This window comes from Halichoeres trimaculatus, unplaced genomic scaffold (assembly GCF_033239565.1).
Source record: "Halichoeres trimaculatus isolate MK-OKI-2021-1 unplaced genomic scaffold, fHalTri1.1 fHalTri1_scaffold_15, whole genome shotgun sequence".
Taxonomy (NCBI): Eukaryota; Metazoa; Chordata; class Actinopteri; order Labriformes; family Labridae; genus Halichoeres; species Halichoeres trimaculatus.
In genome coordinates this window covers 12,336,649-12,625,006 of record NW_027437193.1, presented here as the reverse complement: position 1 = coordinate 12,625,006, position 288,358 = coordinate 12,336,649, and the positions used below count along the sequence as shown (strand labels likewise).

At 40.5% G+C, this 288,358-nt stretch overlaps 8 protein-coding genes and 1 long non-coding RNA gene across 17 annotated transcripts in view; 5 read left to right on the top strand and 4 right to left on the bottom strand.

Annotated features, from left to right (window-relative positions):
• Window positions 1-49,843, top strand: part of mib1 (MIB E3 ubiquitin protein ligase 1) — a 52,835-nt gene extending 2,992 nt beyond the window's left edge. Inside the window, exons 3-22 of one of the 6 annotated variants that reach the window (XM_074688384.1) lie at window positions 1,778-1,907; window positions 4,973-5,077; window positions 6,116-6,182; window positions 6,495-6,699; window positions 7,055-7,238; window positions 8,390-8,534; window positions 8,659-8,792; window positions 9,663-9,770; window positions 9,941-10,138; window positions 10,345-10,496; window positions 37,924-38,056; window positions 39,097-39,183; window positions 39,657-39,815; window positions 41,798-41,979; window positions 44,020-44,209; window positions 44,308-44,386; window positions 44,500-44,586; window positions 45,987-46,055; window positions 46,672-46,772; window positions 47,585-49,843. In XM_074688384.1, coding sequence (XP_074544485.1) covers window positions 1,778-1,907; window positions 4,973-5,077; window positions 6,116-6,182; window positions 6,495-6,699; window positions 7,055-7,238; window positions 8,390-8,534; window positions 8,659-8,792; window positions 9,663-9,770; window positions 9,941-10,138; window positions 10,345-10,496; window positions 37,924-38,056; window positions 39,097-39,183; window positions 39,657-39,815; window positions 41,798-41,979; window positions 44,020-44,209; window positions 44,308-44,386; window positions 44,500-44,586; window positions 45,987-46,055; window positions 46,672-46,772; window positions 47,585-47,725 — 2,656 coding nt within the window. In that variant the 3' untranslated portion in view covers window positions 47,726-49,843. Of the gene's footprint in view, window positions 1-1,777; window positions 1,908-4,972; window positions 5,078-6,115; window positions 6,183-6,494; window positions 6,700-7,054; window positions 7,239-8,389; window positions 8,535-8,658; window positions 8,793-9,662; window positions 9,771-9,940; window positions 10,139-10,344; window positions 10,497-37,923; window positions 38,057-39,096; window positions 39,184-39,656; window positions 39,816-41,797; window positions 41,980-44,019; window positions 44,210-44,307; window positions 44,387-44,499; window positions 44,644-45,983; window positions 46,056-46,671; window positions 46,773-47,584 lie in introns of all 6 variants that reach the window. The other 5 variants (XM_074688383.1, XM_074688382.1, XM_074688381.1 and 2 more) reach the window with 5 other exon arrangements.
• A 26,119-nt stretch (window positions 49,844-75,962) lies between these two features.
• gata6 (GATA binding protein 6) lies at window positions 75,963-80,706 on the top strand. The gene is made up of 7 exons (XM_074687782.1): window positions 75,963-76,113; window positions 76,695-77,604; window positions 78,194-78,366; window positions 79,310-79,435; window positions 79,538-79,625; window positions 79,727-79,824; window positions 80,289-80,706. Exons 2-7 carry the CDS (start codon window positions 76,755-76,757, stop codon window positions 80,448-80,450), a joined length of 1,497 nt encoding a protein of 498 aa, XP_074543883.1. The 5' UTR covers window positions 75,963-76,113; window positions 76,695-76,754; the 3' UTR covers window positions 80,451-80,706.
• Window positions 80,707-80,717: 11 nt separating this feature from the next.
• On the bottom strand, window positions 80,718-120,758 carry LOC141803784 (uncharacterized). 2 transcript variants are annotated; one of them, XR_012599606.1, is made up of 4 exons: window positions 120,660-120,758; window positions 120,420-120,508; window positions 83,365-83,574; window positions 80,718-83,203 (listed from the first exon to the last, which is right to left on the bottom strand). It is a non-coding gene; the product is annotated as an uncharacterized LOC141803784 (long non-coding RNA). The 2 variants fall into 2 exon arrangements; XR_012599605.1 differs by having other exon boundaries at window positions 80,718-83,574.
• A 1,990-nt stretch (window positions 120,759-122,748) lies between these two features.
• Window positions 122,749-146,626, top strand: cables1 (Cdk5 and Abl enzyme substrate 1). 2 transcript variants are annotated; one of them, XM_074688492.1, is made up of 10 exons: window positions 122,749-123,478; window positions 130,321-130,392; window positions 131,485-131,577; window positions 132,770-132,847; window positions 137,243-137,348; window positions 138,212-138,368; window positions 138,499-138,602; window positions 142,375-142,481; window positions 142,902-143,109; window positions 144,552-146,625. In XM_074688492.1, the coding sequence occupies exons 1-10, from the start codon at window positions 122,901-122,903 to the stop codon at window positions 144,690-144,692; spliced, it is 1,644 nt and encodes a 547-aa protein (XP_074544593.1). In that variant the 5' UTR covers window positions 122,749-122,900; the 3' UTR covers window positions 144,693-146,625. The 2 variants fall into 2 exon arrangements, with proteins under 2 accessions (XP_074544593.1, XP_074544594.1); XM_074688493.1 differs by lacking the exon at window positions 132,770-132,847 and having other exon boundaries at window positions 144,552-146,626.
• Window positions 146,627-152,581: 5,955 nt separating this feature from the next.
• Window positions 152,582-166,201, bottom strand: npc1 (Niemann-Pick disease, type C1). Its single transcript, XM_074688829.1, has 25 exons — window positions 166,022-166,201; window positions 163,914-164,042; window positions 163,648-163,754; window positions 163,209-163,354; window positions 162,796-162,963; window positions 162,439-162,688; window positions 162,230-162,312; window positions 161,757-162,127; window positions 161,382-161,608; window positions 160,836-160,936; window positions 160,347-160,449; window positions 160,039-160,228; window positions 159,612-159,794; window positions 159,385-159,499; window positions 159,125-159,252; window positions 158,754-158,888; window positions 158,529-158,618; window positions 158,175-158,365; window positions 157,904-158,019; window positions 157,350-157,479; window positions 157,008-157,193; window positions 156,377-156,608; window positions 154,852-154,965; window positions 154,390-154,552; window positions 152,582-154,292 (listed from the first exon to the last, which is right to left on the bottom strand). Exons 1-25 carry the CDS (start codon window positions 166,115-166,117, stop codon window positions 154,210-154,212), a joined length of 3,837 nt encoding a protein of 1,278 aa, XP_074544930.1. The 5' UTR covers window positions 166,118-166,201; the 3' UTR covers window positions 152,582-154,209.
• A 1,881-nt stretch (window positions 166,202-168,082) lies between these two features.
• Window positions 168,083-217,834, bottom strand: egfra (epidermal growth factor receptor a (erythroblastic leukemia viral (v-erb-b) oncogene homolog, avian)). The gene is made up of 28 exons (XM_074688373.1): window positions 217,551-217,834; window positions 192,955-193,106; window positions 190,859-191,045; window positions 190,599-190,730; window positions 190,447-190,515; window positions 189,862-189,980; window positions 189,349-189,490; window positions 188,639-188,755; window positions 188,214-188,340; window positions 188,025-188,098; window positions 187,852-187,939; window positions 187,502-187,701; window positions 187,254-187,386; window positions 186,546-186,636; window positions 185,221-185,378; window positions 184,703-184,741; window positions 184,403-184,547; window positions 184,164-184,286; window positions 181,023-181,121; window positions 179,604-179,789; window positions 178,496-178,651; window positions 176,357-176,432; window positions 175,439-175,585; window positions 175,246-175,343; window positions 174,639-174,806; window positions 171,279-171,326; window positions 171,059-171,152; window positions 168,083-169,811 (listed from the first exon to the last, which is right to left on the bottom strand). Exons 1-28 carry the CDS (start codon window positions 217,627-217,629, stop codon window positions 169,468-169,470), a joined length of 3,591 nt encoding a protein of 1,196 aa, XP_074544474.1. The 5' UTR covers window positions 217,630-217,834; the 3' UTR covers window positions 168,083-169,467.
• Window positions 217,835-228,804: 10,970 nt separating this feature from the next.
• On the top strand, window positions 228,805-251,150 carry mmp16b (matrix metallopeptidase 16b (membrane-inserted)). Of its 2 annotated transcripts, XM_074688454.1 has the most exons (11): window positions 228,805-229,347; window positions 231,550-231,698; window positions 231,926-231,940; window positions 232,267-232,383; window positions 233,600-233,904; window positions 239,811-239,972; window positions 240,476-240,693; window positions 240,797-240,935; window positions 242,501-242,651; window positions 246,335-246,450; window positions 247,666-251,150. In XM_074688454.1, the coding sequence occupies exons 1-11, from the start codon at window positions 229,216-229,218 to the stop codon at window positions 248,025-248,027; spliced, it is 1,866 nt and encodes a 621-aa protein (XP_074544555.1). In that variant the 5' UTR covers window positions 228,805-229,215; the 3' UTR covers window positions 248,028-251,150. The 2 variants fall into 2 exon arrangements, with proteins under 2 accessions (XP_074544555.1, XP_074544556.1); XM_074688455.1 differs by lacking the exon at window positions 231,926-231,940 and having other exon boundaries at window positions 228,809-229,347; window positions 247,666-251,143.
• Window positions 251,151-268,308: 17,158 nt separating this feature from the next.
• Window positions 268,309-273,349, top strand: pter (phosphotriesterase related). Its single transcript, XM_074689390.1, has 5 exons — window positions 268,309-268,409; window positions 268,855-269,312; window positions 269,695-269,960; window positions 271,922-272,062; window positions 272,354-273,349. The coding sequence occupies exons 2-5, from the start codon at window positions 268,881-268,883 to the stop codon at window positions 272,562-272,564; spliced, it is 1,050 nt and encodes a 349-aa protein (XP_074545491.1). The 5' UTR covers window positions 268,309-268,409; window positions 268,855-268,880; the 3' UTR covers window positions 272,565-273,349.
• A 267-nt stretch (window positions 273,350-273,616) lies between these two features.
• On the bottom strand, window positions 273,617-275,484 carry c1ql3b (complement component 1, q subcomponent-like 3b). Its single transcript, XM_074689391.1, has 2 exons — window positions 274,493-275,484; window positions 273,617-274,205 (listed from the first exon to the last, which is right to left on the bottom strand). Exons 1-2 carry the CDS (start codon window positions 275,111-275,113, stop codon window positions 274,026-274,028), a joined length of 801 nt encoding a protein of 266 aa, XP_074545492.1. The 5' UTR covers window positions 275,114-275,484; the 3' UTR covers window positions 273,617-274,025.
• Between the last annotated feature and the right edge of the window lie 12,874 nt (window positions 275,485-288,358).

Sequence of the window (288,358 nt, the reverse complement as noted above, 5' to 3'; positions counted from 1 at the left end):
AGCTCAAATCCTTTTCACATTAGGTACCCTACTGTGTGCTTGTTTGCTCTGCTGGAAGATGAAGTTGACATGTAAAACTGTTATTAATACTAATCAGCTATTCTTCACAGTGTCATGTAAGCAGTATCCACAGTTATACAGATATGTTTTACTTTGAGGACAGTGGTAGGTTTGTTTTGCAGCATTTCTGGGTAGTGCTGACATCTGTACTTGAACTAGCATTAGTGTGAGTTAAGTTTCTAAAGTTGGAATTGTTTTTTTGTCCAGTCAGAATAGCTGAAATTGATGCAGAAGCTTTTTCAATTTTGTGCCAACTTCTCAAAAGCATTAGAGTCAGTGGTGATTCCCAGTGCCATTCAGTTTCCATGGACTGGAACTGTTTGGGTGTGTGTTTTTATCTGGAAGTAGGCGTAATTGATGTGTGTCTACCCTTAGGTCAGTCAAATATACCATGCGTTTCTAGGGGAAACAATGTTTAAGGAGTGGTGTGTTGAGGGGAGAAACATTGGTACCAGTTTAATCATGTACAGACAAGACCAAATGTGAAAGAGGATTTACTCTGTGTATTTAGAGATGTGTAACATAGAGGTATAATGGAGCTCATTTATTGTAGGAAATTCCTGCAAATAACTTAACACTGATTTAATTTGAGCATAATAAATGGACTATTTGGATCATTTAATAAGTGTGCACACTCGCTACATTCCACAACTCACATTTGAACCGGATGTTGCAAACACTGTCAGCACTGTGCTGATGTTCCATCCATTTCAGGCCTATTGCAGCCAAACACAATAGTTTTGTAAATGAACACATGGCCCAACAGCTGGCAGCCTTTTCAACAGAGTACGACTTCATTTCCCCTGAGACAGTCATTGCATAATGAACAATAGGTGCTGGAGGTCTCCCCAATTCACACTGCTCCGACAGCGAGGTGGAGTGTTTTGTTACACCGCATTAGATTCTGTCACTAACTGCTGAAGAGGGAGTGGTTAGAGGCCCCGAGCTGTTTGTATTGGTTAGACCTTCACTGTCCAGCTGCTGTGTCTACCACCAGAGCTCACGCTGTTGTTAGAGGGTGAGAGCTCTGCTGGGTGTTTTATTACTCATTAAACTTTCATTTATCAAGCTAGTAGCTAACATATCCCTGTGTTACACTGATATCAAAGTTTTAGAGGTATGTGTTCAAATACTTTAGAACTGGTTGATGGTTTGCGTTGCCATGACTGAGGGATGTGGATGAAAAAGGGTGAGGTGTGACTGTTGGCTTATCACTAAAAAAACCCTTGTTATTCATGCTGTTACAACATGACACCCACGATCCCATAACAAGGGCTTCTTCGGATGTAACTGAATAAAATGACATTTGAAAGTGTAACCTGTTGCTCACTGCTCTGGGAAATGTTTCAGGGTTGATTTGATTTGCTCTCCTCAAACATCACTTTCACAAAGCAAAGACGTGTAAGAATGTCAGGGTGTGAGGTCGTGGTAGATTAGATGCTGTTCAGGCCCAATGCTCACAGAAACATTTTTCAACTGTAGCTCAGTCTGATTTGCAGAAAGTAAAATACCACATGACACAGGACAGTTAGAGACACAAGTAAGCTACAGGTAGACACAGGCTTCCCCCCTAGATATACATTTTGTAGAAAAAAAATAAAACTGAAAAAAAGTGAATCGGCTCACATTATCAGAGACCATGTTAAAACATTCTGTTGGATACTTTGACAGTGATTCAGGTTCAGCACAAGTGAAAATACATGTCTTTTCTGTGCAGAGTGCTTTTGGAGTCGCGTCGCAAGTCAAAGAAAATCACAGCCAGAGGGATCTTCACTGGTGGCCGGGTGGTGAGAGGAGTGGACTGGCAGTGGGAAGACCAAGATGGGGGCAATGGAAGGAGAGGGAAGGTACAGTCAAAATCTGCTGATTTTTAATCCTTGAAGGGTACAGTTTTGTGTTTAAAGCAGGAATGGGTTACGCCAGATACGACTGCCAGCTGATTCATCAACAGCAAATTTGTGTATTCCCTTAACCTCGAAATGCCAAAAACGCCTCTTAAAGGCATACCCAAATTAAATTAGATGCTGTTCTTGAACTCACTGGTTCAAATACAAAAGCTTGGTGTTTTCCATATTCAATCTTTCCTCTTTGAGTTAAGCTGTTATTTGATTAAGTTCCAAAAATGGAATCATGCCTCTTTATTTTATTGCAAAGCTGCTAAATTGAGTGGGTAATAAACCCCTGGAGGTTAGACAGACTTTACGAGCCTGCAAGAGGCTATCACAACAGAATGTAAGCTACTGAAATGTAAGACTTGCATTAGGGGAAGAATCTGAGATCCCTTGCTCTGAATACACTTTTGGGAGGAAAAAACAAAGTTGTATCCTAGGATATGAGTCGATTCAAAATGTGTAGGAGCCCCAATCAAAACAGGAAAGGCTCCTCCTGAACAACATGTTACCAACATGAACATGCTGTACTATAACAAGTGAGAACACAAGCTGTCCAGTTAGATTAAGTTAGAATAAGTGCTCTCTTAAAATGATGGTTGTGCATCCTTTAATGTCACAATACAATGCTTGTGTCATCAGAATCGCATTTATTGCCAAGTAGTTTTTACGTTTCAAGGAATTTTTATTGGTCAAAATAAAATATATACAAATATATACACAAGGAGAAGATGAGATGTACATATGTACAGATAACTGTTAAAGTGGGAGTTGTGCATGACAATGCTGCAGACAACGATGAGAAAAATCAATAAGTGTCTCATTTGACTGGGTTAGTAATCGGCTGAAATCAGACACTGAAGTGAAGAGATACAAAACAAGGATCATGATTTGTACTTGTGTTCCACCACTTACTAAACAAAAGTATTAAAAGAAGTACATTTGGGGGATTTAGCATAAGTATTTGGCCTGAGCTGCTGTATCCAGACATAATCAGCCAAATGTGATCTGTTATTTGGGTATTAGAGCAGGAGTTCTGAGGGAAACCTTTATCCCTTGGTTTCATTGTGCTGACTCCTATATATCTTCACAGAGGCTATAAACGTCCTTCCTTGCTGCAGGTTGTTCCAGGCATAAATACATCATTAGAAAGTAATACAATGTCTGATGAGGTTGCATTTGTTTAGCACAGTCTATTTAGATTTATGCTGTAAATGTGCTGTAAAGTGCTTGTATTTTGACTCTGGTCCAGACCCCTGAGTATTCAATTTAAGAGCCCCTTGCGGCAATTTAAGACTTCATTTTGCTGTGTTATTTAATGGCATATCTCATTACTGTTTTATGATGCTGTAAGCAATATGCTTTCCAGAAAACTGCGATTGCATGTCCTGCAGCTTAGATGTTCCATTAGTTTAGCATGAATATTACCTCCTAAGGCCCATTTATCAATTACCTCTGTAAGGGGCCTGGAAATAATTTAACGATCTGATTTCTGTATTTACTTAAGGCACAGCGTTTAATTAAAGAATTCATTTACTCCAATGCTGCTCTTCTCTTGACACCCTTCAATGTGATGGAAATGTGCTGCTAGTCTCGTGTGGAAACTCTCAACTTAACTTCCAAATTTGAATTGATTTCTCAGTCCCCCTGTCGTAACTCACTGCATATTTATGCATGTAGCAAATAAAACTCCTCAGCTTAGAGGCTTTTCAAACTTAATTAGCCTGAAGCTGTTGGCCGGTTCACACCACAAGGAATAGTGTTAGTCATAATGGGGTATGAAAACTATCTACAACAAGAAGACAAAAGGGTAGAAGGTTGTGATGTCTGTTTGTTTGCTCTCAAACTGGAAGTTGTGTCGCTTAAACTGATTTCTCAATGTTTAAGTGCAGACAGAGGTTTGAATCATAAGTTTATAGTTGCGTCAAGCTTAGTCTGGTCAGCTCAAACTCAGTGAAAAGACTGAACAGACATAGTTTTGAAACCTTCTGTTTGGGCTTTAGAACATTATCGTTCATTTGAATTTGCAGATTTTTGCTCAGGGGCACTCTTTAAGCGTCTTTGGGTGTTTAAAATAACAGGAAAGATTTAAAAGTGTCTCCATTTCCTTCAGTGATTCCCTGCTCTCTTCAAACAGTCACATCTTCAATCTGTTGTAACAGAAACATTGTGGACTCACTGCTTCCCCCTCAGTTTTTGATATGCTTTGAAGTGGCACAGTGATTAATGTTTTTATTGCTGGCTTAAGCATTGCATACAACCACAACCAGAGTTTGTTTACAGCTCTTGATGATGCTCCCCCAAAAGCTAATGAATAAAACATTCATGGATATTAATGTGCAGTTCCTTCCTGTGACAACAAATATAATGTAGCTGTTCTTCTTTGGACTCTGATTTTAAGTTATGTTATTAATAGTAAAGTATCTGTTCCATCTGCTTGCCAATAAAATAAGTTTAAATCTTGTTGTACTACTTTCAATATGTTATGTTTTTACTGAGTCTGTCTCTATTTAAAAGTTTAATTAAAAGATTCCTTGAGATTACACAACTATCCCCAGCTGGTTATAAAAAGTAATACATTTAGGTTTTAACACTGGCTGAAAGATGCAGTACGGGGGGAAATTAACACTAAATTTAATTGTGATCTAGATGAAAACCCTCATCTTATTTGTTCTTGATGAGTCCTACTCTTCAGTTTTCTTAGATGTTAGGGGATTTGACTAACTTCTACATGAAAAATGCAGCTGTGCTGTTACATAGCTTCTTAGCTTCCTAAGCTTACCATCAACTTTTTACTGTCTTTGTCAAACACACAAACTCACACCTTGTAAAAAAAAAAAAAAGTAGCCCGTCATGTGGCGTAAACTCTTTTTATTTTTGGGTAAGCATGCAGTGCTGGAAAGCCAAAGTTTAACCCAGTTTAGCTTTAAGCTCTTTGTTTTTGAGAACTCACAAGACTCATCAAAATGTGCTCTTGGTATTTTTTCCGTCCACCTCATCTTCTCCCTCTTCTTCCTCCTCAGGTGACAGAGATCCAGGACTGGAGTGCAGCCAGCCCACACAGCGCTGCCTACGTCTTGTGGGATAATGGGGCCAAGAACCTGTACAGAGTTGGCTTTGAGGGGATGGTGAGCAAACTCCCAGCCTGACCGTCACACTTAGACCCTCACTCACACACATACACACAGAGTCTCACAAAAGATCAGCTGTCAGGTGGCTTTTGTGTTTGACCACGGGGCCGAGGCTCTTTCTTTAGCTGCCAGGCCTTTGTGAGAGCCACGCAGCCAGCATGAGTAAGGCACCATTGTAAAGGCAGCTGGAAGGGGAAGGTATCTGCATGATAAAGGCAAGCTGTTCTTTCTGCTTTTTAGGGGGAGAGAGTGAACATGAAGGTCAACTTTAGAGGAGGGGGACATTCTCTTGGGGTTGTCGCAGGGGCTTCTACACACGCGTCTCAAATGAAAAAGCATCCTCCCTATTGGTGGAGACTGCCCTTGCCTTTTTATGAAAGGACCAATCAGGTTTCTCGGTCTCCTAACAGATTTGTTCTTTGTTATTCTAAGAAGCTATTGGAAATGTAGAAGGCATCTGCCTCTGGATTAAATAAATGATGGTTCAGACCACCTATCTTGACAGTTTTATTTTGGCTTTGTCTTTTATTTAGACAGTGATCAAATCCTCTAAACAAACAAAAAGAGACTGCAGAGCAGTGATTCAAATGCACCATGCGAGGACAACACTGTTTCCTGTTTTGTAATGTCTGCTTTGTGCACAAAGAAAAACTAGATCAAAAGTTTTTTCTCCAGCTTGATACAGAGACACAGACCTGTGTTATTAATTTGTTGGGACTTGTTGTAGTTAGGACTTAAGTGCTCCATCAGTTCTCAGGAATGTTTGCTCTGCCTCACGATCATCGCTGCCCTCTAACTCTGCACAGTGGCTGCGCATCTGAGTCATCACAAATGATATGAAGCTCCCTCTCTGTAACAATGTAGTGTTTCTTTGTCCTGCCTTAGCCTCAGGGCGCAGATATCGAAGGAAACTACACTGACGCTACAGCTTAGAGTGTGTTCACTCTCACTTTCATTATTCATGATCATTGTTCTGTTCCACTAATGAAATTACCTTTGGTAATTATCTAACCACTTCCCTCTTGTCTCTCTTAGTCGGATCTGAAATGTGTCCAGGATGCCAAAGGAGGCTCTTTTTATAGAGACCACTGTCCTGTTTTAGGTAAGTAAGCGAGCGATCTGTGTCCACCGTCATTATTGCACCAATTCTTTCACCTATCGTTCTGGTGCAGTGAATTCAAGGGCATTAGGAGAGTTCTTCTTGCAGTTAGTTCAGTTTGGCCACTAGATGGCAGCACTACATAGTTACCTGGCTGCCCAACCGGGTGCAGACTCGGGTCATGCAGTTATAGTATTCCAACTCAAACCCTTATAATTTCTTTAAATTAAAGATCATTTAAAAAGTTCAATATCAGTTCATTTTTCTGCTTCTGGTTTTATGAATACACACAACTTAACCTCTTTTATTTCTCAGGTGAACAGAATGGAAATAGAAACCCTGGTGGTCTTCAGATTGGAGACCTGGTCAACATTGACTTAGACCTGGAAATCGTTCAGTCTCTACAACACGGTCACGGCGGGTGGACTGACGGCATGTTTGAGACGCTCACCACCACCGGCACAGTATGCGGCATAGATGAGGATCACGATATTGTCGTTCAGTACCCCAGCGGGAACAGGTGAGCTCAGAATGAATCAGCAAAGTTTCCCTTTACAGAGTCCTTTTATTAGTCCTTTCACCTCATTTTTACCCCAAAAATGATTTTACTTCATTACTTAAAAGAAAATTACCGTTTGTTAAACTTTTTTAAAACCTTAACAAAGAGAATCTTAATATTTTGTGGTGAATTTGAAATAAAGATGTTTCAAAACATTGGAGCCCCTAAAATATTAAACATATAGATTAATTCTTACAAGATAAGTTCTCAGTATTCTTAATATTCAAAAACTTAATCTCACATCATAAGTGAACTGTAACAATCTTTAATTTCCTCAAGTGAGTCAGTTTGAAAGCATTTGTACTCTTATCATCAGATGGACATTCAACCCAGCAGTGCTGACAAAGGCCAACGTGGTGCGCAGCGGTGAGGTAGCAGCCGGCGCAGAGGGAGGCAGTTCCCAGTTCCTGGTGGGAGACCTGGTCCAGATTTGTTACGACATCGACCGCATCAAGCTGCTACAGAGAGGCCACGGAGAGTGGGCTGAGGCCATGCTACCTGTAAGAGTCTAAAAGATGTCTTTATCTCTCAGATGAAGTGAATCTTTTTCACTATGGGATTGTATGCCAGCAGATACATATTTTGCAGCCATTTTTCCATGATGATTTTATGACTGGTTTTTCTAAATCAAGAATAATCTAAGGGGTCTTTGTATTTGTTTCTCATTAATCTTGGAAAGTTTCAAATAAAAGCAGCCTGAAGTATCGCAGCCATAAATGCACAAAATGTAAACATGAAGGAGAGGGATTTTATTTATAGTAGTTAAAAAATCTGAGACTGTGTGTAATATTTGCTCTCACCCTCACGTGCAGCAGTGCCTGTCCTTTATTGACTTTAAAGAGGCAGCAGTCGTCAGCACATGCAGAGACACAACCCCTCCCCTTTTACCAGACTATGACTCTGGTCTCGTCTGTCTCCTTTCTTACATTTTTTTTGCCCTGACACAATTTTATTCTTCCTTATTCCCTTATTACATAGTTTATTCATTGTTGCCCAGCACGCCTCAGGTTATGTAACGCCGGTCTACTCCAATATGCCACTTGTCCCTACCAAACTGCCCCCCCTCAGCAGCTAATGAGCCTTAAAACCCTGAGATGGGTTGCAGCTTTGATCACTAACCACGGCTGTTTGCCGCCCGCCACTGCAGTCCCCGTTATTGATGGCATCCTCCAGGACAGCCCCGGACCCCGCTCGACACACTCAAACTGCCTCTTTCTCATATAGCCAGAACCGAGATGATATGATTCAAAATGGGAGAGCATTTTGCTCTGTCCTCTCTGTATTGCCTTTTTAGATGAGTTATCGCTCAGCCAGAAGAGGGGTCTCTTTCTTTTATATCCATCTTCTTTTGTGTGCAAATAAATATGCTCTGAATAATGAGAACACAGCTTTTATCTGTAATATTTAGTTTTATATTGTCGTCAGTTTTTCATTTTTGCAACCAGCTTTGTTTCTGCTCAGTGTAGAACAATTGTTTTGTTGGGCTGGTATTGTTTCCACTTTATCGTTTCCTCCACCCTCTCATTTTTTTTTTTTTTGCTATTTCCAACAATCTCTCTCCATCTTCCCTCTGCCTCTCACAGACTCTGTTACACAGCCCCTAAAAATACTTTCCATACTCTAACGAATTTGTCCCAACATTTATCAACAGACCCTAGGCAAGGTGGGCCGCGTGCAGCAGATCTACTCTGACAGTGACCTGAAGGTCGAGGTTTGTGGAACCTCTTGGACGTACAATCCTGCTGCTGTCACAAAGATTGCCCCCTCTGGTTCTGCTGTCAGCAATGCTTCTGGAGGTGTGTATGAACACGCATCTCGACATCGAGAAAGTGTCTTCTTGGTTATTTGTCCTCACTGCTCCCTGCTCCCCCAACATGTACAGGCACTAACGTTTTGGTGTTGTGTATCTGATTTGTTCAGAGCGTCTGTCTCAGTTGCTGAAAAAACTATTCGAGACACAAGAATCTGGAGATATTAACGAGGAGCTGGTCAAAGCAGCAGCCAATGGAGACCTGGCTAAGGTGGAGGACATCCTTAAGAGACCTGATGTCGACGTAAGTGCTTTACAGTACTTTCCTATGATGTCAGCAGCTGCTGCATTTCTAGTTTGAAGAACACTGAGACATTTGCTATTGAATACAGTCAGAAGATGTGAATACACTGATAATTGGAGGTGGTACGGCCCTAAATGTGCTCTGCACTCAGTATATTGAAGAGGCTGAGAGTCTCCTAGGAAGGAGCTCTGAGATCCTCCCACTCCTGCACCTCTCTCAATCTGAAAAGCATTAAGGCCAGGCCCAGAGGAGACACCAGGGAGCATTGGTGTGCACTGCAGCACAGACCCGATTCACTCTTAGAATAGAGCTGAGATCTACAAACCCCATACGGCAGCACATTGTGTTCTGACACAGGCTAGAGGCCAGGGAAAACACCCGTTTGCCACAGGACAGAAGCCTGTGCTCTGCATAGGTTATGAGAACGGGCTATGTCAATTCTGCAATACTGTCGTCACTCAGAGAGCAAGGGAGAGTGAATGAGTGTGTGTGTGTGTGTGTGTGTTTGTGTGTGTGTGTCAGTGGTGAAGGCTGGCCAGATGCCCTACTGCCTTTCAGTGGAATTATTTGCTTAAAGCTGAGCACACCGAGCTTGGCCAAGTGATCCGCCAGCCAGGACAAGAGACGACTCGAGACTCCCAAAGGACTCCACATTAATATTCATGCTCTTAGTTTTTGCAGTGCCGCAGTTGGTGATGAAACATGCACACCCAGCCGTTCGTGCACATTCACACATGCAAACGCTTAAACACACCCTCACAAATCTCTCAGCCCCTCAGGTGGACAGCTAATTCATTTGAGGCATATCTAATCTTAAACATGACATGAATTGCATTCATATTCACACTTTGCCTCCTGATGTGTTTACAGGTGAACGGGCAGTGTGCCGGACACACTGCGATGCAGGCAGCCAGTCAGAATGGTCACGTGGACGTCCTCAAGCTGCTGCTTAAGCACAACGTGGACCTTGAAGCTGAGGTTTGTGTCATTACATAAATCCCTCTCTCTCATCCATTGTCTTACTTTTCACAAATGCACCCAAGCCAACCTAAGTGCTTTTTACAATAAAGAGAAGAAAAAAAAAAGTAGAGGTCCACTCATGGACACAAAAGGATGTGTAATCATTATGCGGGTGTGTCACCGTACAGGACAAAGATGGAGACCGGGCAGTGCACCATGCAGCCTTCGGTGATGAGGGCTCTGTCATTGAGGTGCTGCAGAGGGGCGGTGCTGACTTGAATGCCAGGAACAAGCGAAGGCAGACTCCATTACACATAGCTGTTAACAAGGGCCATCTGCAGGTGGTCAAAACCCTGCTGGACTTTGGCTGCCACCCCAGCCTCCAGGTATCTATCACTTCGACTTACTCAGAGATAAGGAAATGAATCAAGACATGCAGATTACATACAACTGCAGGAAGTCAGTTTAAACTCATTTTGTACACTTCTAGATTTGAGGTATATTTATGACTGTGCTTAGATGAGAGTTCACTTTAAGCAGCCTTTGATGGATTAGAAGCTGAGCAATGAGTAACATGAGTTTGTCATTTCAGGATTCAGAGGGAGACACACCCCTTCACGATGCAATAAGCAAGAAGAGAGATGACATGCTGTCTGTGCTGCTGGAGGCAGGTGCTGACGTCACTATCACCAACAATAATGGCTTCAACGCTTTGCATCATGCTGCCCTGCGAGGAAACCCCAGGTATGAGACGCTACACAGACTGTCATGCTTACTTTGTATTGTAATGAGGAAGAGTCATGTGAATGTGGATTCTCTGGAGGAACTGCACTTGAGGTCATGTAGCGCTCAGATTTAAAAATCACTTTGGCAAAGACAAGTAGAGATGTTTGTCTTTTGATTAATGCGCAGCTGCTATTTTGTGTTTTTCTTGATGTTTTTTTTAATATCAGCTTTGTCTAAACTTTGAAAAACAGTCAGATCTATAACTGCAAGACTTTATTTTCTGCTTCTTAGCAGCCAGACGACACAGGCCATGGCAGAATTACTAATCTGTGACCACTAATCCGTTGCTTAATCATCCTCCTTTGGAATGACAAATTTGGGCTTACTACCTACAGGTCTAAACCAGGAGACAGACTCAGTTTAATCATGAATACAAACAAAACTCACAAATTTAATTAACTTGCAAAAGATCCCATTGAGGCATCAGCTTTATGTAAAAAATGCTTTTTCTGAACCTTTGTACTCCCATAAATTGTTGCGCCGAATAATTTTGAAAAATGTGGTTTTGTTTATTTCAAAATCCTCTAAGGAAACATGCAAACACCTGTGGACCTGGGTACTTTTTTCCCTTATTCTCCAAAAATTCAGTTTTTTAATTTTATTTTTTAAATGTTTTTTTCTTAAAGGTATTAATCTAGAATAATTTACCACTGAAATTCCTCCACAGGTTTCACTTTGACACAAGCCTAAAGTAGTTAAAAGCCTCTAAAACTTAAACACGTTTGATTGAACCATCTTATCTCAGTACTTTGGGATCACTATTTAGTTTGACATTGATTGAAGTTAAAAGCAGGCCTATGGGCTTCCTCCATCTCCCCAGCAGATGGTATGGTCTCAGGTTGACATTATGCTACCTTTGAGGCCTTCAGAGCATCTGTCTTGCATTTACTTTCTTTTATTATTGTAGCTAACAGCCCTTGAAATGCATTTGTTGTTTCTTTTTACTGTTATTGTGGTCCATCACCGTGTGTTGTGAGCACAAGCCGGCCTGAAGCGGTCAGCCTGTGCAGCAGCAGCAGTTGTCTTATCCTTGGTCATAGCTGTACTGCAGGTTTCTGCTCCACTCTCTGGCAGTTTTTATCCTTGTTTCTTTCTTCTGTCATGTTGATCATCCAGTGTAAGGAAATAACGTTACAGGGTCATTGTTTGAGACTGGAGCGACTGCTGCGATAGTTAACAGCTGCTTCTTGTGCCGAACACTCTGGGTGTGCAAATGTCTGCGCATGAGCCTGGTTATCCCAGGCTAAATGTCATTCCCCTTCACTGGCATTCATTCCTTTGGCATTAGGACAAATGGAATTGAGGTCAGAGTGCTGTGGAACACCTGCCACCTGCCACAAGCGTGGCCAGCCTCAGCCCTCCACCTCTCACACACTGCAGAGAGGATTGTCTGAAAACCAGTGTTTGTTTCCTGCGTGGAGCACTGATCAGTTGATCCGCTGATTGATTTAGACATAAAAGTAATTACATTCATTTGTGGATCGGTGTTTATCCAGGCAGGTGTCAAAGTTATCTTCATCAAAATGTATACACAAATAAAAATAACAGGCATGTCATCTGTGAAATGACATCAGTGCATGAAAAAATGTTGCAATGGAGAATAATAATCTGACTACAAAGAAACACTGATTAAAAATATAATCAAATCAGAAAAGATGGAAATTAAATGCAAATTTAAATTAAGATTAAGTTTGAATAAGACAAAGTATAATTATTAAGATATTGTAGGGGAAAGAAAACTTCTTCATTTCAGTGTAACAAAAAACATTTTGAAAAAAAAAAACGTATCGCATCATCCTCTTTTTAGTCTGCTCTTTCGGAGCTTATAACATCTTAAACTGAACAAAAATTTTAAGGATGAAGCGCTTCCTGATCAATCTGCATAAAAATAACCTTTAACTTATTCACACTTATGGACACAAATTGCAAAAATTCACACATGAAACTCACAAAACTGGTCATGTGTTCAGCAGTCAAAATCTTTTTTTCTTATAGACAGGAAGAAAAAAATAATTAAGAACGTCTTTGTTTCTTATTTCACAGCTTCAAACGTTGCTAAGTAATAGTTGTCTCATAAAGGAGAGGTCACACTGTTAGAAAATTGCTTGCATCGTAAATATTAAAATGCAGTGTGTGTGTGTGTGTAATGTGTGTATGTAAACTAGGGTTCAGGATATAAAGGCGCTGAAAGCTGCTGTAAGACTCATTGATTAAGTGGCCAAAAGTGCACACTACAGTATTTTCTGTATCGGGGGCCCTTGTTATGTTGTGTGCGTGGTGTGTATTTTGTGTGTGTGTGTGTGTGTTGCTTGCTCCGGTCCACGCTCTGTCCCTTTGCCTTCAGAGAAACGAAGATATATGTCGCCTTCTCCAGTCTGCCCATTTACTTTTATTTCACACTCGAGCTCCCGCAATATCGGGGAGACAGTCCACGAGTCCTAAAGCCCTCGAAAATCTCTCCCTTGGTCGAAGTGAAAGTACCTTGTCTGGTGTGTTTTTAGTCGAGAGGTGGCTGTTTCAGTTGAGTGCTTAGAGGAATTCCTGCCATAACATCATATTTCTAAAAAGTACCTCTGATGACCGTCATGATGAAGAGCTTAGAGTTAGAAGTTGATCAGAAAGACCCAGCAAGAAGGATGAAATTTAGCTCCTCTAGCTGCTGCGGATGTCATTATTTTTCCTGATAGTAGGAAGTCCGCTCCCTCTACTTGTGTTTGGATTCTGCTGCAGCACAGAATGTTCTGCTATAAAACAAGTTAAACAAGTCTTATCTTCCATTTCTCATCAAAACTAATACAAAACAAAAGCTGTAAATACTTTCTCCAGCTTTGTGTTGTTTTCTTGTGCCTTCTCACTCTTGATTCAAGTAGAGATGGTGACAGGGACCCTGGTGTGTGTGTGTGTTTGTGTGTAATTTGTGTTCTTTGGCTGGGTGGATCTTCCAGCAGTGGAAAGAAGATTGAGGAAGACTCACAGGAAGAACCCTGTGGGTGACAGATGAGTCTTTCAACTTGGAGTCCCAAATACAGAGACAAATCAACTCTAGCATCAGGGGGGCAGCAGGGACTGGGGAGTTTCACAATATTTCACCTCGTTCATTACACATACACACACACACACACACACACATACACACACACACAGCTACAGAGTGTGGAGGTATTTCCTCATAAATTAGACCTTGTTGTTAACTTTTACAATTGCTAGTAAATTGAAAGTGCTCTTATAACCTGTAGTAACATGTTGAGGGCAGGGTTTTCTTGGACGTCCACGTTGTGTGTTCCCTCTGTAAGTGTTTACCGCAGCCTCAGCTCGCAAGGAGAGCCTGGTTTGTGTCTTCCCCTCGGGCTGCTGGAAGCCAGTAGCTGCTACAATACTGTAAACAATACGATTAATAGCCCGTGACTCATAAAAGGGCCCCAAACAAGCCCTGCAGCGGCGGTCTGTACCCTTTTACGTGTCACCTCCTCGTAATATTTGCCCTCCTCCTTTTCTCATATAGAGCTCATTTTTCTTTTAATGTGGCCACATAGAGGTAAGCTCTGTATGATATTTACCACATCTGAACTGAAGGGGGGGGTTTAGATTGTTCCCACTGTTTCAAAATGAGAGGATCACTATTAGATAGAAATAGTGGTCATTGTGGGGGACTGAGCGCTGAGCTTCCATTTACACTTTTTTGTTGCTCATTTCAGACTAAACTCATTAAATTAGAATCATGCAATCGAGAAAGCTAGGTTCATTACATTAGCCAAATAAATGCAAAAAGAATGTTTTGTTACAAGGTGAACACAGAATTATAATTTATTTCTTAATCTTTCCTATGTTTAGTTTAAAAATCAGATAAATGAGATTACTTTTGTTACAAGTAATTCAGGAATTTTTGTGCATATATTTTGCTTAATTTGCAAGCAGATCAATTTAATGTTTTGTGAAAGGCTGAATTAGCCAGATAAAAGCTATTTAGCAAAATACATAATACAGCAGAAGAATACACACAGATATAATCAAAGGAAGGTGATTCAGTGTAAGGGCAGTTTTGATCTGCTTGTCTCTGTTCTGCAGCAACACCGAATGAATGTGTGAGAATGTAACTGTCCACTCCTGTGATTTGTGCGCTCAGCTTCTGTCCTTCCAGTGCGTCTGGCTCTCATCTACCCCAGCCTGTCACTGCAGGAGGCTTCAGGGAAAGAAGGCCAAAGATTTTTAGCTTGTTTGTGTATATTCTGTAGTTTTTAAACCACTATCTGCCCCATTTTTTGTTCACTGTGTTTCCTGTTTGATATTTCTTTCTTACTCCATAGCTGTTGCACTTCTGCAAAGCTGCATTAACTGTCCCCCTTTTTTATCTTTTGCCCAGTCCCTCCCAGAGTGTGACTGACTGTTAGCATCCAGTGTCAGTCAGTTAAGGAGATGTCTAAGCAAGACAGCCGCACATTCTCACAGAGGCATGTGGGTGCTGTGTCTCTGAAATAGCCCACGCTGCATGTCTACCCTCCCCTGCTATTTTTGAACCAGCCATTGATAGTGTGGTCAGAATATCAATTCCATTGGAGGCAGAGAGGTAACACTCACTCAGGAAAGTGGACGATAGCAAAGTTTTGAAGCTTAGATTGATTTCTTTATTAGTCAAAAAGAAGACACAGAACATGAAAGTCACCGCTGAACAGTCCAGATGTTGTCTGTAGAAGAAAGCCATGAGCCAGTCATCATGAAGGAAAAAGCTGCTGTCATTACAGTGATTGAAGACATCAAAGCAGAAGGAGCTCCTGTAGTCATCAAAGCATAGCTACAGCTGGTTGAAGGGGACCAAATCCATTCAAGAGGTGATTTGGTTCCATTTTACCAGCTTTAGCAAAGCATTGTGGAATCACTGTTTGAGGGGCAGACATGGGAACTGCAAAGAGGCACTGAGCAGAGAAAGACCGCGTTACAATGAAACCAGAAATGTGACTCATCACATCATTTTCTGCATTTTCTGCACAACTAGTTAGAAAGAACATTGCTGCTCACTTGTTCACCTTCACCCACTCTGCCAGACATGAGCACATTCAGCACAGTACAGCCCATTTCCCACCACACCATAACAAATAGGTACAGTTCATCAACCTTACCTAACTTTCTCCTTTGCTGCCTCCCAGGCAGCCTATTTATCCTCCTCGCTATCTTTTTAAGTTTTATGTTGCCCCCTCCCAGAGAGTGAGAGAAATTGTTCCCTGAGAAAAGGATAATAATAATCTGTGGCAGTGCACTTGAGTCAAATGTCCTGGAGTCATGAAGCAATTACAGCCTCTGACAGATGGGCCCTGCTGCAAGCACGCTGCCGCCGCGGTCACTGAGACGGCCAACAGACTAACGCAGAGGCATAACCACATACACAAGCTCTCTCACTCATGTTCCTACAGCAGCACTCTGGGGTGTCAAGTCACAACATTAATTTAAACCAGTCATTTAAGTCCTAGAGACTGATTTGTAGTGTGGAGAGAAGTGTTTGAACAGTGGCTGAGGGCAGATGATTCTATGTCTCTCTCAGGGCTCTACACTAGTACAATATTGTAACATTTTTCCACTGAAAATCCATCCTTTTCCTAATACAGAAATGATCACAGTAGCACCTGCGAGAAAAACTTTGACTTTTTTTGTACAAAATAATTCTATGTAGTGTTTTCATCTATAGTTGAATCTTTTTACGCTTTCTGCTGCAGTGTTCTTCATTCATAAAACTATTCATTTTACATCTCAAGCATGTATTGCACCACAAAATCTTGTCAAGATACGATTTAATGACGTTTATTTGCCCTTTTTTTAGCTCTTTAATCAGCTGTTATAATTATTGACTTCTTCTGCCAAGCTAAAAATGAGCTTCTCAGAGTGGCCGGCGACAGCTGAGCGATATACAGCACTGCTTGTAGACGGGATGGAGTTCAACATAGGGCCAGCTTGATATGGCACACCAGAGGCAGGTCTATTTGTAACATACACATGCACATTCATGCCTGCGCATGTACACACACACACACACACACACACACACTCACACACACACACACACTCACACTCACACACACTCTCACTCTCTCTCCCCGTCACTCAGAGTCAGGTGGCCGGGCGGCTCACCTCGTCTAAGGGCCATAACAGGGCAAAAGCAAGGGGGGACGACAGGCAGTGAGCATTTGATAATGTCAGCATCTGCTGTGTTTGTCACTCAGACACCAGGTCAATGCTATTGAGGGCTCGGGAGAAACATGCAGTGCAAGCCATGCACTCTGATGTCTTGACAGAAAAGAGAGCTGGACCAACAGAATATCATACACATGGGCTGGGAGAATTAAACCCTTAAAAATTAAAACTAATACTTTAACCACTTTAAAATGGATTTCCATTTTGGATCTGAACTTAATAAAAACGAAGTTCCACTTTTTTTTAAAAACTGATTCCAAAAACTTGTAAAGCTAAAAACAGTTGAAAGAAAGCCAGAGGTAAATTTTAAGGCCTTAGCTTTTAGAATATTTAGGAATAAAATGCTCAAAATAGGTCAGTAAACTCAAGTAAAAGACCAATTTGTTAGAGCTTCTATTAGTCTTGCCAACTCAGCTTCGTCACTTCAGCTCCGTTTTCATTTAAATCACGAGGAATCGAGTAAGTCAGTTGTACACTTAGCATATTAATCATTTTTAGAATGAAGTGTCCTGTATTTTATTTGAAAAGAGCTGCCACACAACCGTGGCGTATGTACACTTTGTCGTCGCTCCACTGCGGGAGAATTTTTGTGGGCACTCTTACAGCCCAGCCTACAGCTTTTACTAACACTGTAATTCAGAAACTAAATACATTTTCCTTAAAGCGCATTAAATGTGTGGAGGAAGTGTTTTAGGGTAATAGGTTAATATGTCATCCACGGTTTACTGTAGTTTTGTGCTCAGCGTTATTCAGCTTTAAATGATCTAATTTGACTCTCACAAATAGTTAAAGTATGCACATAAAGGTTATATGTTTAAGCTTTTTTTTTAACAGTAGCAAAAATGTGTTGAAAAAGTATCTAAGGTACAGCTGTGGATCTGCATTAGAGGGGTTTAAAGAGAAGCGGAGCTGAACTAAAACTGGTACAGGCTTTGTCTATGATCCAAGCACAGGCCAGAGAGGGGGTCAGAATAGGTGAAAGTGTTTGATATGAATAGCTCGCCATGCAAACTGCTCCTCCCTCCCCTCATCTCTCTCCATGCCCCTCTCCATATTCTGTTGCCCTCTTTTTTGTTTGAAGCAGTCAACAATCGGAATCAGCTGACAGGCCAGAGTTGACTCTGATCCTGCATTGTCACTTTTTGATGGTCTAATCTGACTGCCATTCGGCCCAGCAAAGCATTTGGCAAGCATAGCAAACGTGAACAATGAGAGCAGGAATCAGGGGAAGGGAGGGGGGGGGAGCACGGGGCAGCCGGGTTGATGTGGGCTGGGGGTGCGGATAAGGGCAGCGGCATAAAGGGAGGGCAGTTAAACACACAAGATTGTTAACACGGAAGCCATACGATACAGCAATAGGATAGAGCCTGTGTGTGACAGCAGCAGCAGCAGCAGCAGCAACCTCAGTGCCTCTTCATTCTGCCTCCTCAGCACTATGTCCTGCTCTTTCAGTAGCATGTTAGAAAAAAAAAAAAAAAAAAAAACAATGGCAGGGTTTCGGTCTAATTCACCTGGCTCTCTTTTCCCCTTGAGCCATGAGGGAGCACTGGAAAAGATTATGGTATTAATGGCTCCAGCATACCACACTCTGCTTGCTAAAGTTGGTGCTAAGTTGCAGCTGACTGAATCTCTAGGGCTGTAATGCAGTAAAATCGCAGAATAATGAAAGGAGGCCGTGCGCCATACTTAAGTAAAGGTAGCTAAAGAAGCTCCAAACAGTACTGACAGAGCAGGCTCAGAACATGATTGCTTTCATTTCATGCTAACTTACATAATTGTCTAATGAATTGGTGGTGTGTCTTGGATGAGAGGTTTTTTATTGGCCAAGTCAGCCAGTTAGAGAAGGCAGTAAGTTCCCTACAGCGGTTATTGCTGCAGTGAGACTGCCCAGAGACAGTATAGCTAATGTATGAGCCCTACCACTCACATTCATACCCTCTTTTCCCCCCTCTCTCACTCTCTTACTTCCTCTCCCCCCTCTTTCTCCAGACTAATTCCTCTTCTTTTCTCTCACACCATGATCACACTCATTTGAACAAGATTCAAAGCACAAACATTTTCTTACACACTCCTGTTTAACATCTTTCTGTCCAGAGCGAGGATTCACACCTCACCAAGAATACATACTTCTTTACATTCCATAGCTATCATATGTTCATATGGGTACATAAAGAAGTATGTACACCAAGGAGGTAATCTTAGGTACGAAATGTTCTCACCTTTCGCCAAGGTCAGGAAGTTATGAGCAGATACTTTTCCTCACCGTTCTCTCTCCCAAGTATGGTAGTCTGCCCCGTAAGGTGACTTTGAGTGTAAATTCAGTTCAACACTCAAGGCTTTCACTTGGTTGCCATGTAAGGCTGAACAGTCAGTCCCCCCGCCCCTGAACATAACAGAAGTTTTGCAGTCCATACCATAGTCGACTGTCCCAGTGACCCCCGCTGTCCTCCAGACAACTGGGAGAAACCAGGGGGAACAGGGGGAAGGAGGACGGCTCTTTTGGCAGTCAGAAGGTAGTCTTTTTTTTCTCTTTCCAGGAAAATGTTGAAGAAGATTAAGAGGTTAGATAAAAACAGCAGCAGAGAAGAGAAGAGTTTTTCTCCTTGATAGAAAGTCCACAGAGTGAGGAGCCTGTGTGCACCTTGTCTTGTATGATGATCATTTGCCGTGTCCTGGGCGCAGGGGGGCACCTATAAGCCGAACGGCCCCGCTGACATACTAAACACGTTCACTTCTCTCCTCCCACTTCTCTTTCGGTCGTCTCCCTCACCGCCATCTCCTATTTCACCTGACGCTTTATATATCCTTTCTCCTTTCCTACCTCTCACTTCTACCAATACACGCTCCCCTCTTGCCTGTCGCTCGTCTCTCTTGTGTCAGCAACGTCCCCAGCGGCTAGCCGGAGCCCTTGCTGATGTTTGAAAACGAGGGTGATCCAAGTGGAACAGGAAGCTATTGTGAGCAGGATTTGGGCTTTAGGCGCAGAGGCAGGCCATAGGTCACATGAAGGCGCTAATGCCCACTCAGCACTTGTGGATTGGTCCTGGCTATAACCCCCACCCACCACCAGCACCAGTCCCCCTCTTTCTCTCTGTACCTTGTTTTCCCACTACACCACTATTTTTATGGTCATCTATTGTCACTTCCTCCTGATCAAACCTCACCTGTTTGAGCTTGCTGTGCAGCTCTTCTAATGCAGAGGAGCTGGATCAGATCAATAACCAGTTGCATGGTGGCGAGAAATGTTCAGCAAGTCTCTAATGAATCTTTGCCCCAGACTAACACATTCCACAAGTTGACACTGCTCCCAACCATGCTAAGCTAACCGGCAGGCTGAGTGCTGAGGGAATGAGTGTAAACCTAAAAATGGATTAGGAAAGCCCAGCTTAGGTTAGAGTTTGGAGTCTAGGTGGCAGAGAGCTGAATAACAGGGAAAAGTGGTGCAATGTTTTTGCAGGGGATTGGTTCGGAATAGCAATGAGCACAGGTTGAACTGGAGGTGACAGTTGGTAGAGGAGCAGAGTCCTAAAGGTGTGACGTCCTGTTTAGGAAATGTCACAGCCACCCGAGAGGGTGAGCAAATGGGACAGAGCGGGGGTGAAATTCCTTCCTACAGACAGCGGGATGGAGGTTAGGATTGTGCACCAGCGAAGTTGCCCAGCGGTTGTTGTGTCTGTTCAGGTTTGAGCTAAACACTGCAGCACTGTGTGCCCTGCATGCCCTGCCTAGACTAAAGCAACCAGGTACACAGAGAGACAGAAGAAACTGGGTTACTACCCTAAGTGCTGAGGGTTCAGCTGGTGACACACATCTACTCAGCCAACCTTTGCTGCCTAATACCCCCCTCCCTCCCCAAACATCTGTGTTAATACACTTCTCACAGCTGTGTGCTGTCAATCCCCCCACCCCCCCACCCCTCGCTCAAACTCCCGTCCTGCCCGCTGTTTATTATTCTGATGCTTCGTCATCGCTCTGGTTGCCACGTTCAGTGCTTCTGCCCCAATCAGCCAACCTTGGGCTCAAAAGTGCGACGTTTTGTCAAACTTACCTCCCATCAATTAAGAACTGAAGTGACCTCCCCCACCCCTCAGTACACTGAAAAGTGGTTTGGTAAAACCACAAAAAAGCAGATACTTTAGAAAAAGAGAAAAAGAACACATCAAAAGTCCAAGTAATTATAGCATCCTCAGACATGGCGAGAAAAAAAATCTTGGAAGGTGTCGGACGCAGAGGGCAAATTGTGCGTAAGGGAATGTCTCTCCACACCAGTGCAGGTCTGAGTTAACGAGTCCGTCATTAGATAGCGGCAGGGCTGCAACCATGAAGCCTAATGAGCCAAAGAGCTCTGCTGCTGCAGCATGTCCGGCCAGTGCCAGGAACACAAGAGAGAGAGAGCAAGACAAGAGAGGGAGGGAGGGAGAAGGAACAAGATGAGAGAGAGATAGACTGAAGAGAGTGCAAAAAAAAAAAAAAAACACAGGGCTAAAATCCATGTGGGCCATAGCAACTCCCCAGCCTCCCTTATCCCTGGTCCACCTTCTCCTGCATCCTCTTCCTTTCTATACTTTTTTCTTTTTACAAAGCCTTTATTTCTTCCTTTCTTTTAAGAGAAGAGGAACAAGAGTAGGAGAGGAAAAAAAAGCCCAAAGGTGTTCTCTGGTTAAGTTCTGTCCCAGTGCTGCTGCTGCTGCAGAACAGTCCACTCCCCCTTCCGACTACGCGACTCACAGGCAAACCATGCGGTTAATAACTGATCGCATCCGAGGAAGAGAGAGGGAAGAGACGGGACAGAGGATGTCAAGGCCCGTCAGGGTAAACTCCGTCCAAAAGCGAAGGAAGAGCATATATTACCTGTCAGATCAGTTTCTTATCTGAGCTGCTCCTCCTCTCGTCCCCTCCTCTCCTCCTCTTCCCGTAGTGAAGAGAGCCATAATGACCTAGAGAGCGCTCCAGCTGCTGCAGCCATCGTGTGTGCCGGGTGCACGCCTGACTCGCTGAATCAGCTTCTATGATTGGGGGGAGGAGGGGTGGTGGTGGGCGGGTTGAGTGCCAGAGTCAGGGAGGGGAGGAGGAGGAGGAGGAGAAGGAGGAGGGGGGGAAAGGAGAGAAAGCGGGCACACACAGACACACACATAGACGCACACATGCACGCACATTCCCACACAATCACAAGTCATACCTTTAGAAGAGGAAGACGTAGAGCTGACTTGAAGAGCTGCCGTTTGGAAAAAAAAAAGTGGGGAGGAAGAGAGAGAGGGAGAGAAGAGGGGAGGAAGGAGGGGTGAAAAAAAATCTGCAGCACTCTCCTCTCCATCATGTGCATTCTGAGGGAGAGAGCTGGGAGGATGCCCTGGTCGGTGCAGGAGGCAGAAAAGTGTACCAACCGTCCTCCCACCCTGCCTCTTTCTTATTCCATCGACACACACACGCAGCCCCAGAGCTTTATCCTGCTCCTAAAATGCGCTTTTATTATTCAGTGGAACTTTATACAGCAGCTTGGAAGAGAGAGTTTACTGAATGTTTGAGAACAGAATTGTGATGGAGGTATTTAAGAAAGACGTTCCTCTGCAGTAGAAGACAGCTGTACTTTTAATAGTCCCCTGCGATCCATGCAAATTTGATTACCATTGTCAGAGACTGGGGACAGAGGATATTGCAAAATGTTTCCGTTTTTTTTTTTTGTCTTTAGACTTTTTCGCCCTTGTAAATGTTCACCCGCAGCTTATGCATTCTTGATGGCGCATCGCAAGGTCCACCTTCGCCAGGATAAGATCAAGCAGAGGTGCTGCTGCAGTTTGGAGGGCATGGAGCACAGGAAGAACACAGTGGCAGCAAATTAGGTACAAGGGGTCAATCTCCCTGCCCTGCAGTGTGGAGGGCTAAGCTAAGCAGTTAGCACTTTGTGGGAAGCCAAGCATTCGAAACACGCCTCGGCCCCTGTTGCCGGGCTGCTCATGTGTCTTGTCTCACCACCTCCCTGACCATATTTAGTCAAGCAGTGCAAAAAATAGTTCCAGCTCCGCTCCACTCCACTCTGCTCCTCTCCTCGCCTCACCCCTTCTACCCTCTCTTCCATATCCCCCCCTCAGCAACTGTTGGCTGCAGGCTCCAGGAAGCCTCCCCTTCTGCTCCCTGCCTATTGATTCCAGCGGCCTGGAAGGAGAGGGGAGCTTTAGGCCAGCTAGCCCCTGCTACCATTTGCCACGCTATTTTTAGTAGCTCCAAATAAAGTGGTCTCCCGTGCTTCCACTTGTGTATTCTTGATTCTCCCCCCTCCTCCTCCTCCTCCTCCTCCCCTGCTTTACATCCTTCACCACCAACTCCAACGCCTCCTCTGATACCACCCCCTCACTCTGTGTGTCCTTTTGACCCCCCCCCTCAGTCTCTATCATTCTTCTTTTTAAATAGAGCTGGAACACTCTGCTTATGGTAGAGCTTCCGTCTGCTCACCTCTATACTTAGAATTACTGCACATTCGACAAATGGAGGAGAGAGTAAGGGTGACTGTGGAGTGAGGAGGAGCGTAGAGTGTCAGACAGCAGGAAGTGTTATTGTATTTTCCCATTTATTTATTTATTCATACTGCTGTTGGCAATCCAGACAGACAAGTGGCAGCCTCACCTCCGAGGCAATGAAAAGTTTGGTCTGCTTTCCTTCTCCTTTTTGAGCTCTCATTAATTTTCAAGTGTCTTTTTCAAGCTTTCCCGAGGCGCGGCCACTGAAGAATCTGTTTAATTAGTTGGTTTCATCACGGGGCACATCTATACTGTACGAAAGCAACGTCCTCTGTGCCCTCCTCTTTTTCACTCTCTCTTCTTCAATCCTCTTATACCTCAATGACAGCACACAAGTCCTCTTACTTACTCCACATGCATCTTAACCACAGACAGCCAGAGGATGAGAGAGCAGAAGTTTTTTTTTCACTCTTTAAAGTGATCATCTGGAAGCCAGACTGTTGCTCTTGTAATGAATGAGATTGGAAAAAAAAAAGAAAACTCACAAACACCCTAAATGCAGCGTGAACATTTGTCAGAGTGTATTTTCATGAGCCAGAAAAATGTCACGCCATTCTCTGCTCGCTGATTTGATAAGCTTTTTAACGAGCTCCCAGTCATTCCGCCCTCACTCTCAGTTATGTCTCGGGCCTTTTTCATGGTGGAGATAATTCTGCATAGATGTAAGTGTGCAATTTAATTAATGCATCGCCAGTGCAATTTATAGCTTTTCGATTACATTATCTTTACGGCTCTTACAAGAATTGACCATTTGCAAGGTAAAACGGATTGTGAGCTAATGTGTCTGCTCAAAACTTGACCTTACATGGCCAATAAGGGTGCAAAATTGCTGCTATGTAAATGGCAGCTGTGAATGTCCACCTGTTATTACTCCACAGACTCTGTTTGCACTCCAATTTGAAAGAACTAGGAGTAGTTTTTCCCACTCAGCCTTGGGTTTTATTTTGTTAGGACTGAGTGTAAAGTCACACTTTTAAACGTATTAGTGTGTTGTTTTTTTCTGACCAGTGCATTAAAGTTTTGGTGGCCAATAAGTGTCTACACTGACAAAGCCCTTGTGTGTTTTGTGTATCCCCTCTGTGGGTCTCCACCCTGCCTGTTCCAGCCACCCAACCCACCAGTTTAATCTCAATTACATCCCGACATCCCATCTGCCCCGAAACTCAGCAGCCCAGCTTACATCTTCCCTCCATGATGAATAGCGAGGGGCTGAATGTTTAGCTGAGCAGTTAATCGATCAATAAGAACAGGGTCGACTAATGGATGTGCTTTCTTTCTATGGATGAGGGGGTGGGACGGTTGTTCTTCCAGACGAGCTTCAAACATATCTCCATCCAAGTAAAGTAAAAACAGGCTGTTGGGACATCACTCATTTGCATGTTGTTGTGATACTCCATGTTACTCAGATGATGAATCGTGGGTGGAAACTGGAATATTAGAGGCTAATTGTTGCTCACTTGTAATTTAAGAACTGTGACTAGATGTTATTGGGATTATTCGCATCAGTTAACAGGAAAAAGGGGAACCAAATGAATGCTACAAATTGATCCCAATTGGTACAAATAGGAAAGATAATTAATTGCTGGAGTCTTTACCCTTCAAATAGTTTCTCTGATTGCATTTCTGAAGAAAGTTGTTTGTGGATGTTTTACAAAGTCACCAAGGGATTAGGATTTTTTTAATCAATATGCGTTTGGTGCACACTACGCAAACTGACGAAAACATACACCATGAAGTGTGTTGGTGGCAACACCACGCTGAGAGGAGGATTCTCTGCTGCAGGCCACGCAGCCATGGAGGATTTGTAAAAGAGCTTTTAAGTACAAAACAAAGTTTGGATGTTAGGCTAAAAAAAAAAAGATTGGTGTGCAAATTGTTTCCGTGGTGCTTTACAGCTACGAAGGATGGATCTGATCGGTCATGTTTTGTCTCTCTCTAACACTTTCATCCATTAAAGCTGCAATAAGGAGATTTTAGCTGCTGAGGAATCCAACTGAAACTAAAATTGATGCCTACTTTGACCTTTAAAACGAAACATGAGTAATATTTAAAAGACTGTTTCTGTGAGTTAATTTTTAATTGCTGCAACTTGGGTCAGTGCAGGGTAGGTATCCTTTTTTCGATTTCCTAGGGTGCACATGAGTGACGTGTGCTTGTAGAAAGACAGTAGAATGTGATGAAACACTTCTTACAAATAAACAGTAAAAAATCATCAGACAACTCAGAGGCACCACCTGTCTACAGGATGAGCAGAAATTTCCCACAGTAGCTTTAATTTCTAGAAAGCTATGATTCAGATTTGTAACACTACAAAACAAAAAAAGTTGAATCGTGCTAGATGTGGGTTTCCTCTGTTTATTTATTTTTATTAATGACGATGAGAACTCTTCTGTTTTATGGGACAAAATGAGGGGCAGGCGTCTCCAAATTGAAAAGTTTTGTACAAGAATTCTGGATAGCTTCAGATGCTGCTGAAGCCCTTTTCTTTCGAGCATCAAGCCAGCTAGTCGCTCTTTCAGCTCGTCTTAATTCCTCCTTTCTGTGTGCCTGCCTACCAGTCAACATCATAGAGGGATTAGAGCTTTTTCTAATGAGTCCAGTTTGTGCTTTTTGAGTAAATCTCCATCAGCCTGGCTCTTCCTCCTGCTTACTCCGTCTGTCTCATCACTTCTTCTCCTCTCCCTCCCCCACATCGCTTCTTGCGTCCCCCTCCATCCCAGCCCTCCCTCCATCTCTCCTCATCCCTTTACACAGTGCATCATTTGAAGAGGTGAGGCTGTTGAGCGCTTGGAGGAATAAAAGTGATTTATGAATGGGCCAGCCTACCTGGGTGCTGGAGGGGGAAGCCAGTGGCAGTCAGGCTCTCTGATCCAGCAGCCCATTGTTCCCTCCAGCCTCACTGCAGGGGAAGCTCCTCTGCCTCTCCCGCCTCTGATCTTTTACTGTGCCGTACCAGCGCCACATGTTACCGTTAAGTGACTCACAAACTGCATGAATACCTACGCACTGCAGGGGTGTGTGCGTGTGCAAGGCCATTTTCTCAGGGGGCTAACACAAACACACCCACAATGAACTGCTTATAATCTATTGCCACTAAACTTATGTGCACCGGTTATGTTGTTATGCTTAGCATGATATAGCCTTTTAGGCTTGTAGGACGTTTTTTCAGTTCCAGATTTTGGGAGAACACAGGTGAGGACGGCCAGATGCACCAGCCAACAACCCTATCCATAAAATAAAAGAGAGGTGACAGGAAAGGTGCTGTAGCTGCTGAGGACAATGTATGAGCTCCTCCTTGTCACCATATGCTCAGATGCCGTTACAAACAACACACACACACATACACACGCTCACACAGTACGTGATGGCAGTATACGGGGGTTTTACTGGGTCAGAATTGAGGAGGGATGTCTCCAAGCCATACCGATCCGGCTATTAGCGTTTGTGTGTTTATCTCCTGCCTGTGTAATATCTTGGTGTTTACAGAGTAATATACGATAACTCCTGATAGCAGGATGGTGGAGGTGATAAACCTGGTCAGGGGAAAGGGTATTCCCAGGGTCCCTTTTGTAATTCATTAAAAGATAACTCATCGCAGGGATATGTCAAAGTAACACTTCGAATCCAGATAAACTGCTCTTAGTGGGTTCTTGTAGCCCACAATGGGAGGTAATATTCTTATGTTGGATGATTATTGTAGCATACTCCATGTAGTCTGGAGAAATCAGCCTGATCCTGCTGATTTACTGCACGTAATTATATATGTCTCCTTAGTGTGATCTGTTATTATCTTCAGTTGTTCAATTAGACTCTGCATTACGTTGCTGTAGCTTCCTCTAGTTGAATTACTCACTGAAGAGTGTACCCTCATTAAAGATGTAGCGCAGTCACTGGTCCATTCAGCGAGCCAGGGTACCAGTTTGCTGCAGCATGTTCTGTGACTTATTAGATAAAAAGTCACCCAATCCTAGAAGCTCTCCCAGTGTCCACCTCTGTCTGAGCTGGGACCAGTCCAACAGATCAGCCAGAGGACAAGCTGATACAAGCCCCAATCCCCCAGTGACCAATCAGAATGCCTACACTTCCTCCTAGGGCTGGGCCAACGGTGGCTCGGAGCCAATAGATAAGCTCAGCCATGCTGTAATGCTCTGTCTGTCCTGTGGCATGCTGAAACATTGAGTCCTGGCTGCTATGTTGCTATAGCACATGTTGGGAGAGGGAGGGGTGAGGGAAGGGGGGAGAATGGATGGATGGAGGGGGAAGAGGGGAATGAGGGATCAAGGGATGGATGGAGGGAGAGGGAGGGAGGGAGGGGTGCATCCCATCCTGAAGGGACTCAAGGACATAAAGAGCTTTTGGGAAAGTGACTATAGCATGCAAAGAGAAAAGCTTGCATTGTGAAGCCTCTATAAGCGCTGATGGTATGGTTTCTTTCTCAGCAGCCAAACCTAGAAAGAGCAGGATTTATTTGTGGCACTTTAAGTGCCTCAGCAATGCAGGTAATAAATATGACAGAGCAAGGTGATATACTTCAACAGCCCAGCTGTCAGGCATCTTTAATATTTTCTCCTCCATTTAAAAACAAATGTAGTTTATCTATTTACCTGATGTATTGGGATAAGTAATAGAATTTATTTTTGCCTTTGGTGGTACTTCAACGCCAGTGGTGACTCTAGTGTTTTTAATGAAACACCAGGAAGCGTGCTGCATCTTCCCTAGCTGAGTGAGCTCATGTAAAACATCAGTAAAGTGTGCGGTGTAGTAAACACGATTTCACACAACACAAAACCCAAGAAAACGTGTCACTGAGTCCATCTTTTATGAGCTGGTCACCTTGTGTGATTGAATATCTTCATTACTTTTTTTATATTTTCCTATTTTAGACTTCACAGAGCTTGATTTTGTATCAAAATAATGTTATTGATACATAAACACAAATTACATATTATTATAACAGTAAACCTTGATTTTATAGAGATGTCTAGGTCAGGCTTTTGTGATCCCAAACGCACACCCTTTGTCTGCATTATGATTATTTCAAATATGAAGGAAAAGAAATAATCAAACAGAGGGAAATTCTTTGATTGATTTTGAAAAAAATATTTTAAGCGTTTGGAATTCAGCGTCACCAAATTGAATTCAAGCTTCTCAAAGACATTTCCCTCCCTTTTTATGTCAGCAACATTAATAGACTTATATTTATAGAAAGTTGCAGCACTAGTGACAAACTCTTAGCCATATACTCCAATTATGCGAATCCGTTTTGCATCTTTCATTTAAAACTGTTACACAGGGACTCATTTCAGTGATTTAAGCCATGCAGCAAGCCAAAGTCTTTAAAAGGACCATAACCTGTCCGAGCTAGTGTCCCTCCCATCCAACATTTGTGTCAGCCAAAGAGGTATTAGTGTCCTTAATGTACTCTGAGGGACACATTCAGGCCGATGTTCACCTCTAAACCAAGCTTAGCTGTTGAATAATGCAGACCAGGTTACCTTGGTAACCTGTGCGGACACTGAAGTCAGTGGCCCCCATGTAAATGCAGTATGACAGGTCAAGGGGATAAGGATTTGTTTTTGTTTGTGTCGTTTGGAAGACTTGTGCTTGTGTTTGTGTGTGGATGGTTGAGTCCAAACATGCAGGGAATACTGAAAAAAATCAACCATGGTGCACAACATTAGCTGCTCTTTTTGGGATGTAGCAGAGAAGCTAATATGGAGTAAACCCTTCATTTCAGTGTATCTACAGAATCATGAATGTGTGTGGAAAATATTTAAGTCTTATCTGCTTAATGTATAGCACATTCATACAAGCTCCATTAAGAAGTTGGCTGCTAGACACTTTCTGTGCAGCTCTGGGGCATATGGCCTGTTGTCTTAGTGCTTAGGGGAGGCAGGAGCTGATGCAAGGCCCTTTTGATCCCTATTATTTCCCACCGCAAACAATAGATTTTAATTACCAAATCGCTCTTTCAGCCACAGTGTCTCCCTCTGCATGTGCGCCTAGAAGTGTAACCGCTGCAAAAGTCAGACTCATCAGCTGCAGCACGTCAGCCTGTGTGTGTCACTTCGGATCTGTTCTGCCAATTACTGTGGAAGAGAATTTGATGGTGTGTTATCATCGTTTTGTCTGTTGTGTTTAAGCAGCAGTACAGTTACTGCTGCCGTGCGGCGTGTAAAGGGACCCTCACAGGTCACAACATACAGAGATGAGCGTTTCTCTGGGAGTGCGAGGGCGAGTGCGATGTGTTTGCGAGGGCAGAAAGGTGGGAGGCGGGGCCGGGCAGTGAGGGGTGATTTAAAGTGGTAGATTTGCTCTGAGACTGTAGATCATGGGAGCCTCTCAGACTGTCTGCCTGTATGGTGACAGTGTGGCATTCTGCAGAGTGGCTGTCGATCGAAGGACCTTCAGTACGGCTGAGTTCTCCACTGCTCTGCAAAAGCCAGAGTCAGTCCCTCGCTTCTATTTACTGCTTTGCACCTCGGTGTGGAAGAACTTGCAGTTAATTTCACACAGTCTGATGTTTCTAACAAACTGGAAGGAACTTAAACTTCACGAAAACGAACTATTTGCTTCACAGACGGAAGGTCAGGTGAATGATTTTGGGATGTTGAGCAGTGATAAAAACTTGAATCAAATAACAAAGACATTGTGACTTTTCACAAAGGATGCTGATGACTGAGCAAGCAGGAAATATGTAAATATTAAAGTAAAGCCTGAGGCTGAGAGCTAGTTTAATTCAGTGGAGACTGGGCTAGGGAAGTTTTTCTGTTACCTGCTCAAGTAAGAAGAGGCCAAAAATTCTGAAAATGTCATAATTACTTGTGGCTCAGTACTTTGGTCAAATTGAATCAACAATAGACAACTTGATATAAACATAGCACCAGAAAAGGGCAATTTGTGTTTGGTTGATTATTTCTTTGTTGTAACAAATACCTGGTTCTTTGATCGATCACCTCATAGGAATCTCATGAGGAGGAGCTATTTCTCAGTTTAGCATTTATTCAGGTCACAGGTAAAGTTTACAGCCCTGGTCCCAAAAGAATGAGCCCTGGTTTAACATGACAGTGCTTCTTGGCTGTAAATATAATACTTTTAAAAACCCTGTATATTTTTAGATAGATCGATTGAAAAAAAGGGATGTCATCTAACATGGCTTCCTTTTCATCCATTATTAGATGGAAAAAAACTGTTTTTTTTTTCTGTCATGCTTCACAGTGATTGACAGCTGCCATTCTTAGGTATTGTGTGTAGTGTTTTCAGGAATAGTAACACAGGTCAGGATTAGGGATGGGTACCAAATAGGTTACTTTTATAGGTACCAACAGAATTCTGTCTGTAGTACCAAGTACAGATTCACATAAAATTAAACAGTACTGTGTTTCAACACCTTAACACATCCTTGTAACCGTGAGGGAGTTGAAGAGTAGGTAACTTTCCATACAGGACATAAACACAGCATTGCAAGTTTATATACTGAGAAATGAATATGTAAAAATGAAAATCTTTGAGATTTTTTATTAAACAAATCATATTTATTACCCCATAAACACACAAAAGTACTAAAAATTAGTACAGTTGAGTACTGATACCAATTGCCAGGTACCAGTCATCGGTACCGTATCGTTTTAAATTTGAAAGGTACCCTTCCCTAGTCAGGAGGGAGCATAAAGACGAGATTAAACTTTTGAAAGGAAAAAAAAAGTTTTTTTTATCATGAGGTGCTGCCCATTCTATACACAGTCTATGGGTTGCACCCATGAAAAATTTCCAGACCATCTCTGCCATTGCCAAACAGCTTATTCTGTTATTGACTCTTAACACACAAGACAAAATTTCAATCCAATCCAACAAGATCAACAGCTTTGAATATATTCTGATTTCGTAAAAAGTTACTGATAGATTAAGAAATCACATCTCAGGTGGTACCGTTTCATGTATCACTTTCAATCCCAAAGTCAGTTAACACTCAGTTTGAAGCACTTGTGTGAGCGGGGCAGTGATCTGTAACGTGTTCCACCAGGCTGTTTGTAGAAAACGGCAGTGAGCAGGGCCGAAGGGGTCGCAGATGATTTTCCTTTCCCTGTCAGCAGCTTGTTTGAGATGAAATGACTGTAATGAAGCAGAAGTCGGTGAGTGTGGACGCTCTGGTGACAGCAAGTCTGTTTGTGTCTTTGGCGGATAAGTGATTTGATCTGCAGTCCTCGTTTTCTGTCCCTTCAGTTTGTGTACCTTGTCGAATGTCAAGTCAAGCATTCAGAATGTAATTATCAAGTCCTGCAGTTACGTCGTTTTTTTCAAGTTCATTATTTGTGCAGTGTCAATTCAGATGAACGGCATATGAGCTGTTTCTGTATGTTTGTTGAATTATTTACTTAGCTTTCATCACATTTGCATAACAAGAAGCTAAACATGAATGTAAAACTGAATGCATGATAACTTCAACCCACCTGAGCCTGTGTAAAAAGTCATGCTCCATAATTACCTGGTTGTTTTCTAAGTGATAGTGCTGTTGAGCATTTCCTCCTTACACTATGCATGATTTAGGTGTCTCTTTACTCTATTATAATCTACATGTCCTTGCTTTATCTTTTATGACATCCTCTGCCTTTTTGCCTTTAAAGGATGTATATTATGACTGTTATGGCTGCTGCAGAAATGAGAATGAGGTTTTTCAAGGTGCTGAGGAGAATAAAGTGCAAAGGAAGAGTAGCATGGGAAAAATAATTGGGTCATCTTGAACCAATGGGACATTAACGCGCCATTGGGCTTCTCTGACTGTCTTGCTGCCTCCTTCTTCATAAATTGCTATGAATCAGGACGCCCCATAATACCAGGTGATTTAAGGCTAATTAAAGCTAAGCCTTTACAGACCCCCACCCACTTCCTAAACGGACAGACAAATGTACCTGAGATGTTTGAAATGCACCCGGCGTCTCCCAAACAACCTTCAAGGCACGGGCAATAGCTATAGTGATAACCAAAACATCATAGAAATGCACCCCTTTACCCGTCTTCCCTCTTCCCGGTTTATGCAAATAGTCCTTAATAAAAGCCTGCTCACTCAGGGGCCTCAGGTACAGGCAGGCAGGGGAAGGTCACATTGTAAGGGAAATTATTCTCTTCACGGCATGGTAATGAAAGCCTTTTTTTATCAAGCGGAGCCAGTGAGGTTCTTGTCCTCGGCTCTCTGCTGCACTGCTGGCCTGGACGCTACCTGTGTTTATTTACTCTGTCCACAGCAGGACGGCCAGCAGCTGATAGGACAGCCTGGCAGAGTGAACAGGGAACTAATTGCTCCTGGAGGTGGAAAGAAGGATCTGAAGTTCATCTAGTTATATTTGCATGAGGATTACCAACTGCTTGATTTATTTGTCACGTCTGGTATCAGTAGTTATTTAGTGACTGCAGTGGAAATGAAAAGTTTAAAGCCTCACTTGTCTGAAAAAGGGAGGCTAAAACTCTAAAACATAAGAAATATTTTTCCCAATCAAAGCATTTTTAACTTGGTTTAATCCTGATCAGTTTTAAGACTCTTCCCCTCCCAGCTGCCACAAACTTCAGGTGCAATTCAAACCTCTCTGCACTTGATGAAGAGTGCCTCCCTGTGCAGAGAGGAAAGTGGGAAGAGAGGGTCACATTTTGAGTTAGCGTGTTGCATTTGTGAATGATTTGTTGGGTACAGGGTTCACTATTTCAAAGCACCTGAAAGTATCGATTCTGTCCCCTCTGAGCTGACACCTCATGTATCGTCTGAAGGCGTCTCATCTTGAAAAGCTGTGCTAGTAAAGAGTCTGCCTCAGAGGAAAAAAAAAATCCTGCTAGTATCAAGGAAGATATAGAAAAACCTCAGTGAACAATACGACGACACAAAGACAGAAAACCTTCAATCATTCTGACGAAAGATGATGAACCACAAGCTTTTCTTCTGAAAGCTTACAACTCGGGATGTGTGGGCTAAGTCAACTGAACAATAACATGTCATGACCCTCACACCATCCAAATTGTTAGTCAAAATGAATTGATATTTTGATAATAGAAGGCCTAAAGTGCCCAGTGTCATATGTTGTGTCTAAGATGCAGCATGGCTGAAGCTCCAGTTGATAATCGCTAATGTCTTGATGATCTCAAACGATCTCAGATGTAAAGATGACAGGTGAAAAGTCTTGTTTGTAAACTTAGCACAGAAAGTTGGGCAATTAGTGTTTGGTGGATTGTCTTTGTTGTAGCAATGCCTCTTGGCAATAAATATTATAACATTAGAAAAACTGTTTTTTCCTTTTAAAATTATATCATCATTCATAGGGGTGGGAGAAAAAAAACGCAGATCAGTGTATTGGGATTTTTTGTTTGTCAATATCAAAATCAGGATTCTTTGTCATTTTTTTTTTTTCAAATTTAAATTCTTCATCTCAGTCTATGTTTCAGGATTTTTTTGTTTGACATAATCAAAATCAGAATTCTTTGTCAATTTTTTTTTGTTCAAATTTAAATTCTTCATTTCAGCCTTTTTTAAAAAACTGGATTCAAAAAGAGTTACCCCATTTCCCCTGAAGAGGGTGAAATGTTTATCTCTGACTCACGGGATGTGCATTTTGTGGAAAAATATGGCTCCTGATATAGTCTGTAGACATTATCATCAACTTTTTCCCATGGTCTGGTGTAACAAAAGCCAACTTAAAATCACAAAAATCATAAATATCTAAAACTAAAAACCTCAATTTAAATCAAATCGGCACCCTAAAAATTGTAATAGAATTGAATCGTGAGAATAGCATATCACCCCAGCCCTAATCATTTATTACACAATCTCATGCTTAATGTTCACTGTGATGAGTCTTTTGATATGTCTGTTTAAATCTTCACAACTTTCACTTATTGTTTTAGTTTCTGCAAAAGTGACACAATTTTTGCCCATATCTGCCTAAAAAGTGTTTAAAAAGCACACACTCACGCCTCCATCTGCTCATTAAGACTGTGTGATACAGTTGAAATCAACTGGTCTGTGAATATTTTAAGAAAATCACCAGACAGTTTAAAACAAGTTTTTTTTGTTTGACCACAAAAGCTCAAGTCACCAGCCTGATCATTTTCAATATCTGCATTTTAAAGCCTTTTGTTTTCCTGAGGCAGGTGGCACCTTTTGGCGACTAATTTCCGATGCAGAATTTGGAGCTTGAAGCCTTAGTTAATAGACAAGGGTATGCCAAACACGTCTCCTGCATCAGAGTAACCATATGTTTGTGTGCAGCCATTAATCTCACACTGGATGTTGACTGTTCCTGTTTTTGCCCTGTCCTACCCAAGTTATTGTCCCCCGACTCCCACTTCCTGTTGTAATAACGTCCACTGACCACCACACAGATGGCTGTCAGCAAGGCGAGGGCGGCAGAAGGGCCCTGTCGACCCACACGCTTAAACACACACACACACACAGAAACACACTCGCACACATACTCTTTACTCACACTTCCAGAGTCTTACATACAATGACAAACGCCGATACACAGCGAGCTGAGGGTGTCAGAGAGCGTCCTGGTCAATGACAAATTGCAGCCCAAGACAACAGGCCCCTGTGCACCTCTCCTGAGGGACTCTTGAGATCTCTCACAGGGTGACCCAGTTCCATCACGTCTCCCCTTCTACCTCTCTCCTCTACCTTTCCTCTCTCTTCAGCTGCATGTCCTCCTGCATTTAAACAGACTGTAGCATTGGTTTTCAGCTTCAGCTGCATTGAGGAGATCCTCACTTCACTCTAAATATCAGTCTCCTTCTCAAATCCTGTGATGTCTAAATGTTAACTCTCAGGTCAGCTGGGCAGACTCACTATTTTCTTCTGTCTTCTCTTGACATCCTGCCTTAAGGGCCGACACACAGTTTCTCTTACACCCCCCTCAGTCACTGCTAACATCACTTAGCTAAGAGATAAAAAAAGGACTGGGATTTATTCCTCTGTTCTTAATTTACTCTCTTTTTTCTTGCCTTTACAGCAAATAGCTTAACTGCAATGCAGCAGTGCCAGTATGGGGCATTAATATTAATGCCTGCCCATTTCGCCCAGCGTGGCAGGGAGCCTGTCAATCAAGACCTCTATTGGAGGGGCTCCCCACTACAACACACACCTGCCCAGCGCTTGAATGTGCAGCTCTGACTGTAGAAGGCGCCACTCTGCTCCTATAGTGAAGCAGGCCTGCATTTATTGGCCAGTTGTTCTACATATAGGAGGTATTTGCAGCCAATCCAGGCAGCACAAATGTTGTATATTGCACCAATAGGAGGAGGAAAAAGAACAAAGGCTTTATGTGAAACAATTGCCCTTGATTCTGGTGTGAATTGTTGTAGTTGAGAAAAAAAAAACTGCGTGCTTGTATCGTCTATCCGTCTTACTTGAAAGGCAGCTCAAAGAGTGCCGTGTTTAACCACCGGGAATAAGTTTAATGTTAAAGCTTCAGGCAAGAATCTGATGTGGCAAGGTCTTTTCTTGAATAATTTGCTTGTTTAAGTCTCAACTCCTGCCCATTGGGAGCACCACAGATGAAATTACTCAAAAGCCCCCCCTGAGATGGTAAATCTACAGTACGCAAGCAAATAATTCCTTGTAACAAAGGCGACACATTATGAATGTGAGATTAGGCAGAATGGGTGCGGTTGCTATCACATTTAAGCAGTGCTCCTCTGCATTAAGTGGTTGAAGATAGCTGCAAGCAATGCAGGTGTATGTGTGTGTGTGTGTGTGTGTGTGTGTGTGAGTAAGCCGCTGTGCGATGAGAGGTAGAGAGAGAGCGAGGGAGCCTGGGATCAGTGTGCTGCACTGTTCATCACTGCAGCAGTACACCAGCGCCGGATCTCTGTCCGTACAGAGGTGCTGACTGCCTGCCACCCCCCACTCCCTCCTCCTCCTCCTCCTCCTCCTCCTCCTCCTCCTTCTGCCTCCTGCCTCTCTGCCCCTCTTTCTCTGCTTCCTAAAGAGGGTGTGCTGATGATGCTCCCTTTCATTACTCCAGAAGGATGGAGACAAGCTGTAGGTTTAGCGAAAACCCGCAGGGAACCGGCCATCCTGATTGCCTTTAGTCTGAAAGCCTGCCAGCACGTTGGTTTGCATTTCTTTCTTTGCTCTTTCTTAATAGTTAACAGTTTTCATTGATTGTGCGGGCTGTGGCCTTCCTGCTCTGTGCTGGAGCCCATTTCCTCCCTCTGCTCCCTTAGACACTATTTACCTTACTCTTGTGTATGAAAACACTCCTGCGCTCGCCAAGGGGCCGCTCAGCCATATCAAAGTCAGGGTTAAATCGGCTGCCTCTTTTTGTCGCAGTTCAAAGATATGCCCTGCATGAGTCTTGAGGGTTAATCAAGGTCAGAAGTTTCCCTCCAGCGTTGCTGCTTTAAAGCTTATTGAAGGTACATTGTGTACCCAACTATAGACAGGATACGAGACCACTTCAGAGATGTTTATGGCTTTTAAGTGTCTAGCTTTATGTTCCCAAGTATTTGCACAAATTGAAGAGACGTGTTTGCAGCTTTTGTTTCTCATCACATATCCTCGACTGGCCATAACACTTAATAGGGGATGAGTCTCATTTCAGTGTTCTCATGTACCATATGCCTGGATGTGTGCCCAGGGACTAAAGCAAGAGGAGGAAGAGAAGAGGATGGGGTAGGGGGCAAAGAGATAATGGATGAGTTCAAACATTAAACTTAAGCAGCCGTGCTGTGAAACATAGTTGACTTAGTAGGAAGGAGGGCGTTAAATCAGATCTACTTCTTCTCATTTCAGCTCTGTTATAGATTAAGTGCAACTTTCTTTTAAGTCCTTATTCCCTCCTGTTTTTGTTTTTTTTTGTGATCCTAACTCGTGTGGCTTCCTTTTACTTGTCAAACACACGTCTCTTTCTTTAAACAGCGCAGCAGGGAGAGACAGCCAGCCTCCCTCCTCATCCCCACCGTGACTCTCTGACTCCTTCTCAGCCCTCCTCTTGTACAGTTTCCTTTGCAGCCACGTCCCTGTGGCACACATCCTCCAAATGACCTTGAGTGGCACAGAACTGACTCGCTCCTCTCACCACACCAGACCACCTCTGTTAGACAGCACTGTTCAAACAATGGATTCCTCCCCCTCTCAAGCCCTGTCTGATTTTTACTCAGGAGGAGACCTAAGTGAACCCAGCTAAATCTTGTGTAATTATCGTTTTGCCTTCCAATGATAGACACTTTTTTTTGTGCATCACCAGGGGGAAACGTGGCTTCCCTTTTGAACCGAAGAGATGGTGGAGGGGATGTGTGCTCTAAAATAACACACAGCACTTGTACCACTCAAAGCTTGATGTAAATAACACTCTGCTTGAGAAAGCAACTCCTCCCCAAGTTGATTTAGTATTCTTGTCCCTGTGTGAGAAAATGGGATATGCTCTGCTGTAGAAAAAAAAAAGAAAAGGGAGAGAAAGAGGGAAAGTGTGTGGGAATATGGTGTGTATCAGCAGTACAGACACTGTGATGTGTTTGCTTACAGCAGTTTGAGCCTGGCCATAAGCTTTTATACAGTGCCTGAGATATTCAGTCAGAGATGGATTGATTTTGGCAGTTTATATCGTAAACTATCAAATTGAGTGTACTGTCTGAACCTTCTCCGGCTCTTTTTTTTTGTGATGTTTCAAACACTCACCCTTTCCTCCCTGTCTCCTCTCTCTGTGCAGTGCCATGCGTGTGCTGCTGTCCAAACTGCCGAGGCCTTGGATCGTAGACGAGAAGAAGGACGACGGTTACACCGCACTGCACCTGGCTGCCCTCAACAACCACGTGGAGGTGGCTGAGCTGCTGGTGCACCAGGTAACAACGCACCAGAACCAGCAGACATCAATTTGAATGCATGCTTAATTACTCAGACTGACAGCCATTGCTGTTATTCATAGCCTATAAGGGCCCCAAAGCAGCGTTAAGCATAGCTGCATCAGCTCCGCCTGCACTTCTGGCTGACTAGAGACCATTAAGTGCAGCTTCCACTGCACTCCCTGCAGCCAGCAAGCTGTAGACCAGTTCAAGCTGCTGTAACTGCCATTTTTTTATTGAATCCATACGGTTCCCGGGGTCTCCAGGGGTATTCTTTAGTGCTGTTGGGCCCTCGTATCCTCTCCTCCTCCTCTTCTTGCAATCACACCTTCATGCTCTTTTCCCCTCTGAGATTGCAGGTTTAACTCTCAGAAGACTCAAGCATGCAGGAGTTTATGGGAAAAAGTCACCTCACCGAGAGGGAACTGGGTTAATTAGGATGTGGTGCAAGGCAGCAATGTTGCTGCAACATTCAAACGCATGAATGCTCGCCGTGCAGGCTACCTTTCACTGGGGGACGGCTTTTTTTTTTTTTTTACAGGTCCCTGCAATGGGCTGGTTCGCAGTGATGGCTCAGCTTTCTATTCAGAAATTGCACCACACTACAAGGTGCACTGCAGATTCCCTGCCAGCAAGCCCAGCCAGTCAGTCTTATTACTTGGGGATTTCACACAGTGCCTGATCACAATGCTTATCTTCCTTCCACATCTCCTCAGTTGATTTCTTTGCAATTGGAAATGACAATCACATGCAGGGTTATTGTAGGATGCTTTTTTCTCGCCCCCCTCCCCAGGTGATACTTTGTTGGTTGGGTGTTGTAGGAAGAAAGGTTTAGTCAAGGCTCAAGTAGCTGGAGAGGTTAATATTTTTTATGTGCTGAACGAGTATTTTACTTTTAATTAAATTCATTTTCTTTCCTGTCTTGATTATTTTTCACTTGTCTGTCATTTCTTAAGTACAAACCAACACATGACTAACTCTGATAATCACATGTGCACGTTAACACGTCCGTTTGTGTGTTTCCTCTTCTCGCCTCTCAGGGCAATGCCAGCTTGGACATCCAGAACGTCAACCAGCAGACGGCCTTACATCTTGCAGTGGAGCGTCAACACACCCAGATTGTCCGGGTTAGTGTCTCCTTATCATACTTATCCTCCTTTTTTAGCTTCTTAATCACACCCACTTTCCCTACACGCTGTTAAAGTCTCATGTTATCTCTCCTTTAGTCCTTTACTCTGTATTGTTCTGTACTGTAAGGACAGTGCAGCCTCTGTTTAATTTACACTGCTGGATGTCCTGCAGTTGTGTGAAGTCCTGCCTCAGATTTAATGCTGTGTAGGGAAAATGCTCTGCGCGGCAGTGTCTTGGTTTGAGTCATTTGGCGTAGTGTTGGATTGAGATTGCCACGTTGCCATCTTGTGGACTCAAGAAAAAATGCACTCCATAATTGGGGAACAAAACACTGGTGTTTCATTGTTAGCAGGTGCCTTATAAATCAGCACTTGGGCATTTGCATTGTTGCATAAATTTAAAGTTGTTTTATGTTTCTTTTGTAGACTTTCTGTTTCACTACCTTTGTTTTTTGTGATTTCCTCTCCAGCTGCTGGTGCGCGCAGAGGCCAAGCTCGACGTGCAGGACAAGGACGGGGACACGCCGCTTCACGAGGCACTGCGTCACCACACGCTGTCCCAATTGCGACAACTTCAAGATATGCAGGACGTCAGCAAAGTGGAGCCCTGGGAACCCTCCAAGAACACCGTACATATAAATCTATTATTAACATCCCTGCTCCCCCTTGATAACAGTCATTTACCTGGATCAGGTTCTTTAAGGTATCATTAGGTGCCACAGTAAGCGTTCATAGATGAAAATGAAACAACAGCCAAGAGCAGCTGTTATACCCAAAACGCCGTTATCAGCAAGAAAACAAACTGAAAACATGAAACTTCTGAGCTGCTGTGTGCACTTGTGCTGCAGAGTGTAGAAGGTCTTTCCCATAAGCCCCTCTGTTTTTAGGGATCTAATAAGGAATAAGGATCCTTATTCTATAGTATGTTCCCTTTACTGTCATAAAACATTTTACATTCAGGTTTCTGAATTGGTTCGGCTGGTTAGACCCACAAAACATTTTACCATCTCGAAAGCTTATCATCAGCATGTCTTTGGGAGGCAGAAAGATAAGAAGACTAAGGATGAATAAGTCATTTTTAGGAAAGCATCATCAAAAGTTTCTGGCTTTTAATGCCTGTTAAAAAATAACATACTACAATTCTAACTATTTTAAATATCTACGATTTGCAGGTTTTGTGTTTTTATATGTAGCTTCCACCAGAAATTCTCAGGGTGGGTGGTCTGTATCAGCCCTCTGCGTCTGCAAAAAGTGGGTTAAGGTGATGTGTGGATGCATATTTAAAGAAATTTACCTCAAAGAAGCAGTCAGAGGAACGATGTTTATATCATTTGACTGGTAAAATGCAAGTAATGAGGCTGAATTATACTCTTTTCTGCTCTCTGGTTTGACTTTGTTTCACCTTCTTATTAATATTGTGTTAGATGTCCAGTTACAGACTCTGTCGCCTCGTCTTCAGCTGTTGGAGATGTTGTTAACATTATGTCATTTTAACATCATCCCCTGCCTCCTTAGACCCGGCCTTACCCCCTCTTTTGACACCAGATCTCATACTTTTAGGGGACGTACTTAAAAAAGGGTAAATTGTGAAGTATTTTAAGGGCCTGGCTGTTCTGACACCTTTCAGACATTTCCAGGAGCGTGTGTGTCATAATGGCTGCACAAATCAGTATAAAACATAACCTTATGTGTGAAAAACTCTGACAGATCACACTTAGACAGGACACTCCTGCACACCCCTTTATCCATATCACCGGGCAGCCGCCCACCAGCCGCACAGAGCAGTCAACCAGCTCACTGCCGCCACTTCACCAGCCGGAACGAGTTTGTTCTTCTGTAGAGGCCAACAGGGGCATGTCAGACCTGGACCCTTTCATGTTAACACCGCATCACTAATCCCTACAGGGAGGAGTTTAAGGCTGCGCTGCCTAGCTGCCAGTGCACACTTACCTTACTTGTCACCTCCTGTCTACCTCCCTCTTCTTCTTTCCACCTCCTCTACCTCCTCCTCTGTTCTCTTCTCCTCCCTGCTCCTCCAGCAGAGGAGCGGAACAGACAGACAGGAAGCCTAATTGAGATATGTGCAGTTGGGTCACTCTCCTGTAGCCCCCTCCCTCCCTTTAGGATGAGAATTGAATTAGCCGGCCCGGTGGCTCCATCAGACGAGATGTAAAAGCTACTGGTTGAAGACAATCAGACATGGAAGGTCCAAATTGTGAGACAGAGAGGGAGAGAGAGGCTTTGTGTCGAGGTAGACAGAGGGAGGTGATGAGCTGAAGGAGGAAGAGAAAGAGAGACGGTACAGTTAATAAGATTTTGGGTGGGGGTGAGGGGGTGACATTGCCTGACAGCCGTCTGAAGGCATGTCTTTGATCGTCTAATTAGTGGTGATCTCACAGTACTTTGACATGCTTCATCTGAATGAAACTCTGCAGCCATGTGAATATTATTAAAATCAGGACTCTGTGCTCAGTGCGTTAATGGAGTGCCGGTGTGGGAGCTGACACTCTTTTCTCTGGGTTCAACTTCAAATCAATTTATTTTGTCAAAAGCCAAAAGCCGACGTGCTCATAATTTCTTTGTTTTTGTGTATCTGTCTTGCTTCCTGCAGTTAATCATGGGCCTGGGCACCCAGGGGGCGGAGAAGAAGAGTGCGGCATCCATCGCCTGCTTCCTGGCAGCAAACGGCGCAGACTTGACCATTCGTAACAAGAAGGGCCAGTCCCCTCTGGACCTGTGTCCCGACCCCAGCCTCTGCAAAGCTCTGGCCAAATGTCACAAAGAGAAGAGCAGGTAAACATCCTTGAAAGAAATAGTTTGACATTTTGGGAAATACACCTTTTCGCTCTCTTGCCAGGGGTTAGATGGAAAGATCAATACCACTCTGATGTCTGTCTGTTAAATATGAAGCTGGAGCCAGGAGACTGATAGCTTAGCCTAAAGACTGGAAACAGGGAAACAGAGAGAGTGCTCTGTCTCTGTCAGTCACTCCTGACAAAAGGCTTTGTCAGAATAACGTAACGTAATGAATCATCTGAAGCATCCAAAAAAAACCCATCTACCTACAGCACCCTTGAATAAACACATGATGGAGATTTGGTTTAATCTTGACAGTTGGATGTGATGAAATCTTAAACCTTTAGTTTTAAAATGTTATTTTTTTGCTGAAATCATTTTGTGCTGCAGACACTGGTTTATTATAACCTCTTAAGTCCAGTTTAAGCCAAACCACAACACAAACAACCCTTTGTTTATTATTTAGAAATTTAGAAATTCCACTTTAGGTGCAAAATCCAATAAAAGAAAATAAATCATCAATTTTTTTTTAATTTCAATGATGCTATATTTGGTGAGCTGGTGAGGGGAAAAAAACAGTTTAAGCATCTTATAATGTTTCAAATTGATGCTTTCTATTTTTTTAAGTAAATAGTCTAGATTTTTTTAGATTGGGTCAGGTGACTCCAAAATTTGGAAGATCTGTTTTTCATCTTTATCTTACATAAAAACAGATGCTTGTTTGGCTCAATGATTAAAACACACGACACACACAGAGGCTGCAGCTCTCCAGAGGTCATTGGTTTGACTTCCGGCCTTTACTTTAGACTTTTCAACTGAGCGTTTCACTGTTTGTCATCCACCCCTCTCTTCTATCCCCTTTCCCCTCTTTAGCTGTGTCACCAATAATGGCTGAAAAGCCTTGAAAAGATAACATGAGTAATTCAATGGAAAATGAAATCAAGTCCTACTTTCTTAAACTTACGGTTCCTTTTAAGTGCAACAAAGTGAAATGCTTCTTCCTGCAACCTCTTTACTGAAAAACAATAACACTCCTCTTTCATTAAATGGCACATTTCATGTAAAATATCCCCAGATGTCTCAGTTGTACTAAATTAGGTAGTTTCTTGCTGGACATGAACATAGCTTTGCCGGTTTATGTATTGAAGAAATTAAAATAACTTTGAGATTTTATTTCTAAATTAATGAATATTTATTACCACATAAACACACAAAAAAGTACAGAAAATTGGTACCATTGAGTACTGACACCAACTACCAGGTACCAGGCATCGTTAGTATCGTTTTACATGTGAAAGGTACCCATCCCTACAGCTGACAAGTGTAAATTTAATAAGCACTTTGTGAAAAATGGCATTAAAACATTATTCCTGTACTGTAAGTTTAAGCTACCGTCCTTGAACGAAGCACACAGGTGCAGCCGCATCACAAAAGCTGAATGAGCACTGCCTTAATATGTTCAAATGGCCACAGACCTTTGGATGAAATAAATCAAGATAACTTAAAGAACTGCTACACAGTTAGGGAATTTTGACAGGCCATGAATTGTGATTAACTATGAATTTAAAGGAAGTATTTCAGATTAAGAACATCCATATTTGGAAGCCTTAGACTTATCTATTTCATCTACTTCTATTGTCTGTGTGACAAAAATAGCCCTCAGTCTTTAATCAAGCTGACATCACTGTGCCTCCAAATAGCTTTTCAAGGAGAAACCTGCACAAACACAAAGTGATATTATACATGATGGTGTTTGGTGACTCAAGAATCTTCGTGCACAAACAATAACTGTAAGAACACCTGAGAGAAAGAGAGAGAAAGGATCAGAGCCCCATCTCAGGAAAATCATCGAACGACTGTATTGATTTCCTTTCTTTGCTCAAAATGTTTCATGTTTCCTTTTCCTGCCTTTTCTGCCTCCTGATTCTTTTTTCGTCGCTCTGCGTCTCCCTCTGTTCTCTTTGTTCTCTGTCAGCCTGTCCTGTTTGTAATCTCCTCTGCGCTCACGCTCTGTGCTTTAATTCTCAACATTTTCAGCGGCCAGGTGGGCACACGCAGCCCGTCTCTGAACAGCAACATCGAGTCGTTGGAGGAGTGTATGGTGTGTTCGGACATGAAGAGGGACACTCTGTTTGGGCCCTGTGGACACATCGCCACCTGCTCCCTCTGCTCACCTCGCGTCAAGAAATGTCTCATCTGCAAGGATCAGGTCCAGTCGAGAACCAAGGTAACACAACACTACTACGTGTCCTACCAGGAGATAAATATAATCCCACGAGCAGATTCACACTTTTTATTTTCTTCTGTTCCTTTGTGTTCACACAGATCGAGGAGTGTGTGGTTTGCTCTGATAAAAAAGCAGCCGTGTTGTTCCAGCCCTGTGGTCACATGTGCGCTTGTGAGAGTAGGTCACACCCATTTTTTAACAACCTAACCTTTATATCTGATCCAGTTTCAGGCTCAAAACGTGTGATTTTGTTTCCACGTTTGTAACATTTCACGTTGTGTCCTCACCAGACTGTGCCAGCCTCATGAAGAAGTGCGTACAGTGCCGGGCTGTGGTGGAACGCCGCACTCCCTTCGTTCTGTGCTGTGGAGGGAAAGGTATGGAGGATGATGCCGCTGATGATGATGATGATGATGATGATGATGATGACCTTAGTGAGTGAATCTTCCACACATTCCCTTTTAATTCCCTTTTCTTTCACCTTTTTCTTTACCTCTATCTTTAGTTTCCATGTTTTATATTTTCGCTTTAACGCCGCCTTGCTTGTGCATTTTATCCTTTGTTTTGATGCTAAGTTTTTCATTTGATCTCATCGATGTAGAAATGCTAATTATTAAGTCAGTCTTATTTCTGAACTCTTTCCCTCTATTGATCTAGCATGTTTTAATCATTGCATCCATGTCGATCATGTCTTTTGCAGCAGCTTATTTGTAGATCCTGGCTGCATAGACAGTGGCTTTATGAATGCTTTGCTGCCTTGTTTTTAATCCAGCATATAGACTTTGTGCTTGAAATAATGATATTCTTTTTATAAGCAGGACTTCAGAAGCCATTTCCAGATTAAGTTTTGCTCCTCACGGAAAATATAATAATGTCTGAGTACACAGAAAACCAGATTACCCTAATTATGTTTCTGTGGACTCTAGAATTAAACGTCTAAAAATCAATGAGTTGTGTGCATGACTGGTAGAAGATCTGATTTAAAATCCCCAGCCTAGAAGAAACAGTCCAGTCGTGCATCACTACATGTTTTATAGAAACCTCGTTTGTCACAAATACCCCGACATATGACATCACAGTGTCAGCTGATAAGTGCTGTAAGCTGTCGTGTGAATCCTGTGTTTTTGTCGCATTCATGACCCATCTTGTCTCCGAGTTGACCTGAGTGTTTCAGTGCCATATCCTTTTTTAAGTCCTTATTTCTGTCGTCTCCTTCCACGTTTTATTCTGAGTTAAAAGGGAAACTGTTGTAAGTTCACTAACTCCATGTTTATCCCTGTATTAATAATTTCACATTCCTCCACGTGTCAGCTTGTTGGCATGCTAATTTATGTGCAATTGTTGCCAGAAGCAAAGATCCAAACACACATACTCTCATGCAAGGGGCAGCATTGATTGTTTATTTCCCCTCCCTTCATTCCAGTAACACTGACGTCTCTTACACAGGCAGAAAATCTAATTACTCTATGATTACTTTGAGTCCCTACTTCTTGGGTGAAGCAAATGATTTTCATTATGTCCTCTGAAAGAGTAAGCACAGGCTGCAGATCCGCGCTTTAGCATTGGCTGATTGCAAAAAGAGAAATCGCTGCTGTGCATTTAACCATTAATGTAGAAGAATTTCCCTTTCTTTCCTTGTTTACCACTTGCGAGCTTTCCTTTTCAAATTTCTCTCTCTAAACCTCCCTTTGAGGCTCGTAGTTTTGGTCCTGAGACCAACAGTTGAGCCGGTGAGGACGGCTCCTGTTATAACACTGTGACTGGTTATTCCCAGCAGGGAGCTCTAACACTATGGCAGGGGGATCGCAGGATCTTCTCCAGCCCAACAATCTGGCTCTAAGTTGGTGTAAGTATAACCTCTATGATCCCCTCCCTTATCAGATTCTTCAGATCAGATCCTCAAAGTGCTGCCCTGGCCCAGACCCCCTCCCCTCAAACCCCCTTCCCTCTCTCTCTTACACACACACACACACACACACACACACGCATGTACGCTATAAACAGTAAAACTGATGATGTACAAATGTTGCGCCAAGACTCACACTGGTGCACAGATGTATTCAGGTTGTTTCTCGCTGCTTTTGTTACACACACACATCCTCTAGCTCTTGTTATGAAAGAAGCATCGTCTGATGTTTCATCCTGCAATAGTTTGTTTGAAATAATCCCAAAATGCATAACACTAAATTCAGCTTGTGTAATGTGGACGTGGTGCCAACAGGGCAGCTGTTGTTCGAGTTTGATCCGCCAAAAGAAACAAATACTAGATCAGTGCTTAATTAGAAAACTCAGACCTTAGAAAAAGTTTCCAACCTGAGTTTTTGTTTGTTTTCACACATTTTTTCATTATGAAAAGGCAAAATTGACGTGCACACTGGTGTGCTGTCACCTCTTTAATCTCTGAACTCCTCTTCTCCCCCTCACCGTTCATCTGTGCTGTGTCCCCCCAAATAAAACAACAGCCAGCGGAAACATCCCGGCCTTACAGAGAGACAAGGACAACACTAACGTCAACGCGGACGTGCAGAAGCTCCAGCAGCAGCTCCAAGACATCAAGGAACAGGTGAGTCCAACCTGAACCCCAGAGCGGCAGGTGTGCTCCTCCTTTCCTCCAACACTTAATAATCCGCTCAGATGTGAAAATGTTGTCGCAATGTTAAGCAACAGTCTGAGTTATGGGTTGCCTGCTCCCATTTGGCCGGGTGTTACAGGGGTGGAACCAAAACAGATGGTGAATGTCCAGCAAAGCATCGATGAATACAAATGTTGCAGTTTAGCAGCAGATAATGACTGTGGGGCGCGCAGTGCAACACTAAACACAAATTTAATCAGAAAGAGGAGCTTCCACTTAGTATGTAACTTACTACTGATCATAACGGATTGTAATGCTGTTGTTTTCTTTGAATCAAATGAATAAAATGAGAAGAAAAAAAAACACATCGTAAAGTCAGGAAGGCATGAGAACAACGCATGAAGAAAGCTGTTTGACTTTGACTTACATGAATCTGTCGTTTTCAATGCACTCATTGATCACTCACAGTGTATTGTCATGAAAAATAGTCTGAGTTACTCGATTTATGAACACTTTCTAAATTGATTTTAAGCTCAATGTGCTCATCAACAAATCTTTCCAGCCCTGATCACAGCTTTTTTGAAGACAGCACACAGATCAAATGAATTCCGGTTGTAATAGTTGGTAGTAAGGCGTCACACATCTTTACCGTAATGTCTCTAAGCAAGGCGCACCGTGTAATGTGCATAAACACAGCCAGCTGTAAGAAGTTCACGTCACCGATTCTGTTCTTTGTTCAAAGTTAAAATGACCTCATCAAACCCAAACCTGACCCATGATCACGTCTCCTCTCCTGTCTGCAGACCATGTGTCCCGTGTGTCTGGACCGGCTGAAGAACATGATCTTCATGTGCGGCCACGGCACCTGCCAGCTGTGCGGGGACCGAATGAGCGAGTGCCCCATCTGCCGCAAGGCCATCGAGCGCCGCATCCTGCTTTACTAGACCCCACGAACGCCCCTCTTCCCCACAGACACTCTCTTCTCTTAAGCCCACGCTGACCGCACCCGCAATGCCACAATCACACCAGCTGCTGCTGCTGCACCTCGATCATCCTCTCAGCACCAGAGTCAGCCAGCCAAGGGCGTCCTCACGTCTTACAGGACACGACAAATGCTCTCTTAATGGTTTGATTGTGTTCAGATGGAGTACCTGTTACACAACGTGGAGAAAAATATGATTGACTTCATCACTCGTGCTGTTCAGTCTCCTTGTGTCCTACTGCAGACAGAAAGATGCTTGCAACACAAGCGTTGCCTTTTTTTCTTAATTTTTCTCTCTGCCTGCCATTTTCTCATTCTTCTTTCTGTGATATATTTTACACGTGAAGCTTCTTTCCTCTGGTTGAGTCTGTTTCAACCCTTCCACTCATGGCTGTGGATATTTCCTGCAGGGGGGGAGGCCCAATCTGGATTTCTTCTTGGAAAACCTCAGATTGAATTCAGAAACGTTGAGGACTGGATTTGGAGGTTGACCTGCTACCTTTCATGTAAAGTTCTCATGCACCTGTCGCAGCCTGTGCCAGCTGCAGTCAAGTTTTATTGTATTTGTAAATCTTTATGCACGTGTTTGCTATCGGAAGCTCCAGATGTGGATTTTTAAGTACTTCAGATTTCATGACAGTATGGCGAGTTTGTGACACATTACTGTTTTTGCACCAGTTAAAAGTTCAGTGAGTGTTAAAGCTTCATGTGTGTGTGATCACGTTGGCTGTTGTGGCATGCTGTACGCCAAGTGGCCTCTTAACTTTAAGACCACATGTGGCGGTTTTGCACTAGACGAGCTGAGTCAGGGTATTCACTGCTTTCTGCGCTGACTCCAGAGGTCCACTTCAGCAGATGGAGTCGTTGTATCTGCCAGGTAGCACACCACACCCTGCACTCTGTTTACCAAGCTGTACCCTGAACAATGGCGGTGTGTCGCAGCGCACGTTTGATTGTGAATTCCAGAGACGCCGCATCGGGATTCATGAAAAAAGACAAAGTCGTTCAGCTTCTGTCTGGCGATCAGCTCCTGTTGTTCCTCTTTGTTGTTCACACACGGTGCAGACTCCTCTGTAACAAAAGTATCTCGTCACAACTTGATGTTAAACTGTTGAGACTTGTATTGTCCAGCTAAAAAAAAAAGTACAATTCAACAAGCATTGCTATTTTACCATTGACGACTCTGTGCCATTCTGCTTCCAAAAAAATCAACATGTGAATTAAGTTGTATGGGGATAAGGTGCTCTTTATTCTGTAAGTCTTTTTTATTTAAGTGTATTTTCCTTTTCTCAAAATCAACATTTATTGAGCTAGAGAGTACAATCTATTAGAACACTAAGATAAAAATGTAGATTAAATTATTTTGTAATGCTGCCCAAAAAGATAGGATTTATAGGTATCACTGCCTTCCTGATATGTAGCCTCAAAGTCTCTCAAACATTCTGCTTTGATATAAATGTTGATGCGTTTCCGTTGACTCGGCTTTCTAGCGATCGTCTATAGAAGCTCTTTTTCTTTCAAACAGGTCTCTGAAAAGCTGGCGGTTTTATGTGTGAAGCTTCTAAAAGACATTTTGTTGTCAGAAGTGTCAAGTATCTTTTCACCAGTGTTTTATTTAGGAGGAAAGCTAATGAATTTTTAAAGAGAGACAGAACTCGCCTTACCTCTTTTTAAAAAGGCCGTCACCCACGTGGAGACTCAGCTTGCTTTGGTCGACGGGACTTTTGCAACAACAAACAAGCATTTGTTTCCCCTTTTTACGACTGAAAGTTTTTTTTATTTGATTCTTTTCATTGGTCATGATAACACAAAAAGCTAGAAGCACTAATACGCTTTACGGTAGAGCTGTCTTGTTTATGGTTGTTATGAAAAAAGCCTATTTTGTACTTTTATTTTCAGAACCTGTAACTGTCCTGTTGGAAGTGTATCTGTAGTATTTTCTTTGGCATGAATGTTTGACATATGCAGTACGACGTTTCATGAAACTGTTCAGTCTGTATTGCTAATAAGTGCTTTTAAAACAACCGTATAGCTGAAATAAAGTTCTCAATGAACCATGGGACGTTAGAAGTTTGTTTTTGGAACTTTCTGTCTTCATTAGCTTGTTTTTTCAGTGGAGCTGCAGCTCCTTCTGAGCAGCACATTAGCATTTCGTTGCTTTTTCCCTGCTGTGCAGCGTCTGCCTCACAGAGGAGACAGGGTGGCAGAGATGGGAGGTGTGAGGTAATTGAAAACGCTAACACCTAATAATGAGTCAGCACCAGTGTGTGATAGGTCAGCTATGCTAATCAGAGGCAGAGGGGTGAAAAAAACACACGGAGAAGACTCAGGAGAGATGAGAGAGACACAAATAGTGATGCATCTTCTCCTCTGAGCGCCCTGACAGCCGGACATCTCACCTAGCTCTAAGAAATTATGACCAAAGGCCGTTTGTGTTCCAACTCATTGACTGGTCCATTCATAACCTCGGGCATCTTTGGGCTTGCTTCACATGCAGCCGCTCATAACAACACATTCATCATTCTGTCATCCTCTCACTCTGTCAATGCACACAGACTGTACTACAGTTCAGGAGGCTCTGACACCTCTTTATACCCCGTCTGATCTCTGCGAGCTGGCAGCAGGCCTCCACAGAGGCTGTGAAGTCTGTCTGCGTGCTACTTTGTCATTTTACACTCAGGTACCTGTCTTAAAAACAGCAGGTCTCACCTGGTTTATCTGACACGCTGGTGGAGGGAGTGAGTGGCAGCTGCTGCAGCTCCCCTCTTTGTCACTGTTCTTGCATGGAAAATGTATTCACTGTGGAAGTGGACTTCTCAGTGGCTTTGACACATTTATTCCTGCTGTTTTATGTTTGGATGCCTCATTCTCGCATGAGGGGAGACCTGATGCTGTTGTGAACAGTGACATTGTAAGATCAGATATTTGCCTGTTTATTTCTGTTAATTACTTCTTTTAAAAGTGCTTATTAGGGCAACTGACACTCTTTAATTAATAGCAGTCATGTATACTTTCTGTTTGATGAGATTTCTGCTGTCCACTTAGGGTGGTACACAAACAGGAACAAGTTTAAAAAATTGTAATGTGTTTTTACTTTCTTCTTTATCCAAATTATAGCTGCAGCTTTGCCAAGTTTGTACTTTTTTATTGACACTTTTCTTAACTAGAAAAGCACTCAGAGAGCACAGACCTCCACCAAGCATATTACAACACTGTAGTCCTACTTTAATGTTATACTCCCCTTCAGCAGACTATCTGCTACAATTTGGTGTTAGTTGCAGGTTTGTACGATAATTTGTTCCCTGACAGTGTTGAAATTATGATGACCAGGTGCATATTTCATATTCTGGATCTTAGTATCCAGAATATTGCCAGGATCTGGATTGCGCTTTTACATCTGTCAGAAATTATTGTGACCTTGTCTTGTAATGTTTTGTAAAGCAATCTGACCATGTATAGTGGAGTTATATGCACATAAAGTGAAAGCGGCCCTATCTCACAATGATAAAGAATCCTTTAAGAAAATTCCGGATCCAGACGGTGATTGAGATCATCTCCAAAATTTAATCACTTCTTCCTTATCCCATTTTTAACATTTTCTAAAAATTTCATGAAGATCCTTTTGTTGTTTTATGAACAACATAACTCAAAAAGTAACAAACTCTCCCAAAAACACAACCTTCGTAGTTATAAAATAATGGAATTTCCTCAAAATGAATCTTTTCAATCAACTAGTTACCAAAAACCCAAATAAAAGATAACTTTTTTAATGTCTCAGTGATAATAAACACATATTTTTATAGAAAGTCAAATTAAATTGGTCTTAAGGAAAAAGATACATGAAGTATCAATACACTGCAATGCACTGAAATTTGAGCGCTTGTCTGATTTTGAAGAATAAGTGTTTCATTAGGTATAATATGAGCAGAAAAATGTTTTATTTTAAGATATTTAAAGACAAAAAATAATGCCTGAATTTCTTGTCAAGGGTTTAAAAAACTGGCCTTATTCAAAAAACTAAACAAGAACCGTTTTGTTTTGTTTTTTGCCCCAAGGCCAGATTTTCTTTTACTCTTTACAATAATTTCAGGCATCATTTTGTCTTCATATTCGGATAAGAGATTTTTGGGACTTTTCAGGTGAATACAGATCATACTAAGTCTGATACATTATTTTAAGTCTAACAGGTTTCACTGAAAGAATGATTAAGTCTTGCTTTGATTTCATTTTTTGCAGTGTAGGTTTTGCTAAAACTGCTGCAGCTTTGATTTGATGTCGAACCACCTCCTGAGCTCCAGTGACCGCTGTCAGAATTATTACAGATATACATAAACTGATACAATGAAAACCCTGTTCAGGCTGAGTAAAAACATCCAGAGGTGAACGTCCCTGCCGCCTATCAATCATCCTGACTGACTGCAGAGCAGCCCCGCCCTGCCCTGTCCTGCCTGCTGACTGACTGACTGTCAGGCTGCTGGAGACGCTGCTATCTCACCCCCAGCTCACAGCCTGGTCCTGGGGAGGATCCCTGACCGCAGAGCCTGCAGGTTTCAGCTGCAGTGTTTGCTGACTGGACTGCAGGGGTTGTAACTCCCACACCGGGGGGTCAGCTAATCCACCAGCTGCCCCCCTCCAGAACCCCAGCAGGGTGGGAGTGATGGTGACCCCAGCACTGCAGGCTTCACCGAGCAGCAGATAGAGATGAATTGAACCCCTGGAGAGAGGAGCGGGCAGCCCTGATCGGGAAAATGACTGTGACCCTGCTGCTAGTCTGCTGTGATCAGTGAGAGGAGTCAGGGAGCATCCATCTGCCTGTGGACCCGGCGTGCCACAGGGGAGGAAGAGTCCATACCCCGTCTCCACTCTTCCCCAGACGTCGTCCTTGGCACAGGTTTTGAAGTCATGACTCAACAGAAATAAAATGATCCTCTCTCTGACTGTAAAATGAAGCTCCAACATGTGTTTGACATGCAGGTTTCAAAGCACATCACAAGGTGGCAGTACATCCAACGACTAAATATTTACAGTCTCTTCAGTCAGAGATCCTCTTTCATTTACCATTCAAAGGACGCATCAACTGAATTTACAACATGTCCTCTATTCTGCTGTTACAGCAGGCTGCAGACCCCATCACTCTTCCTGAGCTCGTTCTTTGAAATAAAGCTGCTGATCCTCACCTTGGTTGGCAGCAATAAAAACATCTCAAATTTATCAAAACTTGACACAGAGCTTGAACCTTACACTATGTGACCTGAGAACAACTCTTTTCATGCTGGAAGGACACAGCTGACGACCTGTAAAACTGTCTGAGTTTGACTTACTACATGAAACAGAGGTTAATTAACTTTTTAAAAAGTTCATTTCTATTTAAAACCTTTGTATGTATGGGTTCCTTTTTTTCCATTTTTATAATCTACACATATCAGCAGAGGTTTGTTTATGATTATGTTTTTTCTAAACCAATACAGCGAACCTGGGCCTATAAATATGATGCATCTTTTTTTTGGTCTGTTTTTATTTTGAGAATTAAAATGATTTTTTTTAAAACGAAATTTTGATTTCTGAATTTCAATGGTTGATTGCTGTTAATCACATTTTTGATCATGTGTCTGAAATTCCATTATTTAACTTTTGAATTTCTTTTTTTTTTTTTTACAAATTCCATATCAACAATGTTAAAAAAGATGCTTGCCAGAGACTTTATTTAGGAAACAAATGGATGCACGGAAATGACACAACACTGTCCTGTTAGTGAACTGTAGTAGACTTCTTCCTCAAAGCTTCAACACAGCGCTCCGATAGTATTTGTAGTGTGGTTGCCTTATATCCGTGCACCTGTATGCTTCGCTCACAGGCAGTTTCTCAAATTCAAAGTTCTCTGGTGATTTTAAAATAAATTCAATCAAGCAACTTTTGTTTTTTTATAATGAAAATCTCTACTCTAGCAGTAGGAATTTGCTGTGGTGACTCAAATACAGAGTGCCGAGTGGGTGATCAACAAATGACACAGTTTTAGACCTTAATCATGTTGAGAATTAAATAACAATACTGAAATCTTTATGGAATAATACATTAACAAGTTGTACCAAAACAAAACTGTTTTAAAGTCAAAGAGACTACCTGGTGTAAGAATGTTTGATCAATTTTCTTTTGCTGTTTGTCATTTAATTTTTGTATCACATACTTTGAGGATTTTCAGTCGGCTGTTTGTTTTCATGTGCTTGCACTGGGATTGAAACATGAACTGAACTTATTAAAGGGTTATTATTTTTGCGTCAACAAGTCATAGCAGAATTTGTAATTTAGGCTTCTCATAATTTGGTCGAGGCTAAAGAAGACTTAGAAAAAAAAAATCTCGTCAGACCTCAAATTCTATCATTTGAAACATGTTTCTTTGGTCATTGTGAGAAATTTTGTAAGACTTCAGATTCTCACTGTTGCTGCAGCAGTAACTAAGGCAGCATAAATCAATTCTTCCCAGGATTCAGCCTGGCTACAATGATAAACAAAAAGAGCCAAATAACTTCTTTGCATCTGTTCTGGACACCTGGGCTTTCCTTCCATGTTGGAGCAATTGATCGCTGACTGTCTGAAGGCTCCCTCTGTGTCTCTCATGTCATTCAGTTCAGAAGTCCGGCTGAATTTATTGTCTCAGTTTATGGTCGGGCTGACCGAGCAAAGTGCAACCTGGCTGTCTGGACAGACTCTTCAAGGGCCAGAAGAAAAAAAAAAGGGAAGGGCCCTGGGAGAGATTTGTGTCTGTCGCATTCTGGGACCACATTTTCAGGCTTGGGGGGAGATAAATGGGCACATTTGTCACACTGAGGTTTGGTTTTGTACATGGAGAAGAGGCCGAGCTGTCTTCATTTGCAGCATGGTGTACAGTCAGGCTGAAGCTCAGAATAAACAAGTCATAAAAGTTCAGGGAATAACTTTATGTCGGTGTCTCCAAATGTGATATAACCCTGCATGTGTTTGTGTGTTTGTACGGGGAGGTGAGGTGTAGCTGAGCACAGCGACTCCACCTCCACAGTAAAGCCATAAAGTTAGTTATCCTCCGCCACACATGCCTCCTCAAAACATAGAGGCCCCTGAAACACTGATTGCTTTATTGATATTGATCAGGGCAAAGTGTCAAACAGCTCCAGCGTCTCTTTCTCTGTGGAGGCTGTTTGTTATTTATGCATGCAGAGACCGTTAACACAAACAACACATGTAGGCCCTCAAGATCCCATTTATTTTATGATGAATCTTGTGCTTTTCACTGGAAATTTATAAATATAATAACCTGTTATAATTTAAAAACAAATATCTCCTTATTGTTTGCGTTTTATTGTCTTTTAGAGACATTTTGGTTTGTTTTTTACTAATTTAAAGTTGTGTGCATGCTAAACACAAAAAGCAAAAATTCAGAAATTATTGGTAGCATCCAGTATTTTCTCAAACATTAATCAAATTATTTTTTATTAAAGTAAATTTAATAATTTTCTAATGTTTAATTTATTTGAGTTTGAGTCAATATTCAAGCATTGCCTCCTTTTTTTTCTTTGTTTTCAGTTTACGACTCATAATACTACATCAATTTATCTATTTTTATATATTTTAATACATTTATTTTTTTTCATTTATTGGTTAATTTGTTTGTTTTTGTGTTGAGATAAAGGTGGGAATTGTGCCTATACAGGAACAATTAATAAAATGTGACAGAGAAATGCAGGCAGAAGGTGATAAAGCTACAACACAAATCATCAACAATCAAAAATACAAAAAAAAAAAAAAAAAACTAATGAAAAAAAAAAAAATTAAGTTTTTGAAAAAGTTGAAACAAGTGAAACTAAAGAATGATATCAAAATAAACAGTCTTTTGTGAATAACTGTTTGTGTGATAAGAGAAAAACAATACATGAATCAAAAGAAGAAAAAAAAAAGAGGATTAAAGTTTCCTAACATTATTTAGTTTGTTTGTTTGATGATTCTAGCTGAGTAAAATTTAGCTCCTGCTGCCAGTTTCTTTCTGTGGCTTTTGACCTATTGGTTGTGGCTCCACTCAGTGCCATCCTTATCATGCAGCACGATTGAAGCCGGAGCCTGAGTGCCGCATTTACAGTGCAAATGTTATCGTTCCAATGACACTTTAAACAACCTTTATCAATATATAGTCATTCAAGGTTTATGAGCTTTGATAAAAAAGCCACTAGCCAAGCAGGGTCATTACAAAGTGGAGAAACAAACAAGACTTGTTTTGAACTTTATAATATTATTTTTTCTACAAATGACTTTTTTATGAAATGAACACTCAACATGACGAGCAGACGGCGTGGCCTGGGTGCAAAGAGGTATTGATTTTCTCCTCAGGAAAGAGCAGCATGAGGCCAAACTACAGTGTGAGTTTGGCAGAACCTTATCACCCTATTATCTTTAAAACTGCGGGTTATCATAATTGCTTACTTAATAATTCTATAAAACCGTGATGGTGCAACCTTTGCCTGGCCAGTAAACTGTCAAGTGCTTTTGATGCTGAGATTGAAAGATTCCTGACTGGGTAAGAAATGCTGCGGCCTATTAATTTTATTGGAAAGATTACAAAAACAAACAGAGGAGTCATTTGCAGTCACGTAAAAATGATGGACAATAAACTAAATAACATACCAATAAAAGACTATGCAGGGGTAAGTTAAAAGAATTAGTATTTCTTGTGAATAATTTACATATTATAGTAATGTTTTAAATAAGTTCCACTATCACCCTATTTTATTCAAGCTCCATTCTTCAAGCTTTAACTAGGGCTCTGTCTAGATGTGATGAATTTCTCACCTCCACTACTTCTTAGAACAATGGGGTAGACATGCTTAATCAACAAGTGCAAACCTCATCACATTTGACCCTCAGCTAAGCAAACACGGTGGTGTTGAAGACACCAGGTGACGATTTCCAAACAATGTCGGCTTCAGGATCACTACTTAAGCCACATGCGAGCAGTGAGTTCAACAGTTTGTGATCCTCGTGAACTTAGATGGAGACAACAAGGAAACTCCCCGAGCCAGAGTTTACCCATTTCCCCTGAGCCGTGCTTTTTGTGTCTTACTATTTCTTTTCATTACTGGAAAAAAAGGGGGTTCTGTGGAGGCAGCAAATGCTACAAAGACGCGTTGTGTAACAAAACAAGCGTACATCTGACAGGTGCTCGCCTCTGCAGAGCAAGCAGTAACCTTGGAGGGAGTAGACAGGAATGTAGCAGCCCTATCTGGGCTCAGAGGGAAATACTGACTGCAAAGGCCTTTTTTTGTTCAGAGAGGAAAATCAATACTCCAGAGTCCATCACACGGGCAAGCATTTTGTTTCTTTTTTTCCCCTTTTTTTCAGATGGGTTCCAGCTATGTGAAACAGGCTCAAAGTGACCCCTGGAAAAAAATAGTTAATGCCTAACTTCTTTATCTTTGTTTTACAGCCAAGGGTTGTACCTCCAAATCAATACACGATACACAAATATCCCAGGGCTCCATGTTCTAGACAGAGAGCAATGACGAGGGCTTGAGAGAGAGCCAGCTTCACACCACCTGGCAGAAAGAGAGACAGGCTTATGATAGTGTCAATAAAAAAAGAGCAAGGCTACGTTATTAACGCTGCTTTTAACACAAAATTAAAAGAAAAAAAAAATCCAACATGGAGTTTATATCAAGAATCATCTGATCAAATGTCAAAAAACTAAGTTATGGTTTAGGGAAACGGCTAGGACACTGTCATCAGTGCTACATTTGTATTGTCATACAGGCGCAGTTAGTAGCTTGTTAGCTCAGCTTTAACATATAAGGACACTTTGGACAAAGATTTAACACATGTTAAAAAAAAAATTCATTTAAAGTAACACAACCTATCATCAAGTTGAAGAGCAGGTAGTCAGGGTTTGCTTCTTTTGGACAGACAGTCAAGCTAGCTCTCTATCTTTATGCTAGGCTGTAAATTAGTATTTGGTGATGTGAAGGACCCAAGTTAAAAACAAAATCATAGTTGAACAGGTTGGCTGATTTTGCTACTTTTGGACAGGACCTGTGTACTTTGAGTTCTGATGCTAGGCTAGCTTATAGCTAAGAGCAGATTAAAACTTGAAGCATGATATATGATTCACAGTAATTCTTTGCAAGAAAACTTAAACTTTGATTTGTTTTTTTTTTTATGTTAAGTAACAGACAAGACTGTTGTATTGATTTGGTTAGCATATTTTGTTGCTTTTGGATGGCCAGACCTGCTGCTTCTAGATTTTTGAAAAAAAAAAAAAAGGTAGATATTTGTTAATTAGTTTCATTACCTTTAGATCATTTGGCTAACAGTTTCTGGTCTTCTGCTAAGCTACGAGGGGCAAGCTGCAATTTGCTAGCCTCTAGTCTTCATGTTTAGATGACTTAAACTTTGCGTTTTGTCAAGAGATGGATTAAAATCTAAGGCACGTTTCATTGATGGGGTTGGCAGATTTTTTTCACTTTCAGGCAGCTAGACTTGCTGCTTCTAAAAGAAAGCTAAGCTAAAGCAAAGTAAATCTACCCTGGTAGATTTGTAAGAAACGGGGAAAAAAGGAGACAGTCAGTTGGTTTGTTTCTTTTGGGTAGTCAGCCCAACAGTCTCCTGTCCTCCGCTAAACTATCAGTAGCATCAGGATCTACATTCAATTTGCTAGTTCCCGGTATTTATGCTAAGATAACTTTAACTTTAGCGGACTAGAAATAAAAACAAGTCTAACTTAAAAAGTAAGCAGATTTTGTTAGGCTAATTTCTAACAGCTAAGCTTGTTCCTTTCAGTTTTTTTTTTTGCTAAGCTAGCACATGGCTTTGTAGTTAAAAAGTTTTTCTACAGATATTTGTCGGTTGGATACATTACTTTTGGACCATCGGATGAGCAGTCTCTATTCCTTTGCTAAACCCTCAGTAGCATCATAAATAACACAGGGACAGATAAAAAATTAAAATAATAATAAAAAAAATAATAATTTAAATAAATAAAATAGCATCGGGGCTATTTTAATTATTGGAATTCCCTTTTTATTTTTATTTTTTTTATTTTACAATGTCAGGCTAGTACCCTGAACAGGATAAGTGGTTCAGAACTGAAGTCAGGCTAGTTAGGCTCTTCTGCTCTTAGGAAGCCTTTTGAATAAAGCAAAATCTCTAACAACTTCATCCTCGTTCACTTACCAGTTGGATAAATGTTCAATACCTGACTTGGAAAATAAGAAAACAAATACATTTAACTTTTTTCAGTTTTTATGCTAAACTAAAAGCTTTGAATTTAGCTAATTCACTGAAAAGTGCTATACAATTTGAGATATGAGAAGGTGATTTTATTACCAGGTTTTAAAAATATGTCTTATATATAAATATATACATACACATACATAAATGCATATATTTTTTAATTTGAGTTTTTTTTACATTCCTTTTTGTGTCTAAAAAAAAAAAAGTAGAGACCAACAATAATGTTTTGAAAAAAAAAATTGACTTGAACTGGTCAAATTTTAACAAACCCGCCTAAAAACAGGGTTGAAGGTCTTAGCATGCAGCCTGGGAACGCAGCATCTGGAAGGTGATAGCAGACTGCCAATTTTCCCTCGCTGTTTTTGCAATAACCGTGGATTGAGCTACTGAAACTTTGCAGGATGTTTACAGCCATGACCAACAAAGCTCGAGGATTTCTCTCCTCTCTGAGTTTCTGCTGGCTGAGACATATCTGTCGCTGTCTGCTGCTCCGTCCCCACAGACCTTGCAGCAAATCAACAGAGCTGCTCCCAGACAGATAAAATGCCACATTAGAGTTTCAGAGGCCTGACACAGGTCCCAGTTCCCAACCAGTGTTATGATGAGAGAAAGGAGCATCCACTTTAGGAGGACAGACAACCCCTCCACCCCCACCCCACCCTACTCTGATAGTAGCTGGTAATCTCTTAGGTCGGCCTGTCAGTCAGGTCCTGGAGACAGATGACGTGAGGCCCCTGATAGGCTGTCTCCAACCAAGGAGACACCAGCCGGCCGCACAGGCTGCTGGGACGGAGAGCAGGACCCAAGGCGACGGACGAATGGCGGGGCTGATGGGGGTGGGCAGGAGACATGAAGACGAGGTGGGTCAGGGGGGTGAGGTGGCAAAGGAATGCCAAGGCGGAGAGGGGCGGGGGTCAGGGAGAGGGTCTCCTGATGAGCAGGGAGACAGTTCTCTGCTGGAGATCGTTGCATGGCTGACAAAGTTTACTTAACACCAACCCCTGGGGGCTCGGGTCAGCAGGGGGGAGGAGGAGGAGGAGGCCCTGCTCACCTACAGCCCAGAGAGTCAGAGAGTTGTCCCAGGAAAAAATGGGGGATAGAAAAGACGAGGAATGACGAAGGGCCTCTGGGAAATGGGTCTGTGTTCCGGTTAAGACGTCTTAGATTGATTTTCTGTTGTCGAAACATGCAGTGACTTACTACAATCAATTCAGCACACAAATCAACACGCAATGATCATTCAGTCAAAGGTCAAAGGTGGTTTTATAAGCTGAACATCACCTGAGTAAACATATTGCTCATAGCCCAGAATTTAGAAGTAACATCCCTCATCAATGTCATATTTTTGGATTTATATCACCAGGAAAGTGTTTTTTTCCATAAACTGAGGAGCAAATAACCCCTTTTACCACACAGTGTTCGTCCTAAAGTAAATTTAAAAATAATTAGTCTACTTTAAATGTGTGTTGTCTCAAACCAAAGAAAGACACCAGTCATCCTCTCGATGGATCTCATCGATTACCAAACTATTCAGACAGATGTGACGGTGTAGTCAAAGCAATTACAATAAACCAGGAAGACAATTGTTCTCGGTTAAGATACTAAAACTGACATTTTTTCAAATAGTATTATTTTTTTCCAAAGCAATTTTTCAGTGGTTTCTGGAAAATGTTTCCAAAAATGACTCAATTAGGAATTCATGTGGGATATTTCCAGCACATTGATCCACAGCTGCAGAACAACACTGATCTCCATAAGAATAAAGAAGTTTATAACAGTGTGGCTTTTCTCACTTTAAGTTATATGTCAAGGCAGTAGACAGAGCAGGTAACAGAGAGTAGGGAAAGAGGCTAAAGGTGGGAATCTTCAATGCATGGGGCACATGACTCAACTAAAACTGAACCAGCTCGCTTTGGCTTCTTGACATGTTTTAAATATTTCTTTGATAGCGGTGGATTTCAGTGCCATAAAGATATAAACCTGGGGGTACCAGTATGGTCTGGTGATCTAGTTCAGTGGTTTTCAAAGTGGGGGGCCACCAGGGAGCACAAGGGGGCCCTTGGAAAATTGGAGGAAAGGGAAAAAATATGATTTATTCATTTTTCATTTATGTTTTAGAGGGGTTTTTTTTGGTAACCATTTGTCCTGAACGTACAAAACATAGAATGCTGAGTTCACGTTTCTGATTGTACCTATCCGCACCTCGTGTGACAGCTGCAACTTTGGCGTGACAATGTCATGTCAACCTGGATGTTTGCGCCTATTTTTAAAGCTATCTAAAAAATTGAACTGAAGTTTTAAGGCTCTTCCTCTGTCTAGCTACTGGCTACATGTAAGAAAGGAGTTTCTCACATTGGCTAACAGAGCCCTGAAATGCCTTGTCCCTTTTGCAACAGTCTATTTGTGTGAGTCTGGCTTTTGTTTGTTGATAGACAATGTAATATTTATTGAAAAGTAAAGAAAAGTTTGAAAAAAAAAACAAAACCCAACATTCTCAAAGTTGACATTTTATCTGTACATATTTTGGAGTATTGCCTGTTGGTTTTCAAAGAGGGTCCCTGTCCAGAGGCAAATACAGTTTGGGGGGCCTTGGTAGAGTAAAGATTGGGAACCCCTGAATCTAGGTTGGGCACAGGTGTCCCGGGTTTGAATCCACCTTCCCCACTCTCTACCTGTTTCCTGTGATCTCCAAATAAAGATGTAAAGAACCACAAACAACTTTAAATAAATAAAGATGTTAGAAACTACATCAGCCTCCAGGAACAAGTAGTTTGTTGCTCACACACACTGAGTTTTAAAAATGTCATCGACTCAGGAGTCAAACACAAAGCACTGCTAAAAGTGACAAAAAGATAAAAACATTTTCTTTGAAAAAAAAAAAGTGAGAACAAATCTTTGGAGATTCACTGTTTTGCTGTTATTATGAAAGCTGAATGAAAGAAGAACTTCTGGGAGCAGAGAGGAATGCATGCAACACAGGGCTATGGCCAGGATGTAAACAAAGGACCACTGAGGAAGCTGATGCACTAATACAACAACAACTAATTGTTGCTGCTTTTAGTGATGAACCAAAAAAGGAATAAAACACCTTAAAATTAGATGTAATAACAAAACTTTAGAGAAAACTAAAGCAGCCCTAAAATTTGATCAACATCAAGGACACATGAGGCCTAATTCTCTTACTTTCTTTCATTTTCAGCCTCAGTGGCTGAAACCGAGATAAACTTTAAAAAACTGACAAAGGCTATCAGTCATACGTGGTATGTCAACAAACCTAAAGTCAGCCTAAAGAAGAAACAGTCATCTTCAGAGGATCAGATCTAAAAAGTGTTGTGACTTCTAAGTGTTTCTACACCTCTCTTGGTTCTTTTCATCAAGAATCCCCAGCACAGTGCAGCAAACACCATCCCTCCATGTGAGCTACTGCCCATGACTCCCATTAGATTACAAGGCAGATTTATCAAAACGGGCTTCCGGTTTTCAGATAGGACAGTGACAACACTTATCTCCAGATATTCCCTTATCAAAAAACAATTTAGCGAGAGAAACAGACATTAGCCCAGATTTTTTTACACTGCAGAGTGCTTCAGCTCAGCCTCCTCGGTACAAGGGTCTGTTTACACTGTGCACACATGCATACACACACACACACACACACCTCCATCTGCCCGAGTAGAGATGCAGTAACATTACCTTAGTGCGCTCTTGATGTCACTGCCATTACGTTCGCATCAAGCTCTTGGACTTTGAGACCCGATCAATTCTGCTCGAGGGAGGCATAATGAATGAAAAGTTATCACAAACCAATCATAGAAAGAAGAGCTTTGAGTGCTTTAAGAAGTGTCTGTGCACAGGTACATTAGCGCACACTGTGCTGCTGTGTGTGTTTATGTGCTGCGCTAACAGGCCAGCTGGTGTAAGAGGTCACGACAGGAGAAAGAGCCGGTGGGTCACTGTGAGGTTAACCTGACCCGAGTTTTATTTCATGCTGCCTCTATTTATCAAAAAGCAGGGGAGGCATTTGTGTGCATGACTTTTTTTTTCTTTTCTGTGCCAATCCATACTTCTGTGCATGTGCCTCTTTGTAGAGAAAAAAAAAGCAGAAAAGTAGCAGCTAATTTCACGCAGCAACAAGTTTTTGACAGGGATGTTAGTCAAATATTCATTTGTCTTGTGTGTGGAGCCAGAAGGCCATGTGGGGGAGTCGGGCAGACAGAAAGCACTCACTCCTGTTACTGTGACCCTGAAACAAAGCTGGAAGAGAGGGGAGAAGAAAAAACAACTGGGCAATAAAGGTGTTCATTGTATGCCAAGACTTTATGGAGCTAATAACAGAGTTTGATCTCCAATAAGGACAAGTGTTCCTCTTTTCTTCTTTTTTCTTCGTAGGAATATGAGATGGTTTGTGTAGAGCTGATGTGCCCAACAAGCATCGAGACTGTTTGTTCTTTCTATGGATGATCCCAGTAAAAGGGGCTGCAGGTGCTTGGGCCAGGGGCACAGTGTCTAGGGGCCATGTTACACATTAACACAGCCATATAACACAGTTACTGATTAGCACCTCACGCTCTTGAGACTCCCACTGACCTGAGTCACAGGTAGGAATCCCACTAGGTGTGTACTTGTTTGCGTGGCGTGGCTTTTACACGCAGACCTTCACCGTGCATGGTGTCAGAAAGCAGCCTCCCTTGCAGCCATAACTCTTTCTTCCTCTCCTCTTTCTCCCCTCTATTCATTCCTCTTTGCTCTCCTCTCTCCCACGCAGCCTCGCTCCTACAGTTCAGGCCTCTCCCTCCCTGGATCTTTTCACCTTTATCCTCTGCGCCATAAAACGTAAAGACGTAAAGATGTCTTGTACAAAGTCGAGAGGAATCATGTTTGGCATGTCGAGCTGCAGGTACTTTACTCTGGGGCAAAAGTCTAAGGTGTAGAGGACATTGATGAATGAGTCACAGCACATGTACAGAAAAACAAGGTGCTGTGAGGAAATGTCAAGGTGTTGAAGCACAGTGTGAAAACACTTGGTGATAAGATCTTTGCTTATGCTACAATCAGTGGTAATATTTACAACATCTTATTTGCAGGCGCTTATTGACAGTATTAAATACTTGATTTTGATTGGTCAAGGATGATTGATGATTGACAACAAATGTAACACAAGGGACATTAGCACAGAAACCCTGTCAGAATATGTCTATAACAAGCAAGCATGAGGTAACACATGAAAAGAGGTGAGGAAGAACCTCAAATTAACAATCAGAAGACAGATTCATGATAGAAAGGTGGCACAGGTAGACAGACATACACAATAAAAAAATAAATCATAAAGAGGGTTAGAGAGGATGGATCTCAGCGCAGGTGGTGATCTTTTAGTGATCTAGTTTAGAGGCCCCTTTAGTAGGGACCTCTGATGAAGGGGTTGTGAAATGACTTAACCAATATAACAAAAATGGGTGATATTTTATACAAAAGCATGCATTCAGATAATGTTTCATCTGTTTTTCAAGTTTCGTTGTTGCAACAAGACCCGCAAGGTGACCGATCCAAGACAACGACTGTATCCATGACTGTGCCAAAGGTAGACATATTTTCTACCAATCAGCTGGATTTTTTTTAAAGGCCTTTTTTTGGTGGGGTTGTTTTGAATGATGTTGGATTGACCTTTAGTGCATCCCCAAGTGAGGTGCAGGGATACCTGATCTAGACCATTTGGCTCGGCTCAGTAAATTAAATAATAACAAAAGTGGAGAAGAGGAAACCAGCTGCCAAACGAAAGCTAAAGGCTAATACCAGTCAGAGTAAGCTCTTAGAGCTGAATACTTGGCAACTGACTCTATAAGAAAAAAGTATTTCTGTTTTTTTTTTTTTTTAACTCAACAGGTGTGCTGGCCAAAGTTATAATAGTTAAATAAAACGAAACTAAAAACGAAAACTAGAATTTAAAATACATTGCAGTTAACTCAAACTAATAAAAACTAGAAAAGAATAAAAAAACGATAAGTAAACTAAAACTGTATCTTGTGTTCACAAAACTAACTGAAACTAACCAAAATTAAAGACAAAATGTCCTTAGTTATTGTTTTTTCCAATATTAATAGCCTTTAGGACTTAAATTAATCCGACACATTTTCCCAACCAATTTTACAACAGTTTTCGGCAGTTGTCAGAGCCGTATTGCACCATCATAGCGGTGTATAGGGACGAGCTTGTTTACTGCACTGACTGGCTGTGCGCTGTGCTGTGACGAAACGTAGTGGAGCAATGAATCAGAGCATCTGTAACAGTTTAATTTCATGTTAGTTTGACTTTATTGTTACAGAGTCCAAGTTTCTAATTATTTAAGCTCATATTATACTGTTTATATAATTTATGTTTTTATCATCTTTATGTAATTTATGCTAACATTATTTTTATATAATTTATGTTTATATTTTTTATATTTAGTTTTTATTATTTTCTTGTGTTTAAGGCAGCAGCCAACAGTTCAGTATCAGCATTGACTGAGCAGTGAGCACTATGTTGGACTTGAAAATAAACAGTATTACAAAATATTTACTCTGACCTTTTTATTTAATAAGGTATAAAAAAACTAAAACTAAAGTGAAACTAAACTAAAACTAAACTAAAACTAAGCCTTGTTGCAAAAATCAAAACTAAATAAAAACTAGAGTTTCTGCTCTAAAACTAATTAAAACTAAACTGTAATGGAAAAAAAATGTTGAAACTAACTAAAACTAAACTATAATGACAAATCCAAAACTATTAAAACCTTGGTTCTGGCTAACTCATTATAGCGGATATGCTTCACTAATGAAGTCATTTGTCCAGTCATACGACCTGCACTGGGATATTAACAGCATACTAAAAGTCAAGTTGGAGACAGTCATGGACTTACTTTCAACAGTTGTTCTTATCTGCTGCCAGTCTTTATGCTAAGCTAAGTAAATTAGCCAGCTGCTTTGCCACAATAGCTATTAAAAAACATGATAATAGTGTTGATTTTCTAATTCAAATCTCAGAACAAAAGATTGTCAATTCACAACAGAAAAAAAAACTTGTATTGCCCCTGTGTATTTATCGTACCAGAGGTAAACCTCATAAACACAGAGATCTCAAAATCTAAGCAGCTGGTTTCTCATGTAGCATATGGTGTTACAAAGATCATATCAGTCAACCCAGACCTGAGTGATGTCTGCCTGGGTGGATGCTGCATCTTGAGGCTACAATGCTTAGTCCTAACAGATCTGTAACAGAGGATTAGTGGAGCATTAGTGTCTGAGCTGCTGACCACTGTCTGTAGAGAAATAAACAAAACAAAACATACACTGTCCAGAGTTTGTCTGTGAGACAGAGCTGGGGTCAAGATTCTTTTGAAGTTCAGGATTTTTTTGTGTTGTCTGGAGCGTAAACCTTTTTTATTCATTTTTTTATACAATACATAATTTTCCAGCAGCAGGTGACAATCCAGATCATATGTTTAGACGATGGTTATACAACTTTATGAGATAACAACATTGTTCTGAAATACAAGGCGATGTGGACGTGACTGTGACTCCAAACAGAAATGAGAACTGAGCCGGTGGTAACTCAGAGCAGCCATGTATTTCTTGGCCTCTTTTGTTGAGGCGTACAGTGTAAGTCACAATAAGGGATTTAACTGTACGTGCTCCAGATCTCCCTGATATGGCCTGTTTTTTTAAAGCACAGGAGACCCAGTGCCAGCAGTAGACTATGAGTGTGTTTGTAAGAGGTGCAACACCACTCATGTTTAATTTTGCAGTAATATTCAAACAAGGAAGTCCCGCCTTTAAAATCAATCTGTTACAGTGAAGCGGGAAGGATTGTGACACATTGTTTTCTCAAGTGGAATGAATGTTTTCCTCCAACATGCACACAAACCAGTCTGAGTTTTTATACTCCCACCATGAGCAAATATAGCCAGCCACTGCTCCGAATGGTACAGTACACTCCGCCAGAGAGAGCACAAAGGACGGCCGTGATCTGTGTGTTTGACGGTGATCTGATAAAACATAATTGGAGCATGTATTCATGTGTTTTCTATTCAAACAGAGAGCTCTGGTCACTCTGTAGAAACTACGTCCCAGTGTTTTCTTTGTCTGGTAACTGGCTGAAGAAAAGTAGAACGCGACTGAAACCTTCAAGTCTGTCTGAGAGTGTTTGATGGGTGTGGAGGGGCAGCCGTGTCAATGTGTTTGTCTTAAGAGGCTGAGACGAGGTTGTACAGTCATGGGAGGACAAGTGCAATGTTGGTCAGCTCTTGTGGGGCTCCAGACTCATTTGAGGCTCAGATTTGATCCAGTGTGAAAGAGCTCTTTAGCTCTTGTAACTGTAAATGTATGAACACATTTTCTCCTGCAGAGAAAGTTTAACTGTATTTACAAAAGGCCAGGGCCAAACATGGACACTTAAAGAAACAGTTACTTTGAGACAATGTTCATACTGCTGTTTAGGCACACTTTTAAAAGGCCAGTTATAAAAACACAAATAAAGTTTCCATCCATAGCAGCATTCATATGAGGTAGGTCGCTCAGGGAGGTAGACCCAAATGCAAACATGTCTTTCTGCAGTATTCCAGGCTGTAAGTCACAAAGCTATCATTAATCTGACAAACTTGTCATTTAACAACTTCCCAATTGATCAGCAGCTTCAAAAATAATAGATACAGAAAGTCCTGCTGCTTATTTCTAGACTCCAGCAACATAAGATACATAGACTAAAATAAACTGAACTATAAAAACCCCAAAGTTGCGTAAACTCAAAATTTCAAAGCAACTGTCTGCACTGGACTTTTAAGTTTTGAAGCTAACTAATAATTGTACATTGAACCAATTTATACGTTTTTGTTGCGATAACTTATGATTCATATGTAATCTAACTTAAACACACCGCCACAATCATAAGACCCCGTTCTTTGCTGAAGAATACTCGAAAAAAATTTAGCTCAAGTCTCAAACCTGTAATTTGAAGTTTTGCCAACCTAACTTGTGAACTGATAACAACTTTACACAGCAAATGTAATACAGGTAGTTCAGATACCTATCTTAGATTGTAGCACAATACAACGTTTTTTGTTACTTAACCAAAAACTTATTTTCAGGCCAACAATTTTAAGTTTTCATTTTTACAGCTACAATTCAGCCATTAATAGATCAAAATGACTGAACCTATACTCAAATTTGTTGTCAAAGTAAATACATCATCCACTCTCATGTGTGGCAGAAGGCATCCCATGACTATGGTCCCGCTCTAAGTTTCTTTTCTTTTTGTCTCCAGACAAGAGTTTTTAAAGGAAATTCTTGCCTTTTGTTAAGTCATCCTGAAAATCAGCCACATCACAGACTTGTTGACCTACAGCCTCAGGATCTGATGAGCCCACAGGCTCATGTTTATATGATCTCTAAGATGCATCAGGCCCTGCTACCATTCAGACAGATGAATTTATTTATGAATGTACCAAGCTTTCCTCCCCAAAAACAGGACCCTGAAGCTGAGGCAACTTAAAGGAAATCAACTTTCACAAATTCTGTCATTTTAACATGTAATTTTTAGTACTTTTGCAAACCAAAAGTCTGCTCCATCCACCCCCCACTTCAGGTGATAACAATTGGTGACTGTTTCAGCTACAGCACACACACACCTCTCATATCTCTCTAACAAGCAGCTGAGACTCCCAGACCTTGAAAGCATGAGTGGGCCTGCAAGGTCTGCCAGCTGTCCTGTCCATACCCCACTACAGTGCCAGGTCCAAGTATCAAATCCTCTGTATCCCCCACCACAACCACCGGCCCAACACTGCCACCCACTTACCTCTGAATCCCCTCTGTTCTGCTATCAGTGACGTCACTGCGGCCCAAGGCTGTTTTCTCTCAGGCTGGGGCTCCTAACAGCTGATTCAGGGAAAGTCACAGAGTGTACCACAGAAGTGACCTTCTCTCCTGAGACAAAACACATACAGAGGGGCTGGCTCTACAGGATGGAGACGTTAGCGTGGAAACAATAACACAGCCTCCGAAATCTAGACAAGAGATGATGCTTGGTTTTCCAGAGACAGTGAGGCGTCTTTGAGCTGTTAAAACTCAGTGTCCACAATCTATTCTCTTTGGTGTCAGCTTATTGAAATGTGATGAGTTCCTTTTGCATTAAAAAGTATGTTTAAAAAAAGAAGTCATAAGAACTGCAAAAAAAATTTTTTCACAAAAACTGAAGACGAAATGAACAGAAGATTGCGCTTCCTGACAGAATTTCTGAAATTTGCTGTTTCACACTCTTGTTGACAAAACATGGTGATGCAGCCAGCATCCAGATACCATAGCTTAGCGTAAGAAAGGAAAAGCAGCACCATCATAAAAATGTAAAATTTAGAGAACGATATTTTACACTCTATAAAGGGTCAGGATTACTGTTGTACCTGCCTTCAATCTTTGTGCTAAGCTAATGAGTAATCAGATTCAACCATACAAAACAAAATACATATCTTTCTTTTCTTTTCATTTTATCCTTGGTAACCAAATAAATATTTTCCCAAAATGTCAAACTGTTTTCAAATGATTCACAGATGCCCATGTATTTTTCATGACAGGAAGGATAATTTTCCTATTTTTGTTTAAATATCTGAAAGAACAAAAAAACACCCGACCTGAAACAAAAGATAACTCAATGCCCTGCTGTGAATAATTCACCCAATTTCCTTGGATACTGTCATGATTTTACTGTTTGTTATGATGGCCTTTGAAACACCTGTGATAGGTGGGGAAGGATCTTTCCTTTGACGTGATAGTAATGATCAAGTCCCTGAAAACAAAATAAGATTCCTGCTATGAGTAAATTTCTAGTGAAACAAAGGAAGCATGAGTCACAGCTTGACTTTCATTGGAACGAAGCAAACGACGATGTAAGAATGTTCCTTCTTTGAATTCCTAGTGTTATCTCATTTCAGCTAGAAAAACAAGCCCAATATCCATAAATTTTAAGCACATTTTTTAAAACAAAGAATAAAAGCATCTTTTGAAATCCATCTCAACTATTCACATGAGAGAATTACTACAAATGGTAACTAGACTCTGGTGTTTTGTGAACAACTTGCTGCTGTTTGAGTCCAAACAAACAAACAAAACACCTTTTCTGCTTCAGCCCTCATCCACCATGCATAAAGACTTAGTTTGACAGATCCACATAACAGAAACTTAGATTATTTGTTTATACGTTATCTGAATAGAGTTTGTGTGGAATCTCAAAGTTAAATATATATCAAATATTTTGTGTATGACTGGAGCCAGTGTAATAAGACTGGGTCAAATGAACCCTGAGGTTGCATGTGTCAGGCTGATGTGACATTGTGAAAGTGATAAAAAGGAGACTGTGAAAACGAAAACGAAAACAATCACCAGCAACCACAGATTAATAAGCCTCAGATTTTTTTTTCATGTTGCAGATTTGCCTGCTTTAGTTCCTTTGGAGTGTGTTTTCATTTTTGGTATCTTAAGTTTTGTTTTTTTCTTACTCCAAGCAGTACAAACCCTCAAATGTCAAAAAACAAGAATTTCATAAATGTGTTTTCCTGCATCACATGCCTTTAATATAAAGAATATATGATGGTACAGGATTGCTATAGCAGCCAATCCCTGTCACTCACACTCAGACACACACACACACACACACACACACACACACACACACACACACACACACACACACACACACACACACACACACACACACACACACACACACACACACACACAGGTTCAGGTTGGCAGGTGAGCAGGGCGTTCCGTTGTGGGCGAGTCGAGGAAGCAAGGACGGTACATGTCCAAAATGACAAAGGTTGCTTTTACACCTGTCACAGCCCCGTTTAATCATCTACCTCTTCAAACAAGGAGAGCCTGTCGCTCACAGCCTCCCAGCAGCCTTTGGACCAGCAGCCCAGGCCAAGCAGCATGCAATAGAAGTCAGACCTGGACAGGTATAAAACTTAACTGTGTCTTCTATAAAATCAGAGTAAATAAGTTCATGTTTTAAAAGCTGCAGCAACAATGGCAGGGAGGTGATAAATACAGGAAATGTCTGCAGGTGATGAAACTGGTTTTAAATGATGGGAGTTCACTCCTGAACTGGTCCAGGTCAAATTCATCTGATGAATCCTTGAAGAACTTACACCTGCACTTGGACAAAGTTAGAAACAAAATTTCCATAATATTTTTGGTTTCACCAAACTTTTAATTTTGAGGTTTACTAACAAAACATTGAATCTTTAGTTAAAACTGATGCCTCAAAGTGATGAAGATCCATACTGGACTCGGTGTTATGGAGGCACTGTTATGTGAAATTAATGGTGCTTCATTTAATATGCATAAAATAATTATATTTTATTGAGAAACAGTCTATTATATGGCTGAAAAAGCCCAATGGGTTTAGTTTTTGTGCTATTGCAAAACAGGAACAATAATTTCAGCTCCAGTGGTAATGTACCATACCCAAAGTAGCCTTTTCTATGGACACTTGGTGTTTTCAGTTTGTTCATTTATCATAGCCTAACTGCAATACATTTATGTGTTAATTTTTTTTTTTTTTTTTTTTTTTTACATCAATAAACATCCATCTTTTTAATATCTCTATGTACTTCGAAAAAGGAAAAAAAAAGTAGTACTAAATTCTCCAGTTGAGGAAGTAAAGAAAGCTATGGAAAAGATTAAAGTATTTTTGTGTATTTTAAACACCTTAAAAATATGAAAACCAAATTAATTGGTTTAACAACCCCTAAGAGTCAAAAATGACAACTTAATGTCAGTCAATGCAGGAATTATAACTATCTCAGTGGATCAGTAGATAGCAAAGGTCGTGTAAATGGTGTACGACAGAAAAATTACGATTTTATTTTACAGGAAGAAGAAATTACGCACTTAAAATTCCCCACTTTAACAGGAAAGCTTGCCCCGAGTCAAAAAATGATAAACTAAAGATGATAAGCTAAAAAAGAACCAATAAAGAACCTTTAAATGTGTACGACTTTACTTGCAGGAGCATAGGGATAAAAGAAATGCGCCACGGCAGCTTAGAGGTGATAAAAATGATGAAGTCCGTCATTAACCTGTCAGCTAGGCCCGGAGCTGTTCGTCATCGATCATTACAGCAGTATTCGACTCATACAGTGTTTGAGGCGTGCTAATGTCCACCATGTTTTTGTTTTTGCTTTTGTTTCCCGTGCATTGAAAATAATTTAAAAACTGCATTTTAGTATGTTGTTTCCCCGAGTCACAGAGAAGCTAACGCACAACTGGACCAATTTCCACATGTTAGTCCACGCCTCATTCGTTATCAATTAGAGTAAATTATACTGGGTAGTATTGTGGTATAAATCCTTCTTTTAGTGAGATATCTGTGAACTCAGCGTTCTCCATGCTCCCTGTTATCTGAATAACATGGTGCATATCGCAGCAGTATTGGCTCATCAGCAGCAGGTTATAACAGAGCTGGAGTGTTGGAGATAATCATTATCAGGTCTGTACATAAGGCTCTGACACCTGAAGAGGGCCGGCCATTAATGTGAGCCTCCTGAAACAAACTAATGGTCTAACGATGAAAACTGAAGAAAAAAAAATTAAATGATGTTCTGCACAAAAAAATAATTTTTTGAATTAAAATATATTAAAAAGAAAAAATAATAAATAGATAAAACACCGTTAAATTAGAGAAAATAGATACGTTAAAATTAAAATTTCGATTTATTGAGCTATTATCAAAAAAAACATTTTAACAGTAATAGAAAGCTTATTTGCATTGTATTATTATTTACAATATTATTGGAACTTCAAATAGACGATTATGGAACATATATTAGATGTGGTTATCATTTTGTTTTAAGTAGAGTATTTTTCTTTTGGTTGTTTTATCTTACAATCGGTTCGACCTAATAGGCCTAGTTATTTATATTAGACCCAAATTAAACTTTTTATGATATGAACTTTATTGTTGATACGCAAACATATAGGCTGATAGAAAATTGATGGAATATTTTATAACATAATTACTACTATAAGAAAAGGCTCATTACGCCAAGTTTGGTTATTGGCAGCAGTGGAGCCGTCAGCCCTCAGTTACAAGATATACATTTCGAAAGGCGTTCCTCATTACTCTTAATGTATAACAAGGATAATTAGATTAAAGGCCTGTGTCTCCTCTTCGTGGCTGTCCTCCACGCAGGCCCGCGGAGTTTGACCGTGCGTGGATAAACGTGGAGACAGGGCGGCGTCCTGCCAGTTCTCCTCTCGGGCTCCCTGTGTCAGAGCAGCACACTTTGACATCACTGAGAAAACACCTCATTCATCATCCTGTGAGCTCCACGACGCGCAGGGGAGAGCGAGAAAAAAGGAGGTGGGGGAAACAAAAAAGAAAAGGAGAAGAAAAAACAACAGGATTTTGTATTCTCACACCTCCCTGACAACTGCTCGCAGGGGTGGTGGGATGGGAGACAGTAGCGGAATAGTTTGGTTACTCCCTCTGATAAAGTCACAGCTCCAAAACCTCATCCAGAGCTGTCAGATGGGGAGACGAGTTTGATCTTGTTTTACATCCAAGAGCGAGGAAAATAGCATCACATTACGCATGCGTGCGTAAAAATACCATGTCATCAGACGTGCAGATTCCAGACTTTTTTGGGGGTAGCTACTCCGACATCAACCTGAGCTCAACAGGGTCTAACTGTATAGTGACAGCAGCACAGATGATGGCAGTAGGCCTCAGTGAAATTTATCAGTTCCTTTCAGTTTTACTCAAATTAGTTTCACTGTCAATGTATTTATTGTTATTATGGTAAAGTCATAAAATTACACTTCTACTGAAGGCTGGACTTAGTGATATAATCTAATTCTGTGACAACAGCAGAAGCATGTCAGGCAGCAGTAATCACAGCAGCTCAAATCAAAGTAAAAATAAAAGTAGTGGAGTATGAAGAGGTTGTGCTAGCTGCTACTTGTGCTGTGGATTGCAACTGCAAAGGCAAATACAAAATTCAGCCATGGAGATATATTTACATGGTAACGCATAGCAAAGGGTGATAACGGCTAATTTTAGAGTTCATGTTAGCTAATGCTGGCTACCACCTATCAGTGTTGCTGCTGTAAGGGCTAAAGGCCTTTAAGTAAGCCTGTATCCTCAAAGTTAACTCTAACAGCATATAATTTTTTTTAATCTTTATACCACCATAAACATATATTTACGTGGTTAAAAGGACAAAAAAAAAATAATTTTTAAGGCTGACTGCTGCTACGTAGCAGTTGCTAGCAGCTGTAAAGGCTAACTTTAAATTGTGTGGGTCATTTTTCTCAGAGTTGAAACAGTGGTAATCAAACCATAACAATTTTTGGGATATAAAAACATAAATGACTGATATAAAAGCATAACAATGAGAGTCTGCGCCTGCTGTCTTTTGAAGTAGAAGTACAGGTAGGCAGTACAGTTTATGAACAGAAGTTGTGATAACCAATGTAAGTTGTGGTTATAGGCTATCAAATGTGGAATGGTAATGGTGGAGCGCTAGTTTCCCCTGCAACCTCCACATTAGTCTGCTGTCTTGTAGCAGCCAAACAGTTAATCTAACAGTGGAAGTGTTGGGGCTGTCAGTTTTGTGTGCAGCTAAATGCTGTGTTGTCTCCTCACAGACTGAATGTAAACAGCCTCAGCTGAACGCAGCAGTGTGATGAACTGTTTGAGAGCTCCACGCACGAGGAGGAGACGCGCAATGAATGAATGAATGATTCAATTGGCACCTCGCGACTTTTGATCACTTCACTCCCTCGCTTTGTATATTGACGCTGAACGAATCATCGGGTTCAAAGTGGGAGCTGTTCACGGCTGCAGAGGCGTGCTGAGAATTTGTGCTGGTACAAAGCTGAACCATTTAATCCTCAATGAAAGAGTCTCACTTAAATAAACTAATTAGGAGCAGATTTATTGATCGCCGTGGTGAGTATGTGGAGAATAAACAAAGAGCGGATGATTAGCTTGCTTGAGGAATCCAAAAGAAATTAAATCATAAATAACATTTTTTTTTCGTGTTAAAAAATAAGAACATCGTATTACCTGATAAGTGTTTTTTAGGGTTCTGGGAAATCCCCGTCTATCAAACACTTAAAAGTGTAGGTTAATTGTTATGTAGTCTGAAGTAATCAGTCATCCAATAGGCAGCACGTCTGATATCGTGATGATAGCCTATGTGTGGCTTAGTCTAACTACACAAGAAATAACTTTTATTTCTGTAAAATCACTTCAAAAATATTGATAGTGCTACAATAAAAAAAAAAAAAATAGGAAGGCCCAAAAAATCCACCACTGTAAAATTTAATATTTTAGTATTATTACTTGAGGTGTTTTAATGAAGAATGTGATATACTTTAATATATAATATAAACATGTAGTCATGCTGTGACGTGTTTTACACTATACTAAAATAATACATCATTGTAGCTACTTCGACATCTTTTGATCCAAACATAATAAGAAAATTAAATTTCAATATCCAATGACTATACCATAAAAACACCCACTGTAGCACAAGTAAGAGTAAAACATAAAAACCCTTCAGGCCTTAAGTGCACAAAATATGAGATTTACTTAGAATAATGCATTCAACTTCACTAATTTAAGAGTTGAAAAGCCTTAGATTGAGCATTTAAGTAATCTCAACTGTAAAATAAATAAAACAGGTTTAAACTACTACCACTGAATTAAAAATCAAAACAAATGAGCAGGGTGGAGCTTAGTTTCTCTGTCCAAATCAAACAAACTCTGTTCCACGTGATTACATTTGCAAATTATTGGAACCTCCAGACATGATCAAGTATCTCTCTCCTTCTCTGTCTCTCCTTTCTGTGATTGATTGGAGGAGTCCTCAGGCTGGCACCCCCATCGTGCTTCCAGCGGCTCACACTCCTCATGATTGGTCCGCCTCTTGCAGCCGCAGCACCCAGAGGCGCCTCCTCTCATAAACGTCGTCAGTGCGCACCAGCGTTTCCCAGTACTTCCAGGAGAAGCAGCGCGAGCCACTATTAGGAACTTTGCGTGCAACCTATGGCAAACAACTAGCAGGTATGTCGTAGAAAGAGTCTTATGTCTTCGACTTTTACTGTCTTTAGCCTCTCATGCCTCATCCAGCGGCTCTGAACATCTGGCTGTGAGCGCAACAGGACCGAGCTCATCCTCTCAGGGTTTTGTTTTATCGCCCCAGCCTTCCTCTCTGCTCTTATCTGTTTTGGGTCTTATCAAACGGTTATCTCTTTTGCTGTGAAGACATATTGCGTTTTGTTTCCTATCTCTTATGTGTGTGTGTTTACTTGTGTGTGTGTGGGAGGACAGAGATTTGACATGGACGAACCCAGCGCCTCTTAAAAAGCGCTTGATGGGAGTATGGCAGCCACAGTAGAGTGAATGTTTTCCTGGAGTCACAGATGAGAGAGAGAAGTGAGCTAGCCAAAAAATGTTAAAGTTAGCTTAAAGGCTTTAAGGACTTTTCCTTTCGAACATGCAGGGAGTGCTTATGAGGTGAAAAGAAGTTGTCTGAGATACGCCTTCCTATCCAGATGTTTTGGGAACACATGCGTAAAACTTACCATGTGTAAAACGCATCTCCTTCCTGCTATCCTAACGGTTCGACCCTTGTTTTATCACAGGGTAGACTACTCCCTGACGACCTTTTATTAACTCCTACGGTGTATGGAAAGTGCTCCTGGATGGACCTGGGCGAAAACAGCTGGTCCATGGTCAAGCGAGAAGTTTCCAGCAGCCCAGGCTCGCCGGCTGAGCAGACCTACCTGACGGGTGACAACAGGAGGGACGGCCCCGCCTCGGACGAGCTGAGGACTCCTCCGAGCGACCTAGACGCACTGGGGCACCGCCGCTCGGACGGCAGATCTCTACACTCCTACGTTCACTTCGGACATCACAACAGCAGCCTGAGCGCTGCCGAGGACATCCCGCTGTTTACGGATTTAGACCAGGGCAGTAAACTGGTCCTCACCGGCGGAGCGCACAAGGCGAGCCTGCTGGTGGACCCAAGCGACATGTACCAAACACTGGCAATCGCCGCGGCCCAGAGCCAGCCTGGATATGATTCCTCCTCTGGTGGTTATATGCACTCCAACCCGAACTCCCCCGTGTACGTACCCAGCTCCCGCGTGGGCCCAATGATACCCAGCCTGTCCTACCTGCAGGCCAGCGGCTCCGCACAACCCAGCCACGCAGTCTCCAGCCACTCGGTGTGGTCACAATCCACCCCGGAGAGCCCCTCATACAGCACAGGGAGTCCGCACGCCTCCAGCCGGTTCCACTATCCTCCGAGTCCGCCCATGAACAACGGGACGCCCCGAGACAGCGGCTACAGTAACACGCTGAATGTGAGCAGCAGAGACCAGTACGGCCTCTCCCGGCCCCTCAGCGGGACTTATGCGAGTCCCTACTCTCCTTATGTTGCACCGCAGCTCTCACAGCTGGCCTCGCCCTGGAACGGGGGACCTTTTGACAACACCATGCTGCACACCTTGCAGAGCAGGGGAGCTCCTCTAATCCGAGGGCCCAACGGAGGTAAGAAGGAAGAAGAGGAGGCTGGAAAGTGTAAAATATCAAAAAGAGAAGCAAGAAGTACTTTGTGATTTGTTTCTTAGAGGCAGTTGTATTCCGAATAGGAGGCTGTTGAAGGCTCTCATAGCAGGGCAGCTCAATTTCAGTGGATTTCTGTAACAAAACCTGATATCCTCTTCTGGGGAAGGGTTAAAAAGAAAAACAAAAAATATTTTCTACATAATGTAGCACAAAGAAAAAACATATCTTGGATTTGAAATTGGGCAGGATTTGGTCTTGAAGTGCCTGTTTGCGCATAAGGGAGGCCTATGTCTGTGCGCAGACCTAACAGTAAAAACATGGAGCCATTAAAGAAAAACGCAGTGAAAAAAATAAATGTATGATCAGAGTTGTAGGTTTTTCCTATAAAAATAGTATTTAAATGCACCCATATTTTACTTAATATTTTAAATATTCTTTCTTTTAACGTGATGAAAATTGTGGATGAGCTTTAGTTTGCTTTAACACATCTAAATTTGAAAACAACAATCCTCTGACATGTATACACTTGTGAACACCTGTGCCTTTTGCTTAATTAAGTTTTATTTTTCAGTTTCAGATATACTCGACGACATGGGGGAGAGCAGAGAGTGCGTAAACTGCGGCTCCATCTCCACACCTCTGTGGAGGCGCGACGGCACGGGCCACTTTCTCTGCAATGCCTGCGGCCTCTACAGCAAAATGAATGGGCTGAGCCGACCATTAATTAAACCACAGAAACGGACGGTAAGCAGCCAGGGGAGCACTTAACCGCTCAATTTCCTGCCTAATTGCCTCTAACATTAGCCGGAGGTCATCACCGGTGATACTCATGGTGTCCTGTACAAAGAAAGAGACTAAAGTGGTAGTCCAAATTAAAGTCGAAATGATAGAAGATGTGATTACTGCCAGTATCAACTAAAGTAGTTGGACGGCTTGTTTTTGTACAGCCCGCACAGATTAGCAGAGCGTCTAAGTAAATATAAAAGTCTCTTAAAATCTGTCATGGCATGTAAAATTTATCTTGAATCTATTTGACAGTACCCAGTAACACATAACTTTGACGTTTTGAGTGATGTCTGGCGTTTATTGTGTCAGTTAATTGTTCTTTTAAAAATATTAACCAATACAATCAATTTATCCAACAAAAAATAAGTTGTTAACGCTGAGCCAGTAGATGAATTTAAGCAGTGATCTTTCTTAAATTCAGCTGTAACGATTTTGAATTCACTACTTTTATTTGACAGTATGTGCCCATAAGTGGTGATGTTTGTTGACGTGTTTAATCGGGCACTTAATCCGTCTGCTGAGTAATTCAATCTCAATATGTCACAATTAGGGCAAATCTCTTCCTGGTGCCATTACGCGCATTACGCACAGGTTTTACAAGGAAATCTGATGTCAAGTATGGACTCCCTGAAAATTAACATCCTGTAGAAAGGCGTGCGTAAATGGTAGTTAAATGCAGTTCATAATAGGAGCCGTATTTTTGTTCGGAAATAGGGTGTGAATGGCCGAGCGGTAATTGGATTGGCGGAGTGTGCTTTTCACTTAAAAGCCTTTTTTTCTCTCAAAGTGGCAGACGAAGACATTAATTCCTTTAAGATCTGTTAATAAAACTCACCCACTTCAATGTGCCATCTACTTACTGTTTCTGATCCTTTATTAAATGTAACATGTCTGTCCCCAGTCCACGTCCAGAAGGATCGGTCTGTCTTGCGCGAACTGTCAAACCAGCACGACCACTTTGTGGCGCAGAAACGCAGAGGGAGAGCCGGTGTGTAACGCATGTGGGCTCTACACGAAATTACACGGGGTGAGTAATGAATGTATCCAACATTTTTTTACCCATTTTGACGAAAGCTTCTCATAAAGATCTGATTGATAAATTGTTTCTAAAATGATCCGTAACTTGTAGGTACCTCGGCCGCTCGCTATGAAGAAAGAAGGAATCCAGACGCGAAAAAGAAAACCAAAGACGTTGGGTAAAACAAAGGGATCCTCTGGTGAGTGGCAGATAATTAATAATAATCATGTTTTTTTTTTTAAATAAAAATCTCATCTAAACGCAGCTTTATGTAATTTTTTGCCTTTCTTTTGTTTTTAGGAAATAATAACTCTGTGTCTATGACTCCTACATCCACATCTTCATCTAATTCTGAAGACTGCTCGAAAACCAGCTCTCCATCTGGACAGGTGTCAGGGGTAAGAATTTGTTATTAATATAGAATGCAGAAGCATCTGATAGATTAAAGCAAGACGATTTTTTTTAATTATATATCAAATTAAAAATGAGGTTATTAAAATGAGAAAATCCATCAAATGATTTCAATGTGTAAGTTTTTCCAAATGCATTCTCTGTATGGGATGTATTCAAAGTGAAAGCATTACTTCATCTGCTCCAGCAGGTGTTTCGCTAAATAAAAAAAAAGATCACATGCAGGTTGTCAGATGCTTTGCAGTGATGACTGCAGCACGCTCATGTGTCACATTAAGATTACAGGAAGATCAACCCTGTATTACTCAGAGTGAGGCAGTGTTTATAGAAATCATGCAAACTTCACATAAATCTAATTCAAAAAGTGACTTTAACCTTTTCTTTTTACAGAATATTGACTTTTTAAGCGATAGTTTGCCTAACAACTTAACGTTTTACTTCTTTGCCTTAGGTCAGTTCATCTGTGCTGTCCAGCTCAGGGGAGGGAACAGGCTCAGGCTCAGCGGTGAAGTACGCGGGACAGGACAGCCTGTACACCAGCGTGGCTCTGACCCAGCCTTCAGACGTGGCTTCAGTGAGGGGGGAACCGTGGTGCCCCATGGCCTTGGCCTGAGCACATGAATCTTTGGGAGGGCAGAAATCTCTGATCCCCTCTGTCCATCCATCCATCCGTCTATCCGTCTGGATGCTTTGTAGTGTGGAAGTAATCAGGGGAGACGTTTGAGTCCTTCCTTGCAGCTGATTCAAGAAGAGATGGACGGTGGAAAACGAAGGAGAAGCGAGCTTGGAATAGCTGGATTCGTTTCCATGCCGGTGTGGGAAAAACAAAGGGGAATGTGAGGCCAGATGATCAATCAGATGGCTCGCTTTGGATGATTTCTGGACCCTGCCATGTACTCGATATCTCCCCATCCATGGCACAAACCCACATCTTCCTTCTTCAAAATAAAGCCATCATTGTACATAACGGATTTCCACTCTGAAGCTGCTGATTGGATACCACAGCTTCTCAAAGCGCTGTATTCTTTAAGGACTTTTAGACTTTTCTTTATTTTTCTTTCCACAACTGGAATCATGCCACAAGTGCCGAGACAACTTTTATGAATCAAAAGTTAAAAAAAATATTTATAAATCTTCCATTGTTGAAAACATGGCTATGATTGTTAATAAAGATATCGTTATAGAGTAGAAGTCTAACCATTCTGATGTCTTTTTTTCTATTTTTTTCTTTATTAGTGGCTGTTTTACGTACAGGAGTGTTGAATGTGCACATGTTTTTCACTGAAAGCTCTTACTGTATTTGACTGAAACTAGCTTGGTTTAAACAGGGTATAAAAGACTATGACATCTAGTGGTTTTGTTTAATCATTTACTGAAGAAAATGCAAATTATCAACTCCTTTAAAGTCATTTTGTGGTACTATTCTCAAAGCAGAGCTTCAAATCCATGTAAAGCAGTTGGAGGGATTGTTTGAACAAAGCACGCCCAGAATAGCAACGTGTCTACTGACCTTTATGTTACACGACACGTTCTACAGAAGACGACTGTGTGCTGCACTACCTGACTCACTATAAACTCTGTACCTGTCACACTTTAAAGTGTACTGTTGCATCATTTTAATGTCAGAATTAGACCAAAGTTGAAGAGTGAGGTCACCTGTGAACAAATGCACGATGACTTTGACTCACCAAAGGGGGAGGATAGAGGACAGCTGATGGGTTGATGAGGTTTTAAGGTGGATGAATGAAGAAGAAATTCACAGAGGCAGGTGGCTGATGTGTCAATGCAATTTTCTGTGTAAATTAAACCTAATTTTGGCTTAATTTTGAATTCACAGCTGCATGGTTTGCACTCAGTGTGAGAATTTTGAGGGTATGTTTGATTTTGAAACTGTTTAGCATGGGTACAAAGTGGAGGCACAAAATGCCAGATCGAGCCACAAAATAATCACAAGACCTAAAGAAACTCTTAGGAGCTACTTGTGAAGCCTGATTCAAAGGAGGGTCATTTATTTGTGACAGTTTTCACAACTTTCTGGATCAAAAAAAACACGACAGTTATTCTTCAAGTATTTATTTAAAAAAGCGTGTTTTTGTTTTGTTTTGTTTTGTTATGTTTTTGTTTTGTTGTCTTATATTCTAATGATCCTATCAAAATCCAGCCCAATAAATTGTCAAGATGATTCACATCATATCATAGTTACCCAGTGTTTAAAGAAAAATTATATTCTATGTTTTGGAATGATTGATAACCCTCTCGGGCATTTTTTGCTGGAGCTATCATTATGCTCGTAATCCCTCCTCCTCCCTTGCTAAACACAAATGCTTTTTTTTTTTAACCAGATGTTTTCATGTTTGGGAGACAAGACATTAAGAAAAAGACTCCAAACCAGCAAATGAAAGGAACAGATTAACTAATGGAGGACAAAAAGGAATCCAGATATCTGACCTGAAAGCATCAAAAACCGCATCTCCTACAAAACCCTTTGCTCCCAGATCCCCAGATTTTTCGGGGTGGCTTCTCCCACATTCTGCTAATGTTTCATTAAAGCAAGCCTTTATTCATCCTGACAGCTTTTTTACTTAAGAGTTTTTCTTTTCTAGCTGGCCTCCTGAAGGCTCAAAAGCATGATCCACTTTCTTCTGTCCTCTTGAACCAGCAGCTCAAAGTACCTGTCACAATGTTTACTGTACTGAAGCGAATATGGCCTGTGAGTAATAGCACATGAAAAGATCTTAGAGATGGTTAAGATTTATGTCTGGGCTTAGCGTTATCTGTCTGCTTTTTGACGTATTGATTTAGCAGAGTTTATTGAGTGTGGAGGAATGTGCTACACTGCACAACTGCACCGTAGAGGCCACATATTACGATTGTTTTAGAAAAAAAAAAAAACTTTTCAAGATTTTGTTGAAACTAATAGCTACTGTGTTGGTATTATCTCTAAATAGTTCATCAAAAACTGTAACTTCTTTGTCTGTAGTGCCAGGTTTGGTTGTAAAAGGCAAATGTGAGTTCATTTGCTGCTTGGGTGTTGGAGAAAAACTCAATTTGTACATCGAGACCACCAGGGATTAAGCCCTTGAGCTTCCATCTAGATAAATGACTAAACCACCTTTAGATGTGTAAATGCAAACTAGTGTTGAACTCAAAACATGGGCAAATATTTATGGGTATGTGAATTTATGAGGTGGTCCTACCTTGGCACTGTCTGACTGGTATCCATAGTGCTGCGAGGGAGGAAATATAAACACAACGGTGCAGAAATCCTCCCTGCATGCACTCTCATCTGGATAAATGTTGAAGAGAGCCGAGGGTCACTGAGACAAGCATGCAAAGCGGAGCTAACGGTTAGCTTGCAGGTATTATCTGTGGAGTGATAAAAAGGTCTTTTAGATGTTTGTCATGGAGTGATGGCAGAATTAGTGGTTAAATCGTTGGGAGAAGGGAAAGAGAAAGAGGGAGGCTTCAGGGTTCCTGATTGCTGCACAGGGTTGAAAGTCCTCTCAAAGTAAACAGAGCATGCTAACCCAGCAGCGGCGGCAGCAGGAGCACAGGCCTCAGGGCTGTTTGGCTGAGGGGGCAGCAGCACAGTAATGCCCAGTGGCTCCCTCAGGAGATGCCCGTTGATCTTTCCATGTTGCCTTTCAAAGGACAGCACCACTGGCCCTGCCTCCGGAAGAGATGGGATCTCTGACTCAGCCCTTTTGGAGTTTCCTCGACAGACACGGGGGCACATTCTGGGAGAAGAAAAAAAATGAAGTCATGATTGCTGTCCTGTTTTTGGAACCTTTATAGAGTTCAAGTGCCATCAAAAAAGAAAAAAACAACAACAAAAAAATTGTATGGAAGGAGAGACTTTATGATTCGTCACATTCAAAGTGCCTTTGAAACTTTTCCAACCAGCATTCGCCCACTCAGTTAGCAAACACAAGCACAAGTGAATATGAAAGACCAAAAGCACTTCCTCAACCTCTGTGACATCATAAACTCTCACACTCTTACTCACAGGAAGTAACACACCAGTGAGGATCAGACAGAAAATAATATGTAAAAATGAGAACAACACCTCCTCTCTTTCTAATTATAAAACTCCTGTCAGGGTAGTGCTGTAAAAAAAATGACAGTGTCACACAGTGCAGATGACATCATTTTACTATGTATAGTCAGTGTTTCTTATTACAGGAACAGAGGGAGTGTGTTCAGGGAAGGCTGGGTGTTGGAACTTATGACACCGTGAAGAAGAGTAAAAATCAAAGGGTGGGAAACATTGAAAAAAAGTGTGTGTGTGTGTGTGTGTGTGTGTGTGTGTGTGTGTGTGTGTGTGTGTGTGTGTGTGTGTGTGTGTGTGTGTGTGTGTGTGTGTGTGTGTGTGTGTGTGTGTGTGTGTGTGTGTGTGTGTGTGTGAGGAATGCAGGAAGTTATCAAGAATAGGAGCTAATGGAAGGCTGAAAGCGGAGGAAAAGCGCAAAAGGAAAAAACACTGGTATGATGAAAAAGGGAAAGTTCCTTTACAACATGCATCCCTTTAACCTTTGAGATACTGAAGATCAAACTGTCGAGCTGAGACGCTGTCAGGATTTTTTTTATACATATACAAGTCAGTATCAGGCTGAAGCACATGAAGTATGTGTTTTGGTATTAGAGTTTAAAACGCAAATACAGGATCAGCTCCTGATTTGCATAAAATCTTGTCGTTCTTATTAATGGCTAATTCATGTAAATGTATCAACTGTCCAACTTTTCCGCCCCTTCTCCTAATCCCTCCCTAACAGTATCTACTGAGCAAGCAACAGTGGGATACTAGTGCCATATTTTCCCCATGTTAAATTACAGTTTTAAATTATTCTAATGGGAGATAAAGAGAATTATTCTTGCACTAAAAAGTGAGTCAGAACACCTCATGACTGATTTGTGTCTAGTAAAATGGGAAACATAAATGTTTTATGACAATGAAAGAATACTACTTGGATCTTTCATGTAATTCAGAGTCATTTTATTTAACAAGCCTCTGGGGTGTCTGAGTTTTTATGAAAAAGCAACTCAGTTTTACTTATTTATCTTTTGTTTTTAATCTAATAAATAAATTAAGTTCAAAAACTGTGAAGGATATCACCAGGCTGCATCCAGGTAATGTTAGTATGTGACTCCTAATCTTAACATTTGTTGATTCTGTGGCTCACAGAAGTATTTATGATTCAAGAGGAAAAATATTTCTCTAAAAGAATATTTTAGTTGCTGGCCGTGCAAGTCTAGTAAAAAAGCTCCACTCCGATATGCAAACATTCAAGACAAATATGAGCGATGTTGGGATTAGATGTCTGGCTTGCCTGTGAAAAAGTTGGTCAAGTGTTGTGTTTGTTTAATCTGTTGTTTCTCCTAAAAGGTGCAGACTGCTTGGAACTTTCAGCTCTGAATAATGTGCCAAACTTGCACTTAGGCACACACAGAGATTGAGGTCATCATTGTGAGAAGTGGTGCATTAAATTTGTTTCTACATAAGGGAAACAAATGGCCATTTGAGGATAGAAACTTCAAGTTTAATAAAATGAAAAAAAAAAAAAAGTAGCAGAGGTCTCATACATAGAGCTTTGAGAGGAAAAACAGCCATATACGTGGGATTTTGTTTATAACTCCTCTACATATTTGGCTGGAATTTGGAGAGGAGTTTTTCTAATTAGGAGCAGGATATGATATGATACCAAAACTTGACTCATGATAACGCTAACATGATGATAAAAAAAAATCTGTGGTAACTGATAATTGAAAAACAACCATTTAAATAAATAATGAAAATAATACTTACTAAATAATACAAAACACCCTCTAAAGGTTTAACGTAACTAGCACCATTTTGAGAAGTTGTCAACATTAAGTTCCATGCTAACTTTAAAGGCTTGGAGCATTTTTATTCTTAGTTTAAGCATACTATTGTTTGCTACTTAGCACTAGTGCTTCAGGTTGGTGTTACAAGATGCTTACTTGTCTATTTTAGCAGGACAGTGATGTCAAATAAAATGCAAACACCAAACGGCAACCTCTGGTCTAAAAATACAAATATGAGCCTGGATCCGGAAGTACCAGAAACCACACACACACCAAGGCAAAAATAAAACCTTCCCACAACAGAATTAAACATGTTTACAGCCTGATAAAAAAAAAAAAAAAAAAAAAAAAAATTCTAACTCAGCAGTTTATAAGATATTTAGATGACAAGTTTACTCAATCAGAGGCACAGCTCAGCTAACTGACTTGTGGAGGCTCATTTTCAATATGGCCCCTGCTGGCAAAACTGTAAAAAAAAAAAAAAATGGACATCCGCTTGCTCGGCTCGGAGTGAGGTCTCCACAAAAACTGCTCCCCCTGGTGGCTGGCTGCAGTATAGGTTAAAAAATCTGTCTTTCCAGTCATTCCTGATGGGCTGTTGTCAAACTTAAAAAAATTAATACACCTTGTAGAAATGTTTCTCACGTCTGATTGTTGTGGTGATTTGAAGATATCGTTTGGCTGTCTAGTATTCAAGTCCTCTTTTACCTGAAAAGTTTCGTTTTCATTAGTTATACGAGGTTAAAAACAAGGTTTTACGTCATGTTTAACGATGATTGACAGCTGCCGTTCTTGTGTATTTTTTTCGGGGATTGTAAAATATGTCGGGAGGTAGAGTCAAGAAGTGATTAGACTCTCAAAAGAAAAAAAATAAATATCATTTTTGTCACCCAGCTCCACTCAGATTCTCCCAGAATCCCTCATCGTCTCTACTGCGCAGACTCTGGCTGCAAACTGCTACAATGGTGGCGCCTGTGACGGGGGTATTTTGGCTTCAAAACCGTACAATGATAAATGGTGGAGCCACACTGTCCACTCAATACAGTCTACGGTGACGTCACACGAGTTTTCATAGTGTCCAATTAATAAGGAAGATCTTTCAGCTAACTCTAAAATGGCACAAAGAGGACACAGAACAAAGCAAAAGTTGTATGATGTCACAGGTCTGTAGAAATTTAGCACAGTGCACCAATGACTCAGTAGTACTGTTCACAAAATACTCACACCAAAAAGTGAAAAGGTGGAGGCTCTGGCACATTTTTTTTTCCGACTGAAAATGCTGTGAAGCAGTAAACATTAACAGTAAAAGAAGAGGAGGATGCTTTGTTTTTATTCTATGTTCTGTTTTAGCATGTTATCATTAGCCATTAGAATTAAACATAGAGTATAGCACTAGTCGACAAGGTTAACTATATATATATATATATATATATATATATATATATATATATAAAAATATATAAATATCTATATATCTATATATATCTATATCTATATATCTATATATATCTATATATATATCTATATATCTATATATATATATATATATATATATATATATATATATATATATATATATATATATATATATATATATATATATATATATATATAACTATTAATTCTCGCTTTTTTGACACATTGTTTTATTATCAGTTTGCTGATTTAGCATGCTAACATTTGCCATTTAGCACTAAATGACAGGTATGTTATAAAGACAGAAAATTGCAAACTAGCCAAACAGACTAGCCAACTAGTCTGCAGGTTGATAGATGGAGAGAAATTACACTGGATTACTTGAAGGGCTTGGCTTGGCATCAAGATTAGACTGAGCATGGATTTGTACAAGTGGTGTCTGATTTAAAACACTTCTAAAAGCTTAGAATAAGAAAAAGTAGGAACCACATGGAAATGTTTTGTCCATTCAGCTTAGCCAAAACAGATTTATTTCAAATACTATCAAACCATATTCTTTGGATTTGGATTTAGCTTTATAGTAACTTCAGGTCATCCTTCATCACGTGGTCTGGGATACTACGTGTTGCAGATGTTAGTAGTGTAATAATACTTCCTGAAAATAATAAGTCATAAATACACAACAGTAAAACATTGGGCTGGTATTGTTTCTCTCTTCTAATGCTTGTTTTTTGACTGCTCAGCTGTAAACTCCCTTCAGGGGCAGAGACTTCTCTTTTTTAAGCTTTGTGTATTTGCAGGAACAAAGTTAAGTATGTAAAGTATGTGAGGAGCTTAACAGAATTTGACTACCAAATCCATCCCCGTTTCTCGACAATGCAATGCCAGTTTCATCAGGTAACTGTTCCTCTGTAATGGAAAAGCTATTTCATTACCAAGCCCTCTGCTTAGAGGAGTCTGTGCTTTGAAAGTCGCCCATTAAATCATGCAACTGGTGTAAGTATTTTCTGCTGCAGTCCAAGGAGTATGCTGAGATTCTTGGGAGTTCAATGCAAGGTTACAGCTATCTCTCCTCTCCTACTAGCCCAACAGTCAGCCTTGTGTCCAAGGCGTTTTGAATTAAGCACAGTGCTCGTGTATGGGAACCAGAGCCTGCCGCCAAATGCAATACTTCCCCGAGCATTTCTGTCAGATCCCTGGCCTTTTCAAACAAAAACAGTGAAATCACAGCAGGACTTTTTTAATCAATTAAAGCTGCAAGCAGCGTTAGACGGGTCCTCGGGGCTCATGCCGGTTTTGCCTTACTATCATGGTATCGGCCCCACTGTGTCCAACAGAATAAGACGAACATTTTGGTGGTGGTTTCATCTCTCTAGGACATTCCTAGCCCCAGTTAGGGCTATTTTGGTGTGCATAGGTGGAAGTGAGCCTAATGGCTCTGAGAGAATATTATGGGATGTCAGGGAGTCAGTTGATACCAAGGCAACGTATCCTCTGCTATGCTGAAGAGAAATAGCCAACTTCCTGTCTGGGAAAGGTCAGGGTGTCAGCAAACAATTTGTTCGTCTTAATGAGATGAACATTTTGATGTTGGTTTGATCTCTCTAGGACATTCCTCCTGGCTGCTATGGCTGTTTGAATGTTGTAGATGTGGACAGAGAGCATATTATGGGATTTTTGATATTTTATTGAAGAGTTTGATGCTTGAAATGTGTGTGCCAATTTTGGTGAGTTTTTGAGCATGTTGAGGGTGTCTAATAAGCACTTTAATGGAGGAGAGAGTCTTTGTTTCCTCTGCTGAGTCATGTGACCAGCTGTGTGGAACTCCTAATCAGTGTGTGACATCATCACAGAAGTGCAGGAGGATGAGATTCCCAAAGGGGACAAACTTCTCATCCTGTAGGCCAGAATGTTGACCTAATCTGTTTAAAAATATGATTTTCTTGAAGAGCGTTTTGTGAGGAATCCAACCATGTCATTTTTAAAGCTGTGCGACTTTTACTTTTTTGTCTAGAGGCCCAACTGCTCAGCGAGGGCTGCTCTCCCATCTGTTAACATTGCGTGGTCGGCGACTTTGAGGGCTCGCCATTCGAAAACCGGGCCAGAAACAACAACTTCCCCTACAACTTTTGTAGAGCAGGGTCTGGTCTGTCATGTGAACCAATTTTCATGCCAGTACCATTTTTGGTTATTGACAAGTTAATGTTTGTAGAAAGGCTAAAAATTCTGAAAACTCTTATTTTGGCGGGCAAATTGCCGGCTTCCTGTTGGAGCTATGCAAAAATACCTCCTATATTTTTTGTGCGTCTCAATGAGATGAACGTTTTGGTGTTGGTTTCATCACTCTACCACATTCCTGGACCGAGCTAGAGCCATTTTTGTGTGTTTTTGTCTGTTTTTTAGAGGTTTTTTGGCTGTAGAGAGATTATTATGGGATGGCGGGAGTCATGTTTGGTATCAAACGTAAATTTTGGGCACCCATAATGTGTGTGCCAATTTTGGTGAGTTTTTGAATATGTTAAGTGGACCTAATAAGCGATTTACTGGAGTGCGGAATAATAATAATTAAAGCTGCAAGCAGCATTAGACGGGTCCTCGGGCTCCTGCCGGTTTTCCCTCCAATGTGTCCATCAAAATGAGACGAACATTTCGGCGTTGGTTTCATCTCTCTACGACATTCCTAGCCCCAGTTAGGGCTGTTTTGGTGTGCATAGGGTGAAAGTGAGTCTAATGGCTCTGAGAGAATATTATGGGATGTCTGGGAGTCAGTTGATACCATGGCAACGTATCCTCTGCTGTGCTGAATGACATCACCTGCTACATGCTTGGAATTCTAATTAGCGTGACAGAACCCCAAACAGAGTGGAGACTGAGAGTTTATCAGGCATGTAATGTAAAGAAGTCCTCACAGAGTACACAATTTGATCCCAATCTGTGTCAAAAATATCATATTTGATAGAAGAGCTTGTCAGGAATCCATTTTTGGCATTTTTAAAGCTGTACGAGTTATACTTTTTTGTCTAGAAGCCCAAATGCGTCACAAAAATGCTGGAAAAGCGCTGGAAAAGTGCTAGAAATGGATTTTTTACTTTAGAGAAATGGCCAAACTACTTGTCCTGTAGGCCACAATGTTGGCTTAATCTGTGTAAAAATATCATATGGTTGTAGACAATTTTGTCAGGAATCCAACCATGTAATTTTTAAAGCTCTTTGACTTTTAGTTTTTTGTCTAGAGGCCCAAATGCGGCACTAGTAGAATGAGTGTTTTGACCTGAAATCTTTTCTCCTCATCTGCTAACATGGAGAAATCCTAAATCGGCCAAAAGCGGTCGGCGGCTTTGAGGGCTCGCCATTCGAAAACCGGGCCCGAAACAACAACTTCCTGAACAACTTTTGGAGAGCAGGGTCTAATCTGTCATGTGATGGTATTTTCAAGCATGTACCATTTTTGGTTTCAGCGGGTTTAATTTTTGCAGAAAGGTTTAAAAAAAAATTTTTTTTATTTTGGCGGGCAAATTGCTGGCTTCCTGTTGGAGATAGGTCCAGGGTAGCTGCGTATGATTTTTGCGTCTCGATGACAAGAACATTTTGGTGTTGGTTTCATCTCTCTACGACATTCCTAGCCTGAGCTAGGGCCCTTAGCGTGTGCCTAGGTGGCGCTATTGAGCTTATTATGGGATGTCGGGGGTCATGTTTGGTATCATTACGCAATTTCACGCGATCCTGATGTGTGTGCCAATTTTGGTGAGTTTTGGAGCATGTTTAGGGGGTCTAATTTGCGTTCTCGGGGCGGGTGGAATAATAAGAAAAAAGAAACGGACGGAATACAATAGTGCCCTCGGCCTTTGGCCGAGGGCACCTTCTAGCTCCTGCTAGAAGGTGCCCTGGCTCAGGCCGAGGACCCTAATAATAATAAGAAAGAAACGCAGCAGGAACAATAGTGCCCTCGGCCTTCGGCCGAGGGCACCTTCTAGCCCTGCTAGAAGGTGCCCTGGCTCAGGCCGAGGACCCTAATTAAACATATGTCAACAAGCAACATGCTAATCATCATCTCACATGGGAGAAAAATTCTCTCTTGGTGATGTATGATCAAAAGTCAGTCATGGTTTTGAAAGGTCTCGCAGACTAAACTAAGCTCAGTTACCCGTTTTCAGTGAGTATTCAAAAAGGTTGCATAAATCTTTCAGGTCTGTTGGGAAACAGACAAAACAATGAAGTGAGTCAGGGAAGGGTGATTTCCATGCTCCATGAAGTATGTTGTAGGACTGCGTTGTATGTCTGTGTTTGACTTGGATGCAGAGGCAGGTGGTAACAGTGCCTTCCTGAGTGGTATCAGTAGTTTTGCTCCAAGTCTTTAGGCTTCCAGAGAACTGACACAGAGTCATAGCTTTACTCATTTAAGATGACTAAGAGCTACAACATTTTGGTGGGATTTTACCAACCCTTCCCTACCCAGAATGCAACACAGCATCTCAGACATTAGGACTTCAGAGCGAGGTATGCTTGTATAAACATCATTTGGCTCACTGAGGTCTTGAAATGTAATAAATTTACATCAGGAGCTCCAGATAGAAGCACAGCCACACAGTGAAGTCGGGGGATAAATTGCAGGATGCAGCAGCCAGACTGAAGAGTCCAGCGAGGCTCCTCTGCTGCCTGCTGATTGGGTGTCTCTCTGCTGAGACCTCTTAAGAAAACTCCTGATAACCAAACGAGCATCTAACATAAATAACAGGCTGACGCATGGCAGGCTCCCAAAGTGGAGATAGAGCCGCTCATTAAAATCTCACCAGACATAGAAGTCAGAACTGTAACCAAGATTTCAACTTTGTGCACGTTTAAAAAGGACCTTGTGGATCTTCAAGAAGACTACTTAAAAAATATATATGAAAACAAAGACAAAAAAAATGAATGAGACGACAGTGAAGTCAACAGTGGTGGTGATATGCCGGGCTCCCTGGCAGAATCTCTCCATGACGCGTGAAGAAAAACTTTCAAAACCTGATTAGCTATGCTAGCAGTCTGGGAGAGTCTGTGTGGAGCCGGGTGACAAAAATGATAGTTATTTTTTTTCTCTCAAGAGTCTTATCACTTCTTGACTCTACACCGGACATATTTTACAGTCCCCAAAGAAAAAAATACACAAGAACAGCTGCTGTTAAACTAGACGTAAAACCTTGTTTTTAACCTCATATAACTACTGAAAACGAAACTCTCCAGAAAAAAGAGGACTTGAATTCAAGGCAGCAAAATGATATCTTCAAATCACCTCAGCAATGGTATATGAGAAATATTTCTACAAGGTGTATCAATTTTTTAAAGTTTGACCACAGCCCATCTGGAATGACTGTAGAGTCAGATTTTTTGACCCATACTGCAGCTAGTTTTTGTGGCGAGTCGAGCAAGATGACGTCCATTCTTTTTTACAGTCTATGCTGCTAACTATAAGGCCAGTAATACAAAACAAGCTTAAAGACAGAACTTGCTGATGGTTTGACCAAGGTTTTTTTGAGTTGCACCATATCTATGCGTGAAAATTAATATTTGGGATGAAATTTTTGTTTTTAGAGTTTTGTGTTGCTTTCATGTTTGGCATCAGACAAAAACAAGGACGATTTTGAAGGGCTATGTGATAAAATTAAAACTGCAGTAAAAATCAGGTTAGGTAAAAGATGTACTCACTTCAGTGGTAAGAGTAAGGGGCTGTTTACTCGACAACAGTTTTGGGGTGAAGTGCAGAAATATTGTTGCGTTTCAGCCTCGGGTTTACGCAGAAAAGCGTTTTAGCAGACCTAAAAAGCAAACTTTTGAAAACGGCCTCCAGAGTGGAATTTGTCTGAAACGCTGTTGCCATGTAAACAGTAAGCCGGTGTAGCATTCACAGATACACCAGATGATTGGCCCAACTCTACTTTAAGTGGAGATCTACCAAAAGCTAAACAAGACAGTTATAGCGTCAACTTTAGGCCTGGCATGCTTACTAAAGCGTTTTCAGTCCCTCAGTGTTTCCGTGTAAACACCAATTTTTTCATTGCGTTTTTAGCATTTTAGATGAAATGTTGTCGAGTAAACAGGGCCTAAATTTCTGCTTGGTTGCCAGTTTTGAGGTCTTTACAACAACTTTTAAGCTTGAAAAAAAATAGGTTAACGTTTGACTATGTGATCTTTGGAGATGTAAACCTGTTACTTTTCAAGAAGACAAATTGATAGACTACAAAGACCTTTGCACGTGTTTTTCTATTAGGCCATCCCTTTGCAGGTTAAAGCAGCCTATAAAGAGTCTCCAAAGACTTCCTTGATCTGTCATATTCAGTCTGTTTTCCAGTGTAATAAGAGTTATTTAAATCATTACAGACATGCCTACATTAAATAGTTTGTCAGTTTTAGCTCTGAAAGCAGTAGTAGTAAATGAGGCTGAACCATGAGCCTGTGTACAACCTGTACAAACTTGTTTCCTCTTTGGACCTACTGTAACAATTTCACTCTATTCAGAGAAGTCAGCACTTTGCAGTTCAACTTTGAACTGAAATGACTGTGGTTAAAAACTGAAACCTAAGTATTAATAAACCTTAGTTTTCCTTTAAAGACCTTCCCCTGTAGCACAGACTGTATTTAGTCTTATGTGAACCCGGTGACTGAGCACAACAACAGAGCTGCTTCCTCATGCCCCCCTGACCAGGCAGACCCTTTGGCTGAGGCAACCAATTAATTATAGACATGACTTTAAAACTTCCTGTTTTTCCCTCCTTAATTAAGCCAATCTGCCCCGCTGCTCTAAAGAGAGGAAATACCTCAAAATAGTCCCCAATTTCAGCACATTCAATTATTTTGTGCCCAGTGTAGATTGCATCAGCTGTGTTAATGTACGGATCAACAATGTTTGATCACAGGGAAATTATGTCTGTCATTTCTTCCTGCTTCGCCCCCGTGTAATGTGGGAAATGTGAGGAGAGTTGGTGCCTGAGGTGGGCACAGCCCCGCACATGGATCAGCTACTACGTGCCCTAAGTCAGGCCCATCCAACATCAATCTCTGCCTGGGATGTTTATTATTACACTCATACGGTCACTTATTCTAAGGGGAGAGGGAAAAAAAACCCTGATTTATGCCTCCACTGTTACCCTTTCCTGTCCTCATTTATGAAAACAAAATTCCAGTGAATTCCTGCTGTATTAACACTAAGCAGTTATAAGGTCAAACTTTCACTTACACTGCACAATTCAGCAGTCTGCGCACAAATATCTGACTGTTATTCTTCTGTATGTCTTTGCTTTTGTCTTGTAAGCTGAGTAAAGAAGTCTGAACACAAACGCAATAACCGACCTTGACAGCAGACACACTTCATATCTCTCTGTCTTTTTTTCCCCAGTTACATTAAATCCACAGCCAGTGTTCGAGAGCACCGAGTCAACTCGGCTGTTATCATAAATGAACCAAAGTTGTTGAACACCTGCCAGCGTTTTCTGAGAGGCGCCCTTTTCAACTTTGAACTGAAACTCACCTCCAGGCCTCGCCCTCTCTGTTTTTCACTGGGAAACAGGAAAAAGGAGGAGAAAGTGAAGATGTATGTGGTCGTGAAACCAGGGCTGGAACACTTTATATTTACACGGATTGTTTCTTTAGAAAAACTCGAGTTTTGAATGGAGCACAGTGGGGAGTGAAATTCTTTCATTATCTTATCCATTTGACACTGAATGTAACGTAATGTGTTTATCCAAACTCACACGGCTCTGTCTGATTGAATACTACAGATTCTACACAATGACAGTATTTTGTTTTATCAGCACCATAATTTTCTTTTAACTTTTGCTTTAATTCAAGCCCAATAGTTAAAATTTACTTTTTTATAGATTAAAACTTTTTTCTTTATATATTTTTTTCCACTTTTTTAATATTTTGAATTTAAAACTTGAAGTTCATCAGATTTCTAAATTGTAGCTGTAGCTCAAAAGAAAACAATCTGCTATTTTTAAGCATCTGATGAAGAATACATTTCTGCAGATATGTATTTTTCAAGAATTGCACTAAATTGTATTAAATGTGGCCCTCCCATCAAATTTTAAATCTGACCCCAGGTACATGAACTTGATAAATCTTTGAAACCAAGTACTCCTTTCTTTAGAGAAAGCATTTTTTGCTCGCCGAGAATAGAAACATATCTGAAAGAAATCCCTAAATATGTCTGTAAACTATTCTGGTTTGTTTTAAGAATAGCACCAGATCCTCGAGACGTTCTGAAAAGATGAGGTCATTTCATAAGGCTAAAACACACTATATATCTCTGGATCCTCTCTATTGTGTGTTGACTGCGTTTGTCAACTCACACTGACAGCAAAACTGACAGCTAAAGTCACAGCCCCTTTTCATTCATGTTGGACTGGACAAAACCTCAAACCTTTTGACTCCTGGCCTGGCTCTGCTCATTCTGTCCATTTGTTGTAATTGTAAAGCTAAATATAAACTGGTTTTGACACGGTATGTTTTATTTTGAAAGTCACTGAGTGTTTACAGGCGATATCAGTGGATTCCTCTCCTGCTCAATCTTCCCTTCAGTAAATTGACACATCACAGCTACAGACATCCGGCAAAAATAGGATGGTTGGCTATTAGCCATAAGGATCTCCCAACTGGTTAATGACATGTTTAAGTAGAGGGCCTCAAACACCAAGGAAGGCCCATAGCTCTGCCCCTGACAGGCCTTTAGAGGACTGGCCAATCAGAGGGAAGGGGGTTTGTGAAGCAGGGAAACTTGAAGAGACAGCAGCCAAAAATAAGTGTTTCAGGCAGAGGCTGAAGGAAGGGTTTTCTAAACACCAATGTGGAGAAAAAAGAAAATAAATTTTTGATCTTTGAATTATGTAAAGCTGTGGGGTACCAGAAGGGCAGTATAAAGCCTAAAAAATAAAATTTCCCCTTTTTAATATGCAGTGTATAATCCATACTGTATTATTATATCATCAATGGACATAGTCTCTGCGACATCACCAGGCTGTTTTGAAGCAAATGGGCTGGCACTGCCATTGGAAGTGTGGCAGGGTTTGAGTATCAACACTAACAGCTATAAGGCGCTGGTCAGTCACATGAGCTGAGCTGTGCCTCTGATGGGGCAAACTTGTGATCTAAATATTAGGGCTGGGACTAGGGCTATTCTCCAGATTCGATTCTATTAGGATTTTAGGTTTGCCGATTTGATTTAAATTGCAATTCTTTGGTATTTACAATTTTTGCAATGTTTAGTTTGCTTTTGAACATCAGACCATGTGAAAAAGTTAAATGATATCTACAGACTATATCAGGAGCCATATTTTCCTATAAAATGCACGTCACATGAGTCAGAGAGAAACATTTCACCCTCTGCTGGAGTAAAGTGGTAACGTTTTTCCAATCCAGTTTATAAACAAAGATTGAAATGAAGAATTTGAAATTGAAAAAAATAACCTTTTTTTTTTTTTTTTTTTTTAACAAAGAATCCCAATTTTGATATTGTCAAACAAAAAATCCTGACATATCGATTTTTGATTTTTTCTATCAGCCCTACTAAATATCTTCTAAACTGCAGAGTTTGAAAAAAAACAATCCACCCCTGTACAGTGTGCGCCCATAGTGAAATTAGCAATCCAGACGAGAGGTTTTTTGTACCAGGCTGTAAATAGGCTTCTTTCAGCTTTAAAAATGGCTTTTTTTTAGCTTGGTAAGTGTGTGTGTGACTTCCGGCACTCCTGGAGCCAGCCTCAAGTGGACACTCGAGAAACAGCAGATTTTAGCTCTTCCGCAGTGTCTTATATTTTTAGACCGGAGGTTGCTGCTTGGTATAATCTCTAGCGACCATCCTAAAATATACAGACACTAACATTTATCCTACGAACTGTAACTGAGAGTCTTGGCAGTGTAGATTATTTCAAAGTGCAATGCATTGATCTAAATGGTCCACCTGTCCTAGAACACACTCCCAGCATGAAAAGCTGCAGACAGCATTTGGTTCATTTACAATGCGACTGGAGCTGAAATTGAAAAATGACACGTCTGAAAATGCCCAGAATACTGCAAACTCAATCTGAATTGTCTCAACCCAAACCCTACATATTTACTGTTTATGAACTGAAAGTGTAACATGGAACAAGATATCGCATCTCAGACTTGTTGGCTTCACTTTTTCCCCCAAGTGGTTGAATTCTTGTCATTCAGCAGAGTCTGAGGGAAAAGAAAACATGCTTTTAATTTGTTAATTTGAACACAGAGGAAACAGGCCTGCTGACTTATGGCTTATTTGGCATGATTAAGGAGATCCTGGCCTTAAATTCAGAATTAGTCAGATATTGAGTTACAGCCTTTCTACATCCATTGTCGCATTGTATTGCAGCAAAGCGAGACACTTCACAGGTTCCCAGTCACAAAAGCACAAAACAAATGTGTTCTTGCATAACCACCATGCACAGCGAACAAGTCATGTTCTCAAAGTTTCTCCTCCTTGTGCGTCACACTGTTTAATTCCTTTTGCACGCTTCTTTTTCAAAGTTATGTCCAAGTGCGGATGGAAAGGAAAGGAACGCTTGATTTGGTAGACTGGCGGTATGACATCATCAAAGAGGAAATCTAAGCAGGCCCACGAGCTGTCCTGCTGGAGGCCCCTCAATAAACAGGCTGGTTATCACATCACTAACATTTATTTAACCCTTCTGCAGAAGGTGTTCTGTCGAGCCTGTGCAGGGGAGGGAGCTGTTCCCAAATCTATTTGGCTGACCTGTTATCAACCTCCGCTGGTATCCCTGCACACACACTAAAGAGCCCATGCAAATTTATATGCTAGTAAAAAGACACCCAGTTGCTGTTTTCTCTCTGTGTTTCTGTCAGAGTTTTAGACTGCTCTTAAGACATCTCCCTACTCCCTTCAACTCCTTTACTCTCTGCAGCTTTATCCACTCCTCCCAAGTTTGGCCATGTCTTCAGGACTCAGGGCTAAAACATGACTTCAGCAGAGACAGGTCCTGAGGTCAAGAAATAAAAGGATGAAAGGATGAGTGAATGAGAGAATGGGGGGATTTTTTCTTTTCTTGTATACCTCGCACCCGACTCCATTCCTTTCCGGTTTGCAGTGAGACAGTGTGCATAGCTCTCTCCCACACATCTCCACATCCCAGCGCCAGGCTCTGTGTTTTCTTAATTCATTACTTCAAGGAAAGAAATGTAGCCCATACCAAAATAAATATAGCTCTCTTGGTTCAGACCATGTGTCAGAGTGAGATAGCTCCAAGGAAAAGGCTGTTGTTTTAACCGGAGGAGGATGGAACTCTCTGGCTCTGCAGAGCGTCTGTCACTCTGTCTCCGTCACACAGCACAGACCAACGGCATGCACTCTTATCGCATGATTTAGACCTAAATACATTACTTTAAAGGGGGCAAGACTCAGCGGAGGAACTTGGTTCACTGTATCACTCTGAATTTCCTGACCCAAGACTGAGCTTTTTGTTACGTTTTTTTTCCACATTCATTATTTGAGTTTGTAGCCTCGCTGGAGGACATGTTTCTGCCTGTCTCTTTGTCAGCTGGTTTGCTGGTCCCTCAGTTTTTCCAGACTGAAATATCTGAACAATTACTGGATTGATTGCCATGAGATTTTGCGCAGTCATTCATGGCGCCATAAGGATAAATTCTGAAGGTCTGAAGAATTTTTGTAGATTACCACGGTTAGCAGTCTGACTCCCCTTTGAGATAACTTTTGTGATCCTATCGCTTATCATATAACTCCAACAACGTGTGCAAAATTATGTTTTTGTCTTTTTTCTCAACAAAGCTGAAAAACAAATGTCATTGTCAATGCATCCATTAATCTAACTTAGGGTTTAGAGCTGAATTGTAAACACCTTTATGTTATACTTAGCAAATGCATGATAATTATACTGCAAATGTTATTTTAACTCAGATACAGGCTTTCACTAGTTCGCCACTGGATCAGTTGCTTCTATGTTTTCATACTAAGTGTTCTACTGTCACAGAAACTTGGTAGACTTTCAGAATTTGCAGAAAAAAAATCACAGACTACGCCTTTAAACAAGTCCTTATTTGTCTGTTGTTTGAGAAAACAATTACCATCAACACCATAAAAGATGGTAGAAACTGTACACATTTTAAAAGCTTGATAAAGGCATGGCAGTATTGTCAATCAAAGCATGTTGTGATGAATGTTTAATGAATAGTTTATAGTTTCAAAACAGATTTCAAAAATGGTAAAATGTGAAATTCAAGTCATATGGCAAATAGGGTCTATTCTGTCTTCGGGGATCCACCAGAAGGATAAAGGTTTTAACTTTTGTGCAGATTTCAGCAATGTGCAGTTCTGTGCATATGTGTAGCTCTTCTTTTTTTGCCCTCCTAGTTGCTAGTCAATTAAAGCTGCTTTTCCACCAAGCAGACTGGTTTGATTCGTCTCGGTACGGTGCTCATTTTGTGGCGTTTCCACTGACTTATCCCAGGACAGATCCCCAAAAACCGTGATGAGCTGGCCTACTCTTTTGGGACCCTTCGGTATGGGTGCCAGACTGAACCGATCCTCTCTCGGAAGGTGGAGCAACACACTGCAGACCATTGATTGGTCAAAGGAATCGTCACTTGCCCAGACAACGGCTGTATTTCTCCTGGCGGCACACAGACTTCTCTGAAACAAAGCTTGATTGCACTTTGTATCAAAGAGCTATATGCCAATCACAAAGAAGACGAAATGAAATGTTGCGTGTCTTCCATCTGTGCTCTTTGTTTACTGTGTCGCATTTTTCTTCTTCGTTGGATTTAGTAGCTGCGTTTACTGTGTTGCGCTGCTACGACGTCACGTTATTATTTAACAGCTGGGGCTTGCGGCATCCAGCTGACAGGTATGCAACTAGTTTACCGTTACTCATAACAACCCTCTCTACTGGTCACTTCTGTCTTAACTTGAGGAGTCTTTCCAATCAAACCTTTTATTTTAAAAGTTTTATTTATTGAAAAATGTAGCACAGTTTTCTTTAGATGCATGATCATGATCTAGCGTGGGGAATACTTTATAAAAGAAAACTTTTAAAACGTGATGCCACAAGATGGGCTGGCCTTGCTATGTATACAGCAGCTGTTGCTTCTTTAAACGCCATCTTCTGGGTGAAATACTATAACACAATAAAATATCTGACTCTGCATTTAATACTGGTTCATTAAGCATATTAGACACAGCTCTTCTTAATTTGACAAAAATGGGGCATTACACCCCAAACTTTAAGCCTACTCAAGTCCATATCCTTACTTTTCTATAAAGGCAAGTGTAAAAACTGAATTTGCCTCCAGGATAAATTAAGTTTTTCTGATGCTGATTCTGACTCAGAATAAAATGACTTAATTCTGGGTTAATTCAACCTTGATGGGAAGCTGACTGGGAAACTTTATTTTTTCACTATCTGTTTCAGGGAGACACTCTCAATTTGAGTTCATGGCCAGCTTCGTGGAGCGTTCACTTCGGGTGAGGTCTGTTAAATGGGCAATCCAATTCTCTGTCAAGCAGAACCTTTCTGTGACCCTCGCACACACAGACACATACGCTCACAAACATTTACCACACTGGCACAGTCTAGCACAATCCTTTGCTAGAACATCAATAGTTTGTTTATAATTAGCCCTGGCACCTCTTGACTACTTAGAGAGAGTGATTGTTTTTGAAAATGGGCCCTGGGGTCCTCTTGACTGATTGGCCTGAGGTGGTTTGGGGGAATAAGGGGCTGGGGGGCTGGGGAAGGGAGGGGGTGAAGGTCTGCTGTTGCAGAAGAGGGTCTATTGCTGGCCCACAGTCGTAAGCTGCATTCCTCTCAAGGCGCTCTGGACCCTCGTCTGACAGCCACTCCGATAATATCCCAGTCAGATAGAGTCACAGGGGCGGCGTGTCTGAGCCCTGTTCTGAATCACTCAATTAGTGAAGGAGGAGGAGGAGGAGGAGGAGGAGGAGGAGGGAGGGAGGGATCTGAAGTATCCTTGCTCCCCAAAACCCACTACAGCAGCACAGAGTAGAACACAAACAGTATGAAGTCAATTAATAGCAGCATGTATACGCAAAGCAACGCAAGGTGTAAATAAAGTTTGTGTGGTCTCGGTGAATTCTCTGTTGGTGGTTAGAGGAGTGAGTGTGTTTGTGGTGAATGTGTTTACAGAGAGAAACATCAACCTGCCTCCGTACGGGTGTCAACACCAGCTGAAGAGATCTATCACCCTACAATGAATACACAGAAACATGCATCTGTGTGAAAGTAATATAAAGAATATATGCACTTATCTGCCCCCAGTTTGAAGCCATACTTTCAGACCATAAATCTAAGTTACACTTTGAATGGCACTGCGTAATACTTTTTTGGATCAAAATAAAAAAATGTAACATAAACTGATATCTTTTTGTCAATGGTCAAGCAACAATTCTCTGCAATTGTTTTATAACTAATCACATATTTTATGCCCACAATTAAAAGTAGTTACTTTATCACAGTATCTTAAAGCCTCATAGGAGACACAATAATAAAAAGATGTTTTAATAACTGGCAGCGGAGGGGGTCGTTCACACAACAACAGTTTTAGGATGAAATGCAAAGAGATTGTTGCGTTTTGGCCCCTCATTTCTAGGGAAACAGTGTCTTAGTAGACTTAAAACAGAAAGTTCAAAACAGCCTCCTCAGTGGAGTCTTTCCGAAACGCTGTAGCCACCGTTTCCACGTAAACAGCAAGCTGGAGTTGTCAGCAGAAACGCGGACGTCACACTCCACTTTGCGCATAACACTGTCATTGTGACAACTTAAGTTGTCATGCACGAAACAGGACAACAACAACAGTAACAATAGTAGACTACCGTGTTGTGCTCGTGTTGCTGAATCTGTTAACTGCCTTTAAACAAAATGTGCATCTGTTGCACTACTACTGCACCCCTGTTCTTCTGGTCTGTGGAAAGGTCTGCTGCTACAGTTATACAGCAAACTAGAAGCCTTGCTTGCATACTGCAGCATTTTCAGTCCCTCAGATTAAGGCAGATTTTTTTTTCCTGTGATTTTTGCATTTTGACATGTTGCTGTGTTAATTACTCCAAACTCTTACAAGCAAAGAGAAGAAGTCTGTCCCAAAAACTGCAGTACCTTCAGTGGCCACTTGAGGCTGACTCCAAAAGTGAGTACATCCCCACTAGAGCCCATATTTAGTCCCCAGTTTTGTTGAAAGTTAAAAAAAAAATTACACAAGTTTTGTGTTCTGTAAAAAAATATGGTCTGTAATGATGTATGATTGAAGCTGATTTACCATTCATTAAAATTGTATGGGGAATAGAAAACCTGTTTGGAGCTTCTCAAACCTAGGGCTTAAAGTAATAAATGACCCAGGGCGTATTAAGTCACCTTATATTACATCAGTTAATTGACTTGGCATTTAGACGAAATGACCTTTTTACAGTTAAAAGTAGAGTCTGCTGGATTTTCAGAAATTAAATGTCAACTTTAACAGGAATAATCCTGCCCTTGGCCTCCATGTGTCTGCCTCGAACCCTCTCCTCTGCCTGTATGTTGATGCTTTGGTTGCGTTGGGATGTTTCTGGGCAGAGAGTAAGTATGTTTATCTCAGCCAATCACAGCACGCCTAGTGCGCAAGTGACTTTGCATGTTGATTAGAAGCTAGGTGGTTGCAGGGCTTGTGAATGTGTCCACATAGTCAAGGTTGGAGATTATAAGTGTATGCTGCCGCTGGCACTGAGCCAAGGAGTAAGAGCCCAGTTTGAATTAGTGTTTACTAATGAACAACAAAAAATTCTGCACTGTCAACCTTTAACACACCAGGATTAAAAAAACAACTGAAGTATCCTTCGACAAGTCACTGAACCTCCTAATGCCCCCTGGTGGCCGTGTCAGTTGTGTATGGATTGGAATGTTAAAATCACTTTGAGTGGTAAGGTTAGAGAATGCACAATACTACTGCTGTCTACTCAGCATTTGTACAAATATAGATGACACACCCCCTGTTGTAAATAAAGGAAGCTAGCACCAGCCTTAGCATTCAGTAATCAAGACTGAAAATTCATAATTTGACATAAATGGGCTTGATAAGAGCTATCTGCTGTATTAGAAAGTGTTTGTGATAAAAATTGTTTTATATGTACAAAATCAGTGCTTGTATGACTGCAATCAACTCTAAATAATGACCACTGACAACAGCTGTAGTATGAAACTTGAGCTTTAAAGTGGCTGCAAAAAAACAATCACCAGATGACACCACAATTTCTATGTGCATTATGAAAATAGATACAAGTGAAACAGAAGTTAAATGAAATCTGCAGGACAGTTGTGCGAGCAAGGACATGTTTTATGTCATGTAGATTTTTTTTTTATCTTAAAACAAGACAAAGTACAGTGTCTAAATATCGCTCTTTTTGTCAGACTCAGCGATTACTTAGCCAATCCTTTGATGAATACATCTTGTCTGCCTTATCACACAATGAGCAGCAGCAGCCGAGTTTGCTGGATCATTTTTCATCAGGCACATCGGGACTATTTATTTTAGAAAGGCAAAGGTTTAATTTGAGTGGAGATGGAGGAGTGACGAATCAATTGTGAAAAATCCCTCCCCCGGTCCCCCATTCAACCAACCAGCTTTTCTGCTTTGATTGTTTTCTCTGTTCCCGCCCAGACTGCCTGCTCCGCCAGCCTGTGACCGACCCTTCACCTCCCGCCGACCTGTTACCTGCAGACACCCTTTGTGGCTGCCTTTGATGCTGTGTTTGCTCTTATGTACAGTAGGGGTTAATCACACACCTTGAGAGAGGGACATAGAATTCCATACAATGGGTTCGTTGGCCTGTGTTGTCTGAGGGCTCACAGAGGGATTAGAGATTAAAGAGTGGGCAGTATGTGGAGTAAACAGCAGAGGACAATATTTCACCCCCTCCATGTTTAGTCAGCGGATGTGGACGTCAGTTGACTTTCTTGATATATAGTTTGAGTGAAGGGCTGTGGGCTGCCAGGACTGTGTTTTTACTTTGACCTGGAATTTCCTATAGAGGGAATATAAATATGTTGTAAACTACATGTACTTCTAGGTATGTGTAATGAGGAAAGTGTAGGAGTTCACGTTTGCTTTTCTACATTTCAAATATCTTTTAAAATAGATAGCAGACGTCTCATGTATGTTAGCCTGGCTTATAGGTGTTAATGGCAGGAACTTTCAGATCTGATACCACTTCCTAGAGGGGGAGATGCTCACTTCTCTGCCTAAAATTTGCCAAAAAAAAAACTTTCCAGTATCCTCCTCAATGCAGTACAATTTCTTTTGGATGTAAACATATTATTCCAGATGTTTCTGACAATGCTGTAGCTCAGTTAAATCTGGAATATTTTGGAAAGTTACTGTGTATCTTGTTTGGTTGCCTATTTAGTAGGAACACAAAAAACACTGGATAAGAGAGAATCAAGTCTTTGTTTTTGCTAGTTTATGTTAGCTGCAGCTTACAATAATGTGAAATAAATATTTCCAACTTTTACACATTTCCTGGTTCCTGAAATTAATTTTGGCCTCAAAGTGAAACAGATTTTCATCCTCTATGATTATTATTTCACACTGACGACAACAACTTCCATGTCCTCACGTCATCAAACTACAGGGGGTGGGGGAAAAAAATCAATATATCAAAGTATCAGGATTTTTTATTTAAAAATCTTTTCTTTTCTATTTTTTTTTTTATTAATTTGGAAGAAAATAATACCCAGACTTAAGGTGTCAAAGCTGCAGCTTCCTAGCTCAAAAGGAGCCTTAGATGTCTCCAGCATAAAATGGTATCAACTGGCAGTTCAACTGAGATTTACAGCATAATGGGTGAAGGAATAATCTTCTGTCTGGTTAGATCTTAAGTCATCACAGGTCCCTTGCTCGTTGTTGGGTCTTCTTTCATGTAAAAAATTGAGATCAGCTACAAACTTATGATACAACAATCCCATTATTTCCAATACCTCAAACATGGTTTACTACACAGAAGCTTGAAGGGAGATCCAACTGAACCTCCACATAAACTACAATTCAAGGGAACCCAGGCTTTAAGCAAGGCATGTCTGATGCCGGGCATAAAAAGTGGATGTCTGAAGGGATTAAGAGAATTTGTAATCTATTTGAGCAAAATGCACTTGTTATTGTTTGAACAGAATCAAAAGAAATATAATCGATGCCATTTTTTAAAAATCCTACAGATTAAAGAAGAACCACCCTTAAAAGTAATTGAATTTGCTACTGCTTTAGTGTTCAACTAAAAAAGTTATGACTCGTTTTTATAATGTCCTAAACCAAACTGATGTGCATCGTACTCCTGCTGCTGTAAAGAAATGGCAAAACGGACTGGGTATAAATGTTGATGAGGATAAATGGGAGGTAATATGGAATAACACAAGGAAAGTTTTAGTGTGTAATCTTGTGAGATTACCACAATTCAAAATCCTGCACCACTATTTCATGTTATATGCTTTTTAGTTCAGTTGTTATAATTGATACGTTCTGTGACTATGAATCACTTATTGTCACTTTTCATTCACATAAAACAGTAAATTTGTATCTGGAACCCCGTGCAGCTCAGCCACAAACACTAGAAATATGTGACATCAGTCACTTAGATGCTACTCGCTGATCTTCTAATCTGGGAGGTCACCCAACATTTACAAAATACTCCCTCAATCTTTTCAATCTGTTGCAAAAAAAAAAGGAAAAACAAAAGAAAAAAAGAAAAAAACATTGTGCTGAAAGACAAGCCTCTAAGAGCTGAAGACATATTCCCTCGACCACTGAGCGCTGTGCTGAGGAACGGCGCTGTTTAAACGTTAATCGTAACAAGACACTCCCTGAAGAACATGGTCAGTCACATGCTAATTGAGAGTGAAGTACATGAGTTATAGCGTAGCGATGCCTCACAAAGAGCACTGTTCATTTTTGTGACAGCAGAATACAAACCAAACTTGAAGTTAGAGAGGATTTTATCTCAGTGGGAAGATATCTGCAGCGCACAGTGAATGCACAAAGACTGGATATCAATAAGGGGCCGAATAAAGACATTAAAAGCTAATCAGTGCTGTTTGTGGTACAGTTCAGCAGCAGTGGATGAGCCAGTGGTTAGATCATTTACACAGAAAAGACATTCAAATTTTAATCCCTGACTTCAAAAGCAAACTTTGGTTGAAAGCAATGGCAACTACCAAAGGACGGTCAAAATTGGAGCACACTGAGATGAGCAAAAGCTGTTTTTACTGCAGCTGTGACATGTGACACATCCATTTTCACTCCCCTCATCCCTCACACCTTTCTAATCGTGATAGATTCTGCCCCTCTGAATGTACCAGTCTGCATCTTTTATTCTTCTCTCAGTTTGCTCTTAATGTGGTGTCGTGACCCTTTGTCCACCAAAACAAAACCATAAGGATAAAAATCTGAAGCACAAGGCCCCTGACATAAAGCAGAAAGCACCCAATAAAAAAGTCTTCTCCTCTTCACAGTCACTGTAACAGCAGCCTGCTGATGATAGAGCCAATTCCTTACAGTCACACCACCACCAGTGTCCTAAAGGTTTTCTGGGTGAATCATGTTATGACAATATTTACTCTGGATCTCAGCTTCTCACATATTGTGCAATGCAACAGGAAGTTCACAGCTCGGTGCAACAGGGAGTGCGGCTGCACACAACATTGCATTGTTCCATTCAGACCTGATGAGTATTGTTGCTGAGTTTTTCAGCTCCACGTGGTCCTCCTAATGCACCTCCAAGACATCATAACTCTTCCTCGCTGACATGCTGTGGGAGTGATGGGGCTTTTTTTTCAGAGAGATGACTCCATCGTTTTACGTAGTTGGCTGGAATTTTGCTTGCACTAGTTGTCATTTTTGGTAATATTTAATGTCTCATAGATTCTTTTGGTTCCAGTTGTTTAGGCTTCAAATTTTTCATCAGACTAAATCAATGATATTTTCTTTTGATGTAGACACTCTCAGAGCAGGAAAACAAAGAGTCACAAAATCCAGCAGTGACTTTACGTTGAATTAAATTGTAGGGTTCCAAAATGACACATTCTGAAAAGAATAAAGATCTAGGGCTTATTGGTACAGTTGGTTGTGTCTCAATCAGAAGGTTTGGTGCCGTCATTCGTAATCCATATGCTGAAGTTACTACAGTGGCCCTAAAATGCAAAACACAACAACAGCAATAAAAAGAAAACTCAAAAACAAAAAAGGGAACGCAATCACTAAAAAAGAAATGGAAAGGTTGGCACCTTCTCTGATGACAGGGATTGTTGCTGTTTGGATGAATATACCTGAAAATGCACCTTCTTCTCTGACAGGGTCCACTATGGAGTCTAATAGAATTATAAATCTCTAAACAAATGAAACCAAAAGAATTTCACTTAAAATTAGAATCATCATCATCTATTTACTGTAAATATCAGTACGGTGATAAATCATGATACTTTGACCTCTGATACAATATCAATATTTTAACTCTTAATATCGATATTTTAATAAAGATAAAAAAATATATTTTAGCCGAGTAAAAAGTAAAATGTGGCTTCCGCACTTCCATTTGGGGTAGATAGCGCCAAAGAGCAACTACCCTGTTTTTTGCCTATAGATTGTATAATAATTATCATTTCAAAATATATCTAAAATATCTTATCTCTAATTTTGATGTGGAGTATCCCATAGACATCAATGTTTCCTTAGTCCTTCTAATTTTGAGTAATACTTTGATTTATATTTACATCATCTCTTTTTTTCCTTCTTCTATTTTTGCATTTCAGGGCCACCATACCATGTGTTTCAGAAGCCCTATCCAATTACTGTCCAATTTTCAAACTTAGAGTAGATTTAGTCACCATTCAAATTTGGCATGTATTTGCTTTATAACAGGAGTGGAGAGTGAAGGGGTAAGAAAACTATATTGCGTTTCAATTGTCTGTTTAAGCTTTTTCAATGCTTAAAATTTGTACACCTGCATGCAACACGAAAGTTCTTTAATAACGTGATGTTTTTTTTTTTACTGCTACAGACTATAAACCAGGGCCTACAAACCCACAGTTAGCTCTGACAACAAGGCTTATTGAGTCTTTATTTTGCTGTTGGTGGACAGGTGCAGCTCTGAGTCATTAAAATCCACACCTTCTGTATATTGCCCACTAGCTGGGAGGTTTTCTTGGCGTCACTGTAGGGTGTTGCACATCTGCAATGACTTGCGCAATCCATTACTTTTTTCTACATCAGTTCTTGTTTATTGAGGGTAGATTTTGAGTTCTGCAAAGAGAGAGGGGTCTGTCTTAGTTTTTCCTCTTCTTTTGAGTCATCAATCATCTTGGAAAGAAAAGGACATGAAATGAAGAAGTCCAGGGTAAAGAAGAGGAAATACCTTGTAGTATAATACACTTCCTAAATAGTTGTTTTAAATGAGAAACATTTTTCCCAGATAAGTTATGGGATGATGCCTAAAATTACTACACAATCAGTTTTCAATGGAAAATTATGCTCAGGAGGAGTGAGAGTGTTGGAAGACATGAAGCCTCTGGCTTCAAAGGGAACTGCTGATGAAATTTCCTAGAAGAGGTGTCAGTAGGAGTCAGTCCCTGCTTGTGAACCGGCCTGTTTGCTCTTTGCACTAGCCTTCATCCATCCCTCCCACTGGAATCTGATGACAAACTAGGTTTAACCTCACAGCTATGAGTAGCTGGGTTCAGCTTCTTATTGCTTCGAGTGGGAGTCGCTCATCTGGTGAGAAATGAACTGGTGGTGGGTTGTGATTCAGGGCAGAAGGAGGTACGGGTTTACATCAGCTCTGGAATACTGTGTTTTGAATCAGCAGCACCTGTATTGTAAGAAAATGAGTCTGCAATTTAGGTTACTGGAAAGAGAAACAAAAACAGACATTTCAATATTTTTTATGAGTCAAGTGAGTGTTGCATACCTCACTTCATCAGGGATGTTACTGGACACATAATTTCCTGGTTTATCACAGAGAAAATTTAAACTCACTTCATAGCTAATCTATAGGTATGAGAACATCTAGAAAACGTCAGAATTAAGTACAATTAATTTAAGACAACTAAACACTGTTTAAAAACTAGGGGTGGGAGAATAAAATTAAAAATTGATATACCAGGATTTTTTGTTTGATAATATCAAAAACGGGATTCTTTGTTTAAAGATCCTTTTTTCATTTCAGACTTTGTTTATAAACTGGATTGGAAAAAAGTTACCACTTTTCACCAGCAGAGGGTGAAATGTTTCTCTCGGACTCATGTGATGTGCATTTTATGGGAATAGGCTCATGATATAGTCTGTAGACATTATCATCATCTTTTAACTTTTCCCCATTGGTCTGGTGTTAAAAAAGATCCCAAATTTGTACATATTGAAGGATCACAATTTAAATCGAATCACCACCTCGAAAATTGTAAGTCGAATCAGGAGAATAGCATATCAGCACAGCCCTACTAAAAACCATACTACTTGTTGCTACCTGAAACAGGTAAACAGATTCCTTAGCAACAAAATTACTGCTTGCGAATTGTGTGGCTCTCTGCAATGTGCCTTACACTGTCTCCTATAAACCTGACAGCAGATAGGTAAATATCTAATATATCTTCACTCTAAAAACTTTCAATGGTGCCCCCCTCCAAAAAAATAAAAAATAAAAAAAATCCTTGCAAATACCTCTTTGTAAAGTTATTTATAATAGACTCAGCCAATGGGTAGATTTTGACGTTCTAATGGAAATTGAGTCTTACTTCTTTCAACAGCTTTTGTAACTAGAGCCAGTCACACACTGGACTACTTCAAGATCTTTTCAAAATTGTTGGAGGATCAGTATTCTCCGCACACACTCACACTCTCTCTCACAAACACACACATGAAATGACTCCACAAAACATTTCATGTTTTTGGCAACAAATCAGTAGACATGAGATCTCACAGAATCTCATGTGCTCAAAAGTGATTTTGTAAAATAAACACAAATGTCATGCAGTTACCAAAATGAAAGGAATACGGGCAAGTAATGTCAGTTTTTTTTTTGTTTGTTTGTTTTTTCCAATTTTCCACTTTGTTCAGGGTAAAGCTTCATTTACTGCTGTGGTTGTGAGCTCTAACACCCAGTTGCTGACTCCACCCAGCCTGCTTTTTTATTAGTTATTGTGGTTATGCCATCGGCAACAGTGTGATCTGGAATCGTAACTTAAGGACATATCGAACTTACAATTCTAGATCAGGGAGTCTCCAACTTGGTTGGAAGCTGATAAAAACTCGTATTGAAAAATTATTTGGACAAATAATGACTCCTGGGGGTGGCAAATTGGGCCTCAAATTTGGCTTAGAACCATCCAGTAGATGGCTGAAAGTTGCCACTGAACTGGCTCACTTCATAAACTTGCATACTGCTTCCTTGCCCAATAAAAATGATATTGTAGTCAATATCAAAATAATATTTCACACACTAGTAGCAACATTTAGAAGTTTTGTCAACAAAAAGTGACATCCCCAACTTGCTTACTTTTTATTTGCTTGCTAAAAGACTATTCAACAGTTAAGTACATCAAGGTTTAATTCATATTTTTTATTCATATTTTTGTTTTAAGTTCCCATTGCTTCAAGAAGATTGTACTGGAAAGTTTGCAAAAGGCTCATGAATGTACCGAAGTTTGTGTGTTTTTTGGTAACACAGAGTTTAGTCCCTGAAGGAGAAACTAGTGAAAGCTTAATTATCTTTCCTTCAAAGCAGCCAAATTGTCAATATATCTTCATGGCATTTCATGTTGTGCCAGTTCTTTCATCTTGGCCCATGGTCCTTCAGGGCCTGGCACTTACAGTCAGGAAGTCATAGTACTGCTTGGCATTCTGGGATAAAAAACAACAGTGCTTATTAGGGTATTTATCCAGGAGCCCATGTTATTTCTTTTTATGATCCAATGGTGACTTCCACTCTGCTTTTTATTATTTTCACTGACTCTGGAATAGTGCTTTGGCAAAGAATAAAGTCTGTTGTGTACTTTTCTTTCTGGGGAGAATCCCTGACCATACAAAAATCAAAGACACTTTCTCTTCCAGTTCCCACTTGATGCCACCAGTAATCCTCCAACATGACAAATCATTCACATTTCCAGCAGCCTAGGTGTTTCCTCCAAAACCACTTTTGGGACAAAAGAAAACAAAAAGTGCTGATGTAGCATGAAGGATGGTGTTTTCATAAGCAGCTCGGCATCTCTGTTGCAGTCTGCCACACACCACTATCCATTATCTCTCCGTGGGACAGGGGAAGTTATCTTAGGACCTATTGTGTGCTTGGAGGAGTTTTGACTGTTTGTGGCACCTCTGCAGTGAATACAGAAGGTATCAGGGAGAAAAGGGCCGGAGTCCCAGATCCCAGAGGAAAGTCTTGGCTCCAGGGGGCCTGTCCGCCCCTCTGGCCCTTTCTTGGCTGCTGGGGAAGCCAGGCATGGAGACAGTAGGATGGAGGGAGGAGGGGGGAGGCATAGAAGCAAATGAGCAGGAGAGGTGCTAGGGCCGGCTCTTGCCCTCTCACTGACAGGATCTGGTCAATGTCCTGCCGCCAAGGGTCGCGGCCCAGCTTACGCACACAAACTTATCTCCAGTGCATCTGCCGGGCCGCCTGCGCAGTCAGGCTGTCTCCATTGCGGGCCACGAGCGTTTTCCTGCTGGGGGTGAGAGGAGGCTGGTGGGAGGATAGAGGGAGGAAGGGAGAAGGGTGGGGGAGATGCAGGAGGGAGAGAGGAGCTAGAGGCAGGGAGGGACTGGAGGGGGCTCACTGTGAAACTGCCCCTGTAGAGGCCTGCCAAGTCGCTGAGCTATATGGAAAACACGAGCTGCCTCCAGGGTAACAGGACCACTTCTGAATTTCTACAAACAAAAATAGCTCTGATGTCTGGATACGACCTCTCTGTTCTCTGGCCCTTGTCGCTCTCTGCGTGTCTGTCACATTCAAATTCCCACACCAACACCAAGCTCATGTTCGAAACCCAAACAGGCCTCATGAACAACTTCATTTACAGTTGAGCAAGAGAAAAAACAAGGAGGCAGAAATCTAATAATTGAGCAGAGCCGAGCGTATTTATCATTCCTTCTCCTCTCTCGGCTGGAGATGACCTCTTGGTGACCAATTGTGTGGACCTCGATCAAGGTCCCTTTGGTGAGCCATTTCATCATTTACACAGCACCAGTTCCAATTCTCATGACCTAATGCGTTGTAGAATGCCTGAAATCTGCTGCTTGTGTTTTCTCTTCTCTCCCCCAACCCTTTCTCATCAGCAGCAGCAGGGATCCATAACAGGAAGAAACGGGGACAATGCTGAGCTGTTGGGATGAGGTGGTAAGCTTACACTCATGACGGGGCTGAAATTTTAGTCCAATGTCCAATGTCTGAGCTGGAATTTCACTTCTTTACTAAGTAGCACTATTGCTTCTACCCTCAAAAACTCAGAAACACCAAGAACTACAACATACTGCAGACGCCATAACTTGCAACCTCCCAGAGGCTTTACAGTCTACACCACTATCCCTGGAAGCCGTGAGCCTTCCTTGCCCCTGGTGCACCCAAATTCACCATTGTACTATCACTACCACCAACTCCAGGAGTTACATTTTTAATCACATCAGGCAGCCACCAAAAAAATCCTTCAATGTTGTTTTCATCTTCTCATTTAATCCCTTCTGATTTTGCGCTTGTTGTTATTTATACTTTCTAGGAAGGACAAATCGTTCTTGACAAACGGCGTTACACTGAGCCTATGTGAAGACATTCCTGGTCATCCCCAGTTACTGTATTAGCAAATATTAGCACTTCTTTAGACAAATGAAAAATTAAAATGTAACACCACATCAGTTTTTTGTCAAATGCTCCAACGAACGAGACCAATCAGATTAAATTTCTGGAGCAAATCTGACCAAATTTGTCATCATTCTGAGCCCTGATTTTGATGTTAATGGTAACCCAAAACTACTGACACATTGATTTACATGCAACTCAAGTCTGTTTGATAAAAGTATGACTGCACAGTTAGTCTGTACTTGCGAGTGGGAATTATTAGACAGTTTGAATTTTTACAATTTTTTTTTCAGCTAAAAACTTAACTGTAAATTAGTAGACAAGAATGAAAATACAATGATATAGCCAGATTGAGCATTATTTTCAAACTTATAAACTTATGCACAGGCGAGTTGAGATGTTTCATTTGACTCATAGATAAAACAGCAAAGACAGACAAATTGAAATTGAAAACACAAATCAGCTTGAATGGAAATTATTTGTGGGGAAAAAAATTCAAATTTGGAGAGAGAGCATCAAGAAGGGAATAATCAGAGTAATTGAAACTGCAGTTATTCGTCAGTTAAAAGCTGTAAATACAAATGCACAGATATCGATCGGTGTCATCGGATGTTGGTGTATCGGTGCCCTTCAAGGCTTGATCGGCATCAGTGGGAAGAGATCCATGGTGTTGATTCAGGCAAACAGCTCTATGCTTTTTTTCTTTCTTTTTTTTTTTACAACCTATAATGCAGCCACTCAGTAGAAGGACCTAGAGTTTTGGCTTCACTTTTGGGGTACAGTCACGTTGTCCACCCTTCCAAAAGTTGAGAGCTCACATTTACAAAAGTTTATCCCATGCTAACTCCAACAGTGCGTACCCACTGAAAGCGTTGAGAGCGAATGTATTCATGCGTCAAGTGAAATTGTGCCATGCTAGACGCTCGAGTTTTGACGCTGGTACAAATATACAAAAGACGCTCACCTCTCACCGCGGCTTCATTGCACGAAAAGTCCGCCAACATCATTTCATCTTCGAACATGGCTCTGATCACCACCATCGCTGCTCTGTACCTGCTGTCCAGAAGTCATCTGCTGCGGGCTAGGGGCCGACGTCGGTACTGGATGCATGCTACCCTATGGAGACGGTGTGAGCTCGGTGAGTTCCACCGTCTCTTGCAAGAGCTGCGTCTGGACGACAGCCAGTTCTAGTGGTACTTCAGGCTGACTGTTGCCCAGTTTGAAAACCTGCTATCCAGGGTTGGTGCCAGGATTTCCCGCCTGGATACCAACTACAGGCGCTCCATTCCAGCTGCGGAACGCCTGTCCATCGGTGACGATCTCCACACTGATAGGCTGTCCCGGCGCATCAAGACGCTCGCTCGCTTGCTCAAAAAGTTCAATCATTTCAACTCGAGCGTCAAGCGTCAAGCGTCAAGCGTTGAGCATTGAACGTTGAGCAGCGAGTGTTTTTCGCTGGAAACGCTCACCGCTCACCACTTGACACTGCTCTATGCTCGCCCCGACGCCACACCAATTTGCAGTTTTAAATTGACTTTGTATGTAATAATGCGCAAAAAATTCACGACGCTTTCGGTGGGTACACACTGTAAGTCCCAAAAATCTGCAATAGATATTTAAGGTCTATACAGCTGATAAACAACCTCTCATCTGCTACTCACTAGGTGCACTGTTAACACAGGACATTTAACACAAAGATAAACCTGTGCCACGCGTCTTTACAAGGCAGAGTTTAGCCATGTGACCTCGAACTATTTGACAGTGGCTGTAGGAGGAAGGGCGCAGCAGGGCGAGGGCTCAATAGTACCCTGCTCTTCAACCTTTAAAAGCTCTTAATGTTAAGAAACCAACACTGCAGTAAAGGGCTACCAGTGCCAGAGTTTGCACCTCAGTTCAGAAATTAAATGAGTCTTTTGAAGTGTCTTCCTGCAGTTAGGATGGAGAGAGAAATAAGGAGAAGAGGGGAGGAGAGACGACCTCCTTAATGTACATTCTGTTCTGCTTTGGCTGTGATTCCCAAGGTTGCCTGTCTATGGTGTGTGTGTGTGTGTTTGTGAGTGTGTGTTTGTGTGTGTGTGTGTGGTGGTGCCAGGCACAGCGTCTCTTCTGGCTCACACAGTGTTGACCCTGCCCTGTACTCTCCTCCTACAATGGGCGAGGCTTGGTGGTGCAGCACGTAGCAACACTGTGCTAATGTGCATGCTCTGATATGTCAACAGACAGACATGCGCGCACACATTGACACACAAACACGCGCTCAAGGAATAAAATCTGCAATATTTGCTTGATGCACTGCTCCACCTGAAGTCTGCAGAACTCGATCCTGCTTCCCTACGTTTCTCAAACAATTCACGTAGTAAATAACTTGGCGGCTGCATTCTTTAATCATGCTCAATGTTATCTGTAACTGGACAATGGCGAGCAGCCTGCCAATCAAAACAGCTGAGCTTTTTTTTAAATCATGAGGTGTAAAAATGTCAGTGCAGGTCACATTTTTCTTCTTTGAAAGGATTGGCTGCTTTAGGAGAACACAAGAATTCAAATAAAAGTCTTTTCTCCCCTTCATCTCACTCCTCCATTACCATCACCCGACACTCTCAGGCTCTGATTTTTATAAGTGAGACAAATATTCCCATGTGAAATGAGCTGAGAGGTATGTGAAGGTGCATTCCTGCAAATGTTTAACCCTGATTTAAAGTGTTTAAAGCGTCCATGTTAACGTGTGAGAGACCACGTCTCCCCTGTCACTGCTCTCGATCGTATCTCGCCACAAGCCCACTTCATGTCTCTCACCCACTCCATTCCAAATGAATATAAATGAGTGTTTTCATTGTGAGACAGAACAAAAACAGCAAAGTATGTTACTAAAAACACAGGATAATATTCTTAAAAAGGAGCAAACTTGTCCAAAAGAAAACAAAAGGAGGAAATTCTTGGAAAGAGCGTTGTCGCCAAATTGTTTTCTTGTCTGTATTTGTGCACACTACAAATGAAAGATGATGAGGACGCACGCTAATTAATAGCCAGAGTCTCATCAGCAAAGAAATTTCTTTTTTTGGTGTTTAGCTCCCAAACTTTCCAAAGCATCCTACTCTAACTGCAGCAGCGAAACAGGCCTACATTCCTAGACTGAAAACATTACAAATGACTAATAGGAAGGAGTGCAAAGGTCAAAGCAACAGGAACAAGTCACTGGATGTGACATGAATCTGTGCAAAAGCGGTCCAGATTTTCACACACAAGATTAACTATAGAAGCCGTCCTGCTTTTTAAAAGGAAATACAAAAAAATTACTGACCTAATGTTCCCTAAAAGTGATTTCGTCATTACTGTGGAATCCTGAAAGATGCCAGAAACATGTCAGAAATATAAAGGAGGTTTTGAATTACTTCAACTCTGCCTGCCTTACAGTCTGACAGAAAGTATGTGCTAATGTGTTTATGGCGTTAGATGATACCTCGGAATATTTACATACAATAAAATCATAACTATGACTTTATCAATCATGGGAAACAATACTGATATCTGTATCAGCAAGCTAACTGCTAAGTGAATTTATTAGCTGTCAGATTTAAGGCAGAAGTCACAGAGCCAAAAATGTATTTTTCTGGGGTTCCTGCTTTGACCTGAAGACTGTCTCAGTGTAAATCTCTCAGATCAGGACCTGCACTGACCCTCAGAGTTAGCCTTTGTTTGGCAGACGCCTCGGCCCCCCTTTAATCTTGTGAGGAGATAAATCCTTTGATGGACCTGGCCGGACTCAGTTGAAAGTGCAGCCCAGCCATCTCCATAGATCAACATAATACGGCATGTTTGATGTTGGGGGACTGTGGCACGCGGGTGGGCTCTTACTCCACGACCTATAACAGAGTCATCAATCCCAGGCCTCGACCGCAAACCCTCCCCACCCCCCTCCCCTGCCCTCCTCCTCCTCTAACCATGGACCCAACCACAGCCAGCCCTGCCCTCTTGACCACAGAGCACTAACACTTAGGCAGGATAAAAATATCTGTCAGTGTCAGGCACAAACAGGCAGACACACAGAGATAGGGGTGGGAATCACAGGGCGGCTGGGATACCTGATACATGGCCAAGGTTTACAGTAATGTCACCATTCTCATTAATAAATATCAGGATTATAACATGATGCAAACCAATTTTACACTAATTACATAAATAAACTGTGCAAATTTATACCATTTCTGGTCATCTTCTTACTAGAGCCCGACCGATTAATCGGCCCATCCGATTAATCAGCCCACCCGATTAATCGGGCCGATGATGCCTGTCACCGATTAATCAATATTCACCAGTTATTGTTTTGGTTGAGATAATTTTTGAAAATGTTTCAATGTATTTTGTTGTAATTGTATTTATTGCATGTTTTGAAAGCAGCGACATTGTTTCTTGAAATCTAGTTAAGTCCCATGCATTAAATGGAAGATGGAACTTTTTAATAGCTAGTCATAATTTGTGTTCATATGCAATATTTATCCTGTGTAAATCAATGAATTTATTACAGATATCAGCACATATATCGGATATCAGTCGATATATTGGGTATCGGCCGACATATCGGATATCGGCTTCTTTTTGCCCCCAGTATCGGTATCGGCCCCCAAAATCCCATATCGGTCGGGCTCTACTTCTTACCTGTAGGCTAGCCAGTCTGCAACTTATAGCAACACCATCATGTTGCTTTAACACCAAGTTTAAAAACATAATATATACAGAGCCAGGATGGAGTTTTTCTCTTGTTTCTACACAGCTAACTTTTTTCAGATGCAGCTACATTCTAGCTCAAAATGCTATCAGTCCATTGATTTAAATTCCAGAGAGAAAGCATAAAGATCAGAGCAGATTATTTCCTCATTAAATTCCTCAGAGGCTTGATGAACTCCTGACGCATCAACACTCCCGGGATTGAATAAAATAAATAGCTTTTCTTCATTTATTTGTCACAAAGCTTATTACAGCGATTGCATCACCGGGCCTCACGTCTTCCAAAAGCCTGTGATTAAACTGAGGTGAACTTCAGGGAGCTCTTTCGATTCCTCTGATAAGACCACGGTCCCATTAGAGAGAGCGGTCCCAGTGTGAAAGCTGAGCGCTGGCCTCACGCAGTCACTCTTATCTAAATCCTTCATCAACACACACCTAATCTGACCACGGCTGCTAATGTTGATATATTTGATTGTTTTCTGGGGGATTCAGGGTCTAAAATCAAAGAGCTGAAAACTTTTTTATAACCACACATCAGAGCAATTTCTACTGTTTTCATATACTTGTTCTGTTTTCTCTCTCTTTCTTTTGCAGTCATCTAGATGATGTCATCATCTGCATCGCTTTCTTTGTGTGTGTGTGTGTGTGTGTGTGTTTGTGTGTGTGTGTGACATATGCATGTAGGAGTAAGTGAGACCAACTATGGCAAGCAGAGCCTTTAACACCCCTGAAATAGCTTGGCAGGCATTTTAATTGCTTTACCCTGCAATGGCTCAAAATGTTATTGGCGCAAAAAACAAAAAGATTCATCCTTTCACATGCAGAGGTCGGGCTTTTAGGAACATCACTGATGGGGGATTTCTCTCAATGAAAGGTAAACTCCATGAGTTCAATAAAACAATAAATACTCAGGTGACTCGTTTTTTATTTGCCTATTGTTGTCTATGACTTCTATCCATTTCCTTCCACTGTCTATCCTCGTAAATGTGTCCTATTTGTCTTTCAAACCGCTCCTTTCACTATTAGAGCCAAGATTCTGGCTCTACTGTACAAAGCCATGTCCTCTGAAAGACTACAGTAGTGTGTCAGTGTGGAAAAATTTACGATGCATGTTGGCCTGTTTGTCTTTAATCATCATGAAGTAATAGCACAGTCATGTGCATGAAGCCTCACAATGAGGTGCTGAAGTACTTCATGAGTAGGAAACTTCACACAAACACAGGAAGCTCAGTGTTTCTCACCGAGGGCAGGAGTCTCTGCTGCGGCGCTGCAGGGACTGATGGACTGCTCAGATTAACTGGGGCCAGAGAACCTGCAGTTCCTACTCTTTATTGTTGCCCTGGCTGTCGGCTGAAAGGCATCAGAGCAGAGATCTGCAGGCTTTGGTGCTGTAATCCTAAGCCAAGGCTAAATGTAGATACATTGTACACATGAAGCATAATAGTTTACCCAGAGCTAGAGCTCAGTTTTTTAGTACTTAAATTATAAAAGAAGTTCTTTGCATTTTCCAAATACACCTCAAGCATATGCTGCCGAATCCATGCATGCAATCACCATTAGCATTATGAACTGGGTGATTAAATTTGTTTAAGGAGTTCATATGAATACAATGATATATATTCAAGGCGTTTTACTTTTTCAAATTTCATTTTTTTGCAATCACCCAGTGGTGTTGTGATTTCTTTACATATAAGACAAAAACTATGATTAACATTCAGCCAGGCTTTTTGAAAACATCAGCTACTCTGTTCTTTTCTGAACAGCTGAATGCTGGGTACATGTACATTAAAGGTTCAACAGTGCCCTCTAGTGGTGGAGATTTAACATGACATGGAGGATTGTGTCTCAATATTGACAAGTTTGAAATATTTTTCATAAAGACTGTTAATTAAATTGGAGTTAAATAAACAGTATAGAGTTACACAACACTATGACACTAATCATTTTTAGATGAACTTTGTTGTCACTGTGACAAATCATTTATTGATATAACTTAATTAAGCGCTATTCATTACTAAATGTTTTGCAGTTTTATGAACATATCATCGCAAGACTGTTAATTTTCAAGTAGTTTTAACATGTTATTAAATTTCATTTAAATCTCTCATTAAAAACAATACCACCAATGGGTGTCAGGCAGGCTTCTGCTGTGTCTGTATGCTCTAAAAGCCCAAGATTAATCAGTCGGTAGTTTGTGGTGAACTGAATTATCGCTATTATATGAAGATTTGTACCACTGCATGATATTGACTAGCCTTTTGTGAGCATTTCATGTTTTATCCATTGAGTATTTTCCTGTGACGTAATTAATTCGCGCTCGACCATGTTGGAGGCACTATCACAAATACTTTGCACAAAAAGGTAAATTACCGCCACGTTTTTGCTGTATTAATCAGTCAGACTGAGAAAAAGGCATTTAGTATGCTTTTGAAATGATCGCAAATCAGGTGAGGAGTGCAAACATTGTCTGAAAATGGACAACTGTGGCTAGCTAATAGCTACACTAGGATTTCCAAGGTCATTAATTTCAACATTTGAGTCTGTTCACAGCATTTCCTGTCAGGAAGATAATGTTCTCTGTCCATAGCATCTAAAAACACACTATAGTAAAAGAAAATATATCATGGTAAAATATACATTTAAATGAGAGGTAATTCACTGCAATTAATGACTCATGTGTAACATTTTGTGGCTCTCAGGTGGCTTTTTTGAAGTGCCAGGAAGAACACCATTTGTTCTGTGAACCCCTCTCCCATGAAAAGTGTAGTTGTAGCATCTATGTTTTCATACCTTTTGGAAGATGATGAGAAAGATGCTAACTCCTCCTATCCGTCTCTCCCGCTTGTTAGGCGTAATTTTTCAAAGTCTCTCTCTTTTTCCTGCCAGTAAAATAACTAAGATGAACGTTTTGGGATACTACTACAAAGTTGCTAATCAAAGCCGGTGTTTGCATCTGTCCATGCCCTCTACTTTAGGTGTAGAGAAAAACATATCAAACAGGATTACTTTCAGTTTGCGAGGATAACTTACTGTATAACTGGATTCCAACATCACGACATATCAACTGTCTTTGACAGCTTTACATCCTGCAGAGCAGCCCGCCAATTTTTTGTAGCAAACAGGTGTACAGTTGACTTCCGGTCTTTTTGTGTGCATATCCACGATGGTCCGACTAGCAACCGCAGAGAAGACTTTAAATATTGCAGTCTTTGCTGTGTTGTTCCAAACAGATTTGGTAACATAAAAAAATAAGCCAAAAAAAAAAAATCCCATTTTGGTTATGTCGCATGCATAAAGGCGACACTTTAAATATGAAAGTGAGGGTATCAGGCTGCATATTTATCTTCCAGGGTCCACTAACAGTGAAGTTACAGATTTAGTGAGTTTATGGTCACACTAGCATTTTAAAGATGTGAGAAATGATCACGTCAAGATAGATAATGTCTTGATCCAAATATCAACAACACAAAAACATGATATATCCTTACCAAAGATGGTCTGGCAATTATCCTCCCAACATCATCTAATGAATGAAGCAGGTGAATTTCTAAACCTAAGAGAATTTTTTTTAACAAATACAATATGTCAGATGTTCTTTAAAAGAATATGAAAAAGTGATTAAAACCATCCCAGTTCCAATTAAAACAATGATTTCACAAAATTAAATACACTCCTTAACTTGTTTGAATTGAGACTACTCTCTTTTGAAAGTGTTAACCTGTGTCGCAAGAAGTTTGCAAAGTAGTAGTACACCAGAACTACTTTATCAGCAATTTATTATCCTATGCAGCTTAACAGAAAATACGTTCTACAAGTATTCACAGATGAAGAAGCAAAGAAAATAAGGAAAAGGGCATTCATTGTCGTTTCCAATTCTACCTAAACCCAAATAACTTGTGTTTCAAGTTTTAAACTACATATAGCTGTCTAACAACTTCCTTCATATGAAATTTTATTTTGAAGATAACTCATGTGGATTTTGTGAGAGGGACAGCCTACTGAAACTGTAGAACATATTTTCTTTCAGTGTGAAATTGTAAATGATTTTCAGCTTGCATTCCAGGAGTGGCTCAGCGTTTAGGATATTGTTTTGCAATTTAACAATGATGTCAATTGAAGCAGGAGTATTTTTGAAGGATAAAAATGTAGAATTTCTTGTAAATAACTTGATTTGTTTGGAAATTGTTTCATTCCCAGATGTGAAGATCATACCCCATACTGAACAATGGAAAAATGAATAAAACAGTTTTGCAAAATCACTCCAATGCATTCAGGAGAAGAATGCTCAAAGACTTAATTCTTTACTGGTCTTGCATTTGTTGTTGGAAAAAGACTCCCACAATGTCTAAGGTTTATTTATTTATTTATTTATTTATTTATTTATTTAGTTAGTTAGTTAGTTAGTTAGTTAGTTAGTTAGTTAGTTAATTAGTTAGTTAGTTAGTTAGTTAGGCTATTTATTGTTTTTGTTCTTGTCGTTATGTTTACTTGACTGTATCAGCACCAGAGATGGACTTTGTCAAAGAAATTCTAGCCTTGATTTTTGTATTGAAATTATATGATAAAAGGTTGTTTTTTTTTTAAATTAAAAAAACAAAAATTCTCCAGTCCTTGCAGGCTATACTGTCACTGAAAAACCACTAGGTGGCATATTTCACTGGGTTATGGCCAAAAACAGCACACGCGGTGCACGTCAAACAGACAGATGGCGCAATCGCCACAGAGATGCTGACTTGCACAGTTCAGAAAAACGATCTAGCTTCTCAAAACAAACAGTAACAGGGCCCCATTCTGTCTGTCAGCGCCATTCATCACACAGCACATACAACTGCGTCTTGTGCAGGCTGAGAAGGCACAAGCAGTACTCTCGGCGTGATTATGTGAAATGTGTACAATGCAGAAAAGGTGCTCATAAAGTTAATCATTGCTCGTGGGAATGTAAATTAAACGTTACATGCGTGTATTTATACATTACTACCAGTCTATTTGAGAGAACAGTCTCACTTGTGTAATTTTGTCATTCTCTGTCAGTAAACCAGCAGGCAGGAAAAGGTGAAAAAAACACACATGTATTCCTGACAGCCCATTGGTCCAAATTTTCCCTGCTGCCACAATACTGCACACACGTGACCTCCCTGTTTTCACCCAGTTTAACGCATGTACTTAAAAGACAGGCCACTACCATTCACCAACACAAGCACGATTCACACAGTATTCATGTCAGAAAGGTAAGATCGCCGCTGCGGGGACTCGGATCACTGTAAGTGGACCATGGCGGCTGCCACGAGCAGCAACACATCCACAGCCACGCTACAGATCAAGCACTCCAGTATCGAGCATACGCGGAAACGCATAGACCCGAGGAGGAGACAGGCGGCGTTGTCTTTTCTCAGCAACATTTCTCTAGATGGAAGACCCGTGCAAGACGACGCAGACAATCATCCTGAGGAGGAGAACTCACTCGAAGCTAGGACTAGACAGAGCCTGGTTTCTCCGGAGCGCTCGGCGTATGGGGCTGCTGGCGCCGCCGCTGCTGCTGCGGCCGCGGCGGCTGCGACCACGGCAGCCCAGGCGCTCGCATTTGCAAACCAGGCTCTGCTCGCCAGCACTCGGGCCAGCTTTGGGACGGGTCCCGCAGCTGCCCAGGTGGGTTCAGACACAGAGGGAGACGCTTTTGTGCCCTCGACGTTCAGCTCGCCTTTCTCCGCGGTGCCAGCTTCGACAAGAGGGAGGCTGCAGACATACACTCAGGGAATCCTACCTGCCCACTACTCCAGGCAAAGCTCCCAGAACTACTGCCTGGAGGGCGGACAGATAGCCAACTCTGCCATAGAGCTGCAGAGGTCAAGGTAACTGTGAATTTTTATCATCTGTCAGGTGTTCAGTGTGATTGGGCTGACGACAGTTTTAAAGGTGAAAGATTGTCTGCAGGGTGCACACAGTACTAAACACTGCACTGAGATGTTATTACAGCAAACAAAACTCGACCAAAACAACTAGGAGTCTGCAGCTGTGAGCATGCAAGAGCAGTCGGTTTACATGTATGTTTTGGTAAATTAAGTTCTGAAGACAACTGTCAAGGTTTCTTTATTTTCTAAACCTTGCTATTATCAACTCAAATAAGATCTCCTGTTAAGACTCTTAATTTCATTTTTATAGTTTGCTTGCACCATGAATCATAACCAGCTCTCTCGGTTGTCAGATTACCTTTGTACTTGTTTAATTCTTACTGATCAGCTTTTTTTTAAAAAAGTATTTCACAATTTGGCTGTTATAGTTACATGCTTCCTTCTTTTTGAAGACTTGCCGGGTGCAACTTGGCCCTGGATGAATGAACTACAAATAGTTCTTGCATTTTTATTTATTTATTTATTTATTTGTTTCATAGTCAGCTGTATGAAAAGGTACTTTGGGTACCTGGCAATACATTCTGCCTGGATGCAGAAATACACAGTTGGAGTGTAAAGTTCAGCTGTTTGTGTGTTTGCTCCATGCAGGTGTTTGTAGTCTCTTGACTCACAGAGATAAATAGATCCAGTCTGATCTCAGGTCCAGCAGCTGTGGAGCTTTAACCTGGTTTCCCCAGAGAGAGAAGTTAGCAGCACACCTCATTACTTATGTTTGTGTTTCTTTCCCCCCTCACATTCCCTCATGTTCTTTGTCAAATTTTACTACACCTCAAATTATTTTTAGTGAATGTCATTCCAAATCCTGCCCCACACCTGCTGCCTCCTCCTCTGTAAACATCCTGTAACTCTACACCCCTCTTCATACACATGTACAACAGGGGCTCACAGCTCCATGTGCATGCCTTTTATTTGCCCTCTTTTTTCCACTCCGTCCTCACGTTGGAGGAGCGTTTGGAGGGTCTGACCTCACACCAGGAAAGCTGTCAGTAACATTCGTCTCATGATCCTCTCACTGTCAGAACCTGCTGTCAAACCCCTGTCTCCCCCTCTCTGTGCTCTCCATTCAAAAGCTCCTCTCTTCCCCAAATCCTCTCCTCCCTCTGCTCCCTCTGCTGCCTGTGCCAGACTCCTCAGGAAGCTCTTCTTCATACAGCAACACTCAGTGAGCATTTAGTTTCCCCTTTCTGAATTCATGGAAATTGCAACAGCTTCCAAAAGTCTTAATCAGTACTTTTTGGAGAAAATTGAGCCATTACAGAAGTTATGTAATCCTTCATAGATGATTAAAAAGTTTGCACTGAGAATGAACTAAACAACAGAAACCAACTGCATTAAAACAAATGATCACAGCTTTAAGATACATAGATTTAAAACAGTCTCAAAACATGGTCTATTTATGAGCTATTTGGAAAGTATCTATAACTTGATCATACCAAATCAGTGTTTTTTCCAAATATTTTGGAGTTGGAGATTTTGAAATACCACAAATTTTGCCCTGCTTTCTTTTAACAGTGAAGTACATTACTCTATATGAATATTTGCAGAGGTAAGAAGTAAAAAGATGTTTTTCTTCACTGCTCTTTAAATTTCTTCTTGTAAGATCACCCCCTCGCAGCAGCCACTGATAGTTAAGATTATACTGAATAATTCCATCTTTTTGCCCATGGTATTAGTTATAAAAGATAATGAAATGAAAATATAACAAATTAGAAAGTCCTCAGAGGACCTTTAACAGTGTTCAAAATGATCAAAAAACAACTTCTGGAACCGTGATACTTGTGAGATGTTACTGTATTAAACTAAATCTGTAGTTAAAATGTAAATTATTAATGACATACATTCACAATTTTGTATGCTTAATGTTTTGGACACATTTCAGTTTTTACAAAACAGGAGGTTAAGAACCTAGCTCTGCAAAAAGTTGTATGTCTGCCATGTCATTCCTGCTCAGCCATTCTTTTTTTCCAGCCATTTGACCCATTATGAAGTTGTTAAACCCTGACTGTACCCTGCTTTTGGAATGAGCTTGGAGGACATCCACACAAAATGAATTCTAACGTAGAAAAGTAAGCAACCTGTTGATGGAGTGCAGCCATATTCCAGCAGCGCACGGACAGACGAGCACTGTGCACAGTGCCGGGTTTGTTTTCTGAGGGCAGCTGGTGGAAACGTGTCCAGAGGTCCCTGGCTGGGAGAGGCAGGATGCCCAGGCTTTCTGAGAAGCAGCCTGGCTCTGGGCTCTGTATTTTTCTGTCCTCCGCTTCCTCTCCCAGGGGCATCAGAGACACACTCTCCCCTCAGACTTCTGGCCCTCAGTTCTGCTCCCATTCAGGAAGTCGCTGAGCCTCTGATGTGCCGCCAGAAAAGATTCTCCGAGGCCAAAACTGCTCAAGACCATCTCCTCAATAGAATCTTATACATGGAAGTGATGGATGATTTCTTATTCAGCTTGTCCTCTCATTCCTCGGCCTTCATCCATCATGAATCAGCACGCCAAGAGCTGTGCTTTAAAAATAGCATTTCTAATACCACCAAGCGGTGTCTGCCCAAGGTGTAAAGCTATTTCCTTTCCATTCTTTCCCCCGAAAACCTGAACAGGTTAAATCTTCTCACATCCTCTTTTAGAAACACTTCTGTTACCTTTTCTGAGTGCAGAATGATGTACTTTACAAGATGTTTTTAGCATGAGGCAGCAGAGGCTGCGGCTGGAAAACAAGCAGCACAGGCCATCATAATGGTCCTGTGGAGTTTTGTACGATTGGGTCACATACTTCTGGTTGGGAGCCTGATTGTTGCTTGCTGAGGTCATGGTTGGCATAATCACAGGATTATATAAGAATGCCTCATTTTCACCGAGTCTCTCAGTGTCAGAGCTGTCGTCAAACACTGTGAAGCCCACAAGATTTTGGAAAAAAGAAAAGAAAATACAACACAACACTACAAGAATAACTAAAACATATGTTTTGCTTCATGCAGTTTGCAAGTTGGACCCTGGGGTGAAATTTCCCCCTTGTTACTTGTTCTGTTTTTCCCTTTGAGTAGCAAACCCTGCCATGTACAGTGTGTGTAGTATTTCCAGGCTGCACAGGTTACTTCTTTATCTCTTTTTCTTCCTTTTTCGCATTTTTTAAAATCTGAATATACATCTTATTTGTTCTCTCAGCATGTTTCACTGCAGCTAGACTGCCTTTTTAAACCTAATCTGACTAATCACATTTCCGTTTTCCTGTATTTGGGTGAAGAAGCCAAGAACATTATATTTATTTCCACTCCGGCAAAATGGAGGACTATGTCCTGTGGCACGCTGCCAACAGGGCGTACGTGTGAAACTGTTTAATCTCCATATCTAAACAGTCCTCTTGAGTTTTATAGCTCCGTTGCATGGCACCCCTGGGAGGGATTATCAATAGCTTTTTCTGCAGCATTTTGCTGCAAAAATATTGCTTTGTTTTTGGAGAAGAAATGACTTAATGCGACATGGGTTGCATTTATAAAGCATATGTTGTTGAAATCACTTGAGGCAACAATAGCAGGAACTGTGGCAGATATTCTGAGGGATGCTTGTTGATATTTTGCAGCCTGTTTAATGTGAGCCGTCTTTGAAGCTTCTGCCTTGTCCTTGTTAATGTCAAACCGGGTAGAAATCTGACCATTCTAACCTGAGATGTTCAAGTTGTGTCCGAAGTAAATGTGTGGCCTGGCTTTTGTTATTGTTTCCAGAATCTTTACGGGCCTGGAAAATATCTTCTGCACAAAAAAACACGTCCTGCTGCTGTTCATCTACAGCACCCAGATCAAAGTCTGCATGGATCAGTTTTTGTATCTACTAACTCAAAACATGCCCTTTGAACAACTGGTGAATGATTTTTGAGAAACAGTAGCATTTTTTTCTCTGGAAAAAGGAACAAATGCATATTACCACTGGTAACAATGAAAAGTTAATTTTCTTAAATACAAGTTGGGAAATACTGTAGATCAGTTGTTGTTGAGTGTTAGACCTAGTCTTATTTCATTTATTTTATTTACAATAATGCCTCATGGAAAAGTAATAGTTTAATAGTTTCTCTTGTCCTCCATTTATGACACTGTAAAAGCGGGGACAAAAAGTACATAAATTGCTGTCAAAATTCAGCTTTAAAAGGGGCATTATCCTTACTCATATTATACACATAGATGCAAATTAAATGTATGCAAATTTATTTATATGTCATCATATATGCCCGAATCTGTTATCTGCTCAAAATGATTCACTGCACAAGATCTTCACAGGACTTGCAGAAATGATGAGGTCATCACATAAGGACCTTCTAACTGGTCCGTGACACAGGGGTTGGGCCTTGAAACCAAAGTCTGTCCCGACAGGCCTCCAGAGGGCTGGCCAATCAGAGAAAAGGTGGTTTGTTGAGTGGAGAGCCTCAAAGAGACAGCAGCTAAAACAAAGCGTTTCAGATAGAGACTGAAATAAGAATTTTCTAAAACACCAGTGAAAGGAGAGTGGGGATTTTCTTTAAGCTGTTACTCCTGTAAAGTCACTATGGGGGTACCAGAGGGAAAGTACAAAGCCTAAAAAAACACAAAACCCCTTCTTTAGCTGTGGGCAATGCACAATGTCCCTTGTTTTACAAACTACATGCCAACAGTTTTACTTCTTTTATTTGGTTCAGAATTTACATCATTGCCGAGGATAACTGTAGTTATGTATGATAAATCTAACACAATTTCACAAAACTTAACAATAGTTTGGGATCAATAAAATAAATCTATTTATCTCTGATGGTATAGGTACCGTTGACATAGTGTATCTGGTTCGTTTACAAGAAAAATGATAGTGCAGCTTTAAGCCTTGAAATTATAACTTTGCATCTTTGTCAAGAATAGGATGAGGTTTGTATTAACTATTAGCTGAGGTCAGAATTCTTTGCCAACATCCCATTTTTACAGAAAGGTGGCACCTTGGAAGGATATCTTATTTACCTCCATTGATCTCAAAGCATGAAATAATTTGGAGAATAAAATGGTGCAACAGAGAAAATTACAAGCCCTGTTCTTTCAGGGTTGTCACAGGAGAAGAATGATGATATTAGACCATAAATCACATGATCCCACTCATCTGACCTTCAGGCTGAGGTCCTGCCCTCTCATTATGACCCTTTGACTCCCTCTGACAGAGTCAGTGCTGAAGCCAGCTGCTTATTGGTGCAGCCTAGAAAATGACAGTTCACTTTGAAACCAAAGTTTGAGTCCTTCCTTCCCTTCACTTCTGAACTTGAAGGTCATGATACACAGAGCAGAGGGTCAGAGAGTGTGATGGCCCTCAGGTTCTCATCTACAGAGTCTGGTTCCTTGTGTAAACACTTTGTAGACAGTGTTCACTCAGCATTTGTTGGTTTAAACCCAGGGAGATCTTCAAGGACAGTTATCTTTTGTTAATCTGTCCTCATGCTCTGTCGTTTATTAACCACACGCTCTCCTCTGTTACGCTCCTCTGCCTCCCCTTCTGGCTGGAATCCTCGGGGATGAGGAGCTCTGTCTGGTCAAGAGTCACCAGATTGTTTGATGCTGCAGGGTCTTCAGTTTTACAACCCATACTAGAAAAAAAGAGATCCACTCAGTGTGAACAGTCGTTTTATTTATATCCTGACTTTTCTAGTAAGATACTCAAGTAAGTAAGATACTCATGATTTTCATAAGAACTTGATGACAGACGAATCCTTTTCCCCATATTTCATTTCCACAACTCTAAATCCGGCCATGTTGTGAGTCTGACTAATGAGTTAGATTATGCTGTTATTGTGGCGCTAAACATGCAATTACAACCTAATTTTGGAACAGATCACGCACACTTGGCTATCACATGTGGGTTTGTTTCTTAAACTGGCAGTTGATCATATGAAAGTGGTCCAGCAGACTTAGCTTGTTGAGTCGTGCAACCAAAGTGTGAAATAGAGGCCATCTGTGACAAAATGTGTTACACAAAGTGCTCGTGGAGCCAGATCGTTATCCTCTTAGCTGCTCTGATCCCTGGAAAAAGTCTCTGTGATTTACTCAAGATCCAGGAGCGATCATTGACCGCACATAGGCTCAATGGTGGTGTTGATGGATGGTCATAACTCACCCGGGCAAGACTTGTTTTTGTAAATGAACTGCAGAACACACAGAGAGTGGTAATAATGTAAAACCGCTGTTTGACCTTTGGTTGAAATGCTTTCAGCGACCACACATCAACTTCAGTTGAGGGCTGGGTATCGAACGTTTCTGGCCAACTTGTATCTGAAGAGTCATGTATCCAACAGTTGAATCTATTTCTGAGGAAAACTTTTGGGTTTTGATTTTTTTTTTCTGTTATCTTTTCTATAATCAAACAATACTTTAAGACAAATATCTTTATTTTATAGACACAAAAAGTTCCACATCCTTTGTTTTATCAAAGATTAAACTACTTTTCCTGAAACCGAGACAAAAGACATTGTTTTTGTAGCAAAACTTGTGTGAGGTATTGTATGTTTGAAATTTCCTGCACTGTTTGTGAAAGCGATACATTGTTATGTTCTATGAGCTCCCCTAACAGTTTACAAGAGTCTTTGATTTATTGATGTTCCTTTAAATGAAATTACTTCACATGGCTACTTGTTTGGCAAAACATCACGAAAATGATTCTTGCTATTGAATTCAAAGAGGTAGTTCTCAGAAAAGGCTGTTTTGCAGGAAGACATTTCATCTTGTGATTGTTGTGATCATTTTTTTTTTAATATATCTCCTAACTCCAAACCTCTTCTTTCCAGGCGACGACTCATCTCTCAGCGCTCTTCACTTGAAACACTAGAAGACATTGAGGAAAACGCTCCTCTTAGAAGGTAGTAAAGTACTGTCACATTCACATAGTCTGCTGTGAAGTTTCTTTGGGTTCAAACTAGACATGCACCGATTGATTGGCTGGCAGATAAATCTGTGCTGATTTCCTTAATTTTGGGGGATCGGTGATCAGAGATCAGAGATTGGTGATCTGCCCATCCTTACACATAAAACTGATCTTATATATCTCCAGGAAGGTCTGACAGCCAGCCATTGTTGTATTTTGCTCTGAGACCTAAAACTCAGGACACTTTATTAGTTGTTTAATTAATTGAAACATAAAGATTTCACTGTTTCAAAGGTATCGTTCAATGATTTTCAATACAGTAAAATTAGAACATTGAAGGTGTATGCTGTCAGTTATAAAAAGTAAAAGTAAAACTCAGTACCGGCCCAAATCGGTATCAGCAGGTCGGGCTTTTTAAAAATTGGTGATCGGTGATTGGCCAGAAAATTGTGATCGGTGCACCCCTAGTTCAAACTAGAGCCCTTTTCATATTCAGTTAAAGACCTGACATTTGCATTTGGGGTGCACTAACCTTATTTTATTGAAAGTCATTGAACAATACCAGTGAAACAATAAAATCTTTATGTTTTAATTTAAACAACCAATAAAGTGTCCTGAGTTTTAGGTCTCAGAGCAAAAAGCAACAATGGCTGGCTGTCAGACCTTCTCGGAGGTATACAAGATCAGTTTCATATATAAGGATGGGCCGATCACGATCCCTCAAACATAAGGAAATCAGCACCGATCGATCAATCAGTGCATGTCTAATTTGCACCCCTGTAACATCTCGTCTTCAAAATGGAAGTCTCAGAGTATAGTGGGACCAAGTCCTTCACTTCTGTGCTGGTATCGTAGATAATGACAAAGGCGTTACAGAGGCTAGATGGGATCAGTCTGAGCTGGCTGAGCAGGCAGGACAGTGTGTTTTTGTGATACCTACTGTTGCGCGTTTGTGTCTGTGAAACTCTCTCATGCTTGTGCAGCTCTAGAGTGAAAGGATGAGGCTGAAAAAGCCTGTCGATTGGGAAGCTGTGTTTTGGCACTAACCAAGAGTCTCCAATTTACGTGTGTTTGTTTTACGTTCCAGATGCCGGACCCTATCGGGTTCACCTCGACCAAAGAGCTTCAAGAAGATCCACTTCATAAAGAACATGAGGCAACACGATATGCGCAATGGAAGGTACGGAGGCAAACAAGACCAGCTCTTAGTCAATACAAGTCCTGAGTGTATAATGGCAGGCTGCCCCAGTCAATGCACTGTAGTTTGGATGTTTCTCACATTACAGGCCACATTGTAGTCATCGGGCCTGGTCCATTCACAGCATGTCATTCTCACTTCTAATGAAATGTTATTGATTGTGAGCACACAGAGTTTAACACTGATCATTTTTTATTTAATGTTGGAATATCACAAAAAAATCATCCCCTCTTGTGCAAATCTAGTCACAGTCTTACTTAGTTACAGTTTACACAAGCACGTATGCAGCACACAGATCCTTGAATATGAAACATAAATGGCCCAGTGCTGTTAATACATATATTTTACTGGGCATGCAGAGTGTAAAGATTTATGGATAGCATGTATGTTTGAGAAGTGTTTCTGTTTAAAACTGACCTTTAGACTTCCAGTATTATCTGCAGATAGTGATGACATTTAATTAGGCAAGCTTCTTTGTGTGTGTTTCAAAGTGTAGTTGTGGCTACAGAGGAGATATCTTCTAGTTTCATTTTAAAAGGTAGAAACATTTGCTAATCTTAGCCTCTGTTTATTCAGTGCTTTGGGAGTAAACAGGAGTAGATCTCTGTTGTTAGTTAGTACAGTGTATCTTATTCGTTCCATGTGGAGGCGTTGTACTTGTTAGATAAAGTCACCTGATAGGTGAGGTTGTCTGTCCTCTTATCCAGGCACATGACTCTCTTGTGATTGTGTGTCCTGGTGTTTATTTTGGTGGAGGAAAAGATCCATTATGAGTGTTGGAGCTGTTCAAAGTAGTAGTTAAATGTGGTTGCAATGCTACTCTGTGCTGATGACATCTGGTCACTGGGAAACTTCTCTCATTGTACAAGAACACACACAATTCAGCTCCCTTTTTTTCAACCAGTATGTGCCAAGTCAAGTTTTTACAAGTAATCATTTTCCTGACAAAAATGCATCATTGTTGCCCCCAAACCATTGACTACACACACACACACACACACTCACACACACACACACACACACACACACACACACACACTCACACACAAACTTATTCTGACGTTCCAGCTCATTTCCTTCATTCTCATATTAACTGCACACTCTCTCCAACTTTAACCTGTGGATCTTGTCACATAGATATTGATTAGCTTGTTTACCGTTTGTGTTTTTATAGGATAGTCCTTATCAGTGGCAGAAGATCCTTCTATAGTGTATTTTCTGTCCTGCCCTATCGAGATTGTAGCCAAACAGGGTATGTATCCTACAGCATGCCGAACTTTGTAACCTCCTCCAGCCTGTGCTCCTTCTCTCCCTTTGTTTATTTCTCATCCCTTCTTTTTCTGTGGATGTACTGTCCTCTGACTGGTGCATACATCGCTACGGGTTGGTTTTGGTGGATGCATTTTTACCCTTAAGGTTCAATTAATAAATTAATTTTGAGCTTAAATGGGCCTTGAATCACTATTTTGATACTACTAAGACCACATTGTAGCTGAATTCTTGTTGCCTGTGTTGCTTTTTCCATAATGGTCTCTCGGCTTTTGGGCTCTCATCCTTTTTGTTAAAGTCAACCCGTTTTGTCTGTTGTAACTGTCGCTGGCTTTGCTGTTTAGCATGTTAGTTTAATCTTTCCTGGGATTTCTGCTCATCTTAGATGTAGAGAAAAGCTCTTTAGTTCATTAGTTATTTTCGTGTTTTGTCTTTTGTCTAATTATCTGCAATGCTGGCAGACTGGAGTTTCTGTTGCATGGACTGCTTACAGTCATGACAGTTTGTGATTAACCATTTTTGTTTAGTCTTTGCTTCATAGTTTAAATCTCCTGGTGCTCAAACCAAAAACACCTCTGGCTTATCTGTTGTCAATATTTTTTTATGCAGGATGTTTTGCACATGGCTCGTTTTGTGTTTTGTAGCCCACCTGGTGTGCACGGTGATAGGTCTGGTGCAGCCTTGGTTCTGACGCGCCCCCAGTCACATGGAGCGGTGTGTTGTGGAGGAAGTGAAAGAGAAAAGGGACAGATAAACACCAGAGAATACAATACAGAGACTTAAAAGCCTCATACTGGGGCTTAGTGAAGAGCATAAAAGGTGCAATCCGTTTGTGGAATTTCCTAAGCCAGCCAATCAGTTCAAGGTTAAAGGTTAATAAACCCCCAGGGCGATCAAATATTCACGTTTTGACTGATAATTGCTGCTAACTGTCAGTTAACAAATGCTCGATCAAATGATTTCACTGTGAAATAACATTTTAAACTGGGCTGTAACAGCTGATTGAGTGTATTTTCTCTCTTTTATTTCTCCTCAATCTGTCTTTACACTTAAAGACTGCCCCATGAACAAAAATGACCAAATTTAAGAAAGCAGCCATACTCCATCTTTGAAGAAAACTCACATGAGCTTATAGTTACTGTTGTAAATAGTCATGTTTAAAGGTAGGGTCTGCAGGAACTTTCATTACTTGTTAGTAAACACAAATTAAAACTGGGCTCCTTCTCCTTGGCTCAGTGCCAGCGGCAGCACAGACCCACAGCCTCTGACTGACTATGTGAACACACTCACTAGCCCAGCTACTGCATTTCTACATTTAGATATCAAAGAGACTTGAGAGCCGTGCACCTTACTTGGTAAGTTAGCACTAGCTAACCACAGGTATTTGACACATACCTGGTTAGCAGAAAGCCAACTCATGTTGCTCTTCCTCCCAAGCTGCTCTCCACCTGTCTGAAAGCGAGTAAAAGTCAAGCCAAGCTTCACCCTTGTTTGGAGAAAAGGCTTTATCAATTTAGGATTTCATTTCACTTTAGTTGTGTTATTTTTTCTCCTTGTCAATTGTGCAGTGGGCGCTCTCTGATTGGCTGATGTAACCATGTCTCCTCTACACCCAGGCAACAACAGAAACATGAACATACAGGTGGAGGAGAGGGTTCAAGGCAGACAGAGACACTCATGTATAGAGGCCTATAGGAGACGATTAAGCAGCATTCTGCCTGTAAAAAATATCATTCTATTTTTTTAGGAAAATCCTGCAGACTCTACCTTTAAAGTTAAATTGTACATTATAATTGATTTTTTTTTTTTTTTAAGAGAAAAATTAGTTTCCCAGTTTTAATTAGCACGATTGACACCACTCTTATATGTTCTTTAAATATGACACTAAAGCCAAGTGACAGCTAGCTTAGATAGCTGAAACAGCCAAAGAGAAGGGAGAAAGCTAGGGAGCAAACAAACAACACTTTCCAGCACTTCTACACCCCATAGAGGAAAAAAAAACAGTTTAACAAAAATAAAGTGGTAGCACACAATGACTTCATGGAGAGAGATAGTCTTCTCTTGTAGATATAGCAAAGAAGCTAGCGCCCTGGCCATAGATAAAGTTTAAATTTGGTAATTACACCAACAGATGTTAAAATACATCTTTATGTATGTGAAGCACAACATATAAACAAGGATGTTACAACGTAAACAATTCCAAGTTTGCTGTTTCAGCAGGGCTCAGGTCCTGTAGGCTAAGCTAACAGGCTATTAGCTGACATTTTTGAGTAGTATTCCTGATTTAATCCAAGTGTAATGGGCAAAAAAAGCAAAAAGGAATTGTTTCTTATTCCAAATGTGAAAACTTGAAACCACACTTTCTGAAAAAAAAGAAAGTGCCCGATGCAGACAGTCCCGGATTAAAGCTCCAGTCGTCGACTAACTTTCTCTTTGTGGACTTGGCATGCTCTATTCTCTTTTGGCATGGGTGTCTGTATTCAGAATATTTAATCTACTGACCTTAAAAGACATGCATGTTAGGTAATGTTCCTGGCACTAGAGTGATGCTCAGGTTGGCTTTTATTATAAAATGTTAGACGGTTCAAATGTAGGGGTCAGATTACTCTCACAGGGATTAATAAAGTATAATTTAGTGAGTTTCGTTCGCTGGCTGTAGCCTGGGCCAGGCTGTTGGGAATATTATTACAAGCCAGTGAACCGAACCCTAAACAGTTTATGTGAGCTGTAAAGTATTTCGTAGTAAATCAGCCAGCAGGGGTTCAGATTCTTGCAGTCAGTCATTTTTATTCCAAGCCTGTCTCATTTTCAATTTAGAAACTCTAGGTAGGGCATGATAAGCACTTTTATAAGCTATAACACGACTAACCTGCAGATGTTTAAAGCCAGTGATTCCTATTCATGCATGTTACAAAGTAATGCCTGTTTTTCTTTTGATTTCCTTTCATTTCTCTTTACTCTCAGCTGACTGAAGCACAACAATTTATTTTCTGGATGGCTTCATAGAAAAGCTCTCCCCCTAGAAAAGCTTTCTGTGTATTATGTTTCCTCCTTCTTCCCTTTGATCTCTACTGTTTTTAAGACGCCTGCTGCCTGGGGTTCTCCATGTCCGTGATGCATCTGTCAACATTGTGTCCTGACGTGCCTTGTCTTCAAGATAACACTGTTTTCATTATAACAGATTTGCCCCAAATGTCATCAAAACATTGGGAGAGTCATGTGAGGGCCCACTGTGTCATCTCACCAATTTATCTCGGCACCACTTGAAACAGGGAGCAAAGCAGAAAGGGACAGACAAGAGAGCAGTAAAAAAACAGGACAGTACTTTGATTCAATGTCTACAGATGCCATTTGACTACAAACATATATATATATATATATATATATATATATATATATATATATATATATATATATATATATATATATATATATATATATATATATATATCTTTCAGCTTCCACCAACAGATGTCAATAAATGGCGGTTTTTGGTTCAAAACAGAGCAAAGATATTTTTAACTACTCTATAATTAAAAGGCAAAGCATTTTATTTACATACCTCATTGCTTTGTTAATTTCCCAACATTTCTTTGATCACTCATCTGAAATTGCTTGAATTAATCAGAGTTTTCAGCCTACCATAACCTTTTTAGGTGGAGTTATTTATAATGGCAGAGAATAAATAAAGTGGACTGAAAGCATGTAATCTGTTTTGTCAGTGCACACTCTCATTAGCCTCTGCCGGCAGTGACCTGTACTACTCAAAAAAATGAAACCACAGCACAAACCAGTGTTTATTTTAATGAGCATATTTTTCAATTTAGTCTTCTGCTTTGATGGATATTGTTGTTTTATATATGCCTTATATCAAAGCACGATCATACCAATTAAAAATTGTCTTAATGTGCATACCATTCCTTATTTTTGATGAAGTTGCCAAAATCTCTGGTCAGCACTGAGCAGCCAGCATTAAATACTGAAAGATATGATCGATAACGATACCATCTAGTTACTACAGTGACACACTTTAACGCCCTGTTGTATGTTTTCTTCTTCACTTTTTGACCTTGTGAAATTCTCCCACATTGGTACGAAATGTCAGGCTCTGGTGAGGCAACAGCTGAGTCCAAAGAGACTGGAAGAAAACTGTACTCTCAACCACTCTTCCTCCCAGGGATGCTCTTGAGTTCTGATTGCCCAAACATGCACCAAAAGACGAGACAATTAAAGAAACTAGGCCAGCTGGTGGGTGTGGATCGATACAGGGCCTATTTGTGAGGTAGAGGTGTAGGATTGAGCTTGAGTAAGATGTTAAAGAAAAGGCAATTAGGTTGGGTCTGTGCAGTGAAAGTGCTAAAGATATTCTGCTCATCAGGGATGTAAAGCTGGAAGGAGGGCGTCAGCGGCACCCATCAGGAGGTGTCAGTGCCAAGGAGATGGTGATTGGGCTGGAGGGAGTGGAGCTGGGAGCTGATGGAAAGGTAAGGAGTCAGCAGAGGTATGGGGAGTAACACTGTTTTTTGGGTACTAAGAGCACTCTTAATAGACTGAATATGGCTCTTGGCTGTTCAAAAAGTGTGTCGGAAAACTGTCTACACAAAACAAAAAAAAAAAACTGTTATGGTGTTAATTTTTCTATAAGGAGTGCTTGCTGCATTACTATCAAAATCATTTTAGTACCAATGTTTTCATGTCTTAATTTGGCCCAAGACATTGACTGCTGGGACTGTTTGAAAAATTTTATGATACTAAACATTTCCTATAACTTCTAAGATTCTATCAAAACAAACGTAAATGTATTAAGTAAAAAAAAAAAATGCTAAATATGGTTTAGCTAATGTTCCTAAACAAGATCTAATTCGTAAAGTTTTTAGGAGATGAATTCATTTTTTTCCAAGCTAACTCAAAAGAATGCTTGAAGATGTTTGAATATTTTCTAACTGTGTCTTTTTTCTCTTATTAAATGAAAATACATTATGTTGAACTGATTATAACAGTATTTGCTAAGCCACAGCTCTTCCCAAGGAAAATCAAGCTAGCTTGTTCTTTGCTAGCTCCAGTAGCTAATGCCAAACATGTCAGCTACTTCATTTTCCTTTAATGGCTAAATTGTTGATTTTAAGAAGTGCAAATGAAAAGACAATAAAAAGGGATAATAAAGTGTTTTTATAGTAGTATTCAGATGTAATTGCAACAAATTAGCATATTTTTGACATAGCTGATCCAGGCAGTTAGCCTTCATTCAAACAACACTTTTAAATGCTTTAGCTGGAAACTTTGTGAAATAGTCACATTATAAAAAACAAAAAGACACATTCTAATCAGCGAAAAACTGTGTTCTCAGACTGTTTCCTACACTCAGTTCCTCTACCCCACTTATGTGCTGGGTGGTAGAAGAAACACCATCGACTCCACCTCGTCTTTCTCTCAGTCTCGTAACGCCAGCCATAGAAGCCTCAGCCTGGGCCGAGCCAACAGCAATCAGAGCAGCTTAGACACAGGTCAGTCACATGCTTTAATATTTGTCATCCTTAGTTTTCTTCCTTAACCCCAACATTGCTAGTCTCAACCATGAATTGACTGTGTTAACTTTTGAATACACTTCTTTTTGTTTTTGTTGTGCTTGTTTAGGGAATGATTATGGAGACTTCAGGGAGTATGACCCAAATCTGCTGGATGACCCACAGTGGCCTTGTGGGAAACACAAGAGAGTCCTTATCTTCCCTTCATACATGGTGAGAAAGTAAACAAGCTGCTCTGATACAACATCACCACTAATAACAACAACAACAACAACAACACTAAAAACATCCAGTGTGGCCTCATCCTCTCGGGAATAAAACATAAAGTTTTGCTTTGTTGAAGGCATGATTTACTGAAGCTGTGCTTCTCTGTTTTGACATGTTTTGGTGAATTGTCTTTCAGCATGTCACTGTTTCTTTTTCCGTGGTTATTTTTGTCATTGCTGAGATTTTGGGGTGTTTATTTCTCCCACTACAACCAGGGACAATAACACTCAGGAAAAATACGTCTGCTCCAACAGTGTCTTTCTTTGTAATAAAAAAAACTCCTCATGAGATTTATCAGCTCTTTTGAAAAGAAGCCAGAGGGATGTTTCAGACTTTTATTATCAGCAAGGTCACAGGCTGAGAATCTCTCCCACCTTCTGGGACCTGAGTGAATACACATGCTGTATCACAGTGTAGTGGATAAGAGCTCTTTAACACAGCAACAGTAGCGTTTGTGCCTCTGCACGAGTGGCTCTCACACTTTTCCGGAAAAGAACGGATGTTTTATCGTGGTTGTAAAAAGAAAAACAAACTGGACCAGACTCCCACCTCATTCTTTCCTGGGCTCTGTTTTCGTTACACAGACTGGCAGAATACACAACAGGGACTGACATAGTTGAAATGTTCAGTCAAGGCCAGGCGATGTGCTCTTTTTTTTTCCTCTCTCTTCCTCCAATTACAAAACCCAGCGCCACACAACAATGGCTATTGTGTTTACTACAGGAATGGAACCAGTAAATTCTCAGCATTTCACTGGTTGAATGCTGGCTGATCTGAGGACATGGCTCTCTGAGTGAACTTTGAAGTTCAACCTGGGGATAAAATTAGCTTTTATGCTTGTGCAGGCTGATCAGGAAACTTAAAGCTCACTTTCATAATCATGTATTTTTTACAAAGACTGTCGTGTACATGAGCCTAATCTCAAACTCAAAAAGCAATTTTACTTTATGTGCCAACACAATGACAGTTGATAAGCATGTGTCTCTACCATAGACTGTATAAAACATGGAGGTAGCCTCCGCAACGTCACCTGAACTCCTGAAACTGTGAAATGAAGCTAATCGGCGGACGCAGCCACATTTAATATGACGCTGGCTGTGAGTTTCCTTTTGAACAGTTACAGGGCGCTCGGCAGTCACGTGACCTGAGCTGTGTCTCTAGTTGGACAATCAAATGATCCAAATAGCTTCTAAACCGTGGAGTGAGAAAAAAATTCACTCACCGTACAGAGTGTGCTGATAGTTAGATCAGCATTTTAGACCCAAGACCTTATTTGATCCAGGCGGTAAATATACTTTTTAATGCCGTAAAAGTCTGTTTTTTATGGCTGGATGTTTATGTGACTTCCGAACTTTCTGCAGCCAGCCTCAAGCTGATTCTTGATGAACAGCAACTTTTAGCACTTTTGCATAGGCTTTATTTTTACAAACCGAATGAGCAACATGATGTTTAGGAGATGCTATTATTCAGACTACATGCAGTGCTCCCAATACTACATGGATATCAAAAATTATCTTTGTATTTTGGGTAGAGAAGGGTACCTTTTACATTTGAATCAACATGGTACTGATGCCCAGTACCTGGCAATCGGGATCGGTACTCAACGGTACCAATTTTCAGAACTTTTTTGTTTATATGGTAAAAAATATCAATTTGTTTAATAATAAAATCTCATTTTTTTCAATTTAACATATTTATTCTTCAATTTATCATCGTGCAATGCTGAGTTCATGTCCAGCAGGGTAAATGCCTACTCTTCCACTCCCTCACAGTCACAAGAATGCATTTAGGTACCAAGACATGGTACCTTTCCATTTTATTTGAATCGGTACCTGGTGCTTTTGACAGAATTTGGTCGGTACCTATAAATGTACCTAATTCGGTACCCATTCCTGATATTGGGTGCCACTGGTTAGTGCAATTTCTTCCTCTGTTGCTGGAGTTAACTGTTGATTACTCTGCAGATGTATTTCAGTTGAGTTTTTCAAATCTATGTAAAAAAAAAAAGAAAGAAAAAAATGTGAGAAAGATGCTTTTGAGATGCTTTTTTAAGTCTTAAGCTTTTAAAATAAAGTCCAAATTGCTGAAATCATTAATGAAAGGTCACTCATGACAAAAAAGCAGCAAATTATTACATTTGCGAAAGTAGAATAAATTAATTTTTGTCTAATACTCAAAAATTAAAAAAAATAATTCTGGATTTACTGCTCTATACTCACTCCCTTTTAGTTTAACTTTGGGCCACTCAGCTTCAAGGTCTACCCAGAAAAGGATCTTGAAGAGACAGGTTCAGATAGTTCATGCAACCCTACAAGTGTAAGATGAACATTTAATCATATGTGAACATTTGTTATGGGACTGACTGAGAAATAGAGTTGGGAGTGACGTGTCTAATCAAATCTATTCTGCCCATTTTAAGGCCTTTGTACATTGGGGTACATGATCAAACCACAAGGCGAAACCAGCATTCCATATTTTTTAAAGATTATGTTGCAATGCTACATAACAGCATTGTGGTGAACTAAAACACCCAGAGTGGAGTTAAATGTGTTTGTAGATGCTCTCCAACCATGCATGCACAGACTAGCGCTGTAGGTCAGAGTTCAAACAGTAAACTTAATGTGCTTATAAAACATTGTTGGTTTCATTATTGCATGCTGCTGAAATGTAAATGTTATTTTATTTAATAAACTTTCATTTATTTTCATGTGTCAGGCTATATTTTAAAAAGCAGTTCAACAGGTGGAGAAATGCTAGCTGTTAGCAACTAGCTTGTTGGTTTTATGAATAATAAAGATGTGTATTAGCAAGTAAGGATCATCCCACATCATACCCAGCAGCAAGAAAGATTTTTGTAGCACAGCTTAATCAAATTAAGGATTGTACAAAACGCTTAATATGCACTTCAGAGATCTTATTCTGAGCCCAAACTCATTAAACCATCTCAATGTGATTCACTGCCATGGCACTCACTGCATGTTAGAACAGGCTCTAAAGACTGTTTAATACAGGCCTGATGAAGGATGAAGGAAAAGTAAGCTCAGTTAGAAATCCAGTATGTTTGTCTCTCTTTGTTTAGAGAACATGACGGGCAATAATAATCTGTGATACAAACAAAACCAATATTGTGTTTATTCATGTCTGAGTGTTCTTCTAAGATCCATTCTCTGTCTTTTGGCCGAGCAGCAGAGAAATTTGCTGGAACAGCTGAAACAGCAAACAAACAGACAGACAGGAGTAGATGATGAATTTGTTGGAGAGTGTTTACAGCAGAGGAATGATCCGCATTTGGTGTGCAAGAAAGTAATAACAGCAGCGGGAGTGTGTGTGTGGGACGGACTGAAAAACACCGCAGAGCTCATGTTTATTGTAATGAAGGAGCATGTCAGCCAGTGCAACAGTGTGACTCACACTAAATATGACTGTGTTGTCATATTTGGACAACAATGGCGCTCTGTGTTTGTGGATACACACAGCAGGATATGTGTTAGTGGGATCAGTCTATTGTTGCCTCCGGACTTGTCATGGCGTTGGTTGACATAGAGCGAAATATAGAATACTACTAAACTTATCCTTAAGTGTTTATGTGTAACAGCAGATTTCTGTTAAGCCTCATTGTGAGACGCTGGAATCCAACACTAGTGTGTAAAGATCTGGTCACAGGCCTCAGGGCTGGAAGTGTGCTCACTGTGACACCGCCTGTGGTTCTCGTTTACAGACGACGGTCATTGAATACGTGAAACCCTCTGACCTCAAGAAGGACATGAACGAAACCTTCAAGGAGAAATTCCCCCACATACGGCTCACGCTCAGCAAGATCAGGAGGTAAAACACAGAAATTTACAACACAGTCATTATGTAAGGAATAATGTATAGTGCATAGGGATAATGTATAGTGTGCTGGTCCTTATGCCAAACAGAATCTTGAAAGGGTGAGTCAAGACCCTGGGCACATTTTTACCACAATATACACCAATGACAAATACTATAATGTTTTGAAGTGATGAATTTTAAATATCATCTATTAAAAATAGATATACTAATATTAGGAAAATTCAAAGTCTACTTGTTACATGTGCTTTATGTCAACACAGTCCCTACATTGCAAAATTTTCAAACGGTTGAAACAACTGTCTTACTTGCTTTACCTCAAAAGCAGGTTGTCATAACAAAAGACAAAATGACACACTTTTCTTAACCACCCTGTTCTCTGTTTTCCTTCCTCATTCTCTCCTTTTTCTGCAGCTTGAAAAGGGAGATAAGAAAGTTAGCCCAGGATGAGTGCGGTTACGAGGAACCCACAGTGGCCATGGCTTTCGTCTACTTCGAGAAACTGGTTCTGCAAGGCAAGCTGAACAAGCAGAACCGTAAACTCTGCGCTGGGGCTTGTGTCCTTCTTGCAGCCAAAATTGGCGGTGATCTTAAAAAACATGAGGTCAAGCTCCTGATAGATGTAAGTTGACTGGTGCTGTAACACTTTGATGCTGAGCTGTGTCTTAGTAGTTTAGTATATCATATTAAATGATCTGTTCAAAGTAAACGACTGTAGTGCCAAATCAGATATGAAATTTTGCTGACTTAACTTCCAGGTCTTGTCAGGGCTGCCTCCTGGCAGTAAGTTTATGCAGATGAGAAAAACTGGCACCATCAGAGGTGAACGCCCCTTTATCCCCATATAAGGGCATAAGACTGGTGGGCTATGTGCACACACTTCAGTCACACAGGGTCCAAAAATGAAGTGGAGAGGAGTTGGGAATGCTCAAAGTAAAATCTAAAAAACATTAAACACTGAACTAAGTATTAAAAACTGTATTTTATATGAAATATAAGTATATTATTTCGACAACTCCTGTCTGAAGAATTGATTATTTGTGTGCTAGAAGTTATGTTTGGTGGTCTGGCTCTGCTCTCGGGTTACCCTGCCTTTCTATGTTCTTAAGTGCAATGCTGAAACCTGAGGTGGGTAGAGCACACCTCCCTTCTCTTTTTAAGACAAGGCAGGTGGAGCATCAGCAAAGACTGATGTGATTTGTACAATTTGTTCTCTGTAAATCAAAAATGTGATCTGTTATTGTTTTTAGTGTAGTTTTATCCAAGAATAATTCACAAATAAGACAATTTTGAGTAATATCAGAGTTTTCATGAAAATAAGTCTAAGTGGTAAAAAGAGCTCTAATGATATGGAAATAAAAGAAAATAAGAGTGTTAGAGTCACAGTCAGAGAGATATAAGAGCTAAAACAACCTTTAAAGACACTGGAAGCTGATTTTTCATGTCAGATCCGGTATTTACACATAAACAACAGCTGATGTTGCCAGTCCTCTCACAGAGTCTGGAACTCGTATCCTCTGGTCTACTCTGCCATCATTACAGCTGAATGATCCTGACATTTAGAGGGGAAATTTGTTCTGAGCTTTCCTGAATTTTCCTTCCTATATGAGACATTTATAGAGTAAATTCAAGCAGAATTGAAAAGTGGTATGCAGCACGGTGAGGTTCAGAAGAATCAAGTTACTCTTTACGAACTGGTCAGAGCAGTGGTCCAGGTTTTAAGAGCAGCTTCTAAAAGAGGTCAGGAACACTCTGACTCCTAAAATCCCCAAAATGCAGCTAAAAAAAGACCTCTCTATGGAGTGCCAGTAGATATTTTATACCTCTTTTACAGGCTGTTTGGTTTCTTTACAAATGTATGCCAAATGGTAGTTTTTGAGTGCCCCTCTTTAAAAGAAAAAAAGCTTTTACCAAGGTTTACCAGAGCACTTATAACTCGGTAAGCTTTTTATTCAAATGGCAAAGACATTTCAAAGAATAGTTTTTAATATTAGCACTAAAACTTTCATCACTTCAAGCATCCATCTAATCCAGCCTCTTAACTGTATTTCTTTTGTCTGTCAGAAACTGGAGGAGAGATTCAGAGTGAACCGCAGAGAGCTGATCGCCTTCGAGTTCCCGGTACTGGTGGCGTTAGAGTTCAACCTCCACCTCCACGAGCACGAGATCATGCCCCACTACAGACGCCTGCTGCAGACCTCCTAGCATTAGTGACCCATCAGGAGGACAACCACCAGGTTCTTCTTCTGATCCTCCTTTCTCTCCATCCCCTTCTGACAGATCTAAGGTACTGCAGGCCAACGACACCTTCCTCCCTCTTAGAGACCTGAAATCAGCCAAAGGGACCCACATATCCAAAACTCTTTATCATTCTCTGACTTCTACATTCATCACCACTACACGGACTACTAAAAGAAAGGGTTGTATCGTCTGCAAACAAGTTGTTTTTCTAGTTTGCATGTTTCCACGTGTCTTCATCTTTATATTTTTGACCTCTCTTGTTGATTAAGAGAACTTTGAATCTGATGATGGACTTTTTTCAGATAAAGGAACCAATGATTGTACTGTTTTTTCTTTTCTTTCTTTTTCTTTTTTGTCATCGCTTTCCATTAATCTCCTTCTTGTACACTTTGGTTTGATTGGTTGTCTCTTGGCTGCTGTAAAGCTCCAACAGAAGCCTTTTAAGTGGCTGATTTTTGGCTGGACTTCTATTCCTCAGAGTGACTCACATTTCCTGAAGTCATCGTCTTAAAAGTGCACTTTTTGAATATTGTGAAAACAAAGTGGGGAACATTTTCTAAGACTTTTACTGAACTAACCCTGAAAAATAAGCTGTGTTCATGAACACCACACTCAGATCATTTGAACGGACCTTTTGAAATCTTTTTCTCTCTTATGGTTTGTTCACAGTTTTCTAGCCACGACGATCTGCATGAATAGTAACCATCGTTTGTACACATGAGTACAAAGGTACTGGCAGACCAGATGGGACTTTCTATTTTCATTGAAGTATTCCATTCATTTTCTACCATTAAGTCACTTGCTATGGACTAACTGAGACCAGATCTACTTTTTATCAGTGTCGAATTCATGTGCTCTATGTTAGAGTGTATTGCTAGCACATTTAAAGTGCTAAACGAGGTCAGGATGGCAGCTCTGAGGAGGTGTTCAAAAGTGCAAAAAATGCCATTAAGCAATGAACATGATCAACAGCTGACCGGCGAGAGGACACTGAAGCTGAAGAGTCCTTGAGCAAAGAGTCTCTGCAAGCTGCACTTTAGCTGACCTGACCTCTGACCTCTTGAAAGAGGAGAAAATCCTCAACGAGATTCCCGCAGGGATCAATATTTGCATAAAGCTTGAATCAGCAATTTTTGATTTGAAAATTAAGATATTTTTAGAAACAGAATAAAAAAAAACAAATTAACCAGTATGATCTCAAATCTTTTCCTTTTATTTGTCATGTAGCTCTACTCGATTTCTTTGTTGTATTACTTTAAAAGCTGTCTCGTATAATACCCCAGAGTATTTAGAGGCCATAGGTTTTAGTACAATGCAGCCCACTTGGAAAAATGAAGAATGAAGATGAGAAATTCTGCTTTAAGAATTATTAGTGTTTGAAATTTTTATGTGAAAAGCATAGAAAACATCAGGAGCTCTTTTCTGTTTGAAGCCCAAAGATTTTGCGCTAAGATGCACACGAAATACTCGGCGAGGGAAGACTCATGGGCGACACTTGTGACCTGTGTATGTTTGTAAATAAACTGCTTTGCTTGTTCAATCAAACAAGACTCTGACTCTGACTGAAGAGACATCGTGATGCATCAGGTGTGAGTTTTTCTTCCGTAGCTACTGTGGTGACATTAGCTTTGAAATGCAGACTGAGAGAGTGTGTATGAGTGTGTTTGTGTTCAGTTTAACCTCTGAATGAACTCAGTGCTCTGCAGAAACTTATGCTCTCCCTTCCTCCCTTCTTATCTCTGCATATTCATGAAGCAGGCTGTTAAAGCCTGCGAGAAGTGCCAAGACAGTTTTTCTTATTTCATTTTAAACTGACTGTTGTTGCATCAGCCCCTCTTACCTGTAGACACACACTCACTCACACACATGCGCAGCTATTTTCAACATTATTTTTAGAAGAGTAACGCTACACTAGATTAAAAACACTCTCTCAGTCCCCTTTGGTGGAAAGTTTGAAACTTGTTTTCTTGAAGCTTGGTTTAGAGATGTGCTTGCATAGACGCTCAACTGATGTCGCACGTTTCAGACCTGAACAAATCACCTCAGGACAGAATAACAAGATTTCCAGCATTTTATGAATTACTGATGACCTCATCTTTAAATATTCATCCTCAGTGTTTAATGAAACAGCAAACAAAAAAAATCCTTTTTGAATTGTCTCATTGGAACTGTGAGGGTGTGGTTTGTCTGAGGTACAGGTGACAGTAATAAACAAGATCACCTGATTTTGATTGAACTGTGATTGGCTTATGGCGATTGATGACATCATCCTTTCCAGTACAGCCCCTCCCAAAAATGAAATCACCCATGTGAAATAACTAAAACTGTTTCACTTTTGTTCCAGTGTGTTTTTATTAAAGTCAAAATATAATAAATACTTACTTCATAAATCACTTTTTTTTATTTCGAGAGCCTTTAAACTTTCATGTGTTTAAACTTTGATCAGAGTTAAAATCATGTTTCATAAAACAACATTATAGCTTAAGACAGACTTAGGTAAGTCTGAGTAGTAGTCTTTAGAAATAAGTCTTACTGTGTTAGATACTTAATCCTGATGGGTCAAAACCCAATGTCAACAGCAGAAGAATAGAAGAAGAAATACCAGGGACGACCTGATCACACGCATCATATCAGGAGAAAGGAAGCAAGAATGTCAACAGAGACTTTGAAAGTGATGAGGAACGATTTGGTGGTGTTGCACTCATTATTATGTTTCAAAATTCCACTAGAAAGACTGTTTTGACCTTACCATGTTTAAAACGTCATGTATCATGTAGGTTGTAAAGTATACACTGTTGACAAAGAAGCACCATGGAACCTGAGGAATTTCTTTCCAGCTGGATAAATAAATCTTTTTAAATCAATAAAACCATCTTTGAATCTGTATCTTATACACTTTGTTTATGGATTTATGTTTGTGTATATAGTGTTATAGATTTCAGCTTATGCTTTTCAGTCAATAGGATTTACTATAAAAAAAAACAAAGGACTGACAAACTAAATGTAGAATATTTCATCATAGATGGCCCAATCTCTTTTATTTCCCAGCTACACGAGTTAACAATTTATCTCCCTGCACATACCAAACTGTTTTTTAATTGTTTTATATGCATTAACCCAGAATGACTGCAAACCAGTTTCTCTACTTTTTATTGAGGCGTGCCGAAAGAGTTGGTTTAAACTCCCTTCATATCCTTGTTTCACACGTGTAGAGCTGGCATCAGTCTGTCGATAAGTTTCCTTTCCTGCTTCGTTTAATGCACCTGCATGGGAAGGTTTTACATTCCCAGAGAGTGGTGATGCACTCAGATTACCTTTGTTGCTTTACCGGTTGTTTATTACATTTGGCTTTAAAGTTTTCAACTGTTTGGTTCCTTAATAAAATTATCAAAAAGTATCTAAAATGTTTGCATCTCTCTTTCAGTTTGAATAAAAACTCAGTATTAAGTTGTTTATTTCATTGTATAACAGCTGGTTATAAGCTGGGTAATGTATAGTGAGTAGGAGGCTGTACAAAGTTTAATCTACTTTTTTCACAAAATTACTTCAGGTTGGTCTTATCTGTGTAAACTTATCCTCTCAGTTTAGCTGAGCTGCAACAGCTGAAAAATCAGTGTAACAATTGGTTTATCAGATTGAGACAGTGTTCGCTCTTCAGCTCCTCCCTCAAGGTCTCTGTATTCACCTGCTGCTCTGTGAACACAAGTTGTGTCAAAGTCAAAATACAGACAAAGGTGGATTCATCACTCACAGGTAAATTAATTTATGTTTGCAAGAATTTGAGCATAGTTTTGCAAGATAAATGACATATCTTGAGGTATGTGTTGCTTAAAAGTAGTGAAACATGTTATTTAGGCTCTACATTTTAAGAAAACATCTCAACACTCACAGAACCAGCTTGCTTCTACTCTTTAGTCTGCTAAAAGTTCTCTTGTGCATTTGGTCCATGATTAGTTTGTGATTTGTGCTCGATGTTCTCAGGTTTTCAGAATCATGAGTCAGCACTTATTAAACCATCTTTTGCACGTCTCTTCTGAACCTCACCTCCCTCTGTCTCACAAATGCCTAACTCCATCTGTCATGGACGATCATCTCAGCACAATAAAAGGTGTGACTCCACAAGCCTCGACTGGAAAAAGTCTCACACCTGTAGCTCTGATGCAATCTAAGAGGTCATTTTCTCATGCAGAGGCTGAACTCTGCTGCTTGACACATATCCAATGTAAACAAGGCCTGCAGTCACGCCAGTCTCGTGCTGCCATCAAAACAAACAGGCCCCGGGGCCGAGCGTGGCCACATGGCATACGTGGCTTAGTCCCCTCCATTGACAGCCTAATTCCCCCCTCGCTGCCTCATAAAGGCCTCTATTGACAGACCTTCCTGAGCCCTGCTCACACATAAGTGACCCTCATTGTGAAAATATGTGTACCATCGATTGGCCTTTACTTGAAAATAACAACATTCGGCTGAAACGGCATTTTGCCACCTTTCCTGTCATGATACTGTGACTCAGGGCTTTTGGGACATCTACAGCAGCCTGTAAACAAGGAAGTAGTCCACACTGAGGACTGTGAAACAGTAACACCTAACATTAATGAGAGGTGACCTGTTTGATTACCTTACTTTACTCTCTTCTTGAGCAATACTGCACTTCCTAAAACTTAAGCCTACACATGTCACGGTCGATTAGTGAAAATCTAAACTCCTCTGTCTTCCATAGTTTTGTGTTTTTGCTCCGTGGTCAGTGGGGGAAAGCACTGCAGGTGGACCTGAAAATCTGATCCTCTCCTCATGTTGGACAAGGCCACCTAATCCCTTTTGTTCCACCTCAAGAGTCCATTTCAGAGACAACCGAGTCCACTGTAACAGAAAACCAGTGACGCAGAGTAGGGCTTTAAACGCCTCTTACACTTATTTATTCATGGATGTTTAAAAAACACGCAGATCAACTTTTTAAGTTGGTGGAGGCCTGGAGGGAAGGTGAAGGATACGTAGGAGGAGGCACATACTGAAGGAAGAACATAGATAAGGTTAGCCCTCCATATAAACTTGGGTTGGATTATTAACTGTTTTAAGTAAACACTTTTGTATTTAACAAGCTTCATTTCCTGATATCAGCCCAGCTAACACTCATCATCAACCCCTCAGCTAATCCATTTCAATCCTTTCCTTTCAGTAACATCATTATTTCATTATGGTCTGAGCTGCTTCAGATACATGATTATTGACAGATTATTCCCTACATATTAGTGCTGTTATCTAAGGAGACTTCAGTCGCAGGGACACAATCCAGGGCCGCTGTCACCCTGATGACAGACGTTCAGTGGGAGTGGTGCACAGCTGTCACTCAGCCCTTCAAAACAAATTATGAAAGGAAGAGCTCTTTCATAATAAATCATCTTCAGGGGATTATCGTATAGTATGTAAACAGGAGTGTCTGCAGCATAGATTGGAGTCCATGGTGACTCAGTGGGTAGCTCAGGTGATGTCTCTCTTTCCCGATGCATATCCAGGTGTACTCCAGGTGATTCTGCGTCTTCATACAGTCAAAAGATGTGTTTGATTCATTGCTGAGTCTTTAATGTTAGCGTGTCTGGTTGTTTATCTTTACAGACTGATGACCTCTTAAGGGTTAACCTGATCTCTTGCTCTACGACAGCCTGGATTGGCTGCAGCCAGGGGTGTGACAGGACTTTTTAGACTGTGATGTCCCACATACATCCAAGATCAGAGGTGGGAACAGAGGTCAAAATTTTGGTTAAGGGTCTTCTAAATTAACGTTAATGTAATGCTGATCATTAATAATTAAAAGATTAACAGACGACCAGCTCTGGCCAAGACTCTTAGAGGGCACCCACTTCATTTGCTCAGCTTGTCCTGAAATGATGACTCTTTTTAATTAACTAATGCTCCACATAGTTTCTGGTTGGCCATCACATCTTTTTGCTTTAAATGTATGATTCCGACTTAGTGAGGGATCATGTCTGCTATAACTTCTTAAATTGAATTATACAGGTGTTATATTCTTATGTCAAGGTTTTCATTTGTACAGTGGCAAAAGTAAGATCTTCATTTTCACAGAACTCAGAAAGAAGAGGAATGTCCAAAGTCATAATTGACTTGAAGAGGGGATATCATGACTTTTTGGGTTCTAACCCTAACCCTAACCTTAACCCCTGACCCTAACCCTTACCACTAACCCTAACCACTAACCCAACCCTAAATCTAACCCTAAATCTAACCCTATCCCTAACCTAACCTAACCTAACCTAACCTAACCTAACCTAACCTAACCTAACCTAACTCTTACCCTAACCACTAACCCTAACCCTAACCCTAACCTTAACCCCTGACCCTAACCTAACCTAACTCTTACCCTAACCACTAACCCTAACCTAACCCTATCCCTATTCTTAAACCAACCTAACCTACTCTCATACTAGTTTTAGAATGGACCAGTTTGAGAAGTTCACAGACAAATTAAGAGATTTCTAAATCATATGAATATGTCCTGATTTAAAAATCTGCATGTGTAGTCTAAATATCCAGTGTTGTGACTTGTTATTTTTGTTAAGAATATAGGAAAGGATGTTACCCCCTCTTTAAAAAGTACACTAGTTAAGGGGAATCAAAAAACTGCAAGCACTTCATTTAAAAAATACATGTGTCAGAGTCCTGCCTCTGATGAGGCAAACAGCCTATCACAGTTTTGGATTTTGAAGTAGCCAATCAGTATTCAAGAGTCCATGCTGTCTCTGATCACACCCCTGGCTCCGGCCTCTCTGTGACCTTCAGGTCTGTTGAAGGATGGATAATACGTTCCCTACATTTGAGGTTTCATATTAATAAGACACAGGACAAACTGAGTGTAAACAATAAAACTAGTAACATTATAAACTTGATAGGTCTCTACAAAGGTATGTGGATGAATCGTACTCAGTTCTATCCGTCACCAAAGGCAGTTATTTCGGTTCAGCACTTTTCTTTCAGCACATTTTTTCTTCCTGTTGCAGTTCAGCCCTCTTACTCTGCGGTTTGTGTGTCTTTCTGTCATGAAGAAGTATAGGGACAGGTTAGAGTCTGGTGAGAGCCAAGCCTTCCACATCTTACATAATAGTTCTCTCACAGCCTGCATGTTCTCCCCTGCAGACAGCAGTGCAGACCTGCAGAGGAAATTAATATTTTAATCTCCCTGCCAAAGAACAGTCGCCGGCTCTCACAGGGCAGCGGATAAATAAGTCATGAGTCGGAGGTTTGTGTGACAACAGAGCTGGACAGACAGACACAACAACACTCGCCGTGAGGAAGTGCACAGCTCAGGGTTTGGCAGAGACTCTCAGATGGGATGTGAGTGACTGATGGCCAGGGAAGTTCTGGTCTGCACGTCCAAAAGCTGCATATTAGGAGACTGAACGACCAGATTGATGCAGATACTGTGTGGAAACTGGCGTTCGAAATTCTTGTCCCCTGCAGACATGTCATTTAGGGACTCTGTAAGAAGCGTGGCAGCACTGCTTCTCTTCAAGGAATATGAATTAGGTCACTCCCACTACATTACTGAGAAAGCTTGATGCAGACAGAGCCACATGGAGAGATCGAGGCGCCACACTGTGGTTAGACTCGGGAGCCTCAACTTCATCATGTGTTAGTTACGCTCCAGAGGCCTTCACTGCAGTGAGAGCTACCCTCAAGAAAACACACTGTGAACAAAAGGTCAAATTTAGTTTAGAGATGAAAATCAGGACTGGAATTCTTGCAGTGTTTTTACATTTAACTGGAAGCAACTAAATCTTTAAAGCACAAAGACAATATTCAAAAAGAAAAATCCAACAGGAAAAATCACAAGATGCATGTTCAAAAATCGGAAAGAATTTAATGTTTAACTGTTAAAAACTAAAGTATCTCCATTCTCGGTTTAAGACTCTTTCCCACAATCACGTTCCTCAGTGTCAGATAATTTGTCCATCTCAATGCACAGCACTGTTATCAGACACATATCTGCATTACTTATGTGACAACTCTTTCTGTTAGTAGTCAATAAACAAATGTACACAGCCATAATTTCAATTTTTGCAGTGTCAAAAATTGTAACTGCATCTAAAGAAAACACAAACTTAAAAACGAGGATCAGGTAAAAGATTTGACACCAGTTAGGTAAAAGGAGAACAGCAGAGCATGGTAACAAAATGTTAATAATTAAAATAAAAATATATAATAACTTAAATGCCGATGAATGAAAAGTCTGAATGGGCCTTTGTCCAGTTATTTTACAGTTTTCAAGATGACAGGATTATATCTGAATCAGTCCTGATGATGTATCTACACTTCAATATTTCGTTTAATCGCCTGATGCACAAAACAAAGTTCAGTAACTGCAAAGCTTCGTTTACACCCGAGTGTAAAACCGTCTTTAGGATGATAGCATTCTATAAACCTGGCATTAACCTGTACCTCGTCAGGGGTTACTGCTGTGATCGTGCAAACACTTCAAAAGGACACTTGAGATGAATGAATGAATGAATACTATAATGAAATATTGCACCAGATTATTCTTAAACACAGTAATGTTGAAATATAAGACCAGGCCTGATGCAGCTTTAAGAGAAATACATAATCTAAAGTGTTAAAATACTTGGACTGCTTTGAGTTTATGTTACAGAAACTTGTGTTAAAACTGCAGCTCTTTTTTTACGAATAGAGAGCTACGATTCTTCTTTCAGCCTCCAAGCTAAGTACAGCTGGTTAACCTCAAAGCTAAATTCAAGGATCAAAACAGTGCCGTCCAAATATCACAAAGCTGCACAGAAGCACATCACTGCAAGGTGAAAATACAACAACAAGCTAACATGCTTTATAATATTGTATATAGACAAAGCCCCAGATATGAAGCCTGTTAATGCCAGTTTATGAGTGTCTATCATATCATTTTCTGTCCGTTAGCATTAATGCGTCAATGTTTTTAGTACCAAAAAATTCTACAAAAATCCCATTTTCAAAAACTTCTTCTTACATTGAAGTGTTCTCAAGTTTATCCTTAAAAAATATGAAAGCAAACAATCCGTTTTACCCTTTAGAGTTTCCCAAATCACACAATCTTATAGCATATGGAGCTGACTGAGAGTCTGTCTGCTCACTGATGTCTGCCGCCAGGTTTTTCCAACTTCCACTCTCTGTCTTTATGTCTGTCTGTCAGGTGGTGCTCATGGAGCAGCATGTCCTGTAGTGTGCGGATGAACAGGGGGAGGAGAAAGAGGAGGTGGAATGTTGTGGTCCAAAGTCTTTTGAGGAAAATCAATAAGTAACGCAGTCCGACAAGGCCTCTGGCACGCCTCTCCACGAGTATATTCCTGAGTTAAATCCGTGCATAGTAGCGGCAGCGATGATGAGTGTGTCAGTGATCACAGAAACGGCTTGCGCTCACACCCACACAGCCTCTCCCAGACTAATAGTTAGTTCATTGTTCATTGTCCAAACCAGTCTGCTAGTAGTTCAGGAGGCGCTCCCTTTCTGTGCCCGCATAGCGTTTTTCAGCGGCAAACGCCTTTGCTTTGTTCACTGAAGGACCTGTAATGAGAGGAAAAGAAATGACATTTAATCAAACCTTTACAGACTTAAATTCCAGCTGAAATCTTGCATTATTAACTTTTTGTCTCATACTCACCGATATAACTGAGCAGTACAGGGAGGAAGATGAGGCCGTGTGTGGCCCCCAGAAGAACTATGGCCAGATACATCCTGAAGTAAAAGACCTTAAAGATCTGAGACTTAGAAAGTGCGAGGATCAGGATCCCTCCAAACTTTGTGAGTGTGATTCCACTAAACACCTGCAGAGAGAGAACAGTTCACTTTTAATATTGTAAATTAAAGGTGCTTTAATGAAGCTCTGCTGTCATCATGCTTTTCTACTTTCATACTGATCCTGTTGAGGTATCATCCAATTGGCTGATTTAAACTGTATTATGCTGCTACAGAAACAAGCTCAACTATTTTTTTTAAATTCATAATTTACAAATCTTCAGGAACTTAGAAAATAAGTATTTAAATGTTCTGCATTATCAGTGCACATTTCGAGTTTTGGTGAATGATGTTTTTAATGTATGGACAGAAAATGTTCATAACTTACAGAGCTGCCCATGTGAGCCAGAGCCTCCTCTGCCCGCTCCACCCTGTTCTTCTTCACACTGATGGAAAACGCTCGCACGATGTGACTGCAGAACTCCACTGAGATACCACAACTCTGCAAGAGACAGAAGAAATAAATCAGCACCAAAACATAGAATACTTGGAATAAAAAACACGTACACTAATGTTTTCATCCTGAAGTCTTGGATAACTTTAATTTGCTTAAGAAGGTGGTGAAACTTTGGGATAAATTTCTAGAACATAGTCTATAAAGGTTGGCAACATGAGGGGTCACACGACCAGTCAGTATGTAAACAAGTCTGAGGTTTAAAGATACAATCTGTGATTAAACACGGGATTGGACATTCTGTTTCTCATGAACTCAATGACAAGTCTTTATGACATAAAGACCTTACCTACAGCTGAAACATGGTGACTCATTTTATATGAGTAATAACTGAGGATATGTGTGTAAACAGGTGTTTACATTCACACAGGACTGATCTAAAAAGCTCACACTTTTCTGTTGATACATTCATTAAAAAATCCTTGATTTAACCAAAAGCATTTTACCATTTTTTTTTTTTTATTTGGCTGAAGTAACTCATCAGGCTCTAAAATATGTTAAATTTTTTTGTCTTGTCTTGATGAGCACGATTAAAAACAACATTGCACAAATGTAAAGGAAACCATAACATTGAGATTTTTAGGTGCTAAGAAGTCAGTTAAGCACTTGTAGCATTTTATTGCCTTCAATGAGATCTTTTGTTTAATTTCTTAAGTTTTCAGAAATTTACTTTGTAGTTTTACTAATGTAGTTTTCATGCCTGAAAGTTTTTAAGTTAAGCAGTTGATGCAGAGACCCCTAATTTAGCTGCTGTGAAAGTGAAATGCAGTAGTTAAAGCTCCTGCTTGCTTTATCTTTGTTGGACACAAATTAGTTTTGTTGCATGAAAAAATGTTTCTCTGCTTTGTCTTTAAAGTGGATCTATTGATTATTGTGAATTTATACTGTGACAAAAGCAAAGGTGCTACATTGCGTCTGACATGTACCCCCTCACAGCAGTTTCAAGCATAAAAGAATACAACATAGAAATTGATAACTTTGTTGTTGATAATCTTATTTTCTTTGATTGGTCATAAAAATACTTCCCTGTCATTTTCAGCAAGTTTCCTCACCTGTCAAAAACTTCTTACTGGTGCTTTAAGCCTAAATTACTTTTATCTTAAAAAGTAAATTAGAACAAAGTATGAATGAACCAAAAGGGTAAACAAGTTGTTTTAAAAGAAAAATGCATGTATTATTGAGCTAAAAGCAGAACTCAACCAAGTATTGCAGGTCAAATTAGTAAACAGATACCCTCACTAGGTCTTGTTTATTAAATTTGATGTAATCCATAATGGTTACACTCACCTGCCATAAAACAAATAGAAGCTTAACTATTTCAACTTCATTCCCCAAATTATCCATTTTATCCACAAGTTAATGTTTTTTGTTGTAAATGAATACACTTCTCGATTCTCACCATGACCAGGTTCACCAGAGAGACTGCATTCAAGCTGATGTCCCACAGCCACATGACACCGAACATGTTGACCAAGATCATGGCAATGGTGATGCTGACCATCACAGCCGACCACAGCTCGAATCCCAGCAACACCGTCGTCACCAGAAATATGGACGCCAGAGAGACGCAAAGGTTCAGGGCTGTGTCGTACGCGATGGTGAGGTACTGCTCGTAGAAGACATAGAAGACGCTGCAGAGGAGAAAAACACATTTTAGGTTAATCTATGCTGCTGTTCTCAGTTTGTTCTTTTATAAGTGAGGTGTTTTATAACCTTCGTTTTTGCCAACTGGGGCTTTTAAATCCACTTTTTCTAACTTCTTAAATTTTGTAGGTTACAAGGTACATGTGGATTATTTCAGTGCTTGGGGTCAAATATGAGCCGTTCAGCCTTTTATTATGTTTTCTCTGCTGTGTGCTTATCTATGACCCACTTTTCTCCAAAACCCTTGAACCTTCAGATCATAACAAGCTAAACCTTCACCTCAGAAAACTTCACACTGGAAGCCTTTCGCTCATAATTCCTTTTATAAAAAGCATCGTTTATTGTAGTTTATAAAGTATATTATTCAGAATAACAGCATTCCTTACCTGTAGACAAAGACTTTGTGGTTCATGGACTCGCTGATGTTGTGAGCCAGGGCTCGGGCCATTTTCAAAGCGTGTATAAAGTCAGGGGATTCATTCAGGATCGTGTGATAAGTCATGAAGTAAGTTGCTCCAACCTCCTTGTTTGCTAGATCGAGGTCCACTGCTGAAGCGTAGGCTGCGTGACCGCTGAAGAAGCATTGAGGAAGAGAAAAATGAAGGGAAAATTACCAACTGAAGCTAAATATTTTTGGAACAAATAAAAAACAAGTGGACGTACTTGAATGTTGAGTCATTTCAGTGTCATGTGTTTTCAATAAAAAGACAGCAGCGCTGTAAAATTACCCTTTTCCACACTTAGGATTGGGATTGTCTGACAGAAACATGGGCAGAAACCGCATGAAGTCGTCTCCTTCTGGCCTCTGCTTCCCACTGGGGGTCATGGGCCGACAGTGTACACAGGAGGTATTCACCACTGGGGGACAGTACCAGGAATATAAACGTCAATTTAAAGACAGAATGCTGGGAAAGAATCAAACCTGGTCTAAGACACAGCAATGTAGTGGAAAAAGAAAAGTCTCAAAATGCACTTTTTGCAGCATATTGAACCTAAAAATCAAAAGTACTTGAGTGAAATCTGATTCATTTGATGATAAATTTGAAATGCTGAAGCAAAATATGCACAATTTTCCTGGATCTGCATTCATTTTGGAAATAAATCTCACTTAACAGAATTTCTCAATGTTTCTTCAGCATTGTATCCTGAGAAGTTATCAGCTTCACTGCGTGTTGTGCATGAAAAAGGAGCGTCATGTTGAAATTCTGTCAAACAGCAGCTTGCGAAATAATGACTACGAGGCAAAAGGGACACAGCGTGTTGACATTTGATTAAACTCTACCTGAAGCGTTGCAGAAAGCTCCTGTGGTGTTGTAATATCGACAGCAGGTCGACTGAGGTTTCACCCAGTCAAAGTAGTCATCCAGCCACGAGGATGGAGTGAAGGCGATGGTTGTGCTGAGAGTAAAAGGAAAGAAAGATGACATAATGAAAAGTAGATTTAGACAGTCTTGTTGTTTGATTCAAAATCCAGAATGTTCAAGATTTGGAACCTTGCTTCATTAAATTGTACGCTTCTTGCTCCATATGGTTAAAGATAAATCTAGACTTACTAGTTACTGATGAGAGAGGCGGCGTAGACTTGCTGGACCAGAGAGTCGTTGTTACAGCCCACTCCTCCACACACAACATTTTGACCCTCTGGGCTACTGTAGTTTAAACCATCCTCCACTACGAAGTAGACAGGCGCTCCAGTGTGGAGGTACTGGCTCAGATTCCTGAAGTAGTCCAGCACGTAGGAGTCCTAAACAGAGAAAGAGATCATTACAAAAGCCTGACGTAACAATGTAGTGTTGCTGAAATTTAAACAAACTCAGTAAATGGTTTTCATTCATTAAAGTATTTAAGGTATTCATTTATCAAGCTTCAGATTTATATGAATTTCAGACCCATAAAGAACGACTCACATCAGGCATGGAGAGTTTCTGGTCCAGTCCAACTTCAACTTTATTCACCACAGCGATACTGAAGGAGAGCATCCCCACAAAGACAGCCACCTAAAAATAATAATAAAAAAACATTCACATTGTTCAAGTCATTTTTCTTCTAAATGTCAAATATAAATCCAGCTCAATGCATCAACATGAGGATGAAGGAATCTCCAGGAACAGACGTGCATCTGAAATACTCACCACAATCGGTCGAACCCACTCTTTCAGGATGAATGGTGCATAGACTTTCTTAAAAAACCGGAAGAGGAAGCTGTCTGACTTCACCTCCTGACCCTCTGGTAGCTTCATGCAGCAGAGGATGTCGAGTCGATTCGCCTTCAGAGAGAAGCAGCATTTGCTCAGTGAGTGACTCATTTGGGGGTTTAATGATTCAGAGCATCACTTCTCGAAGCTTCAGGCAAGAAGTGGCTGCAAACAATCACTGCATTTTTTAATCACAGCGCTTTGTATGTGAAGGGGACTCTTTTCACAAAAAACCTCACAGTGCGTCACCCCTCTGAAAGCCATCAAGCCTTGTCGTTCTAATAACCACAGTTTCCCCTCGGTCTCACCTCCTGTCTTTTAGCGTCCAAGCCGAGCAAGCTGACAAAGCAGCTGATCTGCAACAGGAAATCGATAAAAACAGCCAAGCCAGCAAAGAGGGAGAACGTCCTCACTGCAGGCATGTTTGACAGCGCTCCTACAGAAGGAAAGGTCAACAGGTTTGTTTGCATTTCCCTTTTGGAGCCAATTCTGTCTTTATTTCACTTAAAAGCTGTCATTCACGATCGAGTGACCCTGTAAGTGTCAGTGTCTGTGTCGGAGGATTTACCCAGGAAGAAGGCGACCGTCTCAGAGAAGGAGGAGAGGAACATGCTGGGGGCCACATCACCAAGAATACGCCCGATCTGCTGGTGTAGTTCCTCTTGTGGCATCCGCTCATCTCGCTGTGATAGAGAGCAGCATACAGCACATTAGTTACTGAAGTAAGGATCTCTCTTTTAAAGGAAACAAAAGCTCATGTGAGAAAATAAATGTACAAGTAAAGATCATAACTACCTGATATGTCTGCACTATGATAAAGATGTTATCTACTCCCACAGCCAGCACCAGGAAAGGAATGACCTCGATCACAATGAGGGTGAGGGGGATACCGAAGTAGCTGAAGATCCCCAGCGAGGCGGACACAGAGCTGAGCACAATCAGGATACCTGCGATACCCAGGGAGATCTTTGAGTCCACCTGTGATGGAATAAGATAAAGATAGAGGATCAGACATGGTCTCTCCTGATGCTGCTCTTTTTTCTGCTTGAGTGCTACAACACGTCTGACCTGTTGTACAAGTGTTAGTGAATTTTACAAGCTTTTACATCACAGGTCTGTTGCATAACGTTTCAAATATTTCAGATATGGATAACGTTTACAGAAACATCGGGGTGAGTACAATGTAGGACACACTGTCCAGGAAATGTGCTCCAGGACTCACCATGACCCTCCTGAAGCTGTGGATGTGACCCAGCGCCAGTGAGATGTAGATGAACATGATGGCGTAGCTGATCACTATCGTGCTGATATCACTGTCGCTCTCTCTGTCTAACTCATCCTCAATGCTCCTCTCAGCGCTGAAAGCAATGGTCAGGTTGGGGTTGCTGAAATTCTTCATGAAGCTGATGAATCTAAAAAAAAAAAGGCAGACAAAAGGAACTGAATAAGGAAAGCCACTAAAAGCAGTGATCTCTGCAAAAAAAGGCACCATGTCTCTTTGATGAAATTAAAAATAGGGTGTAGTCTCACTCTTTCTCCCATGCCAGAGATTTGCCCATCTTGACTGAGTCGTTGAGGTAGTTGTTGAGAGGGAAGGTGATCACTAAAGCGGTAGCGTTGTTGTAGTTTGTATCTGGAATGTAGAATTAGAAAATGCATTTCTTATAAAAATAGGGTGAAACTGCACGGACAAAAGCTTGGCAGCTCAAAAGAGAAGCACATTTTTAAATTGTAATTGGAGGCACACTTGTGACACACATTATAAACACTCAGGGGATGCCACAAACTGTTTCTCAATCTCACAACCATGTGAGCTGTTGCTTAAGAAAATTCAGGATCAACGTTTCCCCATTCAGCAGGATAATACGTAAAAAGTTCAGTGACCGACAGCCAACTGTTTCACTTCTTAGAGTTATAAAAGAATTCACACGGAGACTGCAAACAGATTATGCAACCACTGCAAACGAAGAAGCTGCTGAGATTTCTGGCTCTCACACTGGAGGTTTTACTCTGACTCACCATCATAACCACCAAGGGCCAGCCAAGGAAAGATAGGCCCACCAAATGTGCCCAAACAGGGGTCATGGAGCATGGTGGTGTCATTGAGGGATGCTGGTGCACTGTGGAAGAAAAGATCAGAGGTTGATTGTTTGAAAAACGTTCCTGCATCCAATCATCTTATTGTGTAAGACTTAATTATCTGATCGCATTGTTTCGCAGCTGAAATAATAAAGAAAACAGCTGCATTACAGCCCATGAGGAAGTCTGTGCGCTATTTCAAGACATCCCCTGAAAGTTGCAGATAGCAGCATCTTGTAAAAATAGATCCTTGTGACCTGCAGGTGTTTGAGCTGGCTTTCAAGTTTTTATCTTTTTACTGCAGCAGATTTATGCAGACCAAGAACTGTTAACAGATTTCTGTTCATTACATTGATTATGTTTTTTCATACAGAATTGGAGCTCTGTGTCAGGAAGACGAAATATAGTAACAAACAGCCGTGTGTGCCAGTCTTTTGGTTCAGCATTTGAAAGTAAAAGACAAGAAACTGAAGAAAAACCAATCACCTGACACAGTAGAGGAAGTGACTGTGAAAGTCTGCATAAACGAAGAAGTCGTCTCCTATAGTGTGGTCCAGCACAGAGTGGCTGTTCTGGAAGTAGTTGAGGACACTCAGGATGGTGCAGTTGTTGTTGTACGGGGCCAGTGGAGCCAAGCACAGATCTTTAAGTGTGACAGCTTCACCCTCATATGTGGCTACGAGGGCCTCGATACTGAGCTGCAGATCCAGCACCTGGTTAGAAGAAAAAGAAGAACTGGTTAACCACAGTTTGAGATGTGCAGCTGCTTTGCACACCAAAAGTGTCTCTCCTTTCTAACACATCCTTCTTTTTACAAATCGTGGCTTTAGTGTTAAACTTTCAGCTTTCTAACAAACCCACCTGGTGCAGGATGTCTCTGTCCAGGATGGCTCCGAATGGCACGTCTGATCCTCCAAAGTAGGGCGAGTAGATGAAGGTGTCATTGAGTGGGGTGGTGATAATGAGCTGCACGGTTCTGAAGAAAGGTCCGAAGTGGCTGTCAAAGTAGTCCTTCTCTTGGCGAGCCTGGCTATCGGGAGACGACCACAGCTCCACAGGGTCTGTGGTGATGCGCATGTAGTACAGACCAGAGGAAGAAGCTACCACGACTATCAGGCTGCCCAGTATGACTAAAGAGGGGTACCGCACGCAGAAGGAACCCCAGGAGCAGAAGAGGTTTCGCAAAATGTTCTCGAAGCGTTCACCGAGTGTTTCACAGCAGGTTGCATTCACTAAGAATAAAAAGAACGTTGCAGAAATATCATTACATGTCCATACTTGTGCAAAAAAAAACAAAACAAAACAAAACAGAAAGCTTGGCTGCATTGCTTTACCTTGGTTGGGGTTATCACCATTGAGAGACAACGGGTTATTGCTGTCCAATATGGGGGCATACTCAGACATGATGGTCCTTTTCCTGTATACACAAACAACACGACACAAGTTGAAATCAGCTGCTAACCAAGAGTTTTTCACACTTATGAGGTGAAACACACATTAATGGAACTCCTGATAAAATCGGTTAAGTCAGTTATTTGTTCACCTGTAACACCACGCTCCCACTACAGCCCCAATGAAGATGAGCAGGAAGGCCATGTAAGAGATCCACATGATGACAGTCATCGCGTCGATACCGAGGATTGTCCAGGGAGGAGGGAGAGGGGGAGGTACAGGTTTGGGGCCACAGGCTTTTGCACAGTCCTGACAGGAGCAGGGTCCTGAACCGTCCTCCAGGCCTTCTGTGCAGTCGTAGGTTTTGTTGTTCATGGGATCGTAACCAGCCACTGGGGCATCTGGAGGAAGATATAAATAAAGATGACACACAAACATTAATTTCACCTACATGCAGAGAGCCTCAAGGTTATGACCTCATACATGGAGGTATGAAATATGGGTCTACCTGAGAATATTGGGATGATGGGAAAGGGAGTCTGCCCATTGTTGATATCAAACATATACTGGATCCAGTTTGTAGCATTGCAGTCTTCTGCATCCTTCCCACACAGCAGTGATAACGCCTTCACATTGCTGGATGGTGCCTGAACATCCTTACAGGCATTATACATCGCTGAAAAAGGAAAACACAGTTTAAATATTTAAGGGACAAACTTGTGATCCTTGACATCAAACTGCCAGTTCCTCTTTTCTATTTGACTAAAAAAGGAACTTTCTAGATGTCACCCAACCACGGATTTGCACAAGTGAGAGCATGACTTTTTCATTCTTCTTTTCGTAGCAGATTTAACATACCACAAAGCTGTATGGGTAAGGCTGTCGTATCGTATGCAAATCATCACCTGGCAGTGAACTCACCATTTGTAAAGGTCTGCCCAATGTAGTACTGCACTTCCACCACATTGGGACCGTCGACTTTGGTGGTGTTCATGAACTGACTCTGGTGGGGGCTGCATGTCAGCTCACAGAAGAGGTTCATCAGGTTGAAGAAACATGCAGGACACCTAAAATAATATTGCAGAAGTATAAAATAAGACTTAACACAGTAAATATTACAATGACAAATGCATTGAGGTTGTTTAAAACTTATAAAAATAGACAAATATACTACTTAGCTTGCCTTTATATCATGTTTAGAACGTGCAAATGTGCACTTTGCATGTCAGAACAACAACACAGAGGATTAAGCCGATTTAAACAGTTTCCTGTGTTGTTCAGGAGTACTGAAGAAGAATGACTATTCCCTCCCAAACACGTCATGTGCTATGTAAGTTAATGTTATAATGGCAACACCTACCGAGACAAGAACTGAAGTGGCAGCTCAAGACTTCCTTTGAGAGTGCGCAGCTGGTCGGTGTCACAGCACAGGCTCTTGTTTCCATAGTCAAATCCAGGACAAAGTTCCTGCAAACACAAAACATGTGATGTCATTTTGATTCAATTCTTTCCATGGTGCAAAGAAACCCACGCACGAAAAAGGAGAAGTGCGTTTCAAGAGTCTCGTGTCTGAGCATTTAAAGTCAGCAATAACACAGCAGGACATGTAGAAGATGCTGTGTATACCGTGAGAAGTTCAAAGCCTTCAGGTTCCAAGGGGATGGGAGGACCAGTGTAGTTGCAGTTGTACTTCTTCCCAGGAACCTTCACCGACTCTCCACATTCCCCATGCCACACACAGTGCTGCGCCTCGACCTGGATGAGAGGAAACAAAAACACGTGGTGATTACTTGTGCAGGGTGCTCACAGAGTAAATCCCACTGGCTTTATTGTTTCAGGAAGCTGGGGATCTCTTTCAGTCTGTTGTACCTTTTCACTGATAGAAGCTAACTAAGGTCAAGAGCAAGGTCTTGCAAACAAATCAATAACTGATAGCCCAAACACAGCGCTCCTCTTGCTTTGTTTTGGCTTCTCAAAGAAACCTTGTGCATTCTGATTTGAAATATCTGAAAAGTAAATCACAGCTTTGACTTTGAGGATATAAATCTGGCATATCATACCTCCGCATGTGTCTCATATCCTGTCTGCCTCATATCTCATGCTTAGAAGTTCTAAAAAGAAAAATCTCACTTCTTCTTTGTAAACTTGAATATTAAGTGCGTGCAGTGTAATATAAAAATGAACTGAGTCAGTTGTCCCCCTCAGAGTGACGCCTTGTTGAGTAATACAACACGTAATACAAAGAAGAGCTGAAAAAGAAGAAGCACAGTTTGAGATCTATGGTAACAGAACAACATTTGCACACTGTAGAAACAAATATCTTTGTGACAGAAAAAACAACAGATTTTGCCGAAACATGTTTAAAAACGTTGTGCAGTCAAAGCTTTTGTCTATTCAGCATCAAAGCTCTCACGCGGTCTTAGTTGAGACAAGCGCTTGGGGAAGTTAATTCACTTACTCTACAGACTGTTTTATGAGTGGACTCAGTGTTACACTCTGTCCTACTTCAGCCTTGTGAGTCCAAGGGCAACATTCGTATATCATTATCCCCCCAATCTGACTTTTACACTGACACAGACTGAGAAAACTATCCAAAGTCAACTAGCAGGCCTCAGGGCTTGTAAGGATTTTATTTTCAATGAGCGAAGAACCCTGCAAGATTTATTTAAAGTTTATGAAAATCAGCAAGTTGATGTATGAGCTCCAGACCTGTAGAGGAAACACACATACATGCAAGTTCCTCCAAAACCCTCTCAATATGCTTTTACTTTCACTACATCCTTGTTGGTTTTGCTGAAATCCTGTCTTGTAACAATTATAACCAAGCAGAGCCATGCCTTGTATTTTTTGTACAATTTCATGTGGTTCCAAAAAAAACCCCCAACAACAATAGGCTGACCTGATTACTTAAGTGATCAGGTCAGCCTATTATGAATAAGGTTGCTAACAATAAAGCCACAGGATCAGATAGAGACGCTGATGATGAAAGTGATCAGTTTGTCTGTTTAACTCATATCAAACGTAATCTGAGTATGTATCACAGCTCTATGTCTATCTTCAGTTCACGGCTAATATGTGAGTTAAAATCAACAAGTAGGATACACCACACAAACCTTTATTGTTTCTTAACTTCATGCACTGTTCCATGTGTGATTTCATGTTATTTATCATTTAAACGTATTGTACACCTCTATGACCTGACTGTACTTAATTATGTGTGAAAACAAACACATTGCAGCTCATCTTGCTAACGCTAACCCCGTGTTTTTATCAGTTTGGAGAGATAGCATCATTTATGACGGTGTAAAAACGCTTTAATTTCTTCAACATATTCATCGAGACCTTCTTCACTGTTCTAGTTAGAAAAAGCTTCATTGTGAGTCAGTTAAGGTGCGTCAATGGGAAACTTCTGTCTCCAGAACACAACCTGTACCATCACTATTAGTCCCCCAGGAATGTCGCAGCTAACATCTTGTGCAGTTTCGATAACGTTACAGGAAAGACTGTGCGAAACCGGCACAATTATAACAGTCACTGCTATGTTTGAACAAGTACTAAACCAATTACTGCCTACTGCTAATTTTAACCTGGTTGGAAGAGTTTAAACCCCGAACAGCTCAACTGAACTCAGTGTTATTTTTGCTAGCCGCCTCGGATAAACATCACACTAGCAACAGCAGACCGAGCTGAGTCATGTTTTTGTCACGAGAACGCCACCGTTGAATGACACTTACCCATCGGAAATGTCCCTCCGACAGGACGATAAAGAGAAAAAGTAAACATGTAAAGCTTTTCCTCGGTAGGAATCCCATCCCTCTTACTGAAGACATCCAAACGAAGTGACAGCCCAGTTAAAGTTTCGCATATCTTGTTGATGGTTTCTTCTTCGTCGGAATAATTACTTTGGGCGGGGACCAATGGATGCCTCAGTGCTGCCACCAAACGGTGCTAGGGGCACATTACAACTAAACATCATGTAACAGCTATACTGCTCTATCTATCTATCTATCTATCTGATATCTTTAGGTCCTGAAAGAAAACGTGCTATATTGATCAGATTATAGACATGAGCACAAAATCTGCGGGTATATGACAGGAACTGAACTTATATTCTTCAGTGGTCTGAGGCATGACTTTGAATGTCGAGATATCAAGTAGTATTGATGGGTCAAAGGAAGTTAAATGTCAGAAAAATCAATCACATAAACACAAATATTTGTAAAGGAAGAACATTACATCAAAAGGGTTACAAAACTCTCACAAAACAAAGAGCAAATTAGAGAAAGCTATAGTGGTTACCAAAATTGTTACAACATCTGTTAGATCTAAAAATATTGTATTTTTTTGCCTCCAAAACTCAGTTTCACCTCATGATGTTTATTAGTATGGATATAGTTGCTCTAAAACAATAACAAATGTTACAGGGAATCCTACTGCTTTCATTCATTTTTTACTTTAATATATAGTTTGTCCATTCTTTGCTTCATGTAGCTGTATGTCTCTGGTTTAGTATCAGTATATTTCCTGAGAACTTCAGTTGACTCATGCCTTCTGTCACTCAAACCTTTGAATGCACGACAGATCTTTATGGTATAATTTCCAAATTGCCAAATTTTTCTGGATTGGGTTGAGCTCAAGACTTAAGGGGATTAGTCCATCATGTTCAAGGATCCTTTTTACTAGGAAAATGACTTGAATGTCCTTACGATGGCTCTATTAAATGGTAGATAGATGTAAGGGTAAATTCCACAAAACAACTAAAACCTCTTAAATATTCATGTTCTCATAATATCCTTTAATGTTTTAGCCCTCACATATTTGCGTTTTAATCATTTTGTTTAAGTCCATGGCAGCAGCTCTCCATTAAAAAATTTGAATGTCAAGAATTAATGTGCTCTCCAAATGCAGTGTAAATAATTTGAGAACATCTCCATGTTCTAAACTATACTATTTAAACCAGACATGATAGTTGTTCCACTGACCATCAAAGTTGTAAAAACTCAGTTTTTGTTTTGTTTTTGATTGTCTCGAAACAAAATCCTTGTGGAAGTATATTATAGGATTTAAAATGGGTATATATACATTTAAAGGAGTGATTTTTAATAAATAAAAAGAGAAATGCCATATTTGTGACATATTTTATGCAATGAAAAATCTCTTACTGTTGCTTTTACTGATTTTTTCCTCGAGGAAACTGCCAATTATCAGATTTGATCAAAGCACACACAAACAGTCCTGACGACGCAGATAAACTGAGTCTTTAACTACAACATCTCCTGTAATAGGATTTAATTAATTCTCATCTTGGATGTTATTCAATCAGTTTACTTAAGAGCTTAGATCTTTCACTTAGATATTACACCTATGTGTAATTATCATGTATAACCTAATGTATAATGCTTCTTTATACATAAATATAACATGTTATGAGTAAAAGTCTCTGTCTTGTAATGCTCCATCAGGCGACTCATACCATATTAATAGAGGTTTAACGTCATGATTGTCTGCTCACACTGACACACTGAGACCACAAAGCTTTTTAAATATTTCAATCAGCATCACTTTAAGTGAAACTGCAAATCACCAGGGGGGGCGGCTGCTCTTGTTCAGCTGATTAACTGCTCGAGGTGTTTCATCAAACTGTTATTTGAAGTGCTGCAGGCATCAAGATAAACAAACCTGAGTAGATGAATGAATCCCTGAGTGCTCGGAGCAGGAAAAAAACCACAAATAAACAGGCATTTCCATAGAAAAAAAACAAACTGATTTATTCATGTTCACATCTGAATGAAATAATCACAATTCAGGAATAAGTGCATATTCACGTATGGTGTGACAAAAAGTGTGTACTGAGTATAAATTATAGGTGATTACTTTTGGAGTATATTACAGCACACTGACTGTTTCCTGTACATGTACCTGCGTAAAAATCTGCAAAATTAGGTTTACAGGCTGCTACAATAATATATCCCTTTAAAACTAGGAACATTGTTTGCAAAGTTAATACTCTTGCAAGACTACAAGACTTAATAGAAGAGTAGATTTGTAGATGTGGCGTCAACACCCTGTGTGGAACAATAGTCTAAACTTTTTGTTAAAAACAAATAAGACAAAGGAGAGGACATGTTTGAGCAGAAACATCAGAGAGATCATTTCTGACAAGACACAGAGACATTCAAATAAAACTCATATTTACAGGGAAGTACTACTTCTAATCTACACATTTCAAACAAGTTACTCACCTGACCTAAGACAGTTCATCCAGCATTTTCAAACAAATACAAAAACAGTGAAGCGTTAATCAAAACGCAGAAGGAGGTCTTGGTTTTAACTGTTCAACAGTTCTTCCTGGCAAACTGTGTTCTTGTTTTGTCAATGTGTTGATTTCAGTATGTATCATAACATCATCTACATAGTGTTGTATCACATGTCAATTTGTTTCTGAGATCAGCAACTTCTGTAGTACACATGGAACTGTCTTAGGTATAAAGGTAACATATTCAAACCTTAAATTCATCAGTATTCCCTTTAAACTGACTTTACATTCTATACATTGCAACATTTTGTTTCCTCGTTAACTCATCCTCAAAGATGAGCGTCGTCAGGCCTCTGAGGACCCAGAACAGTCAGCATTATGCCCTTGAAAAGCTCCCTTTAATCATCTTGACTTCATCAACGTGACAGCTTCTGAGGCTTCACATCAAGGCAGAAAGCACCACTGTGTGTTTATATCTGTGGATATTGTTGAGTGATTGTGAGTGATTGTGTGTGAACTTGTGATGCTGCATCACATGTACCTTAGGTGGTGTTTTTTTTGTTTTGAGGGGGGTTGAGCTGCCAGTTTCTTTTCTTTGTTTTCTCCTCTAGAAGCCCTCAGTTTGCAGAAGAAACTTTCACTTTCTGCAGGTCTGGCCCAGAGAGTCTCAGGTCAACAGTCCTTTAGTGGTTGGTTTCCATCCAGCTTTGTTCAAGAGAAGCTTTTGCAGTTTGGTGATGAGAAGAATATATTTGGAATGAGGGAAGAGGGCTTGTGTGACAAGTTCAGATGCACAAACTGTCACATGTCACCAGATGAAAACTACATGTTTGATAACTGGTGGTACCACTTAACCATACTTCCCTAGCCAAGACATCAATGCCCTTTCTGAATGAAGTCTCTTATTTTGTGTCTGCTCCTCTGTCAGTCTGGTCCCAGGTACTCTACATTCTCCGCCGCGGGGATGTGTCCATTAGTGTGTGTTTTGAAAGTGGGAGTGAAGTCCTGTTGGTAATCCGGGTTGTCTATGCTGTTCTGTGGCTGGTATTTCTGAACGCTGTGGACCGTGCCGTTGGAGGTGGGAGGGAGGATGGCGGGGGTCGGGATCTCGTTGAGGTACTCGGGTCCGTTTCCCTCGTTTTTAAAGCAGTTCAGGTACTCTGACTCTGTGTCGTCTGAAGAGATGGTGGGGAGGATAGTGCGAGGGGGACCGGGGTGCTGGTAGTTGGGATTCATCACATCTGAGACGCCGTTTTGGTTCATGTAGTCTGTGAAAAAGAGTTACATTAGATTTACAACTTCCTATTAAATGTGAACACTCACAATTAGTGGAAGTACTTCTGCTAATTTTGACATACCTAATTTGATGAATGATGTACATATTTTTCCATTACTATAAAAGATATCATTTTTGATGTCATAGTAGGGTTATTATGTTATCATCACGGCTTTAGCTGTAACCATTTGCAGGTTTAATGACAAAGTGTAAATAAACTGGAGGCACTAAAGTTCATAAATAGCAGAAGTTTACAAAACAGGAGGTCACATGAAAAGATGTGCTTTTAGATGCACTGAATGTCAAAGACTTCCTGAAGCCTTATCCCAACATGTGCATACATTTCAGGAAACCTGAGCCTCTGCTGCATGATTTGTTTAAAGTTAAAGTGTATTATGAGGCATTTTTGCATTCATTAATAGGAGTGCCGAGGAGAGATGTACAGCTAAAGGTTGTGGCTGGGAGTCAAACAAAGCAGCAAACTCTGACTGTGACAAATTAGCATTCACAGTCATTCCAAAGATCAGATCTTTGGAGGGAAAATAAGATTACAGCCTGGTACAAAAAAGTACTTTGGTTTAAAGAGCTCATTTTTCCATTGGCACACACTGTACTGGGTAATAACTTAGTAATGAAAGGATATTAAGCTAATGCGTTTTGTATTATTAAAGGTACAGCTGACTTAACTGACAGAGTGGCAAATTCTCTTTGCCTCACACTTGATCATTTGCAGTGAGGTTGAGCCAGAATCTTCAATATGGTAACCGACCACGATATGCTTCGAAACCCCAATTCAGAAACTATTGAGTGTCATCACTAAGACTATATGAATTATACAGACTGTGAGTCAAACCAGTGACAGGTAAGATGAGGAGAGCAGCTCTAGTACATTAACTGCTAAGCACAAGTTCTGATGTTTTCTTATATCTGTCTCAAAAAACTCCATAGGTTAGCTGTCATCATAACCATAATTTGATTTAATCCCAAAATCTGAATGGTTGATTCCAGGATTCAATTCACTGAAAAAAACACTGCATTAACAAGCCTTGTTTTTCCAGTACACCAAACACAAAAAACAAAATGACATTCAGCTGAGCTGGCAGTGATTTCCATGTCCACTAGGTGCTCCCCCAGCTCTCTGAATCAAATCCAGTGATGAAGGCTGAGTGTGACTGAGAGTTATATGACAGACATTGAAAAGAAGCGTAGAGAGAAGTTTTAAAGTTAAAGGAAACTTGCCTGGGGCTGGCTGGAAGGCGTCGTCTAAATTCTTGTCCGTGGGGTCAGGTATGTACCGATGAACGATGCTTCCATCTCTGCTTGGGAACGTATGCTGCAAGAAAAGACAACTTGTTTATTTTTTACGACTTTAAAACCTTAACAAAATTAATACACGTCATTCAAATCAAAGAAGAGAACAGTTTTCTTTAAGTGCAATTAAAGGGAAGACATTTCTCACCATTAAGCCATTTCTGCTGTGACATCTTCCAATGCTGCTGCTGAAGCTCTGCAAAAATAGACAAAATGAATTTAGATTAGATCGTGTCACTTCCATCAGCAATGCAGATCAGAAGTGAGGAGGAAAAGAAGACTGAAGATGTATCTTTGAAGACATTTTCTGTACAAAACAAAATTCCCCTCTGCTCAGTTTGTAGATATTTTTCGTACCTTTCATTTTTCTTTCATATAACTCAGGCTGCCTTCATTCAGAAATAAGTTTCCTGAAATTGGTGTGTTTCCCTCCATCTCTGTGATTTGTTTAAAGCCTCTCAGGGGACCATGAATTCTCTATAAATATGTGTTTTTATAGTACCTCTGGAACCACAGCTGTCATCTCAGCACAAGCTGATAAGGATCGAAATAACCGTCCACCGAGCAGATTCGTATTCATTCAGACAATGTGACAAGCTTTGTTGTGTCTGTCACTTTCCTGAGCGGGGAGGTCTGCAAGCGGGGTAAAAACCATGGAAACCAAGTGAATCAAAAGAAAAGACTGACAGCTGCGGCAATGCAATTACTTTCAACAAGAAAAGGAAATTAAAGAGGCTGAAAGAGCAGCCATCTGTGAAAAATGTCTCGACCCACAGTGGGCTGTGCCCCAACTGTGATATTACACAAGCAGGCTTATGCTGAGCTTTTACTGGACAAAGATTTCGAGGAGTTCGCCTGGTTGCCTGTAAAGGTAATCAAAGTTTAAGGCTCATATGAGCTAAGCAGGCTGTCAGTATCCGGCAATGATTCCAGGTAAGAGGAGCCAGACCTACGCATGGCCTGCTCTGAACCTGAGGTAGAGCCGTTCTGCTCATCCATCAAAGGGCACCTGGGAGGAAACGTGGGAGAGGGGACGATGATGAGGATGATGATGAGGACGAGTGGGTAGGGGGTCAAGAAGAGGAGAAATGGTCCCAGCGGTGAAAGAGGAAGAGGGCAGGTGGGTTCAGCAGGGTTCAGGTCAGGTAGGACTGCTCACTGTGTGAACACCTGGATTCAGTTAAGCAGTCAGAGTTCTGCTGCTTCAAGTGAAACTTAATTGATTTCAACAAGGCAAAAAATGGCTCTGCGATTACCCCTGCTCTGACTCATGGCTTAATGAGTTGTGCAGAAATCCTTTTCCCCCTGAAAACTCAGTTGATAGCTCTATTAAATTTTGAATAGTTTGGAAGCAGTTCGCTGCTAATGCATTTGGTACAATTTCTTAATCAATTAATGCTCCTTTTCTGGGAAAGTTCACTATCCAAAGCAGCTGGCAGTCTCTTTCCCCTCACTGCTTTGATAGTTATGGTGGAGGTGAGAGTCTGTTAAACCTCTTTGAATCCCATTACATGTATGATTCACATTTTTCACTTGGCTCTATTGTGACTCCTCTCCAGCTCATTCAAGCTCAAACCTGACATCTTTAGAAGTATGAGTGATGAACAAGGTCAGCAACATTTTAAAAGTAGTTATTCACGTATTATCACCTAGCTGTGTTAAATACTTGACTGTGATTGTTCAAAACTTTATGATGACAAAAATTTATTTAGGCCTTGTACCCATGAGGCTGGGTATTTTTAAGAACAAATATCCCCCTCATGAAACCCTGAAACCGGAGTTTTCCAAAATCTTCACTTTGGCCAGAGTTTTTGAAAAACATCCTTTTAGTGACATAAAACTGCAGTGTCATGTGGATGACAGGGCTTAACGTAAAGATATATGCTGTTTCCCTGATACGTGTGGACATGGCCTTAATCTTTGTCTGTTGAAACTGTGGCAAAAATGTTGCTTTCCCTCTCAGACTGGTCTTGAGAGTTGGGAAATAATGACACTTATCAGATTCTGATGTGAGAGCAAGTTGAGAAACAACTGCTTCCCAACCATTTCCAATAAGAAAAAGTAGAGTGTGATTCCTGTCCTGCAATCCAGGCAACAGCAGCTCAGCTGGCGATTGCATCTCTAAGTTCTTGGTTGTTACAAAGTCACTCAAACCCTTCTGCTGTTTCCTTTATGTATATTTAAAGGTGTCAAACAAAATTCTTAAAAAGAAGGAGAGCTGGATGAGGACAGAAACATCAACATAAGTGTTACTGTTCAAGTCTTGTTTACCTTGACTGAAGTTACCTTCAGTGAAACCATTTATTTTAATGTGAACTATAACAAATAGGTAGGGTAATATTTCAATCTGTTTGTGAATTGAAATATTTGGTCCAATGTTAATTTGTGCCAAAAGGAGGCTGATCTTGGCATGGTAGTTCCTGACCAATCAGAGGGACTATTTTATACCTGCAAAAATTAACATTTTTAACTCAGTAAAATCAATTTTTAATCCTACTTTGTGCTGACTTGTCTATTTCTGATGGTTGGTGGTTCCTGGGTTAGGGAACAGTGAACGGATGATTATGCAAATTAGAATTCTGACAGGGTGAGCACTTCTGTGGGTGCTTCATGGTTCCCTCACCCTTTCTTATCAAAAACTACACTTTAATTATCCTATTCATTGTTTTTACAGGTTTACTTAGTGGAACTCCCAGTATTTCGGGCATCAGCTTCTTTATCCATCACCTTCTAATTAAAACCTTTGATTATATGTAACAGACCAAGAAGTTTTTCTCAGAGCTGATACTAATACCGATTATTAGTAGTCAAGGAGGCTGATAATCAATATTTGGAGCCAACAGTCATTTGCAGTACAAGTAAAAATACTGATGTTAAAATGCTGAATAATACAAATTCAAAAAAATGGCTCTGGGTGTAACCAATCAGATGGGACTATGCTGGAGACAGAGTTGTGACTGCAGACAGGGCGGTGTGGCTACATCTGAGCCAAAATAACACAGTTTTAAATTGATTCCTTATCGGCCATCGGGTGTAAAAAAAGGCAGATGCTGATATGCCTAAAATTGCCAAATACTGGTGCTGATATTCTGCCCAGCTGATAATCTGCCTGGCAGAAAATTGGTCTATCCTTACTATATGTGCCTTCACACTATCAGAAAATTCAGTACAATGTATATTACTGCTCAAATAACAACCATGTAAAAATGTCTCAGGATGTTTGAAAGTGTTATAGGATGAGTTTTCAGTAAAACTACACCATCTAGTGGAAGACCTCCATTCGTACAGGTAGTGGTCATGTACCTACATGAGTGACCCTGAGGCCCTGAGGGTTAATAAATAATTGTAGCTCATGACTTTTTGCTCAGAGAATATATGATGTAACCCTTTTAAAATAAATATTTAGTATCAGTGCCAAGATCTAATGTGAAAATCTAAAGTGAATTTCTGCACGTCACATGGAGAAACATGCTTCATCACAAAAGCTCTGTGATCTTCTATAATCTACCGTGGAGGAAAGCAGCGGGGTGTGCGAGGTGCTGGGGCTGCTGAAGAAGCCGTGTTGCGGCACCAGGTACTCGTCTGCGTCTACAGCGTCCTCCATGTCTTCCCCACTGATCAGGCTGCGATACAGTTTTGCATCAGAGGGGCTCGGCAGGTGCATGCGGTCGTCCCCCTGGAGTAGAAATAGAATTTACATTGTCAGCATCCCGTGTCCAGTAGGTTGCAGCAAGTCATCATAAAGTAGAGTGCTGCAGGAAAAAAGAGAAATTAAGCTTGGAAATGAGTTAGCATTTCTGCACTTCCACTTCCCTCCCCTAAGAGTCACGGGGTTTATGAGCAGGGTTTGCTTAGACGACCGAGGAAGAACATAGAGTGTGCTGCAAAATATCCTGTTTGTGAAATTCAATACTTTAAGGTGTCTCATAAATGGCAGGTAGGTGCTTTGTGGCACCCCTGATGTTGTTGTTGGCACAGAGTCCACTGTGATGTAGAGTTTATTTTCTGAAAACTCCTTAATGTTTGCACAGGCCTGGTTGTCCTAAATATAATGCCACCATGGCACAACTATTTGAGATTAGCTCTTTTTGACCAGTCATTTGATATTCTGTTACCTGAATGACCAGGTAACGAGAAGGATCACGAGCCATCTTTGTGAACTCTGCGATGAGCTCCCTGAAACGAGGGCGACTGTCTGCATCAATCATCCAGCCTGTAAAGAAAAAAACAACAAAAAAGCAGAAAATGAGATAAATGAAACTTTTGTACTAACATGAACATGCAGTTCCTAATAAGTGCTCTGCTTACATTTCACCATGATCATGTACACATCGATGGTACAGATTGGTGGCTGAGGAAGTCGCTCGCCCTTTTCAAGGACCCCGGCTATCTCACTGGCAGGGATCCCATCGTACGGCTTGGTCCCAAATGTCATCAGCTCCCAAACTGTTACTCCTACAGACAAACAAGCACAATTGGCCCAATGAGAATTCTCTTCTTGCTCCCAATCCAAGAAAGAAAAAAATCGAGTGACAGGATGTAAGCTCGACAAATATCACACAGTATCAAAATAACTATGTTGACAAATTGGCTGCTACTGCAGGAGTGGGAGGCAGCAGGATGTGTATGTGTGCTGAAGGAACTGAGGAGTAGAAAAAGGAGGAAAGGAAGAAGCATGTCACTTCTGCCAGGGTCTACTGATGCTTTTGCCATATTGTGCGGAAGGCGATGATCAAACCCTCGGGAGATTTGGACGCTGGCCCACACAAGAGAGCTGTGCTGTGTTTGGCTTCTGTGTGTATATTCAGGCATCTGTGCAAATGTACTCTTCTATTCATGTGGGTGTCTGTAACAATCTCCTTTGACGTGATATTGCCCATGTGAGACTGCTGGTGTGTAGGTGTGTGCTACCAGTGTCCTCAAATCACAGATGCTAGCAAGATGTTCCCTCTCTCCTGCTACGCTGTAGATTGTTGACAAGTCTTATTAGATCCAAAAACAACATCTTATCTGAACGTTCAAAAGTCTGCTCCCTCGTTTCCTCCCCTTGATGTTAAAACACTTTATCAAGCCATGAATAAATATTCCCCCGCTGAGGCTGTCACCAAAACCCCAGAGTACAGAAGCCCAGCTGCTTTACATATCTGAAGTTACACAAGCTGAGCAGGCTTCACTGGGTTAGAGAGTGAGTATGTGTTCACAACACAAGACATGTACAAGACTTACCATAACTCCAGACGTCACTCTGGTGTGTGTACGTTCTGTTCAGGATGGATTCAAGAGCCATCCATTTAATTGGTACCTGTGGAAGAAAAATAAAAAATGTTATCTCAAAATAAATTAGCAGGAGTGTTCTTCATTAAGCAGAACAATAAGCTTGACTACTTTCATTATACCAGTACATCATCACAATATAACATTTATTCTCACACTGGCTTCTGTTTGAGCTCTTTAATTGGATTTTCTCTTCATGTTTTACAAACTTTCTTGAAAATAACTTTTCAATGCCCTCTTAGAGTTTAATTCTTTTGCCGTGATGCTTTTCCACTGATATGTGCCGTAAACACGCATCTCACCCGCTCAACCTCCCTTAATTTCGCTCTTTCTCCTCTTTTTGTCCAAGCAGTTTTCTTGTCCTGGCTCTACCTTCTCTGTCCTCTTTCTAACTTCTCTCCACACGCTGTTTTCCTCCACTTTCTTCCTGAGTCGTGTGTGGGTAGCTTGACGTAAGAGCGAGCACGACTGGAGGTGGTTTCAGGACACTGAAGCCAACTGTTGAGCCTTCGTGAGGTGTCATGGGCCTGATTTAACGGAACACTGGTGAAGGGAGGAGCCTCATTCATAGCTTCGGTCCACATCCATCATCTTTTTTTTTTGCATGATGAGCGTTATTAGGGGCTACGTTATCACAAATAAGTACATAAATGTTGGAATGAGGGCTTGATGGGATGTATTTTTTCCCCTTTAGTTATTTTTTCTTTTATTCAACTCCAAATACCTTGTGTTGCATTACTTTGCCTTGAAGAAAACAGACTCTAAATTGGAGCATATTGCTTTAAATTGTGCATTTCACATTTTAAACATCTGTGCTTGCAGGGAGGATGAATACAAGATAAATATCAGCTCACTAAAACTGACAAGTCTTTCTTTTTGATTCAATAAATTAAGATATTTTAATTAGAATCCTTTTTAAACTTAGAAGTAATGTGACAGTGCTGCCACCCTGTGGTGAAACAGTCACATACCCAATAGCCTACATTGATTACTGGAGTTACAAGTAAAAGGTTTTAATTTCTGAGTTTTTGAATTAGGATTGATTTAACTACCATTTGCATTTTTTAATAACATGAGACTCAGTTTACTGCCATCACTCAAAGTGTGTCACACAAAGTTTATAGATGATTTCTGGGAAGCTTTCCTGCAAAAGGATTAAATTTGAAACATACTGAAAGTGTTTTCTGAAGGATGTTTACACACCGTCTAACTCAAGGCTTATTCTGTGTCTGGACAGCTGTCAAGGAAAGATTCAGATACATTCAACTGCAACAAATAGGCTTCAGGAAATCTCATTATTAGTGTTTTTTATGCTTAAGCTGCAGTCCAAGTTTGTCCCGATAAATTTCAAAGAGATGGACAGAGTCCACATCTGCTCCTCTGGTGAAGTCAAGCAACAAAACCTATTAAATCTTGCATTGTATTACATTAGCAGCAAAAGTATCTTGTCTGTAGGAAAAATAAAATGAAACCAGAGGAAGTTTTTAAACCTCACAGGATGATAAATCAGAACACACATGTGAGTATGTTACTGCAAGGGCCTTATACTGCACTTAGTGTGTCACTTTAGATGATACACATGTTAGATTTTTTATCAAAAGGAAAACTTTTTTATACTTTTTTGTCTCTAGAAGTGTTTGGGTAACCCTGTAGTTACACTGTTTGTGTTCCTGCTTGGAACAAAGTGACTTCAGAAGTACAACGAAACTTTGATGAGAAAAGGAACTTATCTGGTTTTTCATTTTTCTCAGAGCTCAGTTTTCTGTCAGAACTATTTATACTGGAGCCCTTGCATAAGATACAATCTAGAGCACGACTACAAATACAAAAATATCATCCTTCATGACATGGAGCAAATTTATTGATCTGCAGGAAGTCATCTGTCATGCAAGCCTCAAGTTTGTAACAGGCTATGGATGAAAGAACAAGGTCATCATCAGCATCAGCATCATGGAGATGAGTAATCACTGAGAGATGTTTGTTTTGGCCTACATGACATATTATTTGTTTACTTCAGATAAGGCTTGCATGGATTTATAAGGCGACTGAATGGGATGAGATAATTATTTGCTTCTGTTTTCTCCAGCTTACCTTTCCACCATCTGCATGGTACTCTTTCTCGTCTGCGTTGAGGAGTTTGGCCAGACCGAAGTCTGTGATCTTGACATGTTGAGGAGTTTTTACCAGGACGTTTCTTGCTGCCAAGTCGCGGTGCACCAGGTGGCGCTCCTCCAAGTAGTTCATCCCCTTTTGTTTAAAGGAAACACTGAGTTAAAGATCAAGTACGGATTTTCCTAAAAAACAAAATATCAACTTTTACAGGAATAATCCTGCTCAATTGTCAGTTCTGGGCCTTGATATCTGTGTCTCAGTGTCTCTGTCTGCCTCAAACCCTCTTCTCAGCCTGTGTGTTGATGTTTTCGTTGTTTTAGGATGTTTTTGGGCAGAGAGTAAGCGTGGTTACAACAGCCAATCACAGCATTTCAGCGCGCAAGTGACTTTCAGTTTTGATTAGAGAGTGGAAGAAGCTATCTTGAGCAGCTACAAAAGTAAAATGAAACACCAAACATAATGCTTTTTATCAAACAAAGGTGAAGCTTGGCTGGACTTTACTCACTTTCGGGAACTTGGTGAGCAACTTGGGACAAAAAACGACGAGAGTCGACTTTCTACTGAGCAGGTGTGTGTTAAATAACCACGTAATTAGCTTTTGCTAACAGGCCAAGTCAGGTGCACGGCTCTCGAGTCTCTCATGGAGAAACACAATGCTGCAGGTGGTTGCTAGGCTAGTGAATGTGGTTTTATAGTCACGGTCAGAAGCTGTGGTTGTGCACTGCTGTTGGCACTGAGCTAAGCAGCAGGAGGAGGAGCCCAGTTTGAGATTGTTTTTACTAACAGGTAACAAAAATGCATGCACACCCTACCTTTAAAATATAAGAATGATGTTTTTATTCTTAATGACTTTTAGCACTGAAAAACCTCTTAATGCGCATGATTACAACCTAAAAGATCTAAAGGTGTTGAGTTCTTAGAATCATCATTAATGAAGTTACTTCTTCCTACGTTATGTCTGCGCACTTCAAGTCAACAGTTGCAAAACATCACTAGTAAACAACCCCAGCACCAAACAGATTGTTCCTACTGAACAGACTCTCCCACTTGACGTAACTTGATGCCTTTTACGAGGCTCCTGTCTCACCTTGGCTATCTGCACACACCAGTTGAGCAGGTACTGGGAGCCGATGTTGTCCTTGTGCTCTTTGACGTAGTCCAGCAGGCAGCCGTACGGCATCAGCTGGGTGACGAGCTGCACCGTGGAAGTCAGACAGATGCCGAGCAGGCGACACACGTGGGGGTGTTCAACACTGGCCATCACGTAAGCCTCCTATGAATGGAGACATGATAAAAACATCTGTAACTCAATACTTCATATTATAGGCTGTACTAAATACTTCATAACTGGGAGATATCAGGTGAAACAGAGAATGATTCCTTTGTGTAGAGCTTGGGTAGAAAAAAATATCACTCATCGATTGACTAAAAGTTGTTAAAAAGTAAAAAAAACACTTTACTGTGCAAGCTCAAGCAGACTTTTATCTGTACTTAACAGATATAAAAATGCCTCTCATATGCTGGAAACTGAGTTTTTGTGGAGACATTAAGCATTTGGTGACAAGTTTCTTAGCAGCAGCTTTGTATTCAATGTAGCTTGGCTAAAAGTGGAAACTATAACTCGTACAAGAAAGTCTCTTAGAGAAAAAAACCATGGGGGATAATCCACACTGCCACCAACAATAGACTTCCCGGAGTGATCACGTGCAAACAGCACTTCAAACTGAGCTTCATTTCCTAGGTTTCCTGCCACAAATGCATTGATACTAAACCAAATACTTTCCACATGCCCATTATAGTATTATGATGTTCAGTAAATACACATTTGACTGTTAGGTGCTCTGTAATCAAACAGTCTGATGACAAAGAGGCCTCAAAGCACGTTTAAAGGCCAGCCTCTGCCCTGATGTCATAAAGTTCAGCAGACGTTCATGTGAACCACAGTTTTAAAGTGCAGTGACTGTGCACCCAGACCGCAAAAATCACAGGATGCCCATTCAGCCGTCTTTGTACAGCACATTCTGACTGGTTGCTTTTTCAGAGTGGCTACACGACTGCATTCCTCTCCAGAACACCTCAGCCTTGGATTACACACCAACACCCACACACAGCCCTCCAATGAGTTAATCCCATTTTCAACAGTCTGGAAAGAGGGTCACCATTTAGAAACATGACACATCCTCGATTACAAGGAAAAGAAGTAGTCATTTCTTTCATTATTAGTTACATGTGCTATGAATTAAAGGATACGTTGCAGCTGAAATGACACGTAGGAAGCACTCGCTTTAGAGCAACACTTCTGGCACTCTTCATTCAAGTCAAAATATTGGGGTAATTACTAAAATATGTGCACAGAGCTTTGAGAGTCTATTTTCCCACCAGCAGAACACTTATCTGAAGTAGTTTGGGGAATAAGATGTCATATGAAAGGCTTTTTTTAGTTCTGACTAAGCATTACAGTAAGTTTGAAATCCAGAGATAAACCATACAAACACAAAAAACATACGTCCAGAATCTCTTTGTTTGCTTTCGGTGATGTGGCCTCTCTTAAAACCTTGATGGCAACGGGGATCTTCACGTCCTCTCCCTCTGGAACCCACAGGCCCTGCAGTGAAACAAGTGTGTTATTTCACATGCTGTAATTACATTTGACATCATGAGACCACATGTGTTTACATACAAATGTTAGTATGTACAGGGCAAGAAGAATCGCTGACATGGTGTGTGTACTGCATAGATTTAACCACACCACAAAACTCTTGCTTCCTGAACTTGTGAGGACCTTGGATTACTATCACTTACTATGATAGCAAATATCAAAAATTAAACAGAATACCTCTTCAAAGGTTTTTTTGTTGTTGTTTATCAACTTTTTATGCATCTGTTTCTCTGAGAACACATTTGGGCACATCACAGTCATTCCTACTTGCTGAAGTAAAACCGTTCTCATTCATGCTGCTTCACACCCATGAATTTAAGATGCTCAGGTGGTATAACGTAATGGTGACAGCTGTGTTTCATTCAGTCTGGTCGCTTTTTTCCTTTTCAGAAATTTTCCATTTTAAGAGGAAGCCTGTGACTGGTTTTCAGTGGTACAGAAACTTTTTTTTAATGTCAGTGTAACTTCAGCAGCTGCTCAACTGGTTGGCTGAAATGATACTGGAGGTTTTTATCTTTTATATCAAATGACTGGAATAAAAAGACACAGACTACACTATGAAATGATACCAAATGTCTAAAAAGACGATTTAGAAAGTTGTCGCCACAAATTTTCAAGGTTGTCAACCAGCACTTTGAAAAACACTGTCCTAATGTACAGTCTTTCCACATGTTGTGATCTTTTCTAATTTTCTTAAAACAAACTTTTTTTGTTTTATAAAATTTTAAATATTTTATACAATTCATTTTCTTTTTCTCTTCATCACATTTCTATTTTATGCTTCTTCTATTTCTTCTTTTTTTATATTTCTTTTACTGTTTGTTTCTTTTTGTACAGCACTGTAACATTGCTTTTCTAAAAGTGCTATATACTAGAGAGATAGACCAATATGGATTTTTCCGGGCCGATACCGATACTGATTATTTGTAGTCAAGGAGGCCGATAACCAATATTTGAAGGCGATATTAATTTGCAGTCAAAGTGCAAATATTGGTGTCAAAATTTTGAACAATACAAACTCCAACACTTAACTTCATTCAAATACCTTTAAGCATGAGTTTATTAAACAGTTCCCAGGCTTAGCAGCATGTTTTATACAGTTGAATGAAAACTTCAAAAAATAAATAGCTAAAGTTTTCTACAGTAAAAAAGTTTTCCAAAATTTCAATGTAACTGCAATAACTGTAACAACTGCACTGCTAATTGGCTGTTTCCTGAGCCACGGCTCTGCTTATAACCAATCAGATGGTGCTGTGGGTGGGACAGTGCTGGGGACTGAGTAGTGACTGCAGACAGCAGAACGGCTGCATCAGAGCCGCAACAACGCAGTTTTAAATTTGTTTCTTATCAGCCGTTGGATTAAAAAAAAAAAAGGGCAGATGCCGATATGCTTCAAAATGCCAAATATCAGCCGATAATTGGTCTATCCCTACTATAAATATAAAGTTTATTATTATTATTATCATTATAAAATTCTTTAACTCCACAACATGTTCCTGGATGCTGTATTCTCCAAATCAAGTAGCAGTAAAAAAAAAAAAAAAAAAAAAACTTCTAAAGATTTAAATCCGCAATGACGAGTTGAATTTCAGAAACAGTCATTAATTCAAAACTTAGATGCTCAAAATGCAGCTTCAACCTCAATAAGTTTGTAATTTTTAAACACTTTGCTTGATAAATACTTTTGCTGTTGATACTTCCATCAAACTTTCATTGCATTGCAGGAGTTATACCTGAAATAGACCATTTTATTGCCTGTAACAGTACTTTGCCTTTGGTATGGACATCAATACATATCTCAACGCCGATTTAATCTAACCTGATATTTTTAATTCTGGCTATATTCTCTAAAGACGCCCTCTGACACTTTCTATTCAGCTGCAGAGGCATCAACATAATTTTTTTTGACAGCTCATTCAAATCACTGTATGTCCACTTAAAAACCTCATCGCTGCAGTGAAAGGCTCTTGTTATCGAACGTTTTTGAAGTTGTGGTTGAAAGGATCCTCACAGCGAAAACTTCAGGCTTCAGTTAAAGTTTTCTAGCAACTTTTCACCTTTGAAACATTTCAAAGTGAGATCTCTACATGAGTGAGATTTCAGTTTCTGGTTAAAAAACAACGATGTTAGTCTTTAACAAAAAGGTCCCTGTCTGTAAGGATTGGGAGACGCTTGAAACAACAATCAAAACCAGTCAGGGATGAAAACAAAATGTGTGAAAGGAACTTCTTCAATCAAGTACAAGATGACATTACAGCCATTGCAGACCATATTACTGCTGCTTATGCTGGAGTAACGTCGTTGTGCCTATGGATCATTTCGACAATAAAGCTTGTAAAAAAGACCATGGTTTAAAACTCCAGAATTACCCTTTAACTTCCTGGACTAAATGGCTGAGCTCAGTGTTTACTCAAACCTCAACTTTGACCAAATTCAAACTAACCCTCAAACAGCCCTTTAAAGAATGTGCTTACTTCCCAACACTGTCCAAAAACTCTCAAGGTCTAAAAGTCACAGCAGTCCTCACAAGTACAGGAGTCCCAGACTTCACACACACTTATTTTTGCACCATGGAAGAACACTGTGGTAACCTACATTCTTTGTCTGGGGATTTACTACAACTTTAACCTAAGAGCAACCCTAAAATAGATTTTCGACTTTATGGAGACAGGCCTGCCATCTCTGTAACAAAGATACGTCTCTGTGTGTCACAGTGCAAATACATGTACCCACAATGAGATGAAAACAAGTATACATTCACACACTCACTCACACACACACACACACACACACACACACTGGTAAGAGAGATTGAGGTTGGTCATGCATGATCTGGCAAGTTAAAAATGTGTTTCTTGATTGAAAAATTGACAACAGATGTGGATGAGGGAAACACTGAAGGGTGTTGGTTATATGAACTTGGCACATCTATCTGACTATAGCTACAGAGAGGAGTGAGTCTCACAAAAACCTGAATCTTGATTATACCTTGTATACTGTACCAAACGCTCCTGATCCCAGCACTTTGATTTTCTTAAACTCCGGCTCCTTCAGGATCCGCAGCAGAGCCTGGTTTGGTGCCTCTCCACTTGGAGTGAGAGGTTCAACCAACTGGGAGAAAAAGAGTGTGAATATCTTACATAAAGTCTGACAAATTACACAGCTAACATTTTGAAAACAACTACTTTCATCACGACAAGAGTGGTGACTCAGTCCCCTCATCTTACCTCTCTTTCTTGGAGAAGTCTGCGCATGGTTCTCTTTCTTTTTATGTGTCGTCTGCGTAGCAACACGAACACAGACAGGCCTGCGATAAGAACAGCCAGCAGTCCGCCAACCACGCCAGCCGCAATCATGGAGAGACCGGAAGTGCTGAAAGACAAATGAGGGCTGATTTAAGAGTGCAGAGAGGAAACAGAGCACATATGCTAACTTAATCAACAAGGAGAGATGAAATTAAGATGGTGAATTAAGGAAAGTTAGTGTACACTGTAGCATCAGAAATTGGTGTTAATGTATTTACTCACCTTCTTCCTTTGCAGCCTTCAGGACCACGTCCAATACACCTTTAATCAAATCAGTAACAATTACATTACTCAAAAACCTCTGTTTTTATCAATTCAAATTCAACATTTCTCATACAGCGTAAGAACCACTGAGAAACTTTGGAATTTATGTGCTCCAAATCATGAAAAACCGCCAAATAGTGTGTTGCATAATTTTTGTCACTGCTTATTTCATTGAGGCAACAAAGAACAAAAATTAAATATCAAATCAACTCAAAATTTATTCCAAAGAAAAATGTGACATCACTTGACTTTACTCTTTGATCTTTATCCACCAAATCTCCCTTAATGTTACGATTTCATCACTCATCTCAGCAAACATTGCCTCATCTCCAAAGCTGACCTTTTCCCAGCCAATGCAACCACAACTGACCCGTCTGGCCTGGATTAAATTACTGCATCAATATTACGACAGACAAATGTTTGCAGCACAGAGAAAAGTAGTGCCAGTTCTCAGGTTGGCAGAACAATGCTTTTACCCTTGGGTGCAGTTTTTGTGGCAGAGCTGGCACACTTTCATCTCATCTGCGTATTTCCAAACCAGTGTGTCATCATCCCCTGGCACGCCTTGTGGACAGCGAGACACACAGAACAGTCCATCCTGGAAGTTGGCACACTTTGTACAGTTTCCAGAGCCCTGAAAGTAAAAAAACAAAAAGGGCTCCTGATGTTTACAGCTCTCAGGAGGAGTAGTAAATATTTTGTAAACCGTACTGTCTCATAGTAATATTTCGTTCAAGGAAGTTGCGTCCATCTTTCTCATAAAGCTCCAAATGTTTAGCAATAAAAACAACAGAGATGTCAGTAACTCTACTTCAGGTAATTAACACTTATGCAATTCAATACTTTTTTTCAAACCTCTCTACCTTATTATCAATAATGATTGTCGTTTAATCCCTTAGTTTCTTTCCACATTCTCTAAAGTGGCAAGAACTTTTTCTTTTCAGTCAAAGACGGGATTACACGCCTATAAAAGTAAACAACTTCTTCACACACCCACACCTCTTAGTCCAAACAAAACACGACTTGCGGCTTCTTTGCAATTATTGTTTGTCAAAGCTGCTGTTGATGGATAAATTGGTAGCACCAACACTTCAGCAAAAAGATTTCATGCAGTGTAATTTGTTAGTTTCTCTTTGATTTTGACTTTCAACCCGAGGCATGAATTGCTGACATCTTGCCACCTAATTTCCAAGGAAAACATCAGGATGGTGCTTAAAATGAAAACAGATTTCAGAATGAAAGTCAAAATTTGATTTAAAATAGAACTATTTCAATACCCAATGTTGAAACTAAGGATGCACTGATCCATTCCTGGTATCGGGTTGGTTGTAATAGTAGCTGGGTATTGGTGGAAATGGATCTGTCTGAATGTGACACTAAGTTCTGAAGCATTGTTTTAACCAAACAGCTGTTAAACATTTAAACACTTATAGTTTATATAAATGTCCACATCAGTAATTCCATTGAGTACTCATTTTTTTGTCTTTTACTAAAAACATTACCAGTCGTATCCCACAGTAGGGCATGCAGGTTATTATTTAACACTGGTATTAGATCAGTATCAGTCGATGCCCAAAGTCTAGAAAAGTTGGATCAGTGCATCCCCAGTTGAAACAGGAGAGTTATGATAGTTTTCTAAAGTATAATGCGGATCTTAAATCTGATACTAGCAGCATGTTTCAAAAATGCTGTACCTGGCATCAAAAAGTTAGAAAAATTACATCTCATTATTTCAGGAAATTTGGTTCAGTTTAATTTTTTTTATAGGTGTTTGCGTTGATGTTTTAGTTGTTTCACGTACAGGTGCACTACAGGTTGCAGTCCCATTCATGCGCTGACACTCAGGGTGACACTCCATGCAGGTTTTATTCATGACGGCCTCCCGCGGCTCTCTGCAAGAAAACAACATGACAGCTCACAGTCTCTGTCACTGCTTCTGCATCACAGTTCAAACAGTTACATGTTAAGTGAAATTTGTCATCTCCCTTTTTTTTCTTTTGAGGCCAGGAGTTAACTTGTAAGCACGGCTGGATTAAATGTTTGACAAAGCTCTGCAAAGATAAACGAATGATGTGCCAGTGCAGCTGAAATGTTTTGTCTTATATGTACTGGAGTGAATAAAGACTTCAAAGCACGGTTTTATCTTGCTCTGAGATTTTAATTTGCAATGTTTTGATTCTACACCTTCTTAAGCTCCTTCATTTTTAACGATCAGAAGCTATCCTGAAAAGATTTAGTTGTGCAAATTTATTCCTCATAAACACAAAAAAGGATCAAAGTCTCAAATCTTATGCAAGTTGTCATCTAAACTAAAGTTCTACCATCAACCTACCAGGGATTGTAATTAGTCTTATATTGTTTCGACAGTAAATCCCCAAATGTATCTAAAGCTGAAGGTATAAAAAGAGACTTTAAAGAGACTTAACTCTAAAACACACATATCTGAGACTCTGTTTGTTTGGAAAAGAACAGAGCATTTCAAGCATCGAAACTTAAAGTCCTCCCTCACCCCTCCAGGATGTTGCAGGAGTCAACACAGCTCCCTTCACGGTCGTAGTCACGGCAGGCGAAACACATGTCAGGGCCGGGGCCCCAACAGCCGTCTGCTGTACACTTCCTGTCACAAGTGTTGTTCTTTTGAGCTGTAAACAAACAAATAAATCTAAAAAAAACTTTCACGCTTGAGTATCCAATTTAGAAAATTAGAGGTCATTAATGAAATCTGTCTTTTGCACTGGGAAACATTTTGCTGTGTACCACATGAAGAAGGATCAGCATTTTCCTCTATGGTTGCAGTCTGGCTGTCTGATTTGAAAAGCCTCTTCCAGTGGCTTTTATCAGTGTAACACAGGTTATCGTTCTTAATGATGACCACATCTCCATCGCTGATTTCTTTGAGGGAGCGAAGGCCAAGGCTCTGGATGTTGAGATGCGTCATCACCACGCTGCGGCTGCCACTACAAAAAAAAAGAACAACAGTGGAACAGGAAGAGGAGAACAACACAAGGAGAGTTTTTAGGAGGCCTTGCCTGTTAGTTACTCAATGCTCGAAAAAACAGAAATCCCAGCTGTTGTGAATCTACAGGGGGTCTTTCCAAGCAACGTACCGTTTAGTTCGTCCTCGAATGATCTCCAGATTCTCAAAAGGACTCAGTGAGGTCATGTTCTCCGGCCACGTTTGAATCCACAAATATCCTGGAGCAACAAGCAGGAAGTTCATTGTGAAACTTTTTAGTGTGTATTCAGTGTGTCATACAATTCCCAGATCTGACAGCCTTACCAGTAATTTCTTTAACTGTCTTGAACACATCAAGCTGGGAGGGAACCATCTTTGGTGTTTTGGTGTATGTGTCCCTACAGACACACAGGACACACATGTTAACAGCAATCATCTGACACAGATTTATGTGTGTGTATGTGTGTGTGTGACAGCGTACAGGCTGCAATGATGTTTGTGTCATTGACTTACCCATGGATTGAAGTGTGGATGATGGCGATGTTTCCGTTGATTTTAGTGCAGTTTTTAAAGGAGTCTATGTTAGTGGCATTGATGGACAGGATGCGTGTCATGTTCCCTGTTCCAAGTCCATTACACACTAAAAACCATAAAAAGTTATTAGTCAAGAAAAAAACGACCAGAGCAGATTAAAGTAGGTCAGACAGATTTTACAAATGTGCATACTTTGAATAATACAATGATTTACTCTTTGGTTTATTGATGATGTTTTTTGAGTGACACTGGAAACAAACGCCCCTGGTGTGTCACAGCTAGCAGCTAAATATTTGTGAGGTTGGAGTTTCAGAGGAATGAAAACGAAGCACAAAGCAGCAAGTATGTAAATATGAGTCAGAAACATTCTCCCTAGGTGACACGGTGATGGTTTTGCCCCCTACCTTTTGGACACACGCCATCACACTTTGCACACTTCCTGATTCCTCCTTCGTCCACTTCGTATGTGTTGCCACTGCACGTCCGCACGCACGCTCCGTGATCAGTCACAACATAGTTATCTGCAGGGATTGCAAAACCCAAGCTGTTACAGCGTGATCATGAACAAATCAACAACCACAGATTGAATATTAGTATAAGTATTGGAGCAAAAAGAGATCAAACATAATAAAATCAATTTATCTCTAAGATTCAGTGACCTGTAAGACCTGTATATCTCCAGTGTGGTGATACAGACGGTGCATTATAAAACTGTGAGTACTCTAACATGAGTAATGCTTGGACAGAGCAGAGCAAGTTAAACTGAGAAAGAGAGAAGTGTTGCATTAACACACCCTGAAACTCAATCATTTTCTTTCCGTGTTTATACAGTTTATAATTAAACTGAGACTAACTGTAACCACTGAATGTCTAACAGCTCTGAAGGACAGCCAGTCCACTTGTTCAGCTTATCACAATGTGAAAAAGCTCATAATCACGCATGGCGTGTTTCATACGGGCCATTGAGGCAACCTACTTTTCTTTTATTTATCTTGACTGTGGAGATAAGAGCTACAGAGCAGACTTTATGCAAAGTGATTAATATACCAGTGCCAAGAAGGTTCAGGGACATTTTTGGCTAAAAATACAGAAAGTTTCTGTAGTCGTTTCTTACGTGGGCAGCTCTTGACACACGTGGCCCCGAAGTTGTACTTTCCGTGTGGGTTGGGTACCAGCTGGTGCAGGTTTGGGTCGTAGCGCATGAGGCCCGGGCAGGAGTCCTTACACACCCCATCATCCTGGAAATCCCGACAGGCCTGCAGCACAAACAACAGTCATCCAGCAGTCTGGGACCATAACAGAGCCCCACAGTAATGATAACACTGCATTCCTCTATCACAGCTTTGGCTTAATCCACAGAGCTGCACAGAGAGGGAGAGCAGACGCTGATACTCCAGGCAGTGCCAGATGAAAGATTTAATCCATAGTTATATGTCTCATTGGTGCTGAAACCAATAACAGCTACAAGTTCTGATCATAAAAGCAGATGCTGCTGACTGAGGGCTTTGTTTTATGGGAGGCTTCAAATCCAGATTTAATGCAGAGGTATAAAACATTCAGAGTGTTTTTTTCTTTAAGCTTCTCCTTTATTACTCTTGTCCTACATATGAAGGTGTCTTTCTCTCACCAGACAGTCGGTAGGCCTTGGTCCTGTGCAGCCTGCAGCACAGTGCTCATTACAGCAGTCACTGGGCGAAGGTCCTTTGCATCTTTTAGAGCACTGCTGTGCACAATTCAGCTTAGTTACTGAAATATAGAGCAGCACAAAGTCAGTGGGACGACCTCCAGCAAGTTTTTCCTTTGATTTCTGAGGCCGTGCTAAAACTGTGAAAACATTCGAATCTGCAACACAAAGAAGCATCTTTTTTTGCAGCTGATTTTCACCTGACTCCTGACGGCATGCAGTGAAAATGACATCAACACAACATGTTATACAAAAAAAGAGGACTTTGGGGGCTGATTTATGAGTACTGGCAGCACCATGGACAACACTAAAAAGTGAAATGCTTTATCAGATTGAAAATGTTCAACAGCTCCATTTATGCTCAGTGACTCATTTGAAGCCTTTTATTTTATTCGAACATGAATCCAAAGAGAAAGCATTTGCTCTTTGTAAAATTAAATCTGAAAACTGTCTCAAAGCATATCAAAAACAATCATTTATATAAAAAAAGTTTTATTTTGTGTGAAAAATCTCAAAATCACAGCTCACAGGTCTGACAGTTTTCTGGCCCAGGTGCCCAGCACGACCCATTGAAGCAGCTTGAGTCACATCTTTTACCTGTAGGAGCAGAAAATAAAAAATAAATATTCATTTTAAACTGTTAAACTCTTCAAAGCTGCACATATCAGTGTGTTACTTACAGCGCGGGTTGTTGCTTGCCAATGGGAGCTCCATGACAGGTTTGGTTTCAGCATTTACGATATCGTACCACTGGATTGTTTCAACATTACACAAACGACCAGGTCCAAACTTCACACCACCTTTAAGAATTTCTGAAACAGTAGAAAAATTAGGCCTCTTGGATCACACGATAAATATTATAATAACTAAGTTTTTACTTCTTCATAACATTTCTGGAAGACTTTTACAACACCTGAAAAAATCTAAATGTGGAGTTTACCTGTGAGACTGGTGAGAATGAGCTCATTGGTGCCCTGTCCTGTAGCTTTGTCGTGATTGGCTAACACGGAGAGAGCAAACTCTCCCTCATAGAGAGAATGACCACGAATGATGCGAAGGTTCTCCAGAGAAATTCTGGACGCTGTGTTGAGGGCGATCAGGACGTAGCCACCAACTTCTTCAATAGACTGCGGGGAACAAATACAAGAAAATTGTCTTTTTAAAACAAGGGTATAATCCTATATGGTCAGGATTTTGCTGGATCAAAATATTATTACTGTGAAAAAAAACAAACATAGATGGATGCTTTCTACGGCTCTTTAATTCAACCAATCTTGTTCATTATAAACCATAAATTTACTCATTAAATGACTCATTTAGTAAATATGCAGTGTCTTTCAAGGAGTTTTTACTCAATCAACTGTTATGAGTAGCATCGTTTGCAAGAATAGTGTAGCAACATTTTACCACCTGTAAATTATCAGTAAAATGCTCAAGAGACAAGATCCCAGTCTTTAAGCAGAAAAATACAACGGAAGATAACCTTGATGCACAAGTCAGCATTTTTTATCAACTCAGGACTTCTCCCATTATTAAAGGTCACATATGCAAAAATCACTTTATTAGGTCTTTAAGTGAAATTTGTGGGTTTTTGACTTTTCATCCCAGCCCACAAAATATGATATTTAATGACACAATCTGTACTTAGTACTTGTGAATGTAAAATCCTGACCTAAAACGAGCTGTTTGGATTTGGGGGATTTGCCGATGTCAGCGATTCTCTTCTTTGACCAATAAGGAGCTGACCTGATTGGTCCACCGGAGCAGATACCCCCCCACAACCCCTCCTCGCCCACTCCCCTCCCTGCTCCCTCAGTGTGTGTGTGGGAGGAGAATGCCGAAGTTGAAGAGCCATCACTGCTCTATTTTTGGCTGTAAACAGCCACATCGTTCCATGCACAAGCTTCCCATCTTGGAAGAAGACAAGACTAAGTGGCTAGAGTTCATTTATCAAGGAAATGTGCCAGCTACACTCAGTAAAACTGTGCACGTGTGTGCTAGTCAGTTCACGGCCCACTGCTTTCCCAACTTTGGACAGTACAACAGAGGGCTAGCGAATAGACTGGTCCTGGATCCAGGCACATTACCAACCATCCGCCAACAAAACTCAGACCCTGGAAATGTGAGTATTTTAAAAGCTGTGTGCTGTGGAGCAGATGAAAGAGCTTTTCCTCAGTGTCCCCTCTGTCTCTGTGTTAGCATCAGGATGCTAACTTTAGCTGCGGTTAGCCTGTTGTTTCAGCCCGTAATGTCACAGTAAACGAGCTCCGCTGTTTTCTAAACATTGTGCACTCGGAGCTCATGGCGCCACTCTCAGTGACGCGGAAGAGTGGGCGGTATCAGCGGTGGCTCATTTACATATGGAGGCCACGCCCACTAAATCAGAGCGTTTTGAACAGAGGGGCTATGAGAGCCTGGAAACAATGCTGCTGTGCTTGATTTATTGGCTTTTCGGACCAAAACATGTTACTACCACTTCATGAAGACATCAATGATCCATATTAAACTGCAGAAAAGGAGCATAATATGGGACCTTTGATATAACAGCTGGACTTTATCAAGTAAGATTTCCTCAGATTCAAAGTGTAAAAGAGACAAAAATAGGCTTGGAAAAAGTGCGGGGGTAATGCCCTTCCCTCCCCACATGTGGAAATTGGATCTCCAAAACTCCTGCACAATATCTGCTGACTGTATTTTATTCTGCGTTCGAGTTTGCAAGCCAGCATCTGAGTGTGTGTGTGGTCCCCCTCTTCACATCTGCCCCAGTGTTCACAGCCTTGTCGTTACAGCTGGGGCTCAAGCAAAAGCTCCAACAGGAGCGTCATAAACACATTGAATCATCCTACGAACCCACTCTCCACTGATTTTAATTATCTGCACTGGAGCGATAAGAGCAGCTATGACGAGCCTGTAAAGATCCAGGATAGATTGTCTGACAAACTGGCTTCAGACCACCGAAGAGACACTTTAAATAAACCGATAATAGGAATCTTTCCCCATCTGTTAAGTGCATGTTCATTTATGTAACGTCTTTACCCTGAGGAAGGACAGGTCACGGTGCTCCTCCATGTAGGTGATCTCAAGGTTTTCCAGCACCACAGTGCAGTTGCTGTAGGTTTTCACCATGTTCAGATAGTGGTCTTCTTTTGAACCCAGAAGGTTTAAACGGTTGGTGATGCCTTGACATACTGCAAGAAAAACAAAAGAAGAATTAGTGAGATTAAGTTGAAGCACAAGATCATTTATCCAAAGCCCACGGTGTTATCATCACACTGCTTATGCAACACTTTGGCTCCACTCACAACTTTCTGTGCGTGTGTCTCTGTTTGTGAATCTTGGTCTGCGCAGTCATAACTTGGCCAGCTGTCATGTGAAAAATAAGCGATCTGGGTTGCATCTAGAGTCCGAATCAGATCGCACCAACGAAGTGAGTTCTGGCTCATGAGTCAAAGTGAGCTGGCTGTATTTATACTGGCAGAGGACTGAATCTTTCCACTGCATCGCAGGCTAGTTTAAACAACACTGCAACCAGAATCTCCAGCCCCGCTGTGTCATTTCAGAGAAAAGACTTGTGTGTCATATATTCCATGAGATTTGTGAGTGTGCTTCTTTGGGGGAATTTTATCTCTAAATCTTATGATTAATAGCTGATTCAATAACTTTAGCCTTGTTAAAGCACATGTGGTTTTAGGGCAGGTCCCTGATATGACTTAATAAAATCTCAGGGCCTAAATCAAATGCTGATTCCTGCAGTTTCAGTTTTGTACAACCCAGAAAAGGAGATCCACTGCACCACAGTTGTGGGCTGATAAGGCGTTATGCAATTAAGTGTTTGGAGAAGGAGAGAGGAATTACTGATAAGCACACAGAAAAAAACTAGAGACTTTTTCAAATAGGTGGTTTTGGGAAAGCGTGTTATCATTCCCCGAGCCGGTTAGACAGGTTCTGACTGGCACAGGAGGAGTCAGCTGGGTCCAACACCTTTGACATCACTAATACACACACATACGCAGACGCTCTGCATGCTCATATAATGAGTACATAATGATTTTTCTTTTAAGTCTCTTTAACTTGTGGTTAACTTAAGCAACCGGGTCAGAAAAACAACTTATTCTCCCTCCTTTTTAGAAATGATGGTGTTGTTGTAACGTCTCATGGGTCACATTCCACAACATGTCTGCTCTTGACTCGAAGAAAGACAAAACACATGCTGCAAATTCTGGGACACACCTCACATTGCCACAATACAATGTAATTTAACAGTGGCATGTCTGATTTGCCAAATTTTGCAAAAATGTTCTCATCTTTTTCCTCCATCAAACTGCCAATATCTCATCCTTTGTGTTTTTTTTCTCATGTTGTTGACTTCAATTCACGCAAACCAACGGCACCAGGGAACGATATCAGGGAGAATTAGTCACAAACATCTGTCTCCCGCCTCTCTTTTCACCTCCTCCTCATTAGTTTGTCCCTGAGGGATCTCCCCGTCATGAACCCTGCAGTCCAGCAGCCTAGCGTCCAGGCAGCAACAAAAGGCAAGAGTGAGCTGATTGTTTTAATTAGAGCAGCCATGTGAGATGTAATTAGCTGCTTAATTATTACTCAGGCTGAGAAACCAAACTGTAAAAAAACAACAACAAATGCTGCCATCAACGTGAAGCTGTGAAAATTAATCAAACTGATTTGTACTGTTTGCTGGTAGTGATACTGATAATGGTTAATTAGCTTGCGGCTTCCCATATACAATATGTATACAGCTCCCAGGTGCTTATATACAGCCTGCTTCCTGTCTGTATGTTTTGTTGACTTTATTTATATGATGAGCAGTAAAGCCTCACTTGGAAGGTGACTACAGGTTCAACAAACATCCCCCACTAACACTTCTGTAGTGTACAAGGAAGAATAAAAAAACGGTGATTGCTCAAGCTAACAGCAGTATAGTAAACACTCCAGTTGTGGTTTCAAAACTGGGTTGCAGGTGGTAGGTGACCTGATATCCACGATCATAAACTGACTTCCTCATCAGGCTGCGACTTGAGGAAAAGAAACAAGGTCAGGCCATAGAAGTTATAGATGATCTACCTTACATTACTGCTCCTACAAATGAAAATGACTCCCATGTGCAGTGTCAGTTGTCAAGTGTCATAAAAAGGTTGCATAAAATGGAAACTACCTCTCTGATAAAAGAAACAGACAACAGCAGTGTTGAGAAAATGTGGATCGGAAACTACTGGGAAACCTTTTACTCCACAGACTCTGATTCAATTTTGACTCATCAAACTCACCACCAAAACACAGCTTTCTGTCTGCCATCTGCCAAAATTTAAAGGTGGAGCCTTCAGTGACGCAACTGATACTGTGACAAAGACTAATTACGATTGCTTCATTTCCTTCAGCTGTATTGCTGCCACATAATGTGCAGGAGGTGTCTTTAGGAGCAAGGAGTGGCAGTTCTGGTGCTTATCTAACTCAGGACTCGTGGGTGTGTGTTGAGTGTGTAAAACTGTAAAGAATTGCCTGGGTTGCATTGCACCGACCAGCACCAAGCCAGAGCTTAACAAAAGACTTGATAAACCTCATTACTCATCGAAGCTTGTTGAAATGTGCGGTCGCATATCGCTCTCATGGTGTTTACTTGGAGACTAGTGCTGGACGCCAAGGGTGTGTGGTGGATATTTGTTTCTGGAGGCTATGAGATCTATAAAACTGAAAAAAGGACTGTGTCTGTTTTCAATTCAATATTTGTAGCTCATTATCCAGGGGCTGACGCAATACACACTAAAATATCACATCAGAGCTGAGAATTCACATGCTGCTGTTACAGAGAGGGCAGGACAATCTGGGCTTTGGCTTCCTGGATGTCTCTCCAAAAGGTGGGAGTTGAAGCAAAAATACTAAAATTTAATCACTTAATGCACAAAAGTTAGCATCAATGACCATGCAAAGTACAAAATCACATGAAATAAAAAAATCACAAAATAAAGATGAAGGTTAGAGCAGTAGGTTTGAAGCTTTACTGCTATCAGGCAGTTAGAACAGAATAGAACTTGTCATTGTAACAAGTACAACGAAATTGAAGTTCCAGTAGCAATCAAGAAAACAAAAGTAAGAAAGTGTATAGAAAGTGCGAAAAGGTCCATAAGAAAATAGATGATGACAGCTTGTCCATCATTGTCCAGTCAGCCAGCCTCCACCTCCACAGGGTCCAGGACTAAGCTTCTTCAGCAGTCTGTTCTGTCTCTGTCTCCTGGATCCTGTCTGCTCACAGCAGGTGAGGTTCTTCCAATGTGTCATTGGTGTCTGATGTTAGCTCTGTTAGCCATGTCTGTGAATAGCATGATGCTACTCTGCCCTCTGGTGTTCCCTCTGTTGCTGTGTTAGCACAGCTAGCTTGTCCATCTTATTGGAGATAGATCTTATGTTCCCAATAACGATGGATGGAAGGACAGGTCTATGTCGTCACTTCTTTGCTCACACCTGAGAACCAGCACATCGTCCTCACCTCCTTCTCCTCACCTTGTTGGAAAACATCAGGCCTTGCACCAATTAGTATTGACATGCTACAGGCTGCTAACAGCCGAGTTCACATGTAAACAATGTGGCCATGGTTACATGTAGGATCTCCAGACAAACACTGGAGAAAAAGTAGTAAAAATATTTCTGAAGCCACAAAAAGTTTGGTGTCCATGACCAACAAATGAGCCGTACAAAGTAATGATCCACTTTACAATGAATACAAAGATTACGAAAAAGAGACAAAAAAATTACAAGAAACGGACAAAGAAGAGAGAGCTGCTGCAAAAAGCAGTCATAGCCAACAGGGCGGAGCCTATAGCAAGCTTAGCTTAGAGTTAGCTTAAGCTAGCTACGAGAGTTAGCTAAGAGTTAGCCTACGTTAGCTTAGATTGGTTTAAGGATAGGAAACTAGCAATGCCATAATACATTAAAGAAATAAAAAAATTACAGTTTTATTTCAGCCATCAGTAGAAAATGATATGTAAACTTTAAAATAGCTTGTAAGCTCATTTTGTTATCGTCAAGCAGATCCATGCTAGCTGTAACCATTTGTTTTTAGTTTTTGTGCAAAGCTAACTCATGCTTTGATTTTTATCAACTGTCATGAGAGTTGTATCAACCTTTTCATCTTTTTTGAAAGAGTGCCAATATATTTCCTCAAAACCACTGAAAACTCCTTCAAAGGAAAGTTTGACTGAAGATTTGCCACATTTGCTTCTGTTGTTTTTCCTCTTTTTTCATATTTTTTTGGCATCAAACTGTAGAACTTGAACTTTTCACAAAGCTCTGAAAATGAAGGGCTCCTTTTTCAGAGAAAAGGAGAACTCACAAAGCAGGGTAGGAAACCAAAGTCATGGAAGACAAAATTTACAATAAACAATAGAGGAACATTAACCAAACATGGTAGGATCAAATGAAACAATGTTAATCCAAAAACCAACCAAAGGAAAGTCAAAGGAAAATGACATATTGAGGTCACATTTAAATGTCTGGAGGAAACTTTGTATTTTTCTGTCCATGAGAGGAAATCCTGAATGTCCACGTGAACCAAACTTTCCTTGGGCGCATCAAAAATATCCCTCACTCATCTAACGGTTTCTAACGACACATTGAGTCACGCAATACCTTCAACTCATCAAGCTTTATACTTTTCTACAGGCAACAGGCATGATCCTGCTGCGTCGTCTTCCTCTTATTCATTACCTGCAATTCAATTACGCTGTGTCCAGAGTCTGGAAATCAAATTATCTGAAAACTTACACATAATTAATGGGTAGTAACCTCACTAACTGACATGACTTGTTTATTTCTCCCTCCAAGTCAGCAGCATTATGGGAGAGTATCTTATGTAACTCAATAAGCAGTGTTCCTCTACTGATAACAAATCAATGCCAGGATTAATTGCCCTATTTAGAGGTAAATTATGGTTACCCCCCTATGTCTCTGCAGATGTATGGAAGGAACATGCTGATAAGAGGAGGAACGACACACATGCTCTGCTCTTATTGGCCCTGCTTGAATTTTGGGGCTCACTAGGGGTTACTTTAACTTAGATTTCCAGACTTTCAAATTTCAAGGAAGCATAAATCTCTCAAAGCAATCAGGAAAGAAAAGCCACTTCCTTGATATTTTCTGTGCCTCTGTCCTTTCAGACTGGCTCAGATTCAGGAGGAGATGAGGGATCAGATGTCACATAAGCAGCAGCGCTTGTAGAAATGTGTGCGTTCTTTGTTGGTGTACCATTTCTGTACAAACACACTTTGTAGTTTGACATATAATTCCATGATATCCTGCACTCTGTAGAGGGGAAACGCTATCTTCCTCTGCGTGGGAGATGCATCAATCCCTTGGAGAAAACATCTTGGGGCCTCAGAGAAGAGGGGCGAGAGGATACCCCCCTCCCACTTTCCCCCCTATCCCCAGTGAATGCAATAACACAAGTCCCTTTGACATCTCAGGAAGTTGATCTTTGCATGGGGTCAGTCCAGACGGCTACCCTGTGATGCTGAACCAGATGGTAGCTGATTGTCGACTCCAGTGGAGGAGGAGGATGAATGTGGAGAAACAGAGCTGATGGAAAGGAAGTGTGGGGAAAAAAGAAGAACTAGGAGTGGTTTGTGGTTAAGCCAACCGAGATGTAGATGTGGGACACAGCAGCGGGCTGTGGGGTCAAAAAGTGAGAAGGGGGGTGTAAAGCCTCACACTTGATGTATGAACGTAGCTGACCTTTTCAGGAAGGCTAACAAAGGGGACGAACCATGTGACAGGCCAGCTGTAGCTGAACACAAGCAAATGAAGCATCCAGCTGAACACGTCACGTATCCTCTAAACAGCTCAACCCCTGAGACTACACACGCCGGCCCTGCCTCAGTGTGAGCTCAGTCAGTGAAGTTTAGTCTGTTAAAAGCTCAGCAAAGTGACCAAATAAAGACCAAAAAGGCTAATGTTTACTCTCCACTCCTGAGGAGCACTCTCTACCAGTCAGTGAGACACTCCAGATACCTGTGGCTGGGCCCATGTTCATGTTTACTCTGCACCTCAGTGTGAGGAAACTGTGGATTTAGGTTCAGCACAAACAGGAATACAGCATGTATACTTACACTGCTGCGCACTGTGGTCAGCTTTTAAAGACCTTTAGGACTATGAATTAGTCTAACACAGCTGCTCATCCAAATAAAAGATCATGATATTTACAAAATTCAACAGAAATATTTCTTCATGGAGAAAGCAGCACAGACGTCACAGTCAACAGTTTTTATAGGAAAAAAATCACACTGTGGAAAGTAGTCCTAGGGGAATTGTCCTCATTGACATCGGTTGAATTTTCCTTTCTAGCAAAGACAATGTTTCTGGAAAAAAAAGGTTAAGTTTCCTATTTTAAATCTGCAGTAACTGATATCTTTAGATAAACACTGAGATAGACAGTGAAGGAGACAGCTGGTAATTTTTTTCAGCAAATAAGCTGTGGTGAATGCCACTTCACCATCTCTGATGACAGGAAAAGTTAAGTGTCTTGCCCAAGAACACAGGATAGTAAACAGCCAGTCAACACCCTGGCTGACTGAGAGACAACTGACTGTACACTGTGAAAATGTTGCTGTAAATGTTGAAATAACTTACTGGCTGCAAGGTTCCAGTAAGCTACTGTTAAAAGATTTACAGTATTATTACTGAATTTTAGTTGACTGTATCATTACTTTTCTCATAATCCTTTGCTGTTAACAGCACTTTATAAAAAAGAACTTTCCCAGTAAGCTACAACAGTAAAATAGTGTTGATTTTACTCAAGATCAGTCACAGCTGCTCTGTTTTACATCGATACACCGGATGACCTCGAATACATCACATTTGTGTGTTTTCTCTTACGGCTGGATGTCGACATTGATACTGTTTAGGGTGAAAAGATTCACACATACAAACCAGAAATTGATTTTAATGTAAAAGATAAGAATACATTGACCAGCAGGCCTCCGCATCAATCTATATCCACCGTGGAAAGATGGCTGTTAGGAGTGAGAGAAAAAATAAAAAATTGGTAAATTGGGATTATTTGTTTGTCAATATTAAAAACAAGATTCGTTGTCAAAAAATAGTTTGTTTTTTTCAAATTCAGATTCTTTATTTCAGTCTTTGTTTATAAACTGGATTGGGAAAAAGTTTCCACAATTTTTCCAGCAGTGGGTGAAATGTTTCTCTCTGACTCAGGTGATGGGCATTTTATGGGAAAATATGGCTCTTGATAGTCTGTAGACATCATCATCATTTACATTTTTTACATGGTCTGTTGTAAGCTAAAAATCGGTAAACTCGTAAATATCAAAGAATCACAATTTAAATCACCCCAAAACCAAAAATCGTAATAGAATTGAACCGCGAGAATGGCATATTGTCCCAGCCCTAGTGGACGTCTGGTTATAAAGTTATGAATCAGATAAATCGGATGATCGGGGATGTTACAGTTTTTTCACATCTAGTACAGTTAAGGTCTGCTTTTTTTCACCTTACAAATAGATTCAAACTGCATTGAGTTGAGACATTCAAATGTAAAGCATTAAAATATATTGAAAGTAATTCATACCTAAAATCGTGTATCTAGATTCATATCAGACCACCACTTTATGGACAGATGCACACCCCTACTTTTTGCTAGTGCTATCATAAGGGGACTTATCATAAATATTTATTTAAAGCTTAATGATCGGTTAATGGACAAAAAAAGAACTAATTAGTACAGTTTACTTTCAAAGTGTCATCTTGTTTACATCCTGCAACAGCAAATTATTCATAAAAATATATTTAGACAGTATCACAAAAGTGTTATTACCTGGCTGTGTTAAATACTTGATTCTGATTGGTCAAAATTAGAGCCCGACCAATTAATCGGTTGGGCCGATTAATCGGGTCAATTATGCCTGTCACCGATTAATCAACATCGGCCAAAATGCAGCCGATTAAAAAAATTTTTGCTCCGCAGAGATTCTGTTGGTCCTGCTTCTGTGTGTCTGTGTGTTGGGCTGCACACTCCATCTACCATTATCTAATGTAAGACTATAGAATGACGTTTTAACATCGAGTTAGTTGCTTTTTTGTGAGATAAACAGAGATAAATAAGAGATAAAAGTGTTTAAAGTTTGACTTATCTATTAAAGGTGTTTGCAGTTTGACTTCTTTATTTATTATTGTGTTTACAGCTTGTTCTTATTTATCATTGATTTACACTACAGTTCTTATGTTGACAGTTTTATAAATTAAGTTCCTTGTTTTAATTAAATAGTGTTCTGTCTCTGTCTTGAATCATATGGGTATTGTAATAATTTGTGTTTATATACAGTATATATCCTGTGTAAATCAATGAATTTATTATATATATCAGCCGATATATCGAATATCGGCATATATATCAGATATTGGCCGATATATTGGATATTGGCTGTTTTTTTCCCCCAGTATCGGTATCAGCATCGGCTCCAAAAATCCCATATCTATCGGGCTGTAGTCAAAATTTCTTTCTAAATTTAAATATTTTCAAATGTAAAAGTGAAGCCAGGGATGACCTGTTCACTTTATATCAAATTAATCCTAAGAAAGCAGTCTGGAACATTTCCCTTCTGACAAACTTCAAACTACCCTTTAAAGGGCTTGCATTGCTTAAAATCAAAATAAAATCTGTTATGTAGCTACAAACTTCTATGAAAATCTTTAGTTGTATTTGTGATAGTTATTATTCCAGCTACTGCCGTGATTAATCACTATACTACCCATTTATCTCAATACTCAATGATGCATTCATTACCCAACAGCGACATCCCTGACAGAGGAGATAAATAAACCCTAAATGATAGAAGATGCATTAGAAAAGGCATAAATTACCAGGCACTGAGTTGATTTATTGGGGGTAGTTAAACACAGCTGCACAGCCATTACTCTCCACCTGTGGCCAATATAACAAGGGGTCCAACATGATGGCCCAAATAATCAAGCAATACATATCATTAGTCAGATAACTCCCCTCCCACATGCCCTGTTGGAAAGTCCATTACCCCTCATGAAGGCACAAAACAAGCCCATTCCTGTTACCCAAAACTCACAGAGCCTCCGCTCACCCCTGCCAAATTTGAATTCCAACAATGCAACCTCCATCCTCCTGAAATGTTCAACCCACTTCCTCTATAACGTCCAGACATTCTTCTTATTGAAAGCCATTCAAGCCAAGACAACTCCCCCAACCACCCCTCTTTTTTTCTCCTTCTCCTTCCCTGTTAAAACCATACTCCTCTTCAATCCCACAGGAAGCACGAGAGGAAGACTGGAGAGGGAGTGGGCGGCAGGCATACTGCTGCTAGCTCAATACTCAATGCTCAAACCCCCTCCCTCCACAAACCATCACTGAGCCATGCCTGGAAAAGAAGAGTGGAGGAAGAAGGGAGGCAGTGAGCAAAGAAGAAAAATAACAACCACAAGCGAAGAAACCCACACATTTCACACATCATTCCAGGAGGAGAAAGCAGCTGTGTCTCGGGAATCCCCAGCTGGTTTAAAGATTCCCAGCACGGAGCAGCCAGCCCAGGTTGAAGCTCATCTGCAGAGGGGACAGATAACGCTCACTCATTGACCCCTCACTTCATCTAAACAATACAGATAGATGCTCTTTGAGGCAGCCTTTCGACATGAGGGTTTCTTATTTTTAGCCCTATTGCTGACAGGCTCATTTCTGTGAAGGTCTCACCACTGTTTCACAGCATGGCCTGCCAACATCTCTGTTACTGCCTTAGTCATGTCTCTAGCAAGCTCTGCCCTGCAGGAGTCTTCACTGAGATAGACCCCATAAAAGGAATATTCTCCAAAAGCCCTGGGGTTCGCGTTAGTAAGCTCTACTCTATTGCTCAGCCGTTACTCACCATTTCAACCTCTGCTTTACACATCAGCAGACCCTTAAATCCACTGATGAGTACTTTCTTCCTCATGCGCGCTGGCAGAGGCCAGGAGTCACGGACAAATAGGGCTTGGGGAATTAGTTTGTACAGCCGAGGAGCTCTCATCAATCTCGACACAGTGAAAAGGGTATTTTGTTACGTGTTGCGTTGTACTTGCCAAAAGCATGACCGATTTAATTAGCTCAAGAAAGCTTGGAGGAATTTAGCTCCGTCTTCCTGCTGACACATTCGACTAAAATGTTTGAAATGCAACAGGGTGCCACTGCCAAGTACTCAGGCCCCCAGAGCACTAGGTTATAATCTTCAGTGTATTTTCATTGGAATTCTATCTCCAAAGAAAGAGTGTGAGCAGCAACGACTGATGATGCTCGTTTCTCATCAAACACCTCTCCCACAAGCCCACGGCTCGGATTTCGTCCATTGTTAACATGCGGGGCGTTATCCTGTTCCTGACAAAAAAGAACATCACACATAGTTAACAAAGCTCAGAAACAATGCGCTAGCTTGTTTAAGACGATTATGAGTGAGCGGGTGGTTGTTTCAAGGCCGCCCCCTCACTACAGAGACACACAGGGGCTTTTGCACAACCTAAGGCCTGGCTGCTCTGAATCAGTCATCAAAGGCAGCAGACTTGGCAGGCCAGACCCTTTTCTCACTATCAGCAACACTGCTGAACATAAGGACCTGGCTCTGTATCAGTGTGTATGAGACAAGCTCTCTGAGAGCGGACAATCAGAGTAGTCAGGATACAAAACTTGTATAACTTTTTTTGCATTTTCATGGGATGAATTTTGGGGCTTGGGATTTTAAATTTTTGCGCAACAAACTCCATCGAGTGATGACGATTCTCTGACGTTGTCAAACTCTCTTGAGCAGCTTCATCATGAGAACACTATGGGGAGATTATTTCATTAGTTACGAACAGCTCAACAGATGTGATGATGTGTCCAGCTCCAAATCCTGGATCTCATTTCGGATGTTTTTCAATTGACAAGCAGGTGCAAGCCATTTATAACCAAGGATAACTCTTGGACATTTCCGATCACTTCACTTCCTGGAAGCATGGGACACAGGCACATATAAAAGTATCAAAAATGTTGCCTCACTCACCCATACCACCAAGACTGAGTAATGGAAAGGTCAATATTTTCTGCTGTGCATGCATTTTTCAAATACCTCCCGCTTGGCTGTTAGAGGAAATGAAGTTCAGCAGATTGTTTACGCGTCCTTTGACCTAGAAACCCAATCAGATTTTGATTATTTTTAATCTCCTTGAAATCTTATTGGTGCCTGACGAGTGCAGTAATACTCAGATAAAAACTAAACAAGTAAATTCATATTAAAAAGTCTCAGACAGCCTTAATCAGCTCAGGAAGAGGTTGTTGATACACTGCAGGCCCAGAGGGCTAATCCTTACTGCCTGGCACTAGTCCAACTATGCACTCCAGGGTATTTCTACCAGGGAACTTATTCTCCACCTCGCTGCAATCAAGCTGGAGTGGTTTGTTATGAAAATGAGAGTAGAGTAGTTGATATCGATCGTTTTTCAGTGCAGCTTTTAAGTGTCATGGGGCAGTAATGTGCTGCAGTGCATGGGAATATGTACAAAATGTGGCCCTCTCCAATGGTTTGGTGTGCGATCTTGCATTAAGGTGGTCACGTCCTGCATTTTATTAAGAGAAACGCTGCAAGCAGGGCAAACAGAATTCCTCTGTTTTTACAGGCCTCTGGCTTCAATTATGAAAACATGTGGTAATGAAGATGTTCCGCTCAGAGTCCCACCAGGAAATTAATTCTGAGCTCAACGAAGCATTGGTGTTGTTGAAACATACAGGGCAATTAGAAAAGGTGGGTGTTGTGTTTGGAGCACATTATATTTTAGTGCTTCCAGTGGGAGTCAAACAAATCACAGATCAGCCCTAGCCAAGCATCGCCACCACTACAATATTATAACCAGCACTGTTAGCTCAGCTATAAATGGCTGGGATGAAACACATTTTACAATGATGATGAAATCCCTGAGAGATGATACTGGCTTGTAAAACATAGGAACCATGGCCAATGAAAGGCTGACATCTTCTTTTCTCCCTCTCAGACACTTCACCATACACACAACCTGCAGCTCTGTTCATATTGTCTCACAGGGGTGGCGTCAGTTAGTAGCTTGCCAGTATTTTACTTGACCGTCAACATCCAGAGATGACTTACTGTGCCTTTTTATTTCCAAGTTCTTGATGAAACAGAATGTTCATGGAAAGTAAAAATCTTGATCAAATATTGTTCAAATACCTTCCTGCCACACAGTAAACATCACTCCTGGCATTCAGCATGTTGCCATTGTTGATGAGATCAACATTTATCTCAAAAGAACTGCCATGCCAAAGTACAGCCTTCCAGAGTTGCAAGCACGGCTGCAGACTCTTAATCCTGATATCATTCCTAAAGTTTTTCTTCCTCTACTAATATTTGTGTGCAGGATTAGACACCCTGATCCAGCGTAAAACTCCAAAACAACTCAACAGATTCTTTAAACCAAGCAGACTTCATAACGTTTCGCCAACAGCAGTGCCTTTCTCCTCACTGTTGACACAGGGTTGTAAAGTCATGTCTACAAGGCAAGTTAAGGTCAAGGAAGACAGATAAGCCTGTGTCAAAGACGACAACAAAGTCCTGAATAAAGAGCCCTTTGTCCAAAGACTTTGGGTTCCAGCAGAGAAGCAGGGATCTGATTAAGCTAGGTCTACACATGAGCCAAAGAGGCCAGATGAGAATTAACTTATCTCATTGACTTTCATTTTCTTTGTGTAGGTTTCTCAGTCATGCGTGTTCTCTCATTTTCTTATTTGGATCTTAGCCACCCACCCACTATGCTTGTTGGCTAATTTTCAGCCCTATTAACATTTTCTGTAGTAGAAACTCCTGTTTAGAAGCTCAGAGAGGCTTACCACAAAAGGCACACTGTAAGTCGAGAGTTCAAGCTTTGCACTCTGCAACTTGTCAATCCCAGACCCATTCAAGATGTGACGGGAGGTCTAGACTGGAAGATCCCCGCTGGCAATACAGGTATCAGTTAACAAGAGACGCTGCACGACTGTAGATGTTTACTTTTCTCGTGAGAACGAAGCATGTTTTCTATTATCCTATAGACTTGTTATACATCTTAAAGTCAGCAAATTAGCAAGCCATTTTTCTCTCAATGCTGGCATCCAGGCACTGCTGACAGCAGGATAGAGGTCTTAACTTCACTGAAGGTGTTTGCCTTCTCTTTGCAAAGAACACGACACATGATTGATTCTGTACCACACCCCTGCAGCTGAGCAGGTAATGCTTTGATAACATTGGCAAAGAAAACACACTTTCTCATGGGCATGAGCAATGACAACTATAAGACAAGCCTGATCAGGATTCCTTGGAAAGACATTAATCATTACGTATTCCATGAATTAACTGGCATAGATATTAATGCTGATAAATTAACCCTTTAGAGCAAGGGTCTGCCACCTTACATTCAAAGGAGCCATTTTGTGTCAGCTAACCTGGATTAAAGTCAATTAGCAGCAAAATAATCTACTTTATCTTCCCATTTAAGACAATAAGGTGTATAAAATTTTATACCAACATAAAAATCTACCAAAAAGTCTTAATTTTTTTTCATAATTTATAGATTGTACATGTGATGTCAAAGTTTTGTACTTTTAATAAATTAACAAATGTTTCCAAGAATTTTAAATTTCGAAAACTTTGATGTTAAATAAATTTGTTTAAAAAATTAATAATAAAAAACGAAATTTCCAAAAATGTGTAAAAGATTTGCAAAACTTCCTAATTTTTGGAAATTTCAGAAAAAATCTCTAAAATTCCGAAATCTCAAAATTGGGAAAATATTTTAAAAATGTGAAAAAAGATTTTACAAAATTTGAAAAATTTTCAAAAAGTTTTGAAATGTAAAAAAAAATTCAAAAATTCAACAATTTTGAAATTTCAAATTTTTGCAAAAAAAAAACAACTTTCAATGTTTAAATTCACAAAAGTTAAAAAAAATTGGAATAGCTAAATTTTAGAAAATTTTTGAAATATTTGAATTTATAGCTTGACCTGTCATTTTTTTTTGTTTGCTAATGTCTTTCCACATATCAAGCATGCATATTTAGCTGGCATGGCAGTTTAATGAATCCATCCACACAGAATTAAAACATTATTTTCTCCCAGATTAGTCTTTTTGTAGATTTAGTTATCTTACTAGTGGTGTAAACCTTCGGGTAAGCCACAGGTGCATGGAAAGTTGGTGGGCTGTTGATGGTGTAGGACGGAAGTAGAGCAGTGGCAGGCTTTATTTCACGATATGATGCATATTTAGTTGAAGAAAATGTTAACGCGTGATTTCATTACATGTAAATGTCTGTAATCATCAATATTATCTTAAAGCTACGAGGAGGCACTGCAAAGGAGTCAAAGAGCTACATGAGGCTCGAGACCCACAGGCTGCACACCCTTTCTTCAGTGATGAGAGTTCCAGTAAAGTCAAATCAAACAGAGTAACTTGATTCAGTGACATGTCTTAGCAAAAAGCTCAACCAAAGCCAACCCAAACTGAAAGATAATACATCAGTTCTTCAAATAAAGCAGGGAAATAGCTTTAGTATCTTGATTTCAGGCAGAAAGCCCTCATTTTAACTACCAAACTGATCCCTTATTCATCATTCCACATTTCCTAATCCAATTTCTTTTGACAAATACAGGAATTCACTGACAAAATGTTAAATCAACCAAAATATGCCACAAGTCTAAACCAAAAACTGATAGCAACAATTTAAAATGCACTATATTGGTTTATTAAGCCAATGGACCACACAGGAAGGGGCTAAATCTTCATAGGGAAGTTTCATAGACCAGCCACCACCCTTCAACCAAAGCTTCCTTCTGGAATATTCTGAAATGAGGATTTGTTTACAAAGCTATTGTTCCCTCCCTGTAGGGGATTCCTCGTCCGGGCGAGCACTGTCAGTCTGGAACCTCCTCAGAGTCCCGTTACCCTTAGGTCACTGGAGAAAAGGCCACACCTAAACTTGTTCTTTAGGATAGTGCTAAAAGTCTCTCATCTCCTATTTAGATGCAGAAGTGGAGCAGCAAAGAACAGCAAGAAGGCTCTTTAATAGTGATTACGTGAGGGCACGAATACCAAAGTCAAAGATCTCACCCCATCTTTCTGATGTTTGTTTGTGTATCCTTAACTTTCCTGTTTTTCTCCCCCTGCCAGAATCCTTCCTTTAATCTATGCATCACCCCGTCCATCTCATTGACATTTCTTACATTTGCATTTTGACACGAAGATCCATAGAGCTGAGGACTGAATACGAATACATTGACTTATAAATCTGTGAGAAAAACAAGGCCTGAGACGATGCCTTTCCATCTGAGCCAAAGTGAACAGCAAAAGCCTCCAGAGCTGGCATGAGTGATGGTTTTCATTCAAAGTGAAAGCCTCTGGTTTGGAAACATGTTTGTGCCTTCTTTCCATCACAGCCTTCACTTTGCTAACTGAGTTATGGTTTCAGCAGCTCCAGCTTGACAGGAAACATCATAAACTGCTTTTTCAAACACATAAAAAACAGGAAATTCATTCAGATTAATTGGTCAGAAATACTTTGGCTTCTACAAGCAACATAATGTAAAGGGATGGCAACACGAGCCAACTAACGCAAATTACTTTTTATTTTTGACAATAACTAAATTATGGGCTTGTTCTCACAGATTTTTTAAGTTGATCTGTTGTGTGAGAACTTCCCTTAAAAATAATTTAACACATATGTTGAGAACAGCAGGAGCCCTTAAATGAAATTAAGTCCTGTGTTATAGATTTTGCACCAATCAATGAGACCTGTTAATCTTTTATTCAGTTGTAAATTAAAACGTATTAAATGAATCATAATACAAGTGGTGTTTTAAACTCATAGGCCTTTTCCTCTTAAATACAATAGATTGATAACTTCAAAAATAAATAACCGACACAGTAAGCAAATCAGGCCAAAAATGGGACTGTATATATTGTTTTCTGTTCCTTTCCTTTTTCTTCCCTCTTATTTTCTGTAAAATTGGGAAGAAAGGAAAAGGTAGGGCATACAGTTAGAACCCAAACGACCTCTTAACCCTGAATATTTTCCCTGTCTTCTTTCTGAAGTTTTTCCATATACTCTGTTTTCTCTCTTGCCTCTCTTCCTTTATTTAAGTGAAGGGGAATTGTGAGGTAGGGTATGCAGCCAAAGCCGGCTGGACCCCAAACAGTCGTCTCAGTTTGTCTCTGTGTACTCTGTCTTCTCTTGGAAATCTATTCACATATTTATCTCTCTGTTCTCCCTCTCTTTTCCTTTGTCTTCCTACATTCAATTGAGGGGGGTCAGTGAAGGTATGGCATGCAGCCTAAGTGAGCTGTTCGTCCTACCCAAAGAACTTACTCCACGTAGATTGTCTTTTTCTGTCTTTATTCTGAAATCTATCCATATACTTTTCTTTCTCTCTCTTCCCTTTTCTTATCCCTCATTAAATTGAGAGGGTAAGGAGAGGTAGGGTATACAGCCTAACCCAGTTAGATATGGGGGCTAGCCCATAGAGCTTTCCTAATTTGGCTATCTGGCTTCAGTCCACATACTCTTCTCTCTATTAGCCTACTTTTATGATCCTTCTCGCTTATCAATTTTAAGGGATCAGGGGAGGGGAGGTAGGGCATGCAGCCTAAGCCAACTAAAGTGAACCCAAGCCTGGTAGGGTTTTTTGCCCTGTCTCTGCCTTTCCTGTTCTCTTTCTAATATCACTCTACATACAGTTTTCACTCTTCTTCAATTGAGGGAGTAGGGATGAGGTAGAGCATACAGCCTAACTCTGCAGGGGTGGGTCCTAGCCTGAGCAGGCGTCCTTCCCTGGCTTTGCCTCCTTTGTCTTCATTCTTACTCCTCTCTACAGACTTCTTTCTCTGATTTTCAGTAGCTGTTTCTCTTTTTGCATGTGTGTATGGTGGAAGGGAATCCAGGTTGTCAGAGCAAAGTATTGAGCCTCACTGCGTGAGAAGGAGGAGTTCACATGATAACCCTAGAGATGCATTGGCTTTCACTGCCCATCTGTATTCATGCCTGCATTGTAGAGGACACTTAGGGCCATGTGGAAGGCTGGGTAACTTATCAGAAGAGCATAAATATTCATGTCATAGTGTAATGAAATGGGTGTCTTCCCTGAGTGCTTATCCTTTTCTAAGACCTCAGCTACCTTGTGTTTATTTAAAATACTGAATTGGTTGCAGATTCATTAAATCCCCCAAAAGAGGATTATCTGGGTCAAGTAATTTGTTCTTCAAAGGGGATTAAAATGCGACTCTTAAAACAGTAAAATCAAACAAACGTGTAACCTTTCTTTAACACTACCTCAGTTGGAAATCAGTAAACAAGGACAGTCTGAGTAACTCATTTAGAGCTGAGGCCTCTTTCCCTTTTAACACGACACTGCACCTGATGAGATGGGAAGATAGGGGAAGGCCTTTTTTTTCCATCCTGAATTCCTGAGTCTCTTTCCACTGGAGACTCCGTGCACAGCCAGGGAATTGTGGAAAGGTCATAAAGGCAGCGGATCACTTTGCTACCATGCCCAAACAAAGGACGCAAATCAGTTCAATGAGTAACCACATTTACTCACTTATTCCATGCTGGGTCTTCAGAGTATGTATACAAACTACACAATGGATTTCAGTAGCTGCAGTTACAATCAAACAAACAGTGGTTTGCTTTGAATGAAAGGCCCAAAGAGGAGCTTTCAATGATTAAAATCTGAGCTGAAGCAGGCAGCATTTCTAAACATATTAAATATTTATCCCAGACATAAAAGCAATGCACAAACCTTTATAGTTTGTGGTTTGTTTAGTCTGAACAGCAGTGGAACCAGACGTGTAATTAATGGCTGCAGCGCTGCTTGATTTTCAGCACAATAGATTTACTGTGTTCATATTTGTCTTATACAGTACGACAGACAACAAAACGCATCTTCACTCCTGTCGTCCCTCTCCATGACATGACTTCTTGCCTCGGGTGCGTCTGCAGCACACCACAGAATCAGCGCTGCCGGATAACCTGCCTTTGACAGAGGCACTATTGTCCCAGAGTGAAACCAGAATCCTACACCTCGCCAGAAGCTCTCTTAAAAGCTCTACCACTCAGACATGGTGCAGTTTATCAAAGCTGGGGAGGAGGAAGGCGAGGAAATATCCTCCAGCTCCCACGGCCCTATCCAACAGGCTAAATTTTCGACAATGGCTGCAGCAGATGGAAGTCTGGGAAGGTCGTCAGAGAAGCAGCTCGACACAGCAGAAGCAGTACGACAAGGAACACTTTGGACTAGATTCTAGTATTTCACATGATCATAACCTATATTTCACTACAGTTCACCATCTGATCCAAAAGAGGGGGTTTTAATGACGAGAAAAGACAGTGTTTTTTGGAAAAAATTGGAGACTGTAGACGGGAGCTGGCTTGTTAGATCCTCATACGAGGCAGAGGGAAATGCACTTACTCAGGATGCTGAAATGCACTGCAGGAGCACAATTTAGTCATGATTCAGCTTAACTTTTGCAGGTGTGCAAGCAGATTTAAATCCAGGAATGGAGCTGGACTTCTCCTGTATATATTATCTTTTAATCTTATTCTGTCAAGAACCAGAATAACCTATTAACTCAGGAAAAGCATAAGGATATAAACCGGCTAGTCCGTGCAAAAAGAAAGCCGAGGAATCCTGAATAAGGGATTAGGGATTTAGCTGTCAACATGCTCCTGAGATTACAGTCTGATCTCACAGGTTAACTCATAGCCCAGTTAAAGGGTCTCTCAAACAGATTCACCTCATCACTGTACTACAGCAGCTTGGAACAGCTGCACTCCAAAGGTAGGAGCTTGGAAATATTTATACATGTAATAAAAAAAATGTGATCTTCATCTCTACAGTGCAACTCCAGTCCAAATGATTCAAAAACCATTCAGCATTTCATCATGGGAAATAAATCACCTCAGTTATTGCTCGTGGTTAAGTACTGGGAGAAGCTGTGGGCATTATTTACAACCTCTCCACACATGATGACAGTTAATAAAGTGAGCATGCCAGCGCGTGGGGACGAGGTTCTTTTCTATTATTCAGCAGGTTCTGTCTGACTCCCACAGAAAGCATCACACACTCTTGGCTGTCAGGAGTAGCCGACTGACAGGTGGGCGTCCTCTGGGAAAAGCCGCTCGCTGCCAGGGCTGTTATCAAATCTCAAACTCATTTCCAAAAAGACTTAATGGATTCTCCATAACAAGGCTGGAGCTAGAGGGCTCAAAGACTATGTGGGAGAGGATCTGTTTATTTTCAAAGAAGGATTTCATTTAGTACGTGCAGGGTAAGAAAATGTATTTCACATATCTGCAAATAAGACTAACTCAAATGTCCAAAGCATCCCTTCCACTGTCAGCAATGTTTCTTCCAGACCTGTCAGGTAGGGATGCAACAACTGTGAAACTCAGTCCAAGTTTGAATGTTAAAACAAACTTCCTGCCAACTTTAAAATATTTTTTTTAAATATCTTTATTGTTCTTTATGCCACAGTGAGTTAAAAGATTTAATCCATTAAAATCTTTTCTGGGAGTCCCTACTTTTCAAATGTTACTGGGAAACGCTTGACAAGCTGCATGGTGCTGATCCTTTGATGTGGTACTCAGTAATACATAGTTTACATTTGACCACACGTCAGTTTTCCCGGCAGGGGACTTCTTTGGCCAAATAAAAAATTTTCTCAAACAACAATTGAACATGCTAGCTTGTAGTGGTTGACTGATATTTTTTATGCAAGTAACTAGAGAGCAGGTCAGCTGATAAAGCCAATATCATATTTTTTGCCTGGGCCATGTGAACACAGACACTGGCCCAAAACCATCCTGATTAACCAGCTGATTTGTCAGCTTACCTTTGCTAACTTGCCAGTATAAAAGTGAAGCAAAACCACTGATAAGCACTGGCTACAGACATGGAAAAATGGTGCGTTATTTGCCATGCACTGATGTCTGTGTAGACGACAAATATTAGCTGACACCAAAGTTCAGCTGATAGATCGGTGCATCATCACTGTCGAGTTTTCTGACATCCCTGAATACACAGTTTACAGAGGTACCAGACACACACTGCCTTTTATTATCATTTAGTTGTATTATGTCTTCATTTAGAGAGGAGAGGAAAGTGGATGGAGTGGGAAACAGGGGATTGAGATGCAGAAGAGGGGCTGGAAGTTGGACTAAGACCTGGGTTGGCAGCTTTGAAAAGGGCTATTGGCCTTGTGTGGCATGCAACTTAACCACCAGATCATTACAGCGCCCCCCATTGGCTTTTCGATTATCATAGCTCTTAATAAAAATAAAAAATGTGTTTTACTGAAAAGAGAAGATGTTTAAATTCAAGTATTATTCACAACAATTTGAATAGTTTCCAACAACTTCTTGTTTTTGGATTGAAGAGTCAAAGTAAAATGAGCAATTCCACATATTTTAAGTTTTTTGGAAAAACAAAAGTTTGCTGCTGACAACACAGTAGACTTGTTAGTACTGTCAAACAGTTTCACTCATAACAGCACAGTGAAAAGCTTTTTGAATACACACTAAGCCCCATTTTGGCAGGCGTAAAGCAGTTTCTGGTAATGATGGCTGTGGTTTCTTTCCCTATCCATTAAAGAAGAGGACATAGTTTCTAACATTAAACTAGGCTCAAATAAAAAAGTGGAATTCAGGACTAGCTACCACACAGCTTGGAAAACACACAATGGATGCAGTTTTGCGACCTGTGACCAAACTGATGCGATGTGCTCTTTTGCTTTCTGACCGTGCAAAGAAACATCCAATTATTCAACTTCTGCCTGTGTTTATTTTTCTGTAAAGGCAAACACAGAAAAGACACCACCCACCAAACTCTTTAAATCCCTCTTACCACAGCCTCATGCTCACTGTTTCAACATGTGGAGAAATCCAAGGCTTGACAGGCCTGCTGTGCTTCGCTACCGTTTCCAAGCTATGATTGGACAATCAGGGTTTGTGGGAGGGGCCAAGTAAACTCAATTAAAAGTGATGAATGAGAGTGTGTTTAATGTGTGTGCACATTACAGTCCACTAACAGCTCAGCAGTGGTTTACTTGATTAGCTGGGGATTCATGATGTGTGTTTTTTTTCAGCTTATCGATTTATCATTGGTGACAAAGAGTTCATGCTAAATGAAAATAAGATGGATTATTGTGTTGATTGAGAATGAAGTGTCCAAAGATAGCACTAAAACCTCACACCAGGCAATGTAAATACATTTTGTAGCACTGGTCTTCGTGTCTTTTCTTTTCCCTCTTCTTGGTGACTCGATGTTCTCACCTGCCTAGCAACACAAACACTTTCAGGTCTAACCAACTCCACTAATACAGATCGAAACGTCGTCATTCACCGCAAAACATGTCTCCTGGCCTGCGAATTCAAAATAAATCAAAGGATTACACGTTCCTTTGTCGGCTGAGCAAATTATACTCCTCCTTAAGTCTTATTAAACCCTTTCGAAAGCTGTGGATTATCTCAGAAATGCATCGCCGCTGAGCTTAGATCAAGACTACTTTCTGTTTGTTTTGATATGTCAGATGCGTACTTTGGTGACTTGGTTCAGTCAGCTGGTATCAGTAATACTAAACCAATCATTATGCAAGATAGGAAGATGCCACCACTTTAACGTCAAATAAAATCTGTCTGATTTTCAAATTTTACTTAAAACAACAAGGTCCACGTTTCTACAAGTAAGAGAAGTGAGGTTAACGAATTAGGCTACTATCCACAGCTGATGGCTACTATCCACAGCTGATGGCTACTCATATGAAATGAGTAGCTGTATGTCTAGCCTTTAAATTCGCCCTAACAATAGTCATCTAGTTTTTACCCTTTGGGTTGTTTTGACGCAGGGTTTAAGACATCCTGTCATGCTGTTTCTCCTGAATAACTCTGATTACAACAATGCAGCTAAAAAAACACACGAGCTGCAACCCCCCCACCTCCCAAACAACAATAACGTTGTCCATCACAGTGGTTCACTTTAGACATCCTCATTCACCAATGTGGCGTTGTGCTACATAATGATCCATATGACCCTGAATATTGGAAACAAACCAGAAAAGCAGGCTCCATTGTTGCAGACAAAGGCTGGTTTAAGATATTTCAAGTTACAGACAGCTCTAAGACACAGATAATAATAAAAGCAAGGTCTGAATGTGGAGCTATCACTTTGTGTTGAGGGATGTTTGAGGGGTTTAAAGTTCAAATTAATGCAGGTTTGTTTTTACTTATTGTTGAAAGCACCCATGCTTAATAAAAGTTAGAGTACTGAAAAAAAGTCAAAGTGTAGTTAAAGAGATTTATTCTGAGTTAATGGATAAACCAACAGCAAACTGGATGGCAAAAGTCCCTGGAACACACTGTAACACCCTCCAGCTAATCTTCATCTAATCAAAAACAAAAACTTTCCCATTTATGAAGAAATAAAACAACTTATATACGAAACTCAGTTGTTATTTTGTCGTTTTATTTTGAAGATGCGATGCTATAAGAATGCAATTAGTATTTTGTGTGAATCCTGTTTCATTCTTATTGGACATGGTGTGCTAAAAATCACAGTGTGCAACGCTGCAACATCTGTCATAGCCTCTGGCCAACAACAAAAACAACATCAACAACAAATGAAACTCTCACACCATATGGCGCCCTGGCTTTTTCCTCTGAAATAGAAGTTGAATCAGTTTGCAAAAAAAATGTACAGCACTTCAAACAAATTGCACTGCATAGCTATCGTTTCAGCTGCTTCTTCCTAATCTTTTCTGGTCTTAATGCAATTTTATAATCCTTATTTACTGTGGAGGCTTTGTGCAGCGTGAAATGTGAGCTGTCTGGTTTGTTTAGAAGCCCAGAAATATTTAGGGACTCTGTCTTTCTTGAATCACAAACACTTTTGATTTTTTTTATACTTGCCTACAAAAACAGCTTTGGTTTTCGTTTACTGGAACAGACAGGACAGAAAAGATGCAGCTCACACACATGTTCACTGTGCGTGTCAGCTCATGTGGAGGAACAGCAGAGCAACGAGATGGACTCTGATGATTCATGAAAATAGGAAGTTAAAGTCATTAGGGAGCAAAGTGATACTTCTGGTCACTTTCTCTCCCCGACATCTGGCCTTAATGAGCGCTGAGTCACTCACACTTCACGTGAAGCACTCTTATATAAAAGTTAACCATGAGGAAACGGGATCTTTCCTGTGCTTACTTTTCTGTCAAATCTATGTCAAAATCAGCCTTGGCCTTGAGTTATGGGTTCATTTAAAGCCTGAAATTTAAAGAAAAGACATAATACTCAAAGAAAGGCATGTGGGTTTACCGTCAAAACACTATCATGTGATTAAAACATTTCATTTCTGTGGCCTCTACCTCAGGGCCATAAGGAAACACTAAAACATGCAGAGTAGAGCGACCAAGAAACCTGCTCCTGCTACTTTCACACCTGCTCTTTCATCTTTCTCACTACAAAGCTCGCTTAACAGACTATTCATGAAAAGTTTACACCCAAGGTTGATAAATATTTCCTTTTCAAACAAAATGTGTTCTGAGTAAATGCTTTTTTTCCCCACTACAACTTTGTTAAAAAGGTGCCTAAGATGCACAAAAAAGTAGCTGTGATTCAAGGTGACAGAACTGCCCTCCTTTCATTTCTATTTTTGCCTACAAAGAGGGCAAACACTGTGGCAGGTAGGGGTGGGACAAAACATATTGTCATCCCAGCTGCTGCAACACACTTCACTAACTGCTGGTGCCAAATATTGATATTTTATTCTTAAACTATTAAATTAATTTTCTGATTTCACTCAATGTGTACTTCATGGCTCATGGGCCTCATGTGGCGAGAGACATATTCCTACAATTCTTAATCAGATCAGATAAGACTTAATCTGATATTGTGATGAAATATTATCTGAGTGTCTTTATGTGGCAGAGTTATTGCAGTTATCAACCTACTGAATTATATTATTGTTGTTGTTATGGGTAATATATCAGGTATCATATCATGACTTACTCTGCAGTTTCCGCCCCTTACTGTAAAGAAGGCTACTCGAAACAATGAAGCAAACTTTCCAGCAAAAAAGTTTTAAAACTACAAATAAAGGAGGAAATATAAACACTACACGACAATACGGTGAATAAAAAGTGAGTTGCACATTTTCCTCCCCTCCTTGTGTCATCATCATCAACGTGGTGCCAATTTACGCACATCTCACTCTCATTGCGCAGTTCCCCTTTAGGTCAGATCGATCACAACTTTCCCTGACCCAATGCGAGCGTTCTGTTATCAATGACAATCCAACATTAAAACTGGACACTGAACTCTAGTGGTGCCTTCCTGTACTCTTTACTGGGTCACATACTGAACACAGAGGCAGAGGGAAACTTTTCTCTCACACCGGATCAAGTTCCTCTGCGGCTTTTTCAGCGGTCTGTGATTTTGATGAGATTTATGTAAATGTAGGACGAGTATAAATGAGAAAGCGAAAGCCTGCTCGGTGCTCAGACTGAGCCACACAGGCTACATGTTGTAAATGTCTCCTTGCTTAACATACCTTTCTTTTCCGTCAAGGCACAGCAGCTCAGACACAGCACAGAGGTGAGAATGATCCACTTCACTAAACGGGTTGCCATCGTGGTTTTGGAGCTCCGCGTGAGAAGGTGTCATTCCATGCCAACAACACGAGATATTCCGCTTTCAGAAAAATGAAAAATCTGTGTGTTTTTCTGTATAGTTCAGTGAAAGGAGTTTTTCTTCGTCTGGGAAACTTTGACAGCTCCTCCTCCTCGTAGATATCTCCAGCAGTCCGGGGCTCGTGCAGCGCGAGGACAAACTACTGGCTGCTCTGACGTCAGAAAAAGGGAGGACAGATGCGCCTCTCAAACTGCTCAGGTACGAGCAGAAAGGCTGAGTTTAAGACCACAACTGCGGGATATCTGCTCTCTTGGTATAGTTTATGGAGAAGTATAAAGTTAGTGTTGGAAGGGACCAACACTATTTAACAACCGTCCTTGAACGTCCTTCCAAACATCAAATTTAACGGCAGGAAATCAAGGAACAGATTTTTTTTCCTTTAGAGACAGTCTAAAAAGTCAAGAGGAAAGAAATAGGATATGAAGATATCTCTGCCAAATACACTTTTCACAACTTTTCAAGACACAGAATGATTATTTTCAACTTTAAAAAAAAGTTTTTTTTTTTGTCAAGTTGATGTTTGATGGTATTTGAGTAGCATGACTGATATTTGAAGGCTTAGCCCTGTGTTGTCTTGAGGTCAGTTTGACCCCAAATGCAACCCTTGCTATCAAAAATCAGCGTATTCCTTTTTAAACATTGACCCCAAATGGAACTGAACTGAAGTAAGATTAGATAGATAGATTGGTAGATAGATAGATCTTCATTTGTCATTGTCATTGCAGTTACATATATTGCACAAACTTATCAGGTACTTCCAGTTGTTATACTTAGAAAGACAGAAGACATGAAAGCAGCATTTCATCTCATAGATCTCATTAAAGGCGTAACACAGAGTTGATTAGAGAAAAAAAAGTTTTACTGTATGTTTACACCATCAGTAAACACAGGTGACCCCAGAGGACAAAAGGTGTATATCAACAGGAAGAAATGATAAGGGTTTTAACATATAACCTACACAGACTTTATTTATTGTCAACTGCAATTCAAACTCACTTTACAACATTTTTTTTTAGATTTTTCTCAAAATGACAAATCTTGGATATAGAGACTGTGCCTTTCACCTGGCCACTTCACACAAATAATATTCAGCTATCAATTTCTTGTTACTCATCGTTCAAAAGAAGCAGGGCTGTGTCCAAACATTTTGACTTATGGCTACACTGGCGCACCATGTTATGCACATATACCTTCTCTGTCATCATAAATCAAAATAAATTAACCTACAAACATTTTAAATATCATACAGCTTCTCATATGTAAAATGTTTCAATTTTAAAAAACAAAGGACAAACATCTACTTTAAAAGAGATGTTGGCACAATGTCACAATTCAAAATAGATAAAAACACAATAGATAAAACACTGCAGGGAAACTCCTGAACACAACCTTTTTGTCAAATGTATATTTATTGGCCACCTTTTGAGACAGACATACAGACTTTTGCTTTGACTGTCTTATTGAACAGAAAGTGTGAAGTGTTTCTACAATTGAAATGCGGAAAAAAACTCATACATAAATATGTAGAAAGCTACAAGTCCACATGGAAATTTTAAGTCAGGCAAACAGCTGATACAGGTACTGGAGATGGCAGAAGTTAAATTAAATTTTATAAGGTAAATATTTAGCTATACAGCATAAATACTAATGTTACACTTAGTATAAGCTATAAGAATATTTCTTTGGGTTAAGAATTTGCAGCAAGCGATAGTTTTATGTGTATAAAACAACAAAAAAAATCATCTCTTTATAAAGTGCCACACCACTGTCAAAAGATTACCCTTTAGATGTCAACGTTTGGTTAATGTACTACAAAGCCAGAAGAAACCAGTTTATATAAGTTAACAAAACATACAATCTGAGGTAAGTGGAGCTATTTAAGGTGAAGATTAAAAGTTAACTGAAAGAACGGTGATGACTCATCTGTGTGTCAGAAACAATCTCCAGAGATTTCTTACAGTTCAACCTTTACCAGCAGAGCTAAATGGCTCTGGCATCATTAAATCAGCCGCTGTATCCATGTTTAATTGTTGATGTGCATGCTTGACAGACAGGCAGTGTCATACAGGGGTTGAAATGACAAAATGTCTAGACTCCTGACAGAGTGACGGCGTGATCAGACTTGAGTTTAATTGGATGTCAAGCTGCCTAAATGTGTTTGTTGTTGTACACAGATCAGACTCTATGGGGACAGGAGTGATAGAAATCATTTTTCACACGGGTGTTTATTTCATTACCGCGGCCTAATGGCTCAGCAAATCGTCTCTGGTCGTACTACTGGAGGAAGAGGTTATTGTGTTGGGCTAAATTATGACCCTTTTCCTCAAGCAGAAATTACCTGTAATGTGAGGCTAACGTTCCTGTTTCTGAGTGTGCTCTGGATGTGGTGTGACTGGCAGTTTGACCGGTTTAAGTGCTGTCCACAGGAAATAGAGAAAAATCACGAGAGCAAAAACAGAAGGCACAGAAATTAAGTGACAAACTTTTTCCCTTTTCCCTTTGCAAGGTTACCAACTTTAAAGTCTCTTAAGAGGATAAAGATGGGTCAAATATTACGGTTTACATTTTTTGAAAATCAAATTTAATTGCACTTCAGGGTCATATTATTGAATCTGGCAAAGGGCTGGGTTTAAGATGTTTTGAAAGCAAGGTTTGCCACATACTAAGCCACATTGGAGGCTCATTAAAGGAAGAAAAGAGACAGAAATCACCTTGGCCTCTCACCAGTGCTGGTCTCAATAATGAAATGTTCCACTGTAACAAAAGAAATATCTTAAGAAGAAGAAAGAAATCCAAGTTTCATGTCACCATCCATCGCTTTCTGCATGCTTTGGGCTCTATTTTTGCTCATACATGCCAATACAGAGCCTGAGACCACAGCTGTCTGTCAGCCCAGCAGAAATACAAAACAAACAAAGAATAATAGCAAGACTGAGAGTATTCAAAAGAGAAAGGAGGAAAAAAGGAGCCAGTGAGAGAAGAGGAAAGTATGTGAAAGAGCAAGGTGAGATGACAGCTACAGGATAGCAATGTCAACATATGATGCATGTCCCACCTTGCATTTCTCACTTTTTCCATTGCTCTGTTCGTTCTGTATCAGTATGTGGAGGAAGAACACCATGGATTATGCTTCAATCAGTCCTGGTTATGTTTATATTTGTATTTATGTTATTTCAGGTAAAGTCAAGGGCAAATAATGGAAGACCTCAGAGACACTCATGTTTACACAAAGTGTCCTATTAAGTGGCTCAGTGAGGCAGAAAGGTCATGTGACGACGCCGTAAGGGGAGATGAGTCGTCCTGGAGGTCTGAAGTCTGATCTGCATGACAGGGCCCAGATGGACCAGCAACATTTCCGTATATATCAGTATAAAAAAACCCCAACAACCCCCTACTATCACAACATGAGCATTTGCAGTGCCTTGTAGATTGTTAAGGAGGAGGAGGAGGAGGTGTAGGGGCACAACATATGGGATCATGTAAGATTCAATGCCACTCAAAGACGCAACAGCTGCTGTGTTCACACAGATATCATCACATCAGGTTTAGATGATACAAATGACAGACCCATCATGAACAGAGGGCTGTGAAAACTAGCTGGGTTGGTATCATAATCATTCCTGGTAATGGACAACCCATGTACAGAGGCTCCTGTCCTCTAAGCAAGCAGCCCAGCTTCATGTCCCACCCAAAGCTTAATGCTCCATATCATCCCACTCTGTCTTCCAAGTTTTGCACTCCCCCACTGTCTTAATCATTTCAGGCCAGAAAAAAGCCCAAACTTAATCTTAAAACAAAGAGTACTAAAATATTTTGAAAGACTATAATTCAACTTGATTAAAAAGTAGAGTTCAAAAGGTAGAACTCCCTCCATATAAAGCTCCTGTTAGATTTACTTTTGCTGTATGGAAACACCCAAAAATGATGATAATTACCTTTTATGAGGTACAAAAGTAATTGAGAACAAAATCATATATATTGATATCCATATCAATATAATACTACTAATTTTTCCAGCTCTGATATACTGCTGTCCCAGGACAGGTGTCTGTTTACTTTTTCCACAGCAACAACCCTTAACAAGTGCTACATTTAACGGTTAAAAGACTGTTTGGTAATTTTTTCAGCAGGAAGCTCAAGGTGTAAAAGCACAGGACAAAATCAGTGAAGAGGTATGATGCATAGGTTTGTTCACAGGGGGCGCCAAATATGCAACAAACCAAAAGTTAAACACAGGAGCTTAAACTAAAGTTAGCAAAAGGTAACAAAGGAGTAAACAAATTAGGGAAGATCATCAGCATTTTAGTAATATTGTCTTTAAAAAATATTTTTTTATTATACTATTATATAATGATATAAAATTCATATTACTCTCAAAATCTCAGGGAAAATGAAAGTAGAAACAAAAGATATACTCAGTGGATTAACATTAGTTATGTTTCAGCACTTACACTTGGCAAAGTATTTCAGTAGTTCTCAAATTAATAAAAATAAATAGGCAGGAGTTCAGGAGAACAAAGTTTCTTTATATTGTCAATTATATAATGAGTAATACGATTTCCAGAATCAGTCAAAACAAAGCCTGAAACCAGCAATTTATAATTTCACTGAGCCTTGTTGTGAATCTGTGCTCTATTTTAAGCCCCCGTCATGGCTGCTATTTTCCTGACATGTGAGATAAGAACGTGGACTTGAACTGGATTTGACTGAATCCATAAAGCTTTAATAATAGCTCCCTAAATCCTGTTTTCAGCAGTATGGCTGAACAGCCTTAGGCGCTCCGAACAAACTGTCAAGCACCAATTAATTAGGTTTAATTAGAGAAGCCAGTGAGATTACCTTGTATCCCACCATCTGCCCCCCTGAAGGAAACGCTCCTTCAGCTAAACTTAGACACTAAAGGCAAATATTTGAATGTATGAAAGTGTTTGTTGTCTTGTTATAGTGTGTAAACACACATTCACATGCTTTGTTGTCTTTTGGCATGAGGAGATAAAAAACAAGTGCATGTCTTATTTCACTGTGTTTCGCTGTTTCCTAGTAATGCACCCCCCCTGTGTTTGGATCCCAGCCATGTTCACTTGTTAGAGCATGTTGTCACCATGGCAGCCCATTGGGTTACACAGTAAACACCTCAGAGTAAATGAATGAACCTGTTTAAATCCAATAAGAATCTCTTTCTCAACTTCTCGACCAGTCACATCCTGTTTCACAACACGGTACACCTCGTTCACAGCTCTGAGTAATGTGAATGATTCCCAGAAGGTTTTATATGAGCAGGTTTAAAGGTAAGAATGATTATTCATACGTGAGTGTGTGGGTTCATGCACACTTCTTTGTGTATATGAGGGGCTCATAATAACAATAAGCGTGGGTTTTAAAATCTCCAAGTGCTGTAAGAAGCCAAACATGGAGCAATGCAACTAAATATTAGGAACTATAAATGGTTTTACTGTGAGATCATTCACAGGGGAATGACTGGGACCACAAACACACTTACTACAAGAATAGACACATCTATATGTGTAAGTGCTAATAATTCTTTATTAATACAGTATAAAATTAGAGCTGCATTGGATTGAGATCCCAGAATTAGAAAATAAAAAGCAAAACATAGAAATAAAACATGTGCAGAGCATGCTCTCCTCAGTTGTTTTCGGTAATTTCAGATCTGGTTGTAGCTCATTTAAATGAGCATCACATCTGAGCTGATGGTGGGGACATCAGACTTAATCAGAGTTAATTTAGTAAAAAAAATTGTCAAATATTATTTCATGTTATCAACTCTTGTAACCAGAACAAATTCTTTTTAAAGGTAGAGTTGCAGGATTTTCCGAGAAAAAAAAAAAAGTTCACGGCAGAACTTTGTTTTGTTTGACAGCCAATCACATGTAATCACCTCACCTTGTGAGTGAGTCTGCAGACAGTGCTGCTAAGGTGGAGAGTGTGGTGTGACAGGAGTGACACCTGCAAACAAAGCAGCAAGATGAGGTAGAATGTAGCAGAACAACTGAGGCATTGCAAACGATGAGGCAATTATGAGGAGCCGTTTAGTGAGCCAAAAGAGCCGACTCTCAGAAAAGAGCCTAACTTCCCATCACTAGTCCGTTGATATTTTGGATGTTTCTGGGCGGAGAGTAGGCGTGGTTACCTCAGCCAATCCCAGTGCGCCCAGAGCGCAGGTGACTTTGCGTGTTGATTGGCGTCAGGAAGACGCTATCCTGAGTGGCCATGATGGTGGAGGCAGCATGGAGCAAGAAAAACACAACCAAAATGAGACGAAAAGCCGCTTGGCTCGACTTTACTCGCGTTCGGGCACCTGGAGAGCAGTTTAGGATGAAGAGCTGTGTGAGTTGGTTTTCTACTGGGCAGGTATGTGTCAAATAACCCCGTGATTAGCTTGAGGTAACATGCTAAGTCAGGTATGCACAGCACTCCAGTCTCTCCCACACAGAAATGCCACAAGTGGTTGCTGGGCTAGTGAGTGTGTTTTCACAATTTCTCAAACGTCTTTTATTTTGACTGTTTCAAGGCAAAGAAATGATCCACTAATCAGCGTTTAATCAATTTGTGTTTGCAGGGTTGAATATAAGTTCTTTTGAAGAAAACATTTTAATAAACAACTCAGTTTCATATTTCTTATGCATGATGTGTCTTGAACATAATACCAAGCATGACACATCAAAACTGAAAAGTTTTCTCCTGTTCACACAAGTAGTCATGGGCATCCACATTGATAATCTTTGAAGATTGTGTCAATTGTTTTTAAGTCAACAAAGATTTTCTGGCAGTATGGCAGCTGCAGGTTAGCCAGGTTCTGAATCTGCCATAGGTACCCAGCATACCATGAAGCCAGTCGTCATGGTCATCCTCAGAACCCGTCAGTTCTACTTCTGGTTTTCTGTCGCTTGGATCAGGTGCTTGGTGGACACATTTTCATAGCGTGCACATGTCTGCGCACCTCAAGCCATTACTGAGGCAGCTGCATGATGGTAGATTGCAGGTTGTCATAAGTTACTAATTTATCATACTTAATCTTTAAGTAAATCTGTCAGAGGTTCATAAAGAAAAATGTACATAGGCAGTTACCTAGGGGACCACATTTCATTGGCTGAGATAAATCTTGCGGCTAAATTCAGAAAAAGCTGGAAGGGAGCATGACATTTCACAATAATGGTGGCATACATTTGTTTCTGCTGTTTTCATTTGATAACTTGAGAAAACCATAGCATCTGCATATTTTGGTAATAGGCTGGCACAGGTAACATTCCAAAATTCCCCAAGGTCTCTGGACCTTAATGTCTAGTTAATATAAAGAAAAATGCTGAAATGAACCGCTAGAAGTATTTTTTTATCAATTTGTCTGATTTTTGTGTGTGATATCTACGGTGAACATGGTACAAGGAAATTACATAAATACACAAATTGTTCTAAACAAAACCATTTTTAGGTGATTGCTTGACATCAACTCTGGGTGTTCTTCTTTTTTCTGTGTGTGTGTCAAGTCCAGTTCAAGTTTTAATGCCCGAACACTTTCATCATAAAGAAATAACGGATGTTGTGTTGATAATCTATTTTACTATTTAAGTTATGAAGAGAAATCAATTGAAGAGAATATTTCAAATGTAGTGCCTTTAAGAGAACAGACTGCAGAGTACAGCATAACCATTTCAGTGAATGCTTCCTCCTGGTAATTAGCACTGCCACACAATTCCAATATAAGTCAGTCTCTGCTGTATCTGTATTGAAACAATACGCTTTATTAAAAGAACCAACACTTTGTTAAAATGTGAAAAAATGTGTTGTCAGAGTTCACTGAACCCTGTTTTTTACTGAGCCTCTGTTTTTAGGACTTCTGAGAAGAATATTTTTCATTTTTTATTGGAGCTCTGCTGCAATCTACATTATATTCGGTCTCTTGTCACAGAGAGAAAATATGGCTATCGGACTCAAAAACTGATGGTGCTCTCAGACATGCTCTGCAACAATCTTCCTTCAACTTCAAACCTTATCTAGGTGAAACTTCTGCTTTTTGATGAGGCTCTCAAGGTTCGATGGGGCCATGATTACCAGAGTGCACTGAAGTGGTTTGCAGCTAAAAGCAGCTCAGTTGGAGTGAGTGTCTGCATTCACAAGGCCAGTAATACTATGGTTCTCTCCGGGTAACGGTTTGCCCATTCTATCAGATTCATTCAAATCAGCAGTGACAAAGTGGCCCAAACTACAGGAATCTCTGAGTCATTCACAAGTGGGAATAAAAGGGATCAAAAGGCTGCCGTTGGAAGTCTGGCTACAGAAGCAAGCCATGGTTTGTACTGAACCGTGTGCACCAAAAAACTGCCAAACCGCACATGTGTCAGCCTGGCATGATGACAGTCATTCTGCTACACTGTTGTAGAAACGATTCATAGAACTGAATCATGAATGCAACCATTTCAGATGTAAATAACATTGCAGGCATCCACAACTCTTTCATGGGGCAACAAAATAAATTTTACTTCAGAAAAATAACTAGAATAAGCGTAACTGGTTATTAAAGATTTTTTGGATGAAACTGTGGTAGAATAAAAAATAATATAATGTGTGGAGACACTGAGCTAGTTTATACAGTGGGGCAAAAAAGGATTTAGTCACCCACTGATTTTGCAAGTTCTCTTTCTTGGAAAAATGAGGGAGGTCTGTAATTGTCATCAGAGGTACACTTCAACCTTTAGTGTCAACATGAGAAGAAAAATCCAGGAATTCACATTGTAGGATTTTTAAAGAATTTATTTGTAAATTATGGTGGAAAATACGTATCTGATCAATAACAAAAGTTCAACTCAATACTTGGTAACATAACCTTTGTTTGCAATGACAGAGGTCAAACATTTTCTGTAAGTCTTTACCAGGTTTGCACACATAGTAGCTGGTATTTTGGCCCATTCCTCCATGCAGGTCTCATCTAGAGCAACGATGTTTTGGGGCTGACTCTGGGCAACATGGATTTTCAACTCCCTCCACAAATCTTGAGTGGGGTTGAGGTCTGGAGACTTGGTAGGCCACTCCAGGACCTTGAAATGCTTTTTACAGAGCCACTCCTTTGTTGCCCGAGCATTGTCATGCTGGAAGACCCAGCCACGATGTATCTTCAATGCTCTCACTGATGGAAGGTTTTGGCTTAAAATATCACCATACATGGCCCCGCTCATTCTTCTTTTAACACCAATCAGTCGTCCTGTCTCCTTTGCAGAAAAACAGCCCCAAAGCATCAGGTTTCCACCTCCCATGCTTCACGATATGGTGTTCTTGGGATGCAACTCAGCTTTCTTATTGCTCCAAACACAACGAGTTCAGTTTTTACCAAAAAGTTCTGTTTTGGTTTCATCAGAACTGAGGACTGGGAGAATATCATGACCACATGATATTCTCCCAGTCCTCTTCTGGGTCATCCCTATGCTCTCTGTCAAACTTCAGTTGGGCCTAGACACACTTGGTTCTGCAGGGTTCAAATCCCTCTCAGCGTAGTGTGTTACTGATGGTAGCCTTTGTCACTTCGGACCCAGGTCTCTGCAGGTCATTCATCGGGTCCCTCCATGTAGTTCTGGGATTTTTGCCCATCATTCTCATGATCATTTTTTTTTCTAACCCAACAGGACGAGATCTTGCGTGGGGCCCCAGATCTCATCCCGTGGGGTCAGATCGCCCCAGATCGAGGGAGATTATCAATGGTCTTGTATGTCTTCCATTTTCATACAATTGCTCCAACAGTTGAATTTTTCACACCAACCTGGTTGCCTGTTGTAGATTCATTCATCCATCCCAGCCAGATGCAGGTCTGCGATTTTCTTCCTGGTGTCCTTTGACAGCTCTTTGGTCTTGACCATGGTTGGGTTTGGAGTCTGACTGTTTGAGACTTTGGACAGGTGTTTTTTGTGAGTGGAGGACAGAAGAGCTTCTTATAGGAGAAGTTACAGCCAGAAATCCTGCTTGTTTGTGGGTGGCCAAACACTAATTTTCCATCATAATTTACCAATAAATTATTTAAAAATCTTGCAATGTGATTTCCTGGATTTTTTTTCTCATTTTATCTCTCAGTTTACTTTTGATGAAAATCACAGACCTCTCTTATCTTTCTAAGTAGGACTTGCTAAATCAGGGGTAGACTGATTAATTTTTTTTTCCCTTTAATTTTCATTACTTTATTTATCACAAGTTTATGTCTTGATAATTCACAGTCTGAGCTGGGTGACTTGCTTGTTAACTCCTCTATACACTGGATTATAATTTGCCCTCTATGTATTTGTGTACATTTCTTTTTTCTTGGGAGGTTTGTTACATAACTTTGGAGAAAAACGTCAGTGTGTTATCATGTTTTACCTGATAACTTTTCCTTCAACACATTAAGTACTGCTTGACCACAACTTGAAGGCCTGTATCTCTCCATAAGAAGCTGCTGTATGTTGACATCGAAGAAACAGTGTGAGAAATGTTCCATCAACTCATTTTTCTTCACTCTTTTCCATGACTCATTTCACCTGTCATATTAAATCAAAATCAGATCCATATTTCTTCTCATTAGTATGTGTAGGGGTGGGTTGGGGTTCCGGTGTGTTTTGTGTCCTCAGAGGGTTTTAAAGCAAACAGCTGGCGGCTACATTTCTCCAGTGAAATACCGCCATCTAGTGGCCTGTTGGTTAAGACAGCTTGTTTTAGCATCGCATGGCTATAAAGAGCTGGAGGAGCTGTAAATGCCTGGAGAGGTTGTTAGGTCATGCTTTCTGGGTCCTCGTAGGCTTAGGGGGAAATTAGGGACTCATATTTAAAGATAGGTGTGGAAGTAGGAGCTGATGACAGGCTTTCAACCCTGTCTAATAAGGAGGCTGTTATTGCTTACAATTTGATAAATGTATCTATAATTCAGATTTACATGAGTATGAGTATTCTTTTCATTACAGAGGAGATCTTTTTTGGGGGTTATAAAGGCAGGGAATGTAGGTTGCATCAGTCATAACAATCTGGAAACAGCCCTTTGTTTACTATCAGGAATTTAATATCAAACCATCTGGCCACACGTGTGCACCTCATATTGCGCAGTTCATCGGCCTTTGCCATCCAAAAGGGAAACGTACAGCCAGTTCTGAGGCATGGTTTTTCATCTCTCATGCACTCTGTAGGGCAGCTCTTGTGATGCTGCCAAGCAGCGCTGCGCCGTGTGAGAAATCAAAGCGCAGGCGTGGAGTCGGGAGGGAGCCTATCTTGCGCAGACTGGGTACTGTACATGGCCATTGATGCTGCTGGATAGATGTAGCCCCTGATGTAAATAAGAATGGCGAGGGCAGCGGGTCTAGCATGTCGCGTTTTCTCAGCTTGACATCGGAGCATTTTGTGCCACCATCGGGATTTTCTAAAGCGCGTGGCCCTATTTTTTCCTCTTTTCCATCTGAATGCCGCTTTGACAGCTCGCCCGATGATTTCCATTTGACACAAGAGCCAAAGCAGACGGGCGGCTTCTTCTAATAAACACTCGGGAAAAACAGGTCATTATGACCTTAGTATCCTCCAGGAAAAGAAAACCATCGGATTGCTTTCACGCGGCAGCTTTCTGCTTGCATCTTTTGCTTTGGATTTCGTGTGCCGTGTCCGGAGAGGAGGATCATCATCAGTTCAGCGTTGAGGTAAGACAAATGGCCTTCCCTGCCTCCCTGGTTATCATAAATGACCGAGCTCTCTCCTCCACATCATCTACCTCAGCGTGAAAAAAAACACACAGGGGCTACATATCGACCCTCCACGCTAACCGTGGGCTCGATTACCATAACGCATAACAACATGGATGCATTGTAAGCCTATCAGGACAGCTCACGCACTTCAAGACGAAAATATTCTTCATCTGAAGAGTGCAATGAAACAGAACGATGTTCATTTTATTGCGCTGCGGGTCCATGAGCCAGCCCGCTGATCCCAAATGTGCAACCTAGAATTGATTGAGCTATTTTGGCAAAGATGCCCCACAGCGTGGTGTTTTTACTGTGAGATTCAGCTCTGTGACAGGCCAACACAAATACAGACATGATTTGGCAGCACCGTAGTGTTGGAGGAGATTATAAACATTTACAGGCACAAGTTGCATAATAGGATTTGTTTTTTTTGTACCTTATTAATTGATGTCATTTTCATCCTCACCTCTGGCTTCCCTCCCACCACTCTGAAGAAATTAAATGCTGAGGCTCACAGTCTCTCTTACACACACACACACACACACACACACACACACACACACACACACACACACACACACACACAGACATCATTATTCAATTTTTTATGGCTCACTGGAATGTGCCTGATATCTCCCTGAGATCTGTGCCTTTGAACAAACACAACACACGCAGGAAACACACCCACAGGAGAGAGGGAAAGAGAGTGAAGGAGAGGATGAAAAAAAGGGATAAACAAGGCGTTTAGCTCAGCAGAAAGAGGGATACAAGCAGAAGGGGGAGGGATGGACGAAAGAGACAGCTAGTCAGATTAGCTAGCTGGAGCATCTCTCATAGGCTGAGCAGTGATGGGTGGGCAGCTGGTTGGCGTGCAGACAGCTGTGGATGGCGTGGGCACCTCGTGGCCCTCAGCGTCAGGATGGAGTCTGCCAGGCAGTGACCCTTACATGATGCTCGGTCTCACCGCTGCGCCGTGTTGCAAGCTGACCTCTCGCTTTGTAGGACAAGAGGAGGCAGGGCCACAGTCCTGCACATGTACACTGACCCGGCAGCCACAAGACACAAATGACTGAGGTCACAGGAGGGGATTCAGATAAAAGAATTGCACTGCAGAAAGTCTCAGAGCAAAACTAAAAAGGCAAACTTTAACACCCTCTTGGATCATTTCATTCGCTGTTAACATGGAAATTCTTCATCATTTTAGCTCCTGAACATGTGAAATTGCACATAAATGCAACCACTGCACCTCATTTTAGTACCATTTCATTTTCTTGCCCCAATAAAAAAATGATTTGGCAATGGTGAGTCACTTAATTGCCTCTTGTGAGATGTAGAATAATGGATACACAGCCGTATTGATTTTCAGGATGGGATTGGATAAGATATCTCAACAGGCAATATACTGCCCTAACTTATCAGCTGCTGTTGTGGTGCCCTTGAGCAATCCCGAAACAGTAAAATGCATTGAAGAGATGTCAGTGCTTGTGCATGATGATGTTACAGCAGACAGAGAAAATGAGGATGAAAATAAGAATGAAAAAAAAACCCACAAAACAAATTGAGGGTGCCTCAGGTGTATGATTGCAGCCAGAAGAAAGTTTGGATACGCAGCAAATCACATCTCACACATCCTCCCACAAAATGAGTCTGTGCATAAAAGCAGCAAATGCCTGATTCTCAATATTAATGATAAAAGAAATATCATGCGCACACACAGCATGCATCCTAAATAACAGACAGGATAGTCAAAGGAGAAAAATGTTCAAACACATTTTCTACAATAGTTATTAATGTGAACACCTGAAACAACAGAAAAAACATGGGAGCTGTTAAATATTGTGCTTTCTCCTTTAATTTTTTCTCTTTGTAAGGCATTTTTGTCATGTTATGTTGATCTAATCAAGTAACTTCTAGAGAAAAGTCTCTTTGAATGCCCCTCACTTTGAATGAATGTTGAACACAGTTCATACATGTGATTCATAACCGGTGACTCACTCCAGAAACTTGCAAATTGCATGTGTACATCTTCCTCTCTGCACGTCAGTTCCAACTCCATGTCACATTTTCTTCACACTTTCCAAGAAAGGCAGGCGTCCAAAAACAGGTCTTAAAATAGCCCCAGCATGAAGGCCACAATCTCTCTTCTTCTCCGCCCCGCAGGAATGGCTACAGAGGTATGGCTACCTTCCCCGCACAGAACCGGGAATGTCTGTCCTGCGCTCGGCCCAAACCATGCAATCAGCCATCGCCGCCATGCAGCGCGTCTATGGCCTCAATGTCACCGGGACACTGGATGAGAGGACCAAGGAGTGAGTACACACGTGAAAAACACACAAGCAGGCTGTTAATGAACACACCAATGCATACTCTCTGCTCATTCATTTAAAATGCAGCAGGAATGGTTATCAATATTTCAATGATTTAGCAGCAGACAGAAATAGAGATGCTCTTTTCACCCCCACCGTCACCTCTCCTGACTCAACCTCAGGCGCAGGTTTTAACACTTTTCCTTCTTCTCATTTGCATGATGATGCAGTGATATCACGCTGAGGTGAGAATAAATGTTTTGCCTTCTTGTTTTTTTTATACTTTAGTCGACACGATGTGGTATGAATGAGACACATTTCTTTTCAGCTCTCGTGTGGATTTCTGATCACACACTTGTATTAGTGGCTGTAGTTTGGAGTAGTTTAGTCACAGTTTGTACAGTTTTGCTGCTCTGATTCTCTGTCACCTGTAAGGAAGAGAACTCCTGAGTTCACTTCAGTGCTTCATGTTGTCTCGTGACGGTGTTTGCCTGAAAATGTTTGCTGAGCCAACTTGATTCACATCTTTCGTTTTTCTGCTCTCCTCTTTTCTTTTGTTTTCATCTTTAAGTTGGATGCAAAAGCCTCGCTGCGGAGTCCCAGACAAATTTAAAAGTGCTTCGAGGACACGGAAGCGGAGATACGCGCTGACAGGCCAGAAGTGGCAGCGTGCACACATCACATACAGGTGAGAGATAGTGGAGGCAGTCGCCATGGAGACCATTGATGTTTTTCTGACACTCCCTTTAAGATTCAGATGTGTTAATTTCACAGCTTCTCTCCATCTCTCATCTCGTCTGGAGTCACATGCTCTGTATTGTCATAGAGACCAATGAAGTACGTCACGTATGTGGGAGCGCTTGCAAAAATAAAGTCAGACTCACACATTTGCAGCAACACTTGCAGAACGCACACCCATGTGTTGCCGTTTGTGTGTGCTTTCAGAGTATAAAAAGCGTGCTTGCAGAACAGAGAACAGACTTGGGCAGTTTTTTTTTTCCTTTAAACACTTTCGTTCCATTCTTTTCATAAAACAAAACAAACAATTTTAGCTGAGTAGCATGAAGATTGCAGGCTTTTCTCCCCCTCGTTTAAAACTGTTTAAGTTGTGTGTAATCTCAGCAGAAATATTCAAACTCTCATCTTATCTCGCTTGATTAAACTCCAGCTTTTAATGGGTTCTGAGGAGGACTGATAAACGCGTCTCCAGCACACAACTGCAAATTGACAGGTTACAGCAGTAATAGACGATAACGCTGTCAATTTATTCAAATCCTTCCTTCCTCCACGAATTTGAATTGATGAGCCACCTCTCCTAATGGAATGTCAATCAGTGCTGAGCCAGTGCTGCTGCTGCTGACTGCACTTTATTCATGAAAATGAGTGGAGAGAGGGAGGGAGGGAGAAGATTTCCCATTCCTCTCTGCCTGCCAGGGACTGATAACGACTGCTGTGTTAAAAGTTCACTAAAAAGCTGCCGGGCTTGAAATAGTTGTGTCAAGTGCAACTTTTTCTTTTTAGTGTCTCCTCATTTTTGAAAAGTTAAAATTGTTCTCTTAGAAATTAATGGAATACCAAGGCAGTGTGAACTTTATTTATGCTCCCCTTGTATGTTTTGTCTCCCAGCAGTTTCAAACATTGTTAACTTTTTTCACCACTGGGAGTCAGGGCTGCACAACAAATGTAATTTTATTATCAATGTAATTTCTGTTTTTGCAATAATCATTTTGGAAAAGTTCAAACTGGCCAGTGCATGTAGAATTGACCTGCTTTATGGATTCATAGGGAAACTGACTATTCTACACTTTATATTGTTATTGCAGTATTAAACAATGTCATCGCATGTTTAAACTACATCCTGCACTGCACTCTTTATAACCAATTTGCCTCTTTTTCATCCACAGTATCAAAAACGTCACACCCAAAGTGGGCGCCCGGGAGACCCATGATGCTATCCGCCGGGCGTTTGATGTGTGGCAGGGTGTCACCCCCCTCCGCTTTGAGGCCGTTCCATACAGCGCTCTGGAGACTGGCAGGCGCGATGTGGACATCACCATCATCTTTGCTTCAGGATTTCACGGCGACAGCTCACCATTCGATGGGGAGGGCGGGTTTCTCGCCCACGCCTACTTCCCCGGCCCGGGCATCGGAGGGGACACGCACTTTGACTCTGATGAGCCATGGACCCTTGGAAATCCCAACCACGACGGTGGGTGAAAGATAAAGTGGGTGTAAGCTTAAATCTTTACAGTGAGAAAACAGTTGTTATAAGGAAGACAGATTTGAAAGAGCCTTCAACAAAAGAGCGAGAGGACAACAAGAGCAAGAGAGGCTGTAGCAAGAAGGTAGAAAGGAAATAATGACAGAAGAGTCTGTGATTATGGGGAAAAAACGCAAAGAGTGGTTGTTAAACGCAGAGTTCTGGCAGGTAGGTAAACAAGTGTGGGCTGAGGAAGAAGCAGAAAAAAGAGCAGTCATCAGGAGAGACAGATAAGGACTGATGGAAAGCATATATTGGAAATACAGATGGCTTGGCAGGAGGGCAGTATGACAGAGATGGTATCACAGGGTGTGAGGGATGCTAAACCAAAAACAAAGAATGCAGAGACGTCTTTGATTGGGCCGTGCTCTGTGAAGACGCATCACCCCATCTGTCAGGATTTTGATGTTTTTTTTTCCGGCATAATAAGCTCTTCAGATGACAGGATAGAAAGCTCTGCTATTTTAAGACGTTTGTTGCTGGCACATGATTATGGCCACTCTGTTTGTTGTGAATTTGATGTATCTTAGTGGTGTGCTTCAGGAGGGGGAACACAGAAATCCGATAACTGCCTCAAGAATATCTGTCTATACTGTCAGAGAAAGTAAAATGAATGGTATATTATGTTACTTTACATTTCCCATACTATTACTTTATCATCATAATTAAGAGTTTTGTTATCATGTGTGCTGCTATGTCATCCCATGCTACAAGCGCTGTTTTAGTAGCCGGCCAGATAAGCTTTTCACAAGTCATTTATCTTTTGAGACTCTTTGTCAAAAACTGTGACTTTGTTGTGTCTTGTTGTACTAAGTAATATTACTTTATCCCTACTGGAAAAGTCATTGTTTCAGTAGTTCTGTTGTTATAAGTTAGCTTATTTTTGTTGCTCCCCTATGAGGCATTACACTGTTTTGTTATACTGAATTACCATACACTGCATTAAATAACTGTATGCTAGCAAATGGCACAGTGAATTATGGAATGTTGTTTTAGTTAAGGTAAAGTTGCGCTGCATGAAGTTATGCTAGCTCTGCTAAAAATTTGGTACCCCGAGCTGCATCTTCCTTCATTATGTATTGGAAGTGGTAATGTTGCATCCATAGTGTGGTGACTTCAAAGAATAACAAAAAGTTGCTTAGAGACTGAGGTTGGGTCTAGTGTTGAGTAAATAAAAAAAATCACTTACAAAAAGAAACAAATAGTTTTACCTTTTAGTGACGAAAACTGATGGTAACATGAAAAAAAAGATATTCAACAGTGATCTAACTCTCTGAACCACGCTACACAAAAGATAATGGGCGGCTCCAAAAAGGAAATAATTTCATATCTCAGCCCCATCCATATGATCCACCATTCACTAACCAGCGTATTCCCAAAATTCAGCTTTATCCTTAACAAGAGACAACAAATTCACACCACAAATAATACAAAAAAATATCATACCCAAAAACCCTGAAACAAAAAAATTAACTATGGATTCATTCATGACTCCTATACATAGACTATAATGTAATATATATGGACACGATATCCATGATGTCACCCATTTGTTTTTAATATAACATTTTGAAGCTAACTGTTGGTGGGCACGGTATTAGTTTGATTTAGTTATATTTATTGGTTTAATATACAGAGACATTGATTAACATTGATAAACATTTCTGTAAATATGCCAGTTTAGCATAGACTGTATGATTAATGGACGTAGTCTCCATGATGTCAACCGTCCGTTTCTGAAACAGGTTTTGAAGCAAATCGACTATTGCGGTCATGATGGAAGTGGCAAGGGCTTTCAGTAAAGCGGTAGGGTGCCTGTCAGTCATGTGACCTGAGCTGTGCCTCTGATTGGGCGAGCTCTGAACCTCCTCACTGACAGCTACGGGTTTGCTCGCCTGTCAGTTAGCTGAGCTTTGCCTCTGATTGTGTAAACTTGTGATTTTGATATCTTATAAAATACTACCCCCTGTACAGTTTTGGAAGGTACTCAGACCTACGCATTTTTTTGAACAAGGATGTAAAAAATTTTTTAGATGTTATAAAAATCAGATTTTCTGGCTTGGTGTAATGCGGTGTCTGGTGTTTCTGCAGCCGGCCTCTAGTGGAATCTTGAATAACTGCAGTTTTTAGCACTGCTGCATGGCTTCATTTCTCACACCCGAAGCTTTCCACTTGTGTGATGGTTGGTGAAGATTGGCTAGGTGGATTGGCATTTTCTGTCGTAATGTATTATAGGCACATCTATATTTTTTGCTATGTAACACAAGGCTATCAGGCTAACCTATAACTCTAGTCTGGCTGATGTATAGTTGGTTAGATGGATGTAATTTCCTGAGCACAAACTGTAGAGTAGCAGGTTATGAGAACACCTTGTCATGCCGTGTTGTGATGATAGTATCATGCTAATACAATAGGTAGTTTGATTCCCCTAAATGGGATACTATATGCTGTTTTCATGTCATGGGGTCTCGTGTTATGTTACTTCGGGTTGTTATCAGTCTAAGTGCTACATAAATACCTCAATTAGGTTTGATGATAGTGAGTGATTATGTGTCGTGCCATTTCACAGGCTCTTATCCTATGTCACAATATTTTGGTTTATGTGTTCATCAGTTTTATTTAGGTCATGTTATTATAGATCATATTATAACATAACATGAGGACCAACAGCAGGCAGGGAGGATCAGCCCAGAGAGGGAGATAAGATGCCTTTTCTTAGCCCTGCATCCACACACACTCTCTAATTACCCTAGCTACAGGGCGCCAGGCTTGTCAGAGCTCCGCCTGGCTACTTTGCTAATACCCATTGTGCAGTACACTTACATTTTATCCCCCCATTAGTGGAAGAGGAGGGAAACAGCTCACATTGTGTTTGTTCTGGAAAACTGCTTGCCACCCATCAGTTGCCCTCCCTTCCTCTCTTGTTCTTTTGTTCTCCAACTCCAATAGTAATTGTCTGAGACTCCCAAGTCAAATTCATGTTCACCCTTGCGCAGTGTCCTATGGTTATCTGCATGGAGTGCTGAGGCTGAAAAGCTCCCGTCTCTGTTTATGTGTCTGGAAAGCTGCTCAACCTTTAATGGGCTTTCACAGCAGTGTAATTGTAAATGTTGCATGTTGACATGTGCGCTAATGGTAGCTGCGGCCTGTCTCCTGGGAGCCCTTATGGGACATTTTTTGGTTAGGTGGAAGAGGCTGGTTGTGTGAGATTAATGGGGGAGGGGGAGGTGTAACCTTTTAGCTGCTGGCTGAGGGTCAGTGGTTGTTCGTTGCAGCGCTCCTGGCAGGAGTGCATATCACGTTTTAAAGGGCAACAATCTCCCGGGGACAGCTTCAGTCACAAGCTGTACGTAAACGGTGTGCTTCTCTCTAAATCAGGTTGACACCACAAGCTGAGTGCTGACCACAGACACTGCTTGTGACATTTTTCTCTCTCACTTATCTGCATGTGTTTGAACATGCTATGAACTAGACCCACAATGTTTTCCCTGAGTGCCAACATTTGTACAGGTGCATTGTATGAATGTGTGCTTGTATTTTCTCTCAGGGCAGCAAACAAGAGTGTGTGTTCCTCTGCTCCCTGTGAGCATTGGTGCACATGTGGCTAATCTGCTTTTACCAAGAAAAGAGGGAAAGTGGTCATGCTTTACAATTTACCTCCAGCAATCTTTCTCTGCACTGCTGAACCACATCAGCTGAGTGGAAGTTACTGCTGGACTGCAGGGCTTCAATTAATGATTGTTTTCACTGTTGATTAATCAACCAGGTGCCTGTCAATTTGAAAGTTAATAGTTTGTGGATGAAACGCCTGCAAACAAGGACATCAGTAGGGCTGAAAGGGCTGAGTTTAATCATAAAACCGCTCACTCCTTTCAAAGACACGAAGATAAGAGAATCAAACTCTTTTTGTGAAATCACCAGAAGCATTTGGTATTTTCATAAACAACTTAAACGGTTAACAAATGATCGAAATAGTTCTTTATTGTGTAATCAAGAAAATGCCAGAAGACCAGTGAGTAGGCAGTTTTTATGTAATGTGCCCACGAATGCTCCCACATATCTTATTGTACAATGTCTTGGATTGATTCCTGTAACACATACAAGATATCCACTTATTTTCATTTGCACAGTAGCCTCTATTTGGGGAAAAACAACAATTCACAGCACAAAGAGTAGCTTTTTTTGTTTTATTTAACCTTTGTTTAACCTGGAAGTCCCATTGAGAATTTAGAAAATCTATTCCATGAGATGGATCTGGCCAACGCAGCAGACTTTTAAACATTTAAAATGACTCAAACAACACAACATGGGGAAATCCCAACAGGTCTAAAACATTCAAAGAGGAAATATGATAGGCACTTTTTTCCGATTTGTTAGAATTTAAAGGACAATTAAGAGTTTTCACAAAACAGATTTTTTTTTCATACTTTCTTTTTGTTGTTTTATAACAAATACACAACAGATGAGCAAACAAATCCACTTAAGACGGACAGGGTCATCATGAGTTGGACAAAGTCTCACACTGTAAATGGAAAAAGAAGCAAGGGCAGACTAACAATGAGCATAAAAATCACAATAATCATAATAATAAATAAATAAATTTCTAGTTCCTTAATGTCCAAGAATGTGTTTAAAATCCCAAAGGGTCCTATTAGTCCAGGAATTTTCCTGGTGAGATGAAAGGTGGGTTGTTTTATACATTGAAATGTTCCCAATACAACCTTTTAAATAAAAAATGTTTCAATGCTGTTGTAGAAATTACTTTGTGTTTACCCAACAGATAAAGAAAATATAGCACTGAGCGAGGGATTTATCATAAGGTATAAAGCAAACAGATTCATGGTGCATTAAAATCAGGGTTTGTAAAGTGAATGACAGTGCTGAATACACAAATTTAGGGATTTTGGATACCACTTTTTTCAGATTGATACCAGTACAAGTACTCCCTCTTGAGTGCTTACAGATATCAAGTACTGATACCTCATGTACTTGATGCATGAAATACATGAAAGAAAATAGCTAATAATGACAGACTGTTTTGAACAGACAAGACAGCACAGTCACTCTGCCAGTAACAAAAAAGTAACAACTTTCAAAGTTTTATTAATTGAAAAAAACCTGAAGTGCAAAATAAAACAGTCCAAATGTTAACTCCCCCTGGTTCATTCATTCAAACCTGTACCTGAGGCACATTTACCATGGTGTCAAACAAATGTAGTGCCGACTACTTACTCAACATGAGATTTATGCTGCTGGTGTCTGTAGCTTTCACAAGTTCTCAATACCTTGAAATAAGGCTGGTAATGGCCCGATACCTGGTATCAGCTTATGAAATAAGAGCAATATTTACTTTGTGCTTTTTAACTACATTGGTAAATGTAGATTTGATGAGAGTTTGATATCCAAGTATGTTTAAAGGGTCATATTTTCAATGGGTTGATGCTCAGAAGAGAAAACGTTGAAAACACTTGGGTCCAAGTAAGCTTTTGGGAAGATGGAGAACCAGTTTTCACCCTTAGTAAAGCTGTTTGTAAAGATTGAAACACTGTCTGAAACTCCTACATTGCTTTTGCTACATAGATAACAGTATCATCTGCATAGAAGGTAAAGATGTATTGATGCTAGATGTTTTGAAAGGCGTTTGATGTTGATATCACATTTATTATGCTGTTGTACTCTTGAATGCGTTTCCATGCTCCAATCTGTGAGCGTCTGTTTTGTACCTGCTTTGTTGCAGAGCTGATCATACTGTATGCTAAAATGTTTTCCTCCACCTCTGACACAATATGTACTGTACATACTGTGCTTTCTACTGGATGGTGTTTTGATTCACGGTGTTCCTCCCTCCTCTCCAGGTAATGACCTTTTCTTGGTTGCTGTACATGAGCTGGGCCATGCCCTCGGCTTGGAACACTCCAATGACGCGACTGCTATCATGGCTCCTTTCTACCAATACATGGACACAGAGAACTTCAAACTACCTCATGATGACCTGCAGGGCATCCAGAAAATCTATGGTAACCATATGACTAATACTGATGAACACTTTACTTTCAAGAAGATGTAGAAGTTGAACAAAAATATTTCCCAGGAATTGTAGTATTTTTTTCTTTGCATCTTCTTAGTCCAAAACTTGATCAAAGTTTCATTACAAAGTGCTAAAAATACTGTAGCTGTGATGTAACTTTGTTTTGTTCCTGTTACACATACAGAAGCAATGATGAGTAATGTTGGTTGAAATGCCAGTAAACAGCATTTGTCTTGTCAGCTGTGAGAAAAGACAGCAAACAGGTGTTTTAACAGCAACATGAGTCAGCTCACAGGGCTCCAAAGAGGCCAAAATCTGTGCTAAAACTGAAGATGCATTGGTCAAAAAAACTGTGAGGTTATGTAATATTTCACTGGGCAAAGTCCCAAGTATGGATCGATCTTACAAACACTGAAAACCGCACACACAACAGAAGAATACCACTAGGAGGAAGGGAGTGAGAGGAGGAAAATAAAGTTCCTGTCTTTTCAGGTCCACCGGATAGAGCACCCCAGCCCACCAGACCCCCACCCACAGCCCCACCTCCTCGTTTCCACCCTCCCTCAGACCCCCGTAAGCATGACCGCCCAGCCAGACCCCATCGCCCTCCTCAGGGGGCCAAGCCCTCCAACCCCAACTCCAAACCCAACATCTGTGACGGAGGCTTCAACACCCTGGCCATCCTCCGACAGGAGCTCTTCGTCTTTAAGGTAGAGGAGATCATGAGCTTTGAGCTGCTTTGAAGCAGGTGATCCAGGAAGCAGGAGTGGTGCTGATGATAACGATGATTCTCCAACTTTTCCATCTGTACAGGACCAGTGGTTTTGGAGGGTAAGGGACAATTCAGTCGTCCCAGGATACCCAATGCAGATCGAATACTTCTGGAAAGGCTTGTCTCCCAAAATCGATGCAGTGTATGAGAACAGTGAGGGGAAGTTCGTTTTTTTCAAAGGTAATAAAACCACCAAAATTTGCCATGTTGGAAAAAGTTTGTTTTCTGGCTTTTTGGTCTCACCAGTGGACCGAAAACCAATTTATGCCACTAACTTAAAGCCTTTTAGTTTATTTGGTAGTGAAAAAGTTGTTAATCATGATGACATAGGTTGGTGAGTTTCCACCTACTTTATGAAGGATATTAAAGCTCCTGTGAGAGTATTTCGGTTTCTACCAAATTTGGCGCCCCCTGTGGACAAAGCGTTTTTTGCTTAACTTGTCCTCTAAATTGGTCACTTTGTACTTCTTGACAAAAATGATCACATCCTGCTCTCTTTTTAAAGTCAGGTTATTCCTTAGTGAGAATCTGACAAGTATTTTGAGTAGCCTGACACCTACCCTACAAAAAAAATAGGCATTACAAATAACTGTATGGAAACAACCACTTTTCTTGTAAATGGTCTTATTTGTTTTTGCTGGTCATAAAGAGACATCAACAGAAATTTCAGTCTGTTTCATGACCAGCTAAAAAGTCTTCACAGTAGCTTTAAAATATAAGCTACACAAATATTTTACAATGAAGATGTGTTCGAGGAAAAAACTAAATTTTGGATGAAATGTTTTTCTTTTAAACTGAATGTAATAACAATCATTTGTTTCCAAAAAAATAATTAATTACTTGAATTTATGTCTCATTTTTTAAATTGGATTTAATTATTTAGATTATGAAAACACCAGTTTTTTTTTGACACAAAACAGGGAATTTTTTTCACAAAAAATCAAACAAAAATCTGAAAATAATCCTTACATTCTCAGTCCTTTGATACAAATACACAGCAGTCATGACATCTCTGTTTTTTAGACCACAAACATGTATCAACTGACTGATGTGCAGAGGAGAGTGAGTGATATTTTATTGCACGCACCACTGTAATCAGACATGTACGTGTGAGCCCCTTTGACATACAGTAATCTTTCATCATATATCACTGATTGGTTGACTCTGAGGTTGTTTTGCGTTCTCTGTGCTAACAGAGTGGGTGCAGGTCCGCCACAGCCATCCGTCCATCAGGCAGATTAACATGACATCTGTCACCCAGTGGGATCAGAGTGCCTCATGCTTTATTTATTCACTCAGGGGGACTTAGCTGCTTCTATGTGTGTGTGAGTGAGTGAGTGTCTTGCTACTTACTGCAAGCACACACCACATCACAGCAGCTCTCCTCACTCTGCCTGAGGCGCTTGTGATCAAACCGAATTAAATGCAACAATAGCGTCAATAAAAATGAAAACAACAAGTCTCGGCGGAGTTGCGTTCGGAGCGTCTTCTTGTCGTCTATTGTATTAAAGATAACGCTGCATAGATTTGCTGCTCTGCAGTATTTTGTTAGGTCGGTGATGCATCTTACCTTAGAAATCACGTGAATGGAAATTCAAAAGACTGACTAATAGAGCTCAGACGCACACGTACAGAAGGCTTGAATACGCAAACAGCTGGCAGAGTTTTGTGCAGCACATTTTTAGAGGTCATCTTTATGATAATGTCTTTTTTGGGAGCTTTCTAACTTTGTGTGTGTATTTTAGGAAACCGTTTCTGGGTCTACAAGGACACGACTCTCCAGCCTTCGTACCCTCAGGACATCTCGCTGTTTGGGAGCGGCATGCCCACTCAGAGCATCGAGACAGCTGTCTGGTGGGAGGATGTCGCCAAAACCTACTTCTTCAAAGGCGACAGGTTGGTGCGGAGTGATTATGCGAGCTGTTATGAAGTTATGGGCAGACTGGAGTGGATTGGAGGAGTACAATGAAGACTGATGGCTTGGATATCTTTGTAAAGTGTTTGCCTTCTGGAGAAAATTGATTGTTACAATGACATATTTTCAAAGAAAACTCAGGAGATAAAGCTTCAAAATATTGGTTAGGAAAAAATGTTTAATGGTGTATCCAAAACATGCTGAAGATTTGCCTGCATGGGCAAAAAGACATCTTTAAACGTTATCTCTGATGCCCAAACTGCAAAACCTGAGCCATGTTTTCATGCCATCAGACGGTGGGTCAGGGTAGCACAGTTAGCAGCGAGTCTTTTATTCTTCTGGCTGCGTTCTTTGTGTTGTCAAAAGTGAAATACAAACATCACAGAGCACATTTTGAACCAGGCTTTGTAATTACAGCTCAGTCATTTTTTTATATTTGATTTTTTTTTTATTCTTGTTTGATGCATTTAGTCTGCTTGTGGAGCGTTTAATGATTTCAGTTTCTGTTTTGCTCGAGGTATTTAATTATTTTTCAGGTTTCTGGATCAATACATCTTCTGTGTTGGCATAGATTAGCTGGTGCTGTTAAATCTTTGTAAGCTTCTGCATGTTGCCTCTGAAAGCTGCCCACTTAACAGCTGATAAATTCTCCTAAATGGTTTCAATCCATAACGACCCAACGGCAGAGCAGAAGTTATAACTGTGAATGCATACAGTCAGAGTTCGGCGGTAGTTAGTTATGTGTGAAGTGAATTAAGGTGAGCTGAGAATCTGTTGTTTATCTATTGTAATGGTCTTAAAACCTGAGTGTGTGCCAGTGTGACTCACATGTTTGTTCAGCTGTCATGATAAATCATATCCTCAGAGGTCAAGAGACCCCGTGGTGAAAGCTGACAAAATGCTTTGTCATGATACTGTCATCCCTCAACCTGCTGCTGCACATCATGGCAAACAGGACGTTCTGTCCATCGTCTAAAACACGATTTCATCACTCTTACACCCCCCTCCCTCTTTCTTTCTCTGAAATGTGACAGAGTGTTTGTTCTAATTCCAAGAAATGACACTGTGCAGCGAGATTAATGTGTGTGAGCACCAGGGTATGAGAGGCAGATCAATCACAACAATGCCTGAAACAGATTTGTCTGGCAGATAAACACAGTATGGATGATTGATTGGATGCTTTCTGTGATTATGTGAATTAAGTCTGTGGGCTCTTTGCAAAGAAATGTACCAAAGAAATCCTCAACCAGTTATCTTATCCACAGCATTAGAATAAAGAATAAGCATTGAAGATCTACAATTCTCCAGTTCTACGGTTTCTTATAGCAAATGCTTTTGTCCAAAGCGACGCACAACACAAACAAGAACCTAGACAAAAGGAAAACCTAGTTAGTGCAACAAAGTGCTGTAAGTTATTTGGCTGCCATTAAGTGCAAGATTTTTCTTCTGATAATGTAGAATAATTTAACCAACTAACCACAATCAATTGCTGCAACAATATACTTCAACCTTCAGCAACATTCAGTAGTATGTGCTGAAAATTCACCAAGAGATGGGCCTGAGACCTTCTGGCTCATTCTACCCCTGAGGACAAAGAAGAGAAGGGTCAGATTAAGTGCTTAAGTGTTCCCTGAACAGATGAGTTTTCAGACATCTCTTAAAAGTAGAAAGGGACTCTGTGGGTCATAAAGAGTTAGGTAATTCATTCCACCATTTGGGTACAACAGAGGAGAAGAGTCTGGCTAGAGATTTAGAGCCATGCTGGGCTGGGAGCACCAGGCGTCTTTCACAAGCAGAGCGTAGTGGGCGAGTAGGAGTGTAGACCTGGAATAGGGACCCCAGGTAGGAAGGAGCCATTCTTATCGATGTTTTGTAAGCCAGAAGAAGAGCTTTGAATTTGATTTGAGTTGCCAGTCTTTACTTCTAGAGTCAGGAGGGGGAGACAGAGAAATGTGAGAGGTTTGCAAACACGTTGCTAGTAGTTGGCACTACATTTGTGCCAGCAAGCAGCATGTGTGACTAACAGCCACTGGTAATAACACTTTATTTGCAGGTATTGGGTAAGGATGTGTTGTGATTTATGAATAGTTGATGAATAGTTTCATAACACATCCAACAGTTCATGTGACAATGGTGTCATCTTAAAAGTGGGCCCCTGATTGGCATATGAGAAAGCTGTCAGACACACACAACAGAGGTACCTGTAGAGTCTTTTCATATGGGTGGCCTAATGGGGCCACTGAAAATCTGGATTTCAGGAATTCTATGTTGCGGTATAAAGACTCGTCTGAAACTATGGAAATATGAGAATCACCTGCTGATATATTCTGGTTCCTTATTTCACAGTAGTTGTTTCTGGTTTTCTGATGGGCATAAAATACTCCGTTAATCATATTAAAAAATAATTTCCATACAACAAAACTGTGTCTTGTGAAAATGCTAAGTGGCAAGTAACTCTGGGAAACCACTAGCCACAGTGGCTGGAGAGCAACAAAGTTAATGTCAAGCCCTATATATATATGCATATGTGACTGGCAAGAGGGAAAGTGGAAAGTACTGACATATCTTTCAATTAACAGGAAGCTGAAACACTCTTTGCAGACCACTTCCTGCGGCATTCTTTGTTATTATGGCCAATCAGGGCAATACATCTATGACTTTACTTCCAGCAATCCTTAAGAAAGAAAGAAAAAGAAAAAATGCATATGAGAATGGTGGAGAGATTAAATGGATAAGGGTGGCCGTGCCCCACGCTGTTATTAGGTCAAAAACTTTGAATCACATGATATCCATGAAGCCATAAAACATATCCTACTTTGTCATCTGTTTGTTTGTTTTTTTCTCAATATACTGAAGGGAGATGGAAAGTTTTCTCTCCTTTTATTTTCCTATTTTTTAGTTTCACTTCAAGGTATAATCAGTGCACTTGTCCCCTGCTGGCTTCGAGAAGTAATACAGGTTTAGAGCACTATGGCTTTTGCATACACAGTATATAGACAGTGATCAGTCTTCTGGTATCTTCTGTAAAAGTATCATCATTATCACTTCATATCGTAACTTTGTCATTGTAAAGTGCTGGGTATAAGTGTGGCCTATTTTACATTTTTAGAATTACTTCAAAGCAAAAGTGCTTGAACAGATATTTCTCCTCTAAAATTTTGATAAACTTACTCTTTTTTCCCCCCTGAATCTGATTTTCTGTTGCTTTTCTTTCACTACGCGAGCCTTCCTCTCCCTTGCAATGGGAATGAAATCTTGGCTGCACAAACTGTACACCTGGCACTGCTTTTTAAAAAGCCTGGATGCAAGAGTGCAAAATCCTCTCACACTTGCTCGTCCTGATGCTTGATTTTGTCCCTCAGCCCTCGATTGAGGTCCTGTTAAAGGAAAGCTTGACATGTTTGGATGTTTCTACTGACAGGAGGAGAACATGAAATATGGGAGCTGTTTTCTGCATTTGACTGACAAATGAGCGCAATATGGTGATTTTTGTCGGGGTAATAAATTGATTAAATCCCAGCTATGTGCTGATTCGTGGTTGTGTTTCTAGTCTCCTGTGCCTGTCTTCTTTTTGGACTTGCTCCCTGTCTCTGCAGATCTTGGTGCATGTCCCATATGTCAGTGTGCTTGGGTGACCAAAGTATTTCTATTTGCTCTGTTTCAGATACTGGAGGTACAATGAGGACATGAGGACCATGGATCCAGGTTATCCCAAACCCATCACCATCTGGAAGGGCATCCCTGACTCTCCTCAGGGGGCTTTTGTGGACAAGGCTAATGGTACGACAGCTTTATTTATGAATCACACTTAGGGGTGGGCAATAAGGGCAAATAAATATATCTCGATTATACTTTCAAATTTCCCAATAGCGGTATTCTGAAGATATCCAACAAAAAAAATACTGTTAAACTACTTGTCCACCAAGAGGACAACTATGGATGGACACAGCATTTCAGAACAACAGTTCTTGTTTATTTTTAAAGTGCTTCATACATCTCTGTAAAAGATTGCCCGACAATATTCTGTGTTCCCCTGGAAGTCAAGTTAATTTTATTTTCCATATAGCACCAGATCACAGCAGAAGTGATTAAAAGTTGCCTTTCTCTCATAATTTACGTCTATACCTTGTTTTTTTTTCTTTCAATTTAACACACCAAATAGCCTTATGTTATTCATCTAATTTACATGATGGGATGTCATTGGTACATTGCCGCATTCACATTTCTCCTCGCACTGGTTCGCATACGGTGAAGTTCCGCCCCAACGTGTTCACAGACACACAAACACCTGTGTGCATTTACATACACAGACAAGCTCATTCTGTATAGCAGACAGAGAGCTGGAAAAACCACCACAAGAAACATCTCCCAACGCTTTCTCAGTGAAGATGTAACACTACAAAATGTATTTTTTGTCGATTTAACATACGGGATGCCTTTCCTGGAGCGATGCATACCAGGATGCATTTAGGTACCTAAACATGGCACCTATTGATATTCTGTGAATTGGTACCCGGTACTTTTGACAGGATTCGGTTGGCACCTAAGTACCTAATTTGGTACCCATCCCTAGCTGAGACAGGCGACTCCTGCATGTTTCCTCCATGTGCTGCTATGTAGTGTTTTGGTTTCCACTGAGTCACATGACTGAACTCTGTCTGCTGATTGGCTTTTGAGGGAAGCATTCAGCAAATGAGGACTTTCAAGCGCCTCTCTTTTGCCATCTATGCACATAATTGCAAAATTGCACATTGTTGAAGCAACATTTTGGATAATATTGTATGGATATATATCGCCCACCCCTAATCACACTACAAGTCAAAGAAAACTGAACAATAGGATTGTATTCTGGCATTTTCTATCTTCTTCTGCACTGTCCTGATAGTTCATGGACAGAGTCTCTTTTTAGTATCATCATCAAATCACATTTAGCTACACAACACATGCTAAACTCTCTTGAAGTATGTCTAAGTGAACTTGTTCCTCCCCCTCCAGGCTTTACTTACTTCTACAAAGGCAAGGAGTACTGGAAGTTCAACAACCAGCTGCTCCGCGTGGAGCCGGGCTACCCACGGTCCATCCTGAGAGACTTCATGGGCTGCGACGGCTTACCCGCCGATCCCGACTGGGACTGGCACCCTCAAGAGGAAGAAGAACGCCACTATGACAACGGAGACGTGGACGTCGTCATCAAACTGGACAGCACGGGGGGCACAGAGAAAGCAGTGGCCATCGCCATCCCCTGCGTCCTGGCGCTGTGCATGATGGTCCTCCTGTACACTGTTTTCCAGTTCAGGAGGAAGAGCACGCAGCGCCACATACTGTACTGCAAGCGCTCCATGCAGGAGTGGGTGTGAGGGACTGTCACCGCTCTGTGTAAAGGGGTGTGAAGCTCTGATAAAGGTCTCGTCATTACTTGAAGCCCTGAGTACAGTAATTGGAAGCACTGCAAAGAGTGCGTGAGGATTGCCACGTTGGCAGATTTGAAAACTGCTTGAATTCGTTACGAACAAGCTGTGAGAGAGCGAAACGATCAGCAGAACTCAGATGAAGACAGTGAGGGAGCCACATCCCCTATGTCCAACTAATATGTATGTATCTGCTTCGACTTATTTCTGTATCTTGGAATGAACTCAATTAAGTGAGACAGAGTTAAGCTACTGTAAGTGGGACTTTTGTCTGTCCTCGTCTCTGCACGCCGCTTAAAAAGCCCCTAGCACTAACTTCAGTGGACAAATTAGATATAGGCTTCTACTTTACTTTCATTTCTTAATTAAATCGCTCTGAGCTGTGCTTTTTTTTAATTTAGGGTCCCTGTAAAAGATTATTCATTGTGTGGAGGACTGATACACAAACCAAATATGACCTTTTCTTCCAAAGAGGATTACCGCTCGATGTTGTTTTTGATGGGATCATTTTCCTCCATGGATCGAAGCATAGTGGCATCATAACTCCGATTTTTTTTTCTTTTTCAACAACATTGGTATTCACACCCACACATCTGCTCTGTTATCTTTGGGGATAGGAAGCAGCTGTCAGGAAGAGCTAGGAACTCCAGACTGTGGTGGCGGTCTATCTCCAAAAACGGGGGCCAAAAACCTCTCTGCAATATTTTACGAGACTGCCTTAATCACGGATCGCTTAAACTCCCTTCTCTTTCTCTCTGCTCCTCTGGTCTGGATGCTGGAAGCTGGGGGACGCAGTAGGAATACAAACAGGCATTAATTTCTACTCATAATGCAGTTTCAAACCAGTAATTAAGGACAGTTTGATCAACAAAGGGTTCGCTGCTCTTGAAAATGTGCTAAGCAGCGCTAAATACCTGACGACGTGAAGGCTTTTAGCTTTCATTTGCTGCCTCACCAGAGTGTGTGAGAGAGAAAGAGAAGGTTTGACGTGTGTGTGTGGAGGAGACAGTAATTACCCACACTATATGTGTACTGTACCATATTGTAGTGTCTGCTTTTAAACTGCTTACATCATGTTTCCCCTCTTTTTCCTGCCATGTTTGGACACTGAAAATCCCAAATGTGTCATTCCATGCCTTTTTAATATCTGTACCAATCCATGATTTGATTTGATTTTCAACTTTTATACAAGGTTTGTAAGTTTACATAATATTTCTCATCAAACCGAACACGACGACGGAGAGCAGAGACAACAAAGTGGAGGTAAACTGGGCTACATGAACCTGCTTTCAAAATAAGACACGTGATCATGTGAAGAAGAGTCGTCTGCGCAGCTGCTTCGTACAAGTGCTCCATCTCGTTTGGAAGTTACCGCAAAACTTATATAAAGGAAATGCAAGAGAAAACATTGCTGATAAGAAAAAAAAAAAAGCAACCCTCCAAAATAAAAGTTGATTTTGAGTCTGAATAACTTAAAAAATAACCTGATCAGGTTGTTTTAATTACTGAATTATACAAAACCTCTACTAACATAGTATTAACAAATTACTAACAAATTTCTGTGAAACTAGTCTAACAATCCTTGAATTTACGAACCAAAATCAGCGAAATTAAGTCTGATGACAAATATTCAACAAGTGTATCTCAATCTGTGATGTAACAAATATTAATGAGACCATCCATGAAACATAAAACGTTTAACATATTCTGAGGTGATGTATTGAAAGGAAGACTCAGCCTGAGGTGACATGGAGCTGAACTGTACAGGAGCTTTTTCTCCTGATGTGTGCAGCATTCAAAACACACCACACAGCCTGGATCCGGGTGAAATATAACGTCTCGCAATTGCCTTCGATTGCTGCCATATATGTGAAGATGTGGTTGTGTGGTGTAGCGTTTGCCAGATGACCAGTCTGTGAGCATTCATGATGTGATTTTTTTTATATTCGTGCTCTCTGATTTTGTTACTCTTTTACTAGAAATGGTCATCAACATTTACTGTACAGGATATCTGCATATCTTCCATTGATATCAAGGCATTTTTATAACATACCACAGCAGGAAATAGAGGTTTAAAATATCTATGGATGATCAAAGGGAGGAATCTTGAATCTGTCGTGTAAGAGAGAATAACTTTGGCTCTTCATGAGGGTGGTGCATGCTGTTGAATTAAGATGATATTCTGTTGACCGTGGATCATTTGGACACTCGCGTCCTGTTCAGTCTCTGCAGATCTGGTTCAATAAGGTGGCAGGTTTCTTTTGAATGCATAGACACACCTGAGCTGTCATGTCTTTCAAACCATGTGAAATTACTATCTTCCAGTCTGTCCTCCCCGTACCAGTCTCCAGGCATCAGTCGGAGCGAGGAAAAGAAAATGTACACATTTTAAAGAGAGAGGAACATCTTTGCTTTCCTGGAGCGATGCAGAATCGCTGCGTGCACTAGTCCATGTTGATTCATGACCACTGTAATTTAAGGAGGACGCAACAGCCTGTGGCTCAGTGTTGTGTGTGATGTCTTATCAGTTTGTGTGTTTGTGGTGAGGGTCTGACGGCTCCAGAGAGTGTGAATTTAAGATGACCAGTGAGGCGAGTCGGTACTATATTTATTGCCGTATTTATTCCTCTGTGCTCAGCACCTCAAATCTTGCATTGCATTGTACTGAGGGCGAGAACCTGTCAATAAAGTGGGTTTGAAATGCACTCCTTTTCTCTTAAAGTAATTCTTCTTCCCCTGATAGTGCTTCAGCAGCAAACACTTCATTCAGCCTGAATGTTTTCTCCCCTCTCCTAAAGAAGCAGATAACAAACTTGCAAAGATAACAAAAAGTACAAAGGCCTCCCTGACACTTAAAACGCCTGACATTTCAGAGGAGAAGCAGGAATTGTAAGTGCTCTGGCCTGTCCCTGTTTATCCTCAGTGCTCTTTTCTCCACGCCTTGACACTCGCTGCCAGGCGTAAGTCATTACAGGAAGTAGAGGAGGCCGATTAGACAGCAGTCGATAGCGGAGAGGCACGGTGCAGAGGAGACGAGGAGCATTTTGTAATAATTGCAATCAAGATCTTCTCCGCAGACACACATCATATACACCCTGAGGCATTGGAGCAGAATACGTTTTACATATCGTGTCAATAAAGACGACTGTTTACTGTCTGCCGAGGAAAATGATGTCTTATCGCTTCATTATATGATAACTGGCAGATTTTCCTGTGGCACACACACACATTATCCCACACAAAGACACAAGAGAAAATCTCTTTTGTTTTTTCTTATTGCAGATAATTAGGGTTTGTCTTTTAAAGGTAAATAAATAAGTGATACTGATTGTGTCACTTGTGCCAAGTGACAAAATTTCCCTGAAACTGTTGTCCAAAACAAACCTGCTGCATCAAATGTGACCTCTCCTTTCCTCACTAAACCCCTCCCCTATCACATGACCCTCTTTACCTTTTCTCGCTTATCGTGTACACCTGCTCTCTCCTGTTGTTCTCATCTCTTGTCAGAAAGGAAGTTTGGGATCAAGGTAACAGACTTAAACATTTAAAGAGGTGGTATTGTGCTTTTTTTAAGGCTTTACCCTGCTCCTTTCATCACCCTGTAGCTGCTTCGTATAATTTACAGCTCAAAGAAAAACTTAATTTTTCTTCCATAATGGTGTTTTAGAAAAAACGTACTTAAACCTCTGTCTGCAACACTTCATTCCAGCTGCTGCCTCTTTAAGACTCTACTCCACAAACCCCTTCCCTCTGATTGGTTCAGCCTTCAGAAGGCCTGTTGGGGCAGAGCCATAGGCAGACCTTGGTGACTGAGTCCCGAGTGAAAACTCAATGTTTTTAATCATGACCTTTTAGGGCTTCCATAGCTTTTTTTTCTGCAAATAAATTCATAATGTGTTTGTGTTTACATCATGCTCTTACTCACAAAGTCGTATAGGTCATGACCTCTTTGTTTTCTTCTCTTGCAAAGCCAGAGCCATAAGATGCACGCAATAACTACAAGTGAAGATGAGACCCACAAAAAAGTAACTGTTGATAAATACTTCATCAAGTGGTACGCAGTTCAAAGTTGTCTTGAACAAAGAAATGTGAGGTTAAATAGAAGATCCGATCTCCACTTATTCCCAAAACAAACACATGCCTTGTTAAGTGTCACGTCTTCACGACAATGTGTGTGAGACTCTGAGCCAAAGGTGCCGCTACAATCCAGTTAAAACAGATCCTCCTCACAGTCTCTTTAACTTCATGCTGGACAACATTAAGAATGAATGAGAGTCTGTTTTTGAGCTCAATTCAAAAAGTTACTGTTGATGCCTGTTTTGCGCCCTCTGCTGGTGGGTCAGGAGGAAGCCCCTGTCACAGGTAATGTATCCCGTGAGATGTAGATGATGATGTTTAATGTCAGTCACGTGCTGATTTGTCATTCATACACTTCATGAAGCCATTTTAATTTAAACATGGAGTTTTATGTGTGCAAAAATCAATTATAGTCGCACAACTATCAAATGCAATCTGCAAAACAATCAAAATACAGTCTTTAACTCACAGTATTATCAGGCTTTGCAACAATGAAAAATGAGTCCGTTTCATAACCCAGGGTGAGGGTTTAGCAAATGTTTAGCTCAGCAATCAGAATGAAGGGAAACAGAGCTGCATAACCACAGGACGTAAATAACCACAGGACCAAGTCTGCATGACTCCAGACACTCTGTCTGATGTGAAGGCCCAAAAATGTTACCAAAGGGGGGTCTTAGTGGGCCAAGGCTACACTGTCTGCTACCTGCTCTTAATCTGGGCCAGCAGCTGGGAAACTTCTGCTTTTAAGGGCCTCACCAAACACTAATGCCCTTAACTAAACATCTTTTGGGCCTTGATAAGAAATTCCTTGGTCCTTCAAATGTTAAAAGTGTTGAGTGCCACTGGCTGATAAGGCAGTAATGTGTACTGTGGCACATTTAACAGATTTCAGGGTTAATAACTTCCAATGTCTATCAGAAAACAAAAAACATCTTTTAAAGGGGCTGTGAGGAGTTTGAAAGTGATCTTTAAAAAGGCTACCCTTAAGCTATATGCCTGATCGTAATCCACTCTTTAAAATGAGATAATCAGAGCCAATATTGCTGGTTACAGGCTACTTTAAATTGCTATTTCTTAGCTTCCAGTTTAAGTTTGTCAGCCAATGTGGCTGGGGGTCTGTGTTTTTCGCTGCTAAAAACGATTTCTGTGATTAATTTTGTAGTGATGGTGAACACAGGAGCCTAACTGTCAGACAGAAAAAGCGCAGAAGAAAGCTAAACAGGAGAGTGATACAGCCTGAGCTAAACGCTAATTAGCCTTTTTTATTAGCTAATTAGCCTTTAGCTCCAGCTAAACTGATTGTGATAATGTTTATTCCAACCCACATGTAGCAGTTATTCTGCAGTGGTCTGTTCAAACTTGAGAGGAGTGATGTTGCTTTTAAAACACCAGCATGTTTCTGAAAGTCAGTAACCCTTATGAAGTCAGGATGGCTGCAGTGCAAGCCAGTTCAGAGCCTGAGTCCAGACCAGGGACTTCCGTGTGTGGAAATGTAATGTTCCTGCTTCCCTCCACGAGAATGCGGCTCAGGCTTTTTATTCACATTAATGAACCTGTCAGTGCAGGAAATAAGCACTGACAGCCTCTTAAAGCCTTTTTTATTTATATATACTTTAATCAGAAACAGAAAATTGATTGTGAGGAGTGTGATAGTCGGGTCGGCTGCAACAAATGAGTCATATGACTGTTTGTGAGATACCACAGTTTGAAAGTTTGCCAAATAAACAAAAGCTCAAATAATAATGAGCAAAGATAATTGACCTTCCAAACACAATAAACAAACCAGACGTTTCTCTTCTTTTCGGGTTATCCCCCTGACTGTCACATCACGTTTTAAACAGGCATGAAGACATCACAAGTTAATGATGGCTTGATTGTTTGAGGGATGAATTTCTGATTCAGATCATTATCTGTATCTGGACCATGATGCAGACAGTGTTTGATTATTTTCTTTTAATTTACTTCACTTGGACAGGAAACAAATCCAGAAGGAGCGCTCCCAAGGCAGGGTGTGGAAATACAGACTATGGTCAAAACACAATGATACTTAAAGACACAATGGACTTGTAACTAGAAGGAAAACAGACTGACATTGTGTGTATAACCCTTTTAAACAGTCTATGGTATAAACACTCATAATAATGGGTAATAAGACTTAGCAGGGTTGATGTGGAACAGTTTGAATTATGAGGAGATAAATCAAGAAGACAGACACCAAATAACACAGGAAGTGGAAATAAATGACCAAAGAATTTATTAACATTATCAAGGTCACTTGATGGAGCATTTCAAACTGCATCTGAGAATCATTTACATCCCTCCTGCACTTGTTTCAACTCCAGAACTCCAAAGATGATGTCTGTGCAGTGTTTATGTCTGTGCATGAGTGTGTGTTGATGCCCGTTGACTGTAGCTGATTTTATCCTTCCTCTATAAAATCACAAGATTCAACAGTTACACAGCAGTAAAGCATGAAGATTTATCGTCACAGTGATTCAGAGGACAGCAGATTCAGCATTATGAAAGAGAGTCAAGCCTTTTTGATCATTTGGTTTGGAGATAGATCTTTACCAATCAGTGGCCACATTAACACAACCATAAAGACTACTGTACTTACTGTCGGCTGTTTGAGAAAATTACTGATTCTTGAAGAAAATAAAAATCTTTCCAAACGGGGAATCCTGACTGCTCAGGATCATCCTTTCAACCTCCCTTCAAAACACTTTTTACTGGAATGTGATCAGAGCAAGCTGATCAATACCACAAGGAGCACAGGCAACTGGTCCATGCTGCGAAGCACAGACAAATAGTCTGTGACATGTAGGGCACAGAAAACCTGTGCCACTGCTGCACTTCTAGAAGTTCAGCAGGGTCTCATATGGACTGCGTCCCCTCCTCACTCACGGTTACAAAACCCAGTCACAGAAACAAATGATTTTAAGTTGTGCTTACTTAAACAGTAACAAAAGTTAACTCTACTCAGAAATCACCATTTTTAACACTGAAACTCAGACATTTGAGTAAATTGAACTTATTAGAATTTTAAGTTTTCATAGCTTAATTCAATTAAGTAGTTCGAACTTTGGGGTTACAGTGCTCTCACACTGTGTCCAAATAATCGACACAGCTGCTGGATTCAAAATGTTTTTAATTCAGGAACAGAGGGCTGAAAGGGCCCCCAAATGCAACTGTAAGTAAAGGTTAGTACGTGATTTTGGAAAGACAACTCTTGATTTAATCTAGCTTTTATTTTATCTAGTTTAATTTTTTTTCTTGCTATGATTAATTTTCTATTCTATTTTCATTGTGTATAATTTTGTGTTTTATACCCTTATCTATGTCATCTGTTTTATTTTATTCTTAGTTGGGCTGGTTTAACATTCGAATCTTGCCTCCAACAACAAATTTGATAAGATTTTTTCATTTGCTTGTTTTGTTGCCTTGTCTTAAACCTCCCGGGGCTCATGGATTGGGGTCTTGCTTGATTTTCTTTCAGTGGAAAGCATTTTGTTGCAGCAGTATGCACAAGGGTGGGTACCACTGCATCAGCCCCCTGTTTGTGGCCCAGTTGTTGAAAAAACACAATTTCTAAAGTGCCCTCCTGGATGTAAAAACACTCCAAACTGCCCTGTTGGGTGGTACATACATGATAAACTGTCCTCTTGGGAGTCTGTGCATGCCACTGTTTTGTTGAATGAAAAACGTATTTGAAATAAGAACTGAGAGATTAATTGTTTAATTTTAATGGAAATCTGTTGTTTCAGGTGTAAGAATATAATCTAGGAGAAATCAATGCATCACAAATGCAGTGAGGTTATTGATCTGTAAAATTTGATATGACAAGTGATGACATTCAGCACAAGACAACTAAGTCTGCCAATTACCACAAGACACCAGTCACACCCTTCACCAATTCAATTTTCAGCATTTTTACCGGGTCTCATGACAAATCTTGATAGTTCCTATAAATCGGCCCGCAGAGGGGGCCTTCATTAAAGACAATCCTCTGGTCACTCCTCCATCCACAGACTGAGAGAAACCTGGTCCATGTCCAACATGAGGACTCTGCTGCTGGTCTCTGCTATCTTTGCTGGACTGCTGGGGTCTTCAGCTGCCACAGTTCCTATTCCTATTCCTTATCATGCTTTCTGCAGAGTCATGTGGTGAGTCTTTTATTGCTGAATTTGAGCTCAGGAAATACATTTTTACACTTTTATGTGTCAGTCTTGAATGTGCTCCAAACTGTGTTACCTCTTTTCTTCCAGGCTCTTTGCAAAACCCTGCGATGAAATCAGCAGCAGGGTGGTTCAGCAGATTCAGGCTTTCTACCCTCAGTACAAGGTAAGACCATCTAACCTGTTAATGTGAATGGTACAGAAAAATGAGAGGAAAATGTAGCGACATAAACTACACTCTGTATACTCAGTCTGGCAGCATTTTGCTTCTGTTCCAGCTGATTTCAGCCTCCTCTGTGTCAATCAAAGCCAACCACACTTCCTTGGACTGCCTACAGTCTGAGAACATCACCTTCACACTCAGCTCGACTGTGGAGACAGGAGGCTGCCGCGCAAGTGTGAGTGCTGTTCTTAACTGCAGTAGTACAGAGATACTTACTACTCTTTCTGCCCTAATCACACCATTTTAGCATTTGTCTCACTGGAAAAGGGTGCCACATTAATGGGAAGTAATTAGGGCTGCAGCTATCGAATATTTTAGTATTCGAGTATTCTACTGAAAATCCCATCCATTAATCGAGTAATCGGATAAAACACATTTTTGTTTAGTTAAAGAGCAGTGGTTTTTCAAATGAAAAATTTTCTCTTTAAGAAATATAATTTTCTGATACAGCGTGTCAATAAGAGCACTTGCTTTGGTAGCTCCAAAATTTGTAAACACACTTTGACACATTTTTTGTGCCTTGTACATCTCATCAAATGTTGCGGACCCAAACGGCACCCGTTTCATGGAATGACCCATTAGTCTCCAAACTCCAGAGAAGAAGCTAGATTTGTTGCTAGTTGCTATTTTGTATAAGAGTTAGCTTGAGGGGTCTGAAAACTCTCTTAATATGTACTCAGCTCTATTTGAAATAACACTCTTTGATCTTTTTTTAAATTAAACGATTCCTCGAGGCGGAGAAAATTACTCGAGTACCTCGAATCATTCGAGGAATCGTTTCAGCACAAGAAGTAATGATGTATGTTAGAAATTCATTGACAGATAAGTTAAGGTGCTTTAATAAGATAGTGGTTTTGGCATTAACTTTGTTTGTCCAAACCCGGGTTTAATTTACTTCATACATTCTTAGAAATAAACTTCAACCAAAAGCACCTTTTCTTTTCCTTTTTCTTTTTTACTAAAGATGATTAAAGAGGGGTATGGTCCTTTTTTAAAAACTTCATTCTGTCCCTCTGGTACCTTGTAGTGGCTTTACATGATTTGTAGTTTTAACAACTCCTTAATTTTTCATATCAGTATTTTTGAAAACTCTCTTTTGCTTCTATCTAAAATGCTCATCTGGCAGCTGTCTCTTTAAGGCTCCCCGCTCCCCAAATCCCCTCCTTCTGATTGGCCAGTCCTCTAGAGGCCTTTTTGTGGACAAAGTTATGTACAAACCTTGATGTTTAAGACCTGCCCCTTCTAGTGTGTCATAAAAAGAACCAGTTAGGAGTTCATTATGAGATGACCTCGTCATTTCAACAAGTCTGTGAAGATTTCATATTGTTTTTAAAACAGACCATATGAGCAGACCAATTCGGGGATTTGTATCTATATTTAAATTATGTTAAAAGCATCATACCCCTCTTCAAAGATGCCATAGAATCATAGGTGAAATTCAGTTCATTTGGCAGCTGAAGCATTTCTTGTCCTGAAAAACATATTTGAAAATAAAATAGAATTAAAGAAAAAACACTATTGGATATACTTTGGAAAATTCCAGAATATTTTCTAAACCCTTTTAATTTGTATTCCTCCATCTTTAGGGTCAGTCCATATCTCTGGGGTTCACCAGCCTTCTTGATAATGGACTCAACTACTGCAACCTCTACAACCTGCTGTCAGGTGAGTTGAGGAGTCAGGGTCCTGAAATTATGACTCAGATTATCAATGCATGCTTTGCCTCAAATGATTCTAGCAATAGCTGCTGGTTTGTTGCAAACTGCAGCTCTTATCTTACATGTCACATCCCACTCTGTCTCAATCTCAGTTTCCCGCTGTATTCACAGTCTTTATGTCGCCAAATAAAGGCATAAAATCCTAAAAATATACCTTAAAATGAAAAAAACAAAACAAAACAGAGTAGAAATGTCTGCATTAATTTGTGTTTGTGTCTGATTGTTTCATTTCCAGCGAGTGGACTCACATCAACACCAGGTTTCTTGGAGATCACCAATGAGTGGGCATGCCTGGGCTACGGTCTCGCCACCTGTAAAGCTTAGCTAGCTTTAATTTCAAAATAATGTCACTTATCTTTGCAGTCCTGTTATACAGTCTATGCCCTGTTATAATTTCTGCATGCTTGATTCGATCTCTAGCTGTTAAGATGATTTGTAAGGCTGTGGCTGCACTTCTGATGGTCGTACTTTTACGTTTGGATTAGCAATAAAGATAGAGACTGATGGATCAGTTGGATCATTTTTTTTCTTTGGGTTGGTCATACATCACAGCACTGGTTTTCACTGACACTGAAGACATAATATGCCGTGTATCCACTCAGTGATAACATGACATGAAGGGACAGCTGATAGACCAGCATGTCATTGTGCTAAAGTGAGGTAATTCACAAGAAGCTCTGCAAACATCACCCTGACGTGTGGTCAGATAAGCCAGCAGATGACATTTTTTAGAGCAGTTCTTTCTTTACAATGTAGAATGATGCATTTATCAGATCAGAGGCTACTTTATAACACATTTTAAAAAAAGTTTTACTCTTTGAATATAAATTAACACTCTTACTTCATTTGACACAACTTTGGATATGTGAAGATGACACACTAACTGGTAAACATTAGAAAAAAAAGATGACAAGGAGGAAAACTGTGCAGAAGCTAGCAAGGGTTTTAAAATACACAGAGAGCTGAGTGAAGGAGACATCAACCATACTGAGAAAACAGACACAAAGTGACCAAAAACCACAACAACAAGCTTTAGCAAAACTACACTGGTGCTGCTCTTGTTTTTGGCATCTTTAGAATGCAAATGGAAAATTTCAGTTTTTGCTGTAAGTGTAATCATGTAGTGGGTAATTATCTCCACCTTCTTAATGTGCACAGTGCACTCACGTCATCTTGCTTGGCTCGGAGGGAAGTTGTCACCAAACTACTCCCCCTGGTGACTGGCTGCAGTATTGGTCAAAAACTCTGTCTCCCCATTCATTCCAGATTAGCTGTGGTTGAACTTTAAAAAATTAATGCACTTCGCTTTAAAGTCCTCTGTTTCCGAAAAGTTTCTTTTTTATTAGTTAACATATATCAAAAACAAGATTTTATGTCTGGTACATAGATGACTGACAGCTGCTGTTATGGTATTTTTTTTCTGGGAATAATAAAGTACATTGGGAAGAGAGCCAGGAAGAGATCAGAGTTTCACAAGAAAAAACACCTGGCTCCACATAGGGGTATTTTGTAATCCCTAGAATGGTAAAAGGCAGAGCCATGCTGTCCATTCCATATACAATCTATGAAAGCATGCAGCATATATAACCATGAACTCATTACTTTACACCACGCCTAATTGCCATCAGGGCTAAAGACATGAAGGGAGCCTGATGGCCTTGACCAATAGCTTAAATCTTTGATCTTGACATTCCCACCCCTCCTCATTGGCCCTCGTGACACCCTTTACGTCTGACTCTTAACATAAAATTCACCCGTAAGCTCAGTTGCAAGCTCAGATTTTGCTGAGGTTAAAAGCAAAGCCATCAGAAACCTTCTTCGCTGTAGAAATGAGGTCTCTGCTGCTGGCCTCCGCCCTCTTAGCGGGACTCTTTGGCTCTCTGGATGCTGACCCTGCACCTGTTCCTTACCACGCTTTCTGCAGAGCTCTCTGGTAAGAAACCTGCTTTTGTAGCTTTCTTATCAAAGCTGGTGAAAGAATTCTATCAACGTCAGACATCAAACTCTGAAAAACATCGGCTGGAGGCAAATTGTGCCCCCCGCTGTCATTTCAAGAATAGTGTGACCATACTGTGATAATTGCTCTCTTCCTGCAGGTTGTTTGGGCTGCCGTGTGCTGACGTCTGTACCAAACTGCTGCAACAGATTCAAGCCTTCAGTCCTTTCCATGGTTGTGAGAAATGTCACTATACAGTGAGTTATTTTCTATTGATTTTATGCTGGTTGATGTTTTGGATATTTTCTTTTGCTGATAAAGAGGATTAAACCTGTTCCTGTCTCCGGCACTTCTCAGAAAACTAATTTTCTTTTATAAACATCGGCGAATGAAACCAGTCATTAATAGTAGGAAACACTTTGAATCAGTTTCAATACGCAGTTTTCAAAAACATCCCAAACAGAGCACAAGTTTGCTGTAAAAAGGTTCTCAGAAAAAAACCCTACCTTATGTTGTTTATTCAAAATAAAAACAGATGAAAGCTGTTAAATACCAGTCACAGGAAAAATGCATATACAACCCTTATTCTAGAAAAGTCAAAAGTTAAAATGTAATGGTTTTACGTTTGATGTGATTTTGAGGATGGTGAGCTGTGGAAAATGTCTCTGAACTCTGTTTCTCTGCTTTAGCTTATTTCATCCACTAATGAATCCATCCACGCTCACCACACATCATCAGTTAATCTACACATGGAGAGCATCGAGTTCACCCTGCACACCACCGGACTGACTGGCACCTGCCGTGTGACAGTAGGTCACAATTTCATTCACAACCTTCTCTAAATAAAGAAAACAACACACATGAACTTCTTTGTGCTGTTTGTTTACAACAGGCTCAGTCTGCTTCCTTCATAGCCAACAGCCTCCCTGACAGCAGCCTCAACTACTGCAACCTGCATGACCTGCTGACAGGTGAGGGTTTTTAACTTAAAGCCACTTAATTGTAATCATTTGCTCCTGATTCTGCTTTATGTGAACACATATATCATATTCATATAGGGATGTTTTTCATCTCATGACTCTTTTCATTCCAGCGAGTGGCCTCAACTTCTCTCCAGGCTTCATTGAGATGACAAGTGAATGGGCGTGCCACGGCTATGAATTTGCTTCATGTAGAGCTTAACCATCTGGAATATATGAAATAAACACTCTTTAATGTATCATCAGTGATTAATTTTGCTCTGTGCTTTTCAAAATGTACGTCAAGCGTCATAAATGTCTGTATGAGTCATCCTCTGACTGATACTATACATATGTATATGGTCTTTAATTAAAGTCACCATGAAACTCAGTTCAATTCAGACTTTCTCTTGTGATTGAAAGCTTATTGAAAGTGAAGAAAGAAAGTGTGCCTTTGTTTTTAAATCAGGAAAATAGTAGCTGTGATGAATAGCTTTAAAAAAGAAAATTAAATCCATATTCATATACCGTGTTTCACCTACTGTCTCTTTAAGGCTCCCTGCTCCACAAGCCCCTCCCCTCTGATTGGCCAGCCCTCTGGAGGCCAGTTAGGGGTGGAGCTACAGGCAGACCTTGGTGTTTGAAGTCCTCCCCTCCAGCATACCAACGAACAAACCAGATATGAGATCTTGGTTTAATGACTTCATAATTTTAGCAAGTCTTGTAAAGATTTCATGCGATTTAAAACCCACTTTTTGCATATGTTGAGTTTGGACATTCAGAGTTATCACATATTTCTATCTTTGAAATATTGTTGATCTCATGGCATAATTGCTTAGGTCAAAGAAATTTAAACAAGTTAACAGTAATAATATAATTGATATAAATATGGTATTATAAATAACAGTAAAATGATAAATATGCATAAAAATGTGTTTTTATGACTTAAACTATAATGCTACAAGGCTAACGTGAAAGTAGACTACCCCCTCTTTAAGATCTGTTAACACTTCACATCTTGTGTTTTCATGAAGTGAAGCCCTGTTATCTCCTTTTTTTACCATGACATAAAAAAAACCACGTCAACACACTGAAAAATTCCACTCACTACTTTTTTTCACGGTGGAATGTATGATGGTCACCCAGGAGTCAGATGACACGTTTCACTTTTTTAAGTGGAACATCAGAAAATCAGGAGATCCGACGGCAGTGGACGACAGGGGAATGAAACATGTGACCCCTAAGCACCAGAGATTCATCGACATGTGTGACGCCTGAGAAAAAAACATGAAACCATACTTGCAACCGTCTGTCACTGCAGAATTTAAAAAGTTTGAGGAAATTCCATATTCATTGACAAATAAGTGAAATCAGGGACCATCAGTATGTTCTGACTTTTTTGTCACACACCAATCAATCACTTCCCCCTTGATTTAAGAGGCCAGACTGCTCCATGAGAGGAAGTCTCCTGAGAGGAAAACAATGGATGAGGAGCATTAATAATGGTTTTACTGTTTCAGAGTCTTGTGGTTAGCATGTCTAAATCAGTAGGTTCTGTGTCGGAGGGTGAATAATCACTTTGCAGCCACTATGAGGTCAGCATGTCTCAGCCTGTTCATCAGGACAATAAGAAAGACAAAAAAAGGCCACAAATGAGATAATAAAAACACATCTTTATTTCTATTCAAGAATTAGATTAAATGTCATATTTTTTTCCATCAAGTTTTAATAGCTGAAATAATTACAGTGTTTATTTGTCACTTAGCCGAGGAGGATGTCAGAGTTATAAATGATCAAATAATGAGATTATATGTATATAAGAGGCTGCCTCCATAAAACTTTAAATAGTTTATTTTAAATACTGTTATTAAGTCTTGATGTATCACAAATTCACATCTCGTCCTCACAGTCAGCTCTTTATGTTGCTGAAATTGTACCTTATGTTTCTCTAAACACAACTTTTATCTGAACTGTTTCCTGTATACTAAGAATAAAAATGTTGTAAAAAAATGAATTTATTGGTAAATATTTCCTCTAAATCTTTAAGACCAGACAGAAAGATTATCCATCACACACCACGCATTTCAGATTTCACATCTATTTACAGGCAGACGTTCCCATCCCGAGGCAGAGCCACTCGTTGGTGTACTCGATGAAACCTGGAGCTTTGCTGAGTCCGCTACCTGTGCAGGCAGAGGAACAGATAGACCATAATTCAGCCTCTGGTTCTTTTCACTTCACAGATTTCACGACTAGATTCTGATCCTAACCTGGAGTCTTCAAAAATCTGAAGATTTGGCTTTGATTCAGTTTTGTGAAACTTAAATGACTCAATAATAAAATCACTGATTGAAGCCTCCTACCTTGTATGATGTTGCGGAGGTTACAGTAGTTTGTGCCGTTATCAAACAGGCTGAACCAGAACTCAGACACAGACGTACCCTGAAAGAAGACCACGTTAAAGGCTTTTGTTTTAAAAGAGCAACACTAATCGTATTTCTACAATTTCACTTTTAATTAAGATGTGAATGAAGACAAAGTTTTATAAGAATCTGACTAACCTCTACATGGCAGCCCATGCCCATAGCTGTGCCCGTTATGGTGAAGTTCACACTCTCAATCATCCCCTTTGCAGAGGTGTGATCAGCCTGAATAAGGACTGCAGACACTGAAAAGAGCTAAATCACAATCATAGAGAGTGCATTGAAAGAAAGGTCTTAATTCAAACAGAAGTAAGGAGGTAAACCATGTGAAAGTAAACTTTTCTTTAAGTTTCTTGCCTTGTAGGAGCCCATGGCTTTAATCTGAGTCAGGATGGCCGTGCTAACCCGATCACATGGTAGTCCAAGCAGCCTTACAGAAAGAGTAAATCATATCATTACTCACATTTCTTTTCTTACTCTTAATGACAGATAGATGAAGTCTCACCAGACAATCCTGCAGTAAGCGTGCGTTGTTTCAGTCGGAAGGCCGTTTGTGATGACACATATTCCCAAAAAGACAGAGCAGGCCACAATCAGAGTCCTCGCAGCCATGGTGAAGCTCTTAGTTTCTGGTTCTCACAGATGTTTGTGCAGGTTGGGTTTATATAGGACAACAACATCTTGAGGTCTGTTGGTCTGTCATGTGGACCCATGGAAAAACTGATTTGCACGACACTTTGTAGGGACTGCACGGCATCTTTCACAGCAGCTGTGCCGGACTCAGTGGCCTGAATTCAGAGCTCTGGGGATTAAGACAACACTTCTATTAAGGCTGCACACATGAAAACAAGAACTTGACAACTAAGAGGTGCTTTTTTGGTCTGTCTTTTGTTCAATTATCCTCCAACTGGAACTTTGCTTTTCACTGGTCAATTACAGCAAACTGCCAAACAAATACTGAAACTTGAAAAAGAAAGACAAAAATCAAACTATTTGGTCCTGCTGTCTTACCTGATTAAATATAGAATTGTGAAGTTTCACAAGTTTTTCAGTTAAAGGGCTGTGACATTTGTGTTTTTTGTGTATATAAGCTTGTCTGTACTGCAAAAACTGAAATCTTATCATGTGTTTTTGTCTCATTTTCAGTTTTAAAAAGTTGTTTAGACCCTTTTAACAGACATTTTGCTTTACATTGAATCAGATTGTAATGTAAAGACAAACCTTAGGTCTAAATTTCTTGTAACAGGTAAAAACAAATCTGCCATCAGGGTAAAAAAAAAAAAAAGTTAACTGTTTTGAGACATTATTTTAATTCAAAGAAACTTGATGAGCACATTTTTCTCACCCCATTGGCAGATATCTGTACTTGTTGCAAGCAATTCAGAAATTTGTTCTGCTTCTAAGTGCTGCACAACTTAAACTGCCTGCACCAAAGTCTTCATGGATACAAAAAAAAAATGTTTTCAAAGACAAACATCAATGCACATGTTAACAAAGAAACCCTAATTATCATCACAAAACCCCCCAAAACAATCAATAAGAGGTTAAGAGAAGGATAAGAGGATGAGAATACCATGATGCTAATGTTCATGTTATACCACATTAAGTCAAGATATGCAGGTTTTTGATGCTGTTGTGGCTGTACCAGAGGAATCGTCTACAGTCACAGTCCAGAATTGTGAAGTTAACATTTGCAGAAAAGAAATTAACTGTTTACATGAATAATAATCCTGTGGTTTGTTATATTTGTCACTAGTTTTATATTCATCTAGTGTTCAGGAGTCAACTCACTTTGTACATAAATTGTAAGGAAATTGGTTTCTTCACCTGTGATAGTTGTGCATGTTTAATAAATTTACACACGATACGTCTTTATTTGGTTGCTCTCACTGTGTGACTGTTGAAAAGGATGTAACACAAGGGTCACCCTAAATTTTCCACACTCTTACCTTATAAAACTGAAAAGGAAGTGTTGTATTAATCTAATTTTCTATGCCAGAGAATCATCCCTGAAAAACATTTGCCTCTGTTAAACTGATAGCAGTGATAGCGCCATATTTATGAAGGGGGAGGTTTGCAATTTGTCGCAGTCTCATTCTTCACATAATTTATAATCTCACTGTTATGTCTTCAAACAAACTGCCTATTGATTCATGAATGCTCGAGGCTCTGGAGGGCCTAAGAAGCGTGAAAATTCAATAAAGTCCAGAAAAAAAGGAACAGCAAACCACAGACGGTCAACTATTGGCTTTAACTGTCAGATATGACACTTAGGTTGACTGAAAGGGCCGAGTTCACCCTCGAGCAGGGCTCTAGTGAACATAATGCTGTTTCAAAGTTCTAAAGGGAGTTGTAATTCAACGTTTTAACATGATGTTTTAAGGCTGGATCTTCAGGCTATGTCAAAGATATGTTCTCCCTTTCTATCAGCAGAGGGCGCCAGACCACAACATTTGGCTGACAGCTTTCACTCCTGCAGGTCATTTACAGTTTCAGCGATAAATCCAAACATTTCTGTCACAGTTAACACGCAGAAAAATGTGAAAAAGCACACAGTCAGAGAGACAGAAAGGAAACTTAGCCGGTGGAGTGAGTTGAGAGGCAACTTAATATTCTCAGCCAAGCTTTTAATACATGTCTAAGTCAAGTCTAATGGGTTTTGGCTAGATAAGCACTATTTACTGTACAGTAAAGTCAGATTGTTGTAAATGTCCAGCCCTGTCTCAGGGAGTCTGTCCACTCAGAAGAAGTAGTTTTAGTCATCCCTCTCCTTTAAGAGTCTCCCCAGGGTCATGTCCGTCTGAAAAATGTCAGCTGTACAGATGAATGGGAGTGACAATCCTCTCTAATGAGGAATCCTGCAGTGGGACGCTTCTGCAGGCTCATGAGTAACAGCTCTCAGAAAACCCATTTAGCATCAAATCTCTGTGTCGTTTTTAATGTTGATGAATTCATTTTGCTCCCCTGATGTTTTCTTATTTGTTGATGTCACAGCAGCAGAATACTGGAATACTTTTTCCCATTTCAGTATGGAGATAAGCAAAACTTACAGTTGCAAGAATATGAATAATGAATTAAAATGTAGGCATAGCTTAGTTAATAAAAATAATAATAAACAAGATCACAAGGGTCTTGAGCTGCTTTCAATCAAAGGTTTCTACATTTAGAGGCACAACTTCAACACACAAGGCTCTGATCTGGAAGTCTATAGGCGCTCAACAATACAGGGCCGTAATCTGAGCCTCAATCCAGGGAAATCCCTCCAAACCAGGCAAAAATAAAGTAAAAGTAACTCTTTGGGACCAAAATACTTTCTCTGTCTTGTCTGAGTCTCTGATCTGAGGACTGTCATCTTGCAGACAAATGGACGGATGCTCAGTGCGATGGTGACTGTTCATAGGGCAGCTCCCTGCAACAGAAGACCAAATGCTGCTGGGGACCATCTGCTGAGAGAGGAGAGCAGAAACACAGAGAGCCACAGTCTGTCTCTCTCAAGCTCTGCATCATCCTCACATGTTCTCCAAAATATTGATAGCAGCCAATTTTAAGGACAACATATTATGATGTATTTTTACATGTGCGCCTAATGATTAAATTATGTAATCACAGTTTATGCCTATAGGCTGGAAAATTCTATTTTTTATAGCTCAGGCCTACGTCCATGTGGATATTGTGGGTTTAGACTAAACCAGAATCAACTGTAATGCAATCGTTAAGTAATGTAATTTGAACAATGATAAGTTTTGGATATCAGAGCTGTCATGGATTAGCTGTTGAAAAGGAGACCTTTTGACCTCTGACCTTTTAAAATATGCATTGAGTGTATAAAATGAGTTTGCGAGCTACTCATTAACATATTCAGTTTCAGATGTAGGAAATTAATCTTAATTAAGTGATCTGCATGGAGTAAGTACGTTAACAGAATAACATCTATTGAGGAATGGTGAAGGGCCTGTCTGATAGCACAAATTCAATCCATAAACACCCATTTTAAATCAGTTTAGTTCAGTTCAGTTCAGTTCAGTTCAGTCCAGTTCAGTTCAGTTCAGTTCAGTTCAGGGAGCTAATGAGAACCTACATAACACCAGCTCTGTTAAAATAAGATAATATTCTTATGTTACACGTGTAAAACTAGCAACACGTCCAAAGTTACACATCCTAGGAATATTTTCCAGAAACTGCAAACCAAGCAAGACAGATTAGAAAATTATGCAATTGCTCCTAATAAAGTGCTTATATTGTTATTGTTATTATTATTATTATTATTATTATTATTATTATTATTATTATTATTATTATTATTTATATGTTTAATCTATTTCATTTATTTATGTTTGTTTGTTTGTTTGTTTTTGTTGTTTTTGTCAACAGGGGAAAAACATGCAGATTTGTCAAGGTTCATTTACTTGAAAAATTGCAGATCCCTGTCACATACCTTAATCATACTTTATAAGAACTACACAGAAAACCCATTAACTCCACTGTCAAGTGACCTTAAAGTCACACATTGTGCCGACTGTTGGCTCGTGTAAAATAATAAACTCTCGCAAATCTTACCTGTCTCACGCAAACTTTTATTTCAGGTGGTTCTTTAAAAAAAACTTACTTGAAAAAAAGTGGTTCAAATGATCAAAAATGGAAAAAAATGCTGTGATATTACAGTGATTGACTCTGCTTCACCGACACTCTGTTGTTAGAGTTGTGTTCTCGTGACTTCTCGCGATGTCTCAAACCTCGCAGCTGAGCTTATCCATAGACGGAGTAACTGTCTGGTCTGTGAGACGGAGAGGCGGAGTTGCATCGAATACAACCGAAAGAAGGTCAGAAAACGTTGTTTTCTGCAGTTTGTACATATTTGAGGAGTGAAATGTATGTGATTAAAGGTTAACTCGGGTCGTGCTGCAGCTCTAACTGAAGTGCACGTTGTTTCATTTCGATGTCGACGGCATTTACTTTGAAAGTATAAATCTCGCCTTTAGTGAGTCACCAAAGTGAAACTATATCCTAATTTTTTTTCACACTGTGCCTACAAATCAAAAGGTTGGTCAGCTTGTAAACAGATGTCCGGGTTAGTACGAGTATGATAAGTTCTGAGACTCTGGAGTCCAAAGGTCGTCTCCTGTGGTCTGTGGTCAATTTATCATTCAGTGGTCAGGCCCTCTGGTGGTTAAAACACACTCATGTCTGATCAGTAAGAGAGCTGCACCACCTGATTTTGTCTCATGAATAAACTCTTGAATTATTTTTCCTATGTCCTCCCTACAGCTTGTTGGAAACCCTAAGCACCCATCATGTCTCAGCTAAGTGGGAAGGTCCAGACTGTCCTCGGTGTTGTGGACCCAGATCAACTGGGCCGCACAATGACCCACGAGCACCTCACCATGAGCTTTGAGTGCTGCTACTTCCCTCCTCCTCCAGGTGATGAAGCTGTGGCTGAGGACCCGTTCCACATGCAGCACATGCACTGGCTGAGGCAGAACCCGTACAGCTGCCATGAGAACCTGCTGCTGCAGCAGGAGACCAGTGCCGTGAAGGATGAGCTGCTGGCTTACAGGAAGGCCGGAGGGGGCACCATGGTGGAAAACACCACCACGGGACTCGACAGAGACCTTCCAACTCTGAAACAGCTGGCGAAGGAGACAGGAGTCCACATCATTGCAGGGGCGGGGTACTATGTGGACTGCACTCATACTGAGGCCACCAAGAGAATGAGTGTGGAGAAGGTGTGAGGAAATATTTTCTTTGAGATAGTGTTTTCTGAAATCACTCAATTACTTATACAAGAAGTAAAGAGAAATCCATCGTGGTGGAAAAATACTGGTTGCTGACGTTTTGTAAGCTTGGATGTTCATTGAACTCTGTTCACACTTTTGTTGTCTATTTTAATCACAACCTGATTCAACTGGATGGACAGGTTTTGACTTGGCATGTATACATTGGAACATTTAACACAGTCTCTGTTAATGTGTGCTTAAATGTACAACAGTCTTCACAAGACAGAGCAGAGCTATCAGTGAGGAGTCATTTAGTGCACTAACATGTGAGTAACTACTTTTAAAAACTGATGTCATCCACATTTTACTCAACTCATTTTCTGCCCGCCAGCTCACAGACATCATCGTCAGCGAAGTGCTCCATGGTGCCGACGGTACCGACATCCGCTGCGGTGTGATTGGAGAGATCGGCACAGGCTGGCCAATCACAGAGAGCGAGAAGAAGGTGCTGAGGGCGACGGCTCACGCTCAGACCCAGCTCGGCTGTCCTGTCATTATCCATCCGGGCAGGAATAACGCAGCTCCGGCTGAAGTTGTCCGGATTCTTCAAGAGGCTGGAGGTGACATCAGCAAAACTGTGATGTCACACCTGGACAGGTGAGAAGTCCCAGATATCACTTTTTTGTTTTTACCAGTAACCTGTGATGATTAAAGCTGCTTAGACAGAATGAAAAGATGAACAATGTGACAGCCCCAAAAAGTGAAGCCAAAACAGTTGGAGTCTCCCTTACTGATGGATTATGTCACAAAGCGCCTTCACTGCAAAAACTGAAAACTTATCAAGTGTTTTTGTCTTATTTTCACTAGAAAATTCCTTTTTAGACTCAATATGAGCCAAATTCACATGACCAATCCAGAAAAATGTCTTGTTTAAAGTTATGGTCTGAATTGCTCATAACCAGTAAAAAATCTGCCAATGGAACAAGAGAAAAGTTGCTTGTATTAAGACATTGTTCTAGTCTCAAGGAAATTTTCAAGATTTTTTTTCTTGTTCCATTTGCAGATTTTTTTACTGGTTACAAGCGATTCAAACCTCATTTTTGTACTCTAACTTGAAACAAGACATTTTTCTGGATTGATAAGTCTAAAGTGGCTCAAATCGAGTATAATAAGACAATTTTTACTTAAAAAAAGACAAAAACACTTGATAAGATTTCAGTTTTTTGCAGTGCTTGTGATCACAAATGAGTTATGGGCCAAACTGAAAAACAGAAACATATGTCAATTATTTTTCTTAAAATTGTTTCTGTCATGATAATTAGTTGCTTTGCAGGTTGTGTCAAATTTTCTGACAACTTTTATTCATTTCTAAAAATTGGTTCGTTGGCTGCTCTGGTGCCAGAGTGCTCCAGGTTATAGGGTTGAGAAAATTGTAAAGTACCCCATCACAAGACTACAAAAACTTTGCATTCCCGTAAGATTCTGTTTCAAATTGACACATGAAGCCATCACAATCATGTCTTCACTGGTCTGAGGAATCTTTACTACTTTTTTGGTGACTTTCATGTGTTTTAGTTAGTGGTTGAGGTAAGATGTCAGTGTCATAGCCCTGAGAGCTGATCCATGCTGCACGGACTCTGCCTCCAAATAAAATGTAACGTGAGGTATTTTGGCTTTACATCTGTCCAACAACAGGAGGTGGAGACACATTATTCATCTTCATAGAAAGTCTGAATGAAGAATATTCATTTTTCTCATTGTTTTCCTGAGAAAAACTGCAGATGTTTTTGAAAATCACAGGGTGTTACAGGACAGGATGTTTCCTGAAAATTTAAACCTGAGAGAATTTATTTCTAACTCTATTCATTGTAATGTTTGGTAGTTGTTATGCAATAAAAAGAGTCTTTTAGTGGGGAAGATAGTTTCTAAATTGCAGTTGAATACGAGTCATTCGTTTTTCTCATGAGGGCTGGCTTTATTCAATTTCCCACCAATAATCTATCGATGTATCTTTATTGGGTATGTAAGTCTTAAAGGTAGTGGGTAAAGCCAGTAAGTCAAACGTGAAATTTAAAATAGTTTGATGAAATGTTTACCATTGCAATGTAAATACGGAATATAAAGGCTTTGGAGTGTTTTAATGTATTTTTTTTGTTTGCAGAGGACTAATGCAAAACTACATTGATGCACAACCCAGTACTGAAAACTGGGATGAAATCTTGTTAGAAACAGCGACCCGAGCTGTGTATTTAGCCAGTAACAGTTTTTTCAACATATGGAGCAAAAAAACAAAAATCTTAGTGACAATTTGGTTGAAACCAATGTGCGTGTTGCACTAAAAAAAACTGATGTGAAGGTTTCCAACCTGGTTTTCTTTTTGCGCATTAACAACTGACATTTTAATTCATCATCTGAATTCATGGGCTGCTTTAGCCACTCTATCAAAGTCAGACTGAAGAAGAAAAGTAAGACAGATTTATCTGACGCTTTGGAGCACATCTTTGACCTGCATTTCAGGATAAAGTAGATACTAGAGAGATTAGATAGAATAGATTCTTTACAATGGAGCCATAACGCCTTAAATTCATCCTTTCATTTTAATTCCTCCTCCTCCTCAGGACCATATTTGATGAAGGTGAACTGCTGGAGTTTGCAAAGCTGGGTAGTTATCTGGAGTATGATCTGTTTGGAACAGAGATGCTGAACTACCCGTACAACCTGGATTTGGACATGCCGAGTGACAGCCAGAGAGTGAAGACGTAAGTTGCACCGAACAGGGTTTAACATGTTTTTTCAGCCCGTCTTTCTGTCTGGTGCGACCAAAATGTGGAGCGAAATGTTGCCTCTGGAATTGAGTCTGAAACTGTCACACTGATCCTTGTGTACACAGCAGGAGGGAGGAGTGTGCATCAGCAGGATAAGTGATGATGAATGATGTTGCAGATGTTTGTGTGCACGCCGAAAGAAAGGTTACGAACACACAGATGCAGATTAAAAATTTAGGATGGTCTTAATCTAAACTGGATTTTTTCTGCTGTATATTTGTGTAGTTTGGCGTTCCTCGTGAAGGAAGGCTACGAGGATAAGATCCTGGTCGCACACGACATCCACACCAAGAATCGTCTCACCAAGTACGGCGGCCACGGCTACTCTCACATCCTGAAGAACATCGTGCCCAAGATGCTGACGAGGGGAATCTCTCAACACCAGGTGGACAAGATCCTCATCGATAACCCCAAACGCTGGCTGACCTTCAAATAAAAGGCGCGCCAGAGGAACAAAACACACTACAATTAATCTTTGGGATCTTTGCAATAATCATGTTAAAAAATTGTTTTGGGAGCTTCGTCTCTGGGGGTAAATTTGTCTTTAGTGTTGCTAAAGGTTTCTGCACTAATAATTTTTTTTGTACTATTTCCAATGGAAGCTCACTTTTGTCAGCAGTTAAAAGTTTTTATAGATGCACTATTGATAAAAAAAAGATTTTCTATTTGTGATTAAATATGACTCACTTTGTAAGATAGATATATGAGATAAAGGAGCTTTGCAGGATTGCTGTGCCTCTCACAACTATCAATCTATTTCATCAAAAATATCCCATTTGCCTTGTCCCCGAAAAACTATCTTTGAGGCAAACTCCCCGTTATGGTGCTAAAAAGCGTGGTGCTAATTGTTTTTTTTTACTTTCAATGTCAATGTCACAGCTGCTTCCTTTGTATTTCTAAGTGACATCTCTGCCAACATGCTTTATGGGGCTGAAAATAACGAGTGTGTTGGTAATCAGTATGCTGCTCTGCTCTCGACACAATGCGGCTGTGTTAGATGAGTTGTCCTGTTGCCCCTCAGTGGGTGACTGGGTGTCTCTGGGAGGCTGAGTGGCTGGCAGGGCCCAGATGAAGGACATGTTCTCCTCTCATCTGGGAACAGGTGGCCTCACAGGGTGACTCCTCGCCACATGATCAACGGCACGATCGCAGCAGAAACCCAACAACTGTATAACTTTGATTAATCTTCTGTGAGGACTGAAAAAAGGGAGGCAGGGATTTATTTTTTACATTATATTTTTACACATTAGCTGACAGTTTTATACAGAAGGACTTATGACCCATGACGTACCACTCTGCTGCTTCCAGCAGCTGTCACAAGAAGACAAGAAAGTGAGTTACAGTGAGCCTCGAGTGAAAAAAAACATCAGTTTGGCCCTTTACAGTTTCCCCTTAAAGTGTTAAAATGTGTTTTTTAGAGTCATGCATCACTTCATCTTTTACATGTCCACTCAAAAAATGTGTTGTGAAAATAAAGCACACATATTGACTAACATCACTGTGACAGAGTGGTGATTATGTGAATATAATTTGCGTGTCTTTAACTGGGTGTGAAAGGTGAGTACATTAATCTTCCAGTCACTCCTCAGGTGTAAGATCATGTTTGACATACCAGCAAACTTAATTTGTAAAGCTAAACAGTTCATATAGGGTTCAACAGCAACACTAATCAATGTGACGGGTACAATTCAGTGCTGTACACTTAAAAATCCATGATTATACTCTGTAATTACACCGAAGTGCAGCTCTTTGTTACGCATGACGTCCTCCACATCTCCCTGGACTCTTTTTTTGCCATATGGTAATGCTGAGCTCCTTCTATTATAATCCAACTGACATGGAACCGAGCATGAGCAGTGAAGCGAGCTGTATGAGCAGATCTTTTCTCCCCCGTGTTTCAATCAGCGTACAGCATGAAGCCGGAGAAGGTGCTGTACTTGTTGTTGTTGCCCCCATGCGCCTTCCCGCCGTCCAGTTTGATGTAAATCTCGTCCCCGGGCTCCAGATGCAGGACCACACTGTTGCTGGCGTAATCGTAGTTCTGGTCGGCGTCTTGGGCGATGGCACTGGCTCTCACCTGGAGAGGAAATGGACATTTTAGCGGTGAAGCGTGTTGAAATCAGGACCATGGACAGCTCCAAGAGTGACGACACGGCTGTTAAACTATTTTAAGCTTAAACCAATGATCAATTTTTTTTTTTTTTATTATCATAAGTTAGTTTGTTTCTGAACGAGCAAGAAACAAAAGTTGAGTGATTTTTTTGGATACAGCCGTGCGTAAAAGTCGTGCGTAATGGCCCACACTAAACAATAACGTGTTAGTATCTAATGGTTGGTGTATAAAAACAGGATAAAGGGATCTACCTGGTTGTTTTTGCAGAGATCAGCCCACATGCTTGTCCCATCCCCTCCTCGCATCAGCACATGGTAAACAAAGAAGTAAATCCCTGGTATCGAGCAGGTGAATTTCCCTGTCGCGGGGTCGTAGTGGTTGCCTAGATTTGTGACAACATCATCGAATTTCAACACTTCATATCCCTCGTGCTGCTTTTTCAGTCCTGCGTAAAACGCGATCTTTGGAATTGTGTTGTAGGTGGCTGCGCTGATGGCACCATTCGGCCCATTCAACCCAGGGGCTCCGGGTAGACCGGGAGGACCCGGTGCCCCTCTCTCTCCAGGGGGACCAGCAGGTCCAGGGGGCCCGGGTTCGCCAACCGGACCCCTCGGACCCATCCTCCCCACGCGCCCCGGCTCTCCTTGGGGACCTTGGATGAACGTCGGCAGTGACTGAACCAGCCGGTTGTCTTTGATCGGGCTGGTTGCCTTTGCCGTGGCTGTCGCCGCTGTCCCATGGGAGTCGCACACCATCTGACAGGAGCCGAGCATCTCGTAGCGGGCTGGGGTCCCGGCGGTGTTCACCACGACCGGGATCAGAACCACCAACACCAACACCAGCGCGACTCCACAAACACCAGTTGCGATCATCTGCGCTCTGCGGATCCGCGGTGTTCTCCGGAGTGGATGGTCTTCCAGCCTGCTTGTTGGCGGAATTTTTGCAGAGGAAAGAATCTCACTCGCTCTCTTGTTATACTGCAACGTGTGGGGGTATAATAGTCCTTTTGATGTTTGTGCGTAAAAGTAACCATCCACAACTTTTACGCGCTGCAATATCCGTCCAGATAACTCATCTCCGTTCTCTAAATGCAAGAAAAACAACAACAAATACTTTCCGAGGGAGGAAACCTCACCTTAAGTGCCTTTTTTGTTATTCAGCTCAAAATCAGCTGCATAAGTTTCTGCCCACCTCGGTGCCACCGGAGAGAATGGACGAGAAATTAACCTGCTTCTGTGTTTGGAAAGGGAGGGGAGGGGTTGGGTGATGGATGGGGATGAGATAAAAGAATCAACGCGTTTGTTCAATCAAAAGAGAGAAAGTGAAAGACATCCAAACTCTGATGCAACATGGAAGCTCTGAAACGTGACTCCTTTGTGTGATGCATTTGAATGCGTAATCATAAAGCAACTTTGTTTTTACAGCAGCTTCTGGACAGCCGTACTTTTCGACCGATTACCATAACGATGCGTCCCATGACACATCATTTGGACTCACCTGAACTGCTCTAAAGGTCTTGAGCATAATTAGGCCCATTAAAGGCAAAAAGCTATACTCCTTTGGCACCTGGTCACACCTCAGTGGCTCCCTGTGTCCAATTCATCACTGGGAGAAAATCCATAGAACCACTGAGAGGACAGGGGGAGTCACTGGGTGCTGGCAGTGAGGGATGGCGGTATACAAATATACTGATGAAACAGCTCTATGCTGATAAATTTAAGAGGAAAATTCAAGTGATATTACTTAATTAATAGAGCAAAGTAAAAAAAACCCCAAAATATTCAAAGTAGATTAAGGTCCTAAAGGATCCAAACAGAGTGGATTCTAAGAGGAAAAACTTGTGGTATAGTTCAGATAGAGCCTCGGCTCAGCTGGTTTGGTGAGTGATGAAAGGCTAATTGTTGGTGTGGAGGGCAGATGATGATGATGTGCTCATGGATGCAGAGGCCGACAGTGTTCGATAGCTCTGGGCAGCTGCTAGATGAAGAGATGGATGAACAGGGAGGAGCAACACAGTTGACCTTGTTTGGCTGGGAGGAGCGAGGCTTTGATTGTGGCCTGGATGAGATTCCTCTGAAGCAATCGGTGTGTTCATTTAATCCTGATCTAGAAAAGTTTTCAAAGAACCATTAGAGATAAAGATGTGTTTATTATATGACTTAAGAGTTGTGGAAGAAACTTTGAAAAGTAATCTGATGTATGTTTGGAAATATGTAAATATGTTATTTGAAAAGTGAGTTCTAGATTCTCCAAAATGTCGTCCTTTGTCAAATTTGCATGAGAGAACAGGGAGCTTTAAAGGCTTTACTCATTTTTAAAGATTAAGGATACAACAATATTGTAATTATGAATCAATTAAAGTGTATTGTTTGTACAAAAAATGCAGGTACAGATACCTACAAATAAGCTCTCACAAAAGCACCAATGAAATTATTGACACTGCATAATCACTCTCCTAAAAGCTTGGGCATAAACTTTTTGGATGTTCTCTTCAAAGGTCCCATATTGTGCAAAAATCCCTTTATTAAGTGTTTTAGTGAAATTTCTGGGTCTTTGGCTTTCCTCCCAGCCCACAAAATGTGATATTTAATGACAAAACCTTGACTTAGTAGTGCTTGTGAATGTAAAATCCTGACCTAAAACGAGCTGTTTGGATTTTGAGGATTTGCCAACGTCAACGATCCCCTTTTTTGACCAATCAGGAGCAAGTCTGACCTGATTGGTCAACCGGAGCAGATAACCCCACATAGCCACATAGTTCCATTCTCAAGCTCCCCATCTAGGAAGAAGACAAGACTGAGTAGCTAGAGTTCATTTATCAAGAAAATATGACAGCTACACTCAGTAAAACTGTGCATGTGTGTGCTAGTCACATCCCGGCCGACTTCTTTTCCAACTTTGGACAGTACAACAGAGGGCTAGCGAATGGACTGGAATCCTGAATCCAGGCGCATTACCAACCATCCGCCAACAAACCTCAAACCCTGGAAATGTGAGTATTTTAAATGCTGTGTGCTGTGGAGCAGATGTAAGAGCTTTTCCTCAGTGTCCCCCCTGTCTCTGTGTTAGCTTCAGGATGCTAACTTTAGCTGCGGTTGGCCTGTTGTTTTAGCCTGTAATGTTACTGTAAACGACCTTTGCTGTTTTCTAAACATTGTGCACTTGGAGCTTGTGGCGCCGCTCTCAGTGACGCGGAAGAGCGGGGCGGTATCAGCGGTGGCTCATTTACATATGAAGGTCACGCCCACTAAATCAGAGCGTTCTGAACAGAGGGGCTATGAGAGCCTGGAAACAATGCTGCTGTGCTTGATTTATTGGCGTTTCGGACAAAAAACGTGTTACTACCATTTCATGAAGACATCAATGATCCATATTAAACTGCAGAAAAGGAGCATAATATGGGACCTTTCAATAAACAACATAGGCAGTCAAAATCTACCTCTAATATAGTTCTGACAAAATCTCCTTAAGGCAATAAAAACACTAACACAGAATAAAAGTCAAGTTACGTGGCTGAACAAGCAGAGTTGACACCCTGCAGACAGCCAGCAGGTTTCACCTGACACCAACACGACTCGTTATGCAGAACTTAAGCTTCAATATGATTAAAGAAAACTCAGCTGTATAGAAATTTAACCTCAATTAAGTTGCCATAAATAGAAAAATAAGCCCTAAAAATCAAAAACTTTGTTTGTACCTTGCTATAAAAATGTTCACAAGTCCACAAGAGAGCTCTCTACAATGACTATCAATGAAAATCAGAACTCACATTAAGATCCTGATACCAACTTATAAAACCCAGCATGTTTAAAGATCTGTGTGTTTCTATGACTTGCTCTTTTCCCATATTACTATCCTCAGATCCCTCAGGGTCTCTGACTGTATTCGACTCGTGGTTCCTCGGGTCACACTCCAAGGAAAAAAGTGATCAGCTTTTGAGGTTGTGGCTCTGACACTAAAGAATATTCTTCCTGTGCTATGGTTGCTTTTAGAAAGCAGCCGAGGCTTTGGATCATTTGATTTAAAATTTGAACGGTTGCAGTTTTTCTGTGTTCTTGATCCATTTCATCGTTGCTTCTTTTGTTATTTTCTATGTAAAACTTTGTGAAGAATTTCATGTCCTTACTTTGTGAAAGGTACTAGACCAAATACGTTTTACTCACATTCTTAGTTCTGCTAAAAAGTTGAGCATTTTAGCATTAAGTCTCATGGAGATAGTTTCCCCCCCCCAGTCTACAACATTTCACCTCTGCCCGCTGATACAGTGGCAAAAACATCAGTTTCCATTAGCACTGCACATCAGTGGGTTCAATAACATGAAGGAGTATTTGATTATTGGATCCTATCCAACAGCAGCAGAGCTGGTGATTTCATAAGAAGTTGCTGATTGTTACAAAGCAACTTAAACCATGAGGAGCAGAGACATATCTTCAGATTTGTGACATTTATTTTTAAGACTTTGTCAACTGTTTCTAAAGCTGCATAAATGCATCATTTTATATCATTAAATTCTTCTTTTTATCAACAATTTATTGTCAACTTCTTTATAGCTTTAGCTGTATTTGCGCCATGGTCTCAGTTGCCTGTTGAAATCCTGATTCCCAGAAACACCTCCTTATATAGATGAAAACTCTGCACTTAAAAGAATGTTTGCCATCACGAAGGATCCTCAGGGTTAAATTTCTACCATGATTTTACCTGAAAGATCTTGTGAGGAACTTTTAGTGTTCGTTGATTTTAGTGCCCCCGTAGACAAAGTGGTTCCTGTACATGAGTAAGCTTTTTTCTTAGCAATGAACTAAGAAAGTCATCAAGAAAGTTTGCCTTGGCACAGCAACCGCTTAATTTATCAATTTATTGTTAAATCAATCTTCATTTGTAGAAAAGCAAATCACCTGACAATATTCTTTACAAAAACATAAAAAAAGTTCTCTACCTGCTTTCCTGAGGTGTTTGAGACAAAGGGCAATAATTATTTTCTTACTTATCAGTCAGACATTTCTGGTAATCCAGGTTTTTTATATCTTAAGGCATGCCTCTAGTGAAGGTAAGTGATAGGCTTCTTGTGACTTTATTATGGTGGCAGGTGGGTGTCGGACGAGTTGCAACAGCAACAACACAACAGAAGTATAGCCACGACGGAAGTTAAAGGGTTACTTGTCCAAACAGACACAGAAAAGTTGTAAAAGGAAATAAATGATTAACTACATCTATGAAAAATATAGCTTCGTAGGGGTGTCACCTTGTGATATCCTTCATAGTACTTCTTTAGCTATGCTAGCATCAGAGCTATATTTATTGTAGCTTACGTCATAAAAGAAAACAATCATTACCTTACTTTCACAACTTTTCTTTAACTGCTGTGCTCTTAACTTCCATTGTGGCTGTATTTCCGTTATGTTGTGGCTTTTGCACCCATGATGTGGTGTTTGCATTTGTGTTGTTACTTGACACCTATTGGCCACCGTACTTTATTGATAAAAAGTGAGTGTTGTCTACATAACAGTGAAGTTTTATGGCATGTTTCCTCACGACACCACCCAGAGGAAGCACGTATAGGTTAAAAAAAAACTGGTCCAAACACTGAGCCTTGTGGAACTCCATACGACAGGTCAACAAGTAGAAAGCAGTCTAAAAACTACAATACGCAGAAAAAGTCATTGTTCTGATACTTTTATTTACTTTTTTGACTCATACAGTCTGTAAACTTACAGAGTCTCAGTTTCTTTTAGGTTTCGTTCATTCATGCTACACTGTCACTGATGACAGTGACTTGGGTGGGCACTGTGTTTGTTCAAAAATACTTGATCTTTTCTAAAAGATCACACATTTTCTGTGGGATGGGTGCAAAGTGGGAAATAGACGAGCATATAAAAGAATAGTATACTGAGACACACATGCACACTCACACTCACACACACAGTGGGACATACTGTGGTGGCTATGAGTCAGTGAGCACTTGTTAGTGGTCAGGCTCTTTCCCTCCAGTTGGCACGAGCCTCCGGTGACTCAGGGAGACTTGTCGACCGGGAGCCAGAGCGAACAGCCGTGTCAAAATCCACCGAAAGCTGTGGAAAGAAGACACAACTTGTAATAGAAAGCTTCTCACAGTATCACACCAGCTGAATCAGAAAGCACTTTTTATGCTTCTGATCGAATCCACCTCACATGTGTCAAAAGTTGACTTTCATCACTCTCTTCCCAGCACAAGATCTTCACTACTCAGCTCACCTCCACGGCCGTGCTGAAAGATTCCTCCGGTGGTGCCGAGATCTGACAGGTTGTTTTGAGTCTCGACTCTTGGAGTTCATTTACAAGCAGTCGGGCAGGAGTCCTGGGGGAGCCTGATGATTTTTGACACCCGGACAAGCAGATGTTCAGAGGACATGAATAAAACATACCGCCCCATCTGACCACAGACTGCAAGCCTTTTGCGAGTGTCTAATGAAAATATGGGGCGTGATTTCAATTCTCAAAGACAAAAAATCTCTTTGTCAGATTTTTGAGGTGCAGCATGAAATATGGATGACACCTCAGTAACCTGAGCTGATTGGCTAAGCAGGGTGGTTATGACAATCAAAGCCGAGACAGGTTCGTCAAAGAATCCACGTGGTGAATGAGGAGGAAGCTGAATGGACTGCTCATTACCAGCCGGGAATATAAACAGAAATATTATGAGACCAATGACACTCAAGTGTTTATCAACTGATAAAACAGCATGTGTGTTCGGCAGCGATAAGATGCATGTCCCTCAGTTCTTTTCACGCCTTCTGCTCTTTCAGAATTTGAGTGTTTATTTCTCTTCTCCAGTGAAACGGCTGGGCTCGACAGTTCAGCTCGGCAGGGGGGCAGAGGGAGGGATAACAGAGCGCGTTACCACACCACCCACTCAAAGCTGCTCCTGTACTGTATTTAAGATGGAGAAGCAATCACAATCACACAGGGTGGGACTTTGGTTTCATGATGGGGAACATTTCTTTTCATTCAAGTGGAAATCAAGGTGTGATTATGGTTTGTTTTGTTTGATGTAATCTTTTCCTTTCAGTTTACAAGGGAGCATTTCCTGTGAAACTTTTATTTTGGTTTGAGTGCATGTCCTGGTGTTGCTGTTCTTTTTTTTTCACTCAGCATTTTTAAACGTGTTATAAAGAGTTTTCAGGACTTATGTGGAGTTCTGAATGGAGACACTTTTGTAAATGAATAAAAGGAGTGAGTAAGACGCTTTTAAATTACCGTTATATCACTGCCCACATGAGGGAAAAAATAAGAAATGTGATAATTCAATTATATGACACATTATTCAGAGATACTAATACAAGTTGGTTTTAATCATGAAAATGAGAGTATGTACAGATTAAGCCAATGATTGTGTAACTATGTAACAACAAAAAATGGGGATAATTCCAGCTGTGACTATTACTCAGAGAGCTCAGTTTATTATGAAAGCCAGAACATTGTATTGACTCTGATTTCCTGTGATGATGATTAGACTTCTGTTGTATTCTTGCCAAGTTGAGCTGGGAGAAATTTCTGGTCAACTGAAATTGCTGGTTTATTCTGGCTTCATTGATAGATATTGGTTAGTGTCTTCTGCACAACAGTGTTTCCTCTTGATACAACCTACAGGTACGATTTGTATGTTTGTTCCAGTGGGGATACTTATTTTGGTTATCTTATTTTATAGTGCTTAAAATTAGGGATGTTAGATACTACTTTTTATGCAGACCTATACCAGTACGAGTACTCCATCTTGAGTACTTACCAATACCGAGTACTGATACTACTAGCACTTTTGATACATAAAATTTCCAACAACAGTGACAAAGCATTTTGATCAAAGACAGCACAGTCACTCTGCCATTAAGTCCAAATAAAACACAAACAACTCTCTCTGAGTTTAGAATTTTTTTTGATAAATATAAAGAAATTACATTTTCAGTGCACAATAAAACTAACAATTGTCAGAGTTTAAGAATTTTTTAAAGTACACTAAAGTGCAAAATAAAAGAGTTTAACTTTTAACTCTCCCTGGTTCATTCATATTGTCTGCACAGGACCTGGCACACATTTGCAGTGGTGTTTAACAGCAGCATTAGCAGCATCTAGTGGCAAGGAGGACTTGCTTGACATAAGACTTTTTTGCCTAGAGTATCTGCTGTTGGTATCTGCAGCCTTCACGAGTACGGATACCTTGAAAAAAGGCTGGTATCGGCCAGATACCAATACCTGGTATCGGTATCTGGCCATCCCTACTGAAAATAAAACAAAACCCACCTGTTTAGGATACTGAAATAAATTAAATATGTCAGATTTGGGTAGTAACTGGAAACATGTACGGACATGTATTTGCTTTGGGCTTTCACACTTTAACTTCATTGAAACATTTGATAACCAGAGAGAGAAGAAGGCAGAATAAAATAAACACTGCTACAGAAAAAAATGCCAACATAGCCTTGTAATGAAACTGTGCTGTCCTGTAAAGGGACTGTGATAAAACTTTTGTAAACTTAGTTTGTACCGTAGTTTAGTAGCCAGTTATATATTTACTAACAGCCTGGCAGTCTAAGATGTGTCAGTAGCTTGTAATGTTAGTGAATCCTGGTTATGTCCCGCCAGTCATCTACCAAGCAGACCTAATATAACCTTACTCTTTATTTTATTGATAGACTCTCAAGTTTTAACAGACCACTGCAGAATAACTGCTGACTGTGGGTTAGATGCACATTATCACAAACAGTTTAGCCTCTGTTTCAGCCTTTAGCCTGTTTTCTACTACCCCCCCATTTAACTTTCTTCTGCTCTTCTGTCTTTTTCTGTCTGACAGTTCAGCTCCAGTGTCCACCATTACAACAAAATTAATCCAAGAAATTGTTTTCAGCAGAGAAAAACACAGATCTCTCTTCTAACTACTAAACTTTGTCAGCCGAGGATTTTGACGTGCCATTAATCAATCTGATCCTGTCCAACTCAAGAGGGAGGCTGAGAAATAGCATTAAGAAATAACCTACATTGGCATTGATAATCTCATTTTAAATTGCTGATTATGATCAGGCACGCATATAGAAATGAGACTTTTTCAAGATCACTAAGAAAGTCCGCATAGTCCCTTTAAAGTGATACTCACAAAATGTGTTCAAAGCTTCTGTGAGTGTCAGCTGGTGATGAAACAGACTAAAACAACTGCAAATGTCTTACAAAAACAAACAAGACCATTAGTAAAAGAAAAGAAAAAAAACAATATAAAAACTACTATTTTAATCCTTGAAACCATAGGCAGGAATTGGTGTCAGACCATGTAACATACTGCATCCAGCTTAAACAGCTTTGGTTAACAATTTCAGTCTTTTTCTGTTTGTGCAACTTTGAAGAGGTAACCTTTTTTTAAAAGTTGTTTTGGGCCTATTTTAACCTCTATATTCAGGAAAGCTGAAGAGAACAGGATGTGTGGGGAGTGCAGAGTGGAGAAAGATAAAATGAACCCTTAGGCATACAATTGCTCAGGACAAAATCAGTCCAGCATCTTGAGATACCACTTAGTCCACAGGGGGCGCCACTTTTAAGACAAAGTCTTATAGGAGCTTTAACTCGTACAAGCAGGTTTTTCTTATCTCTACTTAATTTAGATAGCATGTGTACACCTTTCAACCCATTTTATGTTAAGTTCTGGTTATAACTATCATAGTTGTGCACTTGTTTTACAGAGCATCAACCTACCAGTTTGCCTCGTGCTTTTTTTTTTTTTTTTTCAATGTGTTGACACAGGTTGGTAACAGTTAAAAACAAACTGTTAATATCTCATTGATTTTTTTTTAAAGCAAATTAAGTTTCCAGAATGATTAGATTAGAGTTGAGATACATTTCTTGTAGTTCTTGCTCCTCCTCAGTCATAGGCTTACTTTCCACGTTGCCTTTATTTGCAGCTAACACACCTTAGTTAAACACAGCAGTGGTTTCCAGTTGTTTACACAAGTTTAATGTGTCTCTTCATGCAGGAACTATATATCTTTCTCAGGATATTGAAATGTTGCATCTACAATATGCAGTTTAAAAATATTAAGAATTGTATTTTGTGCATACCATGCAAGTGCTTACAGGCTTTCTGATTGAGCAATGCTACTAATTGCGATGATTTACATAACAGCATGTATAACCACAGCATGTTGCTTATTTGATTAAAATATCTCGTTTTCTTCTCTGCAGCATCCTCCTCTCCTTGATCAGGAGCCGAGAGCCAAACGCGTCACCGCTCACATACAGTCTGTGAATAAGGCATTGAATCATGAGTTCTACCCTGTGAGAGGTTTAGTGACAATATAGAAGGTCAGGCGAGAACAGGAGGTTCAACAAAAGAAAAAGACGCGGGCTGTGATCAGGAGATCTCTCATTCTCAGTACTTTTAGCAGGTGTTATTCAAAGAAAAAGAAGGAGTTTGGATCTTCAATCATTTGAGAATATGAAATTATGTTTGAAGGTTTTTCTTTTGCATCAATTTGGACTTGAATTGTACTATCAAACTTTCCACAGCGAAGGTTCAACAGCTGGGAAGACAGGGGCCAACAACACATTTAAATATGGATTAAAGATGTGTGCTTTTTTTTCATTAAACTTTTTATTTAACTGCAATAGCTACTTGCCCCCCCCTTAAAAAAAAAAAAAATTGTACTTACATAAAATTATTTACATCCGTTTAACAAAATATGTATACAACTGTATGTAAAGTTGTTCTACTTCTGAAACAATAAATGTTGCTGTTCATACATCAATTTATCAATTTTACAATAAAACTCAGACAGGGTTCAGTCAGATAAAGTAATTTTATCTTTTTGCCTTAACTTTTGTAATTAATGTCTATTTCTAAACTAAAAATCTGTTTTGAAGTTACAGAGATTACATTTTGTTGAGCCGACTTTTCCTTCTCTAGCAAATTGATACTTCTACTTCTACAAGTAGTTTTACTGTTTGTTTATTTATCTTAATACCGGTTTAACTAAAATATAACTTAAGGATCAATATCAGTGAATATCTTAATGTATTATCAATTATATAGCTTCATCTTTGTGAAAACTATCAAAGTAAAACAGTTTGAAGAAATGTATTCCAAGGCTGCTGTGAATGCCAACAATAAAACTTTATATATTGCAACCTGAAATACAAGATTACAACAAAGGATTATCCCCCATGCAACAAAAAAATAAGTAGATTGATTTTCATCGAGATGTCAATCGATGCAGCGTTTCGTTGATGGCATCAGAGGGTGGAGTGTCACATTTTCTGCCGATGAGATTGAGCGGCAGCGAGAGGCTTAGTGGCAAATACAATCGAGGAGTGTAAACATACCGAGGGCCGCGAGAGGCCGATCAATGCCCCCAGTCTGGGATTGATTAATTACCTCAAGAAAGAGACTGAGGTGTGAGGGCACCAGAGAAACCTGATCAGAACAAGATTTATCACCCAATCTCTGTATCATCAAACCCCTCCCTCCCTCTGTTTTCTCTTGTCTTACTGTGTTTTTTTTTTTTTTGCTACAAACCTGCTCTTCTCTATTTACAGACAGGAGAGTGTGATGTGAGAGTGTGAATGACCTCTGGGCATGTTGTATGTATAAGTGACAAAAATAGATAAATAATTTGAAAAAAAAACCTCAACCGACATTTAAGAAAAATAAAGATATCTTAAATGGAATTAAAACTGTTTCCACTGATCAACTATCAAATATGCTTGAGAATTGGTTAAAAAAAATAACTAATAAATTAGCTGAGGCTCTACTGTGAAACAGTCTAAAGACAACAGAATAAGAAAACCACTAACTCTGATGCTCATCAATTTACAATGTTTATCCTGTGTGTATCGTCAAACTCATTTTTTTGGGGGGGTGACATTCTACATTAAGCATACTTTGTTATTTCAAAGACTGTACGTGTGCCTTAACATTAAAGCTCAGTAAAGAGAGATCAGGCCTCGTCTTTGTAAGCCTGACCAAGAAAGCTTAACCAGGCGCTCCTGATATGAAATGTAATCTTTACTACTTTTTGGAATTTATTTAAGAATTATTCAACCAACATTTCTGCCAGTAGATTTACATCTGCAATAAACAACAAAATCATCTGCAGGTTTATTAAATTTGTGTCCTGCTAGTTTACAACAGCTGATATCACAGTGTTGCTAATGTTAAACAAAGGTTTTACAAATGGGTTTTTCTTGTTCTGTTACCTTGAAGTGTTGCTGGTCGAGGTTTTTGCTCCAGAGAAAGTATGATCGTTCCCCTCTCTCAGCTTTGTAAAATAAGCAGCCACTGTTTTCCTCCTAAAATGAAAAGAAATGTCAGAGCTGTTTCTTAGCATGAAAAAATAGCATCTTTAGGAATTAGTTCAGGCTAGCCAAACCTCAATGTGTGTATTTCATCTTCCTATATTGGTGGTCCCCAACCCCTGGTCCGTGGACAGGTGCCGGTCCGTGGGTCAATTGGTACCGGGCCGCACATAAAAAATACTCAACCTACATTATTTCAGTTTGATTTATTATCTGATTCTAAATGATGACTGGATTCTCTCTGTCAAACCCGTCTATGACTCATTCTTGATGCCAAACCCCCCAGGCTAGCAAAATGGTCAAAAAATAAACATCTTTGGAAAGTTTCTGAAGGCAGGGTATAAGAGCCAGTGTGGAGGCAGAAGAATGGCCGGTCCGTGAAAATATTGTCTGACATTAAACTGGTCCGTGGTGAAAAAAGGTTGGGGACCACTGCCAAATATCATACTTAGGGTTTATACAATTTATTCTCATTAAATATTTGTGTTCTACTATGAAGTTAATCTTATATAAAACTGTAATCAACTCACGTTCTACCAAGTTGTGGCTGTACTTCTGTTGTGTTGTGGCATTTACATTTGTGTTGTCGCTTTTTGCATTTAAGCTTTTGCTCTTTCATTTGTGTTGTGGCTTTTGCAAACCCTCTGACACCCACCAACCACCGTACAATCTGTGGATGCAGCCACATTGGATATGACGCTGGCTTTGTATTTCCTTTCTGACAGCTACAGGGCGCCCGTCAGTCACATGAGCTGAGTTGAGTCTCTGATTGGACAATCAAACGATCCTCATAACTTCTAAACCGATCTGAGTTAGAAAAGAAAATCATCCCCGTACAGTGTGTGCTGATAGAGAAATCAGAATTTCAGACCTGAGCCCTCATTTAAACCAGGCTGTAAATATGCTTTTTAATGCCGTAAAAAATTTTTATTTTTTTTTTTGTTGGCCGGGTGTGTGTGTGACTTCTGGTCTTTCTGTAGCTAGCCTCAAGCGGATTCTCGGTAAACAGCAACTTTTAGCACTTCTGCATAGGCTTCATTTTCTAAACCACATGTTCCACTTGGTTTTCATACCTTTGGGTGGATGATGATAAAGATGCTAACTCCTCGTATGGGTCTCCCCGCTTAATAGGTGTACTTTTTCAAAATATCCCTCTTTTTCTTGCTGGCTGAGTCCTTTACTATAAATTTTAGTGTGCTCTGTGTGCTTTTTCACATTTGTTGGGAGGTAAGACATCTTAAAATCATATTGTACCTGGCACTTCTATCTCCGTCCTTTGAATGTTTACGTTCATGTACCACAGATGAGGATGCACATCCGGATAACTACCCAAATCGTTACGTCAGTGCAAATGCTCAAAACCTCAGCCAGTATGCTAACGCTAGCTACACCCTTTCCCAGCAGCATTTATGTTAGCCAGTAGAAACATTGTAGCGTTTATTTAAAAAAAAAAAAAAAAAAAAAAAGCTTGATAACAAAATAGCCAAGACAAAACCCAACAATCAAGCTTAAAATGCGGTGGTCAACCTCTGGTGTGTTGTAGACTGTAGAATCTCTGGAGTCATTAAAAGGGGACAGCATGTTTCAAATGCTTGAAAATAAAACCTTCAAGGACTAACTCCACAATTAGGATCTAATATTTGAGAATAGTAAACTACTACAGACTTTTTCCAGCTATTTCAAGTTTTCATGCAAAGATAGGCTAACTAGCTAGCTTCTGGGAGTGCAGCATTTTACCTAATATATGGGTATAAGACTGGTATCAGCACTCTATTTAAAACAGCTATGAAAAACTGTAATAATCTGCA

What these genes read in the sequence shown, in the direction of transcription:
- cables1 (XM_074688492.1), top strand. Translation starts at nt 122,901, where the DNA reads ATGGCGGCTGCCACGAGCAGCAACACATCCACAGCCACGCTACAGATC. An exon ending in TCAGAGCAGCTTAGACACAG is followed by an intron (nt 138,369 to 138,498) that starts GTCAGTCACATG and finishes GTGCTTGTTTAG; the next exon opens with GGAATGATTATGGAGACTTC. An exon ending in ACGCTCAGCAAGATCAGGAG is followed by an intron (nt 142,482 to 142,901) that starts GTAAAACACAGA and finishes CTTTTTCTGCAG; the next exon opens with CTTGAAAAGGGAGATAAGAA.
- pter (XM_074689390.1), top strand. Translation starts at nt 268,881, where the DNA reads ATGTCTCAGCTAAGTGGGAAGGTCCAGACTGTCCTCGGTGTTGTGGAC. An exon ending in AGAGAATGAGTGTGGAGAAG is followed by an intron (nt 269,313 to 269,694) that starts GTGTGAGGAAAT and finishes TCTGCCCGCCAG; the next exon opens with CTCACAGACATCATCGTCAG. An exon ending in GACAGCCAGAGAGTGAAGAC is followed by an intron (nt 272,063 to 272,353) that starts GTAAGTTGCACC and finishes ATATTTGTGTAG; the next exon opens with TTTGGCGTTCCTCGTGAAGG.
- gata6 (XM_074687782.1), top strand. Translation starts at nt 76,755, where the DNA reads ATGGACCTGGGCGAAAACAGCTGGTCCATGGTCAAGCGAGAAGTTTCC. An exon ending in TTAAACCACAGAAACGGACG is followed by an intron (nt 78,367 to 79,309) that starts GTAAGCAGCCAG and finishes GTCTGTCCCCAG; the next exon opens with TCCACGTCCAGAAGGATCGG. An exon ending in CATCTGGACAGGTGTCAGGG is followed by an intron (nt 79,825 to 80,288) that starts GTAAGAATTTGT and finishes TCTTTGCCTTAG; the next exon opens with GTCAGTTCATCTGTGCTGTC.
- c1ql3b (XM_074689391.1), bottom strand. Translation starts at nt 275,113, where the DNA reads ATGATCGCAACTGGTGTTTGTGGAGTCGCGCTGGTGTTGGTGTTGGTG. An exon ending in ATCTCTGCAAAAACAACCAG is followed by an intron (nt 274,206 to 274,492) that starts GTAGATCCCTTT and finishes TTTCCTCTCCAG; the next exon opens with GTGAGAGCCAGTGCCATCGC.
- egfra (XM_074688373.1), bottom strand. Translation starts at nt 217,629, where the DNA reads ATGGCAACCCGTTTAGTGAAGTGGATCATTCTCACCTCTGTGCTGTGT. An exon ending in CAAACAAAGAGATTCTGGAC is followed by an intron (nt 179,790 to 181,022) that starts GTATGTTTTTTG and finishes CTCCATTCATAG; the next exon opens with GAGGCTTACGTGATGGCCAG. An exon ending in CCCCGCTGCTTTCCTCCACG is followed by an intron (nt 171,327 to 174,638) that starts GTAGATTATAGA and finishes CTATTTTTGCAG; the next exon opens with AGCTTCAGCAGCAGCATTGG.
- npc1 (XM_074688829.1), bottom strand. Translation starts at nt 166,117, where the DNA reads ATGTCTTCAGTAAGAGGGATGGGATTCCTACCGAGGAAAAGCTTTACA. An exon ending in TCTCTGGCATGGGAGAAAGA is followed by an intron (nt 160,229 to 160,346) that starts GTGAGACTACAC and finishes TTTTTTTTTTAG; the next exon opens with ATTCATCAGCTTCATGAAGA. An exon ending in GACGGTCGCCTTCTTCCTGG is followed by an intron (nt 159,253 to 159,384) that starts GTAAATCCTCCG and finishes TTCCTTCTGTAG; the next exon opens with GAGCGCTGTCAAACATGCCT.
- mmp16b (XM_074688454.1), top strand. Translation starts at nt 229,216, where the DNA reads ATGACCTTAGTATCCTCCAGGAAAAGAAAACCATCGGATTGCTTTCAC. An exon ending in CGTGCACACATCACATACAG is followed by an intron (nt 232,384 to 233,599) that starts GTGAGAGATAGT and finishes TTTCATCCACAG; the next exon opens with TATCAAAAACGTCACACCCA. An exon ending in GAAGTTCGTTTTTTTCAAAG is followed by an intron (nt 240,936 to 242,500) that starts GTAATAAAACCA and finishes TGTGTATTTTAG; the next exon opens with GAAACCGTTTCTGGGTCTAC.